Raw genomic sequence first — 288,358 nt, 5'->3', positions numbered from 1 at the left:
ACTTAAACATTTAAAGCAGTGAGAGAACATGGATCATACTCACGCATAATTTATAATTAGAGCATATAATCTTGGAAATTTCATCGCAGTGAAATTCTCAGCACAGTGCGCTTAAATCAAGCCGAGACTAGTTTCTTGTGGAATCTAGAGATAGATGAAAAGGGCAGAACTTAACCGCTTATCTCAGTTTTCATTGTAATCTTACAAAAGCTGGGCAATACTGATCGTCTTTGTTAGCTCTAAAGAAAGTGTTCTTGACAGTATTTATCAAAACGTGTTGCAAGATGGACACCCAGTAAAGCGCACAATGAACTCCTAAATTTAGAAAGTCGTTGAATATCTGTAATGCGCTCAGAATCGCCAATGCCTTCTGGCGCTGCAGGCGGTCCTTCCTACGCGCCAAAAGATTTACGAGTGGAGTACAGGGGCAAATAGGGGTTTAAGCGCATGTGCGCATGGTTAACGTAGCTCTTACTTGACGTTTGGCTCATATTTAGAAAGAAATCTTAAACTGCCATATTTAAGCAAGAACCTTTTCTCGTTTATACAGATTAATTTGATTCTCTACAACGACGGTCACGACTGCTTCAAGGACAGCATTAAGGGTGGCTGCTGCAGGTTTAAAATTGTGAATAGAGGCTTTTTAAAGATAGAATAGAGCCGTAACATATTTGTTGTCAATCTTCGATGTTCCGGTCGAAGTAGCTAGCATTGCTTCAAAATTTATTTTGGCGATAGTGCGTTGTTTGTATGCGTCTGTGTTTTTCGTCTGCTTTTTTTGTGCTTCACGAATGTAAATCACCTTATTCGTAGCAAGCTAGACATATCACAGCACTTTAGGCAAATACTCAGAGACACAGATGAACTAGATTTAGACGCGATGGATAATACCCAACAATTGTAGACAAAAGCATTTTTCAACGGGAAAGAATTTAGGAAAGCAATTTTTTCATATATTGTAAGATTTCACTATAACAATCATTATTTCCGCAGATCTTCCTTCACCAGGCTTGCATTTGTTTTGAACGTTTTTGCTATCGTCAAAAACATCCGCCATTGGTTTTCTGTGGCAGTCTTAACTGCTTGATGCGAGCCATGGAGACACTGTAAAAGAAAGATTTTCCTGCATATAGGAAGAACTGAGTATTGCCTTCAATATTTCATTACCAGTAATTTACAGCTTTGCAGTACTCAAAATTTTTATCCAAAAATATCAGACATGATAACTGCAAACAAATAACGCCAACATGGCTGAAAAGTCGTTTTCCACCAGTTATAAGAAAAAAGCAAGAAAAAGCGTATTTCAGGGTTGACACACAAACATCCAATCTGCTGAATTTGCGATACGTCTTCGCGACGACATTGAGTTAGCGGCAGCAAATAAAGTTACCACGAAGTGATGGCGTCGCCCAAAAAATACATTGGACACAATAAACAACGAATTGACAGCTCTTTACGGTGAAGGGGCGAGCCCTTGTTGTTTCAAATGCATTCGGGCTTTCTGCAATGTTATCGTCTCTCCCGAATCGGGACTCTCTATAGCGTACTTCTACAATTCGTCGGCCTCGCATCCGCTTGTACCGAGCGCAACGAATTCATTGTCGTCGCTGTGTCACCGGCGACGTTATACAAAGCCGTCGGCCGTGCGGGACGAGCTTTTCGCAAACGTTGCGAAACCATTGTCCACGTGTCTGCAGAACAAAGAGGAGACCTCCTTTATGTCTGTCCGTGTTTGTCCCTTCTTTGTAGTCCGACACACAATTCAGCCTACGGCTGCCAGCCTGCCGCCGTTTGGGGAGGCCGCGAAGGAAGACGCTCGTATTACAGCGCCCTGCATATCGCAAGACCTTTCGAGACCCACACTCGGTGTAATATGATGCAGTTTATCGCTGGTTTATCCTTAGAGAGAGAGCGGCACTTAAGGACGCTTCTGTTCCGAGTTTGGCTTTTAGATCATCATTGGAAATGTGGACTGTCGCCGGCTTCGAACTTACATCTGTATATCGTGACGCTGCTGACGCTGTTGAATAGCGACTTGTTCGCATTAATTCGGGACATGACCGGTTTTCGCAAGTAGGCGAAACAGAGTTTTTGGGGAAAACGCGATGGGTTTGTAGAAAGGAACGCCGGTTGCAAATATTTTCGGTAAATAGTGTTGTAAGACGCAGTGAAGCTTTCACAGCTTAATAATCATATGTGGACGCTCTGAATAAAAAGAAAACAAGCGCGGAAAACTCTAACTTCAAATAAATACCCTTCAGTTTACAACGATTTAGATGTTTCCGCTACTATACCGACTTTTTCCAGTATTTTCATTTGGAGATGGGTCCAACATTCTGTGATGCGTATAACTTTAACGATGTTGCAGGCAAAAATATTAACCTAAGATGAAGCTGTTTGGCATATATATGCACAGCCCTATTTCCAAGATAATCAGGTCAGTTAAGGTAACAGTAACTATTACAATGACATATTGAGTCCACATAATTGTCAAAATTTTAACTATCTAGGGTAGGAACGGCATAGTAAATCTTACAAGGCTTTGCACAAGTACACCTATAAGGCACACTGAGGAGTCAAATTTCGAAATAAATATTCTATTTTCAAGCAGCAAATGGGGAGGTAAGGGGGAGCCGTGAAGTGATTTGTACACTTGAGCTTCTTCAGCGCCCACACGTGCGTTTTAACCTTTGAAGCCAATAGACAGTTTTACTATTGTAAACATCTAGTCAAAGGTCTGTATATTAAGATGTCTTTCGAGGAAGGTCACCAATGAACAGTGAAGGACTGTTTGCTTATTCTGTCTCCCATTCAGCGCTGCTGCTGGCTAAATGATATAAACCTCGCGTGCCTTGCCGCATCTTAACATTCTTCACCTCGAGCGTCAGTTTTTAGCCGTGCTGCTTTGAAGACCAATATGTTTGGATAGGCAAGTTTACATACAGGGTGTTTCACCTAAGACTTTACACAATTTTTAAAAATAAGCTTTTTGAGTTAGAGGAGAGCTTTTTCCGACACAGCGTTGTCAATGGTGCAGTACATCAGAATGCTGCTAAGACATGCAACTAGCAGGATGGTTAACTAATATAGAAGAGTTAAACTTTTAACTATTACTGTTAGCCTCCTTAATTACAGACAGGCGTGTAGTCCACCCTAAGGAATAGCCATGCCAGTTTTTAGAATTTCAAAAAAGCGGTTACCCTCGTCTCTGTGGCCCAACAAATTTTGGCCATTTCGAGGAGTTACGTGCACTGGAGAGGTTGCTTTGCCTGCAATCTTCTCAAAAGCTCCTGTATTTTGACTCGATGTAGCCAAAATTTGTTGGACCAGAGCGCCGAGAGCAACCGCGCTTTCGTAATTCTAAAAACTGATATTGATATTACTTACGGTGGGCTCACGCCTCTCGATAAGTAAGGCGCCTAACGGTAATAGTTAAAAAGTTAACTATTCAATGCTAATTAACCAGCCTACGAGTTAGCACATCTTAGCTGTACTCTGAGTACTACATCGCTGCCAATTCTATGCCGAAAAAGCGCTCTTCTAACTCAAAAAGCCTATTTAAAAAAAAAATGGCCTGGCTTAGCTCATGGTTAAGCCTAGGATGCGAAGCATACCGCCGGCGGAGGCTGCGCGTCCGCAAGCGAGCGCACGAGTTGAGCCCCAGCTTTCACAGCTGTTGTGACGTCATATCACGTGGTGCGCCGATGTAGGTCAAGTGGTGGCTACTCGACCGCGCGCGGCGCAGCAAGGAAGAGCTCGGTTGTGCGGCTAGTATGCTTCACATAAAATTGTGTACGGTCTTACGTGACACACCCCGTATAGTGCTACTGGCATCATCTGCAGTTTTCATGACTGCAAGCAGAAATTCACGCTCGTGTAGCTTCGCGTGAATAATGTAGTAGAAGCAGCTTTCTCTTCAGAAAGAGCCCAACGTTACAAGCTATCATTCATTGATCTCGCGGCTCCGCTAAATTCTCCAAGTCCTTTTCGCAGCGCTTCCTAGTAGCCGCCTTTTTTACCGCCGCCGTTTTGAACAACACCGCCCTGATCATGTTCAAAAGCATTAGTGAAGGGCAACAAACTAGTGCCATTGCCATGTCAGTACATTATCCTTTGTGAGAAAAATAGACTCAGTTTAGTGAGTGTTATTTATAACTTTAAGCGTCATACGCCTTTACAAATGAAGGATTGAACGCTTAGCGAATAAGTATTCAAGAAGCAACAAAAAGTTGTCTGCGAAAACAAAAATCAAATCTCGGGTTCCTAGTTTTCGCATATCATCGGAGTCACTCATCACAAAACTTGGGCAAACTGCACCGCTGTATGATCCTGACGGGATGGCGCCATATTTGAATAACCATATCAAAACCACTCCATAAGAAAAAAAATGTGGAAGATGTTCTCCATGAAAAAGAGAAAACAAAAAAATATTCATTCAAAGTATAGAATTCAAACTGGGAACATGAGAATAAGGCATATATCACTGACAGACTTGACAGGAAACTGACTGCTGATTCAGAGGGCTACAGATTCAACTAGCGGCTAAAGCAAAAATATTTCCACGCGACAGGTAAGCCTCTCTCGAGAGATACCGGCTGAATCATACGCACTTAAGGGTTTACGTCAGGAAAACGAGTAGAAAAAGCGCTGATAGGAATTCATTCAGTGGGGAAAAATTGATGATTCTGGTAGCTTTGCAGTTATGCGTTATATCAGGGTTGGTCTTTTATCATTATGATTTTTTTTTGTTAAGGCGCAAAGCCAGAATAAATACGAAAAATTCCGCACTGATCGCAATAAATAATATCGCAAAAAAAGCCGCGTTCGCTGAAGGGGAATCATTGAAGATGAACACAATATGACAGAGAGTGTTGTCACGTATTTCTGAGGCTCGATGTGATCCGTCTTCGAAAACGCTAAAAAGTCAAGTTCAAAGAAGAGATCTTACATTCGCTCGCCGGTAACTCACAGCACCCGACAGGTGGTATCAGCCAACTACTGGCGTGGAGGAAAATATTTTTTATGGCCACATGATCCATCACTAACATCCGTCATCTCAAAACGCTCTTTTTAAGTGACAGACACGGAATTCCACTTCCTGCCTTAAAGGTGCACTGAAAAGGAATCTGAACTCGTCTTTTTGCCGCGGGAACTCGATCTACACGTTCTGAGCATTCTTAGAAACTTCGATTTATTGCCCTGCGTGGCTGATTTTCCTAATTAAATCGAATTAACGTCCAGCTCCCGCCTTTTTTTTTTTTAATTCTCCCTCGTACGGTGGGAGGAGTCGACCAGCGCGTGGAGTGCCTTGCAGCCAGCTCCGTGAAGGCTTTGCTTTCGCTTTATTTTGTTTTTAGGTTTCCGGGAATAAATAGTTTCATTCGCAGATAATATAGCCGCAAAATAAGCCCGCAGAAATAAAAATACGCGCGGACTATTTTCTTCTACGGACTACTACGTATTACTCCGTCGATGGCAGAGCGGCAAGCCGCCGCGGGACTGGCTGAAAGGCACTCCACGCGTTGGTCGACTCCGCCCACCGTACGAGGGAGAATTAAAAAAAAAAGGCGGGAGCCGGACGTTAGTTCGATTTAATTAGGAACATCAGCCACACAGGGCAATAAATCGAAGTTTTTAAGAATGCTCGGAACTTGCAGATCGAATTCCCGCGGCAAAAAGACGAGTTCAGATTCCTCTTCAGTGCACCTTTAAGGTAAGCCTTCATGTTTTCAGTACCTGGCATCATAAAATTGTTTTAATTTCATGCCGTAATAAACCATTACTTTATAAATTCCACAATGTTCTAATGAAGTTGCACTGATAGCTGTGTCCCACTCCTCCTCTCTCTCTCAAGCCTGCTTCCAGTCACTGGATCACAGGGCGAAAGACAGCGTATTCTAGAGAGTGCGCACTGCTTGTTGATAGTGCTTGTTGAGGTTGAAAAAATGTAGGGGACACTTAAACTGCACCTTAAGGGTATGATGCGATAACGTTAGTATGATGATACCCATATACGCGGAAGTGGCCCTTCTCTACTTTACATTCAGGGATCCCTGGGAGTCCTCACACCAATCCTGCGCAGTGCTACAGCGATGAAGCGATGCTCCACTGCCCTGAGATGGCAGGTGCTGCCATCGGTGGGGCTTGTGGGAGCCAGGTTGCTCTTCCCGAGCAACCTCTTGCAACCAGTTGTTATTTTAACTGCCACCTGCCACACTGGGCAGTTTTCTCAAAATTTTTGCGTTAGGTTGCGATGACGTAACAAGGTTGCATGACCTAAGGGCCCACCTGCAATCTAGGGGATTCCTCTGTATATTTTTCGTTCACGCCAGCGCCGCCGCTGTCGACGATGATGACGAGGTGGGGCTTTCTTCAGAACGGGATACTTAAATCTATCGCATTAGAAGTGGGTTCAAAATAATACAAATGCTAAACGTTGTGAGGCTGGTACCTCTCGCTAACGCCCAGGTTCAAAAGGGGCGCTCGAAAAATGCATCCATTGCAGCATCTGTATATTCTCTCCCTGACCTGTCCCCTATGAGCATCACTGCCTGGAATCCATTTTTATTTGAAAGAATGTGAACACTGGAGCTCTAGATTGCGACAAACCACGCTGACGATGTGAGGAACGCCATTTTCCTCAGAGAAAATTATTAGTATAGACATGGGTTTAAGGTAAGAGTTCTGAGTACATTTTGGGTGTAGTCTGAGTAATTGTAAAATATGGATAAATAAGTTGCGTCTGCAAGTTTTTATCGCTCTTCTATGTTGTTTTAACGTGAAAGCGTTAAGGATCCTCTCCTGCAGAAAATCAGGCGTCGTCGTCGGCGTTGTGAGCGAAAATCCCCACAGAAGCAACCTAGGTGCGCCGCCTAAGTCACGTGACCTTGTGACGTCATCACAATCTGTCGAACGGATTGTGAGTAAACTGACCCCCGTGGCAGGTGGAAGGTAATAATTGGTCGCTCGAGTTTGCTTGGGAAGAGCAACCTGGATGGCACAAGCCTGAACGGTGGCAGCACCTGCCATCGCAGGGCCGTGGTGCAAAACTTAACCGCTGCACCACTGGCAGAAGTGATATGAAGACGCCCGGGGATCTACGACTGCAAACTGTAATAACCAATTCCGCATGTATGGGCATTAACGCTATCGTTTGTACGCTGAAGCTGGGTCTTCAGTGACGCTGAAAATTTTTTATCTCTCTCTTGTATCCTTCGCTTAACGTTCTTTCCTTGGCATGAAATTCTTTGCGCTGTCTTTCTTGCTCGCGTTTTTGGTTTGATGACTCCGTAAGATAAGATGATATTTCTTTCTTTCTTGTGACCCTTGCCCCACCGCCTTTCTTGCCACCTAAACCTGTATGAGACAGTCGGTAAACGATTAAAATTAATAACGCAGCGAATGCAATCAAGAAAGATAGAAATGAAAATACAAACTCAACATAGCTGTCCGCACCCTGAGTTTAAATGGGCACAAAGGAGAGTGCAATCGACACAGCATCGGGTCTGCTCGGAACAAAATGCAATAAGGCCGTGCGATATGCGCCATGAACACTATGCGCGAAGACTGCGTTTGTGCAGAAGAATTCGATGTATGTGGATGTTCACAGTGGTGGTAAAGCTTCCTTTACTCTATAGTCATTTTTCACTACGCAGTCATAACGTTAGGAGAGAAGGAATAACTGGCTCCAACAAATGTTGCCGACATCTTACATGGCCATTGTTTGAGAAAAAAAAGTCGTTTTAGCGCAAGGTTCCGATCTATTCTTGAATTAGGCTCTGAACTTTGGGCTGCATAACAATTAATAAACATTTAAAGAGGGTGTAAGGGTTCGGTAGCGTTCGCGGGGGTCATCGGAACGCGGCTGGGGGTGCTCAAAGCGAAGCGTCTCCTTTCTTGGAACGCGGCCGCTCGCGAACGCGCCGGGGGGTACAGGTGTCCACCCGCCCCGCGGAACCGATTAGAGCACGTTCTGGCACGAATGTATATTTGTGTTTTTGTTTTATTTTGTGGTGGAGAGAGCGCTCTACCTTACGGAAGCTGGAGGGCTGGCCATGCCCTGGATGAACCAACCATGTTAAGAGCGCAACATGATTGGAAGTTACCGAATGTGGGCCGGGCCTTTAGGGCTTTAAAACCGGGCCCCGGAGCTAGAAGCGGGGTTCTGCGCTAAGGTCAGATGCAACGCATCTTCGGCAACGCCGGGTAGGGGCCTCCCCTAGTATTAGCCAGATCCACCCTTTTTGTTGTTTTGTATATTTGTGCCGTTAATTTGTCTCGAGTGCCTGAACTTGTATCTATTGTAAATTGCTGTACATAAACTGTACATAAGTTTTCCCTTTATCCCTGCGTCTCGAATCATCGAGAGACCGTCTCTGACGGGGCACCGCTGGTGCGAAGAGCTTCAGTCTTCGAGTTGAAACCAACCCGTCTCTGGCGGGGGCACCTCTGGTGCGAAGAAGATAAAGAACCTGTGGAAATTTACTGGCGCAGTCGACGAGGATCCTGCGGCCTTCGGAAGACGGCGCAGGAAGAAGACAAGGCAGGGAGAAAGGCGAGGACAAGGCGACAGGTCAGCGTTCGTGAACGGACCTACGGAGACACGGCGGCAAGGACGCAAGGACCACGGCAGTAGTCCAGCGACGCGGGACTGCGTCCGGTCAAGGAAGCAGCGCGTCGGGAACTCGACGATTACCGGCGGCGGACCAGCGGCGTGCGACAGCTCATCGCAGCGTCCGGGAAAAGTGACGGTGGACCCCGACGCCAAGGAGCTGGCAATGCGGATCGACGCATCGAAACCGTGAGTTTCCTTGGTCGCATTGTTCACGTCCCTGTGTTCGAGCCGATAGGACATCTGAGGGGTACGGAAGGCGGTATGGAGAGCTATCCAAGCCTGCCCTCACTTGATGTGAAGTACCGAGTTGAATTAGCGAAGGCGCGTTTAGCGTACTTTCAGGCCGAACTTGCGAAAGTGAATAGAGGAAAGGCGCCGCTGTGCGAGGAGAAAGCACAGGATGTTAAGTGCGTCTTGGATGAATTAGAAGCAAAGCGCCAGCAGCTAGCGCTGGAGCTCGCTGAGCTCAAGGCGTCTAGTAAAGCTAGTGAACTAACCAGGGAGAACTGCTCCGAGTCACGAGCAGAGAGGTCGCCAGTGCGGGAAGGCAACGGCATATGCCTCCCGGGCGCAGGTCAAGAGGACAGCCGGGCAGAGGTAAAGGGTGAGCCAGATTTCTGCGAAGCTGGAGTCGCAGTTCAAGAAAGCAGCCTGACGGAACGCAGCGTCGCGGTATCAGAGGCGGTGAACGCGCACGCCGACGACACGGCCGCCCAGGTTAGCTCTACCCCAAATGACACCAGGGACGCAGACGCGAGTTCAGGATTGTTGGAAATCACTCTAATTCCAAAAACGCAGTCTCAAGCAAGCTGCGGAAAAGAGCATTTAGCTCAGCAGGGAACGGCCAGCGACGACAGATGTCAGATCGCGGACCTAGTGACAGGAGAAAGTCTAGCGTTGCTGGAACCGCACACTGTGTCGGTCATAGGGCATGAAGGGCCCCGTAGCGTCACTGATGGAAAGAGCGTTCCATGCGAGCCAGGGAACGGAGGCGGGCTTGCTGGGCCGACCGGGCAGAGCGCCACACAGTTGTGGAACGCACCCGATGTGTGTCTGGCCAGGTCATTTGAGTACCCGGAAATGAGTGGCGACTTGCCGCAAGGCAAGCTCGGGTCAAGCGACGGCGAGTCAGCTCGTGCAGCAGACGATGCCACGAAGCCGGCCAGCGTCTATCAAGCAGGGAGCGGCGATTTAAATGTTTGCCCGTGCAGGAACGGTGCAAATAGCTCCAAACGCTCCAAAGTACCAGGGGACAGGCGCATAGCCTTCACAGTGAATGTCGGCGTGTGGAACAGTACGTTCCGTGCTGCGATACGCCAAATTATGTTCAGCAAAGCCGGCCGCACTGTTACAGCTGAACTCGGCAAGAGAGATGTTCCTTACGCAGCACGCGGTTCGTACCGGCGCGCCAGAGAGAGCGGGCCCTCAGGTGCGTCCTGTAGTGAGGGGTTTGGACCCATCAAAACCCGGGACGTTTTTGATCCTGGAGGGCACCATCTTTTCAGTTCGCGCCCCGTTGTGGCGCCAGCCTAATGAGTGAGTTACCGTTTAGGCGTTAATTGTGTTACTGACAACACGTGGTGGCTCGAATGTACACAGGGACGCTCGGTGCGACTAGGGAGGCTCACGTGGGCATTGGGCGAGTGCTGTGAACGCTCCAGTCGCGAGTGTCTGTGTGCTCATTCGCGAGCAGGACCACGGTGTGCATGCTGGTGAACTGGGTGCAACGCACCAGCTTGGACGCTGTGTTACGGCGCACGGCGGGCATGCCACTGTGTGTATTTAGGTGTGCATTTTGCGTGATGTTGTGTTGGTGCCCGCGTGCATTTTGTTGTTTTTGGTTTTGTTCGTGCGGCTGGTCGCAGCGCGACAGCTTGGACTTCGGTGGGTGCGCTGGTTTTACAGGTGTGAGACGCGCATTTGAATGTGTACGTTTTGTTTATGTTATGTCACCCGAGGGGTAGTTTCGTGTCAGACACCGATCCCTTTTGTTTGTAATTCTAAAAGTGGCATTTGAGCCCTGTGTAGAATCTTGGGAAGGGCGTGTAAGGGTTCGGTAGCGTTCGCGGGGGTCATCGGAACGCGGCTGGGGGTGCTCAAAGCGAAGCGTCTCCTTTCTTGGAACGCGGCCGCTCGCGAACGCGCCGGGGGGTACAGGTGTCCACCCGCCCCGCGGAACCGATTAGAGCACGAATGTATATTTGTGTTTTTGTTTTATTTTGTGGTGGAGAGAGCGCTCTACCTTACGGAAGCTGGAGGGCTGGCCATGCCCTGGATGAACCAACCATGTTAAGAGCGCAACATGATTGGAAGTTACCGAATGTGGGCCGGGCCTTTAGGGCTTTAAAACCGGGCCCCGGAGCTAGAAGCGGGGTTCTGGGCTAAGGTGAGATGCAACGCATCTTCGGCAACGCCGAGTAGGGGCCTCCCCTAGTATTAGCCAGATCCACCTTTTTGTTGTTTGGTTTGTCCTTTTTGCTGCTTAATGTCTCGAGTGTCTAAACTTCTGTACGCTGTAAATATCTGTACATAAACCTCAGTTATTGCCTTTCGTTATCCCTGCGTGTCAACACATCTTGAGACCGTCTCTGACGGGCACCCCTGGTGCGAAGAGCTTCAGTCTTCCAGTTGGAACAAACCGTCTCTGGCGGGGGCACCTCTGGTGCGAAGAAGATAAAGAACCTGTGGAAATTTACTGAGGGTTACTGGTTTTTTATTATCTCCAATAGAAAGAACGTAAGTGTCAGTAGACCACCTTAAGCTGCACCGCTCGTTTGTCCTATGCAATCCTTTGCATCAAACGATACGTGAACAGTTACTTGAAACAGCCCGCATTTTTGACCAAGAGTACAGACTATCTTTGGCACAGATTAAGCAGCATGGTGCATGTCTATTACGTACCCGCTTTCTCTCTTCTTCTATGCTCGTCTTTCAGTGGTTTAGGCCTGTGACGTAACTATTTCCAACGGTACTACAACAGTACCTTCACTACATTAAAACAAGGCCGTTATTTTCGTTTGATTTCTATCCTCCGAATTTAAATTAAACTAACGAATTTCTTCGTGGTTCTTGCCGTCATGATTATCTTCCTACTTCCGATGCTCTTTTCTTTACGATATCTGTGTCAACGTCAATGTTTACATAGCAGCAACGCAAGCACGGACGACAAGCACGAACACAAGGTAGACGCACTTATTAAGAACTAAATTTTATCTAGAGAGATAAGGTTATAATTTTCATGAAATTATGTAAACTTGCCTTATTTACTTCACTAAATTCAGGCAGGCTGTGCTTTTATTTTTTTTCTTCTCTTTATCCGATAATGTTTCCATGTAACAAAGGGCGCGAATAATGGTATTTGTGTACACAGATTGGTGAAGATATACGAAACTGCAAAAACAGTGATCGCCGCTTCGTTTCACTCATATGTGCCTGCAAGCGAGAGTAAGTATAGAAAGGCTTCAAAAAAGAAAGAAACGAGCAGACTGAAGAAAAACGGCGGTTGTGTTATGCAGGGAGTCGACATCCAAGCGTAGACGACCCCCGGAGGGCATTATCCATCGGCGCGTGCAGTCGGCCGGAGGGAACCCGATCGGCTCAGCTTGCACGGAAGCCAGGGGGGACACCTGTAGCGAGGCTTTTGCCGCTAGGGACGTGGAAAGGAAGCGAGGCAAAAAAATAAAAATAAATAAAGGGGATGGTGTGTCGGCGGTGGCGCCGGGGCACAAGACGGACGGCGCCGGCGGTAACCCAGGCCTGAGTTAGGGTCCCAGCGCACAACCCCTGCTACTGTTGACAATCCTTTTTTTTCTCTGGGAGAAAGAGCACCCCTCTCTCGCTTCCATCCTCCTTTCCTTTCAATCTCGCTTGCGCGTCGGCTAAAAGACGCGCGAACGCTTCTCCCGACGCGATAAGGGAGACCGCCTTCCGATGAACCTCACCACCGCCGCGGAAAGACGATCGCGAACGAAGGATTGGAGGAAACTCTTAGAGCATAAATTTCTCTCTTTCCTATCTCTCCTCCTATCCAAGGTTTCCGAATTCTAGTCAATTTATTTTCATTCCTGATAAGAAAGAAGAGATGAGGGGGTAAAAAAAAAAAGATGCAGTTTAAAGTCGTGCCAAGCACATTTTTGCTTGCTTGAAAATTGTTTCCGAGGCTTCGCGGTTACAGAGCACACTGCACGAAAGCAGAACTTATGGTTTTCATTTTCTTTCTCGCGATTTAGGGTTGACGTGGTTATACCGCAAAGTGTACTTGTAAGGCGAGCGAGTGGATGACGTACGGTACTGAGCCGTCGTGTCTCTAAATGAGCTTCATTTTCCTCGCTTCCTATCAAGCAGCATACAAAATAAAACAAATAGGGGTGCAGTTACTGCGACAGGTTTTGGTGTGAAGGCATCGCCAGGAAAGAAACTTAGGTCAACCAACTTTTTAATTATCGTATCGGTGCTCTTAGTTTTCATTACGAAAAAAAAAGCGAAAACCTAAAACGCAGGCGCAAATTGCGACCTCTAAGTACAAAGTCAAACTGCTATAAATTCGTGGGTGAGGTGAGTATGATTTTCCATTTGAGTTCTTTTTGTCTTTACCTTGACAGCAATGTCGAGGTTCTAACTCAGAATCATGAGCCTTGGTTATCAGTGGTATTTATGCTGTAAAGGCTAAGTAGGTTGAAACCCAAACAGGGAAAACAGGGAGTGAAAGAAACAGAAAGAAGAGCTTCGCTGATCAAAACGTAGCTCAAAAGACTGATGGCCTAATTACCTGCTGCAAATTTGCCCTCGCGCGTTATCAAGTTACGCCGCAAAGCTTTCGCATTTTGAAGCCTTCATACTTATCGTGTGCTGAAAGCGTTAGCTCAGCTTCGTTTACCAATATTTGCCTGAAAGCAGATTAGGAAGCAATTCCGCGTGTTAGGGAGGGTACCGCGAGTACTTGGTTGGGCGAAAGAGTAGACTAAAACAAATGAGGCTGCTTAACACTAACAAAATAGAGCTGTCAAATCGGGCGAGAAAGCCTCATCAGCAAAATAACTACTTGTAAGCGTTACACACGATGTTATTTGATAAAAGGTGTTATTTATCTAAGAAAAAAAGTAAGCGCTTTTGGATGCTATAGCCTCCAAAAATAAAAATGAATAGACACCCAATTTTATAGAAAAAAAAATTGTAGTAGCAGAGCTAAATTATTTGCAACGTTCGAATTATATTTACACATAATATATATATATATATATATATATATATATATATATATATATATATATATATATATACATATATATATATATATATATATATATATATATATATATATATATATATATATATATATATATATATATACATAATTTATATTTCCATGATATTTACACGGGTAATATGTCTAGGTAGCAAGTACAAGCACTGCCTTTTTTCTGTAAAGAATGGTCTTTACACCTTTTTAAGGTACGCAACGCAAAAAAAAGCATTCCATTTTGGTAAAGCCCTCGCAAGCTGCACTTCCATTCTTAGCTTTGAAATTCCCTCATATACGAGTGCCTCTGATGTGTAAATACAACCCATTATAAAACATTAGCCGGCAAAAGAAATCGTTACTTTCTCCCGTTCGTTGCTGCATATCCAGGCAGAACAGGTTCGGAATTTCGTCGCTTTAACTGAAATTTTCAGTAATAGCAGGTGGCAAGAGAACATTAGTAAACTTTTACGCAAAATATTCCACTCAGTGTTTTGTGAAGCATGAAATTCTAAACTTATACTTGTCGAGTTTTTCGGGATACACGTTTCACGAACAGTGGTGGCTGTTCCCTCGGATGCAAGTGATCGCTCAGGACATTTCTATTTGCGCAAACAACCAGTTGTCTTAGACTCCTTGTGCAATAGTAGCCTTCTAGAAGGTTGCTTTCCAACTTGTGTTTCAAATAGACGCAGCACGAGAATAACAAAATTTACTTTTAAATTTCAATCATGCAGAAAGATCTCTACCCAACTAGTGGCCGTACTACTCGACTTAGGTGAAGGGCGCTTACTTCAAGATAAACGAAAAGTAAAGGGCGAAAACATAGACTGCTTTTTGAAAACATTACTAAAACTTTTTGGTTATAACAAATTACTCATATTATACTAGTGTGTCTTCTTTCAAATCCAGAGCCTACTTAAATAATCTTGAAACGCGAAGAAAGGTGTTTCGATTATGCCTCTTCCACTACTTTTATCATTAATCTTTGGCGTCATCAATCATATCACCAGCACATCGTCTCTCCAGCCTCACTGACCGCAATAAGACTGCCTACGCTTTCTCAGCAAGAACTACAGCTCACTTCCGATCTTTCTTTTTGTCCAATCATCGCGGCACTAGAACGATCTGCCGACGGAAGTCCTACACCTTACCAACCCATTAAATTCAAGAAAAAAATAGAAGCCCTCATCTTGTAACTGTTGTGTCCGCCCTTCATGCAATGCCTTATATTGGGTCATTGAGGACACAAATGAAAGAATGAATGACTGAATAAATAAATAAATAAATAAATAAATAAATAAATAAATAAATTTTCAAATATAACCATTGAAAGTGTCAAATCTTTTAGGACAACCGTGTATATTATAAATGCTTCCTGTAAAGCGTAGTTTCCTGTAAGATAGTAGTGTCTGTGGGCATAGCAAACAGTTGGAGGTTGGTATAGCCTTTTTTATGTGGCACTGGAAGCCAAGAGGAGAAGGACAGCTACGCTGCAACTGGGCCACATTTCCCTGTCAAAGCTATTAGCTTAAGAAATTCGCCACCTGAAGGAACGCAAAGTGTACAGGGGGAATCGGAAGCATTCTGACAGAAAAATGGGCCATGGCAGCTGGGGATTAGAAGTCAAACGCACTCTTTTTATTGGTTGCAGCTTGACAGCTGCACGTTAAATTGAAATGCAAACATGAATGCATTAATCTGTAAATTTGTGTAGCACTTAAGGCCGCCCTAACGACATGTCAGCGCATATGATCGCCAGGCCCCTAAGAATCCAATACGCAGTTGCATGCATACGAAATGACAACATAATCCATTTAAACCGAGAAATGCATCCAGGAATGTGTTTGTCTCACAGTGGAGTTAATATTAGTGGAAAATTAGGCGTGTAAGTATTTTGGAAAGGTGATAATTTTACAGAAAGTAAAATTACCATACGCCACCGGTGTGTCCGAACCCACGACCACGTGTAGCGTGCAGTGTTCTATTAGTTGCGTTACAGCGATGGCTATTTTGGCTCCCGACATTGAATATACAGGGTGTTTCAGCTATGACTTTACACAATTTTAAAAAAATATTTTTTTTTGAGTTACATTCGGCATAGCATTGTGAGCGGTGTAGTATATCAGAATACAGCCTAGACGTGCTAACAGCACGCTGGTTAACTAATATTGAATAGTTACCTTCTTTACCATTACTGTTAGGCTCCTAAATTACTAAGAGGCGTGTAGCTCGTGGCAAGTAATATCATTATCAGTTTTTAGAATTTTAAAAACGCGGTTACCCGCGGCGCTGTAGCCCAAGAAATTTTTCCTACATCGCGCCAAAATACATGCGCTTTCGAGAAGCTTGCAGGCAAATGAACCTCCCCAATGCCCAATTTGTTGGGCTTCAGAGGGCAACTGCGTTTTCGAAATTATGAAAGCTAATATAGATATTACTTACCTTCGGCTACGCGCCTATTATAAGTTAAGGAGGAACAGTAATAGTTAAAAAGTAAACTATTCAATATTAGTTAACCAGCCTGCTGGTTACCACGTCATAGCTGTTTTTTTTTATACACTACTACACTGACAATGCTATGCCGAAATAAGCGCTCTTTAAATTCAAAAAGGCTATTTCAAAAAATTGTGTAAAGTCTTAGGTGGCACACCCTGTATATGCATTGCATGTGGCCTAACCTTTAGAGTGCCTACCAGCATCAACCATGACCACAGTGGCAGATGTGGAATGTCCTGCTGAACCGAAACTTCCATGTGCAAGGTGTTCGATTGGTTAGGACAGAGGCTCCGCCCATAAAAAGCAGAGATTCTGTATGTTCCATGCAATGTGAGGTACGAAGACTGAAATGAACCCCTCAAGTGCTGCAGTCAGCCATAGCACAATGACTCTCTCGCGCAGCGTCCAAAGAGCGGTCCGTAAGTGCGGGTAATGAAAGCCCAGAAATCTACAGAGATACTTTTCTTTGTACCAGGCGATAACCCATGCAAGCTCCGCCTGGCAAGTTATAAAGATTGCCGTGGCATGTTCGCAAGGGTGCGTGAAATTAATAGCGTGTTTCCTAACGTCATGGCGGGCTCTCGACTTATGCTCTCATCAATTAGCAAAATCATCGGCATCGTAACAGCACTCTAGCGGCGCATCTCAATGGCCCTTTTATTTGATGTAATATAGCATACGATACCTTTTCACACGACGTCCTTTCTATTGAGATAGAGGACGCCGGAATTAGTAGCGCCATGTTTCAGATCGGCTCCAACTAGTAACCATCAGCCTTTTCTTCTAATCAACCGACGATGGGTGACGGGCTGAATGGTATACCTGCCAAGGTGTCTCAGAAAGAGATGCAGTACCAATCCTTAATTTATTGAATCTCTGCCTCTTTAGCCTGGCAGCACATCGAGCGGAAAAACGGGTCACCTCTGAATGTATGCAAAATGCATTTGCATATGAGCATGGGCTGGGAGGAGTGCTCAGGCACCAGCGTGAATATAGCGGGCATCGACATTGCCATCTTTCTTTCCAGGTACACAAGGCATGTGCGCTTTTAAAGGAGGCAGTCTAAAACTGGAGAGAGCATGCAAAGCCACACAATGCTTGGCTTCGTCTAATGCCTACTAGCAGCCACGTTGTGCGTTTCGTTAAGACACATTCCTTTCTGAACGTATACATCGCCCGGGACCATTCGTGGAGTTCCCATTTCGCTAGTCCGAAGAGGGGGCTTTTGCCAAAATTTCAAGGCGTGAAAAGGCGAAGTGCTTCTGTGGCGTATCTTCGGCTCTGTTGGGCTCATTTCTTTCAGTCTTTACAGATTGGTGCGTCTGTGTTACCCAGCCCATAGTTCGCCTTGGTGGTTGGTGAAGCATGCAAGAATTTCTCTACTCTCAGTTCATTGCGCATATCTTGCTACACGTGACATATTTTTATTTCTTAATCGTTTCGGGTGTTTTTTGAAAGATTTCGAAGCAAAATGGCTCTGCAGTACCTGCGTACAGCCAGAGGTGAAGATTTTTACTGTTACGCCATTTATTTTTTTATTTTACAGTTTTCATACTTATGTAGGTATCCCACTTTCTATGCTTTTACGGCTTAACAAACGTGTGTGTGTGTGTGTGTGTCTTCGAAACACAACTTCCCGACCACTCGCGCGTTTAAATCGAATGTAATATTTTCGCACTTCGTTTCCTGGCAAATGCAGAAGGATTTATTTGTTTATAGGGTTTCACAGCCCAAAGCGACTCAGGCTACAAGGGACAGCGCTGTGGAAGATTACGTATAACTTTAACTACATGGGGTTATTGTACTTACAATGACATTGCACTGTACACAGGTCTCTAGCAGTTCGCCTCCATCGAATTGCGGCCGGCGCAGCCGGGATTGGACCCGCATGTTTCGGGTCAGCAGAGGAGCACCGTAAACACTGAGCAACTGCGGCGGCTCAGGCAAACGCAGATAGATTACAGGGTTCATGAGATAAGGAATAATCAGTGTGAATAGTTTATATAAACACCAATGTATTTATAATATATTTAAATACACGCGTATATACGTAAACAATTAAAACAGCTCTGTGCGTCTTTTTGTGACAGTGAGTTCACAGAGCGTCGACCCGCTCCACAGACCGGTTGTTTGTCGGGTCGCAGCTAATCGCGTCAGCGAGGCGTCCGGGCGAGAGAGGGCCAACCCCGATCCCTAATTAGGCGATGCGTCCAGTATCGATCGCACACCGGTTTTAACGAAGGCGCACGTAATCCCGGTGAACATAGTCACAGTGTCTAAACTTCCCAACTCTGTGGTCCATGGCCGCGAACTCAGGTACACGAGGATCATTCGTCTCACTTTACTTTAACCTGAAAGGATACACTGTGCATCACGTCCTTCGGCTAAAACACCAAAAGCCTCCATTCTTTTAAATACAACTTAAAAGAAACCCACTGCCCAATTGTCAAAGATGATGCGATGTAAGCACACCTAACTATGATGTGTTTCTTCTTATAAGTGAGGTGGTTAAAAGGCATCACAAGCCGCCGCGGTGGCCTAGTGGTTATGGCACTCGACTGATGACCCGAAAGACGCGAGTTTCATCCCGGCCGTCGAGGTCGAATTTCGTTGGAGGAGAAATTCTAGAGGCTCGTGCACTGTTGATGTCAGTGCACGTTAAAGAACTCCAGGTGATCGAAATTTCCGGAGCCCTTCACTGCGGTGTCCTTCACAGCCGGAGTCGTTTTCGGACGTTAAACCCCATAAACCCATAAAAGGCATAACATGGCAAAACTGGCCCGCGGAACGGCAACGAATATTAGAGCGAGTATTGTATCGGCGCTAGATTACAGTGTAACGTGATACGGGGGGGGGGGGGGGGGGGGAGGCTTAGTTCAATAGGTAAATCTATGCCTTCTGGGCACCTTTCGTGAAACCAGGCAACATCCTTATGTATATATATATATATATATATATATATATATATATATATATTAACCATTCAAAAAGGCCGCCAGGTATTATTGAAACTAAACAATGAATGCGCCTATTATTTTTGACATCCAATTGTCTGTTAAATAATAGGCACTGCACTAGAGCCAAAAAACGCTGGTCGCCATGTCACACGTATGCGTTCATTTGTGTTAGTAGTGCAAATATGTTCAATCAGAACGAAGAACTTCCGAAATTTACACTACAGTTTTGGATGGTTGCTGTACAAGGTACCAAAATAAGTAACTAATGAGAGTAAAACGCTAATGTGCAATAAAAATAATAGCTCTAAGAGTTATAATAGTTTTAAAGTAAAAGAGTGGAGCAATAAAATAGTAATATAAGTAATAAGTAAAATATGCAAGCATCTAGAAACATCAATTGTGAATTAAAGTTAAATAATGAAACAAATTCTGAAACAATTTGTTTTCGGGACCTGAACCGTGTGCCATCTTTAGGTGCAAGGAAACAAACAAGGTTTCCAACAACAGCCTTTGTAATGTTAGAGAAGATAAAAGCATCCTGACTTTTCGGTGTACTCGGAATAAAGAACCGGTAGCTCTGAGCCCTAAACCCTTCCCTACTCCTCACCTTTCAAAGCAGAGCCTCCGAAGCCCACATCGACCCGAGTTCACACAGTGGTCACTTGCTACGTAGCAGTTATCCCGAGGCAGGCGCGCCTATGGTTTATTGCCCCGGCCCGCGTATTTAACATTACTGTTGACCGACTGGTTTTACCTACGGTTTGCGGGGTTTAACGTCCCAAAGCAACTCAGGCTATGAGGGACGCAATAGTGAAGCGCTCCAGAAATTTCGACCACCTGGGGTTCTTTAACGTGTACTGACATCGCACAGCACACGGGCCTCTAGAATTTCGCCTCCATTGAAATTCGACCACCGTGGCCGGTATCGAACCTGCGTCTTCCGGGTCAGCAGCCGAGCGCCATAACCACTGAGATAACACGGCGGCTTTTGACCAACCGGTGACTCCAACGATTACGCATAACGCTACCACTGCGTAACTAAAGGCGCAGTTGGCGAATAATCTGAACGAAAGAAGCTCTCATTTGGTATTAAATCAGCGCGTTTATTCATCAATACCGGCCTTAGTATAACACCTCAACATACGCATCACGTGGTAACACAAAGACAGTTCCATTTCCGCAAGGGCCTTCTGGCCTGCACTTTTCCAACCAATACGAGCGAATGGCTGCACCGTGGCGACCAATTAGCGTGGCGTGTCCCGTAGGCGTCGCCGCACCTGCGCGACGTGCCCGCAGATTCGCGATTCGTGCATCAACCCGGTTCGCTAACAGGGGAAGGGACTACGCGCAAACACACACACACAAACACATTCCCGACTCATCGCAAAACAAACGCAGCGTTGGTCACAGACGCAGATTCAATTTGGTCGCTGGCACTGGTGTTGGGGTGGGGGCGACGACGCTGACAGCTGCGGGAGAAAGCAGAATAAATTGCCCCGATGCTCGCGAAGAAACAACCGCTTACGGTGGCGGGGGCAAAGGGCGTCCTCGCTCTGAGTGGAAAGGGCACGGCGAGTGGGTAAGGGAGTGGGTGCAGGTAAGGGTTGCAAGCGCCTGGAGTTAATTTTCTGCTCTGTGGTGGTAGCGGAACGTACTGTTTTCTTCATTCTCCTCTCTCGTCTTTCTTCCTCTATCCTGCTCTAGCGCTGCCAACTAAAACAACACCCTGGGTATTATAGGCTAGAAGCTCGGGCTTCGGAACTCAACCCCCCTCCCACTGCCCCCTTTTCGCGGGGGTGCGTACAGCGTTCAGTTCAAATCGTCCGGAGACTTCGCCGTGCACGAAGAACCATCTCAGAAACAGCTGCTGCGCAAGAAAATGATGCGAAAGAGAGAGCCTGGAAAGTACCCGTGGGCTCAGCTTCGGCTTCACATATGGCTTTGCTCGCCGTGGCGTTCAAAATCAGCTGTGTTGTTCGCCCTTGTTCTCTTTTGTTTTTATTTCTAGCTGATCCCGCGTGATGAATTGGCTTTTCTCGTTTTGTGGTCTTTTTTTTTTCGCGTCGTTGGGTACTATTGCTGGACAAGCAGAACTTGATGCAGTTCGAAGCCGATGCGCGCAAATTTTTCTTTCTTTGTCTCTGAGGGGCTATTCCTTAGACATTTTGGTGCCTTCGGCCGCTTTGAGGTCACGGCGCTGTGTAAGTTATCGACTCTGGCACACGCCCAGCGCTGATTTGTTGGAGAAGCCTCCGCACGGGCCTACTGTTCGATCACCAGATGGTCAAATGGACAAGAGGCTCCATCGTCCGGATTTTGGGTTGTGCTTGAGAGGAAATAATCTGTTTCTGAAAACCACAAATTGGCTAAGAAGAGCATTGTGTCTGATATTTTTTTTTTGACTTTTGGCTTGCTACGAATAATTGCCCTTTATCAGCAAACATACCTTTCGTCGACCTTTTATTGGAGATAAAAAAAAATGGCCAAAACTGCCGAATTAAGCTTATGATTATTGCCACAGCAGCATTTAATAATGATTCCGTATTGTAGTCGATGCTTTTTTTTTCATAATTATGTCCCGAAACATACTAAAATTAAAAATCAAATATAATCTTCCTGACTTCAAACTCCTGGCGTGCACTGAAGACATCAATCTGTGAAGTGCACACCGCCGGCTGAAGTACACACTGCCACGACCGGCTGAGTCAGGAAGCTGCTCTACAGTAAGCCTTAAATATTACCGCCCCAAATGCTTCATAAGTCGGTCCTCCCTTTTTGGTGAGCAAAACTACATGCACGTCAGTCGCAAGCCACTGGAGGCGTCGTAAACTAGCTCACGTCAGTGTGAGCAGCATGTTAGCATATATTTGAGCAAGCCGAAATGTGCTGCACAGACGGAGTGAAATGGAAACGACGGAACGCATGTCTGTCCTAAAAGTGTTCTTCAAGTTCATTTTTAGCAACTTCAAGTTTGGGCATATTATAGGTTTGTCAATACTCGGGATATCTGGCGACCTTCCAAATCGTTTCGGGCTAGCGAGTCATCAGCTTCAATGCCCCACCCTAATAAAAATGGTCTATAGACAGTCTGTAGACTTCATATAGACAGTGTTGCCTTCCCATAGATATTTATTCTTGCCTATTCATAGTCTATAGACAGTCTGTGGACAGTCTATAGACAAAAGTCTACTAGAATTGTATGGCCATAAATCTATAGATTGTCTACATACAGACTGCTTATAGGATTCGTATTGCCTGTAGACTGTTATCTAGGGTCTGTCTATAGAAAGTATATAGACTTTATAGACAGAAGTCTATGGAAAGTCTACGGTATGTCTGAAGAAATTTTTGTAAGGGTGGTGCCCTGTGTTCTCGCAACCACATAATATGGCTAGCTTTATCTTCACTGATTAAAGAGATGGACAAAATGCGAAAAAGCATAAAGTTGGGGACTTGTACTTATGTAATTCTATTGTTCACGAGCTTCTCTCCATTTAGCTTTTTTTCTTTTGTGTAAGCGCTGGCTAAGTGGTATGCTGGGGCAGCTGAAGCCTTCTAGTTATAACGTTTGTTAAATGTTTGGGTCATGTAGACGGTAAAGCGCTTTTAACAATCTCTACCCTAATATCTTCCACAAGAAATCACGTTGTGAACTCCGCGTGCAGTAAGATTAAACTTACTGCACTAAGATTAAACTTATTAGAGTCGCCCAGAGCTAAAGAGAAGCAACGCTGCTTCTCGAGGCTTTCTTTTTCTATCATTTAAAAAGCAAAATCGTAGATGAACTGAGCTGAAGCACATATTCGGGTTTTATTTTTTTGTTGTTGTTGTTGCTTTTGTTAAACACACATAGTATCTTAATAAACGTTTCTTGTACAGTCACGACAGAATGCTGAGTCGAGGGTGAAACATAGCCTCAGGCAAGGTCATTATACTTGACTTTCAGTCCGTAATACTAAGGAGAGGAAAATGACCTGAGTTGGACATTATAGCATCGCACATCAATAACCATCAGGACTGGATATGCCGACAGCTAGTGACGATACTTTCGCTTACAAGCGATTCAAGATAAACGCCGCTTGTTGTAGTAATTAACCGCTTCTTTCGCCCGTGTATCCGGATTCAAGGTTCAAATTTTCCTGCCTTCAAAAGTCCATACGGCAAGTTCATAAATAATGCTGACGTATGTGTTCAAGTGGACTGTTTTGAACCCCAGTCGTCTTCGGGCTAGCAAGCGCGGTGTTCTCGGGTTCGGAGCTTTCTCTTCCTCGAGATGCGTGTGGTATGGTTATGGTGTTAGGTTATGGGGTGTTTCATGTCATAAACTTGCACACTGGCTTAGAGAGACGCCGTAATAGAAGGCTCCGGATGAATTCTGACCACTTGTGTTCTTTAAAATACGTTCACGTGAGGCAACAAACTGGCGTTTTCGCATTTGGCCTCCATGGAATAGCGGCTGCCGTCGTAAGGATTCGAGCCAGGGCCACCGCTGCGGGTAGATACGAATTCATGATCTCTAGTGCCTTCAAACCCCGAAGCAGGAATGCCGGAATGTACGCGGCAGAAAACAAAGTTAGCAGTCATCTTAACTCCAGAGTTCTACTTTTTGCACTTGAAGAAACTATCACCGGCATACCTTCTGAAATCATATACAGCATGGAGCGAGAAATTTCTCACTTCTTGATGAACTCGCGCTGCAATCACGACAATGCGGCAGGGCCACGGCAAAAAAAAATGTATATAAGCTCTACGACGCAGCAGTAATGAGATGCCAAAACAAGCATGAGACAGTTGAAGTCCTTCAATGAAAGCAGAGATTTTCTCCACCATATATTTCTCACCGGCGTAGTTACACCCTGCGTTAAGGTGCATTTTCAGGGAGAAAATTGCACTGGGTGAAGAAAGGCCGCAATTTTTTTTTTGTTTATAATATGCGAGTATAAGAATTGCGGTGGCGGATTATCGATGCGAAGATTTTAAATGTCCATACAAAACTATCGTGAAGTTTGGCAAGAAGGCCAATGCTTTCCGAGCACTTAGAGCCAACTACCCCGAAAGATGAACTGGCGAATTTCAGCGACGGTTATGAATGGCTCTCACTATCATACATTCCTCCTGGCAACTCCCGCGCCAGGCATAAGAGAAAAAAAGTCTCACAAATTCTGTTTCAGAGCAATAGGGGGTACTGTTTTCAATATCCTCCGCGAAAAATCTCTCTGCGTTCTCTAGCGATTTCGCTGAACGGGAAATGTGCTGGGCGAGGCGCAAGCTCCTCCCAACTCACCGACTTTGATGACGGGAGGCAGGGCCGAGGCCTCGGGTAGCAGCAGGGAGCAGGTCGCAATCCAGAGAAGCGCAAGCCTACGCAGGGCGAACGTAGGAGCCGTCGGCGACACGCGGCCCCAGGCTCTTCGCCGGGAACCGCGCCGTCCGAGCATGGTCGCTAGCGGAGCAGCAGGAGATGGGCGCACGAGGCTCGTCGTCCGACGCACGAGTCACTCCCGTCAGCGGTTCATCGTCCCTACAGGTGCACGGCGAGGGAGCCTAGGACGATGGCGAGGACAACGACGAAGAAGACGCGCTCGTCGGTTGTCGCGAGGCGATGAAGAGGTCGGAGAGGCCGGGCTTGGAAACGGCGTGGTGCTGGCGGCGGAGTCGGCGCGCTGCTGCCGGGTCACGCGTCTTCTTTCTGGGAATGGACGACGGAGTGCCGTTTGCAACGGCGAGGGTTGCCCCACTACTCATCGCGTCTGGAGACGCGATGGCGCTTGGCGCCGCGCCGCCAGAGTGAAAGCATTCGGAGCGGTAGCTGCGGCGCGGGGTTTTGGAACGAGTGCTCTGAGGCGGGTTGTTCGGCGGGAAAGAGAAAGAGGACTTGTTTGTTCACTACTGCCGAAGGTCTTTTGTGACCAATAGGCGCCTCGACTGAAACGAAACAGCCGTTTTGTTTTCTTCTTTTCTTCTCCTTTACTCTGCGGTCTTTGGACTGAGCAGATTTCTTTTTTTTCTTGCTACGTTCCGCGGTTTTCACGTTTTTCTCGCCGCTAGCGACAAGGCGTATGCGAAGAGCGAACTTCAAACGCAATCAGGCCAAGATCTTTAATTATCGGCATTTCAACTTCTCGACATTTCGTTACGGATGTCTCTTAATTGAGGTTCAAAACGCAAAATCACTTTGCGTGACGTGTTCTGTCACCTTTTTTTGCTCTCGTGCTCCTCTTAGGTGTCGCAGACGGTGCTTCTCGACTAAAGGAATTACTCAGGACGAGTAGTTCAGCAGGAAGAGAAGTTCTTCTCTACAAAAAAAAAACGTGTCTATTATTTTTCCCTATAGAAGTCAGCACAGGGTAGTCAGGTATACGTTTCAGGCATCGGGATGGCGTCACCAAACACAAGAGCGCACCAGCACTGCACGTCTGACGTTTCCGCGGACGGCGTCCTCACCCACCGGAGACACAACACTGACAGGCATCATTGCTCGCGACGAGTGCAAGAAAGATTCAAAAGAAAACGACGAATTCACAGACATAAAGGCCTCCCCTCAAAGAACGAGTGACACGGGTACGTGCCAATTAAATTTCAGGTCGTTCTTTCCTTCCAGGTGTGACACTGGTGCCCCGGGAGAAAAAGTCCTCGTATGAGTTTCAAACACCAGTGAAAAAAAGAGCTACCAGAGTACGGACCCGAGGAGAAGAGAGATCGAAGGCAAAGGAAACGGTCAATCTCATGAATGACCGCGGAGGGTGTGCGGTGGACAAGCCGAAGATATCAGGTGCCGGCTCTCATCTTCTCGTCAAAGGAGGAGGGATATCCCAAGAGAGCGTGCTCCAAATAACGGAGGTGATCCCAGTCTGCCGGCTTCTCGTGGTGCCGGCGATGATGCCGCAGCCAGCAGCCGAACCGTAATTCCCTCGAAGGCGGCGGCGGTACCCTTGCCGTGCCGGCGCCGCCGTCGCCGCCGGCGGCTGTCGTCTCGGTCCGCTCGCTTCTCGCTCGAAGGAGAGCACGCGCCAGAGCATCGGCGCCGCAGCCTCCGCCGCCTCTGCACAAGCGTATAGGCAGACACGCTCAGGAGCGCTGCCGAGAGAACCACACGAGGGATGCGGAACGCTAGGGGTGGACGCGAGAGAGAGGAGGATGGGGAGGAAAGAGAGGGTGAACAAGAGCCGCGGTGGAAAGGAGGCGCAGGGAAAGGAAAGCTGGAGAGAAGAGATGCAGGGGGCATTCGCGGAAGGGAACGACTGAGAGGGGTGGAAAGAAAGCGGAGAAGATCCGTAGAGGAGGAGAACATTGCCCGCGCGCTCGCATGCTCACTCGCTCTGAATCTTCCACGCATGCGCAGAAGCAGCGGGCTGGAAAGAGGATAGAGTAGGAGAGAAGTCAGCGGACGAGGAGGATGGAAAGAAGCTACGGATCGCGCAGGGCTGCCGACAGAGGTCGGGAACGTCGGGGTAGAGGGGTGTAGAGTTGGTGGCGCGTGGGTAGAGAGGGAGCAGGCGACGGCGGCTCGTTTTTCGCCGCTCGTCCTATCGTCTCCGCAGAAACAAAAGAAGACACAAATAAAATGCGATGAAGAGGAAGAGTAGCAGAGAGCGAAGAGGATGCGCGGAGGCGAGATCACTTCGGCCACGCGCCTTCTGTCCGCCGCTGCTCTCCTCCTCTTCCTACTTTCTCTCCCCCTCCTTTCCGCCTTTCGTTTCTTCCTCTCGAGAATGTGGCTTTGCCCTCCTTCCCTCTCCCAGGCTCGCTTCTTTCCACCCGTTCTCTCCTCCAATCTCTTTCATTCGCTTGCTGCTTGCTCGCTCTCTCCGGCCCCGGAGCGAGACGCGGAGGAAGAATGCCCCCCATCCCCTGTTGCTTCCAGCGCACAGAGAAGAAAAGAACTCTCGGTGCGATCATGCCCCGAAAGGAGAAAGGCTGGCTATCTGAGGCACGTCTTCCAACACTCCGCCGCAGTGTCGCGAATTAACATTTTAATGACGACTTATCGAACACTAAGGCACCGGCGCATCTGGAGCAGCAGCAGCAGCAGTAACCCATTTCGTAGTTCTCCCCCTTTCTTCCGTTCCTTCTTCTTACCAGATAAAAGCCTTGCACTTATAAGCACACTCTTTCCCGTTCTGCGTCACTTTCATTGCAAGGCACTTAGCCTCTCCCGCCTGGCCTTGCTCATGTTTTGCACTACTTTTATGACGCAGCATCCATGCAGTCCATCCGTACAGCCGATTACTTTATGTGGCTTCATTTTCCGAGGTGAAGAAGAGCGTCAGACTAGGTTTCAGTGTGTTTCTAATCTTGCCTATTTTCCTGAGCTGCTCGGGTCCCAGAGCATTAAGCGTTAAAAGCCGCTTTAAAACGCGCGGTGCTGAGGAGCGCATCCTATATCGACGCATCCTCAGGCGTTATGGACGTTATGGAGACGCGATACGCACTATGCGAAGCGGCTAGGCAGCTCAGACATTCCCAACCCCCTTAGCGTGTACGCCGCACACAGTACACGAGAACTAACGCGAACGCGCTGCTAGAAAGAAGCGAGAAAGAACTCACTCGTGCCACATATAATTGAAATACAGAAATTCCTTTGGTTTCGAAAGATAGAGCGAAAAAGAAAGATAGGAGGTTAGGGAAAGTGAGCCGAGAAATGAAGCCCGCATGCCCAGGGAAATTGCTTCGTCCTAGAAACTGGCTACAAAATTTTCTTCCCGCCAGCTTGTTAGCTTCTGTTTGCTACGCTCCCAGCGCCGCGTATTAGAGAAGCAAGAGAAATGAACAAACGTGCAGCAAAGTGCGCGTTGAAAGCGCGGGGTGCGAAATGAGCGACGAAAAGAGAGCAAAGTTGGAAAGAAAGAAGGGAAGAAGGACGAAAGAGGAGAAGCCAGAGCGGGGAACACATCAGCGATTGAAAGGGGACGACAAAATGCGTACGTGCCTCGTCGTGCCCCGGAATCGAAGCGCGCGGGGCAGCGCAAAAGAAGGCTCGTTCAGCTGCATACTATACGTCCCCTCGTGCCGACACCGCCGGGGCCGCCACGGAGAAGCGTCGTTAAAAATGCAGTTTCGAATTGCGTTTCAGTCTTTCTCGTGAGGATAGGGAATGCATAGTTCCTCCCTCGGGGAATGCGACGATAGAAATGGCGGAGAATTAAAGTGAGGAGGTCGCTGAAGACGACTGCAGAGGGCGCTCTGAGCCGAGTATGAGTGGGTAGGATGACAGCGCACCTTTCGGACGACACGGTAATTATGACCGTTGATGCACATGCTTAGACACTCTTGCCACGTTCGATCATTTTTTGGAAACCGACCCATAGAGTTTGAGGCAAACGACTGGAAATTAAGCTCCGAGAAGGTTTCCAAAGACCATTTGAAAGTGGAATGTAGGGTATAGTAGGAGAAGACATATACTAACACCTTCTGCTTTCCTTTTGTGATCGGTATCAATCCGGAAACCAATTGGCCCAGATGTTCCCGTGGAACCCATGAAGTTGTCTGAGCGACCTCAACGTGGGTGCCTGCATCAAAGTTTAATCGTAGAGAGTTCTAACTAAATACAAACCGGGTTCATGGAACTTTTTATGCTACAAGCAGCCTAAAGCAAGTGTTGCCGGTAAGCCTAAATTGAGATAAATGAGGGAAGTTCTAACGATGGAGTTCGGAGTTCAAGCGAATGTTTCGCTGTCGTCAGTCTTCGTTCTTTGTTCTTCTTAGATAGACCAGAACAGTCCACAATTTCTTGGTTTCGCGATTGCTTGGCGGTTTCTACTAGTAGATCCCTATCGAAAAACATGACAACAAGTTTTCTGTCATCACTACGGATTTTATGTTGTATTATAGGACATGGTTTGGTTTATTAGGATTTAACGTCCCAAAGCGATCCAGGCTATGAGGGCCGCCGTAGTGAAGGGCTCCGGAAATTTCGATCACCTGGGGTTCTTTAACGCGCACTGACATCGCACAGTACACGGGCCTCTAGAATTTCGCCTTCATCGAAATTCGGCCGCTGCGGTCGGGATCGAACCCGCGTCTTTCGAGTCAGCAGCCTAACGCCGGGCACCGAATTCCAATAACATCATAAATTTTTGTATTAACCTCTTAATTTTCTATGATATTGGGCTGTCACTTGCAGCGACAGAATTGCAGAAAAATTCTACTGTTATACGGAAAAATGTGTCGTTGCACAAAGGGGACCAATCTCTGTGTCATATTCTCGGCACAATTCTGCATTCTTTTTCGACCGAAATAAGAATACAGTGTGATGCGCTCTCAAGTACAGCAAGTTTAAATATGTTATTTATTTTTGCGTAATATTTTTCCTGTTCAGGCGATTGGGCAACTTGCCGTTACTCTGCTTACATATTTCTCGTGATACAAATATTATTATGCGCGAGCGCTAGCGCTGTACTGCCTATAGGACGTCCTCGCATTCAGTGGGAAGTGCATAAAGTGAAAGAACATAATTCTTTGCATGTCGTAACCTACTGACGGCTGTCCAGACAGCGTGCTACTAACTTGTGCACATTGGCGGATCAATAGCATAAACTCAACGGTACAGAATAGAAAAGGTAAAATCGCCAACTTTCTGCTTTTTAACACGGGGATTTCGCAAGACAACATCGCCCACCTATGCATCTCCCTATGCGGGGCCCAACGCAGAAGTGATTGTCTCCTCTCGACCGCTCACTTACTCTGCCCGCACACCGGCGTAGTTACACACAAAGTACACGGTGCTGTGTACCCTCTGCTCGGTGACTGCGCCGTTCTGAGTGATTCCGAGCACCTTCTCGATGTTTGTTCATGTTTTTTGGATGAGAGTTTGACGTTACAGCGCAATCTGGGAAAATGTATTATGACACTAGACAAGGAGGAGGTAGTGGGGACAGAGGCAGAAATGAAGGAAAGAAGGAATGAATGAGAAAAAGAGGGAACGAGCGGAAGGTTTTCGTTTGGAATATCACGGGTTGGGCGTTTTAGTGCAGGTAATGAATTCAACGACGTTCGCCTTTGTCCGCAGATGTTTGTCCGTCCGCCCCTCCAGACAACTAGGAGGATAAGGAGGAATTAATAACGGAGAAACGCCAAACAGTAAAAGACACACAGAAAGGCACAAGTTAGAGTGGGATCCGAACCCACGCCTTTTATGCGTCAGCATGGGTACATAGGACATTGCCCACGCGGAGCGCTGGGGGCACTTACGCCGACCTTTCACCTGGTATGCAGGTCATGAAAGTTTATGGAGAGGGAACTTGCTCCTGTTATAGTTAGCTTGCGATCAGTGTGACCTAAGGAACAGCTTTGCTAAAGCTGGCGCTTATTTTGTACGCATAATTGGACAAAGAGGAGGGAAAAGATGTATATAAAAGATGCCGTAAAAGGCATAAAATTCACCCGTTTGTGAATCCACAATATCGTCACAAGATGACCAACGAGACACTCATTGTAAACGTTGCAGCTTTTTAACACCGATGGCCGGCCGCAGCTGCGACGTCCCCCTGAAAATTCTCACCCCCCCCCCCCCCCCCCCCCCCCCCCCCCCCCGTGACTTCACTTGTTCCGGGCTTCCCCCGCCTCACTGCCCGTAATCTAGAGTCACTATGACGGCTGGTTCGACGATGAGCAGAGAGCGAGGATGTCATAAACTACTGCGCTACGCAACAACGCCTTTATGGCAGAATAGCAGTGTTCGGAAACGCAACGAGGAACACAGCCAGTGACACAAATGCAGCAAAGCAACCGCAGAATCGACTTCGCAAGCAGCTGGCGAGACAGGAGAGCTTAGGAAAATGCTACGTAGTGGCGTCTCCACCCCTGAGTGCAGCCAGACTCGGCGGTGAAGCAAGCTTTCCGTGTGGACGAGGTTTCGTTTTAATTTAAGTTGACATTGATCACTGTCATAGGCGGTGGCACCGAATACAAGCGCAACGAAGCGAGTGCATAAAGTATATACGCGAACATTCTCTCGGTGCAGTTGTCTAGGCGTGACACTGACTACACCGCACATCTGTTAACGGCCACTGGCGTTAAGTGAGTTTTGAATCACAAACATTTTGCAGATCGCACCAGCAAATGATCGGCGGCCACTGATGCAGACACTCAGGGTGCTCACAGCTTAAAGCTAGCTTTGTAGAATGGGTGAACGGGCGGAAAAAGGGTACAGTGCTTTTCTTATGACAGCAAGGCGGTTTTGTGCACCTAGGCAGTGATTGCTAATCATGTTCTCAAAAAACAGAATCATACTGTAGACCGAAAATCGACTGCATACACTCTTGGCAGGTGCAAACATGACCCAATGTTGGTATATTCGTCGTTTATGCCTAGGTTAGACACTTGAACGCATTATCACCTTTGCTAAAAAAAATACTGTCTGAGTAAAGCACATTTATTTCACACTCAGCTTACTCCTCCACTTTCTCGATACTTTGGTGTTGCCGTACTCACACCGATAAGCTACAGGCAAAGTTTTTTGCTAATGCTATAAGCGTTACAAAGGCGCGCGTTCGGTTACAAACGGAATTGTTAAAATTAATTTTAACCCCTAGCCAAAAGAGCACAGCTGAACAAATATAGCACGCAAGCGTGTGAGGATGTACTGAGTTTAGCCCTAATAAAAATGGTCTATAGACAGCCTATAGACTTCTTACAGACTCTCTTGCCTTTCTACAGGTATTTCTTTTTTGTCTATTCGTAGCCTATAGACCGTCTTTACACAAAAGTCTACTAAAGGTGTACGGCCATAAATCTATACTATAAATTTCTATGGACTGTCTGTAGCATTTGTATTGGCTACAGACTGTTCTCTAGGATTTGTATATACAGAGTCTATAGACTGTCTAAAAAAATTTTCTAAGGGATCAACCCTTAATGGTTCTCGTTTTCTACTTTGCTTTCGCTACTATCGTCATCTGCTTCATGTGTGACGTCACTACCTTTTCGACCAATCCGCATTTTTTCGCACGTTGTCTGTGCCGCCGAGTTCTCCGCTGAGCGGTAGCCTTAACGCTACAGCGTAAATATAACAACTTGCCGTTCATGAAAAAAATATGTTGTATAGAGATGAAGTCGAGGGTTGGACGGAAACCCGTCTGGTCGGGGGTGTACATGAGATGAACAATAACTCTGCTCCCATTACAGCTAAACACGCATTGCAACCATCCGAGTCAGTTTCTCCGGAATATCCTAGTCGACAAGAGAGAGTGGAATTTCTATGGGTAATATACCAGTTCAATATGAAAGTACTAGAAGCGTCCTGAAAATCATATAACACTTCTTTCTTTCACGTATGAAGCTGATTACCTGGTTCTTAGAGAAAAAAAACTTTTTTCTTGAATAAAAATTCGAGGAGTACAAAGCTAGGTGTCGGCCAAGATCCCTTGTGACTTGATGGCTGCCTGATTGATGACTTCTTTTTGCTTATCTGGGTCCAAGCTGAGCATCAGGGCCTCCCATGTTTATCCATTTCTCATGGTCCCTGAACTGTTTTCTAAGTGTGTGCAAGTCCATATTGTACAAGAAGAACTCGAGAGGCAACGATAGACCTTACCTTCTCGTCATTCCAGCCGACCTCCGGTCTGACGTTCTTTTCGCCTGCCACGATGAGCCCACGTCTGGCCACTTGGGCTTTTCACGTACGCTCGCCAGAGTGCGGAACATGTATTACTGGCCTGGACTTTCTGCTGATGTCAAACGATACGTTAAAAGCTGCCGAGAATGCCAGCGCCGGAAAACGCCACCACTTAAGCCGGCGGGTTTTCTCAAGCCCGTTACTGCCCCTCGCGCTCCGTTCGACCAGATCGGCATGGACCTCCTCGGCCCTTTCCCCTTGTCGCAGGGCGGCAATAAGTGGATCATAGTTGCTGCCGACTATTTGACTTGCTACGCCGAGACCAAGGCGATCCCTCGTGGCACAGCTTCAGAAGTCGCAGAGTTTTTCATGCACAACATCGTCCTGCGACATGGCTCTCCTTCGCACGTGATTAAAGACAGAGGGACGGCGTTTACAGCGCAACTAATCGACCACATCTTTCGGCTGAGCTGCACAACACACCGCAAGACCACGGCCTACCATCCGCAAAGCAATGGCTTGACCGAACGATTAAACAGGACCCTTGCGGACATGTTGTCCATGTACGTAGATGTCCAACACAAAACTTGGGATGAGGTCCTGCCGTATGCCACCTTTGCCTACAAAACCGCCCTGCAGGAAACTACGCGCTTCTCCCCGTTTCGCCTTGTGTACGGACGCGAAGTCCAGAGCATGCTTGATGCCATGCTCCCGTGCCCAGAGGATGACCAACTCGCCCCAGACGCCCAACAGTTTGCCCAACGTGCTGAAGAAGCCCGTCAGCTGGCCCGCGTGCACATCGGGCAACAGCAGAGCTTGGATGCGCGCCGTTACAACCTTCGCCACCGACAGGTTGACTACAAACCCGGTGACCAAGTCTGGGTGTGGACTCCTGTTCGTCGCCAAGGCTTGTGTGAGAAACTGCTCTCCCGCTATTTTGGCCCTTACAGAGTGGTACGGCGTGTGAGTGAGGTTAACTATGAAGTGGTTCCGGACGGTGCTGCGCAACCGCGACGCCGACAGCCCGACTCTGACATTGTGCACGTTGTGCGGCTTAAGCCGTACTATACACGGTGACGCAACCGTGCTGATGTTTTCGCGCGCTTCAGTTGCGGCAGTTTGCTTGTTTTTTTGTTTATTTTTTGTTTCACCCTTACGTCGACAGCGACAGCGCTCTTTTTTTTTCTTCATAAGGGGGGAATAATGCCACCTAGTCTTGCCAGGTGGCGCATACGAAGTAGGGCGACGACGACGAAGTAGGGCTCGCGCCGTGTGGAGTCTGTCGCTGTTGTTGCCCCAGCTTGCCTGGCCTTCCCTTTCGTGCCTGCTAATAAAGCCCCCCTTCGTCAGCAAGTACGTTACAGTCAGACGTGGAGTAATTGCTCTCGGGGCGGGAGAGAGTACGGCTAGCATAGGCGATAACCCTCTCAAGGCCCTCTTGGTGTTGAACAAGGACCGCGCCAAGACCGATGTTACTGGCGTCGGTGTGGACCTCGGTATCGGCATCTTCGTCGAAGTGCGCAAGAACGGGAGGTGTTTGAAGGCGCTGGCGGAGAGTAGAGAAAGCGGTCTGTTGCTCAGTGGTCCAGACAAAGGAGGTGGTATTCCTGGTGAGGCGCGTCAATGGCTCAGCAATCGTGGAAAAGTCCGCAATAAAGCGCCGATAATACGCACAGAGACCCAGGAAGCGCTGGACAGCTTTCTTGTCGGTCGGAACGGGAAAACGTGCGACGGCGGCAGTCTTTTCGGGGTCCGGCCGCACTCCCTCAGCGCTCGCTCACAACGTGACCAAGAAATTTGAGCTCTTCGTAACCGAAATGACACTTCTGGGGCTTCAGGGTAAGGTCTGCCGAGCGGAGGGCTTCGAGGACAGCCCGCAGGCGCTGGAGATGTTGGTCAAATGTTCCCGAAAAAACTACGACGTCGTCCAAGTAAACAAGACAGCTTTGCCACTTGAGGCCTGTGAGGACGGTGTCCATCATCCGTTGGAACGTAGCCGGGGCGGAGCACAAACCGAAAGGAAGCACTTTAAATTCATAGAGGCCATCTGGAGTCACAAAGGCGGTTTTCTCGCGGTCCCGTTCGTCTACTTCAATTTGCCAATAGCCGCTCTTTAAGTCAATGGATGAGAAGTACTTAGCGCGCCGTAATCTATCCAGCGAGTCGTCAATGCGCGGCAACGGGTAGACGTCCTTTTTAGTCACACTGTTCAGTTTGCGATAGTCGACACAAAACCGGAGAGTGCCGTCCTTCTTCTTAACAAGGACTACAGGTGAAGACCACGGGCTTTGGGAAGGTTGAACAACGCCATCGTCAAGCATTTCCTGAACCTGAGTTTGGATAACCGCCCGTTCTTTAGCAGAAACACGATAAGGCTGCTGTCGTATAGGGCGAGCGTCGTCATAGGTGATGATACGGTGCTGCGTGATGGGTGTTTGACGAACCTTCGAGGAGGAAGCGAAGCAGGACTTGTATTCCTTCAGCAGCTGTTCCAAAGACAGGCGTTGCTCCCGAGACAGGTGGCAGTTTATGTCGACGTTTTCAAGGGAAGGTTCGTCAGTGCCGGCTGCCGCGGACGCAAAACAAACGGGAATATCGGTAACAGGTTCGGCAGAAGCGATAGCAGTACCTGCAAAAAGTTGCCGGTACTCATTAGAAAAATTAGTGACCAAGACCGCAGACCGGCCACCACGAAGCGTCAGTAGACTGCGAGCGGCGCAGATGCCTTGAGTAAGCAGGAGTGAACGGTTAGCCTCGGCGACTGCTTCTGCGTCATGCAAGTCGTTGCAAGTGACTTCAACCAAAACACTGCTCCGTGGCGGCAACGTGACACTGTCTGCAGAAACACGAAGGGCGGCACTGCGGTGGCAAGTTTCGGCGAGGTGGGTGGCTTTACTGGGCGAAAAGGTGATGATTCGTTGGCGGAGGTCGATGACAGCACCTTACCCCCGCAGAAAGTCAATGCCGATAATGAGATCGCGGGAGCAATTGCACAGAACTACACAACTGACGACGAACGTAGATCCCTGAATCTGAACGCGAGCCGTGAAAATACCCTTTGGAGTAACGAGATGACCACCGGCAGTACGGAGATGCACTACAGAACAAGGCGTAAGCACTTTTTTTAGAAGAATCGCCAATTTATCACTAATAATTGAATAATCGGCCCCGGTGTCCACTAATGCACTGACTCTGTGACCGTCGAGAAGAACAGGTATGTCCAAGGAAACGCAGCTGTGTCGGTCAGATGACGGTGCTATCTGTTCACGGTCGGAGCGTAGCGGCGGCGGCGGGAGGTCTTCAGCGCAGCGACTCCCAGCGACCTCGCCCCCGAAGGTCGCTGGTCTCAGTTTTCCCGGCGAGGGCTCGGCGAGCGACCCTGTACTGCTCGCGAGGAGCTGTGCAGGTTCGGGGAAGAGCGTCTCGGAGAAGATGAGCGCGGCTGATGCGGCGCACGGGCTGAAAGTCGCTGTTCCGCGAGGAAGTCTTCAATGGCTGGAGGCCGGTGGCCAAACCGGGGTCTGGGCGAATCGGCTCGAAATCCCTGCAGACCGAGGCGTCGATAAGAGCAATTGCGGTAGAGATGGCCTGGTTCTCCGCAGTGAAAACAGAGTGGCCGGTTGTCAGATGTGCGCCAGACATCGGCCTTCCGCAAGTGCGCTCGGCGATCGTCGAAATACGGGACTGGTGGAACTGGGTACAGCGGTGCAGGAGGCGTTACTGCAATCAGCGGTGGCGAAGCTGCAGCCGCTCGTCTCGCAACTTCGGCATAGGTGGGGCGGCTGTAGTCTCCCGGCAGAGGTGGTGTTTCGACGGTAGGACCCCTGAACGCCTGTTGCACCTCCTCGCGAACAAGAGCGGAAATCGAGCCAAGTGCAGACTGCGAAGGGCTGCAAAACTTGAGGACCTCTTCACGCACGATGGTGCGAATCAGTTCGCGCAAATCGTCAGGGTGGCTCCCGGCGGTGGCAAACGATTCGGTGACTGCAGCAGCATGCACGGGCCGGTTGTAAGTCGCAGAACGTTGTTGAAGAACCTTTTCCATCGTCGCGGCCTCGGCAAGGAATGCAGCGACGGTCGATGGTGGGCTGCGCACGAGGCCTGCAAAGAGCTGTTCTTTGACGCCACGCATCAAATGCCGGACATTCTTTCTTTCTTTTCTTCTGGCATGGCCGGATCAGCTCTTCTAAAGAGGCGCGTCATGTCCTCGACGTACATCTGAACGCTTTCGTTCGGCAGCTGGATGCGGGATTGTAGCGCACGCTCAGCTCGTTCGCGACGATCAGCGCTTGTGTAGGCCTCCAGCAGCCGACGACGGAACTCATGCCACGAGATTAGAACGTCCTCTCGGTTCTCAAACCAGGTGCGAGCACTATCCTCGAGGCTGAAGTAAACGTTCCGGAGTTTGGCTGCGTCGTCCCATTGGTTAAACGCAGCTACGCGTTCAAAGTGAAGGAGCCAGTCCTCCACATCCTCAAAAAGTTCCCCACGGAACGTCTTGGGAATCCGCGGAGTCTGCAAGGTGTAGTGGGATGGCGCGGCAGCAGCGGTTTGCAGAGGAGGAAGAGCGGCTGTCGCCATGGCGCCGCTCTCTAATGGTCCAACCTCCGATGGCAGTCCCTGGATCCTCCGGCTGAAGCGATGTACCGGGGTGTCAAGCGGTACAGGGCTGGCTCGACGGCTGCCTGGAGCGGTCTCTTGCATGGGCTCACGGGTACCCCGCACCTCCACCAGACTGTAACGTACTTGCTGACGAAGGAGGGCTTTATTAGCAGGCACGAAAGGGAAGGCCAGGCAAGCTGGGGCAACAACAGCGACAGACTCCACACGGCGCGAGCCCTACTTCGTCGTCGTCGCCCTACTTCGTATGCGCCACCTGGCAAGACTAGGTGGCAATATAATGCGTACAGAAGCATGGTTAGGTAGCAATATTATGGACTCAGAGGCTTTTGAGTCAGCAAGCGGTTTTATTCTATAATATCTTTCTCCTGACATCAAGTGCACCATAATGGGAAACAGACGATAGCTTCCACAGCTCACACCGGAGCAGGTAGTCACAATTGGGTTAGATAAGGGCACAATTTCTTACCCTTGTCCTGGTCCAACAGCATGGCGACTGCTATGACGTCAATGCTAGCCATCCATATATAGGCGCGGCCGTGTTTCCAAACAAGGAAGCGCAACTGCTATTGCCGTAAAATTAACATCATTTCAACGTCAATCTACGTTCGTACAGCATTAGGAGCAAATTGGGTGTGCATTAAACCTCGGCTAAAGAACTAATTTTTTTTTTCTGCGTGCTTTGTGTCCCAAAAATCTCTCACCTTACTTTGATAGCGACCTGCACGATGCCATTAGATTTATAATTAGCAAGCTTCTTTTTTCTTGGCTTTTTCTTTTAAGTGGTTTTAACTTTCCCTTAATTCAATGCTCCGGTAATGAGGCGGGCACCGAGACTTGTGACCCCACTCATGACGAAGTTTTTGAACTTACGTATTTTGTTTAATCCCTCGAAGCTTGCTACTGAACCGACAACAATATCGGGTGCCACTAAAGGTATATTTAGTTAAGGGATAACCAGTACACTTGGCTTCTCATCCGGAATATCATATTTGCGTGGCCTTAGTGGCCATCTTTTTTGAACATGTAGTGTGATGTAGTGTATTAAGTCGAATGTTTATCTCCTGGAACGTTTTAAATTTTGGTGTGTAATTTGGTGCATACATGACGGAGCTAGCTGCATCCGAGTACGTTGTTGTCGTATGCTGTTTTTCTCTGCTGTCAGTGCCTGCTAAAGGGGTCCAAGGGCACATCAAGCCGTATTTGGATGTCTGTTCCCTTGGCTCCTCTTTCACTGTACAGTGAGTAAAAAATTCAAGGAACAAATGAAAGAACTTGCACGTAAGAGCCATTATAATGAACATTATAAAAGTGTAACTATAGTAATCTACGATTATAACCGCACATATCTGGATGCTATTCGTACAGAATCATGTTTTTTTTTTTTCTGCGTGCTTTCTATGAACATTTTTCCACTCGTAGCACTGAAGAAAAGGAGGCCAGTTTCCCCTGTAAATCTTGAGAATTAACCCAAAAATAAATAGAATAATGTGCGATACTCTTGAACCCAAAAGGTGTTGAAACAAAAGTATTTGAAGGCTGCCCAACCCAAAATAAGCGCTTGTATCGTTCAGCTAAAAAGGCTCATGTGCAAGAATGTTGGTTGGCTAATGAAACCGTCTGCGATGCTTATATTACCCCACTTGCCGTCCTTAAGACTAACTTGATAAAAAGTACATTGACCTGATTGGTCATTGATAAAAAAAATTGATTTCGAATTGTAATATTCTGAATGAAAGCTTTACTATTTCCTGACAGATTCAAATGACCGAGCCAATAATGACAGTGAAACTCCTGCGCAATTGAATGAATTGAATGAAATGTTCGCAAAAACCTTGTCTAGCGCTACTCTCTGACAATTTTCGCAACTTTCTGTTCTGAATAATATAACTATGCCTCGAATTGCAGCGGGCCCTCTTGGCATTGAGTTATGGTATAAAATCCCTGAAGAATCATTGTCATCTCGACGTCGATGGAAATAGTATGAAATATCTGAAGGGCATCAATACAATACCTCCTATTTTTTTTAATATTATAGCAAATCTCAGGCACAGGAAGCCTGTCACGCGACTGAAAAATCAGAAATGTGGTGTCAGTCTTCAAATCTGCTAACAAACAATCGGCAAATCACTATGACCCCATTGCTCTTACATGTGTTCCGTGAAAAATTTTAGAACGCGTAATATTTTGCAGCCTAACTAATTTCTTTGAATCTATTTTAATTTCCAACACTTCACCGCATCGGCTCAAAATACAGCCTGCGAAACATTGCTTTAGTTTCTTTACCCACAAAATGCATGTCAATTAAGCATTAATACGCCGATCGCATATTCTCGGATTTTCAAAGAATTTTGACAACGTTTGCCACAAGCTGCTATTAGTTAAATGTTATTGGAATCACTACCTGCTAAAGTGAACGTAATGTTTCCTCAACAAGCGTAAACAGCTTGTAACAGCCATTAATTGCAGCTGATCCTTAATAACAGCCACATCTGGCGTTATACAAGGTTCTGTCTTGCGCCCCTTAGGATATCCAATATGCATGAATAAGTTCCGTAGTTTTGTTTCTTCATTAATTCAGTTATTTTCCGATAACTGTGGAGTGTACCAAGGACTTAAATATGTTAGTGATACACACACCCTTAAGTCAGACTTAAACATAGTTCGTAACTGGCCTTACTAATGGAACTAAATGCTGCTGAATGCAAAGAAATGAGAGTAAGTCGGGCCTCTGGTATCATTCCTTTTTGCTATCTGAATAGATTACCGTTAAATACAGTAGGCTCATATAAATACCTATGTGTTCTTATAACCAGAAGTTTAACGTAGAAATAGATTTGTCACCTCGTCAAAAGCGTTAATCTGACTTTAGGATATATAATACGAATTTTCCACCTTCCTCCTGCTCCTGGAAGCTGCGCTTCTAAAAAAATATTGGCGAGTTCGAAATTAGAGTACGCAGCCTCAATTTTGGACCCCCGTCACGCTGTTTCAGTCTTTAAGCAAGAAACGCTTCAAAATATTTCAGCTGGTTTCATTCTCACTAATTACAAAGGCACTGCGAGCGTAACTATGATAAAATCTGAACTAAATCTTCTTAACCTAGCCAATCACGGAAAAGCCTTTCGCCTCCTTTTTGTTCGTAAAATTTTTCATCTTCCCAAATTAACATGCGAGTTCATCTTGTCACCAGCTTACCTAATGTCTCACCGCGGCCCGGATAACAAAGCAGCTGTAGCGACAACACTACTTCATTCTCTATGCTGTTTGTTCCCAATACATCCCGATTCCTACATCGCAAGCATTGGTAACACATTTAGTTTTCGTTCTGTGGAATTTATTGAAGCTGACCTTCATGGTTAGAGCGAAACAAAACTGCGCGAAGAAGACGGGACAAAAGAAAGGCACGAATACACACACACAAAGCGCAGACTTCCAACTGACTTTGTTTTGTAAAAGCAGGGTGCTTATAAAGGCAATCACAGCAAACTAGGAGACAAGCAGAAGCAACGTGCGAACGGCAATGACAGAGTCAACAATACCACGTGTGATTACGACGCATGAAAAGTTCGAATGTGACCATCTAAGAAATTGACTTCTTGACATGAAAGAGATAAAGAAGGGGCGCTAACACACTTATCACCCCTTTTAGAAATGAAATAGGCCTCGATAATTTCTCTTTCGGTTTTTGTTTTGGCTTTAGAAAGGAACTTTGTTTTGTCCAGGTAAGGAGAACAGGTTTTCGTGTCGCAGCTCTTACAATGCAAGGGTAGATTGCTGCCAGTGCCACTGCTAAGGGATCGCCTGTGTTCTAAAGCGCGCTCATTAAAACAACGGCCAGTCTGGCCTATGTAGGAACGACCATGAACCGACTAGCCCTCGCTCTAACCATGAACCGACTAGCCCAACATCATGTCTTACTGACCTTGATAGAATTGTACAACTGTTTGATTAATCTCCTGATATGTTGTTAATCTACTGCATTAACCCACTTCCCTTCTAATTCTGCCGCCCTGAGGGTCTGTGGAAAAAAATCAAATAAACTGCTGCTATTACAGGGTTTTCGAAGCCAATCAATCTTATGTGCTCCTATATGTAGACGGTTTAATGGTCGCTACAATCCTGTGTATACCAGTTATTTTGAATATATGAGCAAAACCGTACGCGGGACGCGATGAAATTCACGCACTTTGCACGCACAGCTTGAGCTGTATGCGCTGTATAATCGCACCTAATATATAAAATAAGAAGCAAATCACTTGAAACATGTTGGCAGGAACTGGAATCTTTCTTTGCTGACACACAAGAGCTAATGGTCAAACATTCGCGTTTCACACTCGTAAAAATTCTGTACTTTTTTAATTCGTTTTTTGGAGAACAGTAAGGGAGGGCTTCCTTTGGGCAGAGCTTCCACGACAAGCCCTCACCTCAGTGGTGGCTCGGTTACATACTTTACCTGACATAAAACAGCACCCGCTTCAGCACTAAGTACGGCACAGCGCACATTATTCTTGCTATATGCAGTTATTTCAAGACCTACATGTTACCATCGACCGTAATAGACCATTAGTTCCGTCCCATAATATTAAGAACTAAAGAGAAAACATAAGATTAAAAGGGGTGAGAATCCACTGTCCGCAGACTGAGGCTTCACTTTCATGCCCTGTTATCTTGCATTTCCTAGCAAACCCGCATTGCCTGCTCTCTCTCTCTACCGTGGATAATCCATAAGGAGGCTTGATATAATTTCTGTCTCTCAGATGTTCACTGCATATCCCTTTGGCTGACCACCGTAAGCGCGTGGAACCCTAAGCCCTCAAAACACAAGCAGGTGCTCAGACTTCGCCTCTATAGCGTTGGAATTAGTGTGGATAGGTCTAAGGTTCGACACCCTGCTCAAACAGCCGCAATGGCCTACTGTTGGCCCGTTCCCTTATCCGAAGACCTAGCACGAAATCCTGTCGGGCTGTAAGCTGGCTGGCGTCTCTAATAAGCGCTTTGTTCCTGAAAAATGCGCAATTTAGAGTCCAAACAACGGAGCGAGAGGGATAAAGGCACAGCATGCGGTGTCCCGCGTTGCGATAGACGCGTTTCAAAGCAAGCGTCCGATCTGAGTTTCTCAATGCATGTCGCCTGTACTTACGCAGCGTGTTCTGGTGCACGCCTGGGCATCCATAGCCCGAAAACTGAAGCAAAAAAAAAAAAGGATCCGAAAAGATGCTCGTCTCAGTCGTTTGTTTTCGTCGTCACGCTGGAAGTTTTCTTTCTTTTTTTTTCTTCGTTCCTCGCAGCCGCGTTTATTCGCTACTGACGCGGACATAATAAATGCGGCTCGGCGGGCACATTAGTCTTATGCCGCAACAAAGAAGCCGGTCTCGAATTGATAGCCGGGCGGGACGCCATTCATTCACGTCCGTCTGTGGAAAGCGGCTAACGGAACGAGCAACCCTCTCCCTGTGCTCGAAGTTCTCGAGGAACAGCGGGTAAGGGGGATGGAGTGAGGGGGGAAAATAAAAAAGCACACAGGAGGGTGGAGGAGGCGTATCAACGATGAGAATAGAGAAGGAAGAAGTCACATATCGTTTCGAAGACAAATAAGCGGCTACTAAGGACGAACATGCAACGAAATACAAATAAAAAACAAAAAGAGGCAGAAAACGTAGAGCAAGCGTTGAAACGCGGCAGAACTGCATCGTTAGGGTTACGTAAAAGTTAAACGAGTGAGAGTGAAAGAAAAAAAAGAAAGAAAGAAAACCTACGAAGTCATGGGTGTAGGAGCCACGCCGTGGACCGCGACAAATTCAAAATCAATAAGTCACGAAACGCGCACTTCAAGAATGAAATAAACCGGATGCAAAGAAAAGAAAAAAATGCTTCTTTTAAGGGACCGGAGGTGAAGGTTTGGGCGGAGGGGGGCTAGATGGGGTAAGGGTGAATTAGACTCAGGGGCATAGTAAGTTGAAATTGTAAAATGACAAAATTGCAAAGTGCAATAAGTAAAGAAAAGAGCGAGCGAGAGCAAAGATACGGGGAGAGGGATTTGTCGAGCGCTAGTACATTTGAACACAGAGTGGTAGAGAGAGGGGCCGTGGCCGCGGCCACTGTGAAACGATCAAATTCGCATTTGGCCCCAAAAGAACGCGGCGCCGATTCGTTCTGCCTTGTTGCCCCCAGAGCGCGCGCTCTCTCTATGCACCTCGGATAATGACGCCTTTGCCAAGTCTGTGTTCGCAGAACAGCAATGCGCTCTAGTTTTTGTTTCTTTATTTTCTTACTGTGCTAGGCACTTTGTAATGTGCTGAATATAAATTGCGCATTCTACGCAATACGGATGCATTTTGCACCCAGGGTTTATAGATATGCATAGTTGGCGTGCGGTTGACATACTGCAGCAAATCAACTATGCACTAGCACGCGACCACAAAAAAGTAAGGCAATCTAGGCACCGGCACACTACAAGACTCTACGAGGAAGAATACAGTGTAGGTGACAATGCTTCGCGCTATTTCAGACACTTATTATTTCTAGTGTGAAGATGATAAACTTCAAATCTTTCTTTTAAAAATATACTTGGACGTTGTGACTCGAAGCACGACGCAAAAATGCAATATATTATGTGGGTTCATTAAACGTACTCTATGTAGAAGTGCCTCTAACTGCGTCCAAACAGGCAAACTAGCGAGCTTCTTTATAACAAAAGAGCAATAGAAATGATTCAGACGATGACAGTGAATGACAAGAACAATTAATAGTCAAAGGGTGTTGAATACCAATGCGCACCGCAGGATTCGCATGAAAGGGTTAAATTCAAGATGACGTATATCAGGACCACATTGTGCCATTGCGTTATACGTACACATCACTCGCACAATGGCGCTCATTGTGAACATTGACGCGTCCAACAGGCGGCTTTTTCGAACGGAACATCCAAGCACCCGAAGCTTGATCAAACATTCACACATGCTCACTGCTAAGCGCTGGTGACGCCTCCTTCAGGTCGGCCCTCGCCGTGAAATACGCAGGCCGATCGAGCTAAATTTTCGAGGTTTCAGCCCATTGAAGTTAGTCATATAAAAAATAATGAAAACAATGAAAAAAAAAAAGTAAAGTGGAATCTGAAAGTAATAGCATAAGGAAAGTTTGTGGGATGGCCATTCTTATTTTTGAAGTCATGCTGTTCTTGTAAATGTTAACAAAGGCCGGCAGATAATAGCAAATATTAGCAATGGCCGGCTCAGACAAGGGCTACAATGCAACTACGTGACTGTTACTTATACAACACCTTGTTCATTTAGTCCACACAAGAACTATTTGGTTTGGTTTATTGCGGTTTAACGTACCAAAGCGACTCAGGCTATGAGAGACGCCGTAGTGAATGGCTCCGCAAATTTCAGCCCCCTGGGTTCCTTAACGTGCACTGTCGTTGCACAGTACACGGGCCTCTAGAATTTCGCCTCCATCGAAATTGGACCGCCGCCGCCGGGATCAAACCCGTGCCTTTCGGGCCAGCAGCCGAGCGCCGTAACCACTGCGCCACCGCGGTTGCTGCGGTTGCTGCGGTTAGGTTAGGTTAGATTAGGTTAGGTTGATGTTGAAAGCACATGACGCCATTAAGTTCTTCCCTCACATGCCAGACGGCAGCATAGCTTTTTCGTCATACTCTTGGGCCAATCGTGGCCGGTGGCATGCTCTATCCACCTCCTGTTTAATGTTCCCGGTGATGAACTGCTTTCTGAAGGAGCTCTTGACCTCATTGATAGACTGAGTGATCTTTACGTATATTCGAGATTCTACTGGTCTGATTTTCTGCCTTATTTATTGTCTAATCTGCTGCAACATTTGCTGCAGCATGCTTTGTAGTGCTTCCATTGTGACGTAGCAGTCGTCGCCAGTCCGTATGTGTACCTACGAGAGCTATTGCTATTGATGTTTTTCCTGCAGCACCTTGCCAGCCTCATTCTTTTTGCTTGCCTATTTCATGAGAGCCCGCAGCTCAACAATCTCCAGCTCTTGCTGCCCCTGCTTGAATTTGAAAAGCTCTCTCTCGCGTTTGAGTGCACGGTTCTCAGCCGCGATCCTTTGTTGTTCGTTTCGTGCCCCGTTTCTCTTTGAAAGCGGAGCAACGTTAGAGGCTACCACAGCTGGAAAGCTCACTTTGTTGCCTCCTCCTTGGGACTCGGTCTTCTTCTTGTTCTGCTACTGCGGGTGTTGCTCTTGGTCCCCTTCTGAAGGGAGGGGCGGGAAGGATCGGGACCTCAAACAGCTTCGCAATGTCTCCCCCTTCCGCGCTGAGCCACCTGCAGCATCGCCCTTCCTTCCGTCCGCGTTAGACGCTGCTTATCCCCCCTCGTCCTCCCGTAGAGTCTCCAGCACCGTTCCATGCCGGCTGGTGTCGGGTCTTCAGGCGGTTTTGGCAATCCTTAGCTCCTGTAAGGTGCGCCTTCCCGCAGAGCCCGTACTTAAGGAGCCGTCGAAAGAGAGGGAAAGACAGGGTAAGGGAGGGACAATGAGAAGGGCAGGTGTCACCAGGCATGGTTCCAGCCGCACGCGGGCTTGCACTATCTACCTGTGCTCAGGCAGTAGTATTGCTAGGAGAACGTTTCGAGGGCTGGTGCTCGCGACTGGAGATATCAGGTACGATATACCGCTTAAGAATACGTGTCGATAACCTAGCGAAAAGTAGCAATTGTTGTTTTCAAATTTTCCCGGCTTCTTTAGGTTGGTTGGTGTTGTGTCCCCTTATTGCTTTTGTGTGTGTGCGCCCCCGCGTCTTCCTCCTAACGACCACTCGCATCCTCCTCCTAACGACCACTCAATCCTCCTCCTAACGACCGCTTGCCCCTCGTCGCACGCTGTCGCCGGATGCCCCCCCACGGTGCGCCCCCGCACCCTCCTCCTGTTCTGGGAAGCCACTCCCTGCCGTGGACGCTTCTCCACTCCCTCCTTTCTTCGGGCGGCCAGTTCGGCTCCTGCCTCGGTCGACGCTGGTCGCACCCTCTTCAGCTTTAAATAAACGAAGTCTAAAAGTACCGTGTGCGTCTTTCGCTGCATTCAACACAGCGACCGGACACGACAGTGGCGACGAGAAAGTGGATTCGACCCGCGCTACGCAACGCTATTGACAAGCCATGGCTACGCGAGGGTTTCCCAATCAGATACCAGAGTTCAACGGCTCATCGTGGTCATCGTGGGTTGGACGCCTTCAGTTCTACTTTGAAGCTAACAACATCACAGACCCAGCCTTGAAGAGGGCCAACCTGCTGACGCTGTGCGGGGAGCAGACCTACGATACTGTCTGCGCCCTTATTCAGCCAAGCACACCAGCGGCAGTGTCTTACGACGACATCGTAAAAGCGCTGCAAAAGCACTACGACCCAAGGCCATCCGAGGTCTACAGCCGAGCTCGCTTCCAACGACGAGATCAACTGGGAGGAGAAACTGTGAGCGCCTACGTAGCCGCGCTCAAGAAGCTCGCTGCCGACTGCAATTTTGGAACGCTGTCGACAACAGCTACCGGGCAGGAGGGAGACGCAGCTTCTTCTGCTAACACCACCATGCTTCCCTTGGACGTGATGTTACGCGACAGATTTGTGTGCGGACTGAGTGACGAGTCACTGCAGCAGCGCCTGTTCGCTGAGAAGGACCTCACATTCAGCAAAGCTTACGACATCGCCGTTCGAGCGGAGAGCGCCGGTCACCAGCAGAGAGGGATTCGCCGGAACACCGAGCCGGTACACCAGACAAGCAACCAGGTGCGCAAGCCTTCTGTTGTTGTAAAATCGGTCAAAAAGGCACAACGCTGCTGGCGGTGTGACGACCAACACAACCCCCAGGGATGTCGATTCCAGTCAGCCACGTGTAATTTTTGCCACAAGCGAGGGCATATCGAAAGAGCATGCATTACGAAACGGAGACTTGCCAAGATAAAGTCACCTTCCCAGCCTAATCACAGCGTCAACGCCTCAGAGAATACGCCGCTATCTGATCTCCATGGAACAACATCAGCAACACCATCTGTGTTGTACGACCTGAACACCATGAATCTCGGCACGCGACCGAAGATTTTTACAGAAGTAAGCGTACATCACCAGCTGATTAAGTTCGAGGTGGACTCCGGCGCAGCCTGTACTCTGATCAGTGAGGACACGTTCCGAACTTCATGGCCATCTGACGCACCCGCCCTGCAACAAGACGACACGCACCTGCGAACGTGGTCAGGACAGAATCTGCCACTATTGGGCTCTGCCAACGTGCAGGTTAACTACAACGGCCAGACCCATACGCTACCTCTGCTTGTTGTGAAGGGCACAGGATCAAGCCTTCTAGGGAGAAACTGGTTTTCTCCACTAGGCGTGATGATATGCGGCATACACCAGACGCCGAGCCAGAACATGGTTAGTAAACATCAAAACGCCGATGCGCTAAGCCGTCTGCCACTAGACGCAACTGTTGACGAACCATTTCCACCAGGAGACGTTCTGATGTTCGAAGCACTGCCAGAACCTCCGCTTACAGCAGGCACAGTTGCAGCATCTACGCAGAAGTGCGCAGCTCTCCGGCTAGTTTACACAGCTGTTCAACAAGGCAACGTGCATAAACTCAAAGGGGACAACTTCGACGCTTACCGCAGGCGAGCTACAGAGTTGAGCACCCATCGCGGCTGCATCATATTTGGGTCCCGAGTTGTGATGCCGAGAGAACTACGCGCACAAGCTATGTCTCTCATCCACGCCGGACATCGGGGCATCGTTGCAATGAAAAAGTGTGCCAGAAGCTACATGTGGTGGCCTGGCATTGACAACGACATCGAAACAGTGGTGCGAGAATGCAAGCCTTGCCAGAGCAGCCGGAGCGCCCCGCCGAAAGCTCCTGTCCCAGAATGGGAAAAGCCAGACACACCATGGCACACACTGCACATTGATTTTGCAGGACCAATTGAGGGCTGCACTTTCCTTGTGGTCGTAGATGCCTACACAAAGTGGCTTGAGATAAGGCAAATGGGACAGACGACTTCGGCAGCAGTCATTGACAACCTCCGATCACTATTTGCAACGTTCGGCCTGCCGCGCAAGGTAGTGTCGGACAACGGAACACCGTTTGTGTCTGCGGAGATCCTCAAGTTTTATCGCGACAACGGGATCTCATCAGTTACATCGGCCCCCTACCACCCAGCGACAAACGGACAAGCCGAGCGCTACGTAGCCGAGCTAAAACGCGCCCTTGAAAGAGATCAGACAGGCTCGCTGCAGCGCCGCCTTGCGCGCTTTCTCTTCAAGCAGCACACGACGGTTCAGAGCACAACAGGCGAGACCCCCTCGAAAATGATGTTCGAGCGTGAAATGCGAACCCAGCTCACAGCCATCCTCCCCGAGCCAAAGGCAGAGACGTTCCGGGAAGAAAAAGCAATTCCGCGCTGCGGCACGCTTAATGAGGGGCAGCGCGTCCTCGCCCGACAGTTTCTGAAAAAGCCACGCTGGGAGGAAGCTACAATTGTCAGACGCATAGGCCTGCGCTCTTGGCTCGTCAACATACGTGGCACAGTAGCACGCCGACATCTCAACCAGCTGCGTAGATTTACGACGCCGTCTGAGAGCTGTCCGCCAGCGGAGAGAACACGTGCACCATTTTCCCACATAGCCTGGCACCTCTTCCCGGAAGAAGAGACTTCGCCCAGGACAGACCCAGGAGACACAGCGAACAACAGCCAGCCTACAAGTGTTTCTCCCCCGAGCGCACAAAGCCAGCGCGCCTCCACGCGTGAGCGCCGACCCCCTGCACGATACCAGGCAACTTTCTAAGGGGGAAGGAAGTGTTGTGTCCCCTTATTGCTTTTGTGTGTGTGCGCCCCCGCGTCCTCCTCCTAACGACCACTCGCATCCTCCTCCTAACGACCACTCAATCCTCCTCCTAACGACCGCTTGCCCCTCGTCGCACGCTGTCGCCGGATGCCCCCCCACGGTGCGCCCCCGCACCCTCCTCCTGTTCTGGGAAGCCACTCCCTGCCGTGGACGCTTCTCCACTCCCTCCTTTCTTCGGGCGGCCAGTTCGGCTCCTGCCTCGGTCGACGCTGGTCGCACCCTCTTCAGCTTTAAATAAACGAAGTCTAAAAGTACCGTGTGCGTCTTTCGCTGCATTCAACACAGCGACCGGACACGACAGTTGGTTTATTTAAAAGTTCTTTTACAGTGCAGTTATTGTACGCCTTTCGTTTCCCAAAGTGCTGCGAGAAATTGCAGTCTGCAAAAACAGAGCAATTGATACTGTGCATGAAACTTAGAGATATACTGCATGAAGTCAAAGCCCTGATACAAAGAATAAATTTTGGATAACATTGGGCAGCCGCAAGGGCTATCTTGTGTTACGCAAACGAATGCGTAATTATCTGTATTTCTCTGGATGAAAAGTATAGCCTAATGTATTCACCACTATGAGAGTTTCGCAAGTTAAACAGTAGAGTTTTGGAAATTAAGATACAAATGTAGTAATTGTAGGCTCATCATAGGTGCTTGAGCTGTACAGGTCAAGCTGGCCAAGTTCCCGGAGTGAAAAACTTGACAGCTTTCGATGGAACGAGGTGAACATGTTTTGATTCTTCTACCCGGTGCTCTTAACTCGATAAGCTGGTTAGATTTAATTTTTTTAATGCGCTTCGCTAACACCAACAAAGCCGAGGTATTCGTTAAAATCTGGAAGAAGGAAATGTGTTGTCATTTCTAAAGTTGAAGCGATGTCCGAAGAGACGTCAAAAGCAGTTGGTGAGCAGCGTACCGAGTTCCCAGAAAACTTGACTAAAAAACTCGGAATAGGAGATTGCGCCAGGCGTGTTAAAGTGCTATCTTACCTTCATAGTGGTCTACCGTCTGACGCCAATTTAACAAGGAAAGGAAGGAGCTAATTATGTTTTTTATTTTTTCCAAGAAGCATAAACCTAGGTCACCGAAAGCACGTTTCTTTATTTATGTGTCCTTCAGTCATTTTCATTTACCGAGCTTGAATTAAAATAGCAGGTAGCAGCACCTAAGCGCTATATTAACTCCATGAGTACCCGTCCGCTCTGCTCTTAAAATGCTGAGGAGCTGAAGTTTTTTCCGCGCACGCCGAGTTTCTTACGTTCGTAATTATGCTTTTTAAGTCAAGATTGATTACAATAGCTCACCCGAAAGCAAGTCTGTAATAGTTTAGTGCTACTCTTAATTTCCTGGAACGCAAGAAGGTTTGATTTATTCCCTTTCATGGCTTGTTTTTACAGAAATGGCTGAGTCAGGAGAGTTTGGCACTGCTCGAAGAACCGGGGCCGTCATTTCATACGAAAATAAACTCTTGACGACGTGATGATTTCAAAACTTTTTCGCATAGTATGTGCGAGTAGTAGTAGTATGAAACTTTGTTCCGCAAAATGGGACGGGGTTTAGGGGTTGGGGTCTTGAGCAGCAGGTGGTGTTCCTAGGTACAGGGTCCCATTGGTTCTTGCTGCCTCCTCGGCCCGCTCAACCAGCGCAAGCTGATCTCGCGGGTCGGAGCTGGACAGAAGCTCCTCCCACTGCTCGAAGCGTGTGCGAAGTACAGCCATTGTCCACTCATGGCATATAACGCAAAGTATTGCTATTATTTGTTAAGCTGGTCACTTCCTTCCCAATATACTATACACTTAACGTTACCTGTGAAACCCTGCGTAAAGTCGTTGGCATGCGTTGAGAATCAACGTACGAAACCTTCATTAAAGCATATAAAAAATGTCTACCTGTATATATCCCAGCATATTAAAAACTGCTTCTTTTTTCAAGCTAATTATTTCATCAAAGTATCAGAAAACGCTTCCTTCACATGTATTTTGCCTTCCTAGTTGACTTACTACCATTACTTGCTTCCGGTTAGCACTAGACGTAAAGATTCCTTGCTTGAAGGATGCTTATTAGAAGAATGTATCAAATTAAGTCAATGAATCAAGGATTCGCTGCTTCGGTCTGATTATTTAGGCGCGGAGTACTGCAAACAGACACCATATGAGGAAATAAGACAGCAAGCAAGAATTTTTATTTTATATGTCTGCATAAACTACGAAAAGCACATGAATATACCGAACTTAGAAGAATACTGAAAGCTGGAAAATTTTACGAATAGAAAACAGTCCATCCCATCTGCATCGTTGCCCCGTCGTCTGCCATCGCCTGACAACATGACACATCGCACGCGTGTTATCCCTAAAGTTCCAACTCCGCCTTCCCAAGCTTTTGTGTGGCCCAACAGGTCATCTATTTTTGACAACCCGGATGTGGGTCATCGTACAATAAAACGTATCACCCGAATAACAGAAAGCCTAGCTCATCAGAAAAGGAGAACCATTGGCAAAAAAAAAAACACATGGATAAAAATAAATATCGCAGAAACAATGCTCAGTATTTGGCGCAATGCAAAGACGTTGTCCAGTAATTGAAAAATAACGGCGTGAGGCATGCGAAAATAACAAAGACAGAAATTCGTTTCGGCACCGCGGCAGATGGCAGGCAGGTGCATCCTTTAACCGGGAAATAGCAAACTTTTTCTTTTAAGGAGCTGGACGCTACTTTCTCTGAGCCGATTATAGGCTCTTCTTTCAAACGCCTACGCCTTTCCCTCGGTGTACCTGTTTCTTTGTTGCTTTTTTTTAGCTTTAAGCCTGAACTAACGGTGACCGACTTCAATAATCTTGTTTTGCGCTAGAGCGGCATTCGAGTGAGATTTGCTGGCCTTTCTTCTCTGTCGAGTCTTTACAGCGCGTGGCCCGAACAAAATACCGGCGGTTGGCTCCCGGCATTCGCGCCATTGAATAGACGTGTAAGGGTTAGGCCCGTACCCCAGTCTTTCCGCAGAAGAAATGAAAGTTTCCGGGAGGGACAAGTTCTCGAGTGGCTGATTTGTACTCTATTCGGCGGTCTGCACAAAGCCGAAACACAATTTTTTGTTGGTGCGTTCGCTCAGGAAATGCATATAATGGACGGCACAACTGCAGGCTTGTTAGGTTAACACGGGACGGTGGAGCTTCGTGGTGGACACCTCAACCTGAAAAGCGGGACACGTTGCGGCTAACGTTGTAGCTCTTAACTGCTTACATAAAGTTAATACAGCTTTCGCTGTGAAAAAATTGAATAATGCACCGGGCGCTTCGCAACTGCTATAATTATGATAGCGAGACATTAACGTTGCTTGAGCCAGTGAAGAGGAGGTAAAAGAATCAAAAGGGAGTGGAACTTCACTTGAGTCGTTGTTGTTGCTGAGGACAACAATGACTTGTACCATCGTAACGCCGGTAAGGTGCAGGATTCACACTGCCATCTGAAATTCAGTCGCCAGATTTAAACACAAAAAACAAATGTTAGTAAGGATTCTGCAAAATGCAGTGCCCAGTAAACTAAATGCGTCGATAAATTCTTGGATTGCCATGGTTGTTTTGGTGCATTGCAGTAGGCACTCGAGTGGTACCAGAGCATAAGCGCGCAAGAATGCGCCTCATAAAATGTAAATGAGCCACGTGGTGAGCAACGGTGAAGGCACAAAGTGTTCTCTTAAAACGCAGAGCAGCGTCACCCAGTTCTCGTATTTTTCGTCGAAAGCTGCCGAGTCCATGCGCGAGCTCCAGCTCTGCAACAGGCGGCTATCTTAGCTGGTTGTGCAACTTCCCAGAACCGATGTTAGATCGGCAGTTGAGCCCTAGACGAGGAATAACATTTTAAACTACAAAAACAGTGAGAAAGCTGTGTAGCTCTGAATAACAACCGCATGGCTGCGTTCATCATCATCATCATCATAATCATCATTATCATCCTCGTCATCATAACTATGTCTATTGCAGGACAAAAGCCTTTCTCATATGTCTGTAATCAACTCTGTACTGTGCCAGCTGCCCGGGACAACTTATACTCGCAAATTTCTTGATCTAATGCACCCGTCTGACTCTGGATGCTCAAGAATAATTACATCATTGATCGAAATCTACATTTCTTTGGGGAATTCTACTAAGCGCATTACTTCGGCCCTCTGTAATACTGGTACGGGCTCGGCGACTGTTTGAAAGAACGCTGCTGCGAAAGAAGGCATGCGTGAAATTTATTTTTCATTTTGCCACTTCCGTGGTAGCGGCTAGTGCTTCGCAATTTATAAAGTACGTCGCATTAGTGTGCGCTGTTTTGGCTTCTTTGATATTGCATATGCGCGTCTTCGCGCATCTCCTTTGTCCCTACCGTCCCTCGCGTTCAAGAGCCTGGTATCACCTGCGCTTGCGCTCCCCAGAGGTACGCTACGATACAGAGAGACCCACTGACGTGCCATTCGTAAACCGAAATGACCACCTGCCAAGGAGTCAAGTGGCAGTACCGCACACCTCTGCCAGTGCCTAGAGAGAGCCTTTGTATAGACATCGATATTGTCACGTTGTAGTGACGGCAGTCCAGCGGCCAGGAAGACAGCAACAAGACTTGCAAACGAAGCTCTTTATTTGGGCTGACTTGCGCCCGCAAAAGAACTCAACAGCACAGCAGTGGCGTAAGCAACAAACGTGCTCGTCACTCGTCGAACTACGAATTCCCGCCGCTAGCTGCATCGCTCAATTTTACAGCCGGCGAGGAAACTTCACGATAAGAGGTGAAAATCCACTACAGTAATCTGGAAAAACGTAGATGCAGTTCTTCATGGCTGTGATCAATCAAGATTAGTCCGGTCGCTTCTCGCGTCACGAACAAAAATGATAACGCCCCGTTCCTGCGGCCTTGAGCGCGAACGAACTGACACTACAATGATACGTGGCATTATGCTGTGTCCGATCGACCTCTTCATAATTTAGGAAGCCTTATGGGAGCAGGTACTTGATTTTGTCAGAGAAAGAAAAATAGATTTTTTTTTTCTCAAGTTTGAACAAGATGCTTGCTGCCACTATAGTCCCTTATGTTTTCATAAGCTACCGAGAGCTCCGGGGTCACGATTACGAAGCGAAAGAAGACTTTAAAAAATCTGTACTATGACAGTTTTTCGTTAATTCAACCGCCAGTGTAAAGATGGCAAATTCAATGCGCTGATGCCACTTGTTTTTGTAGGCGTGCACTAGATTTTTTTTTTCGTACAGCCGGTTACAACTGAAGGTAAGGCGCAAACATTGCGAGGCACGACTAAGACATTATTTACACATGCGTCGTAAAACAAGCTGAAAAATTCGTACGGTGCTAGACGAGGACCGTGTACTGAATTCTCTGCACGTGTGCACACGATTGCGTTGACTAGCATTTCACCTGAATCAGCACAGAAATCAATTCCATAACCATTCCTTTTGCCTTGCAACTGGTGATGGGCACGCATTAGGTTGACGGCCCATTTTTTACTAAAGAGGTGTACTGTTCTGTATTTCATATCCGCCTACCAGGCAGACAGTGTAAGCATTTAACGCAGCCTTGTGCGCCACACGTTTCGGGCACCTCTTTCTTTTCGTGATCTCAGAAAGGGGAAATTGTTTATCTCCGATGGACTTCACACTAAAGTTTTTCACTTATGTTTGCTTTTCAGGCTGTTGTAGTCCGAGAGTGTAAATATCGGTTTTCTGCAATAATAGATCTGCAGCGCGAACTTTTCTGTTGCTTTTCTTGCGTATAGTGAAGCTAGCACTGCACATTATATCGTGCGCTAGATCCGACTTGCCTGACTATCTGTTTTGTTACATACGTAGTAGGTGAAACTGGATCTGTTCTGTGCTCGCACACGGCGCCTTCCACTCTGAAAGTGGATGTGCAGGTGCTTATGTCTTGCGGCTACATTTATTGTCCTAATTCTGGCCGTTCAATTCGTCAAATGCATGCAAGGAGTAAACATCAGCAAGACGGCGAGTTGAGCTAGTTGGTACATACTGACTGTGAATAACAGCTCAGAGACAACGAACAGAGGGAACAGACAGGACCGGCGCTGGGATGTCTGTTTACTCGACCTGATGATCGATGACCAGAATGGATTATCGATCACGAGTCGTGCACAGCGTTCTGGATGGTTAGATAATAGTCAGGCCACCCTGAGTGCGGTTTGTTTGCCTTGCAGCCTATGTTTTCTAACTCAAGCATATAGTAAACAGCGAACACTTGCAATTACCACTCGTGCAGAACACTTCAGACATGTCATTCATATAGGGTTGTGTTTCTATCGTCCTTACTGACGCGCCTGGCAGTGTAAGGCTTAGACGACTAACGAGGGTAGTAATCACTATTGAACTCTCTGTCATAAGCAATTTTTTTCTTGTTGTTGAAAAACTATTTAAGATTGGGGCATTCCTTCAAGGGGATTGGAACAATATCGTGATGGTGTGTGCAAGTGCAACCGCCCTGTCAGAGTAAAAGTTTTGTACTAAGGGCGTTTTCCAGACAATGAAACGTCGTGATATGCTACGGCATAAAACAACGATGCCCAGTAGTTGCCTGACGACACAGTTGCTGAGACGCACCTGACAGTACGCCAAGTGTGGTTAAGTACAGTATTGGAAAAGTCTTTGTAGCACATGGTTTGCTTTTTACCGGTATAGTGCAGAACCTACGGCAACCCTCTAGACCAAAATATCCAGAAAGATAAGGAAAATAGTTTTCCTTCCCATGTGATAGTAACAACTTCCAGGGTGTTATAAGTGCGTCTCTACACGGCTATAAAGGAAGCCACGAGTCCCGAAGACTTCTGACGATGACTGTACGTGGGGCGAGCGGTGGACTCCACTGCTAACGCTCTTGCTACGATCCAGAGCGAAACGTCAGGTTTCTATCAAGATTAAAAACGCTTGTTTTTAACTTTCCTCGAAAAAACGGGCAAGAACGCACGTGCAAGCTTCCGCTGCGGAATCAACAAAGACATGCGCTATCGCACTTTTTAAGCATTATCATTTTTATTTTTGTCCCCACTTTATACAGTGGTCCCTTTGCTGACTTCAAGAACGCTAGATCATTACATACACATTACTCGTCTTTTTTACAGCATTACTTTTTTTTTAGCGGCAGTTATTTTTTCTGCATGTTAAAAGACAAAGCTAGAGCACAGGCGCTGCACATTCCTTTCCGTTCCCCAGGAAGAAAGGAGCGACTGAAAACCAAGAAATGAAAAAGGGGTAGAAAAAGAGACACTCTTCTGCTTGGCACACATTCCAAAAAAAAAAGACAAAAACAAACAAAAAAGGGCAAAGGAACAGAAGAGGCCGTCATGCAGGGCAATTGGTCAAGGAAACCTGCCCTCAATCGGTTCGTTTATGTTCCTTGACGCTCGGAAGAATCACGCTCTAAAAACAAACCCCAGCCGACCATAACGCCTGTAGCGGCTTGAAGGGAAGATGGAACGCGGCCGGCCTTCCCAAAGCTAACATTTTGCTTCGTTTACGGCTGCCCGCTAATCCCGCCCCACAAAACGTGCGCGTCTGGTCCGAACGAGCATCCCGTGACCAGACGGGAAGCAGCCGAGTTCCTTCTCTTTGGCCCTTGCTATACGAGGGCAAATGGAGTGGACGTGTTTTGTTTCATCCGCTCAGATTCGGTCTAGCTTCGTTTCAGGATCGACTAGACACCCAGACTAGAAATGGTTGAATAGAGGCGTGTAGATGTGACATTCAAAACTTGAAGATTTTGTTCAAGAAGATAATCATTCGGCCTTGCTCGAGAGCTTCATTCTTGAAATTGTTGGCTTACGCGAAAAGATATCAGTTATAGCTAATAGCTATATAAATTGATGCCAACAGGCGGGACGTCTTATTAGTTGAACGTGGGCAAAATAAATTTCGCCAGTTTGTCCTCCCTAGTCAGATCCACGTAGCCCCTGAAGTACTACCTCAAAAATGCTTTTATCAAGAAGGGGGTGGGGAGGGGGGAAGGCGTACAGGCCTTTACGGCATCCTCCTCACTGCTGGGGCAGTGTTAATTGTGTGTCTTATATAAAAAATGACGTCATCAGGGGAGAATAACGTGACCACCGTATGAACACTGGCCCGCAAGAGTTGGCGGACCGCTCACTTGTCTCGAACCAATTTGTTGCCGGCTAGGCTTCTGGCTCGAAACGACTTCAGCGCAATTTATGATGTTTTGAGTAAGGCAGGCGGAAATGCGCTCAGGAAACCAACGCATATTTGATTCATTTTACGAGGTTTTAAAGCAGTGTTATGATAGAAAGAGAGCGTTTGCTTATTTAATAACATCCAGACGCCGAATGCAGTGTTGTGTGAATTCAACAAACACCGAAATTGGCAGGACGCTTTCTGACAGGACCTCAAATAGGCCCCGACAATGGCTGTTAGGGATTTTCTTTAGTAGAAAACAGCACGCTGTCGACCTATGCCCATTACAGTTTAAGCAAAAAGGCGTAAAAAGAGAGTAATCTGCCCTCTAGCACACTCCCATATTTTGACTCCCATATAGGTGTATTAGTGTTTAGAGTATGAGGGTGTTACTCGCCTGAAATAGTGATTAAGGGTTAGTATATGTCGGGTTTACCGCACCGAGGCAGCTGATGGGCTATGAGTAGGGGCTGGACTGTTCGATTGAAACCGAAAAAAGCCGATTAAGGTGCACCGAATTTAATGCTCGAAATGCAGTTTTTACTGAAATATCAATATGCTTGGTATGGAAGGCACGGCTAGCTGGCTGTTTAATGCGATTTTCACTGAGCCGAAGTTGAAAATTAACTAAGCACGGTGGAAGGAAGGACACTAAGGCAGCTAAGCACTGTTTCTTCACTAGCATCCCCTGCTTACAGCAGTTGGTCGGTTAAGTAGGATAACCAACCACATGTAGGACACTGACACGAAACGCGCATGGGCGTGACGAAGTAGTAGTTCTGGTTACCGCGAAGACTAAGCTGCAGTTCTAACGCTGCCATCCAAAGCCGTATATGAGAATATGCGGCTCTGATCAACGTTACCAACCAGTAATGTTGGCTCTGCTGCCATCAGCACGCAGACCACATGATGCCCCGCCCACGCGCTCAACCCAGTTAGACAACATATGGAAAACATGTTAACCTAGTTCTTAGAAGTAAACTTCCACTTCCGTTTTTCTCTGCCGGCTATCTCATTTGACTTGAGTTTCTCTTCTAATGACGATAGCAATTTTTTCTACAAGCACAGCTTCAAGTGCTAACATTTCCACATTAATCAAAAACGCCAAAATAGACTCAAGTCACTTCTTACCACAGAAAATTAATCACCAAAAAAAAGTCAATATTTCATTCGTCCAACATAATATTCGCAGAAAAAAAAACTAAACTTCCGTTCGCAAATGAATAAGGAAAAAACTCCGCCGAATTTTCCACAAATAGAAATCGAAATGTCCGACCCTTAGTGATGAGGGAAGCCGTAGGGGAGCGCTCCTGGTAATTTTCGACAACCTGGGGTCCTTTAAGACGCACTGACAACGCATAGTGCGTGGGCTGTTTTGCATTTCGCGTCCATTGGAATGGCGTCCTTATGGGGGATTGGAACCAGCGACCTCAGATTGAGCGGCAAAACTCCATAGCCACTGAGCCACCGCCACGGGTATCGCTTCTTTACCACGTACGTGATGGTAGCAGTGGATAAATACTCACTTGCGCCATTTTACCCTCGTTCGATTTTAAAATCGTCCAGATTTCTGTAATGATTAGTGTATGCACGATTTTTTCAGTTTGTAAAACGTGTTACGTGCTACGTTACTGAGCCTTAACACATATGGACTTGCTTGCGCAGCAGTATTGTTAGTATGGTATAGTGAAGACCGGCATCTGATCGCTGCTTCTCATAAAGAGAACCCTTGTGTCTGTCATTGTGCAATAAGGACGCTTGTTGGTTTATGGGGGTTTGGTTTATGGGGTTTAACGTCCCAAAGCGACTCAGGCTATGAGGGACGCTGTAGTGAAGGGCTCCGGAAATTTCGACCAACTGGGGTTCTTTAACGTGCACTGTCATCGCACAGTACACGGGCCTCTAGAATTTCGCCTCCATCGAAATTCTTCTGCCGTGGCCGGGATCGAACCCGCGTCTTTCGGGCCAGCAGCCGAGCGCCATAACCACTGAGCCACCGCGGCGGTGCCAAAAAGGATGCATGTAAAGACCCGGGCCAAACGAAAACAGCGCAGGAAAACAAGCTGCGTGAATGGAAACCTTTGTTTTACCTAAATCTCAAAAGGGGCTCTGAGCCAAGAGAAACAGATAATTTCCTCACTTGCAGGGCGAAAACTGCCGAAAACAAAGCAGTTAGGCGGTTTTCTTATGGCTAGTGTACTTTAAAGTCATAAATCATCATCCAGCAAATCAAATAAAACAAGCATCCATTCGATATTTGTCTGGGCTGCCATTTACAGAGCTGGTAATAAATAAAGAAAACTATGGAAGGAAAGTGTTTGGTCATATATTTCAAGAGCAGCTCCTACAGTCCTAACTTAAATAACTGGCGTCTGATTTACTAATTAAGCATCATTCACCTCCTTAAATGCTGGTTGACAGCAGTGACCATGCAATACGGGGATCGCATAGACAAGCCTGCAATAATACGCCAGACTTCAACGCATTGCAGATGTATACGAATTATTGGAAATTGTAATGAGTGTGAGTGAAATTTTTCGGCAGTCGCGAGTATTATTCACTGAGTGCTGTAGAAACTGATGTACTGCGTGAACACTTGTTCTCCTGGAGAAAACACCAACCTTAATGCACCATGGGCAGCTAATCTGAACTCATCCGTATCATCCCTGTATTCTGAGACATGTATTTTGTATGGTCATATTAGGATTTATAATTCATTAGTTGGTGCATATTCCACCATGGGTGGAAGGCGAAGGCAATGCGCATTCCGTAGGAAACGGTCTTTCGTCATACGAAACTGGCATTAGCTGTGAAGAAAATAGAAATACAAAAGAATAAAAAGAACTGCTTTTCTCCATAAAGCAGCTCCATGGAACTTCCTCAATGTGAAACTTAAAGTCTTAGAGTAATAAAAACACTCGCGCAAGCGAAAAACGAATCTATTATTACGTACCAAGGAGGAAAACTGAGCTCCTGCAGTAAAGTATAAATTTTTGTGTGTAAATAGTTGTGGGAGTTTCAAAGGAATCCATTTTAAAAAATGAGGTGCAGCCACTAAACAATTGCAGGTAGCAGGAGTGTGGACATCTGTCTGCTCGGCTGCTGAGGTGCCCATAAGCACTAATAATCGCTTACCTAGCGTTTTTGAATTATTTGACAAGATGTACAACACTAATTCGCCCCAACAAAGGTGTTAACTGCGTTCCTTTTTGTCTCGAATTACCGTTCTGGTCCACCTTGGCGCACTGCATATCGGTTAGAAGCACCCAGCTCTAGGCTAGCACAGTGTTGAGTGTTGACGTCATAAGTGAGAAAGAGGACAGCATCACATCAAGAGGATACTCAGACATTATACCCTTGTGTGCTCGGTGTTCAGGGCCTGACACTATGTAGACTATTTGCAATTACCCCCTCCTCCCTCCCCGAACTTTTTCCCGCTCAGCGCTAAACCCTGGACTCTGTTTGTAGTCTTGTTATTAACGCACATCCGGGCCTTCGTTTCGCCAACTGAAAGCGCGTCAGGCGATGCCGCAAGCAGCGATGCCACATTCCTCGACTACAAACTCTCACTGCGAGGCGAGCGAAAAGCTGTCGCGCCGATGCCGGCCTCCTAAATTCAGAAGGACGAGCCCGCGGCTCAGATGCTCGAAATAACCGGGCGTCCTTACTTTCCACCGTTTCTTTATCTTTTTCGCCGGCTCTCCGTCCTCCTCGCACCAGACAACAGTGTGTGGCCCCGGCGGTATATTCATGCGGGCCACCCTTCGTACCTCCCACGCGCCATACCCTCTCCGGTGCTGCTGTTTTTAAGAATTTCCTCCTCCTCCCTCCAGCTCGAACTGTTCGCAGCCTCCTAAAAAAACGACGCATAAAAGTTTGCGCACTGACGAAAATCCAGAAAGTAATGTCCCGTCCGCACAAAACAAACACAACCCAGCCGCCACTTCGGCCCCAACCTTCCCTCCGCCAAAATGGCTACCGAGCTCACCGCAGCAGCGCCCTCACCCGGCGTCTCTTCCCACTCCGCAGCCTGCTTTGAAGCATCACCAGCCCTTTGATTCACTGCCAGCAGAGAAAAGGGAAGTCGGAGGGGTGAGGAGGGAGAGAGAAACGAAAGTAGAAGAAAGAGGGGGCGCATGCCGCTGCGAACCACGGGAAGCATATCCTTCGGCGCGGTTTGCAGCGGGCGCGACGAAGGGGGGCCGGTTTTTTTCTCGTCCTGGGGAAGAAACTTTCTCGGGCCGCGGACTGGTCGCGTTTTAATTGAATTTGGTTCGATCGCGTAAACCTCAAGGCAGACAGGACGGCCGCGGAGCGGAAGAACTATCGTGTTTGTGTATGTGTGTGCGCGGGTGTGTACGTGTATGCTTTGCAGCACGGTAATCGACGCCGGACGGCCATGATTGGGTGATTGGGTTTCGTTTTGCGGAAGAAGAGACGGCGTGCGCGCGTGCGTGATTGTGGAAAGGAGGAGAGAAGATTGCTGTGGGCCGCACGTGAACTGGTTCGTGCCCACCACCCCCCTCGCCACCCACTGTGATCACTATGGGTGTCCGCGTCGTCGATCTCCCTTCCACGTGGTACCGGGTGGGATGCGCCTGGCTTCTACTCACCTTGGCGTGGTATGGTGAGGTCGCCGCGCTCGATAACGGGACGGTGCCGGTCACCGAGGCCACGGCGGTGGCCTCCTTCGGTGCTGGGCCAAGGTTGGACGATACGCTGCTGTACCTCCGGGATGCGGACAGCGAAGACCTGAAGGATAACGTCATCCAAGTGGGTGAGTGACGGGTAGCTGGAGTTTGTGCGTCTCAACTGACAGGCTGTTCCCAATAGGCTGATGTGTTATTATAGAGAAAGAAAGCAAAAAAGATTTTTGCATATTTTCGAGTAGAAACTCTAAACGAGCGAGGACGCACTTTTAGATCACTAGAGAAAATGCTTTCAGCTACACGAATCCAGGGGTAAAAATAAAATGAATCCTCTACAGGGAAAGCACTGGTTATTTCCTCTCCCTCACGTAATTATTTGAGGGCTCAGAACAACAAAAATTTGCAAGGGCGGTGTTTTTAAAGAGCAATCTAGCATTCATCCCTGAGCGATCAAGAAATATTTCCTGTTTATGAATAGATATCCGCGCTCGAGTGCAACCAAATGCATATAAGTGCAACAATTAAGCGGGGAAAAATGAATGTGGTCTGTGGAATGTGGAGACAGCTACTTTCGTCCCGCTTGCTTTGCAAAAAGAAACACAATAAAGCGTTACAAAACAGAGGCCAATTAACCCTGAGGACTTCATCATCATCAAAACTGCCGAGCTTAGATTGTTGAGGAATTTGGATGTATTTAACTTGAGTCGGTTGAATTGGGGCACTGAACTGAACTTTTATGATAGCTAATGCTGACTGACACGAAGTATGTCCTGGTTAGGTTACTCAATATGTGTAGACGTTATTGAGTGCTCCGGATGGTTTTCGAACGGCGAAATTTTGACACACCAAAGAAGTTTTAATACATCTTAAACCCTGCTTGAAATTTGTTGCTAGAACTACCAAAACATACACCGCTGCTCAACGAGAACCGCAAGGTGATGATAACAGTATAACGAGTTCGAGTGTAGCGAGTCATCAGAAGGTGGTCTGAAACATCCCTCGATTAAAATATTTATTTCGTTAATGCGGACCTATCTTGCCGGCACGTGTAGAGGATTTTTTCTATTTAAGCTTGAATCTATTCACCCGAATTCAAAATCCGATATCACGGTTACGTAAGATGTCCGGTCTGTGTATTGACAGCTTTTACACTCTTCACATAATTTCGGTCAATGGTTAATGTGGAAGAACTGCAGCCAGGAATGGATCGCGTAGCTTGACAAAGCGGTAAGCAGAGGACGGAGGAAGGTGGCCCTGCAAAGCGCCGTCGGTAACCAGCCTTCTAGTTAACGTTAACCGCGAAGTTAACCAACACTGCGAAGAAGTCATGAAGGCGCTTAAAGACTTGAAAGCAAACTATGTATGCTACTTTTTACTTGTGTCTCGTCTCTTGTACTTTGTGGTCGTGTGTGTTTGCGCCCTTTTAAAGTTTTCAATAATACAAACACTCAATGAACCAATAGATGTGTTCCCCACGAAGGGAAAGAATTACAGCGCCCTCCATGTACAACGCGAACTAATTCAGGGTAGGTGAGTAAAAGCGAAAACTTGAAACCTCGGTAGCTGCCGCAGTGCTTCTTGAAACGTTCGCGCCAGTGAAACTCGGCACCCGCCCAAGGATAGCGGCACTCAGTGGCGCGAGCTGTTTGTCAGTCGGCTGTTTTGGCATCGGTGCCTGCCATCACTTTTTGTGTTAGAATTGTCTCGCAGCTTGCTGCATACGCTAAGGAGCTTCGTTTTTAACTTCCCCAAATCTCACACTAGACGGCGCGCGAAACTCCCGCTTTTCCCTTATAAAAATGGTCTATAGAGTCTCTATAGACTTCCTTTATACTCTGTTGCCTACCTATAGAGATTTCCTTTTGTCAATTCATAGTCTAATACTGTCTACATAAAAGTATACTAAACGTGCATGGCCATAAGTCTATAGATTGTCTATAGACTGTTCATAGAGTTTGTATTGCCTACAGACAACCCTATAGAATTTGTCTCTAGAAAGTCTATAGACTTTATGGATTAAAGTGTATGGACAGTCTATAGACTGTCTAAAGACATCTTTGTAAGCGAACGGCGCTCTTTTGTCGACGAATTACGTTCGCAGGCAGTAATTTTATAAATTGGTAGAGCCAACCAGTAATAAAACAGCGATGGCAAGGCAGATGTCTATAGTTGCCGGCCACAATTTCTTTATGCATACTTGAATATATTGTTTCAAACGGTGATAAGCCACCGCTCAGTTTTCTCCAGTTTTGCCTCTTGCCGACTTACTACATTCTGCACCGTGTGATGCAGACAATTCGCAATCCTAAAGTTCTATCGAAGCTGCTCCGTCGGTTAGAAGCTTTGTGTTAAAGAGATTTGTGCAGTTTTTACGCTTTACGTGCGACGTCTCGGCTGGCTCCAGCTAAATTTTGCTTTGGGTGAAATGAAAGCAGTTATTTGGAGCGAACAGGAAACGTGCGCAAGTTTTAATTCAATTGCAGTTTTATACGGCACTTGAGAAAACCTTGGCCGCTCGATTTTTTTACTAATATGGAATCACCTTAAAACTGTCTTTTGCAGCGTATTGGGACGACGCACAGAAAGAGAAGATAACAGGTAGCCAGTGACCTTCTTTTTCTGTATCGTCCCGTTGCGCCGTTGCCTGCGAATGTCGACTCGTTGTATATATAAAAAAAAAGTCTCGAAAGACGGCGGTAATATCAACTACTTCCGTACATGCATGCAGCTGCAACAAAGGCAACAATGGTTTATACTTTGGAGAAATGTAAGAACAGTCGCATGGACTTGAAGCAAAGAAAGTAATGTCTTTGAGAGAACATTATATGAAGCTCGGAAAGAGCTCGTTCGTCTGCGTATTCCATTTTTTGCAAAAGAGTACCAGACAGAGGCCAAAAAAAGTCTTTACAAACCACGGAAGAAAAAGAGAAAGCACGTAATATAAAATATAAATGTAAAGGAGGAATGAGTGTATATGTCATCGTTGAAAATGGGGCCCATGTGATCAAATGACAGCACCTCAAAGAAATATACTAAAGCGTCCTAGCTCTGCCTTAAGGCACCGAAACATTTTCTATTATATCTTCATGTTTTCTTTGCATTGTTCGCTTATTGGCAGCCTTACTTTTCACTCGCGAATAACAGGTCATTTCCTTTTGAGCATTCAGAGCGTTCAAGATATGTCAAGAAAACGTGATGACAATATTTTATATCCTGGCCGTATTTTCAAAGCCCTTTGCGTGTCTCGCGAAAGTTCCCCGATGTTTTAGCTTTGATCACAGCGGTGGATACGGTATAACCATAACGAGATGTGATGAAAAATTTTTGTTTCTCAGATCTTAAAGGTATGCCTCATGTTTCCGTCCAATTCAGAATTTCTTTTTCTTTTGTTTCACGTCGCCTTCGGACATTAGATAGATTGAGACCGCCCGCGACATCATTCCCACCCCCTTCGAGAAGCGATCACATTTGCGTTTTTATTAAGAAAGAGAAGTGAACACAGAATATGGCAGAGATCTTTCCTATAGGCAGCACTGGTGATAAAACAGAGAAAAAAACAAAAGCACTCTCACATAAAAACTGACAAAGGTTTTCCTTGTCTTATTACGCATGTGCATATTTATCGAGCCCACCGGGGTGAAAAATACGAGACAAAAAATGTATGAAGAGAGGATTGCTTTGGATCTCTTTAACGCCCTGTCTCTTGGAGACCGTCCGGAGTGCGATGACAATTTGATATAAGCGATGCGAGAACTCAGTGGGACAGCACCATACACTGTCGGGAACGTCAAATAGGGATCTCTGGTGGTGGAAATGTGCCTCGTAAGTTTCCCTTTCTTTTTTCCCTTCCTTCATTTTCTAGAACCGAGTTAAGCCTTCTGAATGGGTATTTAGCATGCACGTCGTTCTGACAATATTATGCCTGCACAGGAGCTACATAAAAAAAATCGCACTCGAGGAAAAACAAAACTGTAAGGCTGAAAAATTTTCAGCTGGTAACAAGGAAGCGTAATTTTTTGAGTCGCTTTACAATTTCGTGCTTCACACTAAATGCGCTTTTCCCTGCAGCAAGGTTTTAGAAATCGAATTTGACCTGGTGACCTCATTCAGGGACATCTGTCCTCCGACGAATGGAGGTTTAAACCTGTTATTCCAATTTAATTACCGTAGTTATGGCTTGTAACGTCCTAACAGCGCTTATCGAAGGTGTATTCTTTGTTGCTTTTGTTGGCAGATTGCCGAAAAAACGCTGCATTGGTCACTGCCGACCGACAAAGTAATCATCGCTCATACCATAAAAGAAGAAATTAGCGATGAAGTAGGCCACACATTAATGTGCAGTAATTAGTGCTTTCTGCGACTTATTATGGAGATTGTGGAGTGATTAGTCAGTTTTCGGCCACGTTTTAATTCTAATTCAGAGCTTGGAACAAATTACATTAAAAACTCAACTCCTGGAAATCTGAAAGTCTCACATCGTGAAATTCCCTTATTTAGAGCTATGAATAGAAGACAAAAAAAATTCTCTTATGAAGGGGGGACTTCAGGTAAGCGCGATTAGTTGTTATGATCATGATTCTAGAAACTGCGACAGTTAATATTCGTGGCTCCCGGCAAATTTGGGTTCAAACCAAAATAGAATTTAGGCTGACCTCATAAGCAGTTAGGTTATATTGCTTTGCTACATTTATAACGTTTCTACACAACCTTCGGGTTGTCAAAGTAGTTCCACAGTTCCAAGAAATATTCACATTTTTTTTGCTCCTTCAGATTCCTATGGTTATTGCTTATTGCTTTTTCCCCGCTTGTAAGAGCTTGACATTTTTCATCGCCAAGCCCCTTTATAAAATGTGCCCTTATAGATACCGTGTTTTTTCGGTCAAAAATAGATTTACGAGTGTAACCCGTTGCCCTCCTGCGAAGCTGGCGCTGTGTAGAATATGATATCAATCTGCGTGCGAAAAAATTCGAGCTACAAAGGAGAGGTCGGCGAACGCGGTCTGGTCTTTCTGTCAAGAGCCGCGATAAGCCGGAGGAAATTGCCAAAAAGAGAAAGGGAGGGGAGGAAAATTTAGCTTTCAGTCTTTTTGTCTTATTTAAATTTATCTGCTAAGTTTCCGAACTAGCTGTTTATTATCTCACGTACTGCGGCCTCCTTTCCTTATCGGATCTAACCTCCGTTCAATAAACGCAGATCACGCACACGCACCCACGATGATGAAGTGACTAGCGACATTCGATTCGTGGAAGGAAGCTCGCCCGCAGTTTGACCTCGGCTTCTGGTACTTCGCAGAGCCAGCTCGCAGGGCAGGTGACATTTTACTCTAAGGCATTGAGATTTAAGAGTGCGCGCTTGCCGCGATGAAAATGATCAAAGGTATTTGTAGCAACAACGCCTGCGCTTTTTTGTGTGTGTGTGTCAGGGGTGCGGTGGGGGGTTATATCAACATTTTGTAGTCCTGCTTAAACCTTCGAAGTTATGGACGTTTTTTTGTATGGGTGCCAAAATTGAACATTTCACAGTGAAAAATAAAAAGCACCACAAGAGCGTTCGCACATTTTTTTTTTTTTCGTGCGTGAATGAAATGATATCTCTACAGCGGATCAAAAAATTATGAGCACGGTTCTTGTTACCATGCAGTATTAAGGACACAGCTATGCTGTAAAAAAAAAGTTATGCAAGTACAGGCTGTAATAACGCAACGCATGCTAGACAAAAAAAAAAGTGGAATGCTTGCTATGATTCTGTAGTTGATTTCTGCCTCTATGTTCTCATGTTATCGTCATGCTATGCTATTCCATCCTCAACTTCATTATTAGCTTTGTGGAAGCAGTCCGCGTACTTATACCGGGTGTTTCATGTAAGATGTTCTGCAATTTTTAAAAGGAGGTTTTTGTAGCGACAGCTACAGTACCCGCAGTCTCGCCGTTTTGCTGTGGGCCTTCAGCGCCACTTGTGAGCATGCGCAAGGAGCCGAGTGACGTCACAGCCACGCAGCTGGTTCGCCGCGCGCCGGGTGACAAATAAGGAAACTAACACTAATAGTAAGAAAATTAACTATTCAATGTAAGGTAACGAGCCTGCTAGTTAGCTCGTCTTAGTTGTATTCTGATGCGCTACACCGCAGACAATGCTATTCCGAAAAGAAAATCCGGTACATGTTTTTATCGGTGGCGATCTTCCTTTGAGACAACCATGGTTCGATATTTGTGCTTTCCTTTGTTTTGGTAAAAAGAAGCAAATTGTTTTTTTTTCACAACAATGAAACTGACTTGTAAGCAACGCCAAAAATGATTCAAATGGCTAGAATCCCTCCTGCATAAACAAGTGTGCATAATAAAGCCAGTGCGAAAGCAAGCATTCTCTCTAACTTCCAGCAAAAACAACAAAAAAGAAGGTTCTTGAGAAATAAAAAGAGCAGGTCGGCGAAAGAAAACATGCAAAAGCTAAAGCAACTTTTAATATAGTACTGTACGCATGTGCCATTAAACATCCCGCAGCTAGAAGCGGGATATGGGCGCCGTAGTGGGTGACTGCAGACTAAGTAAGATCATCTAGGTTCTGTAAAATGGGCTGACACCGCACAGCACACAGCGTTTTTAAATTCCGCGACAATCGAAATGTGGCCGCCGCGACCGGGATATGATCCTGCGACCTTTGAACCTCTAACATACTTCCTCCGCAAAAACAGAAAGAAAATATAGAAGCATGGCTGCTGTACATTTATACGCATTGAAGAAAGAATATCTGAGAGCCATTTAGAATAATACGAAACTTGGCTGAAAGCCAGGTGCACCAAGAAAAAAAAAAGAGGGATAACGCGGTCAGCGCCGTCTACTGTAAGCACGTGCCACCGTAAACAAGGCTCAATAACGACTACGACAGGGCAAACTGCGCGCCATAACACGGACAGATGTCTCAGAGACGTGGAGACGCACTCAGCTCGTCAGGAAAAGTTACGACTACGACGCGGATCAAGGAACCGTGGCGACTGCCGCCGAAGGAAGTTAGGAGCATTGCACATTAAGCATGTTCCTATGCCACGGATACCTTCGGTAGAACAAGGCAGGTTCCAGAACAGGTTAGGAGACTAGCTGCGTCAACAAAACCGTAGCCTCTGTGGGAGCAGGTTAAGTTCGTTCTCAGGGCTGCTCGACGTATTGTGCGATTTGTTCGGGGCACTCTGAAAGACGCGTCCTGTCCCCGTATGTCGATCCTCGCTGGGGCACTTAGGGAAGACCGTTTACTCCGTGAGAGCGTTAAATGCGAGTACAGGCGATGTCCGCTCTCTGGGGATTGCAATATGTTGTCACCCTCTACATCAGGTGGATACTTTGGCGGGAGCTTCGGCAAGGGGGATTGCTTAACAAAAGAATAAACCCTTGAATGCTTACTTACCACTCACAGAACTGGCCGGCTGTGCCCGCTTTCCTGACATCTATACTAATGGCCGAATCCCATATTGACATTGACATAAAAGAAAATGGCCGGGTCAGTTCTTGGGCTTCCAGATAAACAAAGAAAATGTACCGCCTTTGGTACCCGCCACGATATGGCACACGGCCCCAGAATGCACAGGTGCGTGTTGTTACTGATGGGTTAAGTTTATTCCCTGACTTTAAACTGTAGTTTAAATACGCCGACTTGCTAGTTTCTATTGGAAGAAGAATATAGACGGTTTTCGTATGTCTTTTCTGAAGCGCTGCTCGGACTGGGTTGTCTTTTCAAGTGCGGGATGAGCTTGAGGGGGTTCCCTGAATGGAAAGAAAATCGGAGGATCTTCCGGAGTTGGTAATATTAATTGCGGCTGCTTTATGTGCATATACTTGCGATTATACCTTTTATAACGGAATTACCGAATAGGTGACTCCACAAGCGCTATTTGTTTAAGGCCGCTACAAACACTGAAAAACCGATATTTTTCTAGTGCAGTAAAAAGTTAGTAGCTTTGTTTTAACTTTATTTTTCCGCGCTGTGTTTCACAAACGCGAGAAACTTGTGCATTGTATACGATTTAAAATCGTGCAAAGTAAGGAACTCATTTGGGAGTCGGCAGTTAAGAGAAGAGACCTGCTTAAACGCAGAAAGCTATAAGCTGGTTCGCAAGAACGTTGTTACGAAGCTACTTTCAGTAAAATATATATAGATGGTGAGATAGGTGACCACATTAAAAGTGAAAATTGCAGCATTAGGAGCTACGGGAAGTCAGTGGATATTATAGTTCTTAGTTTCGCTGCACACACACAGCAGAAATCGCACATGCTAACCTGCTAACACTTGCCGCCTTTTAACACAAGCGCCGCATAGATTTTTATTTCGGTCAGCATGAACGGAGGAGCCCAGAAGCACGTAAACATGATCGTAAATAAAACTGGTAGTGTAGCTCTTCCTAGAAAGTAAGTGCAAGCAATGAGAAGCAGCGTGCGTCTACAGTTGCACCATCTTCCAGCTAAAAAAAAAAAAAGAACCAAGTCCACCCGTAGGTTGAACGCCACCTCTGTCATGCACGCGCCTTTACTTTTATCTCGGTGCCAGTCCCGGTTGGTTATGTGTTACCATCAAGTTATCAATTTCTTAGAAAGAAGAAACGTTTTTTTTTCTGTCTAATACTGTCTGTTTTAAAATTGCAGAACGACCAAGCTTGCGGATATTGAAGCGATGTGAATTTGAAGCGATATGAAAGGGAGGATATTGAAGCGAAAGGGAATTCTCGTCTGTATGTGCTGGGAAGCGTAGAAACTGTCCTGAAATACTGCGCACTCTTTCACCGTTTAATTATTCATCAGCGGCGGCCTTTCACGTCCTAATGCCGTTCTCATGTAGTAATATGAATGCTTTGATCGGTTAGGTTTGGTTAGTCAGGAATTCTTTTCTTTCTTTACTACTCTTAATGTTGTGCAGTGGCAATCTGTAGACTGGACTGCGCTTCAGAATGGCGAAGAATGCTAACTATAGATGGTTAAAGAAAGCTTAGTTCTAGTCATGTTATTTAGGTTTTGCTTTGAACGCTGCTTCTGCGTCATAGCTTTCTTATTGTATAATAAAGGGAGTACCTATTGCATTTACTTTTTTTTTCTAATAAGAAATGTCCAACTTGGTCTAACGTCGCTTTTAGTAAAGCAAATAAATTAGTGTGGCAACAAAATGAAGTTTTTCTTGACGACTGCTGGTCCGTTATCATACATGAAATGTATGGTATGCACTTTGATCGCAGTATCTCTTGAAATTGTTTTTGTGTGAGCGTATGGGCAGTAGGCGAAATTCTCCACTATATTGCGTTCTCTTCACCCGCTGTTGTACAAGAGAAGGCTACGTGACTCAAAAAACTGATCATTTCTCATTACATTTCGGTGCTTTAAAGTAACCTAAGCTCGGGTTGGTATAATCAAGTAGTCATGGCCGACGCAGTTTCCTCCCCTTGTTCATAGATGGAAGAAGCCCATAATTGCAAATGATAGTGTATAAGGAACTCACCTTGTTCTGCTCGAGACTATGATTAAAAAATCACTCTGTCCATCACATCCAGCCGCTAAGACACCACTTGTTTTTCGAAGAAAACTGCAGTTGTTCGACAATGGTGGCCTTAAGACTTTGGGAACCGGCAGAAGTCTTTCAGACCAGCGGATATTGGCCTTTATATGCCGTGGCGAATTAAAATCCTTGCTGCAGTACTTCTTTCGCCGTCTTCCCGTTTTCTATTCGCTGAAATAATTTTTTTCTTGCTTCGTGTGAGTGGTAATGATTATTGTTTAGAGAGGCACAACTCAATTTGATGGTAACTGGCAGTTATACTTTGTACTTACTAAATGACTCACTTATTCTTTTTTTTTCATTAATCAGTTGTGCAGGCAAGAGCGCACCATTTGACTGGCGATTAATTTTCACCATTAGGTTTAAGTTTTAAGAAATGAAAAGTATGCGCGCTCTAATATTCGAAATTTTCGAATAGCGAATCAGATGTTGCCTATTTGGTTAGCTGAACTAATTAAAGTACACGCTCAAAAGTTCTCGAATAGTTTTCGAATCAGAGATGCAATAAGTTCGAATTAGGCATGTGGTCTTTTTCTTCATCTGTTGAGCTCCGACGCCGCACAGTATGCTGCCGCAGTCGGAAGGCTCAGATGCACGACTCGGGCGAAGCTTGCGACGTAGCTCAGTATGCTCATGCACGACCCCCTACAGATTGAGCGACGCGGCGGTGGCCAGGAAAGTTTATCAAACCGTGCCTTGCTTCCCGACCACGGAGAAAATGGTTCATACGTAGCTCTCGCCCTTCCCATCTACTGAAATGTGCTGGTTCATCCGCTGTCGTTACTTAAAGGAATCGTTAGTTTTCCCATACGTATGACGTTACAGTCATTCATTTAGCAAGCTAATTCAGTGGTGAATAGCCCCTAGAGGGAATCATAGTTGCGTATTTTGACGTCTATAGCTATAACTCCGTGAAGTAAAGCGCTGTACCTCAACGCCGAGGCCGCTTTTGATGCAGATATTTAAAGTCACGAATATTCATAAATATAATTCATTAGGATTTGGTTCGGATCTGTCACATTATATTCGTATTCGATTAGGATTTTAGGTACAATATTCGTACTCGATTCCGTGTTGCAAAAGTACTATTCATATATAAAAAGCAAGAAACTGCACAAAATTCATTGCACACGTCGAAATCAGAGCTCCCTGAGCTGTTCCACGCTCGGAAAGATTCCTTTACAACAAAAAAAAAGTTGTATAAGAAATGGCGAAACAATTCATTTACGACCACTAATAGAATGGTAGACTCAAAATTAGAGAACTGACTTCGAATAATACTGGTATGACGTGAAGTCCATATCAAATGATCCAGACAATACTGACATAAGCAGCACTTAGATCATTCGGAAAGGAACGAAAAAGATAACGTCATCATTAGGTGCGTTTTGGTGCAATCCATCGTCTCTCATTTTTCCCAACAGAAAGTAACCGTGTATGCCGTTCTCTCAATCTTTTTATAAATGAAGTAATTTTTGTAATAAAAACTTTTCTCAGAAAAGCTCTAGAACCGCTTGGCGCTTATTACTGAGTTTAACGTCTTTCTCCGTCTGGTTTGTGAAGCCCTCAGTCTAGCAAAGTCATTCGCCCGATTGGCCCTGCCTAATTGCTCTCCAAGCCACCACTGGAGATGACAGAAATGTCAGAAGCACAGATCGGCGGTAAATGAGATTGGCGATTTTGCCCCTTGCCAGTTCTTGGTTTTTCCTGCTTGCCGACCTGATGGTTCATGAAATGAAAAAACAAAAAAAGTTACCGTGAGTTTCCCAGTGCGCAGTCTTTGCTGCTTAGACCATTATTAAAGTGTGGGCAATTTCCTGTTGAACCTTCCGGCAGCAGAACTTAACTTTCAACAACAAGGAAGATAGCGAGGCAATATTGCCGAGTTGGCGTGACTTCCGTTGGTAATGATGTTATATACAAGTTTGCAAAATCTCTGTGAAAACACTTGCCTAAGAAAACACCACAAGAGAGCACCGTTCCTGTCTCATACCAGGTAGCGCCCTTTTTTCTTTTTAGTTTATTTCAATCATTCCGTCTCAAATCGAAAACATTAATCAGCGCTGGTAGAAAAGATTCATTCAAAATGACTTCTTCGAAGAAGAGTAATTGCTACCATCTGCTCCTGAACTTTAAGGCTGGGCAGTTTCATCACTTTAGGTGTGCCGCCGAAAGTCCCATCATAATCTAGAGCTCTAAGAAGAAACTGCTTTACAAAGCGCCTGTACAGCTAGCTAGAAAGAAAAAGAACGAAAAAAAAAAAACTGGTTCACAATTTCTAGCGATTTTCTGATTCTTAGAGTAGAACGGTGATAGTCGCTTTTATAATGCCCCTCCCCCCCTCCCCTTCTCTTAAATCTATACAACTTGAGAAGCGTCCACGAAGGGCAGTGGCCCTGTGACTTTACGTAAACATTCCAAGATTACTTCCCTTCCCGACAGTGTACAATAAAGCCATTCTTCAAGAAACTTGACACATGCTGAGGATGGCAGGCAAATTAAAAGGAGGATGGCAGGCCACGAAATTAAACAGCAATTCTGTGTGCAAAGAGGACATGAACCAAATAGCCTATGAAGCCTGGCAGCCACGCTAATGCCACAGGCAGTTATCGATCACCAATTAAATTAACCGTATTGTATGATACTTATAGTTCGACATTGAAGCTTTCACATAAACCCGTGGATATCGGCGCAGTCTTAAACGCTGGTACCAACATTGCAGCGTACGAACCCTGAAATTTTCCGAGCGCGACTTTCATGCCAGCGAAACAGAAAAACATCGCGAGTTTGTAGAAAGAGACCATCAGAATAGAATGCTTAAGTTAAAACTGTAGTGGTTATATTCTGTTACAACATGTGCCGAAAGGATTCACTCTTTATCAGTCTATAGAAGGATCGCTATGCTGGATACGCACTCTGGTGCTCATGAATCATTGTTACCTTGTTTCAAAGTTCACGGAAAAAAATAAATATCATGAGAAGTGAGCCATCAAGAGGCCGAAAGTGTTTACGTAAGCCATTTTAAGATATTCGTTGCTCTAAAGCAAAGAAAACCAATGTCCTATCAAAACATATTTTTTTTTACCAGTGGTATACTTAAGTTCTTCGCTAAGTAACAAAAAATTCTTTCAAAATTTCTAGGAACCAAGTGCGTTACCAGAATAGTTTAGGAAACCTTACACAAGATGTCCTGCTAATTAGTAATCAAGACTAGCAAAAACTACGTTCAATTACCGGAACTTACGAGATGACGGGCTGCTCGAGCAAGAGACTCTAAACAGATGCATGCTTTAAAAATAAATGTTCGGTATATTTGCGTCAAAAGAAAGTACTGGAATGTTGAGACGGAGCAAAATTTCTTTACAGAGTGACAACATTAAATCTTGTTGATAACGGTGTTTGTTAAGGGTTGCTTGCAGTGATATATAATGCGGTGACTTGACGCCGGTTGTCTGTTCCATCATACACTGCGTAGACGTGAATGGCTTTTTTCCAGAAATAAAGCAGTAAGTACAAAAGAATAGACACCAAAGAGGCACTAGAAAAACACGCCACTGAGTTTTCAGTGTCCTCCCCACGCCCTGGGGCTGCTCTCTTAGCAAAATGCGGAATAAACTAGCGTAGCTCTCCTCTCTAATCGGCTCTTCCTCTGCTACAGATTGCCCAGTTGTAAGTCAAGCACCTTCTTAATTAGCGGCATTGTTCGCAGACGTACAAAAGACTTTAGTCACTTCGACTGCCGAGAATAAATCGCGTGCTCTCTCATGTTCACACCCGCTTGCACAGTCGCATACAAGAGTACCGTACGCTGAATGACCGAAGAAAGCAAGTTCGTTCGTTTAACGCTTTCTTCAAATTCTCTCCGGCAGAATGGTCTTTTGCGTGAGCTCCAGCACTCGAAGCCTTGTCGGAACAAAAGATCCGAGCAATTTCCTCCTTTACTTTCCTTCTCTACTTTCCATGTCGCCATTCTCAGACGCTGCGTTAGGGCACGGCGCTAGCGGCGCGAGGTCAACAACCTAGCACTGCCGCGGCGCAGAAAGAAATGGCGGAAACAGAAGCGCCAGACATTATGCAGACGAGGCGGCGTGCTTTTACCGCTGTCGCTCTGGTGACACCGCGCTCTAGCGACTATTACCGCGTATCACGGCTCCTTCCGCATTCCGGACTCATTTGGACGCGTCTAGAGACGCGAAACTCAAAGCTCGTCCGCGTTGCAGCGAGCGAAATGGGAAGCTTCATTTCTTTGTGTTTTGTTTTTTATTGTCCGGTGTCATGGCACTAATGTAAGCACATTTGAGCTGCTCTCGGGAGCTCGCTGTAAGGGTCATTAAAGCCGCGCAGTGCATGTCGATCTGTTCTGCCTTTCCTGTGTACGAGTAAAAAAAAAAATAAATAAACGTTAGAATGCTACAATCGCGAACTCCAAAAAGAACGTAGAAAAAACTATTCGGATAGAAAATAAATTCAGAAATTAACGCCGTAAACGCTACACTCGCTTATTGCGCAGCATTAAAGTAAAGCAAAAATGGCAGTGGTTTAGCTCTGGTTAAACCTGTACGATTTCGAAAGGAACGAGGAGAGAGAGGCGATGGAGAGCGCGCGGCAGCGGCGGCGGCCCTGGCAAGCTAGGCATGCGCCGCTACTGCACATGCGCAACTGGCGAGCGCGGCGGCGGCACCAATGAGTCACCCGCGCAGCGACGGCGGCAGCGCGCCAGCTGTGCACCGTGTGATGTCACTGCTCCCTCGCGCATGCGCATTATGGCCTTTACTCAGCTCCGCGAAATGGCTCGATGACTCGCGTAGTGTAGCTTTCGCAACAATAATTCTACCCCACTGCCTCTGCAGTTGGTGGTTCAAGCTTTATTAAGTGCGTATGAGGAGTCGTAGATAAATTAGCAGCCACATATAATTCAATGTTGCAGGGTTTAGCCGTATACTGGCGGGGTGAAATTGTGGAAACTGAGTAACTTGCGCAAGAAACCGGCGTATTATTAATTTTTCAAAGCTCATCACTGGTATGACATGTCTCATCACTCTTGTACAGCTTAATTTTCAACTCGACTGTTATTGCAACGGCAGTGTTCAAACCAATTGTTAAAAACAGCAGAAGGAATATGAACTTCGACATATTGGCTACGGAGGTACTGATTGTCCATGAGCTAACGGCTCAATAATCGCTACTAACAATCTGTTAAAAGATTCAACTGGCCTGAGCAAATGTCTTTAAAAAACATGTTTGCGAGAGGTTTTTGAATTTGAAATTTAAACAACGCCGGAGCACTTTTGGAGCGATAAAAATTAATGATACAGAAATGGAAAACATTTTTTTTTTTCCAGCCGTCGTTCAAGCGATCTATTTCGACGAATTCTGCTGCATTTGAAAGGGAATATCAAAAAGTAGCAGACGACAAAAGCAGAGTTTCGACTAATGCAGCAGTGCATTAAACCTTATAGGCAAAATCATCAAGTGTTACGGTTTTTCATGGTTTACTTCACAACTAAGTAGCACCATGATGAAAACAGATGTATTCAGTGGAATGCACTGGGAAATGCAGATAGAATAAGAAACAAGAAACTGGCGTTTAAACTTGACTTCTTTATTTGCTTTATTTAGAATGATTGGTTCGGCAACACACACGTGACTGGTGCAATACTTTCAGAGGACGCTTCGTTGATTTATAAAGTTTTCTCCGGTTTTAACTCTCCCACACGAACAACGTGTACAACATTTTGATGCTTATTTTTGTTACAATGCTAATAGTTGTACAAACATGATTCCAAATTTCTCAGATACTAAATTTTCAGGCCCTAAATTAGTATTATGCCTCGATCTGTAACGTGACATACACCACTTAAAAGCCGCGTAATTTAGTGAAGCCTGTCATCGGTGGCATAATTTTTAGCATAGTATGTTGCCGGTTTGTCTATTACATGATTAATTGGGGGAATGTCGCTAATATGCACTCGATTAATTCCAGTACTCGGTTTATGAGAACTGACGTTTTCATTCCGTCAAGATGCAATGTTTTAAAAAGTTTTACCTCAAGGTGGCTCGGCAAATTAAAAGATATTTTAGGTGTTTTTGAAGTTCTAGCCATCGATGGTTGCCTTTAAACCGCATTTGGGTTTGCGCTGCATCGCGCTCTCTATGCACAAGGATTAGTTCGGCCAGAAGAAAAATAATGGAAAATAAAGTGCCCTCCCACACACGCTCTAGGCACAATTTTTTTTTTTTTTGGGGGGGGGGGTTAAGAAAAAAATTAAGAAAAAAGAGTCCCAGCCCGTGACGCTATATACACGGCAAGAGCTCAACCGAGTGGCCATTAGCAGAACTTATGCGTCTTACTTTATCTTCAGCGCACTCTGGCAGCTCTGGTTAAGCTCGCTGATGTAGCCGTGTAACTTTAATGCCGGACTTGGTGCCTCATTAAGGCCGCTTTCTCCGACGCGTCATACGCCCTTCTTGGACACAGTGTATGACTAAGCTTTATCAATCAATCAATCAATCAATCAATCAATCAATCAATCAATCAATCAATCAATCAATCAATCAATCAATCAATCAATCAATCAATCAATCAATCAATCAATCAATCAATCAATCAATCAATCAAATCAATCAATCAATCAATCAATCAATCAATCAATCAATCAATCTTATCACAGGGACCGCAAAACAAAGCGAAGAAGCGTGATTAGACTGCAGTCACATATGTGTCTCGGTTCTAGCATACTAATAAGCACCTGTATGTACCAGCCGCGCCATAGGTGCAGTAAGGAGCCCTCTTGGGAAGCACATGCCATAGCGCCGGAAGAGAAATGAAGAAATATTCTGTAGGCGCAGGCGTACAGCTCTGACGAAAAGAAATTGCCACAAGCGAGGCTCTGCTCATGCAGGAACGAGGAGACACGAGGCGCTCGTGTCGCGCTCCTGTCGCGCGCGCAAAAAAAAAAAAAAAAAAAAACGGCGACGAGATTGCAAGTCCGTTCCAATTACTGTAAAACATGGGAAGTCGGTATAGAACACCCGCTCGCCTGCGCGCGTTGTATTACCGCTTCTCTGCACTGGTTGTTGTCCAGGCGTGTCTGTGCACCAAGTGCGCTTCTTGACTGCTTGTCGGGAGCAGCGGTAAATGCTTCTTAATGCACCGATTGACCGTTGATGACAGTTTAAAACAATCTGAGTGGAAATGTCAGGACTAATTAGAAGCAGCGTTGGTATACGACAGCATAAGAACGCCACCGTATTATCGCAATGCAGTTCAAAATTAGGTGACAGCAAATATTTAATACGAGGTAACGGACTGGTTATCTTGTATTCAATACCAAGTAGCAAATCAACAATTCCGCTCAAAATTTGTTACAAAAATATATTATAACGTATTATACCACAATTACATAATGTACATTATTAGCAGAACTGAAAAGCGAACACAGCAAAACTGCAAACCATATCGTGATGCGCGTGTGTTCTAAACTGAACAGCGATGAAAAGTTACTCCGCTGGGAACGCTTGCGCATTCGAACATCAGTGAAGCGTATATCGCACGTGACCTGGCATCATGTAAAGTGGGCTGCACCTAAAAGGTACATTACGAAAGATAATTGTGCCTTACAGGCTCCTCCCCTCCAGAAGCTAAGTAGGAACAGTCCGGCTAGGCTATAGACAGATACAACCCAAGAACGAAGGCCCATCAGAAATCAATTTTCATGACGCAGTTAAATGTCATGACAAGTTCTATTTTCTAATAAGGGGGTAATTACTCACTGACATCCACCCAAGCGCAGCCTAACGGCTACAAAGGAAAGCTATACAGCTTTCTCAGAAATTTCGTAGTTAAAAGAAAAATTCGTCCTGGTCCGGGGCCAGGACCATGATGAATTTTTCTTTAACGAATTTTCTGGGAAAGCTGTGCAGCTTTCCTTTATAGCCGTATAGCTGCGTTCGGGTGGATGTCAATGAGTAATTACCCCCTTATTACAAATATGCTCCACTTTGGGGGATTCCCCTAAACATTTGACTAAGTTCAATTTTCACGACGCAGTTTTCTTGACGCGACTAAGTCGCGGTGAGTGCCCTTTCATTTGCCACCCACTGCGATTTTACGCTAGCTGGACAAAGGCGATAAACCATGGCGTCATGAGAATCGGTCGACGGTATTAGCCGAAGGGACTTGTTTGATACTCATTAGCCGCTTCGTTGCTGAGTTGCTTCGGACTATAGCTCTTGGTGCCTTCGTGATGTCGCAGCGCCGCGTCTTGTGGATTCCTCCTTCCGGCCGTCCACCAGCTGGGACAATTTCTTTTCGTGCGCCCCGTACTGGTAGTTACACTACATGCGTATGTGAATTTATGCGAGCTCAAGCAGCAGCAGTTGTATAGACATACATGTACCCCCTTGAACGCGCAACACCTGGTGAATGCCACTTCTTCTTTGTACGTGTGTTTGAGGGAGGGGCGGGGAATACCGCATCGCAGGAAAGGTTTGTGGAGAGGTTGAACTCAAAAGACAGTGCATCAAAGCACTAAGACGGTGTTCCCTGAGCTTGATGAGATTTCTGGATCCTACAACAAGTAGAAAACACCCATGCACTTTTCTCCGAAAACAACGCTCAGCGAAGTTATTTTTATTACGCCCACTTGGAAGTTATGTTTCTGCAAAAGTAAGGTATCGAAGATGTCATATCACATGATCCAATTTTTTTAAAGTGCAGCCTCGAAGTTTAATGGGTATACTGAGAGCACGCCGTGCCTCAGGCACAGGCGCATATCTGATCTCTTCATGCGTTCGTAATACCACCGAGCGCGTCGAGAAACGGGATCAGGAAAGTGGAACTCGAATGCCGGCGTTCGGAAGCGTATTCGAACTCTTCCGGTCCTTTCCTCATTAAAGTAGGCACTACGCTTCGTAGCGGAAACTGCGACGTCCGCTTTTCTGGGGCACAACGCTGACGTCGCAGCAGCCCGGCGCTCGCTGAATTTCAGTGTCTGAGTAAATTCACCCGCATCTCTGGCATTCGAAAGACGTCGTGGAAGGCGATACACATGCCTTGTTCTACGCCGCGCTTGCAAATTCGTAAGATGGCCTGTTGGCCTCATTCGCGGTTCTCAATACCGCGCATATCATGCGCATTCCTGTTTGGTAGCTGCTTACGCCTTGCGGAGTAAAATAATCTGGGCTTATAAGTAGTTATGACGGGATGAAACACGTTTTCCAGGAACACTGAAGTCAAGAATGGAAGCTCAGCAAGACCTTTGAAACAAATACCAGGTGTTTTTTTCTTTTACTGTTTACAGATGATTATTTTAAACCCTTCGAGAGATATGCCAGCGCGGTCTGTGCAGGTGGGTTGTACAGCATGGCGGACATTATGCACTTTATAGAGCTCAGTGGTTAAACGATTAATTAACTAAATTTATCTAGTCAATTTTTACCTTTGTTTTTAGGGGCCAACTTTATAATAAGAAATTGAAGACCGTAAGCATAAAAGCTGAGTGCAGTTTCTAAATTTTCTTTATCAGCAATGCATTTCGAAATATTCGGCGTCAAAAATATCTATTTTTGAGCTCGTAAAGTCGGCTTCCCGCAATGCACACTTTTAAAATGTCGCCACTCACATTTCTCATACAGAAAATACGGAAGTCGTTTGCTTATTGTATTCCACAGAAGCAGTTAACTGGATTTCTGCGACTACACTACGTCCAGCGACGCCATTTTAAAAATTGCGCGAAGGCGCCTTTACGAGCTTTTTTAAAAAATGGGTATTTTTGACGTCAGGTATTTCTAAATCCATTGCCAATAAAGGGAATTTAAAAACTGGACTAAACTTCCATGTTGACACCTTCGATTTCTCAATATAATGTTGCCCCTTGAAAACAGAAGTAATAAAGTTGATTAGTTTATTTTAGTTAATTAATAATTTCATCACTTATCTCTATCATGGTCATAACTTCCGCCTTGCTGTACAGTGCACCTACAAAGACGGCACCGACATATCTTTGGCAGGATTTAAAATAACTATCTGCAAACAGTTAAAAAAAACACCCGGTAGATTATAGACGTTTCGTCAGCAAACAGTTGAAGCTTGTACGGCAATCAAAAAGTTTAAAATAATGTTGTAGAAAGTGCAGTAAGTAATGAAGAGAAAACGGATAGGGATAACATTAACACACGGAAAAATATAAGCGTAAGTTGGGAAAGAAATGCAATTTCACGATATTTTTGCGGAAGTAACGCGGAGAGTTGTAATCGAGTGGGCGCCTAAGGATCAAAAAGTAAGACCTTGGACAACAGGGTGTAAGGTAGGAAGATGAGGTCCGGAACTTTGATTCGGTCATGTAGATCACAGTGAGAGGCATTTGTCCTGCATTGAATCTTATCTGGCTAAAGATGTGGATTACGATTATTTAGAGCGTCCACAAATACTGGACTTACTAAGCACTGGTCTATTCTTCACTGGATAAAAAATATTGCCGAAGAAACTAGCTTGTGTTCCGTACGCTGGGCGAGAAAATGGCGAAAAGAAATGGTTCAAACGTTTGCTAAACTAGCTCAGTTATAGGTTCCCCAGTGCTATGGCACATTCGATCTTTGCGCAGTATACCTTCGCGATGCTAGAACACCTTCCGAGGTTCGGAACGCCATTTGAATTTAACTGTAAAAAAAACGGCAAGCAAGTTGCATGTAACTAGGTGCAATTACCAAAACTATAGTATTGTTGAGTACGTATTCTTGAGCAACTAATGGATATTTTATGGAAGAAGCTCTTTATTTGCAGCAGGATGTAGTAAGCTAGGCAAAATCACAACGGACGTATGTGGGGATTTTGAAGAGTTATGGTTTCTGGAAGAAATTTACGGTTTAGCTGATGTATAGGAGCTCCACCACATTAACGAGAGTCACAGTGGAAGGCATAGTAAAAAATAAAGGGAGCAGTTAAGCTCCGCATTTAAGGGTGTGAGGTGATAGCGTTAACGGGTCCCGTCAGCGGTTCCTCTTGCCCACGCAGAGACAATGCTTCCTTTTTTTTCGGAGTCACAATCATTATGGAAAGACCGCGTGACATACATACAAAGCCCCTCTTTAAGCAATCCGTACAAACCTGTCTGCGCTGCCCAGCAGCAGCGCGTCTGACTCGCAACCTAAGAGTGATGGGTTCTATTCGAGACTCATTACCCAAATTTTCTTTCGACGCGATAGCGTTGGAGGCCCCGCTCGCCAGGCAGTTCGGCGTCGGCGTTGTCCGCGTTGTCGGCGTCGTCGTTGTGAGCGAGAAATCACGGGCATGGCTCTGGCAGGTGGTCCCAAAGGGAGGTGGGCCACCTAGGTCATGTAACCTTGCGGCGTCAGCACAACCTGCCTACCGAATAGTGAGCAAACTGTCCACCGAGGCATGTGGCAGTTAGATTAATGACTGGTCGCTTGGAAAGAGCAACCTTGGTCGCACAAGCCCCACAGGTGGCAGCACCTGACATTGCAGGGCAGTGGCGCATCGCTTCACCGCTGCACCACTGCTGCGTCAGGAGTGATATGAGGACTCCCAGGGATCTATGGATGTAAAGCAGAGAATGACCTTCTGCACATATTGGCGTTAACCCATTACGCTATCGCGTCATACCCTTAAGGCGGAGCTTAGGTATCCCCTCCAGTTTTTATTCAGCGCAATTCATCTACTTTGTATACTCAATTACAATTCCTAATGACTTTTGAGTCATGCTGCAACCTTATAATAACCAATTTACTAACGATTTGAGCACTTCTCAAATCCATCGCTCCATGTGCGACGTAGCCATCTTTTCGACCAATCCGGAGATTTCGCCCACGCCTACGACGATGCCGGATTTCGTGCAGCACGGGAGTATTACGCTGTCGCGTAATGTTTGCGTAACAAGATGTTTTCCGCGTGCTGGTAGTTACGCGCATGGTTGAATCTGTTTGCATGTAGATGCAAAAGTTTAACTACTGCAAGTACCGCGTCGTGTCATTAGAAAAAAAAAAATAAAGCCTTCTGGCACTGCCGCCTTCCTAAGTGTATGCAATATGACCCAGCTCCCATACATTTGGTTACCAGAAATCGAGTCCATGCTTGGGAGTAGAGTTGAGTCGAAAAACCTTACTGATTGGAGGGGAACACAGGTTCGCATTGTTGAATCAAAGCAATTGCTATAGTGCGTCCTAATGGGGCAGACTGTCTTCGTTAATCTGTTCTCCTGAGGGCAATGGTTAGCAGGAAAAAAACTAGACATTGAAGTTTTCATCAGTTCTGAGGCTAAGAGCTTTAAAGCTATGTTTTTGGAGTATTCTGAGAAGCCATAATGTATCTTGTATGCTAGCCTTGTTATGTAATTGCTATATTTATTATATGTACTATCGGGGGTCAAAAGCCTCTAGGGTCAACGGCTAGAACAAAATCTCGTAGCTCTGTTATTATCACGTAGCTCGAGGGAGGCGACACTAGTGGAGGTGAAATCCTTACTCACGGGCCTTCATGCATGCCGGTGAAATGAGGTAATCGCAGACGGCCATGACACCTATGCAAACAGATCGCTTTTTACACATCATGGAGGATTTTATTTGTAATAATTCGCTGGGTCTCTATTTCTCAACTCTTTCAGTATTGTCCATGAGACCAGCTTTGATAAGAATTGCTCGCACATTTGTTACTTCTGCCATGTACGCCTTTTTTTTTACGTTACATGCTTTCGACTGAGTGCGATGATTCGTATACTTTTTTTAAAGATTTTTGTGCGCCTCTAAATCAGTTCGTGCAGCAATTTATGGCGTATAACGTGTTTTTGTTTACATTACAAATGTAGCCTATGCACAAAGATTTCGCTTATTTTATTTGCATTCTCGTAATATACGATGTTTAGATCTTATCTATATTTGCAAAATTGCAACTCCTGTCTTGATTTGTGCCTACAGTATGAACAAACAGAAAAAACAAACAAAAAGAAACCAATAAATAAGAATGCATACGTTAGCATTCATTCACTCGTGTGCGTTAAAGCAGTGTCAAACGCAACTGCCCGCTGCCACACTTGCAGTTGGTTCTTCCACGTTACGTACAACACACCGCTATTCGCCACCTTCTCTCTTCGGTGCTCTCTTCTCAGTGGGATTATGCACACGCATAAAGTTCCCGGCCTCCAAAATGCACGTGCAAATGCCATTCTGAACGGTTGTAGTCACAGTACGTATGAAAAGCTTATTTTCTTGAGGAGTAGACAAAGTTTCAGAAGGTGTAATAAAAAATATAAATGGAGTGTTTGCTTGCAATCAATCTCCTCTTAACTTCTGCAGTTCGTGACATCGTCGGCCGAAACCGTGGAACTGAGATTCGCAAAAGCGCCAGTCAAAGAGATCTTCAGCTGGAATGAAGAGTCACAAGTCTCTGCTGATGACTTCTATGTCTTGTTCCTTCAAGAAGCATTTAAAATTAGTGTTTATTTTTTGCTTCAATATGTCACTAAAAGATTTGTTTTTTGTTTATTCAACGAGAATTGTCACGGCAGCCCCACAAAATTGGAAACTAGTCTTCGTACCACTTTCTTCGCTCGCTCTTTTAAAGCGTGCGTTTCATCCGTGGTGTACAGCGGAAGTAAAAATAAAAAAAAAGATCTATGCCACCATTGGGATGCTGGCGAGCTCTTGATGTTCTGTAAAGTCGCATGTAGCCCCTTATAAAACGTTTTTTTTTTTTACCTGCTTTGCCCTGGAGTGCGAAAGCAGTAATAATGGCCGCCCACCTGGTGTCTTGCTGATCACACGCCTTGCTGCTTCACGTGACGCAGAACGGCAGAGAGACGGTAGACGAACAAAATGCAAGTAGAGAACTTATAAACCAAACAAAGTGCCCGTACATTAGAGGGCACTACACCGTAAGAAAAGGGAACGGAAAGGAATGAGGGTAATTGGAATAAGGAACAAGAAAGTAGCTACTAAGCCTTCACAAGGCACGCCGCGTTGCGGGTGAAAGACGCCCGGGGAAGAGTCGCTCGAAGTGATCTGGCAAATTACAGACTTAGCGTCTCTCCCTTATTCAAAAGCTTGTTGCCTAGCGACTTAGCCTCGCACTGGAAAAAAAATCTTAATAGAAACCTTCAAAAGGGGAGGATTTCACGGCCCGTTTCTTTCTACCCGGGGATTACGGAGGAGCGTGTTTGTTCCGCAGTACCCCGGTCGGTCGGCCGTTGCTGTACATACACGACACACACAGACATACACGCACACATCCCGCGGCAGTCTTTCGTTGCAAGCCCGGGGCGCTAGCACACGGGAGCCAGAACCAACGAAATCTCCTGCTCTCCTGCCGGAGGAAAATGCCGAACCGAGATGAGAAAAGGAGTGTGTGGAGAGGAAGAGGGGAGAAAAAGGGAAGTAGGGAAAAAAAGCCATTGACTCTGCAGCACCGGCGCGGCTCAGTCGATCTATACGAGCGGAACTTTTCGCCGTGGCGCCGTTCGGAGTGCGGGCGAACCCTGTAGCGCTGAGGGGCCGTTCCGTCGTCGCTGCTCGCGGGGCTGTGCGGAAAGCGCTATAGCGACGACTACGACGCCGACGAAGACTGGAGGCGCGTTGGCCTCCGCCGAGTCCATTTTGTTCCGCGGCGGAGCAGCCGGGACGGCAAATTGCGCCCAGGAGACTTCGGCGGCATGGCGGGAGCCGAACCTGAGGGTGAAACAAAGGCTGGAAAAAAAAAAAAAACTAGGAAAGAAAAAACAGAATGGTGCTATACGTCGGAAAATCAGGTTCTACTCTAAGGTATTCTCTTCTTGGTTCGGGTTTTAGGTACTGTGTTGGTGTAGGACAGCACGTTATTCAACATAAAAATAGATAGAAAAGAAAAACAGGAAGTAATCAGGGAGATAGGGAAGAGCAGCGATGAAGTAAAACGAGAGTGTGAGCGAATAAGGCAGTCCCCTCGATCCCCTGTCTTTCTCTATACGTGTGGCGCAGTTTAAGTAAAAGCTGTGGACCTGGAAGAAATTGCGCTGGAATGTCTTTGCTTCAGTGTCAATACTTGTTTCCTCGTATCTGGCCTTCGTTACGACATTGGGCCGTTGCGAGTTCAGCCATCGTTTCTTTTTTTTTTTTTGTATACGTTATCAGCCGATTGCGTTTATTCGGAGTTTCATCATTATCATCGCTTTCTCCCGCGCATGGAAGGAAAAAATGAAAGTGGTCTCGAGTCAATAAGTAGGCACTCGAGTGACAAATTAAGCGCATTATTTCTTTTTAGCTATTTACCCGATGTAATGGTTACTTTCATTCGATTCTACTTTGTCTAATTCTGGAAAGATTTGAAAGTGAACACGCGCTTTGTGTTTGGCCTGCTACCGCAAACGAAAAAGCCCTTTTCTTGTCGCCGGTGTTGTTCTCTTTTACTCCGTCCCTGGATCGCAATTTTCTCTTCGCTGCGCTTTTTCTTCCTTTAGCCGTGCAGTAGTCGTCTCGGCGCAAACTCTGGGGAACTGGCTTCTATCTGCGCAGTTCTCCGAGCGATAAGTTGGCATACCCTCGGCAGCGAGAAAGCAGGGGACGGAGCCGTAAACTCTCGGCGTTTGAAGCTTATTTTCTCTTCCTTCTCGACTCGTATTTCATTTCGCACTGCGCCGGCGATCGTCTACGACGTTAGTTCCTTCCTATATACACCTGCAAATCGTTTCAAAGTGGCGCCAGATTTATTGCTGCCGCCGTTCAACGTCCCCCGCGTTCAACGGAAGCCAGTAATTGAAGTTTATTAATGGTCCTGGGCGCTCTCACAGATAAACGTTTCAACTTTTGTGCATTTAGTTTAGTTTCTTTTTTTCACTAGGATAGGTAGAGCTCTCCTCGATTGCTTAGACTTCGCATCTACTGTTGTCGGTTTTGATTCGCTTGTTTTCTCTTTGCTACCTAGCTTTGCCTCAGCCCCCCACCCCACGGCCAGTTAGGGTTGATTTATAATTTCGTAAGAAGAAGTTATTTCATTGATTTCGCTTAGTCCGGAGAACGAAAAAGAAAGAGCGTGGTTGGACAGGTACCCTGCGGCAGACTGTTTAGCTGTATAAGGACCATTCGTGTAGTTTTTGAAGCGTATAAAACTTTTGTTTAATAGTGTTGTTCACAGTGAGGAATTATTGGAGCGGCTGAGTCTCCTCTTCGCAATAGAAGCATATAACTAAAATGATTATGGGACGCACCGGCTGACCTGCTGCTTTGCGCACTTAGTGCGGAAGTTATTGGCTTAGAAAAGCCGGTTAGGAACCTGGAGTTGGTCAAGCGCTGGATTTTTGCTCTTTGTGTTTACAGTAGCAAATTGCTCCGACAGGACACCTAGAGGAAGATACAAAGCGGGAGGAGGCCGAAGACCTCAAAACAAGATCAGGAAACTTGAAATAGGAGTTTCTGCAATGGTTAGGGCGGTCAAAAGAGACCCACTTTTCCGTGAACGACTTCAGTGAAAGACGGCTTACGATAGAAGCTTAGTGTGATTGCTGTAAAGCTCACGAATAGTTTCTTAAATAATCTTGACTTGATGCTGGATGAAGCTAATGCACTGACCAATCACGCAGGAAACAAATAAAAGAAAAAAAGAAAAAAAAAAGCCGAGCATCTGCCCTGAGCCCAATTCATCTCACCAGACCGGAGAAGACGACTAAGCAAGCCCCTTTTGCAAATGCGGTCATCGGATCTCAGCTGCTAGCGGAAAGGAATACGTGCAGGATAGATGCACAAAGGTTTTCATAACTTGTCAAGAATAAATACGACTTACTGTAGCGAAGAAAATTATCGAGCCCAAGCCAATGAAGATTAGTTAAAGCAGCCATAATACTTGCACTTACATGAAATGTGACTAAGCTACTTCCGAAAACGAAAATGAGCAATAAATGAGTGCAACGTCATCCAAAAATAGTTTTTGCCGTGCTGATCCCATGAATTCTATTCAACATAAACTCATCATCAGCATTTTATTTACGTAACGCAAGATCCTGCTGGCTCCCCACACTTTGGGCAGTAATGAAATATGGCATAAAGTACTTTGTACAGCAAGATTCTACTAGAAAGCCCATGCGCAACGAAGTAAGGCATGAAGCCTTAGCAAAAATTATATAGAGAAAGGAAGACAATTTGTGCACTGCATTAATTATTAGGAATATGTTATAGTTAGTTAGCGTGACAAGTCGGGCTAGCTGGCACGTATTTATATTAAAGAGCGCGGCAAGACAACGGCGAAAGTTAAGACGAAGGCGGATTCAGGATAGACTATACAAAACAACATGGCAGGGCGAAACGAAACAATAGTAAAAACTCATCAGAAAGACATAACTTTGAAATTATAAGCAATTGAAGCAAACATAAATCAACCAGTCACTCAGTGCATGATTCAATCAAATGTTCATTGTTTATTTAAATTTAATTTAGATAACGATAGCCAGGAGGGCCGAGAGTAGAACTGGGAGGGGGGTACCTTGTATAAGTTAATCACAATCCACTTCAAGAACATAAGCGAAATATGTTGCAGCGTTAAGCTCATTATTCCTCAAATCGAAGAAGGCGACCAACAACACGAAGAAGGGAACAAAGCGGCTGGTTCCTGCAAACGAGCTATAAACTTAATATTGTACGCAAAAAACTACGTTTCTGTTGGCTTTTGAGAATTTTTGTTCTCTAGAATAGCGAATATAATTCTCCCAGTTTTTCACTAGTAGAATACGAGTAGGTCTTACATGATAGAGCCTTTCTAAAACATGAATATCAAAATCTCTCTTGCGAAACTTCAAGAAATGCTTTCAGTTTGAGAGACATGACACTGAGAAAAATGGTGCGCCCTTGCACCCTCGGACCACTAAATAGATAGTTCGTGTTATACTTTGCTTACTTTGTAGAATACGAGGAGGTACCCAAAAGAATCCGAACTAATTTTTTGAATCGGCAGAGCTTCAGTGATACCGCGTTTTGCCACTAGGAGCGCATGGAACGAACATTCCATAGTCAGTAAGCCGAGTGCCGTCGCTAAAGGAGGTCAAACCAGTTTAGGCAGAGTTTTAGAGTGACGGCTATTTTGTGTGAGTGTAATTTTTGCAATGACTGATTTTCGTGAACAGCGTGCGCCGGTGAAATTCTGATTTTTTTCTCAGAAAAAGTGGAACGGAAACTCTTGAAATATTCAGAAAGACGTTCAAGGATGATGCTATGGGGACAACTCAAGTGTTCCTGAATCAAAGCAACAATCATGTCAATGGAAAACTTCAAATTCACCTCGCCTCGAGAAATCTCGTCAGGTGAAACCAAACCTCAAAACAATGTTGATTTGTTTTTTCGACGTGAGAGGAGTCGTCCATTCAGAATTTGTTCCGCAGGGTCAGACAGTTAACCAGGCTTTCCACTTGGATGTTTTGAAAAGATTGGGCAACAGTGTGCGGTGGAAGCGGCCTGATTTGTGGCAGACGGGTGACTGGTTTTTCCACCATGGCAATGCCCCTGCTCACACGGCCCTGTCTGTACGACAATTTTGCACCAAAAATGGCATGACCCTTCTTCCTCAACCCTTATACTCACCCGACCTTGCCCCGTGCTACTTTCTTTGTTTCGTAGAATGAAAAGACAGGTTAATGGAAAGCGCTTCGCTGATGTTGCTGAGGTAAAGAAGAAACGACGGCGGGACTGTCAAGCATCACAAAAGATGAATTTAAACAATGTTTTGAAAAATGGAATGAAAGATTCGACAAACGTATCATTGCAAGCGGAGAGTACTTTGAAAGAGATTGAAGGTATGTGCTTAAAGTGTGAACAAATAAGGTCAAACAAAAATAAGTTCGGTTTCTTTTGGGTACCCCCTCGTAAGCTTAATACAGAGAATTTTTACTCATCTAGACAATTTAGAATATGTGTTCGTCATTCCTGCGGCGAAAATATATTCTCATAGCCAGTATTGTTGAATGTTAGTGCTCTCTCTTGTCACGTGATATGAACTGTTACTTTTCTGTTCACATGTAAAAGGGGCTACTTATGTTTCTTGCTTTATACACTGCGTTTCCATGTACTGATGTATTTTTATACCCTGTTGTTGCCGTCAGTTTCGCTGTATTGCCACATCTTCCAGGCTTTCTGAGGCTCTAGTCAAGCTGTTTCTTCAGCTTTTAGCCCGATTTCCTTTTTTGCAAAAAATGAAATTGAAAGTGAAACATGAATAATTTATCACTGACGACACAACTACTTTTAATAGTGTGTGGTTTATAGGCCGGAATTTCGCTGTTCGGTTTGACTACAGTGCTCGGTTTAGTTTTTTTTTTCACTTCTCGTTAAATAAGCTTTGACGAACCTGTTGTTGAATTGGGAGCGCGAAAAACCTTGAAGCCAGGGCTGAAACCTGCTCGAAGTAAATGAAAACTTGCATTTCTTGTTCGAAAGCAATCCGTAACATGTGCAGAGGCAAGGACAAATCAGTCTGCCTGATTTCGAATAAATGTTTTTTCTAAAGCTCACCGCTTTTCACTGTAGTAATGGGCTCATTAAAGAACGCTGGGAAGGAAGCCATGCCAGCTAAAGCTGTCCGACGTTTCCACCTCTAGTTACCGTAAGAACAAAACATTACTAACAGCAAAACAGCAAGTTTGGGATTTCGCATTTCAGCTTTTAATCGTCCTTGTGCGTTGTCGCCCTCTGTAAAGGACTCAGCGGCCCCGTTTGACTCACGGATGGTGACCTGGGGATTTAGCGACGAATTAATCCCCTCCTTTCCGAGAGATTTACAAATATTTCCTTTGTGCTATTTCACGCTACCGAATGCAATAAAGCGGGATGCAAAGGGCGTGTAGCTCGTGCGCTACGCCTTGTTTTCGTTGAGCAAGGCTTTGTTCAAATCTTCACTGTGGGTGGCACAGCCAGAAACAGGCGAAAGAACAAAGCAAAGAGACACCAAAGACGACCGCTCGTGTGTGGTGTGTCTTTTCTTCTTTTGTCTGTCAGCGTTCGTCAGTGAAGTCCCTTTCTTTTGTTCTTTAGTCTGTTTCGGGCTGTACCACCTGCAACGAACTATTTATTACCAACTCTCCCAGCCATCCATCCTTCTTCAGTTTGTTCAAATCCTTGGTTCTGTTGTTCCTTCCATTACGCAACTACTGATTTGGATTTCATTTAAAGCTGTAACGTCGCATTCTTCTAATGAAAATTTGGAGATGATGGATACGGAGTACACCATACCTAACTTTGCGAATCTTATATTTAGTCTCATCGGAGCGGTGCAGCGAGTTTAGAGTTAGACATGGGGTGTCCACTAATCAGGATGTGCACTCACGAAGCTGTAATCTTTCAAGAATTCTTAAAGGGTGGTAGGCAGCGTGGGTTCGCTGTTTTATTCCGACAAGAAGAAAAGCTTCTGTAGGCGCCAGCATCTTGCGTACAGATCTAAATACACAAAGCGCAAGACAACAGCCAGCCGCTTCCACAACGCGTTTAATGTGATGACATTAAATATTCATCAGGCAGAGAAATGTGCCAAAAATGCGCCCATTAGCTGGATGGAAATTACATCACCAGATTGGATAATTCGCAGAGGCCTGGAGTAAAGTGACGTTATTTTCGTAAACGTGTCAAGAGCTTCTATGTGGCATTGCCAATGCATAAGGTAATTAAGTGACCCTTTGAATTTTTGTTCATGATTTACCCGAATACTACTTGCATGTTTCGAGCGCCAGCCTATAAGGCTATCAAAACATGCACGCAGCTTTATGGATTCTCTGTGCCCTGGCGTTGACATTCGTGAATAGCACGCGTGAGAGCGATATGACAGCCACGTCGTTTCATTGACTGCCATCAAAGGTATGCCAAAACAATGCTTTTAATTTCAAAGGAGTTCGATCAGTTGCCTCGCTGGCTGATTAAGGTGGGGAGGGGACGTTATAGATATATTAATGTGCAATGATGCTCACTGCGCGGGTCTTTTTCTGTCACTAAGAAGGGTATGAATGTTCCAGGTGGCTGCTAAGTTTGTTTCAGTTAGCAACGGTATATTGTGTTTATCCTGGCTGCAAACAAAGCAGCAGAGTTAGAAAAACAGACATGCAAAGATCTAAAAAACCTTCTCAGCCACGACCACTCTGGCGGAAAAAAAAAAAAAAAATATATATATATATATATATAGAGAGAGAGAGAGAACGAGAGCCTGAAGTGCTTGGTTGCTTAAAAGTGTGCATTATTCTTTAAAGAAAAGAAATACTTATTAATATTTCTCACATGTTTCGATCTTGCAATATTTCGTGAGAGGAGGAGGATTCCACAAAAACGGGCAGAAAAACTGTAGAAAAAGCAACAAATATAATAAGCAATAATATACAATTTCAAATGCCAAGAAGCTAGAAAAGCATGTAAGAGCCCGTTTGGTATTGAACACACATTGGGTATAGGGCCATTATGAATAAGCAGCATGTTACGGAACCAACTTACTCATAAAAAACGTTACCAGCAGATTTGACTTTCGTCATGTTTTCAGTGGAGGCCTCGACACCAATTTCGTTAAACGTGCAATGTAATCTTCGAGGAAATAAGAGTGCAGCCAGATTTTGCAAAGTTTACGCAACTACTCCTTGTAATGCCATTGCCCTGTATTTTTATTTTTCCATTCTACGTCACGCTTAATGCCACAGGAGGCCTGTTCGAGACCAAAGATGATGCCATCCTTTTCCAAGCGGCCGTGGATGTGATCAACCAGGACTCGACCATAAACATGGAGCCGGACCTGCTTCCGCTGGTCGAGCTGCTTCCGGAGGACGACAGCTACGAAGCGGTCAGGGACAGTGAGTACGCGCCGCCTGTTAAGGCGAAAGCCTTTTGTGGCTCATACTGTAGTAGTTAGCAGAGGGTGTCACACCTTTGGCAGCGTACTAACTCCGGAAATAAAAAGTTAGGAGAAAACAAATGGTTGCTTCAGATCCAGGAGAAAAAAAATGAACCTAGAAGTAACGTTTGATGACTGCAGAGATATTAGTTGATTAATTATAGTCACAAATGTGAAAATTGCGGCGAAATAACGCAGACGTCGATATGGCCACGGCCACTGTGGGACGTCACATCCACCGGAAGTCATCACGGCATAGTGAAAATTGTCACAGAATGGCCGGAAAAACGCTGAATTTGTGTCAAATCGGATAGAAAAATGTGTGATTAAGCGTAATTAACACTTAAGATCCCCGAAAGAAGTAAATTTGGGTATTGATATAGCGACGGGAACGGTGTGACGTCACATCCACCGGAAGTCGTCACGGCATAGTATCCTCGCCTTTCGCCTCTCAACACTTTAGTTGCCAAAGTGTCCTGGCAATTTTTATTCTCGTTAACTCATAGTCTACAAATGCAAAATAAATATGTCACTGTTTACAAGAACAGATCTCGCACTACACATTTCGTTCTGAGGTCTGAATTGCCCACTGAGCAGCAACTGGTCGTGTTTCAGGAGACGTGACGAAAGTAATATAGCTATTCAGATTAAGTAAAGGTGTAATGTAATTAAGGTTGGGAGCCATTTCAAGCGCGCCTTCATTGTGCGCCTACTGTTTCAATGCGCACATTTCTTTCTTTGGGGGGGGGGGGGGGGGGGAGTGCGGGGAGGAATTGTGGGGGCGAGCTTATCTTCCCCGATTTGCTTATTTGTTTGCTTGTTTATGCATTTATTCAATTAAATTTACGTGAAGTTAAAATGAGGCAGTGCTGTGTATTATGTGACTTCTGAAAGATTTTCACGTGAAATGAAGAGACTGAATGAAGTATACTTTGATTTAAAACTACCGAGATGAGAACCCGCAATCAGTGGTGTTCCAATTGCAAGATTTTCACTTTTTCAGGAAATTTTTAGGTCGGAAATGGGGCCTTAATTAACAGACTAATACAGGAAAGAAGTGGCCAAGATTGTTCGCATTAAACGGGTGAATTTTTCATTACAACATGGAATATCACTTCGTGCACCATCACAACTAACATGTCCAGGAAGAGGCGTCGAATTCTCCAGAATCTGGTGCTCCACTTTTTTTTTTTTTCGATTTCCGTGGAGACTTAAAGAGAGATTGGTTCCTGGCTACGGCGTCGCTTACTTCTTATTGTAAGGGGCAGGAAATCACGCTTCAACTCATGGAATAAAGCACAATAAAGCACATCTAGAGCACGCAATACATTATGTGCTACGCATAACATAGAGAACACAGCGCGTGCACCAAAAATGCTAACAGTTACCAGAAAATAACTGTATAAATGGTAAATAATGGATAAATAATGAATAAACAAGACAATGAGCGGAAGCATAATGACAAAACAATGAGGTCTCATTCACAGACACGTGAAGGTAATATGCAAAATCTGCTCAGACAACCATTGCAACCACGAGTTATATGCAAGAACCGGAAAGCAAACAGTGTAGAGTGTGGGAAGACAGCCACGAGACAGGAGTCAGGTTGTCAGGTAGTGAATCTAACACATATAGAAAATCAAGTAATGCCGCCGCGGTGGCTCAGTGGCTATGGTGCTCGGCTGCTGACCCAAAAGACGCGGGTTCGATCCCGGCAGCGGCGGCTGGAATTTCTTTGGAGGAGAAATTCTAGAGGCCCGTGTACTGTGCGATGTCAGTGCACGTTAAAGAACCCCAGGTGGTTGAAATTTCCGGAGCCCTCCACTACGGCGTCTCTCATAGCCTTAGTCGCTTTGGGACGTTAAACCCCATAAACCAAAACCAGAAAATCAAGTAATACCTAGAAGTTGCCTAAGACGCTTCTTAGCTCGAGGAAAGGTTTCAGCGGCGTGATTGTTTGTTTTTATGGCGCACGCGTCTAACGCGGACCAATTACCTCTTGAATTTTGACAGTCTTTTTTATCAAAGGTGTTCACGACCCTCTTCAATCGGGCCTTAAAATCCGCCTTCTTTCGGCTATACTTTCACAAGCGATCGAAGGGACACTTCATTCAAAGGGTTTTTTTTTTTTTTTTTTCTCAGAGAGACTCGACCTAAGAAAACCACAAGTAAAAAGGTTAGCCACAACAAATTCCTTCTTTTTTTTTTTTCGCCTGCTCTCCAGACAAGCGTTTGTGCTTCCATTTGAAAAGCAGTACATCAATTATCTAGATTGCTAGTGTCAACACAGAGTGTTTACCAAAAAGATCTTTCGCACGCTAAGGCTCATTGAAATTTTAATTTAATTTCGTCTGTTTTGAGATGAAGCCTTGCTCTGTCATTAAGAAAATTGCTTTTATTGATAAGGAGGGTCCCCTTGAAGCACCAAAGTGATCCGCGTTTCTATTTTGAACATGTCATAAAAGCCGAGACATGAGCTACACGTTTTTAGAGGCCAGCGCTTCTAAAAGAAGCGTCTTCTTCACACAAATACTCTGTACCCTTGTTAATGAAAATAAATGCAATTTTCTGCATGTGATCTGTAAGGCTAAAAGATAGTGAGTGTTTCACAACGACGCAATTATAACGCAACCATTACCAAGTCCCTCGCAACGTGAGACTACTCAAATCAAAAATGGTCCCGTATGAAAGTGTCGCTTATAAATGCTCCAAGCTCTCAAGCCGTTGTCGTTACCTTCTGATCACGCACGATTGCAATGCTGAACACAACCTATAAGAAAGGATCACAAGGAGCCGTCCCTTCGGATTGCCGAACTCTGCAGCAGGGTTCGAAACTTGGAAGGAGGTCAGTTACTTATGTCCCCGACAGTACTCAACAAACAAATGTTGGCTGAGGTTAGAAATTAAGCTAGCGTGGCTCTCGGTGATTATTTGTTCATAATATCCCCCGGCCTACTTCATGCATATTGCTGATAAGATCAGCGTAATCTTAATACGCATTTACGATGGATGATGTCATATGTTAACATTTCGTTACCCGATGATAAAGGGGAAGTTCTATCCTCAGTGAACAGGCATGCAGGATGGCTTGTTACCAAGGTGAACTGTGCTACACGCACGTGTGTCACTAATTCACCTTTCATTCAATCTATAAAAAATAACTACAGTTGTCCATCTTTCACAATACTCTAGAAATCAAAACTGCCCTAGAGTGCATTTCTTTGGAAGTTGAACTTTCTAAAACTAATTTTGTTAGTAGCATGCCATATCCGCTAAACACAGCCTACATTCTTATAAGCGAAACAGATAGAACCCGAAGAATAGCCTTCAAGGCATGGAATATTTAGATGCTCCTCATGAACACCGTCACTGAATATTTGTTCTGCAAGTAAAGAAAAAATCCACTTGCGTTTTATTCGGTAAAAATAAGAAATTTTAAAGCCGTTTCGGTATGCGCAATGCAGGATTGAACCCCGATTGTGCTGACAATGAGTGTTGCATATTTGTGAAGAATGAACATGTTTGAGCTGGATATAAATATTTACTGTACCATAGATCAGTCGGAGCAGTAATTACAAAGGAGCGGCTTTACGCCTTAAATGAAGGCGTTTGAATGTGGTTTGTTGCAATTCACTATCTGCCCTTTTCCCGTGTCTCTGCACGCAGCGTGCCGACTCCTGCAGAGGGGCGTGGGAGCCGTGTTCGGCCCCATGTCGTCGGTGAGCAGCGAGCACGTGAGCGACGTGTGCAACAGCCTCAACGTGCCGCACCTGGAGACCCGGTGGGACCCGGCGCAGGAGCAGTACGACGACTCGCTCAACCTGTTCCCAGACCCTTCAGTGCTGGCCGAGGCCTACGTGGCGCTCATGAGCCACTGGCAGTGGCGATCGGTGGCCATCATATACGAAGAGGAAGAAGGTACGTTTGTTAAGCCGCTTCGACTTTTCACAGTATTGTTTATGCGTTGTCAGTGGCAACAACCAAAATTGATCAGTGAATGTCACTGACGGTACGAGTTGCATCGATGAATTTTAAGTTTAGGGATTATTTACTAAACCTCGTCGCATTCTTGACGGGCGCCTGAAAGGCAGCGGTCGGAAACAAAACGATATAGTAAAATCAAAAGGTAAGGAGAAGAAAGTCGCCGGGCTAGCTCTCATTTTATTGAAAAGTGACATTCTAATTTTCTTAGGTAGTGCCACTCTGTCAGCAGAATCCTTGTTTCCAAGTTGAGTGGCAGTAGTGCACATCGTGACATTACAGTTACTAAAACGGGCGCCTGTTCCGCCTAAGGTTAGCCGAGGACGAATCGATGGATGTAGTGCACCCTAGATCGTATGCCGCCGAGTAGTTCTCTCATTTGGTTTGGTCACCCAGTGGAAATTTCTTGCACAGCACTAATGTGTTAACACGTGTAAAGGCGCGGGTAAGCCAGCGTGATGGAAAACGACAACAGTGAGGTAGTATCACTGCAATTAGCTTCTTTGCACCAATCGTTCAGCCTGAAAAAAAACTACTGTTGCCCACCTTTCACCACAGTCTTTAAATCAAAACTTCCTTAGTGCGTATTTTTCTTTGCGGAGTTGAACATTTTTGAAGCCAAGCAAAAAGGTCTAGGTCAAGCAGGTGTTTTTGTTTATTGCCTTGCTGAAACAAACTAAAGCAACAAGCATTGAACACTATGGCGATAACGTGAAATATTAAACATCACAATCAGGTTGTTATCAAATATTAGAAAAGAGGCCTTTCTTGTCTACAATGAACGGGAAGTAATGACTTTGCAACTTATGTACAAAAGATGTCGCGCAATGATCGTCAGTATAGCTCGGAGCGATTACACTGTCTCCGGTTAATTGTATGGGCAGTAGACTCTACGGCCCTCTGTGATACATAATCCTCAGGTATCAGCACCACGTGCTGCAAAATTGAATAGTTTGACCTCTGTTCAATCATTGGAATGGAAAGTATAAGAAAGTTTCTTGCACAGCACCTCAAGTGTTACCACATGTAAAGCCACTGGATAAGCTGGCAGAACGGAAGATGTGAACAGCGACATAACTTTCCCCTAATTCACTTCTTTGGCCTAATTAGCAGAAAAAAATGCAATGCAGTTTTAAAAGTTTCCAGGATTGAGAGTTTCTGAATAGTCTTGAAAATGCGTGCTGGATGGCGACAGTTCAGGACTTATGGGCAAGAATGGCCTTCGCTCCTGCATTTGCAAAAGACATTGAAAAGCATTCAGCGTGACTCGCCTTGCACCAACGGACGCCATTTAACATTTATCTCACTGCTGACGCACCGAAAGACTAAATATGAACAGGGGCTTGAAAGCGTTGGCGAGTCAAAAACTCCCACACCAAAGAAGACGATTCATGGCGGAGCTTTGACCTACTGTACCGGGCCTGACAATGAGGGCTTGCACTCTGTTGGTCGAGCAAAATCTCGCACGAATCGGTCTGCTCACGCGGCGTGGTCAAAAATGGCCCGCCGCTCTGAATCGGTAATTCGAGCTAAGAACCCGAAAAAAGTTCAGAGAGTGGAAGAGCCTCCTATTTGACGCCACGCTCCGATGGAACTGAAAAGTCCCGAACAAAACGTAGCTTTCAACATGGAGCACGCAACGCAAAGTTCCAAGCCTTTTTCTGAACAGGCTCGTTGCGTAACCGTTGCCACCGCAAGTTCGCGGCGCGCGTGAAAACCTGCCAAAGGCGGCGCGCTCGCTTATCGGCCCTTGCACAACGCTTCGGAAACTGCTTGTGACGGCTTGAGGGGGCTTTGAGCGCCGCGGCTTTGCGACTCGTCAAAGGCTGCGTTCCGGAAAAAGAGGGGCTTCGCTTTCAGGATGTCTGCGCCGTTTCGAAATGACGGGCAGATGGTGTGGCCGATGTCCGTGCATTGTCCGTGCTCCGTGCCAGCCAATGCCGTTTGGGTATTTATTTCGGACAGTGAATATAGAAAGAAAGGAGACAGGTGAAACTTGGCGCGTGCGGAGTTGAAGGTGGTGACCTTTAGTGGCACCGTAATGCAATTGATACATTAAAGCAGAATACGATGTTGGCTTGGCAGTCTGCAAAATGAAACGATAGCAATTGCGCCCCATCGACTGCGGTAACGAGGATTTTATTTCTACCACGTACTTCACCTTAGGTGTCTTTCAATGAAAAAAAAAATAGATTTTTGAGATAGAAAAGTGCTATTTTCGGAATAGCATTATGAGTGGCGTAACATATCAGAATAAAGCTAGGACGTGCTAACTAGAAGGCTGGCTAACTAGCAGGCTGGCTAACTAATGTTCAGTAGTAAAATTTTTAGCGCTTACTGTTAGTCTTCTTATTTATTAAATAGCATGTAGCCCACTGCAAGAAATATCCATATCACGTATTAGAAGTTCGAAAACGCAGACCCACGCCGCTGTAGCCCAACAAATTTTGGTTATTTCGACGAGTTACGTCCACTGGAGGTGTTGCTTTGTCTGCAAGCTTCATGAAAGCGCATATATTCCGGAGCGATACAGGCAAAATTTGTTCGGATGTAGCGCCGAGGGTAACTTCGTTTCCGATATAAACTGATATATATATATATTACTTATGGTGTGCTACACGCGTCTTAATACATAAGAAAGCTAGCGATAATTGTTAAAAAGTTAACTAGTCATAATTAGTTAACAGCCTACTATTTAGCACTTGGCTGTGTTCTAACTGATCCGCTACATCGCTTACAATGCTCTGTCGAAAATAAACGCTCTTATAGCTCAAGTAGCGTATATTTAAAAATTGCAGGACCCGATTCTACTCTTTTCTGCTTAGAGTGAACGGCAGTGCAAACGAGTGTATTGATATAGAGTCATTCTTGTAAAATGCTACTTTTCAGACACCAGATACACGTCCTTGTGCATAGGGAACTTGTAGTGATTCTTTTGTTTGGGATGACTTAGTGGTGCTAATATCCCATTTGCTTTTGCATGTTGGCTACTGAACGGCGTAAATAATACTTCTGAGAACAGTGAGCTTAGAAGGACGTTCCTTGACACATTCGCGCATAAAGAGTTTTTCATCAGGAATAATAGTTTATTCGATGTTTCCAGCCTCATATGCGCTTCTAAAATAAAAAGGAAAGCACTTGAACTTACCATCCCTCAAGTGCTTATTCTAAGAATAATTTGTGAAAAAATTTCCAACATTTTTGATGTTCTGAACCAACTGCTCCTCATTGCTACTGAAAATTTCTGTTCGGTGTCCCTGTGATAAAACTAGCAAATTGTCGTTTTCAAGAACTGCAAGTAGCCTATTTAGCATAGACCAAGATCTAAATTTAGTCGACCAAAAATAGCGATTTATGCCTGCAACTTTGCTTCTTCTTCTTTCAAGAATTTGAATAGTAGTCAGGTCACAGACTGTGCATAGGCTGTCTATTGGTCTGTGTAAGGAAGTTTTTTTCAAGGACCCACTAATAGCAGACAGTTCACAGATTGTGTATAGGCTGTCTATTAGTCTTTCTAAGAAAGTTTTCTCAAGGCGCTACTAATAGTAGACAGTTCACAGATTGTGTATAGGCTGTCTATTTGTCTGTTTACGGAAGTTTATTCAAGGACCCACTAATAGCAGACAGTTCACAGATTGTGTATAGGCTGTCTATTAGTCTGTCTAAGGAAGTTTTTTCAAGGCACTACTAATAGTAGACAGTTCACAGATTGTGTATAAGCTGTCTTTTAGTCTGTCTAAAGAAGCGTTGTTTCAAGGACCCAGTTCACAGATTGTGTATAGGCTGTCTACTGGTCTAAGAAATTTTTTCAAAGACCCACTAATAGTAGACAGTTCACAGATTGTGTATAGGATGTCTATTGGTCTGTCTAAGAAGTTTTTTCAAGGACCCACTAATAGTAGACAGTTCACAGATTGTCTATGGGCTATTGGTCTGTCTAAGAAGTTTTTTCAAGGACCCACTGATAGTAGACAGTTCACAGATTATGTATAGGCTGTCTACTGGTCTGTCTAAGAAGTTTTTTCAAAGACCCACTAGTAGTGGACAGTTCACAGACTGTGTATAAGCTGTCTATTGGTCTGTCTAAGAAGTGTTTTCAAGGACCCACTAATAGTAAACAGTTTACAGATTGTCTATAGGCTGTCTATTGGTCTGTCTAAGAAGTTTCTTCAAGGACCCACTAATAGTAGATAGTTTACAGAATGTGTACAGGCTGTCGATTCGTCTGTCTAAGAAGTTTTTTCAAGAACCCACTACTAGTAAACAGTTTACAGATTGTCTATAGGCTGTCTATTCGTCTGTCTAAGAAGTTTTTTCAAGGACCCACTAATAGTAGACAGTTCACAGATTGTGTATAGGCTGTGTATTGGTCTGTCTAAGAAGTTTTTTCAAGGACCCACTGATAGTAGACAGTTCCCAGATTGTGTACAGGCTGTCTATTGGTCTGTGTAACGAAGTTCTTTCAAAGGCCCCCTTGCTTCGCCCACCCGATCTGCGGTGGCGTTCGTGCAGAAGTGGCCGAGATGAAGGGCCTGCTTGAGGAGCTCCGCGAGGCGGACATCGACGCGGACCACTACGCGCGCAACTCGACGGACTCGTTTCGGGACGTGCTCAAGAGGGTGCGCGAGGACGAGCACACTCACATATTCGTGGCCATCGAGGACGAGGACACCGAGGTATTCCTCAAGCAGGCGCTCCAGATCGAGATGCTGAACGACGACTACGCCTACCTGTTCCGATCCCTGGTGAGTGAGGGGAGAGATGCACACCCGGCCTGTTGTACCCGCTGCGGCCGGGGCTTTGGGAGGACTGCGGCATTAGACGGACGCCGAGAGCAGCTCCGTCTAAATTCTCTTCCTCGCAAAATTCGATAGTCTGGTTCTGTTTGTATTCGCAGGCGTTTTTCGAGGTGGAAAATGTGCCTTAGAGGAGTACGGACACCTAACTTTAGTGGCATGTTTTCTTATTTATTACGATGCGGAAGACGTTACTATGCACACTCTAAACAGAAAGGGGTAAAAAGGGTGTAAAGTTGCCTTCTAGTGCACACCCTTTAAAAAAAAGGATTGCGCTAGAAAACAGCTTACTTCCTTTATATTCCCATATAGGTGTATTCGGGTTTAAAGTGCATGAACAAGCATGCGGTATTCTGCTACGACAGCTATATAATTTATTATCGAATTTTTTTGTCATGTTGTTTAGGTGGCGGTTTCAACAGCCGAACGATGGCTATGACGTCAAAGAGAGGTTTTTAGGTCACGTGAAGCATGGAAAACTGCGATATAATCGCTGCTTCATCTTTTTAATTCACTGCAGTGCTGAAGCCAGCCTTCCTCAAGAGCCGGAATGACAATGTATGTTGTCGTTCCGATTGGCACTGGCATTGATTCCGGTTGGCATTGATTATATCGCAGTTTTTCCATGCCTCACATGACCTATAACCTCTCTTTGATGCCATAGCCACTGCTCGGCTGTTGAAACCGAAACAGCACGAGAAAGAAATCGGACTGTAAATTATTTAGTGGTTTAAGGAGCATACCACGCGGTATTCCGGGTATAATAATGCCTTAGGCCCCATTTCAAACCCTAACTGCTGGGGAATCCCTAACTGCTGGGGAATCTGGAGTTGAAGATGGGAAAATTTCCTTGTCACTAAAATCAACCTCGTAAAGTTTGATGCCGTCGAGAGCACCGATCACAGAGATGACAGCGATTGCTGATTGCTCCTTTGTCCGAATAAATGTGTGGTTTATTCTTTGAAATGGTCAAAGGAGCAAACACTGCTACCCCACCTTTTACGGATGGCACGGAATGTTGAACAGCATTCATAGAATTTTCTCAGTTGAAAATTTCTGCTGGTTCGGGGCTTGAACCAGGGACCACGGCCTGACCAGTGCCGTCGGTCGACCAACCAATCTAGCCACGATAGCTAGCGGATGCCAGGACGAAACAGAGTACTCTTTAGACTGAAATTTAATTGACTGGAATGTCCACTTTCTGGGTTCCCATAAACACATCGAGTTTGAAACCGGCATATTAAACTGTCTTGAGTGACTTGGCTGCAATTGTTCTAATCCTCCGTACAATTATGTCTAGTGTGTCGCTTCGAGACTTTAAAATCCACAAATGACTTTTTTTTTTAAATTATAAGTCAGAACGCTTGCGCCATCACCGCAAGTAGGCGTTGTTAGCAACTCGTGGTGTGGCTAAAACACTACTAGTTGTCAAAAAGTAAAGTAAGGTAAAGTTACTCCTGCTATGTTCGTCTCTGCTTCCTTGCGTCATTTCGTGCGCAAGAACGTTTCGGATTGCACAACGCTGCAAGGCAATCATGATTGCGTGTGTGTCAGCTGCTGCGGCCGGGAAGGAGCGAGATAAAATAGGCCGCGCAGTTTCGTCCGTTCGGGCGTCAGATTTTAATGCGAGATGATTTGACTTCACATCATGCGATGTCGCGATCTCTATTAGTCTCCAAAGTCGCTGATTGGTCGAAACGGTGATGACATCAAAATATCACATGACCACGGCGCAAAAATTAAAAACTGAGATACAAGGGGCTGGCGCGCAACCAGGAAAGGGTGAGACAAGCAGGTTGGAACAGGTTCGCGGAGGACTCACTCAGCGCATGGTTATGTGTGCGCAAATTAAGGTGGAATGACAGTTACAACACCGTGTATATGGTGAAAGAACGGACACAGACGCATAAGCACGTAGTAGTAACGTTGCTTCTAATGCTCCGGCATTCCACTCCTAAGGTGACTTAAGCGTCCCCATAATTTTTTTTCGCTTTCCGCAGAACTCAGTAGCTTAGGTCTCATTTGGCGCTTCCTCGAATATGGTCTGTAGAGCTTTCAAGCCCATCGCCTATTCGCTTAGCAGAATTAAACCTTTGATTTCATTATTAATCCTACTCACAGAAAATTACGCACAGTACGATAAGCTACAACCGTCGTTACTCTTGCCACCGCTAGCTCTATCCACACTCTTTACGGAGAGCCCATAGTAGTTCCGGCTTCGCAGCAGTCCGCCGTGCTGGAACGCGGTTGCCTGAATTTTGAAGGAACTCTTCAGGAACTTTTTTGCTGGAGCACATTATTTTGAAAGTTTTGTTCTCAATAAAACTTTTCGACTGTGATGCCCGTGGCATGTCTCGTGATTTCGAAAAGTCTTGCGCAATCTCACGGGCTTCTTGGCGCATTGCGTAAGCCTATAGCTGCTGGCCTGCGAAACGCGGCAGTAAGACTGCCGGCATGTGAGCTGGTTGGCGTTTGAAATTGCGTCCTACCAAAATCAAAAGTCTCTTCAGGCTGCCCCGGGTAATCGCTTGCATCTCTACGGCGATGCGTTCGTGTGCAAGGTGAATAAAGCCGGAACCCACGCAAAATGGCTTCCCGTGTTTGGCGCGCTGCACCTTGCCGCGTTCCAAGGCACATTTGGGGCAAAGGCGATTAGCATATATAGAGGGCGTCAGCTTCTCATAGTCAAGCCCGGGTATTCGAAGCCAACCGGGCTTCATTGCCTCGAAGATGCATTCCTTTTACGCGATATGCAGCGGCGAGACCATACGGCCTACGCCACTGAGGATTCATATGAGCGGTTAGTCGGCGTTCGACCTCGTCCCAGAGCAGGCGTCATCATTACCATCCAAGTTGAGTCCTCTGCATGAAAAAGGCCGCTCCTCCTCATTTCCAAGACACCCTGTCCAGTGTCATATGTGGTGTTCACCATAACGCATCAAATTTCTTAATCTCATCGCCTTGCCTGAATCTGCGCTGGCCCCGCTACGGTTGTGCCCCCTTTGCCCAAGTCCAGATGGCTCAATGGCTTTGGAGTTCGGCTGGTGATTGCAAGGTCGCAGGATCGAATCTCGGCAGCGGCGGCAGCATTTTAATACAGGAGAAATGCAAAAGCGCCCGTATGGTGTGCAATTTCAGTGCATGTCAAAGAACAAGTGGTGGTCGAAATTAACCAGGAGCACTCCACTAAACTCCACAACCCGCGTACAATGTACCACAACTTCCCCTTCATATCCACGATTTTACCCGTGCTGACCACCTGCTTTAAGTTCTTGACAACGGAAGTGCCAAACAAATCTATTAAGGCGGGAGCCTTTAATGCCTCATCGTTGTGAGCAGCAGTTGTCGACAGAAATGTCACGCTTTTCAATTGGTCGAAACGGTCATGACGTCACAGTGCGCGAATTTCAAACGGAGCCAATTGTACTTTGGCTACTAACCATGCAACCAATTAAAGGGATCGTATAGTGATGCTCCAAGTAAGTGGTACTCAGTTTAGTTTATTGCTTACTTAACCAATTAGCCTAATTAACCTTTCTAGTCAGACCACATAAATAAATAAAACCGAGTAGGAAATTGGTCAAGCTCGGGATTCGAACCCCGGTCTCCGGAGTGCGAGACGAGCACGCTACCACTCCGCCATGCCAGGTCGATGTTCTGGTAAGAACAAAGGCGCGTCTAGTGAATACGGTGTCTTCGTTCACTCTCATCTTCCTCCCTTCCCGTTACGGCGAGGTTTAGGTGTCCACTGAGATATGAGAGCCAGATTCATTTTAAGGCGAAAGCCTTTAATGCCTCATACTGTCGTGACCAAGACGTGTTAGGAAATTTGTCCGCGTTTGTAATTGGTCGAAACGGTCGTGACGTCACTGCGCGAGAATTTTGACGGGTGTCCGCCGAAATATTTGAGACAGTACTGCGCAATTTCCTTTCCTCAAATACAATTTTCGACTGGTGTCCACCGAGATATGTGAGACAGTTACTGCATAATTTTCTTTCATCAAATACAATTTTCATTTTCTTCATTGCGGTCCCTCTTTCTTCGTTCACTCCACTTCCTCCCTTCCTGTGCGGTGCGGTTCAGGTGTCCTACGAGGTGACAGAGAATTACAGCTCCATTTCCTTTCCTCAAAAAGCGTTCCGTTCAAAGGGCAAGGCACCGCGCCGAACGGGTGGTGGCGTTCCATGGACTCCCTGGCAGCGCTACAACACGTTGTCGCGTTCCACTCCTGAAGGCAAAGACTAAACGCCATTAATTGGCAATTAATTAATGCACCAACAGAATGTGAAGTGAACAATCGCGTCGCAGAATGCAACACTCAGGCTTTCGCCTTTCACCACTTTAGCCGCTAAAGTTCCTCGTAATTTTTCTCTCTCTTGATTTCCACGGAGATACATCAATAACTTAAGAAGTTTTTTTCACTTTTAGAATAACTACGGCTTTAAAATGAATCAATACAGGAATAACCTAACAAACCTGCACAGTTTGGCTAATTTAACTACACATATACACGCTTCAGACGCAAGACCGACTGAATACTGGGCTTTCCGTTTTAGCAGGACAAATTACGGAAAGCAAAGGCTAGGCTATCAATTCCCAAGCTTTTGAACCGTATAGAACGTATTAGTTCTACGGAACTAAAAAAAGCTATTTATGCGTTTCATGTTTGTGTTTTTCTATATACTGCTGGAGTAAAGGTTTTCTTCTATGTGGAATGCTTTCACTCTGCAGTGCTTCTTGCAGAGTTACGCATGTAATTTGCTCCTTGATTCTTGCCACTTGCTTTGTATACTTTATCCCATTCGTTGTTTCATATCAGATATGAGAGCGATTGCTTGTTTTCATACAGCACTCATACTACTGCTGTTTCCTTTTCAGAGATTTATGTATAATTCATTTTTGCCTTGGGCGGTTTTTGTTCACTAGGCTGCAAAATATAGTATGACGTGTCTTAAAAGGATTTGCGTCAAGTATGCCTCCTTTCTGGTTTTCCTTGCTATTTTTTTTGCTATCGCCATGCACCCAAATAATTTCGGTGGCTGTCACGGGTGAGCGCTTTGTCAAGCTGCAGAAATCCAGCATTTTCTTTCATCCCTTATCTTCTTGTGAGTACACGAAATAAATGAAATGATATCAGTCTGTCCCTCCCCTAATTCGCGCTGCCGTGTGCGCTGTAAAGAGTAACCTTAAAGGAAGACAACATCGAGGAGCGAATTTCTTCTAACTGCCTTAATCTGAAGAAATTCAGACTGACCACAACAAAACCCGGAACATGATATGTTATGTTACAACGACGCGGGCGCACTTTTCACATCATGAGAAGACGGAGCGGTACGTTTGTGTTAACGTGAATGTGTGAATGGTTGCAGCGAATCAATGCGTCTTGTAATGCGTACTATCAGCATCAAATGAAATGCGAACAGTGGAACGCGTGACCAAAGGTCCATTTTACTCCGCCTGCCTGTTGTCATCAGAGATAGACGCGCTCATCCAGCTTGCGATAGTATTGTTTTTTTTTTACGTTCATTTTCTCCCTTTGCCACTAGAGCGCCTCGTGCATTCTTTCAACCGATCGCAACCTTCGCAGCGTGGTATCACTGGCGGCCACGGTTGTAGACCGCTTAGGTGAACCGGGCGCTCTTACCTCCCTGGCGTTCAACGCTTTGATTTTGCTTCCATCCTCGGCGTGTTATCAGCGTCTGGTTGCGCCGCGAACAGATAAAGGCCGGCCTGTTTTATGAATTAATAAAATAACGAACAACACTTTTCGCGTCGAAATACTCAATATGACCGCCATTGCATTAAAGCAATCCTACCTCAAATACAGCAGTGTAGACATGCACATATGGCAGGAAAGGCATACCTGGTGTCGCCGGCTCTCCAAAATAGCTGACGCTGGTCCCGATGAGTTGAAAAAGTTGACCCTTTAGAGACCATGACGCAGCCCCAGTTCTCCGTAGCTCATAATGCCTGATCTTGTGCAAACACAAGTCTTGCTTTTCTATTCGCTTCCGAGGCCGTTGGCTTCTGCGACAGTATACAACAGTTTCGCAGAACAGTCTCGTGTAGACGACGTGTAACAGTTGACGTGCTGGCCCACAAGTGAAAAGTGTCCTTTACCTCACGAGCCGAAAAGTTGGGTGTGTCTGCTGCAGCGGCCACAATAACTAGGTCTTGATCCTTGCCTGTAACACCCGCTATCTGCGCCCATAGAACAACTTTTTGAAGCGGCCCTCACTACAGAATTCCTGGAAAATTCTAGTAATTGTAGACAGAGGACGACTTGTTTCTTTGTTACTGACGCGTTTCTGCACACTGTGACGGTAAAGAAAAATTATTCGCGCTCTCTTATCGGGCCGCACCCTGACGCATGAATGTACGATGGCATGCTGGGTATTTGAGCTTTTCGGGAGGCGATAAATGTGTGGTGACTACCAAAAACGAGTGACACAGCTACTGTCGCGTTGGGCACCGACCGCGACTGCTCGCGTCGCAGTCAGACGCTGATAACACGCGATGGAAGCGAAATCAAAGCGCTGCAGGCCAGGGAGCTAACAGCACACGCCTCACCCACGTGGGGCAGAGCCAGTGACGCCAGCGAATAACCCGCCCTGAGTAAGTTGAGATCGGTACGCTCCACACAAAACACTTTTTCCGGACTTGCTTAGCAACGCAGGACTAAAGAAAAATACAATTACTGGCAGTTTGTCTTATGGCTGCCAGCGAGGAACACTTGTCCTTGCGGCTAACGGACACGCTTTTGTATCGAAAGCTACATTGGCCACGAACTTGCGATTTCGCTGTGGCGTTGCTCCGAGGATGCACAGAGACCGACCTTGAGACGTTGCCTAGCAGCCGCCGCAGCTGACGGGCGCCGCGCCATCTGGCATGACGTCACACCGCTTGCCTCGTCGTTGTGCTCGCTCTCGGTCTGGCATAGCCGTGCTAAGCCACTACCATTTTTTTTTTTTTTTGAAGAGAATAGGCTCTACGACCTATTCTAGCTTACCGACCGCTTCTTCTTATGCCACGTGGCAAGCCTTAGAGTAAACCGAGCAGACGTGCGAAAGCATGTGTTTGGCCTGATTGGTTTGTTATTTGTGCTTGGGCTGCTGCTATGCTAGGTCTGGCCAAGGTCACACTCTGATTGGCTACAGCTACAGCTGGCGTGACGCTCATCCGAAATTACCCGAGCTTCCTCCCATTGGCGGCAGCTTGCGCGACGCGCCTCTGAACTAACCCGAGCTTAGCCGAGTTGCTTCGAGGCTTCACAGAAGATTTTTCGTTGGGACCGTGTTAAGTAATGCTGGAGCACTTAAACACAGGCTACCAGATGAATTATACTGGAAGTGGTGGCCTTTATGATGGATAAATTGTTTTCTGAAATATTCTTTCGTACCTGTGACGATAATGTAAATTGACTCAGCATTGGGAAGTTCATTGTAAAAAACACAGAGTAAAAATTTATTACTTGTAATGCCATTACTTACTTTACTATTTATTACTTGTAATGCCATAAAAATAAATCGCTGCTGAGCAGTGCCACAAGGCTCTAAAATCAAATAACTTATTAAGGAAAGTTATCGCCGATTAATAAAAGTGCGCAAGAATTGACACAGCTCCGCGACGCTGTCGCAAGCAGTTTTAATTATTTCCGAAATTGCGCAGGATTTCCACATGGCTGATCTGGAGGATTTCATCTACAGCAAGGCCAATATCACGGCGCTGAGAATAGTGGACGTGGACGATGCCGTCGCCGAAGTGCTGGACAAGAAGATTGACGAGCTCGAGGCGGCGAACACGCCTAAGCTCCCTGAGGTTGCCCATGAGGAAGAAGAGGAGGACTACGAAGGAGATGACGACGACCACGTAAAGTTCCCCAGGAAGCTGTCTGTAAGTGTGCAGCAGTTAAGAGTGTACATAGTGCGGTGTAAGTTACGGCTAGCGGCAAATCCATTCTCGTCGTGGGGTCTATGGTCGACAGTGCTAACTAACCCTGTAAACGTATCCGGCGCTGCACATCGTAAAAAAAACATAGCGGAGAAAATAGAGGGCGTTAGGAAAACTGGGGTTGGGCGCCAGCGAAGTGATTAGATGGCTGCGCCGTATATGAGAGAACTTGGCGAGCTATAGCTCGCAAGTATTCAAACGGCTGTGATCGAAATGTTTGTCTTGTTTATGCTATTATCACAAGATATGTTAGATCTACTCTGTTTATTTTTCATTTAGACCCTTGAAGAGATATAAGTGTTGTGGAAACCATTTGTGTGTATTGGTTTTACAAAACATAAAAAGTAGCATAAACAAGGTAGGCGAGAGAGATAAAGAGGAAACAAATAAATAAAGGAAAGACAGGGAGGTCAGCTGAGCTAGTTTAATTGCTTACGCTGCCAAGCAGCGAGGGGGATGAATGAACTCTGATTCTTTTTCCTCTCGCCATAGAACGACAATGTAGGACGTAAGAAGAGCACAGTCTCGACAAGGCAACCGCAGAGGGGAATGCATTCGAAGCCTATAACCAGTCCCTGGAGCCTCTAGGTTCAGCAGCAGGGTTAGACAGACGCCGAGTTGCACTGAGCACAAAGTAACTAAGAATTAGAATAACGATGGTATGCTTGCCTTCTGCCCCTTTCTGCAGCCCTCGAACATTGTGTGCTATAGAATACAGTAGAGAGTCTGCAAGAAAAAAAAAAAAGTTTGACCGGCCTGAAGTAACGTTTCGCAATTGTTCCCTGTGGAGGTCTTCTTACGTCATTTCTTTTCCTTTTTGATTTCAGCTACTGCTGCGATATAGGGAGCCACCCTTGTGATCTATGTTGTACACCAGCGACAAAGAAAAAGAACTTCAGAGCAATGAAAATTTTAGAAAATCCCTTTCTTACATGAGTGCCCTGAAAGAGCGGTAATAGGGTAATATGGGCTCATTGCTTTCGCAGTGTTGCTTCGCAGTGTTGCTTGGCAATAATATTACAGTAATAATTTGATATTGAATGCGGCGCTTTTTTGTTCCTGGTTCTTCTATTTGGTGCATGCGCACTAGAATTGAATACGGATGCGCCGGCAATTTTTTTGTGAAATATATTCGCGGTTTGAAAGGCGAATGACACTTGATGCTCTGCTAAAGAGAGAGAGATAATTTTCAGTCCTTTCGTTCCACGCTTGAACCAAGAACAAAACACACAGGGACCACTGAACGCACGAAAAATTTATGAATGCTGGTTTAGTTTGGTTGGTTTATTGGGGTTTAAGGTCCCAAAGCAACTGAGGCTACGAGAGACGCCGTAGTGAAGGGCTCTGGAAATTTCGACCACCTGGGGTTCTTTAACGTGCACTGGCGTCGCACAGTACACGGGCGTCGCACAGTACACGGGCCTCTAGAATTTCGCCTTCATCGAAATTCAGCCGCCGCGGCCGGGATCGAACCCGCATCTTTCGAGTCAGCAGCCGAGCGCCGTAACCACTGAGCCACCGCGGCGGGGCTTTTATGAATGCGGCTGCAAACTACTTTCTTACGTTGCTGTGGGCCTTGGAAATTACACTACTTTAATTAAATACCAGTATATTTAAAGTTCTACTGTACTGCTTGCGAAGAACAGGATTATAGAATTGTCACCAAATGGGAAACTGTGCTACTAGCAACGCTTACGACTTTTTAGGTGATCTTTGTACTTCCTGTGTGTACACAAGCCGGCTAGGTATAGATAGTCTTAATAATTCATAAAATAAAGCTTTGGTTGCGCCATATTGGCGAGCTTAAAACAAAAGATAATACCGTCGTGGTCCTTATGCCGCCTTGCATCCAGCCAGTGATATGATTACTGAGCATGCATAAACACCTGATGATTACAACGGTGGAAACTGGTAAAAAAATGAGACATTATCAGAACGGGCTGAACACTTTCAAGCTCAGAAGTACACACCACCGAATAGCTGTGGAATTATTGCACATCAAGATCGTCTGGCAAATTATCTAGTATCAAAACATCAAAAAATTAGATATTTATTGACGACAATGAGCCCACACAAGTGTGATGTGGGCCGCGGGCTTATATTGTTGAAGCTTGACGGCAGAAAATTAGGTGGGCGGATGAGATTAAGAAGTTTGCGGGGATATGGTGGCCGCGGCAGGCGAAGGACAGGGTTATTTGGAGATACATGGGAGAGGCCTTTGCCCTGCAGAGGGCGTAGACAGGCTGATGATGATGATGATGACCTACAGCAGACATAAAAGGTACCATCAGGGGCAAAAGTAACAGATACCACCCTCCAAGTTCCGACCCGTGCCACTCTTCGTGGGGGCGCCACCTTCCAAAATACTTCTGGTTTCGAGACCGGTGGAGTGGGCCCGTTTTGACACCAAAAGTGCTTTGGCAAGTGGCGCCCCTACGCAGAGTGGCACGGGCCGGAACTTGGAGGATGGGAGAGGGGTGTTTGTTACTTTTGCTCCAGATGGTACATGAAGTTAAGGAGACCTAGATTTTGTGTCAAGAGGCAATTAGTGTTATTCATGTTTCGCCTTACTACAGTGCAGGAATACATACGTGCTGTTCAATCTTCCAGCATGTTTATCGACATTTTATGCGTAAGACGTACCGCTCAGGCACATCAAAACTATCGCACTCGAAGGGAGAAACTCGGACACTACAGGCACGAACGAGCACGGACTGGAGCACGTACGAGGAAGGCTAGAAATATGTGCTGGAATGCAACTGAGAAGGTTTGCAACGAGATTCCGGTAATTTCGTGAGGGTATTGTGCATTTACAAACGGATAAAATTTATCTCTCGTACAATAGCTTTTGAAATAAATCTTTGCCTTCCTTGTTCTGCTGCACCCTGTGCGATATTAACGCCAGTTTTTAGCAACGCTGTTAATATTAATGCCGCACTGATTGCAGGCTGACTATACATGAGAAAGTGCTCGATTCATAAGCTTCTAGGACGTGCATTAGAGATGACAGTTGACGGAGCAGTTATCTTTCTTAATAAACGTTCTTCAAAATCACTTGGGCGGACGCGGTTGCCACAATGCTCCTATTCTTTGACTCTTTTCTTCTTTCTTTTTTTTAGAGGGGTGAAGACTCTTAAGGGTTTTATTGCGGAAAAAATCGCTTTGGTGGAGCAAAATAATTATTTCTTTAATCTTGTGTAGTTTCACGGTCAAGCACCAATTTTTCACTGAGAGGGCTGTATTTATTTCCGTCTCAAAACTCTCGAACGTTGGAGCAATACTTCTTCTAGCAATGGATGCAAACGTCGAAATAGGCGCAGTGATCATGTGTAACGCCTAAAAAAAAAAAAAAGCTGTTTTGTAACCAAATGAAATGTGTTACTACCGAGTTTCAGAAAGAGAGGAAACGTTAAAAAATATCATTTTTTTCTGGAAGCGAACAAACAGTATGTGCGAAAATGATGTTTCGTAACGCCAACAATTCTTGTTGTAGCGACCGCGTTTCCGGTGTGATTGCGCAACCACATATCATCACGACGGAACTGGCTTTGACGCGACAACAAAAACATATTGCTGATGCGAGAGGCGATAACGGGACGACAGAGATCTATTGTACGTTTCTGCCAACTTTGATGCCGTGGCGGATTTTCGTCTTGTCAGCTTGTATAGTTTTTGATGCTTTGGTACGTGACAAAAAGTCGAGACGTGTCCGCGCAACTGAACAGCAATAATACGTTATATTTGTGCCGTAAACAGGGTTGGAACTTGACACGGCTTTTTTTTTTTCCTCCTACTTTCTAGCGTGTCGGCACACCCGGTGGCTTTCGCTGCGTTGGTTGAAACTGGTGAAATAAGCTGTAGTACGGCTTCTGTATTACGCCTTAAATATATAATATGGTCAGGAGTAATAGAAAGCAAAAAAATCCTGGATCCCTGGATCACAACTAATAAGTACCTGGCTAGCTTCTCGCCAAACAAGCAATACATCCGTACAAACTGCCCGATACTGATCAGTAATTGTCCGATGGAAAACTCGGCTGGTCGCAATAGCTCAGAAAGCATGATACTATTCTCGTTAGGCATATCAAACCCAGTAAACCTGGAGACACGCTTCTAGTTTACACGGCTTCCACCACGGGCCGTGTGCCGCTCCAAGTTCACTATCACAGCGGGAATTTTGAATGCTCGGCATATCCAAATAATTTTCTACGGTCAGACTGCCGCGAGGAAGGAAGAAGAATCGGCCATTCAGTCACGTGGTCTTCGCTACTTGCGGGCTATAGATGGCGCCGGCTTATGAATGTCCAGGAAAGCTGCCCATGGAGAGGCCGAAAAAACAGGAAATATGTTGGTCAGAAATTCTAATTGATTCTCCTTTAATTAAAAGCGTTTCCGCCACTACGCTTCTCTTCTGGGAGCGAAAATCTTTATACACAATTTATCATGGAGATAACCTCGCCTACATATCGACTATAACGTTGATTTCAGAGCAAGACCGCCAGTTGTACATGTAGTTCTAAGTTCATAAGGGATGCAAAAAATAAAACACCGAAGTGACAGTGGAACCATGAATTCTATGTTAGAACAGGCCGTCAAACTCACTGAGGAGCAGAAGCCTGTAGAATGCTTGCATTACGAAGACGATGGGAAAGAGAGAGACCGCGAACGGCAGTAAATTCTCTTTTTTCAATGCATTAACGAATAGGCGGCAGCAACCGTCTTAGTCACAAAAAATGCGCATCTCATGCTCTATCCACACGCAGCCGGAGTGTCTTGTCCAAAGCATGCTTTCATATCCGTGGCCAAGCCGGAATGGAGTCAGCGAGTCCCAGGGTGGACCGTGTTGTTTACGTCGCGACGATACAAACAAAACAAAAAGCGAAGAAATAAAAAAAAAACGAGCACGGGTTGGAAGCGATAACGAAACAAAGACAGGCGAAGAGTCGCTGCAACCCGAAAAAAGGGAAACGGCTCATAAACGACGCGCGGTGTGGAGAGCGTACTTCGGCCTTATCCTAAAGGAGGAGAAACAGAAAAAGAAAAAAAAAAAGATGCGGGCACATTGGGCGATATATTAGCGCCAACATATTGCAGGATCGCGTTGTCAGCTGCCCGCCGTGTCGGTCCTCGTAAAACGCTCGTAAACCGGGATCTGGCTCTCTTTAGCCCCTAATTATTCAGATGCGCCGCCCCCGGTCCTCTTCCTTACCCAGCGCAAGGCCTAGCCGAGTTTTTTGCGCAGTTTCTTGTTTTTGTTTTTATCTCTCTCTCTGATCCATCCACTATATATACCCATATACCCAGCTAGGGTGTCGACGATATCAATGACGTTGGTAAGAGTGGATGATTACGTTGAGTGCGATTTCGAGTAAAAGAGAAAGAGAAGGTATGATCGTCACCGGCGAGACCCGTATATCCAATTTCTCCGAACACAAGGCTCGATCGCTCCAGATTTGTGGGCGTGCGAGCGGGATCATGCTTCGCGGGTCACGGCACGCAATGCAGATGGAAGAAGGAAAAAAAAGGTGGGGGGGGGGGGGGGGGGGTTAGAAGGGCGATGTTGTGGAGGAGTTCCGGATGTTCTGACTAGCACATCAGTGGCCTTTTATCGATTATAAAAGGTGTAATCACATCTTACGCAGATTCATATATGGCGCGTGGTGCGCCTGTGATTAGGACCTCCGAAAATAGTGAGCGGAACGCAGCAGTGAATGATTCTGGCTTCCTCAACGGCAGCGCATAATTGTATGATAATCCGTACCACGTAAACAGTTGCTGTTTATTTTGTCCGCAAGGTTTAGTTCTGTGAATGTGAATATATTCCCCTCATACTGTTCTTGACTTGCTAAAGAAACGTGTTAATGCCCTTTCGAAAGATGGACGGAACAGAAAAATTGCTAGCAATGCTACGGTGGCAGATACAGGTAGGTCAATTGGGGAGGAGGGGATCATTCGCGCAAGCTAAAAGTCACTTCGAGATCAATTGAGCGTTCTAACTAAGACCATCCTTCTAAGCCGGTATACGCGGTATACGCTTTTACTCTGGCCTCGGATTGGTTTATGCCTTCGATTATCTCTTCGACTTTCGCTAACCGAAACACTTAACCTACATTAGATTTGCGTATTTATAAAGTAGTTGGTCGTGCCTCTGACTCGCTTAACTAATCGTCCTCTACGTCATTCTGTGCCGCTCACCCATTGGCTTACTCGCAACTAGCATCTCCAGTCGCTGATCCAACTACTGTCTATTTTTCACTCACTGATGCCGTTGAATTTTTGTCAACCCGGTTGCTAATTTCTTTCTATAGCGTTTTGACTCATCCACTGTTGCCTCTTGTCGTAAACACCGCTGAATCTCACTGGCTCACACCTTGAAAGGCACCCCAAACACTATTTCCGAAAGGGGAGTGTGAGAAAGCGCTGTTTCCCTCTCTGCAAGGTTTTTCCTGTCACCTCTGAATTGCACGCCCAGTTTGTGCAAACCTTCTTTGTCGACGACCTGGTCGTGGCCGGCGCAGTGTCGTACCCCTTTCTGTGACGCCTGCCCCTTCTGTCCCTGTTGGGACTGGGTGTCCGAGCCAAGGAACGGTCGAGGCGACGGTGAGTCAAATGAACTTTATGTACAGTATGTACAAGGGCTTTTACATGATACAAGAGTCAAGAGCACCACGGGCAGGCACACAGAAGAAGGGCGGCCCCGGCGGCGAGCGTAGCTCCGGCGTGATGGCTCTTCTGCTGCCCGTCTGCTGCTCGGGTTCAGCGCGGCTCCGTTTTTATAGCCGCTGGTAACGGTTACGGCAGCCAGCCGTTCAAATCCTGCAATCACTGGCCACCGTTCAAATTAGACCAATGGTCGAGAGCCGGCCAGCGTCGGAGGAGTTCGCACCGACGGAGAGGAGGGGAGGAGGAAGGGTCCGTGTCGGCGCCGCGCTGGCGGGATGAGTCACGCTGCATGTCGCGACTTGTCCGAGAAAGTCTGGGCCTGCTGTGAGCGCCGGCGGGCGCGCAGCGCTGGTTTAGACAGGCCCGCCAGCGAAATGTGGGCTCCGGCACTACATCCCGCTCCTGGTTGCGAGGAGGACACTGAACACCCTCTTCGTACCTGCCCCTCTTTCCGTACCATCCGGGAGAAACTCCTGCTCCGGTGCGGACCGCCCCAGGATGTCCACCGGATATAGAAGACTGGATTTTTGGGCCATACCATCGGACGTTACTAGGATTCCTTCCAGAGTGAAGTGTGCCTCTATATTTGTAGATAATACTTTATGCAGCAGGCACACTGTCGCAATAAAAAAAAAAAAGATCAGTGAGTTAAAATGCTGTTCTAGCCTTTCGGAAGAGGAAACCGGCTAATATTTTATTATTGTAGCATTTTAGGCTCTGTGAAAAACCACAAGCCATGTTAGTTCAACTGAAAACCCGAGAGAAGGCGTCTGACTGAAGGAAGCATAACATCACAATCATGTATTAAAGGATAATCTTTTTGCTCGCCCATCATACATATCGTCCCGTTCTGACCACATGTTTAAAGTTGGTGTTCCATTTTCCAGAACAAGTGTGTTTCATAATTCATTTATTCCCAGAACGAGCGCATGCAGACTGGAACGATCTTACTCCCTCCATCGCTGCCATTTCTGACATCTACAATTTCAAGACTATTGTATTTTCTGCCGTTTTGTAAATAACATTGTATAGCATGCACAAGTATGTACCTTACCACTCCTTTCTGTAAGGCCTTCGGGCCTAGAAAGTATCCGAAATAAATAAATAAAAGTGACGCGGAAAGTCTTCCGGTGGGTCTTTAATTAACTCACTTCCTCAGTCACTGCATCGCTGTTATTAAAAACATGTCCGCACTACTTAACTCTGTAGTGCGCGTCGTATGACGTACACGGTAGATTCGACAAATGCCACTAGTTTTTAAGCCTCATAGATTTTCTTAAACCAAACTTATCGAGGTGTTTAAGAAAGTGAAGTTAAAATGGGAGGTTGCAGAGAGGCTTAGAAGGATTCAGATAACCTGTTGGAAGACCACCCACTGATAAATATTACGTATAAACTTTAATCGGCGTATTGCAACATCATTGGTTGATGGAGGGGTTTTTAGTTTTCCTGCTGAGTTTTATATACGGTGAAGTATATGTGCAGAGCTTCATCGCTCCTAGGCGTTCAGAACTTACGCTGATTTTGTGATTTTAATCATTTTAAACATTATTTCTTCAGTAAAGGAGAAAGTACTGGAGGCTCGGAACTTTTTTCTCACATTTTCATTGGGCGGGCATCACTGGATTGTTAACCAAGATCGCACTACACGTGAGGCGTATGAGAGCGAGGTGTTTTTTAAGGCCAAATCCTTTAATGGCTCATACTGTCGTCCGTTAACAAAGCGTGTCACACGCGTTTAACTCGGGAACTAAAAAAGATAGAATAAAACCAATGGCTGATTCAGTTAGGGAAGGAAAAATGAACCTAAAAGTTAAGTTTGATGACTGTAGGTTAATTAGTTAATTAATTATAGACAAAAATGTCGTCATTGCGTCGAAATAGCGCGGACGTCGATATAGCCACCTTAACGGTGTGACGTCACATCCACCGGAAGTCGTCACCGCATAGTGAAAATTGTCACAAAATGGTCCAAAAGAACGTCGGATTTGTGTCAAATTAGATGGAGAAATGTGTAATTAGGCGTAATTAACTCTTAAGAGCCCCGAAAGATGTACAATATGGGTATCGATGTAGCCACGGGGCGGTGTGACGTCACATCCACCAGAAGTCGTCACGGCATAGTGTACTTGGCTCTCGCCTCTCAACACTTTAGTTTGTTAAGCGTCCACGCAGTTTTTTAGGCCTCTTAGGCCGAGGAAAACCCAAGCCACAGCAATGTCGCGCAGCTAGGTCCAGTGCATGACCATTGGGCTTGATCTTTGGTGATAAATGTCACACGCTACGCCCCTACAGCGCGACTCGAGTAGAACCTCTCCATGCGCGCTCGTCGCCAAATTGCAGTCCTCGGAGCCCATGTATAGGCCGCGGTCCTCGAATCGGGAGCACTCCGGCCCGGGCCCGGAGGAAGAGCGGCTGCCGGGGCGAAGTAATGATCCGAGCCGAAATTAAGGACACTCGGCGTAGGCTGAGGACAGTGAGAGGCCGAGATTATACTCAGGCGCTCCCTCGGCGCCCATTGCGTAATTGCGTTCCACGTCGGGCTAGCTTTATGAACCGAGTGACCGGCAGGAATGAAGGCCCACACAAGCATAGAAAAAACGAAACAGATTAGAAAGATTATGGAGTGGGAAGAGTGAGAAGGAGTGTCTTCGCCACTGGGTCATTGCGGTGCTGTACTGGGCGCTATTTGCTTCGCTTATAATTGCTATGCTAAAACGCCACACGCATATCAGTGTCTATTAGGCGCGGTGATAAAAAATTTGAAAAGTTATAGAGTGTAAAAGAAAGCAAGATTTCAATTGCGTTACAGTAGGGTTCGCTGATGGACAGGAGCAATTTAGTCAGCTCTAGCTTTCCAATTTATAATAAAAGGAGGAGGCTATGTACATCACAGTTATGCCGGTATCTTTGCGCCTACAGACACGAAAAATTTACAGTAAATGAAAATATATCAAGACGGACATCTAGTATTCTTTACGAAAAAGAGCTTCCAAAGTGAAATTTCAAAGCGCCGAGCTTCTACGCACGCAAGAGTGAACTTAGGCCTTGCAAATCGGCCTTGAATCTGTGAACGCGCTCTAATTAAAGCATTTTTGTTCGTCACGCGTCAGGCGTAAGTTCCTTTTAAAAGGGAAGTAAACGTTGACCAACTTGAACAAACGCAGAGAAAGCTGCGATTAAAAGGACTAAATTTCGAAAAGGTATAAGCGGACTTTTTACCGCGATAAAAGCATGTGACAAAAAAAACAGTGTATTCTCTGATTAGCAATAGCTGCTTGTTAGAAATTTTGGTATTGCTGTCACTTGTGCCTGTCGCCGGATCCCTTACTTTGTCAAGCTGTCCTTATAACTTTTTGAGAAAGTCCATCAAAGATATGAAATGTTGAGACTAAAGGTTAGTTAATATTTGGCGCGGCACTAAAATATCATGCAGCTTTTTTTTTAAAATGGCTAACTCTCGGCACCACGTTATTGTCTCCTCAAAAGCGTTGAATCTATATGCAACTTTCAGTAAGCTCAATATTGCTCGCACCCTTCTGTCATTCAGAAAATACAAAGCGGAAGGCAACATTGGGGAAAACACGCAACTAGCTGACAATTTCCCATGGGCTCCGTTCAAGCTTAAAGCGGCGCAGTTCGCCAGTCTATCGATTACCTGGCTTTAACGCACAACGTCTGAAACCTCGGCCCCAGGGGGAACCGCAGAGATATTGTGTTCCCATAACGATTTAAACATCCAGCGCGCCGATAACCATCACGCTCGACGGAGTGTTTTCATTGTACAGACTGTGAACCGCACCTGGAAGTGATTTCATTGCCCGTTTCGGTGGAGGGAAACAACCGTCATTCTTAATATCTTTATTCTCGCTGTTTCCCTTCAAAATGGCGTGGTGATTTCGGAAAACACGACGCCAGAACACGGGGCTTACATGACACATCGTATATACGGTAAGAAAAGCGAAGGAGGTGGCTTGGTGGAAGCAAGGCCGTTGCCAGATAATAACGGCTGTGTTTCGTTCCAATGGGTTATTGATTCCCTCTGCACGAAAGGGATCGACTAAAGTTTCGAGGTTCGCGTGGCTGCAACGAAGCTAGCCTGGCTCAGTCAACCGCAGCTGTTGCAGGAGCTTGAAGGCAGTTTCGCTGCGCCGGGGTCGTGTCACCGGGCCAATATTTCAGGCGCAATTCGATCGCATGCGGAGGCAAAGGTGCCAAGCACTGTGGTGCTTGCGTCTAACCACGATTACACGAGGTCATAGTGAGCGTCAGTAAGTTGCTAATTTATTGTTGCCCCTATGAAAAAGAGCACCTATGGCATTGTTTTCACTATGCGTATTCTTGTGTATACAACGTATTTATGTATTATTCGTTTGGATTCACCGTGCCTCTTCTTGTAGATGCAACATATTTATGCTCTGTGAAAAATTACCGGAGTGGCACTAAGGAACTCACATGCGAGTAATACGAACGCATTTAATTGTATTCCAGTCCTATTCCAATTCCTTTATAATTATATTCAAATCCTACTTTAATTCTATTCCAACTCTATTCCCACTAGATTCTAATTCTATTGTAATCCTTTGTAATTGGTGCAGTTGTAGGTACTAGTGCTTACTATTACTGGTTAGCATTTTGTACTTTGCCGCCTATTATGACGTCACACTATTTCGACCAATAGCGAGTTGCGAACGCTGCCAATTTTTGGGCGACGCCGGGCTTTCGTGTCGATTAGCCGTCCAATGCTTTCTTGAACAGAACTTGAACAACTTGAACAGAACGAAAACGAAAGCGCAGAAGTGCTGAAGGAGGCAACACGGCAGTAGGGTAGTTTACTGCTTTCGCTGCGGCCGGGATTCTGAGAGATTTCTAAGTCTGTTTTTGCACCGCTCGAGCTCTAAGGACACTCATTCTTACCAATACGCTCAGTTCCCGCAGATATTTTGTACCACCACGTCCTTGTTTTACATATTCGCTGAACTGAAGGTCTAAAACACTCAGTGATTCATTCCGTTCACCAATTAGCCACTTTTTCACCCGCCTATTGAGTTTCTCTCACACATACTCGCTTGGTGTTTCGTTCAGCTATTGAATGAAGCATAATTATTCTGAATTATCCATTCAGTCGTTGAACCTCCGTTTTTCGCACTCACTCATCGGTTCACTCACTTACACTCTCTAGCTGCCTTTCTCTTTATTTGCTATTAATTTTTCCACGCCTTTAGTTTGTTATTTGCTATCTATCCACTAACAGGGCTTGTGGATAAATCCTAGGAAACACTGTGCGTTCATTGTGAAAAAACACATCAACATTCACTACTGCTAGAGAGGCGTTGTGATGTCAATGGTTTACTGTCAGAACCCCTTTAGGGAACTGGAAACAGTTCATGGAGGAAACACTTAAAGATGCAGAAAGGTATGGGGGAAATACTTTTACTTTACTTTTGATTTCTCTATAAGACAATGAAAACTTGAGGTTGCATCGTAATGAGCATAAGCAGAATCAGTTCCGCGCAACGGAGGTCCGCGCAGCTCATTGCCTGATTACACTACCGCCACCATTATAGCAGTCTCCGCGGTCACATTGATAGCCGCATGACTGCATAGCTTTCCATATTTGAGCTAAACAATAAAGCGAATGTTTACGACTTGGCCCAGCTCTGTGAAATCTCACCTCATTGTTTCTGTGCCCGCATTGCTCTTACTCGTGCCTGCAATCGCTACTCGGCAGGACTCAGGCGCGTTCCTTGCTTCGCTTTGCTCCACATGACCCGTTTTTTTTTTTTCATTTTCAGACTGACGCTGCTATGCTGTATGACGCCGTGAAGCTCTTCGCCCTCAGCCTGATTGAATGGAACGGCGGAAAGGACGCAGTGTTTCCTGCCCTTATCTGCAAAGAGGACACGGTTGCGGACGATAACAACACTGACGAGCTCATCAGTGTTATGAAAAAAGTGAGCGCGATTATCCTACGGCTCAAATTTTGCCGTATTTTCAGAACGTCTTTTAGAATGGACGCATTTCAGCATGGCAAGCATGAGTTTCGAACGTCGCTAGCTGGGAATTTGGACGCCTCGACAGCTCCAAAGCACAATAGCGAGGTGAATTAACGTAAGTGGGCAAGATATCAAGAAGTCACAAAAACGTAACGCCTGGAACCCAAGCAGCGGGAAAGCTGTAGAGGTTAAGTATTCAGCAAATGGCAGCAATACGAAGTGGCGGGCTTACCACAAACGCGAGTAACGGCAAGAAGTTCAGAAAATTCTGCATCTTAAGCCTGTGTAAAGCAAACAATTCCAGAGTCTAACACGGATATTCACTATCTGTCTGCGGACGCACTGCTTTAATAAAAGTTATAAACATAAAGAAACCGTGCCGCAACAAATAAACTAAGTACACTAGAACTACGGTTTCGAAAAAGAGTTTTCCGAGAATTGCAAACAGCTAGACAATACATGGATGGTTGGAGATTTTTCAGCAATTGGCAGTAACCTCATTTCTTGGATGATCTTGCGCTTGTGTCTTAAATATAGTGAATTTAAAAATGCCGAAAAACAAATTCTTCTGTGCGAAGGCCCAGTCGCTTAAAGTAACGGTGTGATCGTCCTGTTAATAGTGCTTCATCACCGTTTAAAGCCAAGAGTAGAAGCAGTTCGTAATTGCTAGTTCAAAAAATGCAACTACCTGGTTTGGTTAGTCGCTGGAAAGGTATTAATATTTTGTCACCTCAGTGAGTTTCAATAAGCGAAGGTAGACAGCTTTTCAACCAAGAAGTCTTCTTATATCACTGAAAGTGACAGTTTTTTCAGTAAAACAAAATGGAATGCCAAAAAGTTCCAATTGGATTGCTGAATCCGATTAACGTTTTATTTACAGATGAAATTTGACGGACTTACTGGAATGGTGCGCTTGGATAACAAGGGCGTCAGAAGCGACTTCAAGCTCTACGTAACAGAACTTGGCCTGGACGGATTAGAAGAGGTATGAACGCTCAGCATTGTTGGGGGTAGTCTAGGAGGACCGAATACAGTGAAGCCTGCCTTGCTTGCAACAACCACGTGGCCGAACCTGAAGCACTATCATCGTTATCGATCAGCAAAACACAGCAGAAATCCGGTTCTCAATTAATAAGCTTATGGCTTCGGAAAGGAGACGCGACCGGTAAAATGCCCAGACATTGGTGACATTTAGACTTGACTTGTGTGAATCCGACATCAGAAACAACAAAAAACAACATGGAGCATCGAAAAGATTGCATCAGCGCTAGGGCGCAAAATGAGTAAAGCATAACGAACATGCTTAGAATGACATTTTAGTGAAACGTTTTGAGTTCCTTCTTTTGTTATTTCAGAAAACCGGTGAGGCGTTTGTGTCCTTACGCGCTACAGAGTACATTTTAAGGAAGAAAACATTCGTAGTGCCTAGTAGAGCATCAAGATCGTTTGGCCCTGCATATACGCTTCGTTCATTTAATTTGTTATGATCATGGGTATCAACAGCTTTTCCCTAATTTCTACGAGCTTCGTTAATACTTAATAACAGGTTTTTTTATCACTAGCATTGCTTCTGTGTATATTTCCCGCTTTTGATGCGTTAAAGATAAAAAAAATCAGAACAAACTACAGTTATTCTGTTTTCGACCAAGTACACAATTTACAGCGAAATATAAAAAAAAAGTGATGAGAGGAAAAATGAGGCATGCAACATACCAGCACGATTAAGAGGAGGAAGAATTTATTGACGGTGAAATCAATACTCTAGGATGCTCTTGTACGATACAATATCAGTAACCGCCAGATATCGGTAATATCTGTCAATAATCAGTAATATACGGCAGCTACTGATAAAAGAGGTTATGTTTAATACGTGTTTGCCTACTTGAAACAGCGGTGACATCTTTAGCAAGGTCTCCGCGTGTTGCACCGGTACAATATTTTTACCGTACGTACTTTCCTGCGGGAGATACGGCGAATTTATCACGACAATGTGTAACCTCAGTGGCTGTCACGATGCATCATAGGAAACTGCAACATTTCGCCTGGTGTTTAGAGCAATGATAATTTGGAGTTATAACAAAGTCATGAGATTGTGCTTGAGTGTTTGTTTACATTGTGCAGACACATGCGGAGCCTACGCCAAATCTCACCACCTGATTCCTGCACTGCGAGCCTTAAAGACATTGTGTACTCCTTTCTAATGAACTATGCACACACCATGCATAGACAAGCGGTCTGTCTGCCAACAAGACCCGTTTTGCCCTTCACTGGAGGCTGAATATTGGCGACGAAGATTGAGAATAAATCAGCTCGTCGGTTTACTTATCTTTCGGTTGATTTGGTGTAAGCTGTAAGCTCACCCCTACTTAAAGGACAGCGGAGACCGACTGTTCCCTGGACTCGGCTCTAGGCTACGTGCAGGTGGCAGTTTTGCGTCAAATTAAGCGCAGCATCAGAACGGAAGGCACTGGGTGCAGAAAGACAGACTGATGTCTTTTTTAAAAAGCAGCTATTTATACTGATGACACGCACATTTATTCCTCTAAACAAGACCAATGCCAATATTGCAACACTCATTGGTTCGCATTGGTATTTATTTACCTAATTTGAAAGCCCTGTTGTGTCTCAGGATTAAAAAACTGCACAATGTTGAAGGGAGTAACACCGCAGTCCATTCGCGCCCTTCACAAGTACGCCGTGTGCTGCCCATTGAAAATCGTTTTATCTTTAGCGACTGGGCTTTTTAAATGCGCTGCATTATTTTGAAGGCAATTATTTGGTAACTTAATCAGCATACGGATAACTGCGTCTCTTTTGTCGTTAGGCCGCTTTTGCACTCTAGCTGCGTCCAGATTTCGACTGGCTTTGTTATCTGACTTGCACAAATAAGCAGAAATCATTTCTTCCGAATTAAATTCATGCAGTGGCCGCCTTCTGATGGTTCTTTTTTTACCATCAGTAATTCTAACAGCACGAATTCAGGGGGAATTATTAATAAAGGCTTAGAATCGAAAGCTGTACTAGTAGAAACATGTTTAAAAAGAACAGCGCAGAAGTGCAGTGAGCTAAGGACGCCTAAACTTGAACAAAGTTTGTGGTGCTTAAAATCCCATCGTGACTGGCCGACACGGAAGCGCTCACCAATAGTAACAAACAAACAGAGAGCCTTCAATTGCAGCAGTTAAATAAAACTGCGATCGTGAAACGAGTCTTCTTTTTTCATCTTTTCTTGGGTCCTGTGTTATGAAGTCCGACTTCCCTGCCCAGAAGAAGTAAATGCAAACGCATAATTGCCTCTATAGACGATTTTCTGCAATTCAGGCTCGCTACAGACTGAAAGTGTTTGCGTACAAATATCGGTCTACCGGTGTTCGCTCGTGAGGACGAATTCCGGACAAAGCCTGGGAAACGTACACTCCGTTACCTAAGTTTATGATCTTGATCAACGCTGTTTCACTTACATATCCCTCTAATTGTCAAGCTCTTTTGCTGGTCCGACTCACTCACTCACTCACTCACTCACTCACTCACTCACTCACTCACTCACTCACTCACTCACTCACTCACTCACTCACTCACTCACTCACTCACTCACTCACTCACTCACTCACTCACTCACTCCACTCACTCACTCACTCACTCACTCACTCACTCACTCACTCACTCACTCACTCACTCACTCACTTAATGAGGCTGTTCACTGAGCACTTAGCTTTTTCCCTGGGTGACGTTTTTATATTAGCCTTCAAATTTCCTGCAGATTGGAACGTGGTCTCCTACCACTGGCCTGAATATCACCCAAGACGAGGATGAAGATGAGGACGGTGAAGATGAAGTCTTAAAAGTTGTAACAGTCCCGGTAAGTGGCACCATTCCTCTACACGCCACGCTTAGGTGACAGGTGCCGGATGCCGTGCACTGGCATCGGGATGGTCGGGAAAATAAAACTAAATTATTTGCTTGCACCCTGCTATATGAGTATCTTTTGACATTAATGAAACGGCTAAATTACATAGCATATCTCGGGTTGTGAGCATAAATTAGCATTCAGAGTCACTGGGCTCCTTCGCTTGTTTTTTTATCATTGCGGCGAGACTCTGCTAAAGATTGTCTAATCTAGCATATATTACGTTATTGCGATTAATTACTGGGATTTAAAGATTAAAGTGTCGTAACGAAGTCTATTATTAATCATAAATAGACCAAGCTTTTTTGTTAGCATTACCATGACGATGGATGAGAAATATGAAAAGGCTGCTGCCCTGGTCGGAGAGACTGCCGTCCCGTGTAAGGTGGCCACGGGTTGCAAGAATTATAAAAAAAAAAATATTGACTGGACCCGATTATCAAGGTAACGAGTTGTTCAGAGTTTGAAACTATCTGAACAAGCCGTTGCTTTCTCAGAAAAAAAAAATGCTATTAAAACCACGTTGAAGTCCACATCCCTTCAAAAGCTGTTATCAGTGCAAGCGCTATTCCATCAACATATATAACGTGTGCAGTCTGCGATCGAGGCGGCAGCGATTTATGGCGGCGCAATTCATAACGCTGGTTCCTGGACGTCAAAAGATGATTCAGCGATAATTTTAACTACGAAGGCACTTTGTTTCTTTTTTTGGCGTCAAGTTACTGTCCAAATAATGCACAGGAAGCTTAGATAAGCGTTGCCAGAACACCGCTGGCACAACAAGAGAAGTGCAAGAAGATGTACTGAGGATAAGCTGGGAATTTTGCTAAAAATAAATAAAAGAATGGGGCGCGGTACAGACCCAGCTATAAGACGATTTCCTGAGTACTAGCTTCGCAGTCGCACTCAAAGGAAGCTGCCGCGACGAAAGTTGGGAATAAGCAACATCAGTTGCTGGCTCGTTAGTTCTCTGCCATGCCATTGGCCAGTACCTCAGAAAGCAATTACTCTCTCTCGTACTTCGAGCTTAAGTGGAAGCGCGTCGTTGCCGATACGGGTCGCTGAAGGACGACAGAACAATTCCATTAGCAACGCCATCTGGCCTACACCACCGGACGGGAAAGCGCCTATGCATGCACCTGGCCCGAGACTGCAGTGCGCCTTATTTAACCGCGTAGGCTACGTTCTGAAGAGATTTGAAGGCTTCCACTCTAGCCTGAACTTAACGGGATGTACGTACCAGTATTGCATCGCAGTTCAGCTCTGTGAGTTCGTACAATAACTCCTAACTCCAGATTTTCCCAAACTTACTCGACTGCCTTCGTATCTCTTTAGAGTGCAGAGAGTGCTTGTCGATATGGTCTGCTCTTGAAATAACAAATCTCTGACTTATCATTTCCAGGTCAGCCCATTCGTGATGGTTGAAGAAAAAGACGGGGAAACGAAGTACAGTGGCTTTTGCGTCGACTTGCTAGACAAGCTGTCAAAGGAACTCGACTTCACATACGAGCTATACCTGGCGCCGGATGGCGCTCGAGGAATGCAAAACGAGTCGGGGCATTGGAACGGAATGATGGGAGAAGTCATATCGGGGGTAAGTTTCACTTCTGGGGGATGGCTTGTAGTTCCCTAGTTGACGCCATTAATTTTGCATACTGATTGCACGATGGGACGATCGTCTACACTTTCGGTAATTAGGGTGTTCCGAACGAAGCAGTGCGAAAAATGAGAGTTCGCGAGAAATAGAGCCTCTAGTCAACAAGTGGGCTTCTATTTTCAAAAACAATTATTACTTCAATTAGGGATCTTTTTCAGTATACGTGCTTCTCTTTTATTACTTCAGCCGTAACGTATCCACGGGTACCCTATCGGTAGCCGATGTTGGGCCCTTCCAACGATGTAAGAGAAACAGATGCTGTGTAGTTGCTCAGTGCATCGTTTGGAAATGAAACCCAGGGAAGTGACTTTGGAATGTGCCCTTTCTGTTGAATTAGAGAAGGCCGTTCGGTAGCAAAAATTCCGACTGGAGAAACAGATAGAACATCCATTGTGATCTCGCCACTGCATTATGAAAGGATGGACCATTACATTGGTACAACTTCTATTTGTCTATTACTGTGCATGTGTTTTGGCCGTATGGTGTATGTGTTGTATTGGTCTAGCCACCTGCTATGCATTTGAACGTTGTGCACTTTTTGCATTGAGAGTTGATGCAGTCAGATATAAAATAATGAAACGGCAAATGTATCAAGCATGTCCTCCTACCTGTGGTATTGCCCTGTTTTCATGACGTCAAGTTCAAGCGCCTTGCACCTGCTATGGCCACGAGCAGGTGCCCACTATAAATTGCAAGGCGGTTGACCAAAACAGCATGACAACAGGCCAATTGTATTGTTTGGAGGGCCTTTTTTGAGAGCCATCTTCCTCTTCGTTTTTGGGTTGTATGCGGCTATAGTACCTCCTGTGCTGTGAAAAGAACATGTAGAAAACTGCATTTAGAATTATGCCGTATATAAAGCACTAGGTGCGAAAGATAAATTCATTGAAATGCACATGAAAACTTATTGTTCAGATATTTTGCGACTTCCCAGAAAAAAATTACCTTGTAGGGAAGAAGCACAGTTAAGAAGAGGCGGCACACATTGCATAACGCTTTGGGAAATGAAAATATCAGTGTAAACTGAATGCTTCCAGAAAACTTCAAGAAATTATATCATAGATAACACCTATGTTAGGAACTAAAGGCTCACGAATAACAAACCTGAAGGCCACTTTTAATCAACGGCGTATTTTTCAATACGAAACTAGATGACTGAAAAGGAGCACAGCTGAACGCTACGGGAAGACTGCAAGCAACTGGATTCCAAATAATACAAAACACGCTTCCTAAATAACGCAGTTTAAATAATTTTTAAAATAATAATTACTTTGAGTACGGCGTGCATAAGAAATAAAATAAATTCATATCTCTTTCGCACATATTGACTCCACAAGGATTGTGGCGGCACCTGCATCCTCTTTTCAGAGATTGCATCTCAATTACGTGCAGCATCGAATAGCTGTAGTCAGTCAGAGAGGTGGCTCCGAAGATGCGAATTTTAGGGGGCCAGGTTTGTGGCGCCACCTTTCGTCTTGTCTTCCTACTACATACAGCACCCACCTGCCTCGTGGGAGATGAAATAGATGGCGCCATAGCTCCACAACGTAGAGAAGCGTTGGGCTGGTTTTGGAATGGGAAGAAGTTCTTGTTTGCTAAGCCTTTATGCACTGGAGTTGCTGCTAGAGCCATGTGCCCAGCGATTCCTTGTAAACGCAAATTAAGTTTTTGATGAGTCGCTACATTCTGCACAATAGGAAAATTACACAGCTCTCCAGCTAGAAGCTTTAACGATTCGTAGAAGCATCTCACTTAACTTATTTATCGGCTAGGTGCTCTTGCAGGAATATACGCGTATGTACGGCGTCGCAGCACACAATTATCGGGATGTTTTAAAAAGATATCTGCTTTGAAATAACGTTGTATTGTTTTTCAAGCCATTTTTAAAAGCACTTGCCGGCCGTTATGGAAAGGCCAACTTCGTCGACGCACTGTGAACAGAGAAATTCATTTTTGTGAACTTTCCTTAAAGTGCCTTTCTATGGGCCGCGTTCCTACCAGATGCCCTCACCCGGGGCAGCTTGAGAGCATGTCGGCCTTGTAAAAAATGACCTCTTATTCTTACACATTTTGTTTAGGATCATGTTAGGCAAGTAAACCGTAGCAAAATACGAGAGCCATAAGAAAGAGGCGACGAACAGTACGTTTTTCGCGCTAGCTCTTCTTGACAAAGATGTAGTACATTTTCTAGTTAGTCGAACTCGTGGTCTTAACTGTTCTGGTTTGCACTCTAATTTCATTGATGAAGGGCCGACCGCATAGGTACATATATTAGAGTGGGCAGATAAAAAGAAAGAAAATAATGTTGCTCAGCCTGCTCCGCCTAAAACACAACGGGCTACCGCACAGGTGCAGTCTTTGCCATAAGTAACCAGGCTGCTCGGTTTTCTTCTCACTCGCATATTAAAGCTATTATGCCAGCCCTCAAGCTCTAAATCACTGTATAGTAAAGAGAACCCCCCTGTACTCACCTTCAAAGAACTTTTTGATCTTTGGGGAAGGCGTGAGGGCTCTACTATACGAATGAGAACCAAACCATGCAGCCTGGTCACTTTTGACAAAGACTGTACATACCGGGTGTTTCAGCGAACACTTTCATAATTTTTCAGAAATAACGTTTTTGGGGTAAAAATATGGCTTTTGCGGCATTGTATTACCAGCGTTGGCGGACACCCGAAAAGTAAGTTGGTTGACTAATTTTTATAATTAACCTTTTAACTAGTATAGTTAGACGCCTAGTTGTAATTAGAGATTTTCAGCCGGTCGTTAGTAATAGCCATATCAGTTCTTATTATTTCGAAAACGCAGTTACCCTCGCCGCCGTGGCTGGGCAAAGTTTGGCGGCATCGTACTAAAGTACATGCGCTTTTGAAAGCATGCAGGAAAGGCAACCCCTCCAGTGCGCGTAACTAGTCGAAAAAGCCAAATTTTGCCGAGCCACAGCACCAAGGGTAATTGCGTTTTTGAAATTCTAAAAAGATATGGCTATTACTAACGACCGGATACAGATCTCTAATTGCAACCAGGCGGCTAACACTAATAATTAAAAAGTTAATTATTAGAAATTAGTTAACCAGCTTACTAACCAGCAGGCCTAGCAATACCATGCTTCAAAAGAAATGGTTTTACCCTAAAAAGCCTATTTTTGAAACACCCGGTATATTAGTGTGTGCAGAGAAAAAGAAAAAAAAAATAATGTTGCCTCCCCCCCCCCCCCCCCCTTCGTCTAAGGCTCAATGGGCTTACCGCAGAGGTACAAAAATTAGGGTGGGCGTGTTAAAAGGAACGAAAAATAATAGCATCCGGCCAGCACCGCTTAGAGCACAACGGGCTTACCGCATAGGTACAGATAGTAGTTTGGGCTTAAAAAAAAGAACTAAGAAAAAACTGCCCTGCCCGCACCGTCATACGACACAACGGGCTACCGCATAGTACAGTGTGAAGTCAGAAAACCACTCTGAAAACTTTTTGCATGTGTTCCGATGGGCCGTATACCCACCTATCACCCCTACCCGACGACGGCAGCACCACCACATTTTGCTTACGTCACAGATCGGTGTTGACCTTCAGATTGTCTCCGTCTATTTGTCTTTTTCGCACAACCTGTCTCTTCCGTTTCACCTCTCTGGCAAGTTTTGCTTGCTCCATTGGTGTTAGCTGCTTTTGAAACTAACGGATATATATATATATATATATATATATGTCTCATTGGGTTCTACTAAAAAAGTCTCTTGCCGGTCAACATAACATTGACAGGGAGGTTTTCTGTGGAAGGCATAGTTACGTCATTCCCAGACGGCAGTTATTGTCTCGAAAATTCCCCTGTGTTACTAATGCCACGGAGTGTCTGTTCGTGAGATTATTCCTTTGCCGTTTTGCAGAAAGCTGACCTGGGGCTGGCGGACATCACCATCACCGAAATGCGTGAGCGCGTGATCGATTTCACGTTGCCCTACATGAGCGCCGGCCTTGTTGCGGTTACCAAGAAAGGGCAGCCCAGAAGTCCTGGCGGCATCTGGTCTTTCTTCCTGCCACTCACGCGAGAGGCAAGTGGTTCCTCTTTCTCCCTTGCTTATTTCTACCATAGCTCAACCTCCGAGATTATCAGACTCTGCTTCAATTTGACATAGACTGCAGCAAGAGCTCGCCGAATTATCACAATGCAGGCGCCAGAGGACAACAAGCAGTAAGCAACCGACTGTGCTAACGCTTTACTTATATGTACTATTATTCACAGAAAGTTCCGTCAAGCACTGCACAGTAGTTTAACGTTGGCAAAATAGATTGCTCTTTGATCGATAACCTAGTATTCTGTTTGCCCACAGCAGACTCCCCTCAAACGCATAAGATGACGACCGATGATGCACAATAAGAATTAAGACGTTAGAGCTGAAGAAAGGCATGGACTGCGTCACTATATCAACGATTTGTGTTGCTAAACACAGCATTTTGCTTAAAGGACTTCGAGCTTAGTGTGGTGGAGAATGCGCAAGCAGTAAAGCCGAACCGAGCAGTGGAGAAAGAATCTGACATGGGTGAAAAAAGTGCACAGATGTGAACTGCTTCCCTGAAATGTGTGAGGAGAATCTGGGCTGCTTCTTTGAATCATCCGCGGACAATCTAAAGAAAGCTCATTTTCAGCCAAAATTTCTCGCTCCGGAATATACACCGCTGCGGACTATCTAGGAAAAACTTCTTATTTTAGACCATATAATTTGCTTCTGCGGACTAAGCAACGGATGCGCACTATAGTCCTGAAAACGCGGTATAGATGAGGCGCCACACTAGGAAGTTTTGGTAGCGCGAAGCCAGCATTTGAAATCGGCTTATAAAATAAGGGCCCACAGCTATTAGGCCTGCCTCTCTTAGGCTTGTCACCCCACCGCTCTTATGAAAACTCGTCGGTTTGAAGTGGCGCGTGCTTGCGAAGGGAAATCGAAGGATTGTCATTTTGTCATGCTTTCGCATTCCCTTTTGCTTTTCTGCCAAGTGTTAAGTAAGCGGTTGCAGAAAAGTGGCCTCCGCAGTGCGTATAATTCCAGTCGCAGTTGTTTGGGACAGCGCAGGTGCGCTCACACGTGACTGCAACGATTACAAAAAACAGGCTTGGTAAACAGTTACCAGAAGCACATAATCAGTTGTGCCGTAACAGTTTGGAAAAAACAAGAAATACACTTAGTCTAAGCTCGCAGAGTCGCAGAGTTCGTTACAGAGTTTGAACACGCGGAAACATATGCAAAAAAGCTGCTCCGCAAACACCGATTCGGAGTTTTGTGTGGCTAGTGCTGCCCTCGCTGATCGAGAGACGAAAACGGTTTTGCGCTCTCTGAATAGCTCTATAGAGGTCGCCTCATTCGCACTTCTTCTAAAGCTGCAACTTAGCTCCTATTCCGAAGCCCATTTAGAACGCTCTAACACGCCATGTTGCTAACTATGCGCAAGCACACTTCTATACATGCTTCCATATATGTATGCTAGGTAGAAATGTCAGAGTGCACCAAGTGCTTGCCTGAAGATATTTTCGTCTTTTCTAGATAGCTTCTACTGCTTCATATTGACGATGCTGCGAAAGAGTGGCGCTATTACTACAAATAAAGCTTGACTGCATAGAAATATGGCATTCACCAACTTGTCCATATTTTCTGGGGTGCTCGGTAATCCCCACTTCTTTTGCCTTCAGTAGCAATGCGGTCTCTGAAAGTGGAAAACTCCACATCTAGGCAAGCTTCGCTTAATCTTGAGCACAAAAGTTGCCTCTTACGGCCTAATAAATCAGCAATTTCAAGCACAAGTTCCCTTTCTCTGCTATTATACATTGCGCTGCGCCAGTGTAGTGACCAGAACCAAGTGATACACATATGCTTCCGTATTGATGTTTCCGAGACTAAGCATCGTCGTTGTGTTCAAACAAGGCCTTGCTTAGGCGTTCAACGTTTTAGTTGTTTCTTTGGACCGCTGTAGGTATAGATGGCAACATTAGACCCGAAGCGCCAGGACAATACATGGATCCTTAATGTACCACTGCATCAGTCACTGGTGCAGTCTGTTCGCAGCCGTTTGCCCTCCATGACACGGTAAGGCAGGTGCACAGGAATCTTTCGTTCAAGAAAGCCCCGCATGTAATCTGTACAGCCATGACTCCGTATTGTGCCGCCAACTTCTTTTCTTGGCATCGGCTTTCAGAGGCAGGTTGGGCGGCAAGAAAGGCATAACTAATAGCCGCCATACGGCTGTCACTTTGGCAACACGTAGGTGTGGATCTACATCCTCCTGGCCACGGCGTGCACCATATTCGTGATGTACATCAGCGCCCGACTAAGCTTCCGCGAGTGGATGCTGGTGGACGATGGCAAGGGAGGAGAGTGCATGGAGAACCGCTTCAACCTCTTCAACTGCTTCCTCTTCGTACTCACCACGCTCCTCCACCAGAGAATCACCCTCGATCCCAGGTAAGGCCACGGGCGTCCTCAGAAGCGCACTTCCCACTCCTGGAATATGGCTGCTGCTCTTTACATCTAACTTCTCAGTACAAGAAGAAAAAATTGCGAGGACACCTTGGCAACTAAAGAGTTGAGAGGCAAAAACCGAGGACACTATACCGTGACGACTTCCTGTGGACGTGACGTCACACCGTTCCCGTGGCTATATCGATACCCAAATTGCACATCTTTCGGAGATCTTAAGTGTCAATTACGCTTAATGAGACATTTATCTATCTAATTGGACACAAATGCGACGTTTTTTCGACCATTCTGTGACAATTTTCACTATGCCGTGACGACTTCCGGTCGATGTGACGTCACACTGTTTCCGTGGCTATATCGACGTCCGCGCTATTTCGATGCAATTACGACATTTTTGTGTATAATTAATTAACTGATTAATATACAGTCACCAAACTTGGCTACTAGGTTCATTTTTTCCTGCTCTATCTGAATCAACCATAGGTTTTCTCCTTTTTTTGGTTCCCGAGTTAAACGCGTGTGACACGCTTTGTTAACGGACGACAGTATGAACCATTAAAGGCTTTCGCCTTAAAAGAAAAAAAAACCCGGGCATGCTGAAACGAAAGGCTGATTCTCAACACTGTATACAAAGCACTAAAAAATAAAAATATATTGTTCTTTGTTTATGCAATCAGAGCACATATAAGGAACTGCTCAGTCCAGCAGAAGGTTTATAGGGCGGTGCCCGGCAGTATAGTTGACTGAAGCCTCAACACTGCAGAAGGACAGCCTAGCTGCCATCTCTCGACCGGCCCCGTCTAGCAAATGGAGATGTGCACCCACCCACCAATACCCTCCATTCACCTCCCCAAGCCACCTTCACCTACTTCCACCCTTCACAAAGCCTGCACCCAGCAGAAGCCTACGCAGAAGCGGAACAAAGAACTGACGTTGAAAACGAATTGAAACATGCAGTGGGAAAGCCAGCTGTCGTACAGAAGCATAGCCACCCTCCATCCACCTTCCTTCCCCAGTAAAAGCAGTGATTAAAGCGACAGCATCCAAGCAATAATCGATGGCAAATCGAACGGCTATCACGGCCTCCTCGCAATAGGTTTCATGATCGTCCTGACAATTTTTATTTTTTACTAAATGCCACAGACGGTGCATTGCCGACACCGTCAATGTAAGGCTAGCCCCTCCTACTTTTAGCACAATCACAAAACAACCAACCGGTCGCTTCGAATCTAAACAGTCCGCAGCTGCCAACTTACTCCCGTAAGCTCAGTCAAGTGGGCAGCTTATGGAAAGGCAGTACGCCCCAACACATTGCCTGCACTCTCGATTGCAGCATGCTGAAGGAGAAGCCTGTCGTGTTCGTGTCGTGACCTTAGCGGAAAAGGCAGTGAGGTTCGCGCGGTCAGTCATCACAGCGTCTCAATGGTTCGCGCTCCGTTTTCTCTGTACTAAGAGCAGCCGGGTGAATGCGAAGCATCTGGTGTGCTCTCGCGAGCACCAACAGTCTCTGTGTGATATGTTGCCGTCAGATACCGCGCGGCGAACAATGGATGACGTCGGTGGAGTGTCAGCCTCCCGTGAGTACTGGGAAGCCAAGAGAGAAGGCAGCGAGCGTGACTGGACCTTGGCTTCGTGATGAATGTTCAATGATTGCGCGTTTAGTTACTTTAGTAGCCTCGCACTAGAGATGCAGTAATGATATTGTCTTTTTTCCTGAACAGTGGGTGGCGCAGAAGCATTACAGGCTGATTTTCTGGTTGCTTGTACGGCTAACTTGAAGACTTCTGCGCTAGAGTGCAGAGATAACCTTGTCGTAGGAACCCAGATTGCCTAAGTGCTCATACAGGGGCTGAGAACGCTTAGTCAGACAAACATTAACCTGAAATAGCTAGCCCTTCCGAGAATATCTTATGTGACAGCACCACCTGAATTACTACACGCAGTATGCGCTACATGCTACACGTTATATGAGCCAGAAGGGAAATAAAAGTACAGTCAAAGGGGTTGATCATACAGCGAAAATGAATCTGCAGCAGACTTGCCCTCAGTCGTTAGCGCAAGATATTGTTTAGTATTCAGTCACTACGTATGCCATTCATATTGTCACGTTGTAGTGACGGCAATCCAGCAGTCAAGAAGACAGCAAGAAGTCTTTTAAACGAAGCTCTTTATTTGGGCTGACTTGCGCCCGCAAAACAACTGAATCACTCGGAGGCGGCGTAAGCAACAAACGTGCTCGTCAGTCGTCGAACTATGAATGTCCGCTGCTCGCGGCATCGCTCAATTTAAAGCCGGCAAAGAAACTTCCAGATAGCAGGACAAGATCATCTACAGTAATCTGGAAAAACCTAGATGCAGCCTTTCATGGCTGCAATCAATCGAGATTAGACTGGTCGCTTCTCGCGTCACGAACAACAATGATAACAGCCCTTTCCTGCAGCCTTGAGCGTGAACGAACAAACACTACAATGATACGTGGCATTACCCCCCTTCCAAAGAAGCATCGTCTCGATGCTTTAAAATGAAATTAAACACGGAGAATGCTTCGAGTACTTAGAGTCCTTTAGCGTTCCTAATAAGGTGTAAGGGCAGCGGTAAAAGCTTCAAGTCTGGCCGTGTCGTCGTCGTCGTCGTCGGTGTTTTCGTCGGTGTTGTAGTTTTTGTCGTCGTATTTGTCGTCGTAGGGATCGTCGTCGTCGTAGGGGTCGTCGTCTTCGTAGGGGTCGTCGTCGTCGTAGGGGTCGTCGTCGTCGTAGGGGTCGTCGTCTTCGTAGGGGTCGTCGTCTTCGTAGGGGTCGTCGTCGTCGTAGGGGTCGTCGTTGTCGTAGGGGTCGTCGTTGTCGTAGGGGTCGTCGTTGTCGTAGGGGTCGTCGTCGTCGTAGGGGGCATGGTCTTCTGTTTTTGTCGATGGAGGATCTTAGTTCTTGCGCTCAGAAGCAACCTCACCTCGAGAGGCTGCTTTATTCAGTTTAACCTTCGGGGGCTGGGGAAGCGTCCACGCACTGCGTAGCCTCGGCTAGGAGATACTTAGCGCGGTGACGATAGCGACGGAGAACGCGATAGGCGGCTCCTCGATGAGTATCCTTCGCGACGCAAAAAATCCTCGATTTCGGCTGGTCGCTGGCCGGGTCGGGGTCGTGGGGCGTCGTAAGGGAACCCTCGGATGCGCATTCTCCTGTATGGGCAGTACCGGAGAATGTGACCGGCTTCTCCGCAGTGGAAGCATTGTGGGCGGCGCTGGTCGGGTGTTCTCCACTCGACGCATTTCATCGGCCGTGTACGACGCTCGTAGGACAGGCGAGTTGGGGCGAGAGGGCGGCGCTCCAGCGCAGCTGGCTAAGGGCGATAGGGGCTTGGGTCCCGTCGTCGAGGTACAGGACGGCGCACTGCTGCGGCGTAAGTCATGGCTGGAGGCTCCAGAGGCTGCGTGGTAGACTGGAGTCAGGTCTTCCGGCTAATAACTCAAAGGGCTGGCGTCACGACTTGCAGGGGTTGTCCGGTACCTGGAAGGCCACCCAGCACCTCCACCAGATGTCACGTTGTAGTGACGGCAATCCAGCAGTCAAGAAGACAGCAAGAAGTCTTTTAAACGAAGCTCTTTATTTGGGCTGACTTGCGCCCGCAAAACAACTGAATCACTCGGAGGCGGCGTAAGCAACAAACGTGCTCGTCAGTCGTCGAACTATGAATGTCCGCTGCTCGCGGCATCGCTCAATTTAAAGCCGGCAAAGAAACTTCCAGATAGCAGGACAAGATCATCTACAGTAATCTGGAAAAACCTAGATGCAGCCTTTCATGGCTGCAATCAATCGAGATTAGACTGGTCGCTTCTCGCGTCACGAACAACAATGATAACAGCCCTTTCCTGCAGCCTTGAGCGTGAACGAACAAACACTACAATGATACGTGGCAATATCGTCACCTACACGGCACGACAATGGTCTCTCCACTGATTCCCAATTTTGCTTCCCAGGCTACACTTGCCTTTCTTTTGTTTATGTATTTAGCGTGGATATCAGTAACTCATGGTTGTTTCCGAACCCGCCCTTCCGATATCTTAGTGTTACCCCTGAGCATTTTCGTTTTCATTGATAGTTCCTCTGTTCTCATTTTATTGTAATGCTTTTCATTAGAGCTTCAGAGTTACAGCCCTATGGGCGACCACTGGCAGGATACAACGATTAGGTACTTTATTCATGAAGCTGCTGATAAGCTGCTATTCAGTGCTAAGCGGGCTTCTTAGTACAAATTAGGCAATCAACGTTTGAGTAGCTGAGCAATGGAGAAGTGGTTTGAACTACAATCTTGTTTGCAGTATAAGCTATCGCTATTTTCGCAAATTTAGTTTCGGTGTGAGACTCCATTCAGTGGAGGGCGCACGACGTCCGAAATATCAGTGGTGTGACCACCTCGTTTCTAACATGCCACACTGGGTGACTCTTACCTGCTTATGCAAGCTTGAGGTCAGCTTAGTCGACGTGAACGTGCGAGGGCGGTCGCAACTCAGAGAAATTCTAGAATGTCCCGCATGTGGCTAAGGTGCTAGTAAGATAATGTCCACGCTAATTTGCTCGGGCATTCGGTGTTTTGTTTCCAACATTGAACAAGAATTAAAGCTTTTCGTGTGCCTTCAATACATACATGTCGAACAAATAATATCGCTGACTCCCTAGCTTTTATGACTGCATCAAAAGAAGTTGAGGAAAGTGGGAAAAGCAATGTTTTTTTATTCTTGCATAACGTCGACCACGTGACAAGTCGCTGTCGTGCGACAGACTGCACGACAAGACTCTCTAGAGCACGACAGAATAATCGTGCTATAGAGAGTACGACAGAATAATCTGTCGTGCGGCAGTCGCGCGACATATGGAGCCTGTTGTTTTTCGTATTAAACGGTCATTACCGGTGGGACGTACTATATAAGGATAATTTCGAGTGTCGTTGAGAGTTATTAAACGGTGTGCTCATTACTAGTGCCACATTCTTGTTTTTATTTGCATTCTTCTACGTTGGTGAATGGCTGGTTGTCTCTCAAGGCATGACAACAGCCGAAAGCTAAACAAAAAGAAACTACTATATACTTCTATGATGATGATGATGGATTTTTATGGCACAAGGGTATCATGGCCAAAGAGCGCCATGGCACGAGGTATTTTTTTTCTACTCAAGGTGGGGTTGAAGGCCTATTTCCCAAGCATTTCACCCTAAATAAGTGCAGCACCAGACCGGGGGAAAGCTTGTACCCATTGTTTCGCCGGTGGGTACCCAGTGGCACTGGGGATCGAACCCCGCACCTCCCGCGTGCGAGGGAGATGCTCAAACCCCTAAGGCCACCGCTGCGGTCACTGTATGCTTCGAGCTTATGCCGCATACTTATAGCCTATAATTGTATACTTCTACTTCCTCTTTTCGGAGAATTCTGTTTCAGCCCACTCTTCTTTCTTTGATATTATGTCTGTTGCCTGCGTGCTTACCCTAGCAATAGTAGTTATTCCATTAAAGGTTACAACACCTGCAGTGCGTCCTTTTGCTGCCTGTATAGCTTCCAGCTCGCTTTGTCATGGCGGCTTCATGCTTGGTTTTATGGCACAACTTGGAATATCCCCCTACTTTTCAACAATCAAACGGAAGTGCGGCTCAGTGGAAACCTTTCGCCATTCAAAATAGTGTTAATGAATAATTGATAGAACGGTGAACAGCTGCATTGGCGGTTAGTTTCCGCACTGTCTAAGTTAGACACAAAGGGAGAAAGGTGGTGATGGCTTCATAGAAGACGAGTATATTTTCAGTGCCTCTAAGTGTACTGACGTAAGAGAAGAAAGAAAAAAGCGGCTTACTTCAGCTGCCCCAGTTAATCATATTGTACTCACAGCGGGAACCGTAAGTGGAAAAGAAGTGTGCCCCTCACTGCTTAATGGATAAGCTCGCTGAACTTAATTTAGCGCCGCCAAACTTTGGGTTTGAAGGCGCGATAAAAGAGCAGCTTAAATGAGCTCCACCGTCAACAAGGCACAATAGTCCTACAAAGCGGAAGTAGTAGAAGCTGAAGCATAAAGAACTATGAAGCTAACAGACTAGAGTTCGAAAATTGCTGGTTATTTCGCACTACTTCACAGTTAGCAGTTTTTCAGGAGCCCACGGGATCCCGGAAGTAATTTCAAGTGTTAAAAGCATTATAGCCACGAGCGCTGCGCTTTCCAGGTTTTATTATTTTTTCCAGTTCCTGAATCACTGGCTTGTAACGAACGAAGTAGAAGCCGAAGTAAGCTTAACTTGAAGGCACGTGTACCGTACGCGTACAGCTTGTTACCTAACGCCATTGTTAACTAACGCCGTAACTACTGCGGCAGAGGGTGGCTTTCTTAGGATTATAAAACATAAAAGGCAGGTTCAAACAGGTACTACATGATTTACGTGGAAATGAAAACGATCCATGATCAGGTAGTCTTAGTGAGCTCTGCAAGTTTGTGTCGAAAGACGGGAGAAAAGCATTGATGGTAAGAATTTTCTTTTTTCCGCTTAAACTTTCTGCAGGCACTTGCGCACGAAAGGAAATAAACGCGAAAACTTGCCATTAAGAGCGAAAAAAAAACGGTGCTTAGTCATGGGTTTTACATTAAAACGACGCACCACAACTTGATGGTCAAATGGTTAGGAGAATCCCCCAAAGTGGAGTAGGACGAAGTTTCCTTTAACTACGAAGTTTCCTAGAAATTTGTATAGCTTTCTTTTGTAGCCGTATGGCTCCACTCGGGTGGATGTCAGTGAGTAATTACTCCCTTACCGCAATTTGAGTGAATTCAAAATTTTGTGCTGGTTAATTAAGTTGCTCATTTAATGAAAGGCTTCGTACATTAAGTGAAATAAGAGTGACACAAATGGGCTTCACGCAAAGTGGTCTCGTGTAGGCTGCTTATCATCAGTACTTGAAAAGGCTCCGCAGACGCAATGACCACATCATCTGCGGTCAATGAGAGACCTGTTCCGACCGCTCTCCAAGCACGTTCACGCCCGCGCGCGGAGAACTCTCGGTAGCCACACGCGGGCGCCGCAGTCTACTTGAACTAACGTATTTTACGCATCAGCGCAAGGAGCTTATTCATACTTCGTCCTGCGCCAGTCGGAAGATATCCCAGAATATAGAAAACTCAATATATATATAAGTAATTAAAGAAGAGGAAAAAACAGCCGCCGTTAGGGTTCGAACCCAGGCCTTGCGTGCCAGACTGGCGTGCAACGCGTAGGTCGCGAAGGGTTTTTTTTTTCTTGTTTTTTTTCAACGTGGTAATTACTATGCGAGGTTATGTGTGTACAGAAGTGACTATATACAGATTATTTACAAATAGCTGAGCTAGTGGCTGCACTCCACAAGCTTGACAGAAGACAACACGACTTAAAAGGGCGGCAACGATAGACGCCGTATCAACAGCGGAAACCAGTTGGTTAGAAATCTCCTTTCAACATAAATGTCCCTGAGCTGGAGCGTCACTCGGCTGAAATGGCTCCTGGGAGAAACAAGAGGCTCAGCGCTGCGGTGTAACATGCGCGTTTTCCACAGGCAATGAACTACAATGAGAAAAGGTCGTTGGTTAAACCGTGTTAGAGGGGCGCCTAGTGAACGCGTGTTGGTGTTTGGTTTGGTTTGGTTTATGGGGTTTAACGTCCCAAAGCAACTCAGTCTATAAGGGACGCCGTAGTGAAGGGTTCCGGAAATTTCGACCACCTGGAGTTCTTTAACATGCACTGACAATGCACAGTACACGGACCTCTAGAATTTCGCCTCCATCGAAATTCGACCGCCGCGGTCTGGATCGAACCCGCACTTTCGGGTGTATGGCTTAGTAACGTGTGTTTGGTATGTGTTGTTATGTCTGTTCTGTATGTGGTATGTGTTATAGTCATTAAAAAAATTAACCAAATAAAATGTGATAATTAGGCGTCAGAAATTGGGCGGACTCAAATGGCGGTGTTATGGTACTTTATTGTACTGAAACAAATGGTGTGTGTTCGTAAGAGTATGCAGTGGTGTAGTATGTCGTGCAGTGTAACCTAGATAGCGATTGGTGATTGGTAACCGATAATCGTAATAGGTAATTGGTAATGTGAAGAGTAATTTTGATTGTAATCGATGAGCAGGATTGGTAATGTGATTGGGGATTGGTAGTCAGTGAGAAAGAAAATGAAATACAGGAGAGAAAAAAAGAGAATGCGCTGTTGCGTCTCGTCTATTCTTAGGCCGAAGCTTAAGCGTCCTCCTAATATCTGTCCATAGGTTATGGTGCCACCCTACCCCTGTCCTTTCTATCTATTGCTCCCATCTTGCCCCCTCCCTGTCCTCTCCTTGTCCTTTTTATTTCCGCTAGCGCAGCTCAGGTGTTTCGGGCTTCGATGGCAGATGCCACGCCTAGCAACATCTTTTCCTTCAGTTGTTTTATTTTATTGCGAATAAAAGCACTAATGTAAGCTTCAGATAATTTTAACATCTCTATCAGCGTCTTACTTCCACAATTAAATTTTGCGAAGTGTCCGGTGCCCTCTCACTCGAGGAAGACGAATAAAATAACTTTATTACATTCTTTTACAGCTTCGAAAGAATACGCGTAAATTCTATAATGCGAACGTTCCAGGGTGCTCATTGTGCGTAGTTGTCACTTTTATGAACTGCCGACCCATTCCTAAAGCCACTAGAAATAAGCAGATATGGAAGAATCTTATTTGATAATGCCGACCGCTGACGTGATTATCTAGAATATTCATTTACAAAGTTTTAACAATTTAATTTAATAATGAGTGACCAAAGCTCGTTCCAGCCGAATATGTATGAGAAGAGTATCATAAACAGAGATCCCATTGCGGGAGCGGTGTTGAATGCCTGAGTTCAGCGAGCCGCGTCGGTCGAATTATTCATGAGCGAGTGGTTTTAATTATGAGTGAACACAAGCCCGTGTAATAATGCGTCGACACGTGCGTTTAATTCCTCACAGTAGCGTTTAATCCCTCAACTGAAAGAATATGCTACAGACATATCAAACTGAGTAACGTTGCATTTCCCAGGAGATGCGAAATGGATGGAAGAATACGAAGGGCTGCTCGGTTTCACCAGCCTTACACCTCTAACTTCGCGCTATTGGACCTCTAGTTATTCCACGAAAACGAGGACAGTTTGAAAATGGAGCGCGCCCTTCAGATTGTACTCCGATTCAGAGAGCAAACGAGTGTTCTTGCAAAGATTCCAGAGGATGTAACTTGGAGAGGGCTCAAAACTTCGTCTGTGAACACACTTACACCAAATTGATCCCATTAGATTTCTTCGGGGAAAAAAACGTGCCACCATATGAAAAACAACACAAAACTTTATCATTCTCTTCTAAAGTGGGCTTAATTTAACAGTGACAAAGAAGTAAAATCCACTTTGGAGGCACCGCAAACATGGAATCTAATACATAAATAAAATTCAGTGTACGTGCTCGTGGTTTTGGCTAGAATACAAGCTAAAATAACACGAATAGTTTACCTTCGTGTGGTTGGGAGTTTACCTGTTTCTACCAAAATGATGGAAAGAATAAAAACAATGCATTGTAATCAGCTTAGAGCGTGGGAACTTATCTATTTCTTGGGAGTTAAGCAGTTTCATAGTTCACGTCGGTGACACAGCGCACGACACGGTAAGGGCCACGGTAGTGAGAAAGCAGCTTCTCGGAGAGACCGACGCTGCGAGAGGGCGTCCAGAGAAGGACGAGTGATCCTGGGGTATATTCGACAGCCTGGTGACGGCGGTGGTAGGCGGACTTCTGGGAAACTTGAGAGGCTTGGAGCCTACTACGTGCTATTTGGCGCGCCAGCGTGGCCTGGGAGATTGCGTCCTGAGCGTAAGCAGTGGTGGGCACTGAAGAAGGCTGCATGAGTGTGTCCAAAGGCAAGATGGGATGCCTATCAAACAAAAGGTAGAAAGGAGAATAGCCTGTTCTGTCATGAAGGGAAGAGTTATATGCAAACGTCACATAAGGCAAGGCTGCGTCCCAAATTATCTACCCGCTTCAATATCTCCAAAATTCTCCGTAAAATATATTCATTTTATTATATATATATATATATAACTGACATATGTGCTACCTTAGTATAACAAGTACAAAATACTGTCAATCGCACTTAATGACGAAATGATTCTCTTTGATTCTAGGGCTAGTATTGCAGTATACCAGGGATTTATCGCTGTTCACTGTTTGCGATAGCTCGATGTATTATAATAATTCCGCAGCGATTGTAACCAGCTAACAAAAAAAGAAAATCTTCAAGACCGAACTGTTTCTTTATTAAATTTGTTCCAACAATTTATTGAACTTGTTCCAGCCACTCGTACACTTCATAGTCGGCAATAAAATGGCTTCACATGCGGCCTTGCCCAATTCTAAAAAAAAATGCTTATGTGGTTACAGATAATCGTAGTTCTTCAGCCGACAGCTGAGAATCAAGAAGGGTAATGCGATAAACAGAAGAGGGCGTTGCGACGCTGTTGTCTCGTGCAACGAAATGGAGGTGTTTGGGTATTGGCGAGGTGAGAGAAAAAATGAAATGCTCTATGAAAAAAAAAAATAAAGAAGACAAAAGAATTTCGTGAACTTTTTGTTGTTTTTCCGAGCGCAATGGGCCTGAAATATGTCTCTCTGAAAGAAAATCGGTTTGGTGAAAGCAAAGTCTGATTGAACATTAATTACGTACACAGAAAAATAAGCTTGACGCAAATTTATTGCCACGCAAAGCCTCCTAGTAGGTCGTAATGACCCCACTGAAGAGATGAAAGTCAGGGGAGTCGGTGTGACTGAAACCAGCGCTAAAAAACGGCCCTCATCGCTAGTTTTTCAGTCGCGCATACAGGAGAACATGGGATTCAGAAAACACCTGGCTAAATGTCGAAGGTCACAAGAAGGAGGTAGATGTCACAGATGCTGTGTACCTTACCGCACTAATTTTGAACTTTGAATGAATGCAATATTTTTGCTTTCTATCCTTTTACTGTGTCTTTTGCCATTCGACATAAGCCGTTTTCTGCCGTACTGGCTTCCGGCATCTTCGAAATCCACCTCTTAAGGCCGGATTTCGCCCGAACTATGGAACAAAACTCCGCAGTATATTGTTCAATTTTTTTCTGTCGCCTTATTTCGCAATGTACTTTGATAAATTAAGGCGGACGAAACCAACAAAAAAATATACAAACAATTTCTCAGTTTGAATGAGAAGGTATTCCCGGGCTCATTAGAGCTTCCTTAAGGTTTCGTGGAGTGCCTAAATTTCGTATAAAGCTACGACTGTATATTTAAGCTATTTATGTCTCTTCTATTATGCTTCCAATTAATTACTCAGGGTTTAAATGAACTCTTTCTTGAGACTGTTCACAGGATCATAGTTTGTTATTTCATTGCTTATGACGGCTGCAGACGTTCAGCCATGCTGAGAGGGAGATAAAGAAAACAAGATTGGAAAGACGACAACGGAAAAGCAGAAAGAGGTAAAAAATGCTTTAATTCGGCTCCAGGCACAAAACTGACCTTGAGCCATATTCTCTAATCTTCGGCTAGTTCTCCAGCTATTTACAAAGGAGGCTGGCCCTCTATCAGAGGTGTATTCCGCGTAGTCGCTCTTCACATTACGAACAGAGGAAATGATATGAAAAATCTGAAAGAAGAGAGAAAGAGATAGAGGTTTGGTTTGGTTTGGTTTGGTTTATGGGGTTTAACGTCCCAAAGCGACTAAGGCTGTGAGAGACGCCGTAGTGGAGGGCTCCGGAAATTTCGACCACCTGGGGTTCTTTAACGTGCACTGACATCGCACAGTGCACGGGCCTCTAGAATTTCTCCTCCAAAGAAATTCAACCGCCGCGGCCGGGATCGAACCCGCGTCTTTCGGGTCAGCAGCCGAGCACCATAACCACTGAGCCACAGCGGCGGCAAAGAGATAGAGGATTAGGAGGCGTAAGGCATAAGCGCACGATGATGTCATGGCCTGCATTTCGATCACGACGCCATCAGGGTGCCAGTCGTTCTATGCCATGCCGCCAGGTGGGGCCGCTGCCGAAAACACTCGCCGGGGGCTCTGTTCTCTGTGCGCGTGAGAAGTACGCACATACTGCAATTTTTTTGGAAAGAATTGTCCGACTGATAACATCAAAGGGGTCACAAGACCTTAAAGGAATATCACTGGTAAAATTTGGTCGCTTGTTTTTTTCTTTGTAATAATTCTTACGGTGTTAGTACACATGCATCACCATGCTATATTCGCCTTCGACCGACAAATTATTTTGAATTGAATTCATGGCTCATACGTTTGAGCTTCGATATGGGATCGTCAAGACTCAGTCTAGGTCACATGAGGGCTAAAAACACCGCGTTGTATTCGCTGTTTCTTCATTCGTTATCATTCCGGTTGTCGAGGAAGGCTTGTTTTAGCAATGCTGTGAATCAAAACAATGGTGCTGAAAACCTGTCGTAGTTTTTTTTTATTGTTTACGTCACCTGTCCGCCTTTTCGACGAACGCTTTTGTGATCTGGAAACAATACTGCAATCGGGCTCCGAAACCACTTCAGTTTACTCCAAGTAGGCACAGCGGCGTCCTTCTGGAGAGGCGCTTGCTGTGTAGAGAATATTGGGGTCTCTGGCGCTCCATTCGCTTTCGCCGCCTTTCTTTGGGCGTGTCTAATTGGCTGGATTAAGAACGCGTGCTGCATTGCTTCTCCGCCGACCTCATCAGCACGCTGCTTGCAGTAGCCTGTGTTTCCGTAAGCTAGATGCGGCTACTAACTTAAATTTTGTTTTCTGCTTTCGCGTCTTGTGTGCCCATCTAGATTCTGGAGTGCAAGTCGATTACGCCGGAGACTTTATCAGTGGCGAATCGAAAAATTCAGGGAGGCACTTTGACCTAAAGTGCGGTGAGGCTAACGCCTTTAGCGTGGTGTTGCTGCTTGTGTCACTGATGTGTGGTTAAGATGCTAATTAAGTACGCAATTGTTTGTGAATCTTAAATGCTGGAGGCACTGGAGGGCGTTTAGGAGGCGTCAGTCTGATTCGACGCATTTCTGCAAACACTCTTTAGCGCCCTAGACAAGGAGAACTACATATGTGTTCGCAGGAAGTAGCGTAGCTATTGGCACGCTAGGCTGCGGAATGAGAGGATGGTGGTTCGAATCCCATCGTGCACAGATATTTTTTTTCTGGTCTGACTAGAAAAGCGTGACACCTCTGCTGACAACCTTCTTCTGACAACTTTCTGTCGACAACAATGAGACATTAAAGGCTTTCACCTTAATACTCAATACTGAGCTCATAGAAAAAAAGCTTAACCTGCAGCTCATGATCTCCGCTCGCAGTGCGAAAGTTGCCTGAAAGGCTATAGCCACGCCTTCTGCACAACAAGCAGCGGTGTTCGCGCACTCTGCAAAGCCGGGAGCCGGATCCCGATTATTCCGAGATTTTTCAAGCTTGCTTGCGATCACGCTACCGCCTGGGAGCTTGGCTGTCTTGCTGCTTGAGTCACTCACTCGTGGTTTCAAGCAGATAACGAACCCTGGAAAAAAAAAAGGGGGGCCACAAAATCTGCTGCGTCAGAACTGGCTCAAATTCAAACACTGCACGGAAGATTCCGGCAATTCTTCCGCCAGAAGCGTTTGAGGGAGCCGCTGTCATAATCATCCCCCAGGGCTGTTTACAAACAAAAGAAGAGTGTATACTGAACCTTGCCGTCGTATTATTCGCTCGGCTGTGAAAGCCGAAACCAGAACATGATGGGTGAAAAAAAGTTCAGTTTTAAATTATTTACCGGTCGTATACGAACCATGCATGCCATAGTGTCTTACGCATCATTACAAAGGAGAAAACAGAGAACAGAACATTTCGTGTGCAGACTCTTTTTTTTTTTAATTACCTTCTCCGTAAATAATGTAACTTGGCAAGTTGCGCGGGCAGAGGGGCCACGCTTTTGTGCTCACTTTTATACAGATTATCGCTTCGAGAAAAACTGAAAGAAGACCAAAAGAGTACCTAGCTTGCTTTCCTGCGGGGTCGAAGGCATTTTGCAGGTGCGCTAACAGGCCTCGCATAAAACAGGAAAGAGATAAGAGTGGTCTCCTCGGGGCTAGTTGATTTATAACGTACTGGACGTGCTTAGTTCACCGCACTTTCACGGCCGTCTTCAGAAACTGTACGGTTCTCAACCTCCCGTCACCCATTGCAGTCATTATCGCACTCTCTTCCTCTTCACTGCGTCGGCCTGTTTATACCGTGCCACCCTTTCTAGCCTGCTGAAGCATGCTGGACGCTAGCTGAGTGAAGGACGTGCTCATTACGTTAACGTTCTCATAATTACATCCACAGTTAACGCTTCAGGTAACCGTTGATGACAAGCAAACCCTAACTAGGACCGTAGCAGTTATGGAACGAGCGTTACACGCTTAATTTTGACGGCAATTATCTCTTGCCCGTAGCCATTCTGCTGCTACCAAGCTTTTGTACTGTATTGTGCAACAGAGGAGTACAAAAACTGTACAAAAGACGAAAAAAAACTTTTACCGTTATTACCAAATTATCAGCTCTCATTAACGCTCCAAGTGACTAAAGCTGGCGAAAGAATGTCGGTGAGAACAAAGAGCAGTATTATGGGAGCCTCACATGTAAACTAAGTGCTAGTTAGCTACTTCCAGGAGATGATGGATGGTAAACACGCTGGTAGTTTTCTTTTCGCCTGGCGACAGGTGATTTTTTTTGCATTCTTTGTGCGCTGTGGATATCGTTTCGCGCGCCATTATGAGTATGATTCCATTCAATCTGTTACCACCCGCAAAGCATGCATCGCCTAGCACAATGGAAGGAGACGAACTTCACTGACGCAAAAGAAGGTGGAGAAGTTTGAAAGCAACCGGCGTATTCGCCAACTGCAGCCTGTACAGCCACATGGCTTGAAACCAGGGTGAATTGATCACGGTGACTGAAGGTTGTCACAACGGCTTACCTAAAAGGGATAATAAATCCTCTTAAACAGCGTTATATGCCACTAAGCATCAAGATTTGCGACCTAAAAGAGAAAAAATTGAAAAAAAAAATGAAATTAAAAAAACAATAAAATCACAGTACAGAGAGCGGAGTCGAACGGCCGACCTTCCATACGCAACACGTGGCTCTAATCCACTGGGCCATAGCGGCGCTGTCAGTCCGTCGTTCTGAATGAATATTTATAACCAGCCTTAATGTGGCTGCTACCTGCCGGTGGGCGGCGCTGTCATCGCTGGCTGTACCGGCTGCATTTGGCGAACACGCATCCGGGACGACTGCTTCCTTTAGTTAGCTGATTGATGATTATCCATTGGTTCCCCTTCCTTCCTTTTTTTTTTCAGTCAACAACGTACGCCAGTATTATGGCAGCTTGAATGGTTAAGAGCGCTCTCATTTAGTGAATAACGCAGAGAACACGCTTTTCTTCGATGGTTCTTCTGCGTGACGAGATTCAGTTCCTTGTACGCGTAAGACAAACAACCAGGCTCGGTTTGAAACTTCTTTTTGCGGAATGTCTCTTTTAGCACTCATAGATTTTATTCGTTCTTCTCCCCTCTTTTCCAGCCTCTAGCTTGTGAAATGCTTCTGCGGCCGTGAAGGCGAAATAACTGAGCACATAAAAGACACCGGTGTCTACTGGGGGCAGGGGAAGTGGTGGATTTGTCATAGAAATCAATACTCCAATACATCCGTTTTAGCGCATGAAACAAGTCTTTGACGGGTTAGGATTTGCATGTTGAAAAGTATTTCAATAATGAACAAATTCTGGTCGGGAGAAGATCGAATGAATCAATCAATCAATCAATCAATCAAACAATCAATCAATCAATCAATCAATCAATCAATCAATCAATCAATCAATCAATCAATCAATCAATCAATCAATCAATCAATCAAACGACTAAGCAGCATCCACTGATTTATCCACATCTCTATCATCCCACCAATCAATCAATCAACCAATCGATATCTCGCTCTTGTTCCGCAGGGCACCAGCGACGCGTGTGCTGGCCGGCTTCTGGTACTTCTTCACCTTCATCGTGCTGGCTATTGTGGTGAGCAACCTGTGCGAGAGCATTTTATGGCAGGACAAAGGGCCCGACTACGACAACGTCGACCAGCTGATGAAGACGCCGGGCTTCACCTACATCGCCATCCGAAGTGGAAGCACGCGGGCTTACCTCGAGGTGAGACTATAGCCACTCATTGGAGGTTCGAAAAAACAAAGAGGACATAACTGGAGCAGGCTTCGAGCAGAGGTTAAAGATGCAAGGAATAAAAGCAAAAAGACATCAAAATTTTCAGGAAGGAGAAAGAAATAAGAAATAAAATAACGAAAAAACCAACGAATGAAAAAACATTAAAAAAATACTATCAATTCATTAGTGCCCAGGCAACATCACACGCAATAAGCTGTGTTCGGGAACTGCTAATCTACCTCAATAGTTTTAGGTGGTGAGCTTAACTTCATCAATAAGACCAGTGAATTATTAAGATTCGTGTAGTATTTTAGTTCTCAGAAGACAGAAAGAGAACTAGGAGGAGCCACACACGAAAAAGTGTTACTCTGCTTTTACCAGCCAGGACGATTCCTAATTGAGTGGAACTAAAGTGATCGTACCTTTGGGCTACCATAACGTCCAAAAGTAGTGTCTTAAACTAGTAGAAGACAGAATCACGAAAAAATAAAGAAACCGCCAAATGCTGCCCCCCTCCCCCTATAGTTTTTTTTTGAGACTCAGAATCCCTTTGTCTTTTGTCATTCTTTTTTCATTTTCACTGTATTTTAGTTTGGATGATGCACACGAAACAAAATGCTCTAAAAAGGGGCGTAAAATGCAGTCTGCTGCGCGGATACCTGCCTGTAAGGTGGCATTTCAAAATCATTCACTACAAATGTTTTGTTGATGAAGAAAAGCTCTGAAAAACATTCATTCCGCCCCTATGCCACTGTGCCAGTGGATTTGAGCTTCGAGTGATGCAACTTCGGACACCATTTGTGTTGTAATCAGTCGTTTTACTTGAATGCACATGGAATTCCAGATGACCAGAAACGCTGTTTATGGCGGTGAAGTTGTAATGAAGGCTTCCTGAGCCCCCGCCAAGTTTACTCTTCAATATTCCCGTTTAACATAAACTCCATAAGGCGATAGAAGAGCCTTTGTTCCTTATTTAAATTCCCGGCGGAATCATTGCAGCACACGTTTTAGCGGCTAAGTAAGGAAAGAGGTATAGCTGCAAACAGTGTCTTTAGTTTATTTTGCGCCTTTCAAACATTTCAATTCGAGTCTCTGCAGATCAAATGTCTGTCAAGATATTGCGCCGCCTGTTGTATTTGCCTAGTAAACAGGAGCGTGAATTAATGATGGCTATATCTCTTAGTGTGCTTTTCCGGTATAAAGAGAGGATTGTGAGGAACGATACCGTGCTGGTTATAAATGACATTGCAGAAGTTTCCGTTGCTCCACCAGCAAACAGTTGAAGGTACATACGCATGTGCTTCGTCTTAGTTCTGCTCGTCTTTGTGATGCTTCCGGCTAGAAAGTAAGATTACCACGCAGGGTTCATTTTTTTCTCGGGACTCAGCAGAATCAGGAAAAAGCGAGGAAAAAGGCCTGAAAGCAGCTATGTGCTGGAGTATCGCATCTTACTGTTTTAAAGACTAGAAAAGCCATTGAAAAGATAAGGCAAGAAAACAATGGCTGCGGAGCAGACAATAAAATGCAATAAAAATAAGGCAAGAAAATTATGGCAAGGAATATAATAAAATGCGATAAGGTAAAAACGCTCTGCACACTTTGCTCAACCCCACTCAAAAGTAGAGAGAAATAATAAGTCAGAATCAATGAGACCTACGACATAGCAAGAGCACCGGCACGGACACAGGGCACTGCATTAAAAAAAAAAAGCAAGAATACTGAAACGCACAGCGTAGCAAACGGAATGTGCGCAGAGGGAGGGGGTGAAGAAATTAAAAGTAAAACAGAAATCCCAAAGCTTCGATTCTAAATCAGTGATCATAACAAAGAGCAAGAATGGCACTATGGGTGTGAAATGTGTGCCTAAAAAATAACGATCTCGATAAAGGACACAGACATTTGTTCAAGGAGGCCACATATTTTATTACTTTTTTTATTGTCTGATGAGAAGTCTGTAGCCAATATTAAGAATAAATACATTGCTCAGATAATAGTGTTATTTTATTGTACCTGGTGCTCTGCGCAAGCTTAAGCTCATGCTCGCAGGTAAAGTGACTCATCCGATATCTCGGCATACGGAAAAAGAAAGTTGTGGCAAGGTGTTATTCAGCCATGGGTACGATGAAAAAGGGTACCCGCAAGTAAAAATACTGTTTGCGGGTAATAAAGAAGCAGCCCTAATAAGTAGTGTAAACGTAAAGATCCCCAGACGCTGGCAACATGCGCCAAATGTGAGCTTTGCAACACTGCAGAAGGCGAAGGGTATTCTTGGGAACAACGCTCAGTATGTGGATGCAGCCAGCCACATAACACGACAAATTTGTCGGTTGCTTGTCACAACTCCGGCGGGAATTTGATCTTGCCAGACCAGAAAGAACAAAAGAAAGCCGAATCTCGCATTTGAATTCGTCTTAGCGCGACACCTAACAAACACTCCCTCATGATGTAAAGCGATCGCAGCGCGCAAATACAAACACAATAGAAGGAATGAGTAAGAGAAGACACGAACTACGTTTCCAAATGTCCTGTTACAACAAATACTCTTCGCGCATGTTGTTCCTGCTTCGGCTCTCCTTCACTGTACAAATGCGTGCGAATGCCCGAGAAACCCCATGCCTTCTATCCCCTATCCTTTGAATGCCCTGAGGGATCACTGGCTGATCTGTCCATAGCCTGGGCACTAGCTGGCGCTGGTGCTTGAGACAAGTAATACTTGTGAACTGAAACTTGTGGACTGAATACTTGTGAACTACACTTGTGAACTGAAAGGGGATACTTGAGAATTATTGTTTGTTTTATTGAAGTATGCACCTAGAGAAAGAAAGGAGGATCGTTAGCGGTCATAAGAAGCGTGTGAAGTCTGTTGTCTTTAGCGCCATAAAGCGTGTGTGACAAACACTGACCGAAATGGCCCGGTTTTCTTGTCGCAGCATTCGCACGTTCCCCTCCAGCAAAGGCTGTCGCAGTTCGTTGAACGGAGCGGCCGCAACAACCCGGGCACTTTCGCTGAAGGTTTGGACCGCGTCAAGAACGAGGACAAGGTGGCCTTCATTATGGAACAAGCGACCGCGGCCTACGTCATCCAGAGTGACTGCGAGTTCAGCATGACGGACACCTTTGTGCACCATTCGGCCTACAGCATCATCACTGCCAGAGGTGGGTTCAATCGCGATTTGGTACAGGTGGTGTTTGTGAGAGCATTTCACAAGACAGAGCAGTGATATGTGCGAATGCATCGTGCACCAGTTTGCAACGAAGTGGACATCGCAGAACTTGAGCATCTTTGAGGGTACACACTGGCCCTCAAAGTTGCTGGTCGCTGGAGAGAGGCGTAGCTTTGGCGCAGATTTCGTTCCGTGGGTGCCGCTGTTGCACCTGCTGTCTCATCGAAACATGTGGAGTTAGTGAGGCGAACATTTTGCCATGCAAGACTGGCGAAATGCTTTGTACACTAATTTGAATGCAGTATCATTTTCATCGCTTGATTTCACTTTTCTTGAATGTTTGCGGATTTCTTCGGCTTTTGTTGGTTTCAGACTATTCCTTTACGACTGATTTGAGGAACACATGGGATAAGATGGCCGCAGCTATCTCCGGACAAGGCTAACTGGCTATCCTATCAGTTGACATGCAAGGGACGCAGCCGGATTAATGATGATGATTACTAGCATGAACGCATATCATGCTCTCAAAATGTTAGTCACGGTCATCGCTGAGGTGATTCCGAACAGTGCGCTCTCTGTTCAAAGAATCCATGTACATGCGAGAGTCATTCATAGCCGCTGTATTGATCTAACGAGAAACCTACCTAAATACGAGCTGAAGCGCTTTCAATGGGCTGCTTCGCAGGCGAATGCCCCTCTCAACCGAAAACGGAAAGCACATACAGTGCGGGCAGTACCACTTCAGAACTAGGGAGGCAGTGTGCGATTGGAGAGCCCTCGAAACCTGCATGCAGAGACGAAATGGGACCTGTCTATACTCCGCTCTCGCAGACAGCACTTGGAATCTGTGCGCGGGCAGACGTAGGCGCTTGAAATTTCTGGCGCATCTCTCTAGGACTCTGATGCATGAAGCGGGGAGGAAATGACGTAAAAAGCCTTGTCTGGTACTGCGAGTTTGCAGACAGAATTCCACGTCTTGCGATCGAAGTGGCGCCGGCACTAGAAGTTGCTGACGCATGCAGACAGCCACGAGTTCTCCGCTGTCATAGGTTACACACGAAATCACAAAGGCGAAGACAGATGCTGACAGGGAGAATAATCAAACTTTGGTGATGCCCAAGAGAACCGCCGCGTTCAAAGCAAAAAGCTATTGCAGGCGAAAAGATTTCGATTTTTTCTAGTTATAGCGGCACCTTTGGAACGCATCGTTTTTTGTGAACGTGAGACGACTGATATAAACTCGCGCTTCCAATATGCACCTGGATCGAGTCATTCGATGCAAGAGGTTATTGGGCGGCCGAAATCCCCTAGGCGCACGCAATCGAAATTCCAGTGAAAACGAAATGCGATATGGCGAGCAAGGACCATCTCTTATTTTTTTTTTTTTTTTGTGGCAGAAACATGCACTTTCGACGCAAGACGAAAATGCTTGGCTCGGATCCTTTTTATGCGCTCTGCGAGTCGGATTTCACTGTGTTTGGCGCGTACGCAGAAAATTCTCTCGTTGCACTGGACGCGAAATATTTCTCACTGAAAAAGAATAACAAGAACAAAAACCCAAAGTGCGGATTTGCGTGCCCATCGCAGTTGCTACGCGTGAAAGTGCAACTGCCATGTCGAAATTTTGTTGTTCAGTTCTGTTCTCTCGTTGAAATGGCACAACGGTTTCGCATGGGTAGCAACGCTATGCTGGATGAACTAGTACTGTAAATTCGCGGTACTCTTGTATTTAAGCACCTCTTAAACATCTCCCGGATGTCGGTGTCTCACGACGTTCTTTGCTGCCGCACATTTTTGCCGTCTGTGATGCGATGGCGCTGCTGCAGCTGTAAAGGAGTATGTACGCCATATTTTTTGGATGCTTGTTTTGTGTTCTTTGGAGTGGTGGTATGACATTACACGGATCAGCACTCGGAATCGTCCTGTGCCCGGTCAATAATTTATAATTTAATTCCTTCTCTAATGCTCTTTCGGTTTCAACCGCCGAACGATGGGTTTGACGTTATGATTGCAACGTGAGGCATGCATACATTGCAGCAGAATAGGTAAAAGTGCAGGTCATATAATAATAATAGTACATAATAACATAATGATAGTACAGGTCACATAAGACATAAAAAACTGCTTATAATCACTGCTTCGTCGCTTTAATTGACTGCAGCGCTTAAACCAGCCTGTATCAAGTTTCCGAATGGCAACGACTGAAAAAGAAGCTACTATGCTGCAATGTATTCATTCCTCTAGGCATGAATACATTGCAACACAATAGGCATGGAAAATTGCAACATAATAGCTGCTTGTTAAGTCCTTGTCATTCCGAAACTTCTTACAGGGCGCGCCTTAAGCGCTGTAACACTGACAAAAAACTTTGGTTGTGCATTTTCTTTTCTGTAGTGATTTATAATACGTTAATATGCATGGTTCAGGACGTCGTGCACGCCTGCGACCTATAAATAATCTATAATTGAACTTCTTCTCTCATGATATTTCGATTTGGCCTTCAACTGCCGAACGACGGTTGTAACTATATGGTCCATTACAAAGAAAGAAACACGCAATCAAAATTTTTGCCTATGCTCCTTTAAACGCATTGTAGAAGACTTTGCGACGATGTGACGTCAGTAAATCGGGATATGTACTTATAAAGCGCCATGCGTGTGAGATTTACTGGCCGGAGCTCTTTGTCTCTCGCTCCGTTTGTTGTATTGATTGCTCTAAACACCGTACGACCGTCAATCGCAAATTGTTGTCGAGTGCGAAGTGAGTTGCAAGTAAGAATACTCATGTATTGACGTCATTTATATTCTACATAGCGTTAAAGTGCGTAGTGAGAGTGATGGAACAGCTGGAGAGTCATCCTACGCCTCCGTTGTGCATGTGCTGATCTCCACACTTTCGCCCGTGGAGCCGATGCACCAAATTTTAGGCATTCCTCGGGGATCGGTTTATAGACTTGCCGTGGGAGTGATCTCAAGGGAGTGGCATTTTAAGTGAACGTGCTTCGCTATGTGCCTCGGAAAGCGAGACGATATGCGAAGCTTTTGAAATAGGCCCACGTTCGAAGAAGAGAGAAAGGTCGGAGTCAGCGACCGTCGTAAGAATCTCAAGGGAGTCAGCACAGCTGTCATAACTATAGCCGGAATGAAACTGAGAGGAAATGACAAAAAATAAATTGCGGCCACACTTCCCAAATTTACTCTCTCTTTTTTTTTTTTTTTGCTCTTCGCTTTCACGGTTCGGACGCCGGTTGTTTGTGGGTGCTGTAAGACTTCGAACCTGACAGCATGTGGGTGCATCGGCATCTCCAATCAGTGCTTCCACCGCATAGTGGCCAGAGGCTTTGGGCAACGGACGCCCCACGAACCCCAGAAAAGGTCGCAGTATTGCTAACGCAGTAAAAAAAAATGACACCGTACCTGTCGGGTAGAATAGGGTATCTGCAGTCTAGCGCCATCTCAAGGCTATCACGTTCCTTCCGACCAAAATGAACGAACAAATTTTTTCCTGGCGTGACGTTCACTTGGTCCGCAATAAACAGAACAGTGCAGGATCGAGGAATTTTTTTGCTAGCTAAGGTAATAAATCGTTGCAGCTTTCTTGCGAAAATAAACAGTGCTTAAGCAGTTTCATCCAAGTAGGTCAAGCCTGAAGTGATCACGTTGAAATTGTGTTCGACTTACACACCTTGCAAACAAAGTTGTTTTCAAAGCCCCACTAAAAGAAGAAAAAGCAACAAATACCCTGTTTATCTTCACATAAAAACTTCTAATATTTACAATTACAAGTGTGTCGTAATTATAGTTTTGCGTTCAGGACTGCATCATCTTGTGTCGTCACCACAGATGGAGCTCTGTCGCGAAATTATTTCTCTAATCGGAGGAGACGCAATAACGCAGAGAATACTCATGAAGAGACGACTTTATAGGTAACCTTCTTGCTTTTATGTCGGTGTGAAAGGGCGAGAAAAAGTTTTGTCTCCAAAGACTTTCGAGGAGAAATCAGTCGCCCTTTTCAACAAGGTCGATGCATGGGAACGACGTTTTTGCTTTTCGTCCTCCTTGTCATGATAGATCGCACCTTAACTGCATGACAGCTACACCGCTCGTGTATTCATGGGTAATATGGAAGGCTTTTTTAGAAATACACGTGGACAGTGGGCTTCATAAAGCAGCACAACCCGGTTGCAACTTTTTAGCGCTAAAACGTAGCCCAGAGTCTCAAAGTGTTGATTACACTACGCACTGTTTTAATTGCAGTTGATCAGATTCTCCTAAACCCTCAGGCTGGACTCCAATTAAAATAGTAGCATGATTGTCGTGAATCGCTTGCCACCGTGTTCGCTTGTTGATTTAATCTGTAGGCTACATTTGTACTACAAAATGTTCAGCATTACTTTACAGGATAACCGAAGTAAACGTTGAAGTAGGCGTAGTAGTCTATTAAAATGAGAGTTGCAGCTATTTGCGAGGACCATATCTCATGTGCCATATTCATTGCAGCCTAATGTGTAGGTAAAAACACAATGAAAAGCTTCTTGGATATTCGATGCCACACCGAGTATACTACCCCACAACATGTGCGTGTGCCCTCTGATGTGAATACAGAATCCTATATGCACTCATTTCTTGGCGCATTTCTCACGCCAGCTCGCACGAAGTGCACGAATTTAAAATAAGTTATCTTCTTCTTAGTTTTGTACTTCTTCCGCTTCCTGTTATATTTTTCTTCTTCCAAGCACACATGAAGATCATTAGTATCTCTATACCTACGTGTGGCCAAGCAACCATTCTATGCTATTGGCGATGTTGCCGTGCATACTTTGAGCTAACAAAAAATTTGCGTTTTTATTTTATAGAAGTGAGGTTCCACACTTACTGGTATCCGGACGAGGCGCCTTTTCGCAGACAGACGCACGGACAAAAACTTCCGGACACTGGGAATAAACGATGTGGATGTATAACGAATTCGTGCGTTCACAAAAATAGACCCACGGTCGGTGCTCCACTGCGGTGGGCGTAGTAATTTCACCACATTTATCCGCAGGATCCGAGCACCGCAGCCTCTTGTCCAAGGGTATCCTGAAGCTGCAGGAGGACGGCCGCCTTCAGTGGCTCCAGGAGCGCTGGTGGAAGCCCAACCAGTACTGCGGCCAGGGAGACGACCTGGACGGCGACGGCGACGGGGACAGCGACGAGGACGACGAAGAAGCGCACTCACTCGATGCCAGCGTGCAGATTCGTCAGCTCACCGGCGCAGACCTGGCTGGCGCATTCGTCATCGTCTATGTGGGTTTCATCATAGCCGGTCTCCTGGCCGTCGGCGAGCTTTTCTACGTCTTCAGCACGAGGGCCAAGAGGGAGACGGTTAGCGCACTTTGAATTCTTCCCAATCAATCAATCAATCAATCAATCAATCAATCAATCAATCAATCAATCAATCAATCAATCAATCAATCAATCAATCAATCAATCAATCAATCAATCAATCAATCAATCAACCAACCAACCAACCAATCAATCAATCAATCAATCAATCAATCAATCACTCTATCTATCAATCAGTCAATCAGTGAATGAATCTCAATTTGACATCACTTAGTGATGCCTGAGCTATATTCTGCTATAGTTCTTTGTAGTTATGGGTTCAAGATTTATTTATTTAATGCGTTAGCATTGCTACCCTCACTTTCTCAAAATCTCTTCGTGTGGTGTTGTATGCTTGCGTCACCCTCCCAAGGTCTTCACCCACCTTTGCCGTCCACCCATCTCCACCGTCCAGTATTTCCCACCACCGAACAGCTCACCTTCATACGCCACGGGCTCTACCCTCCACTGACTCCCCAAGTACATCCTCCAGAAAGCTTCCACTAATTGCCCACCCACCACCAGAAGCTTCAACCAACCCACTTCTTTCTTACTGAAGTTTTACCTACCACACCCACCCACTACTACCCTCCAGAAGGCCCTGCCGACCATCCATCCGCTCAGTTCCATCCAAGAGATTCCCACGAAGTACAGGAACGTGAAAGCGATTGCGGACTACAAATATGCAGGCACAACGGGAAGGCGATCATTGTTGCAGCGAAATGTGCAACTAATACTGCTCACGCGGGTTTGTCGCATGACCTTGTATGATCGCGTGTGCATTTTCTTTTGCTTTGTATGTGCTTCCACAGTGTTATTTTTAATTATTCCAGATGTGAACCATTCGAAAATGTGGTATTATGAAGTCCGTGGTCCATCGCACTTTGTACAATAACTCTATTGTGGGATTTGTTTCTCTCATATGCAGCACCTGAACTCCATCGCCGTTTCGGACCATATGAAGCAAGCGGGATACGTCTGGAGAAAGTCTATGGACCTAACAGAGATGACTATGTAGACGTGCTGCTGAAGTTGACGAACTTTCTCAGCAGTTCGTGGAAAACTCGGTTTCTGTGCGATGGGTGAACATCACTGCTCTTTACAACACTTCCATTAAGTTGGAACACAAGAGACCCCAGTGAACGCAAGTCTTCAACATATGATCAGCGAATCGGGAGGTCGTGTCCTAAGAGCCATATACGCGCAGGAAGGCTTAGGTTAACCTTTCTGAACCTTTCTGTAAGATCCGTGCGTGAGGAATATTTCGAACGTGGGCTCTGTATAATAGACGAAAATTCATACGCTGCAGTCTTGCTTCCTTATCGTTTCCGTATCGTCTCCGTATGGCTTCGCTACGATTTTAACATGGTGTTTATGATATCATACGGATTCCGTGTACGCGCCCATATTATACATAAGTTCCGTATGTTCCGTACCAGCCACACGAGAAACGTGTGAACATGTGGGAATCGCCGTACGGGACTCTTCAGTAGTGGAGGACAATTTATTCTGTTTCGGCTGCGCCTCTCATTTGAACGTTGTACCATTGTCAACTGAGCACGAGGTGGCACCTAACTATTTATTATCAGACGATGTTAAATGCCCGGCTAACAGAATTTATAAACAGTTCTGACAAATGTCTGCCAGCGAATGTGGTTTCGATAGCACATAGTAGACATTTTTTTTTCTTTCATAAAAGAACGCGTCGCATCACATTTCTTCTGCTCTTGTGTGATGCGATTTATGTTGGACTAAAAATAAATATACTGCAATACGACAACTGCCAGGTGTGAATACGTTTTTCGAACCATGTAATTTGTGCTCGGAATGACTAAAGAGATGAAATAAAGGTGTGCTTCGTTTAACTGTGCTTGATTACTGAACATCGTACGTGGCAAGGAAGGAACATACAAAAAGGAAGTAAATAATTTAAAATATCACTGATCTGTTTCCCAGTGTCCCATAATGTGCCAGAGGCCCTATTTCAAGAGCCAGTACGCAGTCCCGTAGAAATAGATGCAAAAAAGAAAGCGACAAGACTGTGTTTTAATTCCCCCCCCCCCCCCCCCCTCAACCCTTTTCGCTTGCGGAAGAATTCCTTTCTACAGCAAATGAGGCTCACCTACCACACATTAAATTTTTAGTATTGCCTGCAGCTCGTGCTTAGACGGAGAGCAGACTAAACGTAAAACGGCCCCTGTACCTTTCTAAGGCTTCAGTCCTACAATCCTGACGACGTAGTTTGTGAAGTTGCACACGTATATTGGACGCACTTCACTATGATTGGCGGTCCAGTGACTGCCATTCGGAGTTTTTCGCACATCGCTCCCACTCGCAGCTTCTCATTCTTTTGCCGGTCTATGGCGGAAGACCTTACACAATGGGCTTTGTGCATTGCTTCGGTGATATCTGGATCATTGGTGCCATAACGTAATTTCCGCTTTGGTCATGGAATCGCACTCGACAGTTTTAATTCTCATTCAAGCGGATTTTAACGGCACACGGCTCAACTGAACGCAGAACTTCGCGCAAATTCAGCGCTTAATGTCACCCGTCCATTTTCAATATGACGGTGACGTTGCAGTCACTGGTAGACTCGGCATCGCCTCTGCCGCCGGAGACGCTGTACTGAGCAATCGCTGAGGGATTGGGTGTGCTGTGAAAGATGCGTTCATGTCAAAAATCGAGGTAACAAATTAGCGTTCGGCTTGCCTCAAGTAAAGGGCGCTCCAAGGAAGGCCTCACTAAGGGCTTCTTAGTATGGCGCATTTAAAATTTACTGAGCTACGCTACTGGCTTAGCATATAGCGGAAGCTAATATAGCTTAGAATTAATCATATAGCAGTGCATTCTGCGTCGAACCACCTCAAGTAGCTCATTCGTCCGCTCACCCCATAACCTCCCAAGCCTCTAGGCCGCCTGTAAGGTCCCACCCTCTCTGTTTTTCCTTTCGAACTTTCCTTCCCCTTTTCTCTCCTAACTGCAGAGAGTGGTATTCACCGCTCTCCACTTTTCAAGCTACCAATCATGGCAGGTAGCCGCCACCTGGCATGGTTGCCTGTGTGTCCGGCTGCAACCTGCGGCGTGTCGGAATTTCTTCGATTGAGCGAAAGTGCACGCAATAAAAATAATAGCTTCGCTACTTTCATCAATAAAGAGAAGACGCAATACAAAAAATTAATTCACTGAGGTGACCCGCATTAGGAGAATGCGAAAGCATTGACGCCTCCACGGCGCTCGTCGCCTCTCTTTGCCTCTCTTTATCATTTTCTATTTGTTGGTTTCTTAATTTAGCTAGTCAATTAGCATAGTAAGCATCTTATGATTTAATTAAATATAGATTTATTTTCTCTGATTTTGCCTGCTTTTATCTCAATCAACCATTTTGGTTTTTCAAATTCGGCGCCGTGGTTGCTTTCCCGTCTACTTACTATATCCCCGTCCAGCCTATTCAACCGTCCTAAGGTTTTTGCTGGTAATTAATTAACCAATTAATCTATGCCAATGAAACTTTTTTGAGTTAATTATCAGTGGTCAAATACGTTTCAATTCATGTCAAAGTTCAGTTTCACTCTCTTGCCTATTTTTTCACTTTTTTGCCGTCCACGGTTGTTTTCCCATCAACTCACTTTATCAACGTCTGCGTTATTTCGAGGTTTTTTCGATATTTTAGCGCTAATTTTTAGCTAATCATCCTATCGACATTTTTTTTTTTTGCTCAGCTTCCTCACATAAGCCTGTTTCGATTACCACCACTCGTTTTATGCTACCTCTTCTGAGAATGTCACTACTGCTGCGGACACGTTTTGCGAACATGTTTTGCTGACACGTTTTGGTGACACGAGCCCGTCGACTTAGCCTATAAATGCTTTCGCATAAAAAAAAAAAATGCGTCCAAACGATACTGTTGAACATCACGCGCAGTGCCAGCCTGCGAAATTCGATGCGCGCTGACTGAAGCTGGCTCTTTCCGGTCTACAAAGCGGCGCCGGAGAGGAAAGAAGCACGGCTCAGCTGTATCGTGCTCCTTGCGAAGGAAGGAACCCGCTTGAAAATAAAAATATAAAAGTAAGGATGCAGCTTCCTTGTACACTCTGAGCAGCGTCAGAGTCAGCAGAAGTTCGCGGCGCGAAGAGTCAGCATGTACTGATCCACTTTACGACTCTCTTAAAGTGATAAAGAGTCACTATGTAGCAGAAGGGTAATATACCGATGTAGCCCTCAATTCTGAGTTTTTATTTTTTTGTAGAATGTACACGTCAGGCGGCAGTACACTGCGGCCGTTGGTGTAGAAACCTCTCTCCTGTTATCGTACAGAATGAAAGTAGTTGCTCTCGAGACCTGAAGACATCAAATCTCTGGAGTCCGGCCATTTCCTCCAAAAACTTGATAATGGTATGGACTTCACGTCCGGCGGCCGGATAAATGCAATGTGGTGTTGGCGCCATTACCCTACCCTCATTCTTCTACGAGGAATACAGGCTCAAGCTCACCGGTTCCCGAAGTGCTTTGCCATTAGTGGTGACCGTCGAAAAGGGATGTGGTCTTTAGGAAGACGGCATCCGAAGCCTTCTTTTGAGCCTTTCAGTTAGCTTGCGCTTAGCAGAACTGAGCTCATGATGTAGCCTCACGAATATTACTTTGAACGCATAAATGTTTTTCTTTAAGAGATGCCATAGCGTGGGAAAGCGAGAATGGTCACAAATGGGCGTGCAATAGTGTCCCGTGTAGTGTCCATGAGAATGAGGTGCTAGCCTAGCCACAGAACATTTATTCTGGGTTTACGGAGCTTGCAAAGGCATGTATTAGGCCCCAGACGCTGAGACCTTGAGGAAGTAGGGAATTAGCGCACAGGCAGAACTGTTTTAGCGGGAAAGAACTACACTCCAGCTCCACCTCCCAGAAAGAAAGAATTACGGCCACATATGAACATGGATGTCAAGACGTATTGAATGAAGAGGCGGGCCCGTTTCTTTTGGCAGTAAAGATGTTTGCTGAGCCCTTTGGTTTTAGTCATGATTCACGTAACGCATACCAGAGAACAAGAAAACAGACACATGATGTCATGCGCGTGTCAATATAAAATGTAAGTTCCGAAAATTACGGCACCAGGACTTTTAGACGTAAGGTTTAATTGCAATATTTTTCGAACAATAACAACACCTAATAACAAAAATGATAACAAAACCTGAGTGGAAACACCTTACATATCACAGCATTGATCAGTGAGGTGCCGTATCAGTGTCGCATTAATATAATAAGAGTAAGTTATTAATCAATGCTCTAAAATGAAATCACGAATAATCATTTGTGTCTAGAGAAGCGGTATTGTAGAGATTAATAGGTAAAAATAAATATACACTCATATTCGGTGTCCCGTATATACGCCAAGGGCAAGAAAAATTTCAAAGAGGAGGAAAGGCAGGTCCACGTAGCCTAGCATATTAGCAGCTTTCGCTCGAAGTTAATTACGGTGCGACAAATAACATTAAGCGCGACGCTTTATTTTTTCTTTGCATTAGTAACGAAAGTTACCCAGAAGTGATTTCTGGCTGCAGCGTGAATTCGTGTGAACCCGTCATTTGCATCGGCCGCCTGAGAGGGACTTATGGCACAGCACAACCTATAAAACTCATATACAGCGCAGTATGTGGTCATCGACGGCAAAGTCTTCCAAAAACAAAGAACTCATGTTTCAAAACGCCGATTTCTATTTGTCCGACGCCACTAAGAGGATACCGCAGAGAATTTGGACACTGGGGCTTTGTTTAAGCATCTGTGCTCACCGTCCTTTCTTCCGCGATTTCTTTTTTTTCTTTGGGGTGAGTTCTTCTTGTAGTAGCGTCGTCCCACTGACAACACTTTCATTTCCCTCTGGGGCAGGTTCAGGCGCCGGTACACCAGACGTATTTATGTTTGGCATCGGTGCATCAGGCGCATCTAAATTTGGCACCGGTGCCCCAGGGGCAGTTAAGTTTGGCGCCTGAGAGACGCCACGCTTCGCTTTAGACTCCATGTGGATCGTCCGGAGTTTCTGCACCTTCTTCACCAACTGCAGGCTTAGCGCTTCAAGGTCTGCTATGGCCATACACTCGGCAGAGCCAGTTCCTCGCTTATCTGGAAGCGACCACGAGCTGCTGTTACCCTGACCTGCGGTCACCTTTATCTCTGTCTGCGAGTCTTTAGCGGAACTGTGCATCGAATAGCTCAATTTCAAGTAGTCCAAGGCCGGCAAGCTTTGCTGCTCAATACTACCTGCCCTCTTGTCCCGTTCATTTTCTAAGGTGGGCGTCTGTTCTGGAGCCGGAAGCATGGACCGGAGAGGCGCCTTGGACAGGTCCTTCTTGAGGGCCTGGCCGTCGGGCGCCGTTGTTTGACCACTAAGTACATCTTCCTTTGACCTGGTCCGGGTTGGCTTTGCAGTTGTCTGGTGTTCGGTGCCATCCGGTCGAGCACGAACCACAGAAGTCATCGAGGCTTCTTCGCCTTGGGAGTCTCGGAAGACGATTCGTATGTTGACCGTGATGTCACTGTCGCTCCCGGTAGCCGATAAGTTGTCCGGACCAGTACGCGAAAGGGATCTGGTCCGGACGGTGACGTTCAAGTCGCTGTTGTCGCCTATCGTGGGACCTCCGCCCTGACTGCCGTAATGCCTGAGTACCGGCTCCGAGGCGACCTTTGATGCACTTTGTAGTCTCTGTGTCGGATCTTGGACACGCGCCGCTGTCGGGTCGTACCTCTCGATTCGCAGCACAGTCTCGATGCGAGTGCTTTCTTTCCGGGAGCCTCTAAAGCCTGGCCCGCATGGAGCGTTTTTTACACGCGAAATCGCGTCGCGCGCCCAACGCCCGCGCCGGCGTCGACGAATTCACTCCCGCATGGTCAGCAGCCGAGCGGCGCGCGCTACGGGCGACGTTGACAAGATGGTTGCGCCCTCCTCGCCCACTTCGGAATAAATACATGTCACCGCTGGATTCTTCGACGTGATAGCTCGCTCAGATGGTAGCGGTTCGCTTTTACTTCGCACAGCTCGCCCACGCGTAGAGGTATAAGCGATAACTAGCCTTTGTTTTTCAGATAATTTCGCGATTTTCAAGCTCTTAGGCCTAACTGTGTTTACCTCGCAAGAACGACACCTGGTGAAGCAGTTGTCTAGCTTTTATTCACTTGCTACATTTTCATCTATTAGCAGTTTTTCTTCTTGGAACGAAAAAAGGCTCGCAATGCACCCATCGTAGTTATCAGCAATTACGGATAAAAAAATTCTTCAACACAGCGTTTATGTGCTTTGGCGTCTTGTCACTAGATGGCGCTACCGTTTACGCGTGCCCCTGATGGACGGCGCGGCCAGCTAAAAGCGACTCCTCCGAGAGACAACACGCTGCTCGGCCGTTTCGGCCGAGAAACCCGAAGCCCAAGCCTCGGTACTATAGTGAACTAGAACTCGGTACCCTCGGTGTGTCAAACGCCCGTGTTTCCGGATAATAACTATGCTTTCCGGGAAGCACGACGCAGTTTTGGTGGTCAAGCTACAGTGCCAGAGAGAACTCGCAAGCGCGTCTCTCTCGACCGGCGTGGCTCCGCCCAGAGTCACGTGACGCCCGTTCCGGCTCTCATTGGCCCTCTGTCGCTGCCCTCTCCTGGCGTCGGCGCGGCGTCGACGTTTTTATCTGTTTCGACAGAACCCGACGATTTGGCAAAAACGTCCTCTCCGGCGGCAAAAAAACGCTCCGGTGCCGTCGACGCCGACGAATCGCCCGGAAAAACGCTCCATGCGGGCCACGCTTGAGGTCTTCTCCCCCTTCACCAAGCCGGTGCTTGCTAGCCGAGCGGAGTTCTTCGCAGCAGCGGCAAGCACACCCCTGACAGCTGCACGTGAGGTTGCTTATGTCAGATGCACTCTGCTTGGCTTTCTTGCTCTTGGTGTCCGGCTTTCCATCCAACGTCCCCGAGGACTTTCTTCCAGCTTCCCCTTCTCGCTTTTTGCCCTTGTCCTTTTTTCCTACGGTGTTCATTGGAATCTTGTCCTTCTCAGCATCAGAGCTCTTCCTACGCCCGGTCGCAGTCTGGTCGGGGGCACTACCGGCTTTCTTTTTGCCCGCAGCGGGAATTTCTGCGCCGTCTACAGAGCCCTTCTTGCGACCCTTACTTTCCGGACCGAGCGTGGTCATCATCGTAGTCTTTTCGAAGTCCTCATCATCGTCAGCTTTCTTTCCTTTTTTTCCTTTCTTCCCCTTTTTGCCTTTCTTGCCTTTCTTGGTGCCAGGCTCGATGGTGGAGACGGCGTTTAGTGAGCTCATTTCACTCAGCTTATTGTCGTCGTTCTTGGATTTCTTCTTGGAAGACATCTTCGTCGGATGAGACGTCCAGGAGTGGGCAGATTAGCGCCCGTCTCAGCTGGTGAGCACGATGACGCCGGAACCTTGTCTGACCTCGACGCGAAGCCCAGGCCAGGACGGCACCATGACAATTTTGTTGCCTTCTTCTTCTAGTTGTTAGTTTTATTGCTCGTTTAGAGAGGGCCGAGTAATTTTGTTTGACATAAACGGTGCCATCCCTCATCTTCAAAAGAGAAAAACACGTCTGAAATATCACAAAAATAGAAAACCACAAATGGTAGACATGGGCTTACAAATAAATCTCAGTCCTTGCCCACCAAGTAGAAAAGCCAATTATGAAAAGTAAAAAAGAAGAGGAAGTTATTCACATCTATGAGATTGTGAACATTCTCGCGTTGTTGTTATCCTCAAGGACATAATGGCGTGTACCCACTGCGGGGGATTGGCCAAGACACAGGCGGCGACTGGCAGGCGTCGTTTCTCTGAAGTAGGACTACGTGTATTTACTTCTTTGTCTTCCTTTGGTGGCGGGCGCCTGCATGAAGCACTCGGTATTGTCTGAAGAACGCAAAGTCGTCATTACTTTTCGCTCATGATTTAAGGTTTTCGAAGCCTGAAATACGTAAAATGCAGCGCGCGAGGTGACTGCAACACGTTTTGTATGCAGGATTCCTCCTTCCCTCCGGAAACGTTCCTTTCAAGTTCCTTTCAGAATTTCGAAGCTGTCTCTACAAAATTTACTCGCGTTTGGCCCTACTCAGCTGAGCTACAGCCCAGAAGAAGTTCGCTACATTGTTGAAAAGTTTACCTCTGCCACTGGAAGGATTGCCTTTCATTCTTTTTCTTTTTCAACACCCATGATTTTCTTCCTCATTCTGAGCTCTCATCGCGTTTGCTTTCGTTTTGATACAGAAATTGACGGTTCGTTTTGTTTTTTGTTTTCGTCATATTTTGAGCAAAATTCTCTGCGGTAACGTCAGGCTTTCATTTTTTTTCCTTTGTGGCCTGCCATTATAGCGCATACGGCATTACCCCAGACAAAACAACAACAATGGCACGGCAACACAACTGCCTCACTCTGGTTCGACAAACCGTGCCATCTGAGAAGGGCTAACGGGAATCAGAAAGAGGAGAGAAATAGAGCAGCCTGTAAAGATCACCTTTGACAGGATAAACAAGAACTGAAGAAGCACGTGTTTTACTGCAGCGGTATTCTTTTTTCTGTGTCAACCGAGGACGGGACGGTGTAGTGCTAACAGCTATTGACACAACTGGCGCGACGCTCTGATCACCGCGCAGAGAAAGTAATTTTGCACCATCAGAGTTACGGAAAAAGAAATGTTGTCCGGTAGTGCCTGTTGAAAAAGTAAGGAATCATTCCAATTTTGGCTTTTCTTCGCATGTTTTATTAATAAGATTTCAGAACAACCATAAATATATCCGCTGATCTCTCCGCAGCAGGCTTGTATTTCTTTTCGTACTAACGTCTTTGCTATCGCCAAAGGCAGTCTTAAATACTGGATAGGAGTGGTGAAAAGTTCTATCAGAAACATTTTTTACGCATAAGAAGAATGGACCACTAACTTCTAACACTTATAGAACACTGCCTTACTATATTCCAATGTTCAAAATTTGTGTCCAAGAATCCCGGACTTGCAACATGATTACTAGTTCGAGTTTGGCCTATGGCGCCGATGAACACAGCGGGAATTGATCATTGTTTCGCCGGCAAGTTTCAAGCGCTTTTGAAGAGTGATTTTTCAAGCCTAAGCTTAGTTATGAACAGAGAATATTTAAATACAGTCTTCTACCTGAATCACAACAAGCAATGTATATCAACTAAAATTTTTTAGTTTCAAACAGAACACATGCATCCCTTCACGGAGTAGTTCTTCAGTTTCTTCGGCATTTGCTCCCAGGAGCTATTGGAGCCGGCAAAACGGAAGTTAGAGATCGCACCGTTGAAGAATCACGAGTCTCATCGCGAAACCGCGGTGACCTGCGGGGCAGCAGAAGGCAGGGGTAATTTGCGAAGCACCTGCGTTCGATTTGAAATGGGCGTGTCTGAAACCGGAGAACCTGTTTCGACAAAACGGGGCATCCACGGTACACTGCACTGCTCGCATCTTTATTTACATTTTCTTTATCGAAACCTCAAATGCGAGGGAACGTGAGGTGGAGGCGTTCCCACAAATTTGGGGAGTTTGATAACTTTTAACGATCCCACGCCTGGGGGCTAAGAGCATCTTTCCTGAGCTGAAGTATAGAGCTGTACGCAGGGAAGACAATAACGTGACGTATTGGTCACGTGGCGTCTGACAAGCCTCGCTGATTCGCTATGCGATGGATTTTAAGGACGGTGGAAAAATAACCGGCGCCCTGTACTCCGAAAGGAATGTGGCAGCGGCGTGATTTTACACGGTAGCCCGATGGCTTGTTCGGTAACAGGTCCTTACGTGTTGCTTTTGGCATACCTTAGCCTTAATTGCGCTGGAGTGACGACAAGTAGGATCAAGGACAAAGAAGGTAAGACTTTTTTCTTGCCGAACTAAATAGTGATTAAGCAGGTTTTGCCTGTCCCGGTACGCTCTTCATTACCCAGACCAAACACACCAGTTTCAACATGAAGTTTTCAACCTGTAGTTCAAATCTGATACTGTCTTCAATCTCTTATTCTTGCTGCTAAGTGAACTTTCTGAGCGCGTGTCCTTCGCGATAAGTATTTGTAGATAGTTGTTTTAGTTCGACAGGGCCTTTCACGCCTCTTGAGATGATAAATAACATATACCATACTGCAGGTTATTCATTGTGAATCCATTGCTGGAACTATACCATCACAGCTTCCGACGGCCTAGGAAAACTTGAAAAAGGGCTAAGCCCTTTCGCGTATTGCAAAGTTGGAGACATCTGCATCAGGCGGACCAGTTCCGAACCCTGCCCCTGCTATCCAATGAATAAACGCAGACAACTCGTACAAAAGTGATCGCCTGTTACTGACCATCATTATGTTCTACGAACAATACTTTAATTACGGCCGTCGTTGTAATAATTTAAAATGCTCATAAAGCAAATATGATTTGTTGGCACTAAGTAATGTTCGAATTTAGATGTATTCCCCGCTTACTGTGGATGCTATCAAATTGACGCGAATAAAGAATCATGTGACGAGCGTCCATGTAATCGGGCCCGATTTTGCAGGCACTGCAAAAATCGTTGTGACTGAAGGACAACGAGCTACAATGCACTGCCCGTCGGCGAGGGGAAAGCACGTGGTCCTGATACAGTGGTTCAAGGAAGATGACCAGGGACCCATATATGAATACCAGGTGTTGCCGCAAGTTGAATGGACGCGGTTTGAGGTGAGTGCTTCCTTGAAGAGTGCCACCGAAATGATCGCGATATGAGGCAGCATAGAATTATTGCTTTTGATTTAACTCGCGCTCTCAAATATGATGTAAATAGGTTTGCGTGGAAAAATGTTTTACATCTTTGTGAGTTAGTCCTTACAAAAAAAAAAAAAAATTATCCGCGAACACTGCCTCAGTGTTCGACTTCAGAGCGTTAGCTACGGGAGCCTCAAGTGTTTACATCGGTGTGCTCAGCAAACGTGGAGAAGACCAATTCAAACCGATATTTCTTTTCCGGAAATATCCCTTCTAAGACACAAGCAGCTCCATCCGCCTCATAGATTTTGCATTACTATTGCGATTTACAGCCACCTTCAATATATACGATATATTTGCTCGTTATATCAGTTAATAAATTATATAAACGTGCGCATCACAACGAGGATGAATCGCTTGGCATCATCCGGAACCCCCCTGCGACAAACGGTTCGGCCGTAATGACCGTCTGAAGCTCTTCGGAACCCACAGTTTGGGGCGGAACGGCCGTCGGTGCGAATCCCACACACAGTTTCGGCTTCATCTCAATTAGAAATTTTATCCTCAGAAACATGCCAATCATTTCAAACCACTTCTAACATTCTGCGTCCAATGGTTGGCCCCCAAATTGTATGAAAATGGTGGTCCCAGGGGGAGATCTCATTTCGATGGCCGCTATACTGGCACATACATGCATACATATAATAAGATAGAAAGTACAGGCATCAATTGAGGTGTCACGCGCCCACTGTTACTATGTGATATGGAGTGGTCACGTGGTTACTATTTTGGTGAATTTGACCTTCACTGCAGACAGACTCGTCTTTGACAAACGTAAGTACTAAGAGCTAACGCTCTTAAAAAATTTTCACTCAAGTTTCTTTCTGCCACGGTGCTCAGAGCGTTCTTTTTGCCTCATGGGGAGCAGAATTAGAAATAAGACGTTTTTGGCAACACAACGTCGAGGTTTTCCACCTTGTTTATAACTGCGCATATGTACTGTGCGGTGGGAGCTCTCGGATCATTACTCCAAGCAGTAGAACGCTGCACGGAATAAAAGAAAAGGGCCTTGAAGAACATCTCAACAACATAAAACCTCAGACATAACTTCACCAGCGAAAGTACGGGACACCAGGAGAAGAAGAACACAGGACAACGCTGGACTAACAACTGAAGTTTAATCGACAAACGGCCCACCTAGGTTACCAGAAGACACATGCGTATCAGACACACTAAAAAAACAAACAAATACAAATGTCACGTCTCACCAAGGAGTGAATGCACGCTCGAACACTGGCAAACAACAAAAGACAGATATTTTTTCTATCAAACTTGCATGCGCACACTTCTGCTTAGGAAATTAACTTCCTTGTTAGAGAGATGCAAAGACGGTGCACTGACGCGTGTGTCACTGCTTTGCAACCTAATATGGTAGGCCTCAAGGATTTCTCTCTCCTCCCTGTTTTTTCCTTTTCCGATTACTGAAATGTTGTTAAAACCGAAACACAGTTTTTACAGCTATTGCAGAGACGTGGGAGATTATTTTGACCACACGAATTTTTCAGGGAATTGTCTGATCAAAATAATCTCCCACGTCACTGCAGGAGTTGTAAAAACTGTGTTTCGGCTTTTAACAACATTTCAGTAATCGGAAAAAGGAAAAAACAGGGGGGAGAGAGAAATCCTTGAGGCCTACCATGTTAGGTTGCAAGGCAGTGACACACGCGTCAGTGCACCGTCTTTGCATCTCACTAACAAGGAAGTTAATTTCCTAAGCAGAAGTGTGCGCATGCAAGTTTGATAGGGAAAATATCTCTTTTGTTGTTTGCCAGTGTTGGAGCCTGCATCCACTCCTTGGTAGTATGCCACATATGTATTTGTTTGTTTTTTTTTAGTGTGTCTGATACGCATGCGTCTTCTGGTGAGCTAGGACGCCCGTTTCTCGATTAAACTTCAGTTGTTAGTCCAGCGTTGTCCTGTGTTCTTCTCCTGGTGTCTCGTACTTTCACTGGTTAAGATATGTCTGATGTACTCCAACTAGCCCACATGGGTACCTTGTAACATAGAACCTGCTGATTAAAACAATAATTTCTAAAGCCATTTAAATCGCTGAGTTATTTGTTATATAACCACCATTGCTGTACACGTTTCTTTAGTCCGGCATCCCAAAGTCAGAATTCCCCATGTGATTACGTTTAACCGTAGGTCAAACACTCACGGCTATGTTTCGACGCGCTGAATTACAAGTTGTGGAGTTTATTTCTCACGCTTTTTGTTTATGAGCTGTGCTTTTCGGGCGTGCCGTTTGGTAAGGCACGCTGTGTGAGACTTTGCCATTTACCTGTATTGAAGTTTTCTAAACTCTTAAGCATTACGCTGGTCCGCTGTCCTTAATCTGAATATGCATGTCCCCATGTACGCCTACTAAGCCAACTGAGCGGCTATCGGCTTTTCTGAACGGCGCCGTGCCGATATTAAGATTTCTCTCTCTCGCATATTTATAACACCTTAGTTATGTGCGAACGCACGTCAGTGAGTACACTTAATCATATACGCTGGCAATGATCCTTCCAAATCTTTGGTTATGCAACGCCCACTCGGAGTACGTGAATATAATTCTGCATTGCATCGTGGGCAAGCTGGAACTGGGGCTTGCACAGACTTCCAGACGCAGCCTATATACAGTGCGACATCGACGTGCTCTTGCATTGCAGTAGCAACATCAACCGTTGGCCCCTGATTTTCGAGAGAGCTTGTTTCTGAACGCATAAATAAATTTATTTGTTTGTTTATTTATTCATCTTCTGACACTGTTAGCCCTTGCGGGCTATTAATGGGGGGAATAGTAGAATCAATCAATACAACATTGTTTCATCTCTTACAAATTTTTATAGTGAACAAGTTTTGTAGAATACGTGTCGGTCAAGGTTATTCCATTCTTTAATTGTTTTAGGCAGAAACAAAAACGTATGGACGTCAGCTCTTGGCATCTATGACATAACTGCAAAAGGATGGTTAGTACAAGATGGCACTCATCCGGGTGGCCGCAAGTACAAGCTGGAATGCAAATTGAGTGTACTGCGATAAAGCTGATAAAAACTTTAGCCTAGAAATTTGCTCTACCGACTTTTCTTCGAAGAGCCATTGTTGTTAACTGGGCTCGTAATAAAAATTCCGATACAGACTGCGTTCTTTGGTAAGACGAAATTATAAGCCTATATAACAAAATTAAGGGAGGCACTTTGTCGACCTACAGTGCGGTGAGGAGAAAGCCTTTAGCGCTGTCTTGCTGCTTATGTTACTGATGTGTGGTTAAGATGTGAATTAAGTACACAATCGTGTGTGAATATTAAATGTTGGAGACACTGGAGGGTGTTTGGGAAGCATCCGTCTGATCCGACGCCTTTCTGAAAACACTCTCCAGCGTCCTAGACAAGAAGAACTACATACGTGTTGGCATGAAGCAGCGTAGCCGTTAGCACGCTCGGCTGCGGAACGGAAGGTTGGTGGTTCGAATCCCATTGTGCACAAACATTTTTTTCCTGGTCTGACTAGAAAAACAGTGAAACCCCTGCTGGCAACCTTCTGCTGACAACCTTCTGTCGACAAAGATCAGACATTAAAGGCATTTCGCCTTAATAAATAAATTGGACAGGCAGTCGGTCGGTCAATCAATAAATTAATTAGTTGGTGTTTCATACTTCCCGCAGAACACTCACCGCAAGCCTCCCCATCCACACCGGCCCCGTCCGGACTGGCAGGGCAGGGCTTTCTTCCGTGGTGGTCACGAGGACAGCCCAGCGCTGACCGTCACGAAGCTCGGCCCGCGAGACCAAGGAGTGTACGTTTGCAAGACGACGTTCAAGGACGGTGCTTCCAGAGCCCTGACCACTTCTATATTTGTCCTCGGTACGCACACCTGCACAGAGATTAACACACGCCACCTTTACTTTATAAAAAACAATTCTATCTCCATGGGGTAACATTGAAGGGCGCACGGTAGATTTGAGAACTGCTTGCCATCCATATACGACGACTTGAATTTCACAATGCAAAAACATTGGCATTTGTCAGCCCCCGCGGGCCTGGGAATTTATGCGAAGAAACGGATTGTGTTACGAAGTTGCTTTGAATAATGAATGCCTCTCGCCAGTTTAACACTTGTTTGCATAGCTTTACTAGACGTATAGCAAAAATTTCGAAGTTCGAATATCGCCATTACAATAGTTACAAATTTTAAGTGCCTTGTTTGCTTTTTGGACTTTGCTTACGCAGTCGTTTCTTTTTTTCCTTCTTTGCCATTGAAGCTCTGCTTCCTTTTCCTGAGCGGTATTCCTGAATGTTTTTGTATTTTCTCTGCTTAATAATATCACCAGTTTAAGATATCCCTTACCTCTCACGGACCGCTATATTGCGCATCCTTAGCGCCGCGCTTCAAATTCCTTAGGGTCTTATTGCAGCAATTATTGAACAAAAAGGAATGTAATAGGATAAGGAACTTGCAGAAACAACGCAAAAATCAATGACACAATTTCTACTGCATGCCGGAAGCTGGAATCTTCGTTAGTGGAAAAAACTTTGAGATCACTGCTGCGACCCGCATCGGAGCAATGCGAAAGCAAAACGTCCACATACTATATCGATGCCCGTGGCTGTTCTAACGTCCCTGTATTATATCGACGCCATGGATATTTTGACGACCAAGTCTATCTTTTCGCTTTTTTTTCGCGTTTGATTAATAAGATAATTGCACCTCATCAACCAAACTTTTCCCACGGCAAAATTTTATCACACATTATCTGTAAAAATCACACTTTTGCATATTTTTCTTTATAGAACGACGTAATCGTGCGGCCGAAATTGCAGGTAATTTTTGCTGGCGCGACAGAGCCATATAATGATCTCGCATTAATAAGCCTTCATTGCAGTATTGTGCCCGGCAGCGACAATGATCGCAAACTGTTTTCTTTCTCTTCGCACTATCAGGTTCCAGAAACAACCCAATTATATCCGACGAGAAAGGGCGAGAACTTCATGCTGTCGCCGGACCTTACGTGGAGGGAGACTCGCTGATACTCACCTGCGAAGCCAACGCAGGTAACAGCGCAAACATTGCCATACTGGCGGTATTTGCTTTTGTTGTTGAACCTACCTTGCCTAGCAGATGGAATCAGGGGAATGGTACTGGGGAAGAAATAAATAGCAATTGCCCATTAATATGCCATCCAAAGGAAAGACGCACAGCTTTCTCAGAAGTTTTGGAGTTCAAGAGAAACTCTTCTTGGTCCGAAGTTAGCACCCGGTACCGGCGCCTTACCGATGCAGTCGCTTTATTAACGGAGGCGCATGGTAGGACGAGGCAGAATTCATGAAGAACTCGAAGCGGAAATCCTGTTAGTCTGGTGTATTAAGAAAAACCTCAAAAGTGAAGTAGGTTTTGAATGGAGAGTTATTACTCAGACTTTTGTCACGGGTTCAATTCAAGGACCAGGATGAACATTTCTTCAACTACGAAGCCTCTGAGAAAAGCTAGGCAGCTGTATGATGCGTTCAAGTGGAGGGTAATGAGAAATTAGTTTTTTGTTGGGATCGATTTTACCTTAAGGATTTCCGCTAAATACGTTGGACTAGGGAAGAACTTTTGCGGAAGCAGGAAACATCGAAGCCTTGGTAAAAAAAATTGTTTTCTGCTTGGCTACTGGCTTCGGGAAAGAAAACTAGCAGCTTGAAATTAATAAATGACGTCACTAGAAAAATGATGTTCTTACTGAGTCTGTAGATACTATTTCAGTTTCAAAGAAACAGTGACGCATACAGGATTCTATAAGTTTACTCAGTCTTGCATTCCAGCCTGGGAATCTGAACAAAAAGAACTGGCATTGAGGACAGAAATTACTATACCAGTAGACGTTCCAGGAGAAAAAAATCATCGCAGAAACTAGGCCACGGTAGAGTTAAAAAGATTGCATGAGAGCTGTCACTGGGCGCAAATCTTACACGTAGGCGGTGGCTCTTGGCGCTGACACTTCCTTACACCCCCACTACTGTACAGTCTTCACAGCACAAACCTCGTCCGAGATGGCAGTTTAAGGACCCGTTCAGCGAAGAATACACGGCGTGCTTGCACGCGTGCGTGCGTGCGTGCGTGTGCGTGTGCGTGCGTGCGTGCGTGTTTGTGCAGATTTTGGAGCCGATCCAAGTGGCCAAACTGGTGGTGCGTGGTGGAGCTTGAGGAGAGTAAGGGGTCGGCAATCCATCCAGCGACCCCCTAGGGGATCGCAACAGGTCGGGAAAACTACCAGGCATTCTCCGAAACACACTCCGGATCACCGTTCATAGTACCCAGGCTACCTCTCAAAGGTTATGGACCACAGTTACACGAAAGGCCAAGCGTTGGCTCTGTATAAGTGCTTTGGCTGTAAAAGTAGCTGGATTTTGATTGAATGCTTGAGTCTCGCATACATTGAAGGCTTGCCTAGCGCAAACATGACGCGGTCACGATACTTGTACTCATTGCAGGCACTAGTGAATTTTTTTTACATTTTCACTACTAATCAACTTCAGGGTCAAGTATTTATTTCGTGAAACGTTTGAAGGCCGCTCCAGTTTCCATTTCTTCCTAGTGAAGGGAAGGTGCAAGGTTAGAAAAAATACAAAGCAAATTAGCACGGGCTCTCAAAATGGCGACATTATACGAAGCCTGGTGAAATGCTTAGGGGAATCCCCCAAGGTGGAGTAGATTTGTAGCAAGGGAGTAATTACTCATTGGCATCCACCCGAGCGCAGCCAAACGGCTACAAAGGAAAGCTATACAGCTTTCTCAGAAACTTCGTAGTTAAAGAAAAATTCGTCCTGGTCCGGGGTTCGAACCCGGGACCACCGCTTCACCGGAGCAGTCGCTCTACCAATTGAGCTAACCGGGACGGCAAGCTTATAGTAGGACGAGAGCGAATCGATCAATAACTCGAAGTGGGATGAGTGTTGGTCAAATGTTTTTTGACCTCTAAACATTTGACCAACACTCATCCCACTTCGAGTTATTGATCAATTCGCTCTCGCCCTACCATAAGCTTGCCGTCCCGGTTAGCTGAATTGGTAGAGCGACTGCTCCGGTGAAGCGGTGGTCCCGGGTTCGAACCCCGGACCAGGACGAATTTTTCTTTAACTACGAAGTTTCTGAGAAAGCTGTATAGCTTTCCTTTGTAGCCGTTTGGCTGCGCTCGGGTGGATGCCAATGAGTAATTACTCCCTTATTATACGAAGCCTTCCACTCGCTGACATGCGTTGACCAATGTATTAGTTCAGCAGTGCTCTTTCTTCATTATAAAATATTAAGCTCACTTTCCGTCGATCTTTGTTTGGCCAGAGTCACAGCGCGCCAAGTCGAATGTCGTTATAGATTAATTAGAATGATCATCCATTAGCGGCACTGGCAGTCTGCCACAGAGGCATGTTCCATCGCTGCTCTAATCAGGCTCCGATTGGATTACAGAGTTCCGGCTGACGTGGTACTGGAACTCGGCACCGACCGCCGGGAAAGGCCACAGGGAGGCGAACAGCGTGCTCGCCCGCTCGAAGCTAACTCGGCATAATTTATCGCGGAGGGACCACGGGGCTCTGGTCGCGTGTGTCGCCACCAACGCTTTGGGCGCCACCCTCAACACGACCGTCAAGCTAGACCTGTGGAGTAAGTTGCTTTTTGTGTGCACGACTGCAATGCTGCCCGCAGCAAAGGACACGAGAAACGTTGTTGCGACAAAGTAATGAAACCTTGTTAACGGCTCTTAAAAGTGCATCCTGATTAATCCTGATGAAAAGTGCATGCCTGATACAACGTTTTGCCTCACTCAGAACGTTGACCGTTGACCCCAAAGGTCATCGGCCGGCCATGAAGTAACAAAGAGTGCACATTTTCCTACATTTTTTATCCCGCCTGTGAGAGTGCTGACAGTCTTACGCAAAAATACGATGCTGCGTCTCATGACGGTGAGCATTGCATTATGTAAATATGTGAAATTAAGGAGTCGAAATGATGCATTTCACTGAAAGTGTCATTTTAGTGGTGCTGTTTGTTAACGAAAGCTACTTAAGCACTGCTTTTCCCTGATGCTCAGTTAAGGATCGCTTAAAATACGCAGGCAGTGTAAATGAAATAATAAGGTTGCAGCAAAACGTACAACGATGCGACTTTTTTTCGTACAGACGTGCCATATCGATGTGTATGGCCTTTGAGCAGTCAAAAGTGAGAAGCAGAATAGCTTCCCAAAATAAAGACCGTTCAATTATTTTATTACCCATGCACTGAGTTGGCCGACTCCGTATGAATTTCAACCGTGATTTAGCGATACCTAGAAGAATTATCGTATTTTCGTAACACATCATATTTCAGAGCTTATTTTTATGTGCTTATTCTCAAACATTTTTCAATACCATCCTGCTTTTTGCGGGAGAAATATTTTCTGTGCAGGCGAAACTCCCTGCCGTGATTACTTACATTTTGCAAACGTTATTACACATACCCAGCACAGTTTTTTTTTATGCAAATGTCCTGAATACCATTCGCTGCATTTTTTTTTGGTGTCCATTAAAAACTGTGCTTGCTTGGTTTGCAAATGAAGCTCACTCATGCTCATTACTGCTCGGCAGGTGACCGGGGCTGTATCAAGCTGTATCAAAAAAGCTATTTTACACTTGCCCTTTCTATCACAATTGTTCTTTAGGCAAAATACACGTTAACAAAATAACTATAAAAAGAGAAACCGAAAATTATGTTTTCGCTAAAACAATTGCAACATCGTATTCCAGCGCCCGCGTCGTCAGTGCGCATCGGGGCTCGGCCGTTCAAGGACGGCGTCCCTGCCAGCGTTGAGTGCGAAGTTATGGGTTCGAGACCGGCACCGCTCGTCACGTGGTACGTCGGCAGCGAGGGACCCCTGGATGCTACTTTTACGCACGTGCAAGAGGATGCCGACGTGGCCACCAGCGTCCTGACGTTGACAGTCCTCGCCACGGACCGTGGCAAACTGATCACCTGTGTCGTCGCCCATCCGGTTACGGAGGACCGGCTGAACGCCAGCTTCGTCATCGACGTGCATTGTGAGGCTTGTAATGCTGTGCTATTACATGAGAAGCTTCATGTAAACAGCACTTACGCATGTTAGTTACATGAAGCATGCTAGGCTCAAAACCAGGCAGACCTCTCTTTTATTCATTAAAGTCTCTCTCTCCCAGCATTTATGAGACGGCTAAGTTGTGTGGAGCTTGCTTAGTTTTTTCAGCGCAGTTTGTTGGAATGGCCGGTATAATCAAATAATATTTCATGATTTACCCTCAAAAGATGCTACGCATACATTCATTAGATGACGATGCAGCATCTCCACCAGATGTTACGAAGTGGGAACGGTAGTCTGTTAGTCAGGAGGACAGCAAAGCGGGCTTTATAAAGAGACTGTTCATCATTGTTCTGACTCACGGCCACGAGGAACTGAATGACTCGGAGGTGGCGATAAGAACAAGCCTGCTCGGCGGTCGTCGAACAGAATGCCCGCCCCCTCTCGGCCATGCTCACTTTAAAGCTGACAAAGAAGTTTTGAGCTACGGCGTGCAAAGTAACCGCAACCGTCTGTAACAACGTAGAATCGGCTCCGTCAGGGCGGGATCAATTGAGATTAATTTGGTCACGTCTTGCTTCACAACGAAAGCGATAAAGCCACGTGCCGGCAGCTTTGAAGATAGAACAAACCATAATTAGAAAGGTTTGTGTTGGTATCACTCCGCCGCTTATTCTTTGCGCATCAGGCAGTCTCGTCGAAGGTTTGGACGAAAGCATCGAGCGGTAAAAAAACGACATGCTAGACAAATTAAAGTCTCCAACAAGGCAGACGCTCAGTTAGATGAACCCCCTGATTACAATTTGGACTGATAGCGAGCTCAGTTTTGGGTCCGGATAGAGTCGGAATTCGCACGCCAGCAAGGCATCACTCTGCCGCATGTCACTCTTACCTCTGGAGTTTCAGTAAGAAGACAAAAACATAGCAAAAAGTAAAATGAACTTCAATGCGTTACCAGTTACTGAACTGAAAGAGTTTCAGAACGAAATATGCTTGTGCTCATTTTGGACCTATGGCGACCTACTTTTCGGGTGCCAACGTAGCCAGCGCGAATAGGACCGCTAGCTTGGGCAGCTTTGCATCATATATATGGTGCAACGCTGTACTCCGTATAGTCTTTATCTCCCAAATTCCCCTCCCTACGCCGAGTAGCATGCCAGCGATATTTAAACGCCGGCTAAATTCTCTGTATTTCATTAAAGAGTTTCTCTCTCTCTCTCCGTATAGTCGCAACGTCATGCATGCGAAACCAGGAGAACAGAAACAGAAGATACTCTGCCGGCAAGGGTAACACGGGACCTCCCTTCATGCAAAACGCCAGGCAACTGACGTTTCCATCTCTACAAGAGGTCGCAACGAAGCTGTGGATCTCAAGCCATCGGGCGTTGTCGATAAGGCTCGCTCACTGTATAAACGTTATCTCTAACTCGCACCCATACATTCTTTGTTGTATGAGAAATAAAATCTTGCTTCCTCTGCTCCCCTTCTACTGCAGACAAACCCTTCCTGCGCCTGGTTTCCAACGCGACGAACGCAGACGTTGGAGGAGACCTGTCTCTCGAGTGTGAAGTGGACGCCAACCCACCGGCACGGGAAGTGAGCTGGCACCTTGACGAGCGCCTATTCAGCATCGCCGAAGCTCCCGACGCCGTCAGGAGCGTGGTCCCTTTAACTAGACTGAGACTTGGTCGATTCGACGCTGGAAGCTACCAGTGCCGAGCCTGGAACAGCTACGGAGCTGCGGCCAGCAACCCCGTGGCCGTCACTGTCAAAGGTATGCATTAAGAAGAACGCTGTTTCAGAAAGGCTACAGCGGACAAAACATAGATCACAGTTGCAGCTGTACAGCCCTGGTCAAAAGTGTGCAGTCTGCAGGGTTTGCTTTGAAGCAGCATATGAAGTAGTACTTACGAGGTCTGTTAGAAAAGTATCCGACCTTTGGCCGAAGAAAAAAAACTGGCATAACTGGAGCGTTGGAAACCTAATCACCGTCAGAGTAGTCTCCTTGGGACTCCACACACTTCTCCCAGCGGTGCTGCCATTGTTGGAAGTATTCCGAAAAGGCCTCTTTCGGAATGGAGTTTAGCTCAGCTGTCGTTGCAGCCATAATGTCCTCTCTTGTCTGAAATCGCGCTCCTTTCAATGTCCTCTTGACTTTGATATAGAGCCAGAAGTTGCAGGGGGCCATATCACGAGATTTAGGAGTCTGTTGAACTACAGTAGTCTGGTTTTTCACCAAAAAAGTCAGAATCAAGTGCGAGGAATGCGCAGGAGCATTGTCGTGATGGATGCGCCAATTTCCTGTTGACCTCAACTCCGGTCTCTTGCGCCGCACAGCACCACGTAGGCGACGGAGGATGCCCCTATAGTACTCTTTGGTCATTGTTTGACTCTGTAGGGTGCGTACTCGTGGTGTGCCACACAGAGGGAGTCAAAGAAAGCTGTCAGCATCACTTTGGCATTGCTGCGCACTTGGCGGGCCTTCTTTTGTCTCGGTAACATGAAATTCTTCCACTGTGACGACTGGGATTTGGTTTCCGGGTCGTACCCGTACACTCAAGACTCGTCACCAGTAATTATGGTGTTTATGAAGTCGGGGTCACTGTTTGTGGAATCTAGCATGTCCTGCGAGACTTCAACACGCAGCTGCTTTTGCTCCGCCGTGAGCAGCTTCGGCACGAATTTCGCCGCAACTCTCTCCATGGCCAAATCTTCGGGAATAATGGAATGTGCAGGAAAATTGCTGATGTCCACCTCTTCCACAGTTTCTCGGATAGTCACACGACGGTCCCGCATCACCACAGCGTTCACTTCGGCAATGACCTGGTCATTTCGGCATGTTGATGGCCGACTGGAGCGTGGCTCGCTCTCTGCCGATGTGCGGCCACCTTTAAATCAATTGAACCACTGTTTAATTTGTGTGCTGCTCATAGCACCTTCACCGAAAGCCGCTCTGAATATTCCGAACAGTTTCCACTCGGTTATCATCCGGTTTCTGGCAAAATTTGATGCAGTAGAGTTGCTCCTGTCGCTCCGCCATTTTCCTTGTAATAAAAAACCGACGAGAGCACTGCGCACTGCCTCACTCAAACGCTGCGTCCCAGCGACTGACGCTATCGGCAGGCCGGAAAATATTCGTACATGCGCGCGAAGGTTCAACGTCAGCTGGTGCAAGCGCGCTTGTTTCATATCCATCAGGTGTTCGCAAAAAAATAAAAAATAAAGTCGGATACTTTTCTAACAGACCTCGTATTCCGCACTCATTCCTATTCGGATTGGAAAGCAGCGCTGCCTGCGTCAAATGCGCCTGTGATGAGACAATAATGTGAATGAACTGTGTTTAGAGCTCATATACCAACGCTGTCTAATATACAAGTATTTATGTCTATTTATACACAATTGAAGCTGATTGGTATCTTTGACGTTAATCTCTACGGTTCTAGGGTTCCAGAGCTGCAAAAAGTTTAATCTAACTAGACAGCGTTAAGGGTTCCGTTCACCTGAAAATCCGCCGTCGCAGCTGGCGCTGGCGTGCCCAGAATCTCGGGAATCGGAGATACATATTTGTCTACAGGGTCCTAAGTACACAACCACGTGAGCTCACGCGGATAATTCAAACACCGCAGAACGATTGAAAGAAAAAAATTTGGGGCCTTCTTAAACACTTGTCTAATAAAATGCAATAGAAATTAGGCTGCCTGCTATGGCGTCTGCAACTAGTGTCTAAATAATCTTGTGATTTTCCCATCCAGAACTCCGGCTGTAACCCGTTACATCGCGCTTAGACGCAATGCGTGAGTCATCTTCTAGTATGTTTGAGTGCCTTCGATTGGATTATTATATGGGATTGCACTAATCCGATTCACTAATACACCATGGTCCGCCTTAATCTGCCACAAATGCCTACTAATTCACCCTAATTCATTTTCTGGGGTGGGCGAATTTTCATACTTGGGGATCCTTGGATTTTGAAATTTCACGATGCCCTGTGATTGGTCCACTGGTGGCCACCATCGCATGCATAGATCGCGCGATGCCCTGATACCACTAGTGGCGCAGCGGTGGTGCAATTAAGCAATGCGCCACTCCCTTGACAGGTGGCTCCTTGAAACACAGCCACAGGTGGGGCTTGTTGGAACTAGGTTGTTCTTCCCGAGCTTCCGTAAGGCTCATGCGCAGCAGCACAGTGGCCGGGTGCCAACTGCATTGATTTTATTTGAATTAACTTCACTACCACGGGAAGGGGGGGGGGGGGGGTTGCAGGCAGCTCACAACGCCGTGGGAAGATTGCCACGTGTCATGATGGCCAGGTTGTGGTGACGTTGCAAGGTCATGTGACCTCTTTCGACCAAGAGGGCGAGAAAGGGGCCTAGTTGGTTGTGCATGATGCTCATTACGCGCTATACTTTACGGGAAGAACACAGTGTCAGTGTCTTTCCTTTCTTCTGCGTTCGTCCCGCAAAGTATAGCGCGTGAAGAGGGGTTTATTGGCAAGTTCGAAGGACTGGCAGCGAAACGATGGCACAGGCTGTTCGAGTAGCGGCGGCACCAGAACAGAACCAAGAGCGAGCTCGAGCTCTCCACGCGCGCGGCCGCCGGAATCGGAGGACGCACAAATCGCTTCGTCGTCGTTGGTGCTGGCGCTCTGCCTTCTTCATTGCACGCGTAATAAGCATCGCTCGGCCAATCACTAATTTGACTGCGACCTGTCATGATGGGCAGTCTGCTCCCAATCCGGTGGTAAAGTTGCCACCTGCCACGGTGGGCAGGTTGTAATGACGTCACAAGGTCACGTGACGCGTCTCTGCCAATTGTAAAATTTTATGGCAGAAAAGCCCAAATTTTTTTATTAGAGGATAATCTGACAGCTATTGCATCACAACGGCCAAACCGGGACTCTACCCGTCAGTCACTGAGGAACGTTTGTTGTGCTTAGTTAAAGGGAGGCCTTGTCTTTGGCAAATAAACAAATAAATTTAAAAAAGAAAAAAAAAATAAACAACAGTGTATGTGTCTTTGAAACGATATGCAAAGAGGACCCCACAGCCCGCTGAAGGGACTCCTTAACGCTATCACGTCGTACCCGTAAGGCGGAGCTAAAGTGCTCCCCTGAAATTTTTACATAGGAATAAGAGAATAAGAGAGGCGGCAAAGAAAATGCAATCAAAAGCTACAGAGGTAGTCCGTGCTACACGTGAGTAGATGCAGAAAAAAAAAATCTACACACCACCGCAGCTTTCGCTGCCACTTTTTCAAAAACAATTTCATTATTACCTTGATGTCTCAAGGAGCGTTGACGCAGCGGTTCTCCGGTGCTATCGCCATAGCCAATGCCTCAACAATAAAGTTTCGGTGAAGCTGTTACGGATGCGCATAAAAGTGAACAGCCATTTGGTCCATTGTCAGTGAGCAAGGATCGCGGCAGACAAACGTCAGCGAGTTCTTGTTAAAGAAGCTTAAAAGCGTTGTCTTGGATTTGTCACCAAAAAGTCAATCGATGTCGCACAGTTTATTAAGTCTAATGATGTCATTGGCTTTGGCTTTCCCATATATATTCAATACCTTTTTTTTTATTCCGTGCCCAAACATCAGATTTTACTGTCTGTTAAGGAATGCACTGAGGAAAACGGTGACGGTTCATTCCAGAACTTAGCAGGATTGTCTCTAGATAATTTTTTAGCCTTACTGCAGTTTTACTTGAATGTTACTTTTATTGTTTTTAACGACCAGACTTTTTTGCAGCGAAATGGTATTTGCATAGAGTCTTGTGTAGCCCCCATTCACTGCGACATTTTTTCAGCTAATGTAGATAAGCGGCTGGACGAGAATTTCAAGGCGGGGGGGGGGGGGGGGGGGGGGGGCAGTTTTAAAGGTTTTTAGATATGTACATGATTTTTTAGTACTTTTAACAAAGCAGGAGACCATCACCTACCCCTTTACAGTAGGTGACGTTTTAGATACTTTTAACAAACACTGTCTTGGTTTGACTTTTACCCATGAACTGCCCGAAGTTTCGGTTTTACAGTTTTTAGAACTTAAAGTAACGTTCTTTGAAGGACACGTCCGCTGGGGTTATTACCCAAGAACAAAGAAGGAGTTGTTGCCGTATGACTCGGCGCGCTCCAAGACTATCAAGAGAAGATTAGCGTCGCTGAGCTTGGATTCTTCTCTCCAAAAATCGTGCCCACATCAGATGTTTCAGAGCTTTAATTATCAGATAAGCCGGCTTGTGGCTGCCGGTATTCCCCTATCGGTTCTAACAGCAGTCCCTGAAGCCATCCTTCAGAAGTTCAAACGTGGAACAGGACGAAAAACAGCTGATGGTCTTCAAAAGGCCCCTAGGGCCCTACCCCTAGGTTGTGCCCTACGTCTAAAAATCTCACACAACCTCAAAAAAGTTGCTAGCAGGCATGGTATACCTTTTTTGTTCTCGGCTCCCAACAAGTTTGAAAAGCTCTGGCCGCGAATTTGCAATGCAAAAAAGCGCGAGTGCCAGAAAAAGCATCAGAAGCCGTTCGTAAGGTGTTCCACTAGAGTGGTTTATTCCATTCCCTTGTCTTGTGGAAAGTTTTATGTAGGCCAAACTGAATGTTGTGTCAATGACCGTCTAGGGGAACGTGCCCTAAATTTAGAAAAGAAAGACGATAAATACAAGCATCTTGTTGCACATGTAAGTAAATGTGGAGGGTGTGTGGCCCGGTTTGAGGAGACAAATGTTTTTGATAAGAGTAAAGACAGGACAGCATGGATAAGCCTAGAAGCCTACCACATACAGAAACTTGGCAGCGAGTGCATCAGCGAACCTTCTTTATCTCTTTTCCAGGCTGAGATTGACTTTTTTAATGCAGATACCTGTTGATTCGATTGGAAGATAAACGGAAGTGTGATGCCCTTGCCTAACCGCGCATGCGCTCGCGATTTGATGGCTCTGTCACAACCCGTGTTTTTTTTTTTGTCATCTTTTCCGTCCCGATCCTTCGGCCTATAAAAAGTGTGGCTTCCGACGAATAAATCCAGTTGACAGTTAGCGCTTGTGTGTGTTCCGTCTCTCTTGTCCGTGTCGTTGTGCTATAAACGTTTCTACTTCAGGAGAACTACTAACTCGCAAAACAGGAATTTTTAATGAATAGCCAGGCGAATCAAGAGAAAAAAGCCGGCCGCGTTGGAAAGCATGCCCACAAGTATGTCAATTGGGAAGGGACCGCTTTGTAAAGAGGGAGAGAGAGAAAGTAGTTCCGCTCAGTTATGAACGAGCCAATATAGGGAAGACGGGCTGGTGCCTCAGAAGCACCCCGGAGGCATCACGAGCCCCCATGTGAACTTTTCACACATTCGAAAAACCTAGACAATCACTGCATAAAAAGCGAATACAGCCCACACGTGGGAAAAAACGAAATGGCTAAAGCAGTAAAGAAAAACATAAAGAAGGTTTGGTTGGTTGGTTGGTTTGGTTTATGGGGTTTAACGTCCCAAAGCGACTAAGGCTATGAGAGACGCCGTAGTGGGGGGCTCCGGAAATTTCGACCACCTGGGTTTCTTTAACGTGCACTGGCATCGCACAGTACACGTGCCTCTAGAATTTCTCCTCCAAAGAAATTCAACCGCCGCGGCCGGGATCGAACCCGCGTCTTTCGGGTCAGCAGCCGAGCACCTTAACCACTGAGCCACCGCGGCGAGAAATGATAAAGAGAAACATAAAGAGGAATTACTGAGATCTTTGGCATTGTGAAAGCCCCGGAGAACCAATGCGTCTGCACTCAGTGACACTAGGTAAGAAAGAAATCCACTTTTAGAAGGATTATCAGCAAGAGGGGAGTTTTCCTTTTTCTGAATCTTCCCACGTGTAGCACGGGTTATCTCTGCAGCTCTTTCCTGCTCTCGATTCACATCCTTCCTTATTCATGATGTGTTTTCGAATTTGTGCGTAAAAGCCCCAGATCATCTCTAAAACAATGTTTTAGTGAAGCGTGGAGCTTAGTGTTTGTTGTGTTTAAGTATATATTTTTACGTCCACGCCTCACCACTTAAATTTCTGTCAAAGAAAATTGGCTCTTGTTTGGATTACAAACGAGAAAAACAAAGAAAAGAGAACTGAATAAGAGAAAATTTGAAGCGCACGTTCCCAAGAAATACATTTTTAAATATTAAACCTTATACTCTTACATGGTGTTAAAAAAAAAGTTTTGCTTAGCTTATCCGCGCCAAACGATTCAAGGCTCATTATTTTTTGACACTGTGTGAAAGATATCAGAAGAATCATATCCTGTTTCTTTATATTTTATTTCCTTTTACTTCTTGCGTCTTCATGTTGCCTGTTTAACAACTATAAGGCGCATGAATTATATCTTGTGGGTGGCGCGAAAAGGGCGGTTTTCATATTTGCTAGTTTATCAATGCCGTTTTTATTACTACAATCGCAGTGCAACTGCCGACAGATTTGTTCGCCAGGCTATTACAAGAAAGTTAATAACTCTGCATTCACAAACATTCAGTTCTGAATAAAGCACAGATTCCCGTGAAGTGCACGCTGCAAGGAAAATTTGGGCAAAGTGCATTTCTATATGTGTGCAAAAAAGCAATAAAAGGGGGAAAATACGGAGTAAACACAAAACGCTGCAAAAAATGATCATATCTTTCCATCGGCTTTTGCAGGAGCTGACGGTTTATCTTCGCTACTGACAGCCGACTTTCAAGTGATCGCCCTCTCTGCATTGGCATCGATAACATCCCAAGTCCAGAGCTTCTGAGATGCGCCGTGTGCGCAGAAGATAACAATGAATTCCTTACATAAAACTCAAGTTAGCACTTCACAAAGTGTGCGCCTGAATACTCATCCTTTAGGACAGTGCCGATATTGATATAAACGACGGGTAAACATGGATAACTGAATAAAAATTTTCACAAATTCTATTACGCGCGCACAATATGCGACTAGGCAGCTGTCATAAGGTCGTGAAATAGTACTCTTTACTGGTTTCGTGGAACCACAAGGCAGCCGTGAAGTTCGCTAAATATAAAGAGTGAAATCAGAACTTTTTTTAGTCACACTCTGTCAGCGTCATATATGGGTGCACGAAGATTCTGAAATTCGAATTTCTTCATGTCGCGACATTCACGCGAGCGTCATATAACTGTCACGGGCTTTGCGGAGCACCCTATAAAAGAGAGTCTTACCCTCATTCCGAGATGGGATCTCGGGCAAGATGAAGTTCAAGGTGACGTTGATTTGGCGCCGCCGTGTTGTGTTGTGAGAGATAGAAGATGGCGGAGAGTCAGCGGAGGTCCAGTCGAAATACACGGAATCGGGAAAAGGCAAAAAACTGGCTTTTGGCAACCATCGGTCTGACTCGCTTGTGGATGCAATACCGCCGAAAATATCCAAATTGTTCGTAAATTCCTCGGTCGTCGATTGGATCCGGGCTCCTGCAGAGTTCAAACTAGTCAAGTTAAGCGTTGGTGGTTTCGGCCAAATCTCTTTGGCAGAATTTAGTGCGGCAGCTGACGCTTTGTTCATAATGCGTGCCAGCAGAGGTTGTGGGTTCGCCGTCAGCCCTGAAGCGGTGCTCGCTGCGTAGATGTCCGGTCTTCCTGTTCTTTTTAAGAACAAGATGCTGGAATCAGCGCCTAGGTTTCCTTCCCCGTCAACGTCAATTGGAAGAGGCAGGTCGAAGCGGTGATCGTTCATCGGCTTCACGGCAGATCGTTTAGATGTGCGCGTCCCGTTCTTGTTGCTTTTCAAAGTTTGAAGGATTAAGCGCTCGTTGAAGTAACGAAGCCAGCGGGGCGGAGAGTTGTTCCTCATCACGGTCACTTGTGTTCCTGGCACCAACCTGACACCAGGCAACCAGTCGAAAACGAAACCGATTGTGTTCAATTCGGTTACTGGCGCTGAGAATCGATTTACTCCAAGCGCCTCATCAACGTCGACTTCGCCGAACGTTTCTCCGATATCGAGGAATGCGTCGGACGCCAGCGTGTCATTGATGGTAACTCCTTCACGAGCGTGAGACTTGTTGGTGTCGGCATCTTGTCCAGTCAAAATATATTTCGGCTTTTCGGTGAATCCGAGAAACTCTAGACAGAAAAATAAAAGCATCACAAATCAACATCTAGTTTGTGTTTGTACATAAGAAAATAGCCCTACGGCTCACATCAGTAGAGGCGTGAGAGAGGCAAACGCATTACACCTATAATTTTGTTATGGAAAGAAAAATGAAAGGTGCAACGTTAAGAGACCGGCAGCGGGCGGTGTGGGGTGAGAGAACAAATGCGGGTTAATGACATCTTGTCCAAATCAAGAGGAATAAATAGGCTTGGGCAGGGCATATAATGCGAAGGCAAGATAACCGATGGTTTTTAAGGGTAACGGAATGGATTCCAAGAGAAGGCAAGCGTGGCAGGGGGTGGCAGAAAGTTATGTGTACGGATGAGATTAAGAAGTATGCCGGGATACGGTGGCCGCAGCTGGCAAAGGACAGGGTTGATTGGAGAGACATGGGAGAGGCCTTTGCCCTGCAGTGGGCGTAGTCAGGCTGATGCTGATGAATTTTCATAATTGAAAATGTTTCATACTCGTAATTTGGCCCCATAGCCCGGATTCACACCTCGGTTCCTAGCGGTAAGAACTGAATGGCCAAAACGACGAAAGCGGATGTTAGTGCGGCTAGTACTGCTAGCGCCGGCAGCTGCGAAGGCCTTAAGCGGCAGCACTTTTACTATCTACAGATAAAATAAATACAAGAACAATAGACTTCAGCCACATCACTCGTTATGTAATGAGCCAGAGTACAATTTCCTCGTTCCACTCAGCGGGCTTAAATACAAACAACATTTCACAATCGATTTCTTTTACTTAAAGAAGCGTACGTGTAAAAAGAAAAAAGCAATTTATGCAACCGTGCAGGGCTGAACAGACATATGACGGCTCCTGCAGCCACCAATCGCTTAAGGTGATAAAGCTGTCAGCTATTCATTCGCCACCCAAGTAATGGACGTGTATTACCGTACTGAAGCAATACGACGCAGCGATACCTCCAGGGCACAAAAAGAATAGAGGTACTAGCTGTCTCCAAAATCGCCAATGCTGCGATCAGACCTGTAATCAGACCCTAATCACGTATAGGATGCTTTTTATGCGGGTACGGCAGGAATTGCAAGACACCGCTGTTAGGAATTTCTTCTGTCTGGAATAAACAAATAAAAAGTATGATTTACAAAACCTCTTGTTATGATTTTGGTCTCATGCAAGCATCGACAGACTGCAGGGAAAGTTTTCAGAGGTTCGGCGAGGCCTGAAGTCTACGCTCGCCCGCCAACTCTTGAAAACTGCCGGAGGCGTTGAGTCACAACGTGCACCTTGCCAGACTTGGGTTTTGACAGTGAATGCTTGGGCTACCGCCTCAGGTAATTCGCTTGCTCAGAGTACAGACACCGTACCATTACTTTAGACAGAAAAAAGTGACGACGACAAGTCTCCTCCAGCATGTCAAACACCTCTGTGTGGTGATGAATGCTTCGCCACCGCTGACGACTCCACGATGAGCGTGAAGCCGCCACAAAAGGCATATGTTCGTGAAACAAGACGCCCCGACATTGCAAAGACTCAAACCCGTTGCGCTATTTTAAGTTTGACTAGGTCGGCTTCCGTTCATTGAAAGATGTTATCCTTGCTTTGCAACCGCGTGGTTAATGTGTCGTCAGGACCTGCTTTATTATTTCGGCAGTTTTTTCCTCAGTCTATCAGGCATTTCGCTTCCGGCTTTTTTGGTAAATTCGGTGTCGCCGCTGTGGACCGATCCAGGAGGGAACAAAGTTGGAATATATGCCCAAGTGATGCACTTGAAGAAACCAAATTTTGCACCAGACACACGCGACTCTATATTGAGCCCAGTCGCAGTGCAATAGGTGAAGAGGGGTTTAACGCTCCAAAGCTACCCAGGCTATGAGGGACGCCGTAGTGAAGAGCTCCGGAAATTTCGACCACTTGGGGTTCTTTAACGTGCACTGACTTCGCACAGTACACGGGCCTCTTGAATTTCGCCTCAATCCTAATTCTACCGCCGTGACCGGGATCGAACCCGCGTTTTTTTGGTCAGCAGCCGAGCGCCGTAACCATTGAGCCACCACGGGACTGGCCGTGCAATAAAAATCAGCAGATTACAAAGGGGCTCCGGGTGGAGGTTTTCAGTCGTTGAGCTCAGCAAATTCAAGAAAGATGGTCGTAAGTAAGACTAACCATGCTATACTCCCGAAATTTCGCTCTTTCGAAGCTTTCGTAGCTGCTCCATTTCGCTCGCCGGGATTTCGAAAAATCCTGCCCGCGATCGAATGCTATGTGTTCTTCGCTAGAAACCACACGGGTCTTGAACTTCTTGACATTGGTCTTGAACTTCTGTGCACGAGATCGCATGATCGAATCCCTGACATGGTGGCAGCCTTCGGTGGAGGCGCAATGCTACACCGCCCGTGTATTGTGCAGCACCAGTGCGCATTAAGGAGAGTCCCAGATGGTCAAAATTAATCCTCAGTCTGCCAATACGCCGTGTTTACGAGCCCATGTGCAGTTTCATCATAATCATCATCATCATAAGCCTGACTACGCCCACTTCAGGGCAAAGGTTTCTCCCATGTCTTCATGTGCAGTTAGGGACATAAAACCCCGCATATCATACCGTACCACTGACATATATTCCGTGCCAAAAAGAAAACTCCCACACTTGTCGCCCTCCGCCGGCGCGAAGAGATGTCAGAGAATGTTGTACCGCATCCACCATGATAGCTCCCGACCCCAAATCCTAGATCAGTGACGAAAAGCGTCACATTCTCGAGCCAATGATATCCCTCTTGTATCTCAGGCCCAGATAGAGGTGTGTTTATTGGAAATAACGGGAACGCGTGATCATTCAGTCGCTGAACATTGTGGCGCTGGCAGACGAGGGACGAAGAAAGGACGAGACACACAGTTGCACAGCGAAACGATGGCAACGCCAACAGCATCGCCTCACGGTTACTCTAACACATCTATCCGAACAAAAAAAAAAAGGAAAACATCATAATGGTGATGAAGAAACAAGAATCAAAGTAATAAAGGGGACGGGATAATGGACAGTTGGCAACCGTAAAAATCGGGAGGAGAATAAAGGAAGCGAAAAAGGGGTTACAGGGAAGAAAATTTGAGTCTGTCGTGTGAACATAATGTGAACATGCATAGTCTTAGGCGAATAATGTAAAAGCTGTATATATTTTAATGATAAAAAAATTACAAATCCTTGTAGAGAAACGTGGTCAGAATATGGAATGGTATGATATGGTATGGTATTGTTAAGGAGCGGTATGGTACGATGCGGTATGGTGCGGTGTGTAGTACGGTACAGTATGATATTCGCATGGTATGGTATGGTACGGTATGGTATGGTATGGTACGGTACGATATTTTCAGGGTTACGAAACAGACCGCAGTAAAAGGCCTCTGATTAATTTAGACCACCTGGAAAAAAGGTGCTAGAGGGGCCACAAAAGGGTTTTTCGATCGCTTGGAGTTTCATCAATGTGAGACTAAGTGTCAGCAGCTTGCATTTTTAATTTTTTTTGCATGAACAATTTCGTCGAAGGCTGGCACACTGGCGCCGATTCCGGCTGAGTCTGATTTTTAGAAACTACAAACTGCACATCATAAGTGGCCGGCGTTGCTTTCTCGTGAGCAGAAAAAATTCACAGGCGTTCAGGTGGTCTCATGCGACGTACTGCATCAGCAAAATGTGCTTGCGGGATGACTCTATTCCTTTTGCTGCATTCCATTGCCTGAATGTTGCGCCAATCAATTCCTTTTTACACTGGCTGGATTTTATGACATAATTGCTAATGATTTTATGCTTTGGGTTGGCTGAATTTACACTTCGATTTACACTGTATGCGTTTAGGGCTTGTTAATAAATTTTGTGCTTTTGCATTTTTTGCATTATTCGTATTTTGCCTTATTTGGCGCGCCCTGTCAGATTAGCTGGTGAAGCGCGCTCACCGACTTTATCAGCTTAGGCGCACTCGCTTCCGGCGCCACTTTCCCTCTCTTCGCACTCGCCATTTACTTATGGGCACAGCTGCGCCCACCACCCCGCTTGCGCCGGTGAAGTTTTGCCTCTTGCCTCTCGTCTGGAGACTACGCTCGAACTCTGCTCGCACTCTGCTCGCTGCCCGTGTAGGAAGCTTCACTCACTAGGCACGCAGATACACACGCCGGCATTTCTGCCTAATGGCTTTCATGCTGTTTACGCTGTAAAAAGCTGTCTTTGACTGTCCTCACTGTTAGAATCGAATGCTTACTGCAGGTGAAGTGAGAGCGGAAAGTCGCACACCTTTCAAGCCCGTCAGTATGGCCGGCACCACAGCAAGAACTACGAAGAAGGCCAGCACAGCGACGAAGAGAACGTAGCAGCAGTAGCCAAGGTAGAACGGCTGTGCAACACTTGTCTCATCTTCTTGCGACGCTACCTGGTGCCCAAGAGCCGACGAACTGCGAGGCAATATTGAAAGGCGAAAAAACCGAGTCGCGCAGGGTTACGCCATGTGATGTCAGCGGTAGCGGTAGACGCGCATTATTTATATTATTCTGGAGTGCAAAAAGAGACCTCCAACTGTCATTTTAATTATCATAGCAGTAAATAGAGAGCTGGTGCATTTTTCCCTACAGGCTGAGCAATTTAGCATGCTCGCATTTTGCATGAAACACAACTGTAGAGCTGTATATCTGTGCATTAAAAATATATTGAATATTATTGTTTCATTGTCAAAATCTCCTGTCTACTGAAGGATATTGCGATATATTTATTGAGGCCACCTACAGAACTCAGGTTTTCACCTTATGAGGGCAAAGAAGAAATTTGTACGAGCCCGAGAAAAGCGACTTATACATCTTGCCTTCACGCTTACTGGTGCGAGTTTCAAAGAGCGTTGAATCTTTTTTACTTGTTCCTTTAATAACTTCTGAAAAGCATATGTGGACCGATTGCGCTCTGGAAGACCTTCAACCCAATGGATGTGCGTAATCGGAGCTATTCTATCGAAGGATTTGGAGCCCTGCGGTGCAGAGAAGTGGTGAATCTAGGAAAAAATCATCAAAGCAGACTTTCTAGCTTTGTTCCCGGCTTCCCATAGTTAGGACGCCACAGGAGCTCTTTATACATCTCTTTTCAGAACACCCTGCAATGTTTCTTCTATGTGTTCCTGTAGTTTGCGCTATTCTACACCGCGTATCACAAAGCTGCCCTGAAAACAATCTTGAGCACTGCCGTCATCCCCAACAGTCGCTAGACGCACTTGATGAAAAGTGCTGCTTTCACGAATTTTGGCATGGAAACTGCTTCAGCCATTCATCGCAATTCACAGTTAACCTTCAGAAATTGTGTAGTGAAAACCTAGAGAAGTCAAGGAGAACCAGAGCGCTGAAACCTTAACGACAAATATATGATTCAGTATATCCATTCATTATTCTTAATATTCCCGATCGATTACAAATTGAGAAACATGCTCAGCGCTAGTGTGCGGCGTGGTTGCCTCGTCACTGAAACTAAAACGAAGGTAATCCCTAACCGACTGTTGCGCAAGAGACTCCACTGTCAAGAGACTTTTTCTCGCCGATGGAGCCATTTAATGCATCCCTGGCTTAAATGCGTTGTGAGGGCTCACTTAAATACTAAGTTTTCAGGAAAATAGCTGCAGCGTGACTTTGGGATCAAATAAAAATGAAAACACATGCTGTCTATGTAGTTCCGCACACCGACCATTCAGGGTCATAAGAACAGCTTGCTTCTTAAAGGTATCATACCTGGGAAAATTTAGGGAAAGAGGCGGGGCGCTCGAGCTCGGGCCCTTACCCAGGGACTCTCCGCCTTGAGACCCTGGCGCGCTCCCAGCCTTGCCGTTCTTGTCATCCTCTTTTTTCTGTTCCTGCTGCCCCTTGTCCATCTCTTCTTTTCCTTTTTTATCAGTTGCAATCGGCTTTTTTTTGTCCTTCTTAGGGCCATCTACTGAATCATGGGAACTAGAGCTGCCGTCTTCGAAGCCTTTGTCCTTTTTCTTTCTTTTTCCAGCCGTCCTCGCGGCTCCCTTCTTTCCCTTTACCTTATCGGGAATTTTATCCACATCTTCTTCTTGCTTTCCCGCGGCAGGTTGTGATGGAAGGGGCGATGCTATTCGAAGTGAACGCATCGGAGACCTGCGACGGCCTCGCTTGGCTGGTTGCGGTGACAGCAGGAATCGCATCTGTTGCATCATCATTGAAATGGTGGTGGTCTCGACTAAAGGGTTACTCGGTGGCGGCTGTTGGGGTGGAGAGCACTGGTGGGTGCAGGGTTGCGGATAAGGGTAAGGATGTTGAGGAGGTGTAGGAGATTGTGGCGATGTGCCCGTCACAATAACGGGAGCCTGGCTCCCCCCGCCCCCTCCAGGAGATGGCATCGGCAGCGGCATGGGCATCGGTATAGGCATTGGGATGAGCCCGGGATGTTGGGATCCGCCACCACCTCCACTGATGGGGACAGTGACGATGCGCGGCTCTGATACGGTGGTCTGCGGCAGAACCGTGGCAGGGGAAACGTGACACGGAACCGGAGCAGGCTCGACGGGTGGCATCATCATTGGTGACTGTAGAGGCATGGATGAAATGCCTGTGCGAAGAGAGAAACAAACAAATAGACACGGAATAGAAGAGGTCTGTCCGGTGGGGCTGTAGGGATTTCTGTAGCTCGCAGACCAAGTTCCATAGCCGAAGAGCATGCCACACGGTTGCGTTGCTCAAGCAACAATCTATACTCGGAAACTCTTCGTAGTCAGCGACATTATAAGTGCAATAGAAGCGACTTTCATCGCCGCCGTAACCCGCTCGTGCCCTTCTATCACATAGACTCCGTTCCCGTGCTGCCAGTAGAATCATACAAATATTTAGGCGTAACTTTGTGCGCTGACCTCTCCTGGAAAACGCATATAACGAACATCATTTCTTCAGCTAACAAATCCCTTGGTTTTCTAAAACGTCATCTACACGATGCGCCCATGCATGTTAGGTTATTAGCTTACGAAACACTTGTGAAATCGAAATTAGAATACGCATCACCCATTTGGCATCCACATCAAGCTTATCTAACCAACGCATTAGAAATTTTGCAAAACCGCGCAGTCAGATTTATTCATTCTTCATATCATTACAGCACGAGTGTTACATATCTGAAATCGCTTTCAGGCATACAGCAACTCGAGCTGCGCCGCCGCACAGCCAGTCTTTTATTATTTCACAAGTTCTTTTACTGCCATCTACGAACTGCACCCTACATGGTCCCTCCGGCACGCATATCTCACCGCACTCTCCATCAACTCCAGATCAGCCGTCCACGTGCACGCACAGTCACCTTCGCAGCTTCATTTTTTTCACGCACCGCCGCGGACTGGAATGGCCTTCCCGCTGACATTGCAACAATAACCTGTCCCGCGAACTTCGCGCGCAGAGCTAGCACCTTTTTGTCATCATCATAACGCATGATTACTTTGTCGCACCAAACGTTGTACCCACCCCTTATGTAATGCCCCTGAAAAGGGGTCTTTAAGGAAATAAAACTGATTGATTGATTGACTCTTAGCGATGACTGCATAGCCCTAATTTCAGGTGGTCGTTACAGTAAATAAAGCTCAATCGGCAATGTTTTGGACAAAATCGCACATTCACGCAACTCTCCGCAAAAAAAAAAAAGAAGATAAAACCAGACAGCCAGAGCCAGTGAGAGCTGAAGTAACATTGAGAGCTACGTCTGTTATACGTCCATTTACAGGCGCCTGTAAAAATGCGAGGGCAGAGGTAGCGCGGGCTATGCATGACAGTGTCAGCGCCGCGAAGCACTTCGGGTGTCTCCCCGAGTGTTGTTCTTGTAAGGTAGAAAGTGGACAATCTCTCTGGCCATCCTAAATGTACACGATGAGTAACCTGAAATACCGTGAAACACCCACGCTCCCTTGCCCCCTTAACCATGACCCCACATGTTATTAAGACTCAGAGCACCCTTTTTCAACTCAGCCAGCGCACGCATTAATAAGCTTTCCAAGTCATCAAGTGAGACATCGACTGCCCTACCCGAACGTCAAGCCAGCAACTACTCTTAAATGTTCTACGAAAGAAAACCTGTGTGAGCTACGGCGACCAATCCCACGCTGTTGTACTCGAAGGAATCCATCAAAATTGAGGGGGCACTTTGTTGACCTAAAGTGCGGTGAGGCGAAAGCCGTAAACGCGGTGTTGCTGCTCGTGTCACTGATGCGTTGTTAAGATGTTAGGCTTCGCCTCTAAGAGTAAAACGCGACAGCGTCTTGCAACGCTGCCAGGAAGTCCATAGAACGCCATCGCCCGTTCGGTTCTACGCCTTGCTCGTCGGTAAACTGGTTTTTGAGGAAAGGAAACCTATCCGTCTTGCATATCTCGGTGGACACCTGAACCTCGCCTGAAGGGAAGGGAGGAAGGTGGGAGTGAACGAAGACATAGGCGCGCCTTTGTTCATTCCAAACCATCGAGCTGGCATGGCGGAGTCGCATTTTAAAAACGACTAAATTCACTCAAAAAACAATTCGCGTTCCCTTTCTACGTTTGGTGCATACACACGCATAACTCGAAAAGGCAGATCGCAGTACAAAAAATCGGCGACCAGGAGACGACCGCTGTCACACGAAAAGAGCGATTGCATAGTTATGCCTTTGTTGTTCCTAATAAAGAGAACACAGCCGCCTGACGCACCGACAGAATGACACACACACACATCAAAGTGCGTACGAAAGGTAGACACCATTCTTTCAGTCGCTTCTTGGCTTTCAATTTTTGGTTCCTGGATTGCAACTACGTGAAGGTCGTTCTCAAGAAGAAGCCGACTTAGCTGACATTGCGGCCTTCTCGCTCCGAGGCCTCTAACGTTTAAAGTGGCTACACGTAGCACTTCGCGTAGGTTAGCTGCCATGTCGAAAACAAAGGACGCCTTATTATGTGGTATCTACCTTCGTGACACACATCTCTCACCCCCCCGCACCCCGAAGGAAGCTCAGCAGCAAAACAAAACCTAAGGAGGCGGTTTACCCGCCTGCCGTGTCAGTGCAAATGTTGCTGACATATTTTACTTCTTTGTACCCGTTATGAAAATGCAATAAAGAAAAAAAAAGCTGGCATGGCGGAGTGGTTGCGTGCTCGTCTCGTACTCCGGAGACCGGGGTTCGATTCCTGAACTCGACCAATTTCCTACTCGGTTTTATTTAATTATCTGGTCTGACTAGAAAGGTTAATTAGGCTACTTGGTCAATTAAGCAATTAACTAACCTCAGTCCCACTTGAAGCATCACTATACGATCCCTTTAATTGGTTGCATGGTTACTAGCCAAAGTACAATTGGCCCGTTTGAAATTCGCGCACTGTGACGTCACGACCGTTTCGACCAATTGAAAAGCGTGACATTTCTGTCGACAACTTCTGCTTACAACGATGAGGCATTAAAGGCTTCCGCCTTAAAAGGGAATGATTGGCTGTGGCATTGAGCTGCCCACGGCCGCTTGGTTAAATATTGCAATGGTTCAGGTGGGTGGTCTCTATCAGCGAAGATGATGACACCAATTGGGACCATGGAACTATTGCATCTGTACTTTGCGCACATGACACAAAACAGCGGGGCCTCTGAGGACGCCTCAAGACATCCAGTCATCCAGGACATGCAGCATGGGGCCATAAGATGTCCCATTACACGATATTGCTGTGAGACCTCTATCTGTAGGATCATTTAGTGCAGGCATGTATTTTTCATGTATTTCAGGCAATAAACTTCAAACTTCAAAGGCGGCAGTCGCAGTCGCATTCGAAGCTTTGCGCTGGGTAGTGTTTCTAATGCATGGCTACGGCCGCACAGATTATGCGACATTAAAAGGCATCATGGCGTGCGACAGATTATACACTTCAAGCCGGCGCGATGGCGCAATGGTTTGTGACAGATATGCTTTAGCAGTGCTGGTTGTGCATTTCTCTTCTACATTGATCGCCTTGCTATTGCGGCACTGAATTGTATTTCGCCGTCAATTTTAGTTCCAGCGCAGCGTGGGCTTCTCGTTGGCGAAGGCGTCTGAGGGGAGGAGGTGTCTGGTTAGCAAATCATACAGTCACTAATGGTTATGGTGCTCGACTGCTGACCCGAAAGACGCGAGTTCCATCCCGGCTGCTGCGGTCGCATTCCGATGGAGGCTAAATGCTAGAGGCCTGCTGTACTGTGCAATGTCTGTGCATGTTGAAGAATCACGAGTTGTCGAAATAATCCGCAGCCCTGCATTAAGGCGTCCTTCACAGCCTGAGTTGTTTCGGACGTTTGACAACATAAGACGATAAAACGAAGATCTTACAATTCCCTATAGGCTTTAGCAGTTGATGCAACGATTCCTTAATGCATGCTAATGAATAAAAGGCGGCTTGTCCTCGCTTTCGTTACAGGCAAATAAAATTTAGCTAAGATTTTATAACAGAGTTATTTGAATCAAACAATTTGGTGCTAGGTATAAACTGGCATCCTATTTCGAAATGTTTTTAAAAGAACTGTTTCGAACAAAGTGGTCTTAAGATATAAAAGATGAACTTAATGCGAAGACACAAGTGCCTCGCCTGAAATTATCTAAAAGGCGCTTGCCATATTTCTTTTATTTTTAAATTAACCGTATCTAGCCTTGCAATTACGAAATCTTCGTAGCTGCGAATCATTCTTCTATACCATTTGAATGTGTACAAACGAAGTTTACGAATCTATATTTCTTGTTTATACATTGAGAGCTATTGCGAAATCAAAGGAGGGCACAACACAAAGTACACTATCGACCCATTAATCAACAGCTCCAAACGCTGCATGAGTATAGAATGCGTTCTTACTTAAAGCAGTGTTCTAATAATATTTTAAAGCTACTAACCTGATGTCATGCCAGAAAAGGCAGGCATGCCCTGAAGCATAGGCATCGCCCCCATCATTGGCTGCCCCGGCATCATAGCAGCAGGGAAGCCAGGCATCATTCCAGGCATAATTCGGGGCACCATTCTACGCATAAACCTAGGCATAATTCTAGGCATCATTCCAGGCATCATTCCAGGCATCATTCCCCGTATCCTCCCAGGTATCGGCTGAGGTGTCATGCCACGTGCCATTGCAGGGATAGTTCTGTGCGCCCAGGGGCGTGGGGCGCCACGGAAACCAGCAGGCGTCTGTACTGAGCGTTGTGGAGGTGGCGTATAGAACATTAAAAATTCATCGTCCGCCAGTGCGCCATCGGGCGCAGGAAATCCTTGCACCGATCGCCTGGGGCTTAACGGTGTCTTCATCTCGGGTTTTAGGCGTTCTCTCGATGGTCTCGTGTATTCGGGCTTTGCTGGTACCGCGGAGTTCGTCTTCACGGGTGCCTTGTGTTCGGGCATTGCTGGAATTTCGGCTTCCGATGTGACGGGTGCCCAGTAATCGGGCACTGCCAGGGTTGTCGCTTCCGGCATGACGGGTCCCCGGTATTCGGGCATTCCTGGGAATGCGGAAATCGGTGCCACGTTTCCTGGGTGAAACAGTAGTGTTGAAAAGGAGTTTGAAGATAAATGAGACAATTTATTCATATCTGACGTGAAGTACCTAGCTGAGAAACTGAGGGCCGACGCATAGTTAACTGGAACAAGGAACATGAAAGGGTAAGGGTAATACGGTTCTCGACGTGCCTAGCAGACGTTATTCAAAGTCACGTTGCTCACTATTGAAACGGAGCTGTATGCTAGCCTAATGGGCCAGATAAGACGCTGGGCACATCTTAAGTTTGCATGAAACATGCTGAGGTGCACCTCTCGTGAGAAAGACCGCGAAATAAACAGCTACATGTTTTATGTTATGAGACCCACTTCCCGGAAGCATGCTATAAACGCTCGATACTCAGCCCTGAGGGGGAGCAGGCATTGCTTACAAACACAGTTATATTGACGGCTACCACAAAAGTTCCTTCCTTTATGATTTCAATTTAGAAATATTTGTGGTAAGAGGAAAACGCAAAATTGAAAGCCGGAGAGTAATTCGAGCAGCGATAAACTGCTATGCCCGTCCTTTGCTCCCCGTTTGGAAACTTTAAACCTCACTGACTCCCTTTACTAAAACCTACTGCACTAACTACGAACTTCTTCTGACTCTTCCAGAAACAAAAACGTTTTTTTTTTAAACTGCTTTCAAAGCACGAACAAATTCCAGAACGAACACTTCTGCCAACCGTGCAACTGTACGAGCATCGACTACAGGCAAAACATTCGTGTTAACAATTGCAAGGAAGCTAATGGCGAGAGCGTTGTATTATAATGACCTAAATATTAACTGACTACACTAAACTTGAGCCAAAAGATTTTGAGAGACAACTTTGATGGTTGCCTGGCTTACCCATAGCCTCCGAAATTATACTACGTAATCTCTCAGCTGCTCTGCATTACGTCGCTTAAACCATTCATCACACAAAGACCCAGCCCCAGCATGCAAAAACGTTGGAAAATTATTTTTGGAAAGTAATTAAATTGCCATAATAATAACTTTCCTAAAAGTCTCGTGAAAGTAATTATGTTCCATTACAAATTACTGCTCCCAAAAAGTAATGACGTTACATTAAAATTATTTTCGAAAATTCTTGCAATTATTCTTAAATAACTTTTTGTCTTTCATGCGCAAAAAAAAGGCAGACACATTAAAGGAAACACCAACCTCTCTCCATTCGCGAAGCACGCATTCTTTGTTCTTTCCTCCAAATTCTTCCATAGCCAATCATTCCCTCCACCCTCTTTAGAATAGGAAGAGCCATTACAAACATAAGACTACGCCAAGAAAACAACGAGAACAAAAGTAAGGCCGAACACTCCACTTCCATTGCGCTCAAGGAACAAACGAGCGCCGAACCCAACGCCCTGCTGCCCAGAGTTACAATCATCGTTTGAAGCCTCCGAAACAGGTCATTCCTTGCTTCGGTAGTCTCAAGAATCGACTTCGGCAGCTTGCGTTGGGTAATGTTTGCGCCATGAGCATTTCCGCCTGTTTCCGTTCCACGCTCATGGTTGCAGAACACAGCACAAACATACAAAAAATCATCTGCATGAGAAACAAACTTAATGCGCACCGCCTTTCGTGTCTGTCTCTGGGGCATCTCTCTCTCGTCGCGTGGTGTGCCCTCAAACTCGGAACCCGAGAGGAGCGCGTGTCGGCTGCACTTTTCAGCAACAACGTGGCCTTACAATGTCTTAACTCCTAGCTGTGGGCTAACCGCTGCTTCCGATGTACCTCATTTGCATATTTGTTCTAAAAATTGGAGGGGACACTAAAGCTCCGTCCTGGCGGTATGACGCGATAGCGGCCCTATTTGCAGAAGGTCATTCTCTACTTAGATCCCTGGGAGCCCTCGTACCCCTCCTGGCGCAGTGGTGCAGCGGTTAAGCGATGCGCCACTGCACTGCGATGGCAGGTGCTCCCAGCGGTGAGCCTTGTGTAGCACAGGTTGCTCTTACCGAGCGACCAATGATTAAACTGCCACCTGCCACGGTGGGCAGTTTCCTCACTATCCGGTGCGCAGGTTGTGATCACGACGCAAGGTCACGTGACCTAGGTGGCCAACCTGCCCCCTAGGTTTCTCGGTGGGGACCACCTGCCAGAGCCATGCCCGTGATTTTTGCTCACAACGCTGACGCTAACAATACCGACATGGAATTTTCTGGAGAACAGTGTCTTTAAAGCTATCGCTTTAAAAACTAAAGAAGAGAGTCTGGTCAAAGGGGTCGAGGTGTGAGATGTAAATGGCTGTCTGTTCTTTGGCCCGCCAACTTAATTCCAGCGCATGCCGATAAAAGATGTAGTGCATTGTAATGAAAGTCATTTGAAAAGGAATTCATTACTTTTGAAGCGAGATTACTGCCATAAAGCAATTGATTACATCAGTAAATTACTAGACTGGTAAGTAAGCAATTCATTACGTTTTCAGATTAGCGCTAAAAGTATTGATATTAAATTATTTAATTGTAGCAATTTAATTACCGCTATATCTACCAGTATGTAACGCAAACATACTCCGCGCTGAAAGTCTCAGTGCTATATAGCATTAGAGCGCACTTTCGCCGGAAACATGGGTGGCGTCAGAGCGAAATTCCCGTTGGTAGATGACAATATGGCGTCGGAACCACATGATCTAGCGCGGTTAATTCAAGCACCCCACAACGATCGCAGAATACAGCAGTTATGACCTCACTACACAATTCCTCACTCATCTACAGGACCGCGACGTCATTCCTACACCATTAGGTAGTGCCTCTGAAGAAAAAGAAGCAACTGCGCTGAAAAGGCAAATGGTCACGCCGGGACCCGAACCGCTGCCCTGTTGGGTCGTGTGCCGGGTGCGCTACACCTCGGCCTCCGAGGAACGTTCGCTCAGTGGGATAGCTTAGGGGCTATATGCGACCACGTCATACCACATAGCTAGAAACGTTATAAGGCTGCGTGAGCGTCCCTAGAATTTTTAATGCAAACTTACGCAGGGTGGAAGGAAGAGGGAGGGGGGTGAGTCAATAGCGATAGAACGCTGTACTTATAATCACGCACCTGTGCACCGCAGAGCTTAACTTCGAAGGCCTCACAATAATTACCAGTGGGTGGTGATAACAATCCCGTGTGAAGCATCGCGTTCATCATGGGAGCTCTCCACCAGGCTGGAGGTCCAGTTCCAGTCATTTCGGGCAGCAAAGATGACTGCGACGGTCCCACCGTGTCAGAGGCAAAGTACTGCACTGGTGACGAAGGCGACGCGCTCAGCTCAGGAGCAGAGGCGGATGGTCCCGCTGTGCCGGAGGAAGCTGAGGGCAACACCGGTGGTTGGGCATAGGCACCAATTGCTGGAGCCGAAACTGAGTGCTTGGCCATCGATGAGGCGGCAGGAAATCAGACTGCATTATCCACAAGATGTATGAAGGCTTCTTGCTCAGCTACAAGCGAAGTCAGCAAGAACGTGCCATGCCAAGCTAAGAACCGTGAGCACATAAAGGTACCCTTCGACTCATCGACACAGCTTCACACTAGAAGAGAATCAAGCTCGAAGCTGCTTACATTGCAAGGTTATTCATGACCTAATGTTGTTCCCTAATTTAGACGGTACGCTACTAGGTGCGATGACGCAATCTCGAATACTGGGCAAGAACTTGGCGTCTCCATCGAAGCCCACTGTATAGAAGTTCGCTAGATCTGACTGTTCATTTGGGCACTAAAAAACTTACCATGCGCAAAACTCATTTATAAATAGAAGTGTGGAGTTCGTAGTTTCCCATAAACTTGCTTTCCAATGCGGAGCCGATTTTTTAAATGAATGCTGTCACTGGCACAACCACTAGTATTGAGATCACGCTTGCAATCAAATGAATGCATTTTGAACTGGTTCCGTCCGGTACGCAATGAAAATAACAGTGGCTGTCCTCGAAATTGTGCTCTAGTAAGCTCTCTGCAGACAAAAGAGGTTGCGTGCTGGACAGCAGTTTCAGCACTACTGGAAGACAGCTTGTCCTCTCCGGGAGCGCCGAAGGAAACAAAGTGCTCACCTTACGGCAAACAGCGAGTTGCTCTTGGTACCCTTTGACTAATACCCGATGCGTAGATGGAGAACTGGTGGGGAGAACAGGAAGGCTACGATGTTTTTTTTCTGACGAAATTATGTGGAGAAGACGAAATCGCTGTGGTTGTTGTCGTTGTTGTCCGAAAACATGGCGGCCCAGTGTGGGCCTTTTCTTCTTTTTCTGGATGCTGATTGTACCAACGGTCACACACTTCAGCTTCTTCCCATTAACGAACGACCACTTTTGGCTAGTGAAGGTAGCATTAATAATGAATCAGTTAAATAATTTAACACTTCTTAGCTTTAATGATTCATTTTTCTTTATGTACACCTTACGTTATCAGCAAACCATTGCCAGGGAAGACAAAAGGGGAATCTGGAGAAGAAAATGATGGTTGGTTGGTTTGGTTTATTGGGGTTTAACGTCCCAAAGCAACTCAGGCTATGAGGGACGCCGTAGTGAAGGGCTCCGGAAATTTCGGCCACCTGGGGTTCTTTAACGTGCGCTGATACCGCACAGTAGACGCGCCTCTAGTATTTCGTCTTCGTCGAAATTCGGCCGCTGCGGCCGGGATCGAACCCGCGTCTTTCGGGTCAGCAGCCGAGCGCCGTAACCACTGAGCTACTCTGGGGGGGGGGGGGGGGGGGGGGGGGCGGCGGAGAAGAAAATGAGTAGATAAATGAATGCAAACCTCTTTTGAGTCGAGTGAAGCTTTCGCTGGCTATAAGGTGAAGCCCCTAGTACAGAGCCCCTACGGAGACTGCACCAGTTCTGTCCCGGTCCAACAGGTGTCGCTTATATTCAAGGTTTCATCCGGGCAAAGGCTTCTGCCACTGCTCCTGTGATGGCCACCTACAGCCATAATGGCGGACGTGAAACGTCCTGTCAAACCGGAGATACCACGTGGAACGCAGTTGTCATGTGAAACATGACAGTGAGGGCGGCAGCTGTGCGAGAACCCTCTTCACTATGGCATCAAGACTGTCAGATGAGAGGCCCTCGTTAACCTGTTGAGTGGACAAAGGTAGGGAAATGAGGGTCTCGTTAAGACATACGCATGAAAGAAGCGAGCAGTCCTTGAAACGAAGGAAAGTGTAGGGAAACGTATTACTTTTATAAGTGATGTCATCGATGGAAAATTAATTTTGTAACTATTTTTCCCTGAAAGATAATTGATTAGCTATTTAATGAAAAAAGAAAATGATATCGCAGTTCAGATCGGAACCAGGAGTGAACCCTCTCAAGGTTAGGTTGCACATAGAGCACTGCACTCGAAAGTAGAACATTAAAGGACTGTACCCGGTCATTTGCTAGCTCACCATAGGCGAAATGCTGGGGCCATGGATTCAGATCCCGCCGCTGGTACGCAGTTGTCTTGTTGCGAAAGGAACACTGCGCGAGTCACCGAGCAATTTTGCGGAGCTGACGAAAGGCCATACTGCGCATGCGCGAGGAGCAGTGACGTCACACGGCGCACAGCTGGCGCGCCGCCGCCGTCGCTGCGCGGGTGACTCAGAGGTGCCACCGTCGCGCTCGCCAGTTGCGCATGCGGAGCAGCGGCGCATAGCTAGCGTGCCGGGGTCGCCGCCGCTGCCGCGAGCCTCCATCGCCTCTCTCTCTCTTTCTCCTCGTTGCTTTCGCAATCCTCAAGGTTTAACCGGAGCTAAACCACTGCAAGTTGTTTCTTTTACTTTCCGGTAAAACATACACTTCAAATTTCCTATCGATTACACCACATATAAAGTAAAAAATACACCATCTGACACCGCTGGCAGGTGGTGTGTTAAGCTGCGCAACACCCTCCGTGATCTTCCCGTGGCAACCACCTTCCGCCGTGGCAGGTAGCGTTTCGCTTTGCTAAGGACCGGTCGTCTAAGAGTGGCACTGTTCGCTTCTTTCATGTTCGCTTCTGTTCTGCACAAATTCCGTCGTCACCGTTGCGAGTGAAAAGCAACTTATTCACCTGCCGCCTACATCACGTGAGCTTGCGACGTCATCACAACCAGCACCTCGATCATTACAGGGGTCAGCGGAAACGCTACCCAGCCCCACACAAAAGGCTCACCAAAGAGGAGGCGATAGAGTGGCGCAGACTACTAATCGGTACCTACCCGAACCTGCACAAACTACACAAGATTTTCCCTACACAATATGCAGAAGAAAGTCCATGGTGTTGGGGTAAACCTACACTAGAACACGTCACATGGACCTGCCCTAAGGCAGACTTAGAGCCAAGAATAAACCACCGGAGTGTGATGCAGTGGGAGCACTTGCTGGCCAGCGAGGACGAGGAAGCGCAACGATTTCTCCTACGCCGAGCCACGGTGGCAGCACTCAAGTGCGGCATCCTGGACCAAGGATCGACCACGGCGCCCAGTGACCCGTAAGGGTCAAGAAAACTTTAAATTTATCAGCAATAAAGTTTTTTCCATCCATCCATCCCTCAGAGGCAGGTGGCAACCTACCTACCGGAGTGCGAGTAAACTGTCCACCATGGCAGGTGACAGTTAAAATGAATAGTCACGAGAGGTTTCTCGGGAAGAGCAGCGTGGGCTGCACAAGCCCCACCGATGGCTGCTTTCGACGAAGACACCTGCTGGAGCGACGCATTGTTTGCACTTTGAAATGCTACTTGTGTAAAACATTTATATGTTACCTGCTGCACTGCAATGTAGGGGCCGAGGGGCGCGTCAAGCCACAATTTCTGGCTTTTTTTCCTCGTCGCTCACTATGTGTACATTGGAAATAAATTGAAATTGAAAAAAAAAATTGAAAATTGAAAGACTCCCTGCGATCTGTGAATGCAAAGTAGAGAATGATCAATTCCGCATATATGAGCATACAGGCAGAACCTAGGTGCAGTGATGCATAAAAAGGAACCCAGACCGCTGAAGGAACGTAACGCTTTCATGTCATACCCTTAAGGCGCAGCTTAAGAGTCTACTCAAGCTTTTTTCATATTCATATGAACAAATAAAGCAAATAAATGTCATATCTGAACTTTTCTGATCATAAGTGACAAATTAGTACAGAATTCCGATGCAGTGAAATGAGAGGCAGATATGATTTATTGTACAAAGGGCGGAGATGTCTCCATGACGAAATTCTGTCTTGCTCGAGATCTTTCCTTTTCTGTACTTGTGTCGGAAGAGATTAACGAGTTGCAGCTGTCGTCAGCCTTATTAGTAGAGTTTATGTTAGTACGATGTCCTGTAGAACTATAGTTCTGAGCTTTTAGCGTTACGCGTTAAGACTGAAATTCCACTTTAATAGACAAAGAAATTTCATTAATACAGGAAGTCAACTCTTCCCCTTTATGTCTCATTCCCGCTAATTACGCGATCGCCCCTCCCATCACCGACAAAGGAGCAAAATGAAGTTCAAGTGCGCACGACTGATTAATTTCGATCAGCACAGAACACTTCACAATCTTCGGCGAATCTCCGAGGACTTCATTTATCTCAGCGAGTATATTGAAGTATGCAAAAAAATGTACGAACATCAGCGCACGAACGCGGTGGACAATTGCCGCTTCACAAAATACACGGCAGCAGTCGACTTTTCTAGATAAAATGCAGAGTTTTGTATCGAGTAAGTAAAGAGAAAAGGACATTCCGAAATTATGGCGTTTCTATCCACAATGGCTACTGTGCAGCTTGCCTTTGCCTTGCTGAAGCTGCATTCCGTGGGCCTATTTTACCGGCTTCATTTTAGCCAGCTTCAACTGTTGAAACCTTGTTTCGGACACTCCGGGGAACTGGTTGGCGCCTGGGACGCTGTATATCTTGAAGTCCTCCAGCGTCAAGCCACGCTCCGCCATTGTTTCGCTTTCGCTCGTAAACTCGGCGGCCAGCGTTTCTGCGATCTCGCCCCGAGTTTCAAACGCCGCGTCGACTTCCGCAGACGTTCGCCAGGCCCGGCGCTCACGGACGTCCTTGGGGTCACGGTTATCGCCGTGAACGCTTTCTAGTAACTCCCGTATCGCAGACTTGGTGCTCGCTTCGAACGTGAAACTCGTGGCCGCTTTATCGTCCTCACCGTCGCCCCAAATGTCTGCGTAGGCGAAGGACTCGTTCCTCTGCGAAGCTGCCTGTCCCGAAGCGCCGCTCTCGGAGGAGTCTTGTGCGAAGAGGCGTGCCTTGAGGTTCGCTCTGTAGTTGCGGTCCAGGAACGCGCCGAGCGTCAACTCGGCCGCTTGCGTCACTGACTGACCTCGCTGGCCGACTTTGAGCTTTCTTACGGGAGGTACGAAGCTGGCGCCCTCTTGCCTCGCAAGGTCAGCCGTAGTATTTTCGGTGACGTCATATAGAGGAAGTGGCGAACGAGGCCTGAGGATGTCCAAGTTGTGCCCGATGTCAGCACTGCCATGCCTACTTGATCTCCTTTTATCGGCTTGCTGGCCAGCGCCGGCCCAGTGCTGGTCGTTAAGGGCTATTTCGACGGTGTTGACTTCTAGGGTGCTCACTGTCTCCTCCGGCAGCTCAGGCGTTGAAGGGCCCGCTTTTATTGCCAAGGGAGCGCCTGCTGATGAATTGCGCGCAGCCACAGTCGCCGATGGCACCTTGCCACCCTCTATGGCATTGTTGTCGATGCCGTCGACATCGGATCTGAGTGAGCCTCCGCCGGTTGTTTCGGCCGCTGCTATATTTGCCGATGCGTCCTTTTCTGTTGATAACGAAAACACGCAAGCAGGCACCAATATTTTGAATCCGGGAGTAACAGCAGCGCTTAATCGTATTATTTGGCAATTACATTTTAATCACAGGCTGCAAAACTGTCTCTTGTAGTCTTACTTATATTATTTGAGTGTTCGAACTCGCTGGACGTTAGTCAACCGCATTATAGTACAAATTGAAACGAAAAGTGACCAATATGGAGCTGACGCTAGGGTTTTATGGGGGTTTAACGTCCCAAAGCGACTCAGGCTATGAGGGATGAGGGCTCCGGAAATTTCGACGACCTGGGGTACTTTAGCATGCACTGACATCGCGCAGTACACGGGCCTCGGGAATTACTCCTCCATAGAAATCCGGCCATCCTGGACGGGATCGAACCCGCGACTTTCAGGTCAGCAACCGAGCACCATAATCACTGATCCACAGCGGCGTAAGCATGCTCGTTGCGCAAAATCATTTTAAGGCGGAAGCCTTTAATGTCTCATCGTTGTAAGGAGCAGTTGTCGACAGAAATGTCAAGCCTTTCAATTGGTCGAAATGGTCGTGACGGCACAGTGCGCGAATTTCAAACGGGGCCAATTGTACTTTGGCTAGTAACCATGCAACCAACTGAAGGGATCGTATAGTGATGCTCCAAGTAAGTGGGACTGAGCTTAGTGAAATGCTTAATTACTCAATTAGCCTAATTAACTTTTCTAGGCAGGCCATATAAATAAATAAAACCGAGTAGGAAATTGGTCGAGCTCGGGAATCGAACCCCGGTCTTCGGCGTGCGAGACGAGCATGCTATCCACTCCGCCATGCCAGCTTTTTTTTATTTTAGAAAACTCTCCGCCATGCCAGCCCGACGGTTTGGAATGAACAAAGGCGCATCTAGTGAATACGGTGTCTTCGCTCACTCTCATCCTCCTCCCTTCCCTTCCGGCGAGGTTTCGGTGTCCACAGAGATATGCGAGACATATAATTTCCTTTCCTCAAAAACCAATTTACCGACGAGCGAGGCATAGAACAGAATGGGTGATGGCGTTCTATGGACCATAGTTAATGCTATGGACTCCCTGGCAGAACACTGTACTGGCAGCGTTGCAAGATGTTGTCGCGTTCCACTCTTAGAGGTGAAGCTTAACATCTTAACCACACATCGGTGACCACACTTTAGGTAAAAAAAGTGCCCCTCTGAATTTTAACGGAGATATGTCAGACAGTTACTGCGTAATTTCCTTTCCTCAAATACAATTTTAATTTTCTTCATTATGGGCCCGCTTTGTCTTCTTTCACTCCCACTTCCTCCCTACCAGTACTGTGCGGTTCAGGTGTCCACCGAGATGACAGAGAATTACTGCGCCATTTCCTTTCCTCAAAAAGCGTTGTGTTCAAAGGGCAAGGCACTGCGCTGAACGGGTGGTGGCATTCCGTGGACTCCCTGGCAGCGCTACAACACGCTGTCGAGTTCCACTCCTAAAGGCGAAGCTTAAGCGTCATTAATTAGCAGTTAATTAGTAATCAGGTATGAATCGGGAATTAACCATTAATTACTGATTTGTCATCACTTAGTAATTAGTACTCAATTATGTGACGCCACCAGTGCCACAGAAGCAGCCAAAGTTGTGCGGAAAACGCTTTCGCCTCTACGCACTTTAGACAGTCAAAGTGCCCCTGAAATTTTACCTTTGGAGGGAGCTGCAGTGCAGATTAGCGGATTTACCCGACCCTCTATGATGTGTTACTACCAGTCTACTTTTATAACAATTAAACCTGCCATTCCTTCTAGTTGTCCTCTGTGAATACGGAGAGATTAGCAATATTTCATATCTAGTAAGTTACTGGAAGTTGGAACTCGATAGCAGTCGGACATGTCTGTGCAGATTAATGTCAATACTTACGCAAGAAGGGAAGAAGTTCGGGCGCAAAGAAGTAGAGGAGGCCAACGACGATAGCAAGGAACGCGATCAGGCCGAACAGGATGAAGCAGAGAATGCACCCGGTATTGCTGGGTTCGCTCATCTGTAGGGCCGGGCTGAAAAGTAGTAAATATGGCACTTAGATTTAACTCGCTATATTAACAAGGATATTAGGTCAGAGAGTAGGTAACCAGAGCACATGTTATAGCCGAAAAAGTCACTAATCAAGCCTGCGCTACTTCGAAGGTGCCGTCATCTGTAGCTAGAAGGAAACAAGTCAATCTTCATGCATAAATCAGAAGACAGGGATATTGCTCCTCTTGGTAAACCACCCATAGTTACATCGCGAAAGACAGGACAAGAGAGGTCAACAAAACACAGCGTTCTCTCTTGTCCTGTCTTTCGCGCTGTAACTATGGAAGATCGTCACCAACTCTCCCAACAGCTTGCTTTGCCTTGGTAGAGTTGTTAGCGAACAGAGGTATTTTATCATTCCTTAGACGTTACTCTCAAAGCAAAAAATAACTCCCCCCCCCCCCCTTCTTGCATGGACTTAACGCGACTGCTGAGGTGCAGACGTGAAGTACAGGATGGGCAAGTTAAGAAATACGTAGATCTAATATTGCAGTCAAGAAGCATCCATTTGAAGAGCCATTTCTGATTACTGCACATGTTTCACATTAAGCGACGAGGCGGGCCGCACGTACAAGAAGGGAGGCCAGCATCAAGACGACGCTGGAAAACGAGTTCTTTGCACAACTGGTTGTCGGTTGTATCAAGCATGTCCCAGTGTCAGCCTGGTGTTGCTCACTCGTATTGTGTACGTTTTCCTTTATCGCTGTTGTATATATTTTTTTGCTCATGTCAACATGCGCCAGTCAGCCAAACAAGAAAGAAAAGAAAACGCTAACTTGTATCGGAAACCGCGCTTTAACACACCGTTTTATGGTTAAGCAAACAAGGGAAGGGGAATGAGGGGCTCGTTAAAAATATGAAAGAAGCCAACAGCCACAGAAACCAAGGGGCACAGGGAATTTTTTTTAATTAATTTGTTTATTTTGTGGTGTTGATCAATTAAGAATATTACTGAAGATGTTATCGCTTATAGCTCATTGATTAGAAAAGCAGAAGAAAAAACAACCACATGCCGCCGGTAGGATCCGAACGCACGACCTCCGAATTACGCGTCCGGTGCTCTACCTCTGAGCTACGGCGACGGCTGTCAAATCTCCTTTCGGGGGTATTTATGTTTACAAGTAACCTAACCTTGAGAGTGTTCATCAGCGCCACCCAGTGTTCATAAGCGGCGGACGCAGAACGTCCTGAGTTACCGCAGGTGTGACGTAGAACGTCATCGAACGGAGAGGGTGGAAACTGCGTAAGAACCCTCTTATGCTTCCTGTGGCGTCAAGGCTGCCAGAACCGAGGCCCGAGGACGCGTAATTCGGAGGTCGTGGGTTCGGATCCCACCGGCGGCATGTGGTTGTTTTTTCTTCTGCTTTTCTAATCAATGAGCTATAAGCGATAACATCTTCAGTAATATTCTAAATTGATCAACACCACAAAATAAATAAATTAATTTAAAAAATCCCCTGTGCCCCTTGGTTTCTGTGGCTGTTGGCTTCTTTCATGTTTTATGGTTAGGTATTCCTCAGAAGTACGGTTAAAAACAAGCGAAGAGTTGTTCCCGCTGAAACCAAACACAAAATACAGCTCCGAAGGAGAAGGAAATACACATCTCCAATATTTTCTATCTCTGTAGTGTTTATTTTAACAAACGCTTTCTAACCAATAGGACTCATTATGCGATATGCGTAATATGGTACTCCAACACACTGCGCGCATGGTGTCCAGCGAGAACTTAGAAAGATTAGACCGTAAGCTTTATCAAGACAAGAAAAAGAAATTGATTATTAAATTAAAATGAGGCAGTTGTTTGGATAAGTAATGCAAATAAAAAGCCTGCCGCTCGCCGCAACGACAAGAATGACTAAAAAACTTGTTCCTCCTCTGACCTCAAGGACATGTGAAACATTTTCAAGGGCCAATAAGAACTAAAATCGCGTTCTTATCGAAAATATAGAATCAAGCAGCGCACTTCAAATCCGCGCCGAGTTCCAGAGCAGGTAGATTCTCTGGGGGCGCCTGGTAGGCCATCGCATACGGGTCTTCGGCCATCAGAGGCTGCTCCTCGACTGCAGCGGCAGGTGCACCCGCCATAGGGTCCTCAGGAGGCGACTCCTTCGGAGGGTCTCCTCCAGACATGATTTCCGCCTTCTCTATTTCCGCTGCCTTCTCTTTTTCTTTCTCCTTCTCTTCCTCTTCCTTCTGCTTCTTCTTAGCCTCCTCTTCCTCCGCCTTCTTAGCCATGGCTTCCTCCTTCTCGGCCTGTTTCTTAGCGGCCGCCTCTTCCGCCTGCTTCTGTGCTTCCTCTATCTGGCGCCGGTTCTCCTCCTGCAGTCTCTCGATCTCCTTCTTCCGCTCTTCCATAGCTTTCTCTCTCTCCTCTCTCCTGCGCTTCCGCTCTTCCTCTTTTTCCTGCTTCTTCCGCTTCTTCTCTTCTTCCTTTTCCTTCTTTCGCTCTCGCCGCTCCTCATCACGCCTCCTCTCCTCGCGCTCCTCGGTCTCGCGCTCACGCTGATCGTTCGCGGTCTGGCGGTCCTGCTGCATGGCCTTCATCATCATCATCATCGCCATCGGGTCTGAGCCGCCGCCGCCCCCTTGCGGCGCCGCCGCGGGTGCCGATATTGGATACGGCATCGGCGCTGGTGGCGGCGGGGGTGGTGATGGCGGAGCCGGTATCACGATGGGTGCGTGCGATGCCCCCGGGGAAGGCATGGGCATCGGCATCGGGATGGGGAAGGGCAGCACGATGGGCTGCTGCGTTCCACCGCCACCAGTTGGTACGGGAAAGGGGAATCCCGCCGCCGCCGTGGGCGTTATGCCCAGAAACGGTGACGGCTGGAAGGCTCCCGGGGGCAGAGGTACTGGATTGCCAGCGATGAGGGGTGGCAGGCCGGGGATGCTGACGGGAGTTCCAGGGGCCAGCGGAGAGGCACCAGGAGGGTAGAACGAAGAGATGCTGGGAACTAGGAGAGGATGCCGCTGGAAGAAGGCGGGAAACTGGCCGAACGAAAGCTGGCTGGGCCGCAGGCGGCGCCGGCTGGACGCGGAAGTGCCCGAAGGATAGCGTCTGCGGCGCTGTCGGGACGGCTTCGTGTAGAACTTGGTCTTCTTTTGGCCCTTTGAACTGGACTTGGAAGATTTCTTCTTGCTTTTCTTCTTGGAAGCCTTGGGTGCGAGGGCGGTGGTGGAGCCTTTGCCAGACGCAGGCGGTTTAAACGGAGATACGGGAGAGCGAGAGGAGGTGCTCGATGTCGTGTTGGTCGTCGTCGCCATTGTAAAAGCGATGTATGTGACCTGCATTTGCGTTAAAGAAAGAAGACTCATCAATATTCAACGAGTGCCATGATCTTACGTTTCGTTAAATCATGGCATGAAGACATTACGGTTCACTTCATAACAAATGCTCAGAGCAGGATTTTATTTCCACTTAATCCGAAATCTGAAGGTACCACAACGGCTATAGTTCGTGAAAAGAATGATGTCAGGTATATCGACTTGATTTCAACAATAACATTGAAATAAGCCCTCCGCTCAGCTAACTTCTTGACCAAGCAGTGAATATCAAGCAACAGTAGTGCTTCTATGATTTCCTTTCAAAACTGGGATAAGGCTAAGGTACTTGACTTGGCTGTCTGGTCGCAAAGCGAATTTAGAGACCATTTTAATGCGTAAGCATTACTCGGCTCATGCGTGGCGACCACGGAAAGGGTGTACAGAAAGTGTGGACACTTAACCGAGCTTACCCCAGTCACTCTGTAGCGACTCGGGATAGTTCGGAGCAGAGCAGCGCAATCTGCATCCAATACGAGGAAGCTCGGGAAAGTTTGGAGGCGCGCCGCGCCAGCTGCGCGAGAAGTTGCTCGCAAAGAGCAACATGGGTCACAAAATCCCGGCGGGTGGCTGGGACATAGAAACAGCCACCTGCCAGTGCAGTAGCGCATCGCTTAAGCGCTGCGCCACTGCGCTAACATATTTGTATGAGGACTCGTCACCATCTAGTACGTTAAGTAGATAATGACCAATTCTGCATGTATGGGCATTAACCCACGGAGCTCCGAATGGTGTGTGTTTTGGTGATCAAAGCGAACTAAGACAAAAGCACAAACCACAAACGCACCAACGGGAACAGCAGTAGTGTAGTATGCTCTTGAACTCATAGCATGTAAGGAGACTGAAGTGCCCTTGTAGTTTTTTTTTTGCATGTGATTCCCATGTATAAAGCATTCTTGACGCAGCACTGTGACTGGTACTTCATGCACAACACGGCTGACATTAATGCCCATATTATGGTTCTTTCTGGTGAGAATGCACCATACGGAGCAAAATAAACCATTCTGTGATTTGTCATAGTTTCCTCGTCCTTGAAATGTCCTCGCGTTGTTGGTTCTAATATGACTAAACATAGATCTCAAGATACCGCTGATTATGGGTGAGAAATTTCACGGATTTTTCATTTAGACGACTTGGCTTGCTCCTCGCTAACTCTGGCAACGACGTTGCTACAGGCGTGCCATATGAATATTGCGACAGTGGGGTTAGGGATAAAAGTGCCTTGCTAAGTCGCTCAGGAGATGAATTGCAAAGCATGATCAATAACTTATACAGGCATAGGAGAACGATGTGTCTAGAAATGAACATAGAGAAAATCAAATAATGTTCTACACCCTCGGAAGGGAACGTTAGTTAAAATTGGTTACGAGGCTCTGAATTCCTAAGAGAATACATCTACTTAGGGTAGGCAATGATAGCAGGTTCGGAACATGACAGTGAAATAACTAGAGAATCAGAATTGGATGGAGCGCACATGGCGGGTGCTCTCAGATTATGAATCGCGGTCTACCAATATCCCTCAAGAAAAAGTATATAACAGACGTTTCTTACTCTGTGTAAATGCACTGCCTTCTCATCATATTCTAGAACCTCCGCCGATTATCCCGATGGTGCACTGCTGCCCATGTCAAATACAAGTAAACAAGAGAGCAGATACCCCTCAAAGAAGGTCGTCCAGCCAATGGCGTCGACCGACAGTCATGACGAAGCGGTTAATCCCCTTGGACTTTTCAACATGACATCACAGGGTGTTGCAGATGAAAGTGGCTTAACCACTGGGATTAACTGCGAAGTCATGAGAATCGCTGGATGCCATTGACTGGAGGGCGTTCTTTGAAAGCTATATGCTGCTCCCTTCTTCGTTTGCTGACATAACGGGCAGGAGATACGCACCGTTCTTGGCTAATGCCGCGAGTCCGCTGGAATCCCAGGCTGCTAAGCGCAGAACAGTTTGCTGTGGCGCAGGATGGGACAGAAAACGCAGCGGGACACTGCGCGGTCTTCTTCTTCTTTAGCTGTACCGTCACGTGCGCTGAACAGCGTTTCTTCTTTATCACTAGCCTTCCTTTGTCGTGCATAAATGTTTTATAAATAATACATTACGCGACAGCGTTTACAGCTCGTTCAGTCGAAAACCCGTCGGCGTAGCAGTTGTCGGCACCGCGTATCAGAAATAATGAAGGGTTTCGTAAAAAAAATTGCATCATTGTAATTTATGATCCTAAGGATCGATGACTGATTGGTATGTGATAGGCGACGACGAGTTAATGAAATCATTGTAATTAAATGAGCAATTAAAAATGAAAAGGGGGTTCAAAGCTGCCAAAATGCTTAGAATAAAAAGCCCATTCTTGATTATGGTAATTAAAAAATTAGAGCGTGTAATTGATCCCTCATTTTATTGAAGAAAATTAAAAAAAAATTAAAAATGCGTTCAAAGTTGTCAAACTGCTGAGAGTGAAATGCCTGACCCACTACGCTATTGCGTCATAGCCTTAAGGTGGGGCATAGGTGTCCTCTCCAAAATATTTGTGATTTCTAGTGTTCTATTCTATTTGGGTCGTGAAACTTCTCAGTAATTAATTATATCCCTTGACAGTTGCAACTCAGAGAAAACGAAAAAAAGGAAGAACAAGGAACTCAAAGTACGAAAACGAAATTTGATTGTTGTTCTGTCAAATGAAATATATATATATATATATATATATATATATATATATATATATATATATATATTTATATAAGGAAAGAGTTGAAGTACACTTCTTAGAGAAACATTTATTTACCGACGGTTTCGGACGGTGGACCGTCCTTCATCAGGGTAAGGTTGTTTGTGAACAAAGACGATCCACTTGCTCACGGCACCGCACACAGATGGAGAGGGAAAGACGCTCTCCTTTCAGGAAACAAAACAAAACACGAAAAGCAAGACAGTGGCGGACAAGGGTGTTCCTGCCGATTAAGGGGAAAATAAGGGCTGCAAAGCGAGCACACAAAAAAGAAAAGAACGAATTCAAGAAAGGGGAAAAGAGGGGGGGGGGGTGGAAGGGAAGGAGGCAAAAGGTTGTAGCGGAAGTGGAGAGGGGTGAGCTGTCTGCGAGGAAAACCGTTGAGAAGAAATATTGTGGGCGGAGGCTTCCTTCGGCGGGAGCGGGACGTTCGAACACGCGGGAAGAAAACATTATCGCGCCCGTTGCATCACAGTGCCAACCGCCCGACAGACGTGTGGTTACTGGCTGTTTGAATGTGAGTTACGGCGGCGGCGCGATCACATCGACGGAGAGTTAACCGGCCAGACGCCGGACGGAAACCTGATCCCGTGGCTGGGCCCCGCGGAGACCCAGCGCCAGCCCCCGGCCGCTACTCGTCAGCCGCGCGCCCCCTCGCAAAGACACAGCGCCGCCGACGAGGTGCCCTTTCGAAGGAGCGAAGTGGGGTGCAGAGCAACGAAAAAACGAGAGAAAGAGAGGGCGTACGCAGAGCAGGGAAAAAAAAGAAGAAAAGAAGAAAAAATGGAAAAAAAGGAAAGAAAAGGAGGCATGAGAACTTGCAAAAAAGTGAAAAAAAGTGAAAAAAGGGATGGGGGGGGGGGAGGGTGGCTTGCTAAGTACCTCCCTCATCTACCTCACCTTTTAGAAAAACACGAAGTAGCCCAAATTCACTTACGGCCCCTTGTTAGCGCCCTGCGCCTTCGTAAGGCAGGCAAGTAGAAAATTGGGCTACCTAGCTGGACGACCGGCGAACGGGATTCACAGTGATCCACAACCATATTAGTGTATAGCAACACTCCTAATCCTCGTTCGCAAACCAATGTAATGTATTGAGTATCATTCTTTTCGTTCTATTTGAAATGGCATTTAAAAAAAGGGGGGGATGGAAGGCCCCCTTATGGTTTACTGCAGAAGTCGTTTCAGCAGCAATGTTTGGGCATAAGGAAGAAAAGAAAGGTTGGGGTAGGAGACAGGCGGCATGTAGACGCAAACACTCAAAATGGCATGACCTCAGGCGATTCAGTCGAAGAGGCTGTGAATCTCACTGGGCCTCTGATTTCTGAAGTGCGCAGAGAGCTCCGGGGTTCTCATTTATACCGGCCTGCACCGTATTAAATTTGAAAATAAAGTATGACTCCCGTTGTTCCCGCTCACGGTTATTTTTGAAACCGCTCTGTAGCAGAGTGACTTTAATTTTGTCGAAATCATGATTTTCTTGACGGACGTGTTTCGACAGGGGAAGGAGAGGAAGTGATTTGGCATGCGCGCGGTGATTATTGAATCGAATTCGGAAGGGATTCTCGGTCTGGGCAATGTATTGCATTTGACAGTTGGCGCACTCGAGCATGCACAGTACGTTACTACTGTCATAATTCAAGTTCTCTCGAATGGAGTGTTTGAAATTAGAATGTGTGCTCTGAGCCAACGTCGTTTTCTGCATGTGCTTGCAAACTTGACACCGATTCTTCCCGCAAGGCACGCAACAAGGGGCCGTAAGTGAATTTGGGCTACTTCGTGTTTTTCTAAAAGGTGAGGTAGATGAGGGAGGTACTTAGCAAGCCACCCTCCCCCCCCCCCCCCCATCCCTTTTTCACTTTTTTGCAAGTTCTCATGCCTCCTTTTCTTTCCTTTTTTTCCATTTTTTCTTCTTTTCTTCTTTTTTTTCCCTGCTCTGCGTACGCCCTCTCTTTCTCTCGTTTTTTTCGTTGCTCTGCACCCCACTTCGCTCCTTCGAAAGGGCACCTCGTCGGCGGCGCTGTGTCTTTGCGAGGGGGCGCGCGGCTGACGAGTAGCGGCCGGGGGCTGGCGCTGGGTCTCCGCGGGGCCCAGCCACGGGATCAGGTTTCCGTCCGGCGTCTGGCCGGTTAACTCTCCGTCGATGTGATCGCGCCGCCGCCGTAACTCACATTCAAACAGCCAGTAACCACACTTCTGTCGGGCGGTTGGCACTGTGATGCCACGGGAGCGATAATGCTTTCTTCCCGCGTGTTCGAACGTCCCGCTCCCGCCGAAGGAAGCCTCCGCCCACAATATTTCTTCTCAACGGTTTTCCTCGCAGACAGCTCACCCCTCTCCACTTCCGCTACAACCTTTTGCCTCCTTCCCTTCCAACCCCCCCCCCCCCCCCCTCTTTTCCCCTTTCTTGAATTCGTTCTTTTCTTTTTTGTGTGCTCGCTTTGCAGCCCTTATTTTGCAATACTCACTTTGAAACTCCAACCCTTCAATTAACTCGCAAGGCCTCCTCGTGAAGGATTTCTTACTGATCACCACGAAGATTAAATGCTTTATATATATATATATAAAGCATTTAATCTTCGTGGTGATCAGTAAGAAATCCTTCACGAGGAGGCCTTGCGAGTTAATTGAAGGGTTGGAGTTTCAAAGTGAGTATTGCCATTATCGCGATGAATGGTGACAGCGCGCTTCAGGCGAAAATGGGTTGATGGCTCTAAGGCCATATACTGGGCCGGTTCACACGAAGCTTAAAAAGGCAAGCGAGCAGATTCTCAAGCTCCTATTTATTTATTTATTTATTTATTGGAAATACCTGCAGCGCCCGAAGGCATTATTGCAGGGGGGATGAGGATACATAACAGGAGATTAGGCCGGAAAAAAAAGAGGAAGAAAAAAAAAAGCAATACAACAAGGCATGACACAGCAAGTACAAAATGAATGAAATATGAAACAACAAAAAGACATGACGAAAAAAAAAGAAAAAAGAAAGCCAACTGCGCACTCATACATCCGACAGCAACGCGCGGAACATAGACTCTGAACGGCACTCAACAATTTCATGGGGCAGGCGATTCCAGTCATGAATGGTAGATGGGAAAAATGCGTTTTGATAAGTGTTAGTTTTGCATTTAATTTCTCTAATCTTCCATCCATGGTCAAGTCTGTTTGACCTGAAATGCGGTGGAAGTAAATAATTTTCTTTATCTATTTTTATTTTTCGGTGAAAGATTTTATACAGCATTTCTAACCGGGAGTTGGTACGGCGTTTCCGTAACAGCTCCCATCCCAGCGTTAGTTTAATGTTAGTAACACTGCTGTTAAATTATAATTACTTGAAACAAACCGAGCGGCAAAGTTCTGAACACGCTCAAGCATGTCTGTTAAATTTAAAGTAGGGGGGTGCCAAACAACACAAGCATACTCCAATATTGGCCGAATATAGGTAAAATAAAGAAGCTCTTTAACTTTTAGTGGTGCCATTTTAAAATTTCTTCTTAGAAAATTTAGCATGCCATAAGCTTTAGCAGAAACGTGCTCGACGTGCTCATTCCAGGTGAGATTAGACGAAAAGTAAACGCCGAGGTATTTATAGTTAGTAACTCTGGAAAGTCGGGTAGAATCTAGTTTGTATTCAGCCAAGAAAGGGTGATGCTTGCGCGTGAAAGAAATGAACTGACATTTTGTTGGGTTCAGAAACATCTGCCACTTCAAACACCATTGTTGTATGCGGTCCAAGTTGCACTGCAAATGACAAGAATCTGAAGAACTGTTAATAACATGGTAGACAACACAATCGTCAGCATATAAACGTATATGCGCTCTAAGAAAAAAAATCTCCACAGGGTAAAATGTTCCTGAGGTAAATACTTTGGGTTTACTGCGGCGACCCGTATCGGAGCAATGCGTTGGCGTCCATGCCTGTTCTGACGTCCATGCACTATATCGACGTGCATGGCTCTTTTGACGTCTAAGGGTATTTTTTGGCGTTTTTTGCGTTTAAATAACTAACTATTCGCACCTGATCAACCACATTTTTCCCACGGCAATAATTTATCACGCACTGTCTGTCACAATCACACTTTCCCACATTTACTTTAAGGGAACGACGTAATCGGGCGGAAAAATTTGCGGACCCGTTTTGCCGACACTTTTTGCTGACACACAAGATCCATAGAATGCTCTCGCATTAATAATTCATTTGCAGTGCATGAACCGTGCTTCATTTATTACGTTTCCTAAGGTAGGGGTTGGCGTGGTACGTTTAACGACCGATGATGTAGAGATAAGGAACAAAATTTAAGAAGAAGGGAAGACGCTATTGTATTGGCTCGTATAACTGCAGCTCTAGCTGCTCTGCACGCAGTTCGTGGCCCCGGTTGTTGCCATATGACTGGAGACAGCAGCCGTTCTCTGGTTGATGTTTTCGAGCGCCTTTCCCGTGCCTCAGCCCTTTAGAAGCTGTTAAGATTTTTACGAACTCGAAATGTCAGTGCTTTTTAAGGTCACATGAGATTGCTTCAGACTAGCGCCGTTCTTCGAAAACAGATCAAATGGTTGGAGTGCTCCGTCCTGGTAGAAAACGTTCGCCACTACCGTTCAATGCGGTAGCAACGCTTCAGAACCGACGAGATGGCCAGCTGAGTGCTAAATGACGTGACACACGTGATCCTTTGACCTTAATGTTATCACATTTCATCCAGCCGGTGCGGAGCACTTTGCCATGAAGTTGAGCGCTTTCTCAAATTTTCTTTAGTTTCGTTACCTTAAAACGAAGTAGAACGGATAAAAACAACCCAGTCTGACGCTACGAGAATTGACGATTCTGGCAGATGCAGCGTCGCGATTCGCCGAACCCACCACTTCATGGCAACGCTATATTGGAACTTCGTGGGTCGGCGCGTGTTTCGAAAAGTTTAATGGTGGCACTTGTAAATGCGCTAAGGAATACTAAGTTCAGTGGGGTGCAGTTGTATGCCCGTGCAGAAGTAGAGTCGCATGGCTTTGTGTATCACAACAAAAGTTACTGCAGTGAAGTCGAAGCTTCGGGCGCGAAATGAGAAAGCAGACTTCTAGACGCCATCCCCTCTCGTTCGTCACTGCCACTGGCACTCAGGAACTTATACGATAAAGCATATTGCTCGGAAGCAGCAGTCGGTGTCTGCTCCAATTCGCGTAGTGCACCACTGGTCACTACGCGTGCCGAATGTGACGCCTAGACACGACAAACGTTCAACTGCAGCAACGGCAGAGCCAAGAACGGAAACGCACCGCACAACACGCAAAACGCTGCGGCAGCACTAAATACGAGCCACGCCGTACAACAAATGCTCGGAACGAAACGTTTAGCGCTGTCTACTGAACGGGAATAAAATAATAAAGCAATGACAAGTGGTACGTTAGTGTCGGAAACCTGATTACTCATTTCGGTCGCTTCTGCACGCATTGCTTTGAACATGTCCTCTTCACCCAGACGTAAGGGGTAAAGGCTGATCTTCATTCATTAACTGTGACACGAGTCGCGCTGTAGCCGCAAGATATTTTTTATAACCGGACATTACAAACACATCCCGTTTATTGCTGTCTGATTTGTGTTGCTATATTTTATTGCGAAGCCAACGCTGCGTCTAAAACACGGGGGAGGAGCTAGTCCTTTGTGTTTGTCTCGCTTTTGACCATTTCTTTAGACAGTTTTCTTTTATTAACAATAGAACACCAAGTAGAACTCAAATAAAGTTTCTGAGCTTCCTATCTCCCCTAGGTCACTGAAGAATTTCCAGGCCTTTTTCGTTCAGTGTCATTCAGCCTGAACCGTGATTTTGATCAGTGCGAAGGTGCGGTGTCGGTAACCAGGATGTCGAAAACCATCCAGAGACCTCTGCTACATGACGTCCTTCTCACAGCCCACGCGTAGCTTCCGGACATTACGTCCCGCACACCATACCAAACAAAACAATAAGAGCAGACACAGCCCCCCATACGCCCTCCAAGATTAAAAGGCACTCTCGAGCGATCACGCCCGACTGAGACAACCTGCACCTATGCGAGACTCGCGCTGACGGTCACTCACCATTGAAAAGCGTCAGCAGCGATTGATTCATTACACCCAATGCGCTGTTGGTGACGTTATCTAGGCAGGCAACGCATCATCATATTTGAGTGCGGGAGCCGGGATGATGGCCACGCTGCAGCTCCCGAATGCAAGCGCAGTAATGACCGTGCTCAAGCGAAATAACTTTCCGGAGCCACTATCTTCTTCACTATCTGCTAGAGACGCTATCAAAAGGCTATTATCGAGCGGTCACGGCATGCAAGAACCATAGTCTGAGCTCTGCCCGGCCAAGCTTGAAGCGCGAAAACTATGCATTAAATAAACTGTTTATCATGCGCTTCGCTATGAGCGAGTGAGGCATGCGAAAGGCGCAAAGCAAAGAAAGACAAAGTGTGACCATGGCCGAGGTGCGCACCATGGCTACACTATAAGGCAGCGAGTGTATGGTACGATAATTACCGTTTCGGTTAAATGCGACCTTTAGGAAACGAACACGGAGGCGTTCGCGGACTACGAGGAGGTTAATAGCGTTCAGGGAGGAATGAATGAAGTGAAAGAGTTTTGTTGTATAAAATGCCTCAGTTTATTGGCAGGTTTAAAAGCGAAATGCAGGAGATTTATGCTAGCACAAGTACACCGCGCAAGATCGAGCGTCTGCAGATAGCCGTCTGGAAATTGCAAGTAAAAGCGGGTGCACAGTCATATTTCGGGCTGGGCGCATGTTCTACGCCACCGCAACGAAAACTGCCCGTTCCTTAGAAGTCCACTGTGATGGGGGCGCTCGTCGGGTTGTCTGTGGGCAGGACGTCGGGCTCGGATGTGGTAGGCTCCGAAGTGACGTCCACAGTAGTAAGCTCCGATGCTGTGGTCACGTCAGTGGTGGTCACGTCAGTGGTGGTCACGTCAGTGGTGGTCACGTCAGTGGTGGTCACGTCAGTGGTGGTCACGTCAGTGGTGGTCACGTCAGTGGTGGTCACGTCAGTGGTGGTCACGTCAGTGGTGGTCACGTCAGTGGTGGTCACGTCAGTGGTGGTCACGTCAGTGGTGGTCACGTCAGTGGTGGTCACGTCAGTGGTGGTCACGTCAGTGCGATAAGAAACAGCAGGAAAAGTGGCAACCTCAGAAGTGGGAGGAGTAGACACAGGGAGGGTTGCCGACGCCGGCACGTCAGATACCTCCGTGGCAGGGGCGGTAGGCAGGGGAGCTGTGCGTCCCGAGAGTTCGTCGTCAGCACCAGCCGAGACAGCAGAGCGAGGTGGAATGGTTACGGCCGTGAAGGAAGGAGCACTGGAGGGTGGAAATGTCGCTTCTTGGCCCTGGCTAACAGTAACGGGAGCGCCGGCAGTAAGGTTGAACCCTAATCCCGAGCCAACTTGAGCAGCAGGAACCAGGACAGGAATAGACACCACGGACATTGGGACACCATCCTGGGGAATCACACGCAGCATTTGTTGGTCGTGCGCCGAGTGAGAACGGAGGGCTTGAAAGTTCAGGTGCAGCGGGTGCTTGTGGACCGATATATGGGGCACATGTTGGTGCTGCGGCTGCTGAGGTACTTGTTGGGGCTGCTGCTGGTGGTGGGAGTGGTGCTGCTGAGGTACATGTTGGTGCTGCTGCTGTTGCTGAGGCACATGTTGGTGATGGTTACCCGTTTGAGACTGCGACGTGCGGTTGAGCCAGAGTGACGCGTTTTGCAGCGCAGCCATCACGGGGTCAACAAGGCGATCAACGGCTGTCCTGACGCGTGTCGTGATGTTCCGGAGGACCTGCTGCGAAGAAGTGATCACCGAAGAAGCCATGCTCGCCGGTGGACCGCTGTTGGTGGCAGGAAGCGCTTCTTGCTTAGCGCCGAGGCTGGCTACGGGAATCTTCACCGTGCGGCACATGAGGACCGTGATAGAGGAACCATCAGAAGAGAGAACAGTGTTTCCGGGGTGGATTGCCGGGTGTCCATGGAAGACGTTATGTTGGTGGCCTCCGTGACCGTGAGTATGGTGCATGGCATGGGGAGCCCCGTACGTTCGCTGAGATGGCGCAGGAATGGAACCCGCACCAACAACAAAGGCGGCGGTGGCCAGGAATACGAAGCCGAAATGCATTTTGAACGGCGGGCAATCTACAAAGAAGAAAGTGAACAAAAAGGTAAACGAGAATTAGGTACAAGTAAATGTGCACAACAAAAATACAAAGACGCGTAAACGAAGGTGCAAAGCGAAACGTACCTCCGTGCTGCTCGTTTCCAGGAAGACTGCTGCTACACATGCATATACGAGCCCTTTTATACGCACCTCCGAGCTATTCGATGAAACGTTATTGGTTGAGATTTATCAGAAGGATCCGTATGTCGTAAACGCCCATCATGACACAATGTTTCACCGCAAAAAAAAGAGACGGAACTTGTGGCTGAGTGTATCATTCTTCGATGCTGGCGTCGGGCTGCGTTGAAAAGTTGATATTCAGAAAGTAAAAAAAGAACAGCCCGCGTATATCATCTAACTCGACGGATAACACTGACCATGAATTGCTCCTTATTTCTCGTTCTGTGTCTACTAATGCGGTGAACGACGTCTTGAAAAGTTTGCATTTTCTACGAACGAATATCACTGCTTATCTCCGTTAATCACTGCATATCAAGCCTTACATGTAATCTTTGCACAATTTACTCCACGTTACGCTACTCTGATTTGACACGTAATGTTGAGTTACGTTATTTATTGTCTTTGGGATAAAAGAAGTCTTCGGAATATGTTGACTTAAGAAAGGAACTACTGCGGAACAGTACCCTGTTGCTGAACGTTTTTTATTCCTGTCAGAACTTTGAGGAATGGTGCACAACGATTTACATACCTTTTGAATTTACTAACTCGCTTGTCTCCTACCAAAAGAAGGGTTATATGAGGACAAAATAAACTATATTTATCGCGTTTTTATAAAGAAGACATAAATCTTTATTCCAGACATCACTACGTTACAATGCCAGCGCGCGAAGCCCATTTCGCGAAGCTCATGGGATTCGAATGCCAATTCTCTTTGACTAAACGTAAATTACAGGTTCACAGGTCAGTAGTGTTGACTGTAACTGCTTATCGTAGTTCCTTGTATCAGTGAACCTAGAGAGAGACAGAGAGAGAGAGAAATGGACGGAAAGGCCGGGAGGTTAACCAGTTAACCAGGCGATGCCCAGTTGGCTACCCTACCCTTGGGGAGGGGAACAAAGAGGAAAAAAATGGCCTGGCTTAGCTTATGGTTAAGCCTAGGATGCGAAGCATACCGCCGGCGGAGGTTGCGCGTCCGCAAGCGAGCGCACGATTTGAGCCCCAGCTTTCACAGCTGTTGTGACGTCAGCGCCCCTAGCGGAAGGAGCGGGAGTTAGGCCGCCGGTGGAGGCGGCGCGTCCGCAAGCGAGCGCACGAGTTGAGCCCCAGCTTTCACAGCTGTTGTGACGTCATATCACGTGGTGCGCCGATGTAGGTCAAGTGGTAGCTACGCGGCCGCGCGCGGCGCAGCAAGGAAGAGCTCGGTTGTGCGGCTAGTATGCTCCGCATAAAAAGGAAAAATAGCGGCAATGAAATGAGTTTTCTAAGTGTCCAGCGACCACTATGTCACGGGGACAGAAGGCGCGCACTGAAAACTTAAAGATTATAGACGGGAATATAACCCCGAGTCCCTTAGGAAATTCAGGAGCGCTTTCACCGCTTTCCGTTGTCTGGAAGGTTGTGTCCAAGGCCCCAGAACGTTGGACTCTGTTAGAGGACGTGAGTCTAAGCGGTACAGAGTAGCAATTAAGAAACCGCGCTCTCGCTCAAAACGAGGGCAGTCACAGAGGAGGTGTCCGATCGTTTCATCACAACCGCACTGGTCACACGCTGGAGAGTCTGCCATTGCGATGAGATAGCAATAGGCGTTTGTGAACGCCACTCCTAACCATAACCTAATTATGCGCTAATCGTTGGAAATAAAAGCTAATGATGAATACCTCAGCAATCTCCTATTTGTTAATGACATTGCCTTATAAAAATCAGTGACGAATTGCAAAACATAATGCAGGACCTTGACTGGCAAAGCAGAATGCTGGGTAATATGAAGAAACAAAGTAGTGTTCAAAAGTTCCGGAAGGGAGCAACTTTTTTCGGTAGCCTTTGAAGAATTGCAAGTGGTAAGGAAATGCACATATGCTATCGGCCAAAGAAAAAAACGGACCACGGCTCGGGCAGCGGCGCTGCTATCTCTCTGCGCGCGCTCACGCCGAGAATGCCCAGGGTGACGCCATACTTCTCCCTCACTCTCACGCGGGTGCTTGTCACGCTTGATAAATTTCGAGAGCAACGTTCGGTCGCTCTGCTGTGGACCTTCGCGACGAAGGGAATCGTGCACGCGGAGCTGTCGAGAAGTGACGGACAATCGCAGGGCATCAAACCGCGGCGCTGCGAAGGAACGAAGACCAGTTCCGTTCCTTGTTGGCGATTTATTTTTGCCTCATGTTGCATATAAGTGCCTGTCGCCTGCGTCCACCGCTACTCGATTTTAGGCAACAGGCGCGCTTTTTCGCGCCGGAGTGATAAGTTATAGATGCGGCGAGGTTTGCTGTGGGCGCTGCTTCTCTGTCTAAATTGCTTTTCCGGCATCGTCTCCGGAACTGGTATTATATTAATTACAGCGAATCCTTTGAAAACTGCTTTAATTGGCCACTACGATATGTAGTCGGCTGCGAATTTTCTTTAGCAGGCGTACCTTCAGGAAGAGATGACTGGGAAGACGAGTAGGAATCATTTGAGATATTCTTGAATGTTTATTTTCTGAAGCAGATAACAATGACAATCAACGGCATGAAAGAGCCCTCAGTGTGATGAAAAGTTGCCGTCGACCACGACGACTTGGCCAACTTGCCTTGGCATCGAGTCACAGTACGCCGCGACTAACTCCGGACGCCCGGGCAGCGCTTCCCACTCTTCCTCCACGGCATGCCACAGCTGACCCGCTGTACCACCGCGAAGGCGTCATGAGGCAAGCGTCCTCTCCAGCATTACCCAGGTGTTTTCAATGGGGTTGAGGTCAGAGCCGTTATAGGCGGCCATGGCAGCTGAGGCATGACGTAGCGTTCCGGAAGGGCGCTTACAGCACGTGCTTTGTGCACGGGGCTGCGGCAGTGCTGGAACAGGTAGCAGCCATCCTGGAACGGCCCGTCCAGGACGTACGGAATCAAGTGCTCGGTGAGGACTTTACAGTACCTCGTCCGGGCAAATGAGCCCACGATCCGCATGAGTGGGCCCAGGCCGTCCCGACTGGTGGTGCCCCAGACACTGACCCATCAGTGGCCGTTGCTGAGCACACCGGGGATATAACTGGGAATATGAGAGAGCAACCATTAACATATGCCGAGTCCAAAAGCGTGGAGCAACCTCACTCTGCTGCAGAAAGAAAATAAAGATGGACGATAAAATGACACAAAATTGAACGTTCAACCAGCGCTGATAAGCAGCACGCGCAAATTAAACACTTGATATTCAATGCTGCACCTATGACAACTCAAGCGATAAAAGGAGAAATGAGGCTGCACTGCATTCTTAAGGTTACGACACGTTGCAACCCATCCTTACGTTTTAGCAGTTAATCGAACTTTACCCGCAATCTCCGTTAGCTGTAAGAATGCCGGGTCGTACCTCCTGTTCGACGGACGCCACACATGCTGCTCTTGGTCCCAGCGCGTAGAGAAAATGGACTAGTCCGGGAAAATCCCTTCCCGCCACTTCTCTGCCGACCACTTCTCGAAAGCTCGGATGCAGTTGAGTCGCTCTTCTCTCTGCTTTGTCGTCAGGTGTGGCTTCTGAGCGGCAACGCAGTTCATGAAACCCACCTCTCGCAATCTTCCTCCTGATAGCCCCGAAGCACAACTCAGGTCCACTGCATCGCCGATCTCCCCGGCGTTCGGAAAGGGGTCGAAAACAACGGCCGCGACTATCACTTCGTCCTCTTCCAACATTGTAAGCCTCGGCCGCCCACTGCACTGAGCATCGGCAATTATTCCATCTTCATCCCTATAGGCTCTCATAATGCGGCTCCCCGAAGCTCTGCTCCTCCCTGTGCTGCATAAGATTTCACAATGGGGGACAGGGTACCTTCGTTACAAAGCCGGACGATAGGCCTTCTCTCCTCAATAGACAGCCGAGGTGGCATTCCTGCGAAGTAACGAAGCCAATGCGACCAGTCTCGTTTTTAAACGTTTCCATAGTCTGCCAGTGTCTAATGGCAGGACATACCCATATCTGCATAACAGAGAGCACCGCAAAGTCGTTGACCTAGACCACTAAAATATAAAATTAAGAAAATCGAACCCGGGTTGCCCTTTGGACACTGGACCTTCATTTCTCCCTACAAGCAACGACAACTTAGAAGCGTGCTGCATAATGAGCCCGCTGGGTTCACCAAGAAGACGTCATTGCCGTCCCGCGGCGTACACCTAAGTTGACAGCAAGCGGTGATCTTCGGAATGCAGGCTGACACTCGCTTGCTAACAGAGTAACTTAAAACACATTTCGTTGAACAAATCAAATGCTAGAACAAGATATTGATCGAGGTCAAGCTTGAAAGTTTCAGGGCAGTGCATATCTCGTACGAGCATGTTCCGTTATTGTGCGTGCTCCTTCGCGTTCATCCAAGAGCTAAGGTATTAATCCTCTTAATTAGTTATTATTACGGCTGAAGGGCAGGGCTGCTGAGGCAAACGAGAATGTGGCTAGTACTATGCCGATGAGGAAAATTTTGTTCTCACCGTAAAACAGCGCACTTACACCTGACGAAGAAAGAAGACACGCACACACACAGCGCTGAACGTTGCTAAGACGATGAGAGAAGTGCAGACAGAAGAATCTAGGAGAAACCACTTAAAAAAGGAGCACGATGTACAAGAAATTAACTGCATTAAGGATAGTTGCCGGGCCAGTTGGTACATGATCTCACCGTAAAACAGCGCACTTACACGTGACGAAGAAAGAAGACACGCACACACACAGCGCTGAACGTTGCTAAGACGATGAGAGAAGTGCAGACAGAAGAATCTAGGAGAAACCATTTAATAGAGGTGCCCGATGTACAAGAAATTAACTGCATTAAGGATAGTTGCCGGGCCAGTTGGTACATTGTGCGTGTCAGTTGGTGTGTGTTAAGTGGTTTCTCCTAGATTCTTTTGTCTGCACTTCTCTCATCGTCTTAGCAACGTTCAGCGCTGTGTGTGTGTGTGCGTGTCTTCTTTCTTCGTCCCGTGTAAGTGCACTGTTTTACGGTGAGATCATGTACCAACTGGCCCGGCAACTATCTTTAATGCAGTTAAAATTTTGTTGACGGTGAGCGCTCGTTCCAAAAGGCCAAGTTTTTATCTAAGCCTATTTGCACCTTAGCTACTTTGTAAGTTTTTATGGGTTTAGTGGGTTTAACGTTCCAAAGCGACTAAGGCTATGAGACACGCCGTAGTGAAGAACTCCGGATTTTTCGACCACGTGGGGTTCTTTAACATGCACTGACATCGCACAGTACACGGGCCTCTAGAATTTCGCCTTCATCGAAATTCGACCACCGCGGCTGGGGTCGAACCCGCGTCTATGGGGTTAGCAGCCGAGCGCCATAACCACTGAGCCACTGCGGCGGGGTAGCTACCTTTTAAGTGATACTTGAAGAGCTCAGAGTGAATATAGACAGATATGCATACACAGGTATACAAAGTGCTGTCGAGTGATAGATAACGATCCATGGTTGTTGGCTTAACTCTGGAAATTATGCCCATGAAGCAGTCTCTTAAGAATGACGGACTTTGAAGTGAGTTGGTGCATGACTGAAAAAACTGCGGCGAGATGACGATAACACATGCGTTGTCCTTTTCTTTTTTGTGTGGTCGTCCTTGTGCCGCAGTATTTTTAGCAGTCTCTTCAGCAAGAGAAAACAAAAACCAAGCGTCGAAAATGTCGCTTAGCTTTACAAGTTCTTTAAACCTTTCACACATCGGCTGCGTTTTCCAGTATTGTGATTCTCTTGACAAAGAAAACAAAAAATAGCCTCCGCCGCAAACCATACGTGTGATTTAGCAAATTCCAACATTAGCTGAAATAGTGGCGTGAACTCGTCTGTTCTAAGCCAAGATGCGTCTGAATGGTCGTCGTGCAAACACAGTGTGCGTGCCGGCTATTAATAACAGAAGCACTACGAGCACCTAGGGCGAAAAGTTGTGGTGGTTCTGTGCAGATACGAGCACGTGAGCCAACAACGAGATAAACAGTGGCGTGGGAATGCTGCCTTCATCTTGTTCCCAGTTCAATAACCTTGCAAAACTGCCAAGCTCCACGACAGAAGCGGAACTTAATAAAATGTGCGACAGCAGACAATTCCCGGGGAAAACTGCTGGAATGCTTCCGTAATAATCAACAAAGGCGTGCCGCTCGGATCATCTAAACCGATTTTGCTGAAAAAGGCTGGCTTGTCTGCACTGTCATGTCGATGTTTATCAAGTTATCGGTCAATGTTCTCTCAGCCTCCAGGCGCCACAGGTGGTTTCCGACTTTCGTTCGCTCTGTCAATGCTGGTTATCTTCTCGAAGAATAGCATTAACGCCGCTTTGAACATTAAGACCAGAAGTAATTTTTGCGGAATGCTTCTGTGATGGGTGTGTATTAGTGGAAGAGTGAAAATTTATCGATAAAAGCAATGGAAAACCACATGAATGAAGACGTCCTGCAACTGCAAATTGCGTATGCATATCTCATGTGCGAAATGTTTCCAAGTGTTCACTGACGCATAAACGCAAGTGTTGGCATGCGCATGATCATTGTACAAGCACTCGCGCAACCGTGGACGTGCATGCAGGCACACAATATTGGTTTGGTATAAATCAGTCTTTATGCCAGTCTTTATGCATCCGCTTCTAGACTAGCTTACTAGCGCAGCAGCGTTAAAAACCGTCACCTTCGCAATGTGTTTTCGAATGTTTTATAACAAAACAAAACGCCTCCTCGCACAAGTACCACGTCATCAGGTTTGCAATGCTACTTCATAGCGTTCTGGTCAAAGCAAATTCAAAGCAGGTTTGGCCAAGGTTCTGGCCAAACCTGCTTCCATTTCTTCTGAACGATTATGAAAAGGATGTATATTTCGAGACCTACAGTAAAAAACAACTGCGACAGTCTTTTGTAGCCCACTAAACAACCTGTGTACAATAATCATGCTAACTTTGTATTGTATGTCAATTCCGCTATGTTTTCTGATGTTCAGGAAGAATTGAGGCCGAACGCCGATCACCTGAAATTCTCATTAACAACGATTGTTTTGTTAATAATTGTACTGTATAGTTGTTCGAATGATTGTTTAAAGATGTGTACACACACTGTAATTTAGTTTGTAACCACTGCTGCCTTGTATGGGCCCCCAGGCACCTTTCAAGCTGTCGTAGAACAGCTTTTACGCCTGGGGGCCTTCAACCTCGAGTTGAAAATAAATGAATTGAATTGAATGCATGATTGCATCTTCGCAATGAGGTGTGTCATTCATTGAAAACTATCTGTCATGAAACGCATAATGGGCATCATTTCGCGCTAAGAAATATTAAAGGACTTAGAAATGAGAGTGCATCAAGTACTAGTGGCTGACAACCGCTATCTGAGCCGAAAGTCATGCTTTTCTGGAGTTTAAATGGTTGAATAGTAGAATAGAGATATTGATTGAAAACATCTCATTTTTTCTACCTGCAGCTATAACAGGGTTATCTCACGAGACAAACATTCGGAACTGCAAGAAACGCACTATTTTGGTGTTCCGGGATTCATCCTTCACCTAGTTTTCCCAACCACTGTCATGAAGCCCTACAGTAGCTGGAGAATAACATAAATTGCAAGAGAATGCTCACTACGGTAGAGAACAAATGAATGCTGCACTTTACACCACGATGACACCTAATCCAAGATGAAATCCACGTGAACTGGAGTAGTTTGAGCCAAGAGAAATCAGCAGGCCAGAGGATAGCGTGCATAAAAGTCTGTACTTTATTTGACATTGTAAAAAAAAATGCGCGCAGCAAGAAGCATTAGCATGCTGAAGGATATGAAAGGACGGAATGCTTATATCTGCAACCACAATCACGGAAACGATAAAAATGCTAACATGCCCGAGTAAAAGTCATTTTCCGCTGCGAACACCACAGAGCCACTAGGACAGCTTCGTCGATGCTTGGGAGGAGTCTGCATTGACTCGACGTTAGGCCACGTGTCGCGCGGCATGAAATTAGCTTCTTCGAGGGCCGCAGGAAGCCGGCGACTCGTGACGCTGAAGTAGTTCCTAGGAGCCCGTAGTTGTGGGTGCCGTGATGTCAGCACCATCACTGGTTGGAAGAGTAGACAAAGAGAAGCCTGCAGTGCCAGGTTCCGCTGCAGGTGGAGTGGTTGAAGTAGTGATGGACACATCTGTAGTGGTTTCTTGCTGGGAGGCGGTTGAAGGCACCGTAGGTTGAAAGCCACGAGCGGCGTTTGAAAGGGTGGCGAAAGACAAACCGGAGCCGGCGTGCACAGCAGGAACCAGGACAGGAAGAGAGACCACCGTCATCGGAATGGCATTTTGCGGGAGCATGCCGTTTACATGCAGGCCATGAGTAGACTGGATCGGATTCGAGTGCACGTGCTGGTGGTGTGGGTGCGACTGCTGGTGAGGGTGTTGATGAGCCGACCCATGGTGTCCGTGCTGTTGCGGATGATGGTTCATCTGAGCCTGCGATGTGCTGTTGAGCCACTGAGAGGCATTTTCAAGAGCAGAAACCACGGGGCGAACTATGCGGTCGACGGTGGTACGAACGCGGGAGTTCAGCGCGGACAGCGCCTCTTGCGAAGAGGAAATTACAGATGACGCTACGTTCGCCGGAAGCCCTTGACTTGTGGCAGGTTGGTCGACGTGAGTTTGTCCGGCAGGAAGGCCAGCAGGTTGGATGACAGGAATCTCGACAATCTGACACACAAGCGCGGATCCTGAAGGATTGTTGCCGACGGAGGCCTCGTGTTCGTTGTGGCTAGAGTGGGCATGGTCAGGAACAGCGGACTGGTGATGAACGCCGTGGTGATTAACAGGAATCATGTGCTCGTCATGCGACGATGCGAACGTGCGGGCTGAAGGGAGCGAGAGGCCTTGCGCAGCAACGGCTAAGGTGGCGCTCAGGAACAAAGTGGCAAGATGCATTTTCGTACGCCAAGGAACCTGCGATGGACAAAGTAACCTGAAAATAGCATCAGAACATCAGGAAATTGAGCGAAAATACGATGCCGCTTCAACAAGCGCACGAAAAAAGCACAGTGCGACACCTACCTCACCCCTCTTATTTTCCTGCAGTACTGGTTTCGCTGGAAATGCGTGTCATTTTATATGCCCTGCTCGGGTATCTGATGAAATTTCATTGTCTGAGCTACGTTGCAGGTTTTTGTTATCACCACTGGTACTCGTGACACGGCGTTGCACGAGGCGGACCGACCGTCATACGTTGCAAAAAAATTAGATCAACCAACAAAAAAATGGTGCACTTATTTCTGAAAAACCCTGTAAAGTCACACGCTTATCTTCAGTGGCGCACGGTACATAGGTGTGCAGGCTTTTCTAGAGCAGACGTGGCAAAAAGGAATTGAAATTTTCGAGCATGCACCGAGCTCTAGACGTAAACTTGTACTGTAACGTAGCTGAAACGACATAAAAAACCCTTAATACACAAAAACTTTGTCCGTAGGAGAACATTTGCGTTAAAATTTCAGCTGATTTGCTCCGCCGTGGGCGGCTCGAGTGCTCCAGACAAGCGTGCGCACCATTGCTCTGGAGCTAGCATCAAAACGGCATGTGGTGTTTTTAATACATCTTAGTTCTTTGTGAGAATAAAGCAAATCCCGGCTGTTTGTAATATATTCTAGCTTGCTCGCTATGCTCTGAGCTTTCAGTTTATCTGTAACGTGCTATGTTTTATGCTTGCTAAGGTCTTATTCCTACTAATTAGCTGTTATAACGGTTCATGGGCTAGCTGGCACTACTAGGTAGCTGGCACTATGGCGGTGTGAGAAATTTTGGTCAGATATTTAGGGGAATCGTCCAAGGTGAAGAAGATTTGTAATAAGGGAGTAATTACTTAATGACATCCACCCATGTGCACCCATACGGCCACAAAAGAAAGCTGTACAGCTTTCTCAGCAACTTCATAGTTAAAGAAAAATTCTTCCTGGTCCGGGGCTCGAACCCAGGACCACCGCTTCACCGATGCAGTTGCTCCACCAACTGAGCTAACCGGAACGGCAAGCTTATAGTAGGGCGAGAGCGAATTGATCAATAAATCGAAGTCGGATCAGTGTTGGTCCGATGTTTAGGGGAATCCCCTGAGGTGAAGATGAATTGTAAGAAGGGAGTAATTACTGATTTTGTTGACTAGAATTAGAAATTTTATTAACTATGAGCGCTTGTTCCACAAGACGAACTTTTACCTTCGCCTATTCGCGCCTGAAATTTATTCCAAGTGATACTTTACATACCCGCTGGATGCAAGGCATGCACCCAAGAGGTATATATACAGTGCTCTCGAGAGGCAGATACTGGATTCATGGCTGTCGGCATAACTCTGACACATGTGCCCATTGAATATTCTGTTAAACAAGAGTAAAAAAAAGCAAAAAGAGCCTCAAAAATGGCATTTAGCTGTACAAGGGCAATTTTTTTGGAAACATTGGAAACCTTAGACGTACTAGATGTACCCGAGAGTTTGATACTCCTTACAAAGAAAACCAAACATGCACTGCCTCGCATGCCACGTGATTCAGGAAATTCCAGCAATAGCTGAAATATTGGCGTGAGCTCGTCTGTTGTAAGCCAAAATCACTCGAAATGGTCCACGTACCAGCACCATATGTGTGCCGGCAATTAATAAGAGAAGGACTAAGAGCTACCAGGGCAAAAAGTTTCGGGGGCTGTGTGCAGACACGGGAGCGGGAGCCAACAACGAGATAAACAGCGGTACGAGATTGCTGCCTTCATATTGTTCCTAGTACAATAACGCTGCGCATTTACCAAGCTGGGCTACAAAAGCAGAACTTGGTAAAATTTTGCGGCAGCATAGGACGCGCAGAAAAAAAAATACTGTTTGAATGCTGCCATAATGAGCAACAAGGGCACACCACTTGAATCCTCTAAACCCGTTTACGCCGATAACAGCGCGCTTGTCTGCACTCGTTTCAATGTTTACCATCTTATCGATCAATGTTTTCCCAGCATACAGGCGCCGCCGGTAGTTTCCTTCCCTCGCTCGCTTGGTCGTTGCACGTTAACTTCGCCATAACTTTACCATCAACGCTGCTTTCGACATTAACGTCATAAGGAATTTTGTCGGAATGCTATACTGTGATAGGAGTGTGTTAGTGGAAGAGCGAAAAGTTATTTATTAAAACACTGAAAAAGCCGTATGAATGAGGACGTCCTGTAGATGCAAATTGCTTGCGCATTTGTCTGTACACGAAATGCTTTCCAAGTGCTGAGCAATCATACCATGCGTGGAAAGGCAGTCTAGTATTTTTACCAATCGTTGACATAAAGCCCTACGGCACCCAGTGAATGACATAATTAAAAGTGAATGCTCACTGCGATGAAAAAGAGTTAAAGAAAAGAAAAATCTTCAAGAACGTAAACGGAAAAAAAACACAAGACAGGATACTCCCTCATATTTACCAAAGTGCGACTATTATAAACTGTGAAGAAAATAAACTACAGTCAAGTTTGCTGTGCCATATGGCTGCAAGAGAGTAGATGTAATTGCTATTTTACTTTTTCTGAATGCGGTATTTAATGAAGCCTTTTGTAAGTTCTGCTTTCGTTTTACAGTTGTTATACTTAAACTTTTTTCTGCTGGCAGGACGCGCTCTTTTAAATTAATTGTGAGGAGACAGCGCATCTTCCGGGCTCTCTGGAACACATGAATGTCTCACTTTATACCTGCGTGACAACGCACTCGTGATAAAATGCATGTGAAATGAGTATCTATGAAACCGACAGCCCCTTTATATAGGTTTAAAACGAACCAGCTCGACGCACGCGTCAGTATGCTGCGAAAAAGCCATTGTACGGGGTGTTCTATGCAACTTGAGCCAAGGACTGGGGTAAGGCGGTAAAGTGTAGCTTCGTGTAACCAGCTACAGATTGTTTCCTATCAAGTGTTCCTCCCCAAACTTCTATATTGCGTATAATTAGTTAATTAACTAAGTTTAAATAATGCAAATTGTTTTATATGCATTTCAGGGCCAAGTGAGTTTCGGTAGTGTTAGAAGGGGTTCAGAGAAACCGGTCTATTTTTTTTTAGCAGTGCAATACCTATTTTACCTCCATTGGGCCTACGGTTGCCGCGCAGGTTCATGCGGACGCACCTACGGCGAAGATGCCGGAACGTGTTAACAACAGTTTTGCTTTGCCTGACATAGACATAGAAGAAATAATCACTGCAGTCGGCAGCCTTTCAGCCGGCAAGGCGGCAGGACCTGATGCAATACCCGTTAGACTGATAAAAAACAACATTGATATACTAGCGATCCATCTACTACACATCTTTAACCATTCATTGGCAAATGTAATATATCCTGACGAGCTGAAGGTTGCAAGGGTTGTACCTATTTATAAAGGCGGTGAGCGATCTGATCCGCGAAACTACAGACCAATATCGGTATTAAATGCAATTAATACAGTTTTTGAAAAGGTTCTTTGTAAACGTATACAAAATTTTCTAAATAAATATAACATTATATGTCATAATCAGCATGGCTTCAGGCCCCAAAGGTCAACGTCATCCGCAGTTCTTGTTCTTTCACAACTTATAAATTCTGCACTGCATAATAACAAGCTGGCCATAGTAGTATATTTAGACATATCAAAAGCTTTCGATACGGTTGATCACACAATACTACAACAGAAATTGGAAACCTACGGTTTAAGAGGGAAAATTTGTGATCTAATTATAAGCTATTTTACAGGACGGAAACAATATGTTGTCTTGAACAATTTAGCCTCACTACCACAAAGCATTAATCTAGGTGTGCCTCAGGGCTCCGTGCTTGGGCCGCTATTCTTTTCCCTGTATATTAATGACCTTCCATCAATGCTGAAATATTCGAAAGCTGTAATATATGCCGATGACACTGCATTGCTTTTTACAGGGGAAAATTTAGAGGCACTTAAATGTATAATTAATGAAGAGCTTAGTGAAGTTTCGCAGTGGTTTAAAAGTAATCGGCTAACCCTTAACACTGAGAAAATAAAGTACACCGTGTTTCACTCGCGCAGGAAGAACATGAACTACGAACATATATCTCTAACAATCGACAACACGACTCTGCTGAGGGTGCCTCAATACAAGTATCTTGGTGTCCTGTTCGCGTCTGATATGCACTGGAAAGAACAAATTAATAATATTTGCTCCAAATTAGCCTATGGTTGTCATATTTTACTAAAGGCCAGGGACTGCTTTGATCTTCCAATTCTACGCATTCTGTATTTCGCCTTTGTGCACAGTCAATTATCTTATTGCCTGGAAGCATGGGGTGGCACATATAAAACATACCTAGATCCTGTTTCTCGCCTTCAAAAACGAGCTATTCGTATGATAACTTATTCAAATAATACATACCCCAGCAGGCCACTCTTTCAGCAGCTTCGTATCTTACCCCTATCAATGGCATATAAACTGAAGATAGCTGAAATAGTAAACAATGTAATAAAATCTAACAACCCCCTGCCCCTTAGTTTATTTAGATTACCAATGAAACAAACAAGAGCTGCAACCAACAATCTATTTAATTTACCACCTTGTTACAATATGTACGGCCGGAGACTCCTAGAATACAACGGAGCCCATGTGTGGAATGAAATCCCTAATGAAGTTAAAGAAAAAAATAACTTTTTGGCATCTTTAAAACACTATTTAATTTCCATGGAAATGTAGGAATGAATTCAATTGTGTGTGTTAATCTTGAAGTTTTTTTTTATTTTACACGTTCTGCAGTAATATTGTACTTGTTTTGTATTTGGACCCCTCACTAGCCGTAAAGGCTATGGGTCCAAACAACAGTTTGTGTACTGTTTCTGAGAATAAAGAAAAAATTAAAAAAAAAATCCTGTCTTAGGCTGAGCACACGAGTGCATGGCCGCGCTCTTCAGAGCACCATGCGTTCGACATGGCCTCGCACGGAAGCAAGGAGGCGTACGCCCAGATTAGCCTCAGTGTGGTGGTTGCTATCGTCTGCCACTTCACTGTGATGCGCGCCCGGGACGGATGCACTGGCGCTCCGAAGAGCGTAGCTGCACACGCGTGTTCACTCTAAGAGTAGATACTACCCCGTACCTCCTGCGTGGTCCTTATTTTCTCGGCATGTAAAGAAAGCCGGGGAAGTACGAAAAAAAAAAAAATAAAGACGTGACTACGCTCATGCGCTACCACATTGCACCGCTCTCATTCATGATTTCGACGAATTTGTGCTGCTCGCTCACCGGACCCTTGTGAGCCAAAAGAGGCTAGCTTGATTACCCTTTTTCACTGCTTCCCCCTCCCCCGCACTTTTTTTTGTCTCTGTGACGAAGTAATAAAAGCTCCGACATATTGGCCTTTGATCGCCTGCCTATTACTTAAAGCAGACCATGGTGCGTACTTGCACTGCTACACACTTTCAAGCCTGCGTTGACAGTGACGCCGGCCACTCGCTCCGAGATGGTGAACTCTTCGTTCGCTCAAAGGACACTCAAAGGGCAATCACGCGGTTTTATTGCGAAGCAATACTACTTTAGCTACCACCTCAGCCCGTCAAAACGCGAGGCGGTGGTAGGCACGGTTGACCTTTAGCATGACGGCTGGTGTGACGTCACACCATCTGTGTAAAAACTGGGCCCCATCTCACGCCGTCGCGATGCGAGGCGGTAGGCACGGAGCGGCGGCCTAACTCCCGCTCCTCTCACCAGAGGCGCTGCGTTCGGAGTGACGTCACACCATCTGTGTAAAAACAGGGGCCCGGCTCGAGCCGTCGCAGTGAGAGGCGGTAAGCGGTACAATAGCAGAACCCACGTATTGCTTCGCAATTACCAGGCTTAACCAAGCTAAGCCACCACCATTTTTTCATACTGCGCAGGCATTAAACTTCCTCGACGAAAGCACCACATAGAAGATACGATGGTGGGAAAAATTTGGTGGGTTGTGATTTTACCCCTGTACAGACTTAAAGAAACGAACTTAGCCCTAAAACGAAAATAAAATAGTGTGCAGAATTCAAAATGAAATAAGTATGGTATTAAGAAGAATTGTACAACTATAAGGCGTGCTACTCGACGGAACCCGGCATGTAAGCGTTGGCTACCCTTTGGTGGAACTCATGTCGTTACTCGCTTACTACAAATATACTCTCCATTCGAGGATTTCCGCTAACTTCTGTCGTGCGAAGTAAATGCTCATGCACCATGCCTATGCTGCAGAACTCTGCTGCTGGCCAATGACATGCGGCAAACGTAAGGCGGCACCAGTACGCGGTAGCAGTCCTACAAGCAGTTGCTGCATTGCCCGAAACACTTCAGACATTGCCATACGACAGTGAGATCATTCGCATCCGGCGAACAGCGGTTGCATCCTCAGATACAGTGGATAGTGCTAGCAATCCAGCAGAAATGAAGTAATAAGGCCATCGAGTGGCGTGTAAAAAAGCCGGTAGTTTATTTGGCAGTGTAAAAAGGAATTGGCACGCATGAGGAATCAGCACGCTGTGGTATATGGGCGCACGGAATGCTTATATAAGCAACCGCAATCATGGAAACGATACACATGCAAACATGTCCGAGTAAAAGTCCGTTGCCTCTGCGAACTTCGCAGAGTGACTGGCAGAATTTCTTTGACGCTTGGGTGGGGTCTGCGTTGTGTGAACCTCAGTCGAAAGCACTGTGTCGCGCCGCATGCATTGCGCTACTTCGAACGCAGCAGGGAGCAGGAGTCCTGATGCTGAGGTAGTCCCTGGAAGGTAGTCCCTAAGAGGCCGCAGTTGTGGGTGCCATAATGTCAGCACCATCACTGGTTGGAAGAGTAGACCAGGAGAAGCCCTCAGTGCCAGGTTCCGCTGTGGACGGAGCAGAGGAAGTAGTGGTGGACAGTTCTTCAGTGGTCGACTGCGAGATGGTGGTTGAAGGCTCCGTAGGTTGAAATCCACGAGCGGCGTTTGAAAGGGTGGCGAAAGGCAAACGAGAGCCGGCGTGCACTGCAGGAACCAGGACAGGAAGCGACACCACCGTCATCGGAATGGCATTCTGCGGGAGCGTGTCTCCTATATGCAGGCCATGAGTAGAGTGGACCGGATTGGCGTTCACGTGCTGGTTGTGTTGGTGGGGCTGCTGGTGAGGATGTTGATGAGCCGACCCATGGTGTCCGTGCTGGTGCGGATGATGGTTCATCTGAGCCTGCGATGTGCTGTTGAGCCACTGAGACGCATTTTCGAGAGCAGAAACCACGGGGCGAACTATGCGGTCGACGGTGGTACGAACGCGGGAGTGCAGCGCGGACAGCGCCTCTTGCGAAGAGGAAATTACAGATGACGCTACGTTCGCCGGAAGCCCTTGACTTGTGGCAGGTTGGTCGACGTGCGTTTGCCCGGCAGGAAGTCCAGCAGGTTGGATGACAGGAATCTCGACGATCTGACACACAAGCGCGGATCCTGAAGGATTGTTGCCGACGGAGACCTCGTGTTCGTTGTGGCTGGAGTGGGCATGATCGGGAACAGCGGACTGGTGATGAACGCCGTGGTGATCAACAGGAATCATGTGCTCGTCATGCGACGATGCGAACGTGCGGGCTGAAGGGAGCGAGAGGCCTTGCGCGGCAATGGCTAAGGTGGCGCTCAGGAACAAAGTGGCAAGATGCATTTTGGTACGCCAAGGATCCTGTGTATGACAAAATCACCTGCAAATAGCATCAGGACATTAGAAAATTAAGCAAAAATACTACGCCGCTTTAACAAGCACACGAAAAAATCACAGAATGACACCTACCTCACCAGCCTTCGTTTCCAGCAGTACTGGTTTGGCTACAAATGCGTGGCTTTTTATATGCCCTGCTCAGGTATCTGATGAAATTTCATTGGCTGAGTTACTTTGCAAGCTTTGTTATCAGCTCAGGAACCCGTGACACGGCGATGTCCGAAGTTGGCAGGAGGAATGGGACTTCTTGGCCCTTGATTTATCCGGGTCGGCCTCTCCTGACTTGCAGAATAAATTACGTCAGCAAAGAAAGAACAAAGTTCAGAGTTGTTTTTGAAAAGCACAGGAAAGTCATGCGCCTATCTTAAGCAGCGCATTCTATACAGAGGTGAGCACGCTTATCTAGAGTGGACATGGCAAGCTATCGCGCCTGTGTTTGCGTCTTCTCTTTTTTGGTCCCGTCAGGTGCGCTGTTCTTATGCAAAGAATGTATCAAATAGCCTAGCTTATTCCTCTCTTGTATCGCAAGATAACTTGCCATGTCCACTCTAGTCGCGCCGTAGGCTCTAGGCCGTAGTCGCTCACCGAAGTGCACAATTGAAACGTCAGTATGAAGCAGTGAAAAGGAAACGTGCAGCCGAGGCTGAAGAGGAGCGTGAAAAACGATTGGCAAAACGCTGGCTGAGCGGGCTGCGGAGAATAGACGCCGCAAAGCAGCGGCTGAAATTACTGGTGAGTCGTCGTCGTCGTCGATGGACGTACAGACCGAGTCGGATCGCCGGCGGACTGACTTCGTCATACGACTGAGGGAGTTTGGGTCTGCAACGAGACAGTTTCACCGTACTCTTCCCTCAGCCAATCTATGAGTCTCGTCATTGCTTCAACCACATTGCTTCAACCGTGAGCCGACGCGATACTTGTAGCATGTGACCGTGAATAGCTAGGACAAGCGAAGCGTTTTTCTGGAGCCACTGCAATATTTGCTCCGTTTTAGCGTTGAAGAGCTCAAGCGTTAGCAAAGCATCGCGCTTGAGTGAATGTTGTAGTATTGCATCAGTTAGGTCGATGCACATTCATGAGTTTTACGTTTCAGCGCCCTAATCGTCCTGTAGTGAACAATTTTATGGTTGCTGCTTGTTGTGCGGTATTCGCCAAGTGGAACCACACGTCGCTAATCCCCTTAGCTATGATGGGTCCTTCATTAGGTGCCTCCATCCCAATTTCAGCCAGGAAATTCTTTAGACTGCCAGCTTTACGGCATAGGGCATTTAAAAGGCATTCAATTGATCACCTTGATTGGGGCAAAGGCACCACGAAAAAGCTCTAGAGCATCAGATGCACAAAATCACAAAGTAATCATTGGCACACCTGAAAGTCTTGACAACTGCTGCTAAGCCCTCCAAAAGTAGAGTGGTGTTGATCCTTAGACGAGAGAAAAAGGACACTCATACTAGGAGCAATTGAGTAGACAATGCATATCCGGTTCCTGTGAACATATATGCCTCTTCGGTGTTAATCTTAAAAGGCAGAACAACTGGGACTTCAATGGCGTCTAGAACGCACAGAAGCAATTCATACTATGGGATAGAGTAAAACAAGACTTTTGACTCCAATCGAAAAGGCTGACAAGCGCTGGGTCTGACACTCAATATAACTTATCACCTCCAAAGAGCTCGTTTCAAAAATGAGCCAACCACTTAGAGTATACGTAGGTTTTTTTATAAAGTCGGTCACGACTGATTTCTGCCTGCTGCCATTTTCGGACACGACAATGCAAAGCGGAGGCTTAGCAAGTTTTAGCGGCGAAGAATATTTTCAACCCGGCAAAAACACTTTTATTCACTTAGTTTGCAAGGTGATCGAGCTTAAGCTCCGTGCATAGCTCCTTTGCCCTCTGCTTGATTAATAAAGAACGAAACGGTTAAGGAGTGGTAGAAGGAGCCCCAACTACAGCCACTGCACACTTGACGAAGGAGCGTGAGAGATTGCCCCAGCCCTCGTAATGAGCAGAGACACAGCAGGATCCCACAAGGTACTCCGCAAAGCTATACCGAGCATCCTGTGCCTTGAACCGGTTATACCTAACATGCAGATGCTTGTACCCGCGGCTATGCGCACGTGTGGGGCGGCGTGAGTGGACAGGGGGCGCGGAAGAGCCTCTGCTGAACATCCTGCAACATAGGCGGCTCTGTCAACGGTGTGCGTCAAAAAGAAGGGTCTCCCAAAGAAGGCGCCTGTGCCTTTGGTCAACAGCTATTGTTTTTTAAAGCGAGAGCATTACCTGGCGCGTCAGCAAAAAGTGTCCGCAATTTGGTCTGCATGATTACGCCGTTCTCTTAAGATAAATCTTCGAAAGTGTGATTGTGACAGATAGCGCGTGATAAAATGTTGCCTTGGAAAAAGATTTGGTTGACGAGGTGTAATTAGTCGATTAATTGAACGCGACAAAACGCGAAAAAACACGCTTATACGTTAAAATAGCCACGGACGTCGATATAGTAACTGGACGTCAGAACTGCCACGGACGTAGATATAGTATGTGGACGTTGTGCTTTCGCACTGCTCCAGTGGGGGTCGCCGCAGTGATGTGAAAGTTATTCCTTTTCCTGTCGTCGTGGTCCACGCGTGTTCGGCTGAGCTTCGAGCGGGAAAATAAACAAGGGACAGTTCCGGCAGGAACTTTGTGACATACCCTCACCCTCAGACCGTGCATCTTTTCCTCCATCACCGCCTCACCACCTCTGCCTCCCCTCACCCTCACAAACCTTTATGCCCCAATCCTCTCTCACCTCCACATTACCGAGTGAAACGTGAAGCCCTAATGAGATGAGAGTAAGGACGCTCTCATGAAGGCTCGCCCTCGTGAAGCTGCCTAGATTTTATAGTGTGTGTTCGAACTAACACCACTGTACGACCGCTGGGTCAACGCTACTTCCCCTCAACGAGTCGAAGGAGTGGAGGAACGGTCGCGGCGCAAAGCCAGCGTCTTCGCAATTGAGCCGACCGACAATGTACCACGGCTTTCCATGCTTGCGCCTACTCCCGGCGACAAGATAGGCTGCAAATTATTTTTTTTGCTTTCTTTTCAATCGATCAGTTGGAGTGGTGTGCGTAGCTGCACCTTCATACACGAGGCTTTAGACGTCTAGAGCAAGCAGCTAAGCGATTTTAAATTTCACAATGCATTATGGGGGAAAAGAAAGTCTTTCCGCTCGTTCCACACCCTCTCCTGTAGACATCTCCCGCTCACATATTAGTTATTCCGGGTCGACTTGCTTCACTGCCGTCATACACGGTTCAAGGGGATTTGCCTCCCGATGAATAAACGGTCCGCCAATATTTAGGCTTTCTGTGCCCCTGAAAATATTCACTAGCGTTAAAAAAATGTGGCAAAGACAAAGGGACGGTACTTCCACGTGCTAATTATAAAAAAAACATTGCGAGTTTTTCGATAAAACGGCTTTCATTTGCGCACCAGAAGCCTGTGCAGTTTCCGCAAATCAATGTTTTAGTGCAGCACCTAAGCCAAAGATAAAAAATTCATTACGAGCTGACTACACGTGGGTGACGGTCATCGCTGTTTGGCGGTCGCATCGTGACACGTGTATGCCTTGGGGGTCGGTGTGCTTCGGCGTTACCCCTCGTAAGGTACGATCTTTTTTGTTTTGTTCCTTTGTTGTTTACTCGCTCTCGTGTTGATCAGATCTTAGTTTGCTTTGGCCGCTTTCTTCAAGGGATAATTTCTCGGCACGTCATTTTGTGCGCCGTTTTTTCTGTGGGGCTTTGTTTTTCTGTTGGCTTGCAACTTCGGCGTTCTTGCTTGTGTAGTTCTGCGCGGCGGTCATTATTCTTCGGATGTATCACGGTGATCGTCCAAAAAGTGAGTGTGAAAGAAAAAAAAAATCACAGGACGGTTACGAGAGCTTAACGCGATTGTTTGAGCGCTAACTTTTGTTTGATAGCAAGGAAAGAAGCTGGAAGCCGGGCCGGAGGACGCTTGTACCCATCTTCGTCCGGCGGTGGGATTCGAACCAAGCACTTTCCGCAGACGACAGGGACGTCCATGCAGCTAGTCAACCCGTCGACTCTAAACCTCTCTCATTTTTCTCTCTTCCATTTCCTCTCTCTCTCATCTCCTCTAAAAGTAGAGAGAGAGATTTTCCTCCCTCCACTTCGTTACGACTGATCCCTGGAAGCCCCAAGCCCGTATTATCAAGTAATAAAGATACTTAACCGCCATGGACGCTACATTGATTTTACTCTAGCATTTACATCATTCAAATCAACTTAAAAAGAATTTTTACAGATCACTGAAGATAATTTATACATATAGGTACCCGTAAGGCGTATGCAAACGCTTGGTTTTTGTAAATTTTCCCCAGTTTTCTGTCAGTGTCATTCATCACAAACGCTAATTCACGTCTTCACTAAAATGTGTTGTCGCGAAACCCAAGTTTTTGTGTTGTGTTACCGCGGAAGTTTGTTTAACCTATAACCATCATTCTGTGTTTATATGTGTTTTATATTCTTCTTTCATTATGTATACTGTTTGCACAGGAGGAAAACCTGTATATGTATTGATGCTGCCCACTGCGAATTTCAGACGGGAGACGAGGTCTTATCAGGCTCCATGCCTTTTGCCTTGTCTTCCACTTTCAGTTGAAAGAAAATAAAATGTTTCTCTCTCTCTCCGTAGAAAACGACGTGAAGATGCCTTACTTCCGTGCTCGGCGAGAGCACTGGGATGTGAGTGGCTTGTAGGTTTGGGACTCATTACTGACTGACAGAATTGTCTGATTTTTTTTATTTTTTACATGTACTATAGCCTGTCACTGCTCGAGGGGCGGACGGGGCTTTTGTCAAGCTGTAAAACTTGCAGCTTTTTCTCCGCCGCCCTTTTTCACCACCTGTATACTCTGTTGGTGAAATAAATGCTCATTGATTGATTGATTGATTGATTGATTGATTGATTGATTGATTGATTGATTACGATTTAGCACAACGCCTCGCCCAGCATTAGACAAAAATTCAAAATTACTCAGCAACTGTTAGAAAAGTCGTTTGCAGTTTCGGGTAGTTTATAATATGTCTGTTGAGTTTCAAAAGTCATCAAATAACGTAGGTACGCAAGTTATGGGGCGCTAAACATCCCGAAACGTCATATGGGCTAAGAGGGACGCTGCAGTGGAGGACTCGGGATTATTCCATGTCATATTCCAATCGGCTTTCCGGACTAGTCCACTGAATCTGCAAAGGTGCACAAAATTCGTTTAGGCCAAGAAGAACTCGGGATTTGAATCCATATCGCCATTGAAGCACGGTTTTGATTTTGCGGAGCTAGTCAACGTATTTCGGAGCGCCGATAGAAATACGCCACTAGCTAACGTGGAGTTTTTTTCTGACATCGTTGAGGACGCGGTCAGTTCCGCATTTCTCTTCCTTATAAATGAACTGCCGCGAGCGGGACCGATCCCGGGACCTTTGAATTAGCAGCTGGATGCCGAAGCCACTGATCCAACGTGGTGGGTTCGGCCAAATATTAGAATAACCTGCTTGCTTTCGGGCCATTTCATGATGACTATTTTGCATTCTTATGGCGCAAGAGAAGCTTTTGACCAAGGAGCGTCATGGCACAAGTTTTTGTTTTTTTACACCAGTAAGGGTCAAAGACCAATTTGCCAAGCCGAGCACCGGGCCAGGATAAAGCTTGTATCCATTCTACCACCGGTGTGTACACGGTGGAACTCAGGATCGAGCCTCGCACCTTCCAAAGCTGCCGAATACGAAGCGGGTGCTGAAACCAACATATCACCGCTGTGGTTATGAGAATATTTGCACGTGAGAGTATTACTTCGAGTTATTGATCAATTCGCTCTCGCCCTACAATGAGTTTGCCGTCCCTGTTATTCGCACCGACTGTGCAGGCTCGTGAGGGGACTTTATGGGGATTCCTTAAGGAGGTTGCTGACACTTTCAGTTTCCTCACTGTACGCTTCTCTTTAGATTACCTCTATAGCCTCTCGAGAAAACAGATGACCCAGGCTCTCACTGAGTCTTTGTTCCCTACACCATTGTATCGGCAGCCTTATCTGGGGTCTTTGGACATCAGTGTTCTAAAGCGTGTTAGGTGGATGTGCATTCAGGCAGCCGCTAAAACGTTCTTTTTCAAACTACACACAGCGATGCGTCCTGTCAAGACATTTCTTAATGACAAGGGGATGTTTGTACCCTGGAATGTGAATTTCCGTCTGTGTAACGTGCCTGAAACAATTGATCATTGCTTCGTCATGTGCAGTGATGTCATGTTCTTTTGGGACATACTACAACGAACTCTTAAGAAGGACATTGAAATTACACCATACACTATTAGATTTCTGCCTGTTGACAAAAACTCTGTTGTGCCTTATGACCTGTTTGTGTTGATGGGACTATTCAGTCTTTGGAAAAGCCGGGTTCGAACTCCGGACCAGGACAAATTTTTTTAACTACGAAGTTTCTGAGAAAGCTGTATAGCATTCCTTTGTAGCCGTATGACTGCGCTCGGGTGGATGTCAATGAGTAATTACTCCCTTATTACAAGATTTAATAAAAAATCTACGAATGATAGAGGCGGGAAGGGTGAGGATCAAAACAAGTTTTAAGTACCAGGCCTTTGCAGTGTGCTCTACTTTTTGATTTAAATAAATGAGCAAACTGAATGTCCTGAGTCCTTCCCTCATATTCACCATCAGGAATGCACCACTTAGAAGCCACATACACTAAACAGCCTGCCATGTCATCAAATTAATTTACAAAGCCTAAGTACACTCAATTTTGAAGGTACGTTGCCAGAAATTTCTTCGTTTGAACTGCAACCTATTGGCAGGAACGTTGGCGATTATGCAGTTACTTTGGACGCTGAAAACGAAGCATTCACTTCAGTAACTTGATAAGTTTTCGTAAACTATGTGGCCATAATTCGCAATGAAATTTCAAGGCGTTTCTGGTAGTTATTTTTTTCGCTTAACTCCGTTCACTTGACCGTGTTTAATTGCCAGCTAGACCAGGCGTGTTTCCTTAATCAAGGCCCTCGTTGGTATTACCATGTTGCCTGGGCTGTTTCATCTAGCCCGACGCGTACGAGCGAAGAAATAATCTTTTCAGAAAATTCGCACTAATTGGCTTTGCCGTCCCTGCGCATTAACCTAAATTTCCAGAAGGTAAACGGTGGTCCCGGCCGATTCATTAGTAGCCAGCAGTTCATTAGTTCATTAGTAGCCAGCAGTGCGAAAGAAGCAAGTTTTTTATGTCACCGGTAATAAGCTGAGATGTCTCGGTTACGTATTTATGTTGCAGAGGAAACGCATCATGCATATTGTTTCTGTGATAATTGTGGCTACTTTGCGAGCTTTATTAATGCCTTGGTGCGCTGCGCTTGTTCTAATTATGCTAAAGAAGCGTTAAGGGCTTTGCTACGGCAGCGTGAGAGTATCATAATGCAACCATTGAACAAAACATAAGCTGAACATTTGGTGTCATTCAATCTGCACTCCAGCACTGCATAGGAAAGGGAAGAGAAGTGTTGTTCATATAAGCAGAACAATTTCAGATACGGTATCTCGTGACCCCGACACGATTGCTGCATTCCTTTCATGTCAACGCTAAAAGAATTGCAAAACTCACGCCTGCTGCCACTGATGGTGGTTCTGCCGAACCTTAGTTGATACCGTCCCTCACATTGTTACAGAGCGCTGTTAATTATCTTAATGATGCTGTAAGCGCACAGTACATTTGTTGCCATCCGCTTGTTGTGGCCATAATCGTCTGATTATCATTAGCGTGACACAGATGGCTTGTTTACGGACGGAGCCCATTACTTTTTACAGGGCCGTTTCGTATTGAGAGCAAATTATGCTATACGACGTGACGCTGTGGTATTAAAATATTACGTCAGACGCATACCACACTTTATATGAAGTTTTCTGCTATTTGGGCATTATGTTTAGAAAACAGATACAGAAATTTGTTTCCGAGCGAAAGACGAAATTCCGATATGCATTGTCTTTCACGTAACTTGGGCCAAGGATTTAGAAAAAGGTGGTCAACCGCTGCTGGTTTAAAATAAAGGTATTTCGTTCGCTGTCACGTGGCGCTCGTTAGAGTATTTTTATATCCTGCTCAATAAGTTAATTAACTGAGATGAATTACACAAAAATATAATATCCGCTTTATTGCCAATTATGTTTTCTGAAGTTGTAGACGCGGTTAAGAAAGAACCGATCATGTTTTTTTGCGGCAACGTATCTTCTGATACGTTGATGATGATGATGATGATCTTCTACATGTTCCTATATTCAAGCATTTAAAGAAAGCCGACGAAATAATTAAAAAAGGACGTGACTCACTGTCATATTGCAGCGCTCCCAACAGTCTTTTAAACAAAGGAAATGCGCTTGCTGACAGCAGCCAGATGAACAGCCACCGGTCAGTTTAGCAGGCTGTACAGCGCTGCAAATAAACACAACGGAGTCTACCTTGCACTGCGCGACTCGCTGCTTTCTCTTCTGTTTAGGTTTTTGCTGCGTGGTGGTTCAATAAAATTTCCGTCTGAATTCACGGAGCTTCTGAATATTGCCTAGATTGAAAACTGGCGTCACCATTTACGAGAGTTTCTTAAAAGAGCACTTCATCCACCGTGGGAATGTCAGGAAGATGAGCTTTCTTAGTTGGCTCGGCAAGAGTTTTCGTTAAAGCATAACTACGACTGCAGAAATATAATTTACCCCCCCCCCCCCCCCCCCAACCCCACCCCCAGAAGAAAGAAAAATATGTGAAAGCACCGTTGTTTTGCAATCAAAATGCCCGGTCGTAAAATCTGCTCAGTGTACATTAAAATCAATGAGCAGAGAGGTATTAAATGTCTTAATGTCGACAAATATAGTTAATCGTTAAAAGCAATTAGTTTGCATTTAACAGACACACTTTTCAGAGGAAACATTCTTTGAAAATAATTGTTCGAGCTTAACTTTAGAAGCGTCCGTTTTGGCACTGCAAAAATAGAAACCTTTCATTTATGTCTTCTGCTATTGTGGTTTCGCGCCCTATATTTGTGCTTATGTTGAGGCTCGTGCCATGAGAAACTTGCCCTAACCCTCACCCTTCTAAGAGCAGCTTGTCTACGCCTGCAAAATGCCGGCTCTCACCTTGTCGTGGCGGCGGGGCGCTTACGGATTTCGCAAACAAAAATATGAATTAGGAAGCGAGAATCGGTCCTACTTAAATAAGCTCATACGAGAGTAAAAAACTGGCAGTGGCTTAACTCAGCTATGACAGGATATACGTTGCGAGGGGTACGGTATATCCCTGGTTACGCCACCGCCGCATCACCATCATCTCTCGGTCGGAGGCAGGCGCCGCGGCGCACCAGCTGTGCGGCTGTGACGTCACTCGGCTCCTCGCGCATACGCACAAGTGGCGCCGAAGGCCCACAGCGAAACGGCGAGACTACGGGTAATGTAGCTCTCGCTACAAAACAGTTTAAGCTGTGCTGTAGGGCACTCTCTTTTAGGGGCAGGATATTCTGCCCAAGCCCCGGGGTAGAGTTTCATCACTGAAAATACGGGAGTACTTGCCATTGGCAAGGGAAACAAATCTCCTGTTTAAAATATGTGATGTTTTACGTTTTACGCAAGTTTTAACTGTTGTTTCAATGTGCTCTATTTACTAACTTCAAGAACTCCGGCGCCGCGTTTAAAAACCAACTCCCGTTTCTAACTGTATGAAGTTACTATGATTTTGTGGTGGCAATATGCCTCTGTTTACAGGAGTAAGCAATCCGGATATTTGGGGATCGAAATCTACCCCGGGACTTTGGCAGTGATCTTTTCCCTAAAAGTGAGTGATTTAGAAAACAGCTGACCCCCTTTTTACTCACATAGGATAAGTCGCGCTTAGAGAACACCATGAGTGACAGCCGTGTTCGTTTTGACAAGTGCAACTTACAGTATTTTGATAATTAATTCATGAAGTGGAAGTCACTTCTGCATGCATCACGCGACCCCCGCCAGACTTGAAGCAAATGCAATCCTGGACGAGCACGGTTAACGTAAATGCCACTTGTCGAAGTCCTTGTGCTTTTAAACAAAGCACGTTTCCGAGGCTTCTACGAGAAAGGTGCCGAGCGGTCACAGTTTTAAATCTCCAAAAAATGTGTTCTCTTCATTACCCTTTCACTGTACAGGTTTCCGTTGAACAAACCCAGCTTATTGTGTAAACGGCTGTAAGCGGTAGGCCAAACGGAGTTGAGGCCAAACAGACATCAGGCACTGTGCTCAGATTATTTCGAGTTAAGCACGTTTGGGTGACTTTGATCTCACATGAACTGCCTGCATAGTTTGGTAACTGCAGCCCCAAAAAACACAACAAAACATAAATGAAAAATAAGCTAGGAATAGTAGTGCAAAACTTTATTCTGGAAAATGGGGAGGAGATTAGGGGTTGGGGTCTTGAGCTGTGGGTGGTGATCCTAGGTACAACCAAAAAAAAATTACCCAGTAAAACAGTCAACAAGCCACCAGAAGTCAATTCGAAGCCATGGACTTAATCGAAAAAGGACGGTCGGCATGCCTAGGGAGTCCTCGGTAGACGAAGGCCGCCAGCTTTTCCTATAGGTATTACATAGAAACTCTGTGTTTGAACTGGCTTTCGATGGCCTGCCTATCACTTATCGCAGATCATGGAGCGCGGTTTGCATGTTACTGGCGAAAAAAGGACCACGTAGGAGATACGTTGAAGCAAAAAATTTGCTCGGTTGTTTCTGTACCCTCTCTACGTATACAATATTATGAAACACGTTTGGCCCTAAAGAGAATATTAAAATTTTCACTTAAATTACTGCAGTTAACGAACTAAATAGGCGGAATTAAGAAAAATAATCTGAGGAGGGCCCCACTACGAGAACCGACATTCCTTGGTATCATGGAGCCGCGGTACATGGTTTTTTTGAAACCTTGACTCAAGTTACGTGAAACAGCCTGTTTGGGGTGCTTCATTTAGGTAAGAAAAACTTTGCGAAAGGAAACAATGTGGTCCACCTACTTTATTTATTGCCCCGTTTTAGGCGGTCATCTCTACTAGGTCAGCATATTTTGTTAATAAGGCTCATTTGAAAGTTAACAAAGATGAAATGACTTAACTCTGTCGTCCATTTTTGCACACAATTTTCAATGTAAATCTTGTAGAACGTGCACATAAGTTTCTTCCTTTAAAAGTTACTAAAGCATGACTTCTGATTGTGCACTTAAATCCAGCAATATTTTAAAACAATCAGGTGAAAAAGCACTGCCGTGTTTCAGTTTGAGCTTTCTGAAACACGTTTTGCCAGACGAACTCAGCAAAATCCGCACTGAAAAACCAGCCACCAGTTAAGGAGATGATTTCTCTATAGAAGGATCTCGAGTTCTGAGCAAGTTGGTACAATCTTACGGGTGTACAAATCAAAGAAAAGTTGACAGTCCAGTCGACGTATGTGTAAAGGGCATTTTTAGCCCTTTGTCTGTTTCACATTGCCAGTTTAAATTAACTGGCTATAATTTTGTTAGTGGACGTGTGTGTGAAGGGCATTTTTAGTCCTTTCTCTGTTTCACTTTGCCAGTTGCAATTAACTGGCTATAATTTTATTGGTGTAATATTTTTTGCCGGCTGAATCCGAGCTCTTAAGAAGTCGTCTATTGGTTTTATTGGTTTTATGGGTGTTTAACGTCACAAAGCGACTCAGGCTATGAGGGACTCCGTAGTGAAGGGCTCCGGAAATTTCGAGCACCTGAGGTTGTTTAACGTGCACTGACAATGCACAGTACACGGGACTCTAGAATTTCGCCTCCGTCGAAATTTGACTGCCGCGGCCGGAATCGAACCCGCGTTATTCGAGCCAGCAGCCGAGTGCCATAACCACTGTGCCACCGCGGCGGCCAGAAGTCCGCTAGTTTCGAAAGCTTGTTTCGTGCCCGGATTCGGTCATGCGACGACTTACTCCAAAGCTTGTTTCGGGCCCGGATTCGGTCATGCGACGACTTACTCCAAAACTAGTAAGTCGTCGCATGACCGAATCCGGGCACGAAACAAGCTTTCGAAACTAGCGGACTTCTGGCCGCCGCGGTGGCACAGTGGTTAGGGCTATGTACTCTCGACCACTTAACGCGACCTCTTGCCAAGCTCTTCCCAGCGAATAAAATGTTTTACAATCAATCGGTCATGCGTATTTTACTATAAACGATAACTCTGAAATCATTAAGTAATAATGTCATTTATGACCACTTTTCACTTAACAATGCGTCCAAAAGCATGCTTTCTAAGCGATTGTGTGCGGGACAACGATATTGGTAATGTAAACTTTGTATGGTGCTCCGAATTGCATGGATTCTTCGAACAGTGTTTTTATAGACTGATAGCTTCTAGGGCACCCGATTCTGGAAATTATTCGGAACATATTGTCATTTTCGCAAGGTGTTAAAGGAACTTCGCTGTGGTTGGTGGTGCAGGTGGAATTTCTGGCACGGCGAACATTATTTACGTGACTAATTACAACGAGCAATTGATGCAATAATTAAAATTAACTAATTGACTTTTAACACCTGGTTTTAGCTTGCAGCATTATCTAGCGAAGTTGATAGATACCGCATCGAAGGCTAGCTCGCGTATTTAATTGTTGCAATCGTCATTTTGGTTAAAAACATTGAAAACATAAAACATGCTTATCAAAATTTGTTAGGTTGGCTTCCCCACGTGGCAAACAGATCAGATGGTATTGACTAATTTTTTGTTGTCGGAAACAGTGGCGTAGTTTGCATCTTTCCTGGCGTAAGAGATGTAGACGTTTTCAGGACGACATCACAGGCAGCGACGACATTTGATGAATGAAGTTCAGAAGTGCAAGATGCCGGGCTAGTGGGTATTTGGTACCATCTAGTTGGTACGAATGTTCTACGTGGAAAAGCAAGCTCAGAGTGTTCAAAGTCACCTCCCCGTTCACTATCTCGAACCCCGTTGCCGACTTAGAAACGTTACCGACCCCACTTTTGATGTTGGCGCTTTTCAATTTCACGATATAATGTTTCACCTTAAAAACAAAAATGAAAAGTTTATCAGTTTACTCTAGCCGACGTATCTTTCAAGCATTTTAAAAGAAAAAAACATATTTATTCATTTGAAGCAGCTGTTATTCTCTGTAACGCTTCGCACATATTTCTTCGCGGGACGGAAGATCAAAAAGCGGCTTTAGTTACATTACTTCTCAGTTCAATGATGATCAAGCAAAGCAACCACAGCGGTGCGTGTTTAAGTGGCTTTGGCTTTTAAAAACGTCATGTTGAATAACCTTCTTTTTAAGAGTTCCGACGCAGATTAAAGATCATCAAGCGTTCAATGTAAATCTGCATGGTCCGAAGTGTTCCTCTGACATGCATATATTTTTTCGAAACAGTAAAGTTTAGATGCCTATAGAAAAAATGAAACTGAACCATTTCCTTGAGTACGCACGCTGCTTTGCACAGCCGTGTTCGCAAATGGACGAAATATATCAGCGAACGCACGAGAGAAAAAAATACACGCGTCTTACAATGGCACAAAAATAGCATTAATTCCTTATTAAACGATCACCACTGCATCATAACAGGCAGCCTGGCTCGAAATGAAGGCTCTGAATGGATTGACAAATAGGGCCCGAGAACGACTGAATAACGGGGGGTTAGTGCTATTTTAGCGCGTTGTTTCAGCCAAGCACAGCGCACTTCGCGGGCAAGTTCAGTTGACTTTATGAATAGTTTTCCTGCTTTGTATTCTTATGCCGACCACTAAGCCTCAGCGATGACATCACACTGCAGTCAGCATCGGATGCCAATGAAGCGCCCTTTCAGATCCACTGAAGAAGCCCGTACCTGTTTCAACAGAAACAAACTTCAGGAGCCAGGGCTGAGTCCATGATCAGGTATTCTTTATTCGAAACAGCAACAGCAGTGGGCGCCTGAGGTAGGAGTTTTGCTTTCTTATTTTTTTTGCTTATTTAGTGAGCTCCAGATGACGAATAAGGGGTCCTAAGATGGACAACTTTGGGCAATCGATTCTTCCTTTTTTATACGACGCATTTAGCTTCTAAGCCACAATTCTTTCCCACAGGAAGAAAATATGCTAGCCCTTATCTGCATTCGCATTGCAGTGCCCCTGTAATGGACGCTCGCAGACTACTTGCAAGTCCTGGCAAGCTAGGGGGAGGGCATAACTTGGCATCGAAACTCTTTAATGTTTACGTAATGAAGGTTCTAAAGCTATTCCTGCTAGGCCGTGCGCTTTTTTAAAGGGCAGTTCCTTCGAGGTCACTAATTGTCGCGTTCACCAGGAGCGTTAGACGGCTCGAACGGACCTCGCACATGCCTTTTCAGCAAGCATTAAGGCTTCGCGGTTTTGTCAGAGCTTCTTCTTTTTCTCAGAAATATTCGTTACGCCATGCTCCAGCGGCCGCAATGCCATACAATCTAGCCGAACTGACGGATCGATCGTGGGATCCCAGGACACAACTAAATGGCGCTATTATTGTACCGGTTGTTAATCTCCGAAGCGGTAGTATTATGTCGCGCTGATATGAAAAAGTCTGCGGGATTGAAATTGAAGCTGTGGCCTGGGGTAACGATGCTCACGAAAACGCATCCCATACACCTGTTTCCTGTCTCCGCCCTGTTTTTGTTTTCTTTAATTCTTCGTCCCCGTCTTAAGCGCTGATATTTTAAATACTAACAAACCACCAACTAGCCCAGCTTTCAGTCTTGACAACACAAAACAGCTTGCGTCAAAATTTGCAGGTTGAATCATCGAAACTTTCTATCCGAAAGAACAGTTCCGAGATGGCCTGGAATCTTATACTGGAATTTTTAATTCCTCGTCGTACCAAAAAGCCTATACAAAGGCAAATTGTGCGCCTCTGAGGATCGGCCAGCATTGAGAGCGCATGCCATGATTTCCTGGCGCACGTTGTACAGGCTTTGCCACTACTGCCGCCTTTTGGTGAGGCCGCCTAGAAACAGCGCATGTTCCGTATACCGGACCAGCCTCAAACGAGAGTAGGGCTAGGCCTTTGAGCGTCCTGTCAGCCCATAAAAAGCACCTGAGGCAACGATACCACGAAGAGGCTGAAATGTTTAAAAGTCGACCACTTAGCGAGCGAGAACCTGGGAGGAGAAAGTGAGAAAAGTAGAACGGCACAGACGAGCCGTCGGCGTCTTGAGACGTGACCAGAGTGAGACAGCGGATGTGGAAGCCTGCCTCCTGTATATGCGGAGAAAAGAGACGCGACTCTTTAGCTAGTCAGGAAGCATGCGAGCAATTTCGCGTTCTGGAGACGGGAAAAGTCTTGGAACTTTTCCTGGGCGTCAAGGTCGCCGTCAATTCTTTCTACCGAAAGGGAAAGTAACGGCAGGAGCTAGAATATTAACACACAGCTGTCGACTCATGTGATCACGTTTAAAGGATGCCACGGCTTTGCGCGTGTTCATTTGAGTTGAGTTGAGATGTTCTAAGCTACAGGTGCTGTTAGCCTAGCGGTTTCTACCGGCAATTGCTCCACCGTCAGTCAAATGTTGCGTTAAACATTTCGAAGAGCAGCCCTAATTTTGCGAACAAGCATTCAAAGGTTGACAACGAACGAATGCACGAGTTTCCGGTTGTCCAAGTAGGAGGAGGAGAAGACCACTGAGATCTCACTGGTATCAAGTTCTGCCCTCATTAGGAGTTTTTTCGCACCCAGCGCAACGAGTCTGGCGTAATTGCTAGGGGCATTTTGTAGAACATTTGCCACTTGTCGCCCGTTATACAATGCGGTCGATGCACCGACCCTTCTCGTCTGTCGTTTCTATGAGAAGAAGCTGCATCGGCTGTTCATACATGAGCGTTTAATCAATTTTTTTTGCCTCGTTCAGTTTGTTTATTGTTACAAAAGATTAATGGAGCGCCCGTTCTGTTTTGTGGCTTTTCTCGTATCCTTCCTTCGTCGCGCTGGATTAATGTTTTGTCACAAGTGTTTCTTTGGGTAACGACACGATGGTCTGAGGAGCGATGTATATGGTATAGTGCTGGCCTCTTCTGAGCCCACAAAGCCGCGCACATAATCATCGCAGTGGCCTGCTGCCTCAAAAGAGAAGGCGCAGTTCGCTGACTTTAAGTCTGTATTTAAGGACATTACGTGCCACACTGACTTTGCACTGCGTGGCAGGCGTGTCCTCAAGCGGCCGGAGCATATTTACACGTGCTAGACAACAACGAAAACGCAGGAAGTTAGTGGCTCTTAATATGCATTTTTTTTTTTCAGCACGCGATCGCGTCCACAGATAGTCGTGAGAGCTTGTCGAGAGCCGAACACAGAGACTTAAGAGCGGCAAAGGTATGCTGCCACCCTTTTATTGAGCTTCAAAACTTTGCTTCACCTGCATCCTAACATGCATGTTCATGTAACGTGCACATGCCGGCAGTCTACATTCCGGTAAGCGCTCTGCGAATAGCAGTTCAGATCAGAAGCGAAAATTTCCTTCCTTAGGCATTTTTTTTTTTACCTGGAACAGTTTGGAATCCTGCCTGCATGTCTCGATTAGCGAATGCGAAAAGTTACACAATTTGGCAAGTGCCAGTCAGTGAACGTGTTTGTGTTTCCGTTTGCACGCTCCGCCTAGTGTTTCACACAGGTGACCTGTGAAAAAGATTGGGTGCCATGACTACCTAATGCTATGTGGTAAAAAAAGAAAATGTTATTAAGGATCCAGTTTAAGCTTTCTCACTCTGAATGCAGTTTACATTTGAAGAAAACTGTAGTTTACGTTTGAAGAAAAAGAACCAAGTACGTAAATGATGCTTGAACCCGTATCTCGTAGTGGAAAACCCTTGTCTAGGGCACGTTCTGGGCGTGTTTCAGGCTGAACGCGCGATATCTAGCGATAACATTTGATTTAAAATGGTCTCAGTGTAAACATGTGCCGTTAAGTTCATTGGATTTTATCGTCATTTTTCGCTTTCCTGGTCGCAGCGATCTTGGGAGCTCCGAAACTCGCAGTTCAGTCGTTCGAGACGTGTTTTTCCCTCTCTACGTAACTTAAGGCCAGCATTACTGATGTCTTTTTCCCTAAATTAATCCGCCAGTTTTACGGAGCGAAGTACTATATTTTGGAAGTTGACAAAAAAAGTTTTGAATGTCCGATAAATTGCAATGAAAGATATGAGCCGCCAGCATGAGATTAAGGTGACCGCCGCACCATACTGCATACCTCTGACGCAACGCACCGAGGGAAACGAGTCATCGGAGGCAGCACTGTATTTGCGCCCAGCGCAAAGACGTGCTTTAAGACGGGATATGTGGGCAGAGTAAGGAAGCATTTATTAGAGCTCACTAAAAGCGCAGCCATACTGTTGCAAAAGAAAGCTACACAGCGTTCACACAAGTTAAAGAAAGTTTGACCATGGTCAATGGATAGAAACATGGACCACCGCGTGTCTGAGGCAGCCGCTTTATCTACTCAGTAAGCTAATGAGGTCGTCTAGCAGATGGCAATCTGAGACCAAGCTGATCACTATTTGATGCGGGAGCGGAGTTAGCCCAATGCATTTTGGGGAATCCCCAGTGAGGGTGGGTGGGAAACCTTTCTGCTGCAGCAGTGGCAGCAACTGTCGCACTTTGAGCGTGTTCAAAGGTAAGAGTCCAGAAAATCTTTACGCACTGACATTTATTGCGCCGTTTTGTCCCATTATTTCCTCTGTTTGCCGAAAAACGCGTGTTCGATCCCGGCAGCGGCGGACGGATTTCGATATAGGCGAAATGCTAGAGACCCATGTACTCTGCTATGTCAGTGCAAGTTAAAGAACCCCCGGCTCAAAATTTCCAGAGCCCTTCACTCCGGCTATCCTTATAGCCTGGGTCTTTTTGGAACATTAATCTCCATACACCACACTAAACCAAACCATTTCCTCTGCTTGTAGCCGGATTCGAGCCTTGGCCATGCCGCGAGCTTTATCTTTAGCGGAGATCACGGTTAAGTGAAAGAAATGCCCTCATTTTCCTGAAAAGCCACAAAATTTTTAAACACTCTTCAAGATTTTTAGCCAAATCTGGACTGAAAGTTCCATGGAAAAGGGTAAAGTTCTTAATAAAACATCACTTATTTAAATCGCATCAAAAGCTGAAAATAACACATGCATATACTTATGACTAAAACAGTGACTAGCAGGCTATTGTGGAGAAGTGCAGTCAAAAGTACCATTCGTATGTTCTTGTTTTTTTTTTCTCTCAGCGGCACTAATGCAATACCGCTTCGAAAAGTAAAATCTCCAAGTTAGCTGTTTCACAGCACCTCTGCTAAGATTAAGAGTCTATTAAAACTTTTGTCTCTTTTTTTAAAGGAAACGTCTGGTTGTCTGCTCCCCAGGAAAATTTTGCTTAGCACTAAGACAACTCATTACTGAAAGCTCATTGCTGATAAAATCACTGGGACTTTGCGATGTGCCGGCCCTATGGCATTGAGAGAACTTTTAACACTGCCGTCAACGTTATTGGGCCTGGAAGTTCGTTTGCACTGCACAAACGGCCCATCGGCCAGGCAGGGCAGATTAACGAGGATCTGAAAACTTTTTTTCAAACACGGGCTCACGTCAGCTGGTTTCTGCAATGAGCTTTCGCAATCGCATACGCGCCCACGAGATTTAAGTCGCTCATCCCAACAGTGTGTATAGCGCGGTGAAAGTTATCTTCGACAAGCAAAGACCGGTTTAATTTCGTGAGCACTTTACAAACTAATGTGAAATTTTCAGTAATCAACTGACGCTGCACGCTCGACTTACGTGTCTGAGAAAATTGGCTCGGATATTGCTTTGTTATGCTTCATTACGTTAAAGTGCTTTCAAAGGCACTATAAAATTTTTACAAAGCATTTGACATTCTGCGCTGAAATTGCTGGTTTCATAGCTAGAGAAAGAATCATAGCTACAGAAAGCTCATAGCATGCACAAAATGCTTGCGTTTGATTCACACATGGTCTTTCTTTTAACGAACAGTAAGTCATGCCATTAAGGACTGAAATATTGACAGGAGGCAACCAAAAGAACAGAGTATCTCCAGCAAAACTTTTTGCGTCTGCAAGAGAACATGCCACTTTGGAAAAAAAAAAAACGCGGGAAGAACTGAGGAGCATAACAATTAAAAGTGCGGTTTCAAAAGTTGCCGAGGCAAACTATCGTGGTGTCATTCTTTCAACTTATTTAAAATGAAATATGAGGGAGGATGATGCGGCTATAAAAATTGGATTTTTCAAGTAGCTTTAGAAAAGGGTATTTTAGAAAAGATTCACAAAATTTCGGAGAATTTGGAATGTGCTGGAATAGAACAATATTGATACACTATATTTGTGTCTCATTAAAAATTAGAAGGTATTCAAAATTTCCCTCCTTGTTTTCTTACATGCCTTACTTCCCGTTTACAATACGGCCATCACGGATTCGAAACACAGTATTTCATGAAGAAACTCGAAAACTACGAAGAAGTTTTTTTTTTTCACGCATACTTGCTTGAGAACGAAACACCACGCAAATATGTTTGGAGCCAGCAATGAACCACGTCTTAAACCATCGACTGACACAACACCAAGAAAATTTATCAGCAACTACCGATCAGGCTAAACTTTCTACTAAACTTTCTGGAGCGGAAGTGGGCTTGCTGAGACTTATTTTGGGCATGCAACAAGGCATTTGCGACGGCACTAAGTTAATATTTATTACGGCAAATACTGCGACCAGTGCTTTCTTAAGGTTGCGTGTTATTCATTCCAGTCTTTTATGTTTTCTTCTGTAACTTTGATCATTTTTAATGCATCATTTTTTTTGCCAGATGCATCATGCAATATTACCTTCTGGTGAAATGCAGGCTTTCAAAATAAATAAATGAATAAATAAAAATTTAAGTATGGCATGTGACACTTGACAGCTCTTATAAGCATGAAAGGTTATTTTACATATACCGCGTGACAGAAAAGAAATGATGAATTTCCCAGAAAGACAACAAAAGGATTAGTTTTGATGGTGGCCAGACGTATTTAAGCGCATTATTTGCACAATCCGGCAGTTATTAAATAAAACAGATTAAAATTAAAACCCTTAACACCCCAGTGAAAAGTCCCAGCCCGTTGTTTCTTTACTGGCTAAACCCGTCTGCCGGGGGGCTTTACATAATGCACACAAAAGGAGTGCCATGTAAAGGGAGTATTGCATAATGCATAATAAGTGGCCATTGATAATCAGCTCATAGAAAATTGGATTATATATTACTTTGATTAGGTTGCCTCTGAAAAACATGTGAAATTCTTCTGTCGGCGAAACAAAACTCATTTTGTTCAGGTTATTTTCTTAATATTTTTTGGTGTTTAGAACGCACAATGCCTCTGATTCTCCATGCGTTAGCATGATGCGTTCAGGTAGTTTTTGAGTGCACAAAGTTTCCGACACAGTGATCTACAGCATCATGTACTGTCATGTACTGTCGGTACTGTGCATATAAGCGAACAAACGAGTACCTAAAGCATTGCCCTTTCTACATGATCATAAGCTCGAAAAAAATATATATAGTATACTTACTACACAGACGTTTCTCTGGTCATCGGTCCTTGCAGTACTAGTGCAAGAGTTTCGTGTGATTTGAACTGCAATACAATACACACCGGACACTAATATATCTGCTAACAAAAAGCTTTAATCTTCCTTCTGAAAAAGCTGTGATCTGAAAGATGCAAGTGAAATCCTCAAATGCAAGTCGGTCCAAGCGCCTGTCCTGACAATTCCACGCTTGAGTACTGTTATCTGCGTGTCATATATCTGTACAGCCTGCTCAACAGTGCCAAAAAAGAAAAACCGGCAGTTAGTGTTCCCAAAATGCAGGAAATATACAACCAGTTGACGTTACATGTTGTTAGTTAACGAATAAATTTCGCTAGCATCACAGTCCGGACTCAATCGTTCACTGTAAAACTAAGTAAGTATTGCGCTGGTAATTTTTGAGCTAAAGAAGACATAAGCTAAAGAAAAATAAAGTAGACCTTTTGGAAGTTGAGTGCACACTTTGGAAGGAAAATATCAGGAACTGTCGTCCTTTGCGTTCAAGTTGCAGTTCTAGTGTACTGCGCATGAGTAAGAGCGACTCTAACCAGCCTGATTAAACGACAACCTCGAAATCTTGAAGCACTGAACCATCGCACTTCGAAGTGGCTTCTACGGGCCATTCCACTCACCTCTTCTGAACAGACCGAACCATGCTCTCATCCATACTGTCTTGCCCTTAAATACAGGTTTCTGGTGCTAATTTCAGTAGCTTTCTCTGGCGATGCTAGTATTTATAGTCGATGATTTCTGCTGCTGGTGGTACTGAGTGTATTTTAAAAGAGCCACTCATGACCACCATGTAGTCACACACTGGTAATGCTCTAACGACCACGTTAATTTCATTACGCGAGCTCACTTCGTTCTCTAAAAATTTTAGAGTACATACAGTGGTGCTGATCACTACGTCACCATGCAGCAAAGTCTCACTACGGCCGCGAGAAGCTGGGCCCGGGAGCCATCTAAATGATGGCACTTACAAGTGTGTGCAAATTTTTTGGGCAAATCAGAGCCATAAAAAAAAAGAATAATTTCCTCGTTCACCGGATGTGTGTTTCGGCATTAATGAATGCACTGAACACTTGTGCTTATGAGTATGTATGTGCATAGTGTTTTCAAGGGATTCCATTCTTGTTAGCTATAGCGTTGAAGATGGAGGAATATGGTTTAATACATTCTAAGCTGAATATATGTTTAAACGTATCTTTTAAAGTGTGAAGCCTAAAACATAAGCCAAATATGATTTAATTACACAGTCAACATGGAAGATCAACGTCCAAACGCAGGTCTTAGGAAGACAGAGAAGAAGACAGCTGTCTTGTTTCTTTGTCCTGCGTTTTTGCGCTAATTTTGGCTGTGAGAATAGAATACAAACTAGCCCGAAGCTCCACTTTGTTAAAAGTCAGACTAATAAATAGCGTAAAAAAAGAGTGATCAAAAAATGCTAAGTTTATGTAAACGTACTTCGGTTCTGAGTGTCCTTTGTTTTTGTTTTTTTTCATACCCTAAAGGAAAAGACCAGACCACACAATGATGATTTTCGCTGCTCTCCTTTCCAGGTAGCCGCTGCGGTGGCAGCCTAGGCTTGGCCATGCCGTGTGAAGAGAGAAATTCGCAGAACTGCGCTAGGCGACGAATGTTCTAAAATGGCTCTGTCACGGAGTGTGACAAATTTTTCGAGCGCTGGAAATACTTTCACACCTATGACATCATTACGGCAGTTACAAGGTTGAAAGTTTCTTTTCCTTCGCTGAAGCTTCCTTAATGAAGCTTTTTTCCTATTCACGCCGTTTTAAACGCCGATGAATTAGTCTTACACGTAATCTACATTAGCACAATATAAAGTTTATGCTTTTAATGGCTACCCACAGCCATGCTGCTCCAGGTTAAAATGCGCGACATGCACGAGTATTTTTTTTAAAACATTCGGTTTATTTGAGGCTTGATGTCCCGTTTGTGTACCAATAAACACTTCTGCCAAGAGCGTTACTAGACGCTATAATCGGTATGATGTGACAGCGCTAATGGCTATTCACTATTTTATTTATTAGTACCTCTAATTGCAAATGCCCATTAGCACAAAAACTCCGCATTGTAGATATTACAAGACACACAAGATTTCCTTTATCAAGCCGAATGAATGTGGCTCCATTGCATAGGGTACAATGTCTGACTCGCAACCCAACGGCCCTGGTTTGTTTCGCCAACTAATTACCGCAATTTTCTTTTCAGTGTACTTACAATACTTTACATCCTCATATGTCATAATGACATTTCAGTCACAGTACGACATCAGAGGCAAAATTAAACTCGAGTTTTAATCATTTTCATTCAACAGCTAAACTTGTGACGTCACAACTCACTCGATCAGCCCTGAATTAGTGCTATTGCGGGCATGGCTCTTCCTGCGAACGCCTCCTCTAACGCTGTCACTTTAAAGAAAGCTCAGCAAGCCCACCTTTGGTGATCTACAAAGTGAACAACGTTTTTCCGATGAAATAATTTCCTTGCGACGATGCCGGTCTACGCCGTAATAAAAAGAGGCAGCGGAGTGTACTGTGTCTCCTTTCCAGCACTGCGGCATATCGGCGACACGTGGCGGCGAAATAAGTGGCCACCCAAATTAGGATTCCCATTACAATGCTCTCCGTTATAGGATTTTCTCCGGTTCCTCTTGTCTTGCCCATGTCATTGCCCTTGGGCCTTTTCTTCTGTCTTCACATTTAGTTAAGCTTGTTATACGTTTGTGGTGCAGGCAGGAGCTTATTATTTTTCCATCTTTCTTGGTTGTCCTAACCTAATATATGTCGTACCCTTCTAAGCCCGTTGTGCCTTGAGCGGTGCGGGCTGGGCAACATAATTTTTCTTTATTTTTCTCTGTCCACAGTAATATATGTCTTACCCTTCAATGACATATACACTGCTATAATTGTATGACGTGACATGGGGCTGCTGAAGTTTCTGCGAAGAACGTCCCACTCTTAATTGACTAGGTCATGTTTCGTCCCTTGCCTTGTAGGTATGGTGCCTTGTGAGTGTGAATAACAGAATACAGCAGTTCAATAAAACACACAGGCCCTACGAAGTCATTCGTATTAGTCATAAATTTAGTGTCGCGTCTGCTTTTAGGGCCCATGATTAGATATCCCACTTCAATAGCGGGGAAACAAATGCTACTGAATCACTAACGTTCCTCATCGCGGAATGCGATGTATTACTTTGTAACTGGAGCACATCTGTCTTATCCGCAAGGCTGAGCTGTTTCTGCCGGAAGGAAGCGAAAGCACGAAAGGAATTAGCAGAACCAACTTCGTCGAGAGACCGTCGACGTTAATAAATGTCAATGAATGCAAATGAAAACTTCACCCCCGTTATAGATTACTCATGTCTGTCTAGACGGTCGCTTTCTTTTTTTTTCCTTTTATCGATTTGCGGCATGTCTTTGAGCAAGGCTCAGAAACAGAAGAGCTCGCCCGCGGTCAGAGGAGGACATGCACTGCGTCACTGAAGACATGAATACGAAGTGAGAGAAAGGAAAAATTGGTTCCTAATAACTGCCTTAGGCAGGGCGGCGAAGGACGAATTAACCTCTTAGAAAAACAGATGCTGGTGTATACTGGACCCCAGGAGGCGCTGTCGCGAGAGAGGAGACGGATAAACTTTATTTCCGCCGATAAAAGTAGCAGATGGCGTGGGGTTAGAGCCCCATCAAGCGGCCATAAGCCCGTGGCGTTCGGCGACTTCTAGGGCTCTTGTCACAACCCGGATCTGTGTGTCCGAGTCGGAACTCAGCAATGCGGCCTCCCACTGGTCGGAATTCGAGAGCTGCAAGCCTCGAGCAAGAGTGTCCCGAAGGCAAGCCCAGAGTAAGTGGAATACAGGCATGCTGGCCACAAAAAAAATCAAGAACAAAAAAAAACAATATTGAGCGATCCCACATTCCTCGTGCAAAATACTGAAATGAGGAAAGAGGAGAGTAAGAATTCAGGGATGTGCCCATTTGTTTAAAGCGCACGTAGAATAACACTTCCACAGCAATGAATTGTGCACGACAAATATCTGCTTTTTACACCTGTGCTGTTTGGATCCACGCGTGAAAATGCTGCGACGCATCAATCACATGGTCATAACTTTTCAATTTAGCCCCCCATTACTGCTGTTTCCAGTGGTGCCACTCTTGCCATTCTCCTAAACACTGACGGTGAAAAAAATGTATGCGGTACCGCTCATTTTGTTATTATTCAGCAAGCGCTTCACGTCGTCGTCAGTGGGGCCGAGGCGGCGCTTATGCGAAGCAGAGAGGTTGCGTTTAATTTTAGACAGAACATTACGTTGGTAGAGAAGGGAGACTGTGATGCTGTTACAGTATTTTTGGGGGAGCGCAAATTGAAGAGGTGCGACATGCGAAAACCTTAGGTCTCCTAAAGGTGCACTGAAGAGTAACCTGAACTCGTATTTTTACCGTCGCAACTCGATCTACACGTTCCGAGCGTTCTTAGAAACTTCTAATTTGGCCTGTGCTGTGAATTTCCCTAATTTAAATCCGATTAAACGTTCTGGTTCCCGCCTTTTTTTTTAATTGCCCGCGGATGGTGGGAGGAGTCGACCAACCTTTCAGCCAGTCCCGTGGCGGCTTGCCCCTCTGCCATCGGCGGAGTGATGCGCAGTGATCGGCGAAAGCAAAGAGTCCACGTGTATTTTTATTTCCGTGGACCTAATTTGCAGCTATGTAGTCTCTGACTAGATCCATGTATTCACGGAAACATAAAAAAAAAACAAAATAAAAGCGAAAGAAAAGCCACTACGTCACTGCCTGAAAGGCACTCCATGCGTTGGTCGACTGCTCCCATCGTCTGCGTGGAAATAAAATAAAGGTGGGAGCCAGATGTTAATCCAATTTAAATTAAGGAAATCGGCCGCACAGGGAAATAATTCGAAGTTTATAAGAATGCTGGGACCGTGTAGATCGAGTTCCCGCGGCAAAAAGACGAGTTCAGATTCCTCTTCGGTGCCCCTTTAATAGACGCCAAGGGCAACAACGCCGAAGGGATTAGGCGATTGCAGGCAACAACTGAGCAAGTGGCGAGAATGATTAGTACGGTATGAAAGCACAAGCACGGACTTAAAGGAAAAGAGACCATACAATTAATATTCATTCATTCATGAATGAATATTAATTTATTAGAACTGCATCTTAACATTTCACAGTGTATTCCAGTTCTTTTTTGTTTTTATTTTTTTATTTTTGCATTGCCTTGTGTTGTATTTTACTGTATTAACATTGTTATTCTCTTTACTTTGTATTTCAACTGTTCCCCCCCCCCCTTATGTAATGCCCGAAAAGGGCCTTTAAGGGTACAATAAATGAAGCATACAATTAATACAGGCTTTTATTGTGAGCAGGATCGCTTACATAGCACCATATCTGAAATGGAAGAAAATTGAGAAGCACAAGCTGGACGTCATAATAAGCAAAATATATAAAAGAGCTCTTGGTATTCCGGTCAGCGCAGGAACATAAAGATTACTACACATGGGCATTAACAATACGGTAGATGAAATTACTGAAGTAGTCGAGGGTTCGACGGCATACCGTCTGGTCAGGAATCATGGCTTGATGAGATTCACTGGTCACTGACCATGGTCAAACACAAACGACGTTTCGGGAGCGCTACGGCTCCCTTGTTCACAATCATTGTGAACAAGGGAGCCGTAGCGCTCCCGAAACGTCATTTGTGTTTGACCATGGTCATTGACCAGTGAATCTCATCAAGAAATTACTGAAGGCCATTCGATATTGTAGAGGATACGGCTATCAGGAAGCAGGACAGGAAGGGATGTACTCGATACACTAGGGCTACCATGCATTTGATCTTCGGAGGACAGAGAGGAATTGGGAGATCAGCTTAGAAGCAAGATCACGCTGCAGCCCATTCCGAGAAACATGCACCACGAATATCATAACAAAAGAAGAAAGGATAGGGCGAACGCCATCAGGAGAACATGGGGCGCGATGGAAGAGGCAATTTACGTGGACACGGCAGGACTGGTCCATGGGATATCAACAATAGCATGCACAGATGCCCAAGGGAAATTAGTTAATGGGGCATTAATTCGATGCCAGGGAATCGCCCAGGCCGAGGAAGCAGGAATAGCTTTGGCGATGATTTCCAGGAAGGTCTCGTGTGTAATTATGGACTCCCAGACTGCATGTGCTATACAAGAGGAAGGATTGGTAAACCCGCAAACAGAATACTCAAAACTAAAGAAGATACAGACTTCAAATCCACAGTCATACGGACCCCAGGGCAATCTGCGGATGTTGGAAATGAAGGCGCTGTTGTGCCGGCACCCACATTTCGCTGGCTGGCCTCTCTGGAAACCAGCGCCGCGCGCTCGCCGTCACGCAAAGCGGGCCCAGACTCTCTCGGACATGTCGCGACGTGCAGCGTGAATCATCCCGTCTCGCCGGCGCCCGACGCGGACCCTTCCTCCTCCCCTCCTCACCGTCGGTGCGAACTCCTACGACGCTTCGCCGGCCGCCCGCCCCTCGACCATTCGTCTAATTTGAACGGTGGCCAGTGCCGTGACCTGATTGGAGGGTTTGAACTGCTGGATTCCTCAACGGACACCGGCGGCGTTAAAAACGGAGCCGCGCTGAGCCCGAGCAGCAGACGGGCAGCAGAAGAGCCATTACGCCGGAGCTATGCTCACCGCCGGGGCCGCCCTTCTTCTTTGTGCTAGCCCGTGGTGCCCTTGGCCCTTGTATCATGTAAAAGCTCTTGTACATACTGTACATAAAAGTCCTCTGACTCACCGTCGCCTCGACCATTTCCTGGCTCTCGGACTCCCAGTCCCAACAGCGCTCACGCCGCTGCCCGCGGTCTATTACCCGGATCTCCCAACATTCGCAGTAACATAATTATTCTTAACCACTATTAAGCTATAGGGATTTACTCCAACATTTGAGATTAACGAGGAAAGTGTACGCCGAACCGCTCAAGGATCTAAACGGGGAGCAAGGGGCCACTTTATGGAAACTGCAATCGAATACTTATATAAATCCCGTCAAATTCACCTATATGTTTCCCAATTCCTACGATCCGCATTGCGTCTTCTGCGGCGAAGTGGCTGACTTATATCATATGGTACGGGCATCCCAGAAAAACCCAGCTGTACAAAGAATCATTAAACCAATGAATGAGGACTGGGAGGCGGCGCTGTCCAGCTCACATTCGGAAGATCAGCTGTCGCTGGTGAACAGGGCAAGAGCAGCGTGAAAGCCAATGGGCTCCTGGAATGAGGGCCCACCCAACCATTTTGTGCATTAAAAGCTTTTCTCTCTCTCTCTCTCTCTCTAGAATAAAAGGGGGGTGGGGAATCCAACTGTGCGGCCAGCTCGTGACACCCCCCCCCCCCCCCCCCGCCACCGGATACGGGCCAATGTAGTTTCGGCTACTAGGCTTTGTTCCGGTGCAAAGCCAGCGGTGGGGATGGGACGGCCGGGACCCATCCTCTGGGGATGCAAAATCCCACGGGAGTGGCAGTGACTTCCAGGCGACTGTGAGGGCCAGTCGCACGCGTGAGGTCCGATGCCTGAGCGGAGGCAGGCCTGGGTTTATACTCAGGTTGGACCCACGAAATCCGGCACGGAAGGCATGTCCAAACATCAAAAGGTTTTCAAATACATTCTACTTCCCTCCGCACGCGGGGGCGTGCGAGTCTGGCTACCGACGCGCCGGTTTCTGGTTACGGAGAAACCAGATCCGCGCGGGGGTTCACAGTAGCCAGGCTCTAAACGACGCCTCGGGGAAGCGGCCTCAAGGCCGGCCGCAGGGCCCAGGATGGGGGCGTAGTACGACCTCGAAGCGTCCAGGTGACACTGGCGATGTTGTGGAGTAACGGCGGAGTAGGCCCGGTCATCTCACCCTAAGCCCCGTTCTTGGTTTGTGGCCCGGTCACACGGCCTTGAACACTCCCTCCTCAGTGGGAGAAGAGCAAGCTAGGGGAGAAAAAAAGTGCAGGGTTGGTTGGATGCAAGAAGATGGGTCCCCCCGGAGGTGTTAGGTCATAGTGCCGAGGGCTGGTGGGCCGATAGGCTGACGACCTGGGGCCTCTACTGGCTGGATCACATCACACATACTTCCGGAGTCTGAAAAACCATGAAAAGCACTCGTCGGTTGGTAGCTGGCAGGTTGGAACCAAACCCGGTCGTGGAGAGGCCCCAAGTAGCTGCTGACCCCATGTTAGGTTCTCCTGTCTCCGGCGGTCGGAGCCCGTTGTGTTTGGTGGGTGGTCGGACATCCCGCGAGCGGGGCCGAACCATTGGGCAATCTCGATGATCTCGCTGCCCTGGCCCGGCAGGCCAGAAATGGAGTCGAGACAATTGAAGGATCTGAACAAAAATCTCGCTGTCCCCATTCCCATCCCTTATCCCAACCCATTTCCTTACAACCATTCATCCCATCCATTTGCACATCCCTTCCGCAACTTTCCAGAGGAGAACAGGAGTCTCCCCGGGCCCGCTCCCCCGGCTGTGGGTCGCTATAGTAGCCTTCCCTAATTGATTTCTTCCCGCCTTCGGGTGGCAAAATTACAATTGCCTACGGGTCAATTCGTTTATTTTGATCGGTTTATACCAGCGATACAGTAGTGGTGCGGGAGAGGCCTATTTTCATATTCATTTATTATGCCTCGAACTACTTTATGTAGAATAAATGGCCAATATATGCTTATAACTTAATTCTCAATGCGTTCTTGGACACTAGTGCATGGTGCGCCTGCCAGATGTGCGAATTTATTTTAGTTTTTTTTTATTTCACTTACCTCAAGAGCACTTTAGGTGGAGTGCATTGCATAAGGATAAACATGCGCCAGTAAAACGAGTTTTTGTTTCGCGTTGCAAGGCGACAAGGCAGAAAATCATTCATGAGCAGGCACCTGTGGGCACCTTCACTCACTGCGACCATCTGTCCGTATGGCTCGGTGTTTTTGGTCGATTATGCTTCCAACGAAATTTAACTTCATCGCTCATTGTTGGTACGCCTGCATGATGATGTTTCATCAATCTAATCTCCTAAACCACAATCAGCAGTGCTGTTGGAGCAGGAGAAATTGTCTTGTCAGCGACAAACTTTCCACCCCTGTTTTTATGCGGTCTTATAAGGAGCAGAAGCTATCAGGTTCTCTCGCAGTAATTTCATTTATACCTGTGGCTTTGTTCCAAACGCGCCGGAAATATAAAAATGACAGGATTGCACTTGACTGCTTAAGACCTGAAATGCGAAAGCGTATCCCTGCCACTCTTTATCCCTCCAATTTCTTTTCCTTTATTGGGTCATTCTTACTCTTTATATTTTTGTTTTCTTTATTTTTATTTGATTTTCTTTATTTTATATTTTTCCGTTTTTGTTTTGGTTCTTTGTTATTTTTGTTTGTTTTTTTTTGTCAAAAAAAATGGCTGAGGCTTAGCTTAGGTTAAGCCTAGTCAGATGCGAAGCATATTGTCGCCGAGTTGCATATTGAGCACGCCGCTTGGCTAGACGTTCTTCACGCTCTTCATCAGTCTCCGTAGCACGCCGCAACTTTTGCTTCCCATTCCAACGAGCAGCCCTGTCTCCAGGAGGCATCTCTATTCCGTGTACGCCTAGCAGAGGCAGGCGCACCCCCTTGTATACCACCGCTCCAGCATCACGTGTTCTCTGCAGCGCACCTAGCGGCAGAAGCAGGAAACACATTGGTCGCGACGCCTCGCGCGACGGCGCGAGCTGGGGCCACGTTTCTCCTATGTCGTTACGTCACGCATCACGTGGTCCTCCTTGGTCGCGGCGCCTCGCGCGACGGCGCGAGCTGGGCCCCCGTTTCTCATCTGCTGTGACGTCACGCACCACGTGGTCATCCTTGGTCACGACGCCTCGCGCGACGGCGCGAGTTGGGCCCCCGTTTTTCATCTGCTGTGACGTCACGCATCACGTGGTATGACATGGCGGTCACGAAAGGTCAATGGTAACGGCACCGCCGCGCTCGAGGAGCTGGGTTGGGCTATTTTAGTATGCTTCGCATAAAAAGACTGCTCACCCAGTTTAGCCAATATTTGGTTTTTAATGGCCGCCGCGGTGGCTCAGTGATTATGGCGCTCGGCTGCTGACCCGAAAGACGCGGGTTTGATCCCGCCGCGGCGGTCGCACTTCGATAAAGGCAAAATTCTAGAGGCCCGTGTACTGTGCGATGTCAGAGCACGACCCCAGATGGTGAAAATTTCCGGAGCCCTCCATTGCGGCGTCCCTCATAGCCTAAGTCGATTTAGGGCGTTAAACCCCATAAAAGCAAAACTAACCAAACGTTGTTTCGAATACTCTGGCGGGACATTTCACCAGTCCGCTCCATCTACTACCTCTTGGTGCGTTCTCGAAGGCATTTCTGTAAGTGGATGTCTTGAATACAAGAAAAGAAAGAAAAATCATCTTTTGAGCCTAATTTGTTAGTGTCTAAGCCTTGTGCGGTAATCAATATGTTTCTACTCATTAAATGCAGCTTCAAGTGTTTTTGATGACCGAGGATTAGATATGGGGCACTAGCGCCAATAACTGGGTCTATTTTTAAGTACGCAATCCCGTACTAATACATCCGGGGTCTATTCACAGCCAGTCCACCTACGTACCTTTCCGGATAAGCGCCACCTGACGTAAACAACACAAGAGCTGCGTCTTGCTCTAGTACATCCGGGTTCATTCAAATTCGTGAATGACGTGCACATTTCATGATTAGCGCCACATGCAGGAGTATCTAGAACTAGCCAAGAATATATAGGCTGTATCCGATGGCCCCATTACTCCACTAATATGGGCCCTTCCTCAAAGCCTAGATTATATCTGGAAACGGGCACGCTGTCAAAAAGGGTATCATCTTATGTGCTCACAAAAAGGCCTGAGTCTCTGAGATCCTCACTCCAAGCTCACCTAGGGTGCCACGCGAAACCAGCCTACTAATATTAGGAACACGGCATCCGCGGTATGAGTTACCGCGTTGAAAGACTGTCGCACAATTTTCCTACGTGGCGCTACACGTGCTGGCAAGACGTGGCTCTCTCTTCTCCTTAGTTGAGACATCTTTATGAGACCCCGTCTTGCTAAGTGAGAACCGAAACTGTCGCGCTGAGCTTACGAAGTACTAGATTGTATATCAACGTTGATAGGGTAGTTAATGTAGCCGAAAAGTTCTAAACAAATCTCTGCAGTAGCCAATGAAAACAGGATGTAAATGATATGGACAATATCCCACAGGAATGGGACATCCCGCCAGTAAGGAGGAAGGAAGTAAAGACAGATTTATGAGGAATGCAAACAGGGAAAGCAGCTGGTGAGGATCAAGTAAAAGCAGATGTGTTGACGGACGGAGTGGAGGTTATGGTAGAAAAACAAGCCACCCTGTATACACAATGCCTTGTGACCTCGAGAGTACCAGACGCTTGGAAGAACGCTAACATAATCTTCATGCATAAGAAAGCAAATGTCAAGGACTTGAAAAATAACTGACCGATCAGCTTGCTGTCCGTTGCCTATAATCTATTTACTAAGTTAACCGCTAACTGAGTCAAGACAACCTTAGATTTCAATCAACCAAATGATCAGGCAGGCTTCCGTAAAGACAGTCGACCATATTAACATCATCGATTAATTGTGGGACTGCGTGAACTAGAAAGGAATCCGCTAATTTGCGCCGTTCTACATTTAACTGAAAATGAATCAAAGCGCGCAAGAGCGTTCTAACACACAATCCATCGAGGGATAGAGAAAGGCGCAGAATAGAGCCAACCCCTTATATACCGCTTTCATAGATTACACAAAAAGCATTTGACTCATGGTGAATTCCAATGGCAGATCGGGATCAAGTTTTTCTGCTCGGTTTGGATCAGTCGTATTCCAATGGTAAAATGGGAGCGCGAGTTGTATGTTCCAATGGCAGATCGGGATCAGGCGTAAATCCCGGATCGCTCCGTGGAGCAGCGATTCTTGATCTGCCGAAATCGGCGGATTTGACCGGAACCTCGCGTGATGTTTTCTTTTCCGCCGCGTCTGCTTCCTGTCGCGACCGGCAGCAGCCGCTTCGTTCCTGTCGTCGCTACGTGGTGAGCCGGGCGAGCCGGGACAGACGGGCACTTTCCACTCAACAGTGGACGGCAATGATCTTGCTTCGAGCCGTGCGGCACTAATTTTGCTTCATGGAAGTGACAGTTCCGACTCGGGCACTGAAAGCTCAGAGTCCAGCAGTGAAGATTCGTCTGAAACGGACAGCGAGTGTGAAGCTGCCGGCCTGTATATGCCTGCCGCCGGCGTCAGAAAAATGCGCTAATATTCTTTGTTCGCGTTCATAACAAGCCCTGGAGTAGAGGAATGTAAAAAATGAATCATTTTTGAGAATCGTTGGCCAATACCGAGTTGCTGGTAGAAGTGATAACTGCGATACAAGCAAATTTCTTCCTGATGCCCAGTGCGGCTGGCCTGCTGTCTGCTAGCTCCGCTGTTGGAGGCGTCGCAGAAATCGATCATGTCTTTATTTTATTATGAGACAAGGAACACAGTAAAACGGTGACGCGAGTAGCACCTTTACTACAGCGCTGGCCAATTCCGAAGCGCCCTCAGCTGCGGCATCGATGAAAAACAGTTAGGCTTAGCGACGACTACGGCAGCCAGGGAGAAACGTTGGCTGGGGGGCAGCGCAGTTCGTCGCTCGGCGTGTCCGCGGGCGGCGTCGTTGCCGAAAGCTCGACTGTCTCGCTGATTGGTTCAGCGGCTTGCGTCTCGCAGTCGCAAGGCTGGAAAATCGAGCAGCGAGCAACTTGCCTGCGCGTCGTCCGCCACTTTCGTGAACGGTAGGAACAGGCTCACCGGCTCTCCGAAGACCGCGGCCGCATACTCGCGTGTTCACGGAGAGTGGACCATCCTGTACATACGCTTTGGTTTTGGTTTTACATTACGGCCTTCGTACTACCTCCTTTTTGTTTCGCCGAGACGGCGTCTGTCAACGCGGAGATCGCGCCTCGCGCAACTCCTGTCGCACTCGAACACGAAGCTGGCAGGGCGTCCGCTCCGGCGGCGCGCCTAGTTTCCGCGGTCGCCACTGCGGCGCTGGCGTCGCGCTCCCGAGGGATCACTGGCATTCCAATCGCAAACTGGGAGGTGGCAAATCTACGCGCTCCGACGCGCTCCGTACGCGATCCGACGGAGCGGTCTCGATCTGCCATTGGAATTCAGCATCAGTCGAAACCTAGGTAGTCATGCAGGCATTACTGAAGAGGGGTGTAGATGAACTTTACGTAAAAATACAACTAAATGTATATAACGGCTGCACAGGTACCATTGTGCTCCAGCCGCGGTGGCTCAGTGGTTATGGTGCTCGGCTGCTGACCCGAAAGACGCGGGTTCGATCCCGGCCACGGCGATTGAATTTCTTTGGAGGCGAAATTCTAGATGCCCGTGTACTGTGCGATGTCAGTGCACGTTAAAGAACCCCAGGTGGTCGAAATTTCCGGAGCCCTCCACTACGGCGTCTCTCATAGCCTTAGTCGCTTTGGGACGTTAAACCCCATAAACCAAACCAAACTAAACCATAAAGTCAGGAATAACGCTATGCGACTCCTCAACGCTATGCGACTCCTCAAAAGAGTCACTTCCCGGAAGGCTGGCATGAGAGAGGAGAACCTAATCAGGCTCGTCCAATCCTTCGTCATCAGCCACGTCGCGTACGTTGCAGCCTACCATAGATGGCTGCAACACGAACGCAACAAAATTAATGTAATCATCAGGAGAGCGTACAAGGCGGCGCTGGGCCTGTTCGAGTCCACGAGCACGACCCGCCTCTTACAACTCGGGATCCACAACACGCTCGAAGAAATAGCCGAAGCGCAACGGACCTCTCAACTGGAGCGGCTGTCCACGACCAAAGCCGGGAGGAAGATACTGGACGACCTGGGAATAGGACACTCGAACGACGCGGAGACAAAGCTCCCCGTCCCCGAAGAGGTCCGACGCCAGACCAGAATCGACCCCATACCCAAGAACATGAACCCCGAGTATAACAAGGAAAGAAGAGCGGCGAGGGCCAAGGCTCTCATCGACCTGCACGCCAACGACGAGCACGCGCGGTACGTGGACGCGGCCGAATACCAACGGAACGCCTTCGCAGCGGTCGTCATAGAGGCGTCGACCGGCGCCACGAGGACGGCAGCGAGCGTGAGAGGCGCCGGAGCGGAACAAGCGGAGGAGGTGGCCATCGCCCTGGCCATCGCCGACGCAGACTGCTACACGGTGCTGAGTGACTCGAGACAGGCGGTGCGAAACTTCGCCAAAGGCCAAGTCTGCAGGGAGGCCGAGCGCGTACTACGAGCGACTAAACTGCAAGACCGAAGAGTAAGAATCAAGTGGTTTCCGGCGCACGCGGGCGACGCGTCGGAACGCAGTGCGAACCACAATGAGACGGCACACGCAGCGGCGCGAGCGCTAACCAACCGCGCCCCGGCAACACACCGTCCGACGTGGTTCGGAGCCAAGGACCGCATGACCGACTACAGCGAAATCACGAAGGCCTACCGCCTGGCTCGCAGGACTCTTCCACCCCCGCACCCGAGGCTGAGTCGAGCGGAGGCGGTACTACTGAGACAGCTCCAGACCGGATCGCTACCGAGCCCGGGACTGATGCATCGCATGTACCCCGAGACCTACCCGACCGATACGTGTAGAGTCTGCCGGAGGGAGCCGGCAGATCAGACGCACATCTTGTGGGACTGCATCAGAAATCCAAGGGAAGCAAGATCAGGAACAATCCCGCCGCGGCTGGAGGCAGCAGCGAAGAGCAACGACCATGACCAACAGCTATGGGCCGTCCAGCAGGTCCTCGGGGCGCTCGAAAGGCAGGGACCCAGCGAGCCGGCAACGGCGAGCGGAGACCCGCGCCGAGTAACGGCAGCCTCGTAGACGACGTTGGCCCTCGTCGGGGCGCGCGAGCGCCCAACTGCAGGCACAAATAAAGTTTATTCCAATCCAATCCAATCCAATCCAATAAAGGAAGGTGTCAGGTAGGGAGGCACGATCTCGTCAAAACTACTGACCGCCTGTTTACAGGAGGTATTCAGAGGCCTAGATTGGAAGCAGTGGAGGTTAAGAGCTAGAAGAAAGTACCTTAGTAGTCTGCGGTATGCTGATGATATTGCGTTGCTAAAAATCTGTGCCTCCCCCGTAACCGAGAGTAGGGTAAGCATGAAATGCAGAACGATGCAGAAGCGTATCCTGTCATGACGAGACGCACGCCTGACAAGAATGTATATGCAGCGTGTTCGAAACTGTCTAAAGTGCGCAGAGGCGAAAGTGTTTTCCGCGCCACTTTGCCTATGTGACACTGGTGACGTCACCACTGGATTACGTCAAACATAATTGATGACGAAGTAATGAAAAATTACTAATTGGTGACTAATTTATGATTAATGATAAAATACTAATTAACTGCTAATTAATGACGCTTAAGCTTCGCCTTTAGGAGTGGAACGCGCCAGCGTGTTGTAGCGCTGCCAGGCAGTCCACGGAACGCCACCACCCGTTCGGCGCGATGCCCTTCGAACGCGACGCTTTTTGAGGAAAGGAAATGGCGCAGTAATTTTGTCATCTCGGTGGACACCCGAACCGCACCGTACAGGAAGGGAGGAACGCCACCACCCGTTCGGCGCGAAGCTACCGGCGCTTGTATGCCGGTCCTGTAGGACTGCTTAGAGTGTCTCGTTAAATCTCGTACGGTGCCCGGATGTTCTCGTTTCAGTGCCCGGATGAGTGGAATTCAGTGCCCGGATGAGTGGAATTCAGTGCCCGGATGTTGGCTCTCGGTCTCGGCGTGACGTCACCCCACTGCCGACAACGGGAGCTAAAAGCATTTCATGCATAATAATTGCATTGAATTTTGCGAAGTCTTCATTGTCGTGGCGCAGAGGAGTGCTCGTAGCGTTGGCACTCTTGCGCATGACCCGCTTGTTCTTTACAAAGGGTGCTGCGAGTGTGGGCGTTACCGCGACAGCACTGCTAGAATAAAATGTTTCTGCGTGAAAAAGAAAGCTGGTTATCAGGAAAAGATGACGGACAGAAACTGTCTGAATCTCGATGGAAACCTGAACCACACTGTCACAAAAATCGGCGCGTTAAAAAAAAAAAAAACCGCGCGGAAGCGATCTCGCCAGCGCGCGCCATTAGAATAGGTGAGAAGGAAACCCCGGAGAGCGCCTAGCCTTTTGTGTCTTACTGATGATGATGATGATGATGATGATGAGAACAACTTTATTTTCCGCCAGATAAGGAAGCCCCCTACTCCACGTCCCCGGCACGCAGGCCTCGGTGACGGGGGCTGGGACCTCCGCGAATATAAGCAGGCGAAATTGGTCTTGATTCCTCGCGGCTTCTTCCGCCACGCGGATGGCTTGTTGCTGTGAAGCAGGGGCATCGCTCCGCAGCAGGGCTTCCCAGGTTTCTCTACAATTTATGTTTTCCTTAACCCCTGGGGAGCCAGCGCATTCCCAGATTGTGTGGTCGAGGGTCCCTCTCGCCCCACAGTGCTTGCACTTATTGTTTTATTTATCTCTATGAACATGATAGGCCCAGACCGCGTTTACGAAGTTCCCAGCTTGGAGGCGTCGACATGCATTTGCCTCCCTATTGTTTAGACTTTTATCCGGTGGTGGCACCAGTCTCCTCTGTAACCTATAATTTTCAACAATTTCCGTATAATTCTGCAGACGCTCCTTCATGTTCTGGCAGTCGGGCGGCTCCACAGCTACCCGGAAGTAGAGAGCTCGGGCTAACTCGTGGGCCGCGTCGTTGCTAGGAATGGACTGCCATCTCCAATTACGTCAGCGCATGTCTTCGATTCTTCCAGAATGTTGGAGTAGTTCCGGCTCAATGCTCACGGAGAGGGCATAACCTTCAGTGTGCTAAATGATGCCCTCTCCTCCTTCACCCGTGCGCCGCCGGTGGTGCAACACAAGAAAGATCTCGAAGCATCTAGAAGGCAGTCTTCGTGCCTAACGAATGGGGACGTGCTCCCGGCGAGAGATGGAGAAGAAAATTGCACTGCTGATACTGTGTGCATGTTCGCACCTGCTTTGGCGCGAAGAACGAACAGACGCGAAGTTTGCCTATTTATGAAAGGCGTTGACCGCTGTTTGTGAGCCTGAGCCGACGTTCAAGCTTCAGAGAAGCACGCCCGTTCGACTCCCGGGACAAAACCAATCGCCCAGCCCCGGACCAGCGAGGCAGCGCGCTCCAACCTGCGGGACGGCACTGTCGTGAGCCTCTGATGGTCGGACTGTCACTTTAGGTGGAATAATTCTTATGTATTGTAATCTCTATCAAGTGTTACTTTGCACGAGTTGCATTATATTGTAAATTACTTTGTATGCTCTCGTACGAGTGATTGCGGAATTGTATGTATCGTCTGTTTGAGCTTTGTGCTGTTTGCGAACCTTTGGCTCCGACCCATTGTCTGGCTTGCGACCGGTGAAAGCTGGGCACCGTACGACCAACCCCCGTGTCATTTGGTAGTTGCTCTCTGGCTGAGCTTGCCGCGCTGAGTCTTGGGAATCTGTTTGTGACCGAGACCAGTAATCCCGCGCTGTAAGGGTGTCTGCGAATGCACGCGTAAGGGAGCGAAGTGGTGACACGCACCGTGCAGGAAAGAATAAAACTTCTAGGTGATCCTCGGTGGATTGTTTGACTGCGTTAGTGTTTTCGGTTGCTGCTGGTTCTGCTGTAGCTCCGCCTTAAGCGTATGATACAATAGCATCAAGGGGTTAATGCCTTTAACGTATGAGGAATTCGTCATTTCCTACTTTACATCCATACATCGCTAGGAGTCCTCACACCCCTCCTTCCGCAGTGGCATAGCGGTCACAGCCGGCCACAGTCACCGGTGGGGCTTGTGAAACCCAGGTTGCTCTTCCCAAGCAACATCTCGCGGCCAATCCTTAATTCGACTGCTTTCTGCCACTGTGGGCAGTTAGCTCACTTTGCTCACCATCCGGTGGGCAGGTTGTTTTGACGTCGCAAGATTTCTGCGCGTCATGAGCCGCGGTAACTTTGGTCACCGTTTCTGCGCCATAAACTATTATAATGCCAGGACAGTAGCTTGGGCATGTTGGTTATTCATTTGTGACGGAACAGCGCAAAACACCGGGACAAGAGACAAGCGCTCAAGAGACTCAAAAGTCTGTGCAGACGAGTCAACTCAGATCCGGACAAAAAGAAGCAGGGATGCACGATAAAGCATCGAACCTTGTTTGTGGAGTGCACCGAAGGCCTTGTTTATTCGTTGCCAGGGACATGCGGTAAACAATACATTGGGCAGACTGGCAGGTGCACGAATGAAAGGCTACTAGAACAGAAAAATAATTTAAAGCAAGCTTTCAGGAACCTGGGACTTCATTGCAGAGATTGCCCTTCAACAAGCTGTACACCGGTTTTCCAAAAATGTAAAGCTTTGGCTAATCACAAAGACCTGTTAGTCCGGAAAATAATCGAGGCAGCTCCGATAGCGAGTCTGCGCGACGATTGTGTCAGCACGCCGTCTGTTGCTTTGCCAAGGAAAGAATTTGACATGTTAAAAATGTGCTTTTAAATCTCGGTGATTATTTGTCCTAAGTTTTTTTTGAAAAAAAAAAACAGCGCTTGTCTCTTGTCCCGGTGTTTTGCGCTGTTCCGTCACAAAGTCTTCTAATGCACACGCTTTAAAAAGGCGAATGTAAAAAAGGAAAAGACGAAGAGGCAGTCTATCTGGTCTTCGAGATTGCGGGGGATCAATTAATGCACTGCTGGAAATCCGTAGCTCATTTTGGGGTAGCCACACTTTGGTGTAGGCCAGTTCCCTTAGCTGCCGTACGTGCCTCCTTTCTGGCTCGCTTGATTTCTTCGAGCTGGGCAACATGCTTGGTCTCCATGGTTGCTTTCGCGACTTGGGGAGTCACTGCTTTTAGGCACTTTTAACTCGACAGTGTTGACGCTCCCGTTCTGATGCAAATCTGGCGCCATGGTCGGCGATGTCAGCGAAAAGCTTCAGGAGAAGCAACCTAGGCGGGCCACGTAGGTCACGTGACCTTTTGACGTCATCACAACCCACCCACTGGATTGTGAGAAAACTGACCACCGTGGCAGGTGGCAGATAAATTAATGATTGTTCTCGAGAGGTTGGTGGGGAAAAACAACTTTGGTTGCTCGGGAAGCACCACTGGTGGCAGCACCTGCCATCGCAGCTAGGTAATGACGCATCGCTTAATCGCTCCACCACTGCGCCAGGAGTGGTATGAGGACTAACAGGGATTTGTGAATATGAAGTCGACAATGATCAGTTCCGCGTATATGGACATGAACTAATTAAAGCTATCGCGTTATACCTTCAAGGTAGATCTGAAGTGTCTCCTCCAAGTTTTCTTACAATTAGCAGTACACTACGTTCACCTTCCCTAGCTGCTTTCGGTCTTGATACGCTCTAACACTTCCTCCGGCTCTTCGGCACGTTAAAGACAACGCCTTTTTATCTTCTCTTGCAGCTTATTATGAGAAATGTGAGCCCATATTGTGCCAAAAGTGTACAATAATCTGTACACCTTCCAAATATTTTTCGTGTTTTTTCCTATAGTATCAGTACGGTTCTTACGTTTGGCATGATGTCAAACGGATTCCATGTGAATTTCAACTTTTCCATGGTGTCATCCGTATGCTCCATACAGGATCCATAGGCTCCATGTGGTTATCGTTTGAAACACGGAAAACATATCGGATTATGGGGCTGGTAAAAAGGATGTTCTTCCACGTCCATTGAGGTTGCAGCGCTAACGCTAATCGGGAAAGAATACGCGTTAACAAGACAAAGTTGGGTCTGTTGTTTAGGTTTGATTAGCAACTGTGTGATCGGCTGGTCAGGCTTCACTGATAACTGCGCGAAAAAAAAAAAGAAATATACTGCCGTTTATGTTGCCAGAGGCCTGTGCCAGCGGACAAGAATTTTGTAGACAGTGTATGATGAGTGGTGAGGCTCACCTATGCAGATACCATGAACCTGCATCAAGGAAGCGAGACGAAGCAAGAAATGGTACTTGGCCGCCTTTGCACACGATTGATAGGCTTCGTTACTGCTACCGTGCTGAATATTGATTAACGCCTCATGCTGTTTCCTTCGGGGTGGCATGGTTATCATTGCGCTGTACAGAATAAGCATCTCCGTGTCGACCTGCAGTCGACACGGAACATAGCGCTGAAGCTATGATAAAATACGATTTTAGGCTTAACACTGTCACTAGTCTTGTTTTGCACCTCTGAAAACTGTGGTGTATTTATTAAAAAATTCCGCATTTTTTAATAAATAAAGCGTTAATAATTGGCTCACACACACAGACACACACACACACGCACGCACGCACACATGCGCGCACAAGCACACACACACGCACGTACGCACGCACACACACACGCACGCACGCGCGCGCACGCACACACACACACACACACAGACACACACACACAACACACACACACACACGCACGCACGCGCGCGCGCGCGCACACACACACACACACACACACACACACACACACACACACACACACACACACACACACACACAGACACGCACACACACACACACGCACACACACAAAACTTAGGCGAGAAAGGAAGATATGTTTCGCTAATTGGAAAATGGAAAGGGGATGCACAGACTTGGGCATAAATATGTACTGAATTATGATAGAAAAATAACAGACAGCGTGCCAGCACTGTGAACGCCGAACCTACGATCTCCGCATGCCGCCTACTTTTTTCTTACTCTCCGATTAAATAAAAATAATTACTGCTTCTTTTGGTACTAGTTGCTGTTGGCTGTTATAGATAATGACTGATTCGCCCTAGGCCCCTAGCAGCAATGGCAGCTATCGCTAGCAATCTCTCCGGTTGAGTCAAAAGAACGTGTATTAAGTCCGGAAATCTCAATTCGCAGGGCGAAAATCATCACCTAGAAAAAAAAATATATTGTAATTGCCTACCTTTTTCCGGCGTGATAACGAGGGCGCGCTGATTCTCTGAGAGGCGAATAATTGTTCGTAATTTCCCCGGAACACGTCAAATCGTTGAAACATTAAAATGACAACGTTTTCATAAATGGGCTCCCAGTCCGGAATTCTCGTTGGGGAGTCAGCGTTCTTTGATTAATCAGACGAAGAGACGTCCTTTTCACTGTAAATGCAAATGAATGCAGATGGCATAGGCTCCGTCACAGATTTTATTTGCATGAGAATGAAGTAATGATCTATGACTCGCCGACTAGGTCGAATCTTACATGGCACAGACGGCAGCGCTGACTCCCGCATGGGCCAGCCGCCTATGTCTTGTTGCCATGTACCGAAGCAGCTGTCGAATCACATATATTAGACCAAGCATACTTGGAATTTTGGCGTCATTTCTTTCTTAGTGAGAATGAAGGTAAAAATTTTCTGATTTAGTGTCCGCATCCAGAAGAATCGTCTTATTAGGCTCCATTTCGCCTTTTACTGCATAGCTACTCAAGGAATTCCCATTTCTCGCGTTTGTGCCAGTGATCTGGAGAAGTTCTGAGTCGTGATGAGTGCCCCGGAACCAGGAATGCCGACTAGTTTGCTGTCCTGGTTAGCGAGAATTTCGAGCTACCAACTCTACAGCTGGCGCAAAGAAGAGCGAAGCGTCACGTTCACACGCGCTATTCTTAAGCGTAGGCATGTCAGTAGGCGGTCTCTGGAACACGCCTGCGCTAAAACGCTCTCCAACAACGAAGAACTGCGGCATCAACGCATGCTCAAAGCAAGGGGGAAAAAAAATGTCCTCAGGAAGCTTTTTCTTCCGTAGTTGATTATATTTTTTCTGCTTGTACGTGTTTCTTGAAGGAAATCGAACGAGACCCGACGAAGGCTTGTACAGACAGACGAGTCCGCTAAAATAAGGTCGCCTTTTTATTGTAGTTTACTCATTTTGTGCTTGGCCTTTTTTAAAATGAAATGATGGAGTTGTTCGTGCCAAGGGCTGTGCTGTGCCGTGGTCTTCAGGTCCTTTAAAATCGGCCACGTATTTGTCATCGCGATCTGTACACTGTGTGAACGGTATTTTTTGTTTCTTCGATTCCAGTTTTTCCGATAGCACGTGTTCTATTGTTCGTTTTTGTGAAGTCCTCAGTAGTATGCTTTATACTCCGCAGATAAAAGAAGGTCGCGCTCCAGCCCTCAATTCCTTCTTTTTCTGAACTACGAGACCATGTGTAGCGATAGTCATTAAGCCCTTATTTATCGTTCGGGCACGGTAAAGCTTAACTGTATCCGTCTACTCGACCTGTTTACGACGTACCTGTCGTTGAGCAGTGCTCACGATTTTGTGTCGGACACTTGATCAGAAGTTCGTGCCCGAGCTTCATCTGTGTCGTCCGGTTGATTCCAACCGATGGCCGGGTTTATTTCGGCGCGCACTCTGCGAGAATACTTCACGGCGATTTATATTCTTTCCTGCCTGAAGGAGTGCCCGGACAAAACAGCATCCGAAATGTAACATCGCTGAGCACGGAGCACGCCAGTCCGGTAAGCCGCGATGTGATGCCGGGCTAAAACATCCGGGTTTCCAAATGCACGTGGAAATGTTGGCCATTGTTAAATTACGTGAGCGTAGCGACCGATACGAGTCGTGGCCATTGAAGATCGTGACCTTGCCTATATTGTCACGGGTAAACAAATGCTTCTATACGAAGGGCAGAGAGGAAGCAAGACTCACAGAGGTGCGGACGGTTTAGTGAAGCGAACGGCTGAACGTCAGATGCCAGTGTTTTTAGTTCAGCTTCCTCGCCTCGAGGAGACGCACGTTCCAAAACAGCGCAGAGCGAAGGCGGGAAACGCGCAGTGTCATTGGCCCTTGAGTAAAATAAGCACCATCCCGATGCTTAAAGAAGAAGCTTAAAATATAGCACGGTGAGGAGTATCTCGGCACACAAAAAAAGGAAAAATTCTTCCAGTCGTAATAAGGTTTGAGGCGGACCACGTGGACCACCTCAGAGAGCAGGGATTGCCGGCGCTTTTGAAAGCCACCAAGACCGATCTCGTAATCTAGGCCCCCAACTGGCCTTATCACTCTGCACGGTCAAAAGGACTGAAACACCAGCACAAGCTGTCGCTAGAACAACGAGCCAAGCAAGAGCGCATGATGTACGCTACGTTCTTTACCGAAAGTACAGTCTTTGTCAAAAGTTTAGAGCCCAGGGGGTTTGCTTCTAAGCCTCGCAGTGGGACTCCTGTAACATTCGTGGTAGTCCTATACATTGGAGGAGGCAGGACCAGAAATCTTTTTACCTTCAGCAAATTTGGAGCGCTGGAGATGCATTACGAACAAGACAGTGTGCTTCAGAAGCAAACCCCCTGGGCTCCAAACTTTTGACAAAGGCTGTACATACTGAGCGACAAACAGTTGTTACGTTATCGACGCAACCCGACCACCGAACCACTGTTGGACAGTACTGAAAAGCCTTCATTTCAAACGCATGTCGGGGGTTCATTCACGTACGTGGTTGCGGCGAATGTGATGTGCCCGTGACCCCGAAAGACTTGACTCTGAATGAGGTCACAGAAAGGCAGTGGAGGTCGCGTGGTCACGGCGTACACCGCATAGTGATAGAGTTGAAGCTTAGAGGAGATGTGCAGCCTTTGTCAAAAGTTTGGAGCCC

At 46.2% G+C, this 288,358-nt stretch overlaps 7 protein-coding genes across 7 annotated transcripts in view; 2 read left to right on the top strand and 5 right to left on the bottom strand.

The window, feature by feature from the left end:
• LOC149358280 (glutamate receptor ionotropic, kainate 3-like) overlaps nucleotides 1–26,402 on the bottom strand; it is a 387,223-nt gene extending 360,821 nt beyond the window's left edge. The window contains exon 1 of the mRNA XM_089570310.1: nucleotides 24,594–26,402. Within this exon, the coding sequence (XP_089426436.1) occupies nucleotides 24,594–24,747 (154 nt within the window). The 5' untranslated portion in view covers nucleotides 24,748–26,402. The remainder of the gene's footprint in view (nucleotides 1–24,593) is intronic.
• A 35,274-nt stretch (nucleotides 26,403–61,676) lies between these two features.
• LOC149358279 (glutamate receptor ionotropic, kainate 2-like) lies at nucleotides 61,677–161,568 on the top strand. Its single transcript, XM_089570309.1, has 15 exons — nucleotides 61,677–62,293; nucleotides 93,333–93,482; nucleotides 97,190–97,441; nucleotides 102,017–102,249; nucleotides 109,970–110,194; nucleotides 122,710–122,868; nucleotides 123,791–123,895; nucleotides 126,671–126,769; nucleotides 128,220–128,411; nucleotides 132,356–132,520; nucleotides 134,727–134,923; nucleotides 150,966–151,164; nucleotides 154,107–154,332; nucleotides 159,384–159,703; nucleotides 160,632–161,568. Exons 1-15 carry the CDS (start codon nucleotides 62,062–62,064, stop codon nucleotides 160,719–160,721), a joined length of 2,844 nt encoding a protein of 947 aa, XP_089426435.1. The 5' UTR covers nucleotides 61,677–62,061; the 3' UTR covers nucleotides 160,722–161,568.
• Nucleotides 161,569–171,281: 9,713 nt separating this feature from the next.
• Nucleotides 171,282–189,282, top strand: LOC149358278 (nectin-3-like). The gene is made up of 7 exons (XM_089567541.1): nucleotides 171,282–171,401; nucleotides 175,136–175,334; nucleotides 176,412–176,522; nucleotides 178,918–179,112; nucleotides 180,231–180,521; nucleotides 182,031–182,309; nucleotides 189,188–189,282. The coding sequence occupies exons 1-7, from the start codon at nucleotides 171,282–171,284 to the stop codon at nucleotides 189,280–189,282; spliced, it is 1,290 nt and encodes a 429-aa protein (XP_089423667.1).
• Nucleotides 189,283–189,647: 365 nt separating this feature from the next.
• Nucleotides 189,648–205,488, bottom strand: LOC149358277 (uncharacterized). The gene is made up of 5 exons (XM_089567540.1): nucleotides 205,215–205,488; nucleotides 201,543–202,090; nucleotides 196,356–197,083; nucleotides 194,887–195,044; nucleotides 189,648–190,609 (listed from the first exon to the last, which is right to left on the bottom strand). Exons 1-5 carry the CDS (start codon nucleotides 205,486–205,488, stop codon nucleotides 189,648–189,650), a joined length of 2,670 nt encoding a protein of 889 aa, XP_089423666.1.
• Nucleotides 205,489–209,862: 4,374 nt separating this feature from the next.
• On the bottom strand, nucleotides 209,863–216,147 carry LOC149358276 (uncharacterized). Its single transcript, XM_089567539.1, has 3 exons — nucleotides 214,847–216,147; nucleotides 212,731–212,864; nucleotides 209,863–210,836 (listed from the first exon to the last, which is right to left on the bottom strand). Exons 1-3 carry the CDS (start codon nucleotides 216,145–216,147, stop codon nucleotides 209,863–209,865), a joined length of 2,409 nt encoding a protein of 802 aa, XP_089423665.1.
• Nucleotides 216,148–235,293: 19,146 nt separating this feature from the next.
• Nucleotides 235,294–236,181, bottom strand: LOC149358275 (uncharacterized). Its single transcript, XM_089567538.1, has one exon. It carries the CDS (start codon nucleotides 236,179–236,181, stop codon nucleotides 235,294–235,296), a length of 888 nt encoding a protein of 295 aa, XP_089423664.1.
• Nucleotides 236,182–243,004: 6,823 nt separating this feature from the next.
• On the bottom strand, nucleotides 243,005–243,900 carry LOC149358274 (uncharacterized). Its single transcript, XM_089568810.1, has one exon. The coding sequence runs from the start codon at nucleotides 243,898–243,900 to the stop codon at nucleotides 243,013–243,015; it is 888 nt and encodes a 295-aa protein (XP_089424936.1). The 3' UTR covers nucleotides 243,005–243,012.
• Nucleotides 243,901–288,358: the final 44,458 nt, after the last annotated feature.

Source organism: Amblyomma mixtum, chromosome 2 (genome assembly GCF_055824585.1).
Source record: "Amblyomma mixtum isolate Tamu chromosome 2, ASM5582458v1, whole genome shotgun sequence".
In the NCBI taxonomy this organism is placed as follows: domain Eukaryota; kingdom Metazoa; phylum Arthropoda; class Arachnida; order Ixodida; family Ixodidae; genus Amblyomma; species Amblyomma mixtum.
Note: the sequence above shows the minus strand (reverse complement) of the source record. Positions and strands in the feature narration are given on the sequence as shown.

Coding starts and splice junctions, on each gene's coding strand:
- LOC149358275 (XM_089567538.1), bottom strand. CDS start 236,181: ATGCATCTTGCCACTTTGTTCCTGAGCGCCACCTTAGCCGTTGCTGCG.
- LOC149358274 (XM_089568810.1), bottom strand. CDS start 243,900: ATGCATCTTGCCACTTTGTTCCTGAGCGCCACCTTAGCCATTGCCGCG.
- LOC149358277 (XM_089567540.1), bottom strand. CDS start 205,488: ATGGCCAAGCACTCAGTTTCGGCTCCAGCAATTGGTGCCTATGCCCAA. Junction 195,045..196,355: donor CTTTCCCTAAATTTTCCCAG/GTATGATACCTT, acceptor ATTGCCTCGCAG/TTCGTCGGCTCTTGGGCACC. Junction 190,610..194,886: donor CATACTGACGGGCTTGAAAG/GTGTGCGACTTT, acceptor TTTTCTGTCTAG/AGTTTCTCGGATTCACCGAA.
- LOC149358276 (XM_089567539.1), bottom strand. CDS start 216,147: ATGGCGACGACGACCAACACGACATCGAGCACCTCCTCTCGCTCTCCC. Junction 212,865..214,846: donor GAACTCGGCGCGGATTTGAA/GTGCGCTGCTTG, acceptor ACTACTTTTCAG/CCCGGCCCTACAGATGAGCG. Junction 210,837..212,730: donor CGAACTTCTTCCCTTCTTGC/GTAAGTATTGAC, acceptor CGTTATCAACAG/AAAAGGACGCATCGGCAAAT.
- LOC149358279 (XM_089570309.1), top strand. CDS start 62,062: ATGGGTGTCCGCGTCGTCGATCTCCCTTCCACGTGGTACCGGGTGGGA. Junction 110,195..122,709: donor AGTTCCCCAGGAAGCTGTCT/GTAAGTGTGCAG, acceptor TTTCATTTTCAG/ACTGACGCTGCTATGCTGTA. Junction 126,770..128,219: donor TAAAAGTTGTAACAGTCCCG/GTAAGTGGCACC, acceptor TATCATTTCCAG/GTCAGCCCATTCGTGATGGT.
- LOC149358278 (XM_089567541.1), top strand. CDS start 171,282: ATGCACTGCCCGTCGGCGAGGGGAAAGCACGTGGTCCTGATACAGTGG. Junction 180,522..182,030: donor CTTCGTCATCGACGTGCATT/GTGAGGCTTGTA, acceptor CTTCTACTGCAG/ACAAACCCTTCCTGCGCCTG. Junction 182,310..189,187: donor CGTGGCCGTCACTGTCAAAG/GTATGCATTAAG, acceptor CGGCTTTTGCAG/GAGCTGACGGTTTATCTTCG.